The sequence below is a fragment of the Gopherus evgoodei genome, chromosome 2, assembly GCF_007399415.2.
Source record: "Gopherus evgoodei ecotype Sinaloan lineage chromosome 2, rGopEvg1_v1.p, whole genome shotgun sequence".
Classification (NCBI taxonomy): Eukaryota; Metazoa; Chordata; order Testudines; family Testudinidae; genus Gopherus; species Gopherus evgoodei.
Window position 1 is genome coordinate 169,106,823 of NC_044323.1, and position 288,358 is coordinate 169,395,180.

The window sequence follows — 288,358 nt, forward strand, 5'->3', positions numbered from 1 at the left end:
TCCTGCAGTAAGAAAAGAAAAAGAAAGAAAGGGAGAGGAGATGGACTAGTATGTGCTACTAGTATGTGAAGGTTAATCATAAAGCACTTTGCTGTTTCTATTTTCACATTCAGAGCAGGCTCATAAATGGACCATTCTAGTTGAAATGTTGAAAAATGAATTCCTGGCTCTGGTTCACTTTACTAAGAAAGAAAACGGTGATCTTCTGGGGCAGGATCTTTAAAGATTTGTGATTAAATTTATGTGGCAGAAAGAGCTCTCAGAGACAAAATCAATATAATTAATACAGTGCTCTCACAATCACACTGATCAAGAAAAGTGGCTGCATCATCTCAGGGCTGTCATTTACTCACTCTCGTGTCCTGTTGCGTAGGGTATCTCAACATTGAAACAATACAGCAGCTAGTAACAGCTGGGGGCCAATGAGGTGATGGCTAGAAGTCATTGCCACCCCAGAAAGCGGCAGTATTATCTCCCATAGTCTGTAGGTTACTTTAGACATTTGGATTGGATCCTGTTCCTATTGACTCCAGAATCATCCCCCTGCATCCCCAATCCCAAATGCAGGGATATTGTAAGTTACAGTTGTTTCATTGTTAGGAAACATTTATTATTGGTGGCTGAATCTGCATCTAGAGATTGCAGAGACAATGATACACTCACACATCTTCGAAACTCCACCCAACTTTTGTTGTTGTTGTTGTTATTTTATGGTTCTCATTCACACATATTTTGCATCAGTCAGTTGGGAAAGAAACATAGCATCAAATTACTGTCGCTACTAAGAATTAATGTATTTTAAATCAGGCCCATTTATAAGGCAGAAAAGTGTAATGCTGGTGAGATGACCAGTCAGAAAACTCTCACACTTCACCTGTTTAACAGCTGTTAATTAAAATATATATAATTTTCTTTTGTCACCTCAGTTCACATGAGCTTCTTGTCCCCCTTTCCCACCCCTGCCCTCTGAGTCTATTTTTTTCCATCTTCCCAGCAGAACTGACTGAGGCCCAAGGAGTTCAAGCAAATTGTCCAGAATCAAGCAGCTGAATTATCAGCTCATCTTGAATTATAACCACAGCTGCTAGGACTAGGGGTGCTGCCACACCTCCTTGCTGGAAGTCGTTTCCATCATATACAGGGTTTAGAATTTGGTTCAATGCGTCTCAGCACCCCCACTGTACAAATTGTTCCAGCCACTTTGATAATAACTAGGATGTTTCTGTCTCTCGGTCCTTTTTTCTCTCACCATTAGTGCAGGTGATTTCCAAGAGGCCTGTTGGTTTTATCAAATGGCTCTTTTTAACACAACTGTAATTCTTATTGCCTAGCCATACAAAACAGGAGAGACACCTATAAGCATTTGTATGGCAGTAGTGCGTAGAAGCCAGCAGGGTCAGGGCTCCACTGCGCTAGGCAGCGTATAGACATATGGCAAATGACAGTCTCTGCCACAATGAGCATATATAGGGCCAGAATTTCAAAGGTATTTAGGTGCCTTAGGATTAAATCAATGGGAGTTAGGCAACTAACTTACTTAGACACTTTTAACATTTCCATTTGCTGCCTATCTGCATCTTTAGGCAACTAAGTATCTTTTGGCATCTGGCCCACAGTTTGTTATGTGGCAAGAACTTCTCATGGAGTTACTGCATGGTTAAGTACTGGAGTCCATATTCCCATTAGCTAATGTAAAACTTGTCTACCTGTTCAGATGAAACTGCAATCAGATGAGTGAATACACAGGGATAGAAAACCAAATTGCATAGAGACTTGACAAGATTAAAAAAGCGGGCTGCATGGAAGCAGCATAAGATAAGTACCAATGTAGAATCAAAAAACTAGGGAATGGGATAAAAAATGCATCTGGAAACCTGAAAAACTAGGACTACCCTTAGGTCAACATAGTAGGAGTTTGAAATACAACAAAATTTGTGCTAATTGGACGTTTTCAAGCAATATCAAAATTGTGACAAAAAAGGCCTAACTATTTCTTTAACTTTTTAATAAAAATATTTGTCCCATTTTGGAGTTAGCAGTATGTAGTACACCTCTACCCCAATACAATGCCATCCTCTGGAGCCAAAAAATCTTACCGTGTTATAGGTGAAACCGCATTATATCAAACTTGCTTTGATCTGCCGGAGCACTCAGCCCTGCCCAGGGCTGGCTCCAGGCACCACCATCCCAAGCAGGTGCTTGGGGTGGCCATCTGCAAGGAGCGGGAGTCCCTGTGTTTTTACCCCCAAGCAGTGCGCGAATTGCCGCCACCGAGGGCAGGAGCAGTCCATCTGCCATTAGGGCAGCACACACGTTTCTGCGGTAGTGGCAATTCGGCGGCAGCTTTTATGTTCAGCTGTCCGGGGTGGCGCAGCCTCTGTCTTCAGCTGCCATGGAAACCCGGGTGCCGCCCAAATGGCACACAGACTGCCTCCGTCTTCCACAGTGGCAATTCAGTGCACTGCTTGGGGCGGCAAAAACAGTAGAGCCTGCCCTGGCCCTGGCCCTGCCCCCCCACCCCCGGAGCACTGCTTTACTGCGTTATGTCCGAATTCGTGTTACTGTATATCGGGTCGCATTATATCAGGATAGAGGTGTATTATTCTGAACTGTGTAACTGAGTGGATGACATGTAAAACTGGGAAAGTGAGCAAGTCTGGACAGTGATAGAAAAGCTAGTGAACATTATATAGAAGGGATAGAAATATGAAAATAGACTTGAGAAAGTGACACAGGAAAAGAGGTTGGGACAGCTAAAGCTATTTAATCTAGAAGAGAGATGACTCAGGAGAGATATGATCATAGCCTATAACTTCCTTCAAGGCAACAAAATATATGACTGAAGGAAATTATTCCAAGAGTCAGAAGATGACAAAAAAAGGAGCAATGGCTTGAAACTAAGGAAGGAAAAATAGCTTTTTGTTCATGTTTAGCCTAAGAGTAATTAAGCTAGTGCATGGATGGTGGGTATAATAGGCCAGGGAAGGCCAAGTCTCCCCTGGTGCAGCCACCGCTAACTTGCCACCAGACTGCTGGTCCATGGTGGCCCTGCCTATCCTCCATCTCTTCCCTTCCCTGAGGCCCCCACTGCCCGGTGAGTCTGTCCCTCCTTTCCTCCACTCCACCCGTCTCCAAAGGTCCCTGCTGCTCACTTAATCCCTCCTTTCCTCCATCACCATGGGGGAAGGGGAAGGTGAGGAAGGACAAGGCGTGTGACAGGCAGCAGGGGGTCTCATGGGGAGGGGGTGGAGGAGAGGAGGGAGGCAGTGGGTAAAGGAGGGGGTCTCACGGAGGAAGGATGGAGTGAGCATCAGCAGCAGGGGGACCAAGCGGGGGAGGGACCTGGGGTGGATTGCGGGGGGTAGAGCGGGGTAGAGCATGGGCGGGGCCACAGGGAAGAGGCAGGACAGTGAGCTAGCCTCCCTCAGGGGGAGCTTCACCAGTCACCTATGGGCTTGTGAAATAGAGTCAAAGGCAATTGAAGCACAATTAATTCAAATATTTAAGACTACAGGTTAATGAGGAACACAAGGGAGTGAAGAGTTCTGGGGAATTCAGATGATCAAACTGAATGAATCAAAAGGACTTCTCTGGCTCTCCTGTTCTGCAATCTAGCTCTACACTATACTAATCATCACTTTCAGTTCAGCATGATCTTCAATTTCTGTTACATGCAACATATTTTTCCTTCCTATAACAAACAACTTTAATAGTTTCTTTCCTCTTTGTTACCTTATATGACCTTCCACTAGTTACACTTTGGTCAAATGATCTCCTCAGCTCATCACCTTGTTTTGTCTCTATTGCTGGCCCATATATTCTCTGCAGTGAGCACTTTGACTCACATGATCCTTGCTTTCTTCTTTTGTTAGATTTGCCCCAGGGTCTTTGAATTTCAAACCTGTTCCAACAGCCCCTTTTGTGCATCTGAAAAATCTGCTAAGGCATTTACTAATGCTGTAGCTGTTCATATGCAAGCGTCACTGTAGCAAATTATTCAATGTACAACTTTTATTCAATACAAGTTTGTTCTTTCAACAGGTCTTTTCTTTGAGTATCAATTTTAAAAGGCCCTGTTTTACTAAATTTAGAATGGTTTCATATATAGAATATATATTTGGTCATCAGATTTTTTTTTAAATCAAGGAGATTTTCTATTATATTTTGCTGAACTGTAAATCAATTTATAAAAGTGTTGTTTATTCAAATCCAAGGGTTTCATTTCAGAGAATGACTGTGGATCTTATCTGAAGCCCATTCCAGTTGATAGAAAGACTACTCATGATTTTAATGGGCTTTGAATCAGACCCTGTACTTCTGTTTAAGTTTTAGTAATTTAGGCCTAGATCTTCCTGGGAGTTAGGCACTTAAATACCATTGAGGATCTGGGTCATAGAATTGTGTATTCTGCAGTTTGGATCTTTGAGCATATATTCAATGCAGTGAATTGCTAATACAGACTGCATTATGCCAGTCAAAATGAATCATTATTCTATTGTGTTTTAGGTTCCTATGTAGTGTCCACCACCATACTCCCCAAGCACCTTGCAATCTGCCATGAAATTATCCTCACAACACCACTCTGAGGTAGGGAAATGCTAGTATCTCCATTTTACCTCAGAGGTATTTATGTTCCTAACTTCCATTGAAATCAATGAGAGTTAGATGCCTAAAAACCTTTGACATTCTAGGCCAAAGAGACTAAGCAGATTTCCCAAACTCACAAAGGAAGCAGTGTAGAGGAGCAGGAATTGAACCTGGGTCTCCCCTTCTCTAGTTAGCATACAAATCACTGGGTTAGCTAACATTTTGCATGTGTCAATTGCAGATGGCAGGTTTGTGCCTATCCCAAAATAGCCCAGATCAGTGGCCTTGTCTTACAATGTTGTTATATCCTTGGGGGCAGCTGGTTTAGGAAGAAATCACTTGAGGGCAAACAGCAGACAGCTAACAAAACTACCATTTATTTACAGACACAGAGCTCTCCTAAACGGCCGAAGCTGGCTGGACTATCCCCTAATAATCTAATTTAGTTGCCATAGGAACAAAATTCATGACAACCAAATACACAACAAATGTAACTTCTGTGTACTCTTCCCTGTGACCCACCCACTAAGTTATCAGCAGCCAGAGAAGCCTCGTTTCACTTTGATTTTCTGTAGATTAACACGGTTAAAAGCTGAAACTGCATTTTAAATAAGGAGCTTTTGATATTTGAAAATAGTCTCATTTAACAAAACTTGTCATATCCACCTTCCCACCCCAAAGCAGTTGACAGACTTCTTGAGAAGAGGGGTCAGTTCAGCTCTTTAGGTTTCTATTCTCATGCCAGACAGCAAAGTTTAAGAAAAATAAAAAAGGAGGGAATGTGAAGCTGACTTACCTTGAGCAGCTCTATCTTTGGCCCATGTGTCACACATGACAATTATTTGCCCCGTGTGCATGGGCTGGAGTGAGAGCCTGGTATTGCAGACCAACTCCTGACATTTTGGCATTTTAAATATATGTTTTCTTGGTTCTTCATTAGGCCTGTTTAAAGAGATGCAGGGTGCTCTAATTTCAAACCTCGGATTTAGTCTTTGGAAAGCTGTCACACTGTCCCCAGACTTCCCTCTGCTGTGATGTCTTGGGGAGAAGGAGTGGTAGTATAAATAAATGTGACTGGAAATCCACCTAAAGCAACAGAAGCCAATGCAGCACACTTCCTTTCCAGCTCTGCCCCTCCTGTGGAAGCTCCCCAGGTCAGCGAGTCATCCAGCAACCAGTAGGTGCTCTGCACAGCATGCCACCTTCCTATTCTGACAGAAGTACCCATGTCAGCCAGCCAGGATGAGAGCGGTCTAGCCTAACGGCCAGAGCAAGAGTCAGACCTAGTGGTTGGAGCAGACATTGGGAACCAAGGACTAGGGTCAGTGCTGAAGTCAGTAGTCAGATATTGGAGCCAACAATCAAGCCAGAGCTGGTAGTTAGAAGCCAGAACTGGGGGTTAAACTGGATGGCAGGAACTGGAACAAGCAGAGTATCAGGCAAGAAAGGATTCAAGCCAGAGGTAGGGCAGGGCAGAGGCAAGACTGGGTACAAGGTAACACAGGAGTAGTCACAATGGTGGGCATGAGCATTGAACAGCAAGGGCTGTTTCTGGCTTAGGAGCCAGTTTACTGGCTTCTCCAGCCTGTCAGGTGGTGTGGCCAATCAGGCAGCTTGCTGTGGGCCAGCTGCACTGATAAGACTGCCTGAAGATGAGCTGTGCTGTGGATCCTGATTCCTGACATGCCATCAGCAAAGCAAGCAGCATTCTTTCCAATTTTGGGATGTTCCCTCTCTACTCAGGTGGTAGGGAAACACAGCATAGGTATAGCCAGGTGGCCAATGACAATTCAGCTCTTCAGGACACCATATTGCAAGGATGGAGGGGTGTGCTGGTCTCTACGGAGTTGGAACATCCAGTCTCTGCAAACCTCATTTTCTCTGAGCCCATGACCTAGGGTGACCAGACAGCAAACGTGAAAAATTGGAACAGGGGGTGGGGGTTAATAGGAGCTTATATAAGAAAAAGACCCCAAAATCGGGACTGTCTCTATACAATCAGGACATCTGGTCATCCTACCACGACCTTCTCCTTGCAGGGAGAAATTGCTGAGAACACACTGAGGCAAACTTAGCAGACTTTCTTGGGTTGTGTCTGTTAAAACCTATAAGCGGGGAACAGGGGGTCCAGTATAGCCCTAAAGTTCCTGATGGTTTATCTAACAGGTATATTTTTACATTTTAATGTCAGTGCAAACAAGTCTTTGAAAAGACTAAGATATAATCTCACCTCAATTGCTTTGAAAACAGCACCACACAACCAAAAAAACCTTACCAAGTTAGAGTTAAAAAACACCAAATACTGTCACCCAGGTGATCAGACATGAAATGTATGCCACACTTTTATTTATTTATAATTTTTTTATGTGGGTACACCTGTTGTCAGTGATATTTAATGCTTTAGAGACAGATCCTCAGCTGGTGTAACACTGTTTCATTGAGGGCAATGGAGCTATACTAATTGTCACCACCTGAAGATCTGGCCCATAAGTTTGAGCTAATTCTGGGTCTAAAGTAATTTTATCTTACTTGCAACATTTATCATTGTAACCTATTTTTCATTATATTGGCTATGCTCTTAGAATCATAGAATGATTTGTTCTGGTCAGTTTTGGCTCTTAAAGTGTAACTCTGCTGTGAAAAGTGACTGTAAAATTAGCACCTTTTTACTCAGCAGATCCCCTCCCTGTGTGAAGTCAGAAGCTTCTTAATTTGTAGATGTAAGATATTACTACTCTCCCAGCCCTGCAGAGTCAACACAGCTGTGGGGGAGTTAATTGCACACTTTTCTGGCTTGCACATTTACAGAACTGTTAACTAAGTTCTTTGCAGGGACACCTGTACAATCGCAGTGTCTTCAGATTATGTCCTCAATTACACCTGCATAACCCACTGAAAACAAGATGGCTCCACAGGTGTAGCTGAGGGTGGTATTTGCCTGCAAAATCCTTGTTACTGAAGATGAAGTGTGAGCCAGAAAGAAGCCAGCTTGACTTTTAAATCCCAGACAATGGGCCTGATCCTGCAGATGCTTAAGTATGTGCCTAATTTTTCATATAAAAGTAGTCCCATTAAGTCAATGGGACTGCTCACATGCTTAAAGTTAAGCACGTGAATGAGTATTTGCAGGATCAGACCCATCATCTGGGATCTGAAAGCCAAACTGAGTTTTTTCTAGATCTTCTGCAAAATTATCCCAGAGTGGAGGCCTCTGGGCCTGTGTGGAAGCTTGAGTGAATTCAAGGACTTCTCCATACAGAACAGCTTGGGGTTTTTTTAAACCAAGATTTTTAGGCACTTTACATGTTAGCAAAATGAGTCATACGTTCAGACAGGCAAACTGATTTCTCTCACAGAAGCAGAAGTGAGTAAATTTTTTCTGTTTGATAATTCATCTATGGGAGACAAAAATATCCAGTAAATCCAAATATTTTTCAAAAACTGTTTGTTTACTGAAAACAGGAATAGTTTCATTTCCAAAAGGCAGACTTTAAAATCTAATATTAATCAAATACTCAAATAGTCTCAAGAATTTAGTGAAGTTTGCACAGTAATTAATACATGTTTTAAAAGTGGGGTTTTTAAAAATCTTAAAATATTCTTTGCAATAAGAAACTATTTATTAAAAACATTTTCTTTAAGTTTAGCCATATCTAACAAGAGACAATCTTAAGGTTTGAGCTGAAGCCATTTTGTCTACCCTTTGACCAGCAAAAAGCGCAAATGAGTTATAAGGGCAGTTGGGTCATCAAAAGCTTCTCTCTCAGGACCAAATGTTGCAAAAAATATCTTCAACCTTCCCAGCAACTAAAGACCCAAAAGACCAGATATCCTAGCTTGGAACAGGCCAACCTATTCAACACAAAGGTAACTATCATTAAATGAAACAAACAAACCAGTTCTGCTACCACAAACGGCAGAGCTGCCCAGGAGGTGAAGAATTAATGTAGATGTCTCTGTGGGCATTTTCGCTCCCATCCTCCTAAACCTTTCTATATACACCAACAAAAACACACAAACAAAAACAGGCAGATAAGAAAAACATGGCAGACAGGCATGAGGTTATATATTTACAAACAACATGGAACCAACAAGATGTGTGGCAGCCACTGACCTGTTCTTTTTGCTTGTAGGTTGTGTTCCCCACCCCTCTTTTGTCTATTTTTTATCCTGACAGGTGCTGGAATTAAGGGTGCTCAGCACCTCACAGGATGGATCCCTTAGACTGTGAGCACTCAGTAATTGCCCTGTTCTGTTCATTCCCTCGGAAGCATCTGGCAGAGGACACTGTCAAAAGACAGGATACTGGGCTAGATGGACCATTGGTCTGACCCAGTATGGTGGTTCTTATATTCTTACGGACAGGGACTATACAGTGCTTGGAACCATGGGGGTCCTGATCCTGACTGTGGCCTTTGGGCACTACCATAATCTAAATAAAATACAGTAACAATAGCATGTGCATTCCCACCACATGCTCCCTAGAGCTAAAAAGTCAGTGTGTACATGTGTGGGAACGGGCTTTCTCCCCTCCACCACCCCAGATTGCTATTATTTGACGGGATTGATGCTTTGGGCTCCTTTCATGCCCTTTCCTTGTGGTCTCATCAGTTCCTGTCAGTCAAGGGCAGACATCAATAGTTGCCAGTCTGTTAGGATACCTGGAAGCAAGAAGGTTAGGGATTCAAGTTCCTCACCAGGAGTTGGGCTCAAACATCCAGTGCTTATAGGGTTCAGGAACTAAGGACATTCAACTCTCATTAAATCAATGGGTGCAAAGGGCACTCACCATCTCACAGGAATGAGTCCTTACTGCCATAAGAAGAGGGGATGCTATTTTCTCTTTAGATTACATGTTAATATAAGACCCCCTTCTGCCGATTAGTCACGGTTGGCCAGGAGGAACGAAAACATTTCCCAGCCAGCTCCTTTTCAAAGAAGAAATTGCTCCAGAGCCCTAGGCAACACTCTGTGCCCTCAAGTTTACTGAGGCGCATCCCTTGGCTGTGTGTGAGCTAGCATTAAGCAAATAGTTATTTAGGCTCTAACTCGGCATTGTAACCTGTGCTGGAAAATTGCTGCATATGCACAGAGCAACATTTAGTTCAGTTGGGACTCTGTATTTCATAGGGGCCAGAAATGCCCTTTAGGTCATCAAGTCTGACCAGTTTATCACATGCCATTAATTTTCACCCAGCTACAGCTATATTAAGCTCAAAGACTTCAGTTAGACTAAAGCATTTCAGTCCTCAGGAGACTAATCTATGGGACACAGATCAGAGCCTCAGACTGTAGCTCTTCAGGGCACCGACTGTCTCTTATGGGTATGTACAATACCTACCACAAGGGGGGAGGGGCTTCATGTGATGCTGCAATACTTTAACATATTATAAGAATTTTTACTGGGTGTGTTTCACAGCCACCATTTTGGTCATCGCACTTGGGACTGAACCAGGAATCTCCAGAGCACGAGCAGCTGTATGTGTTAAAGAGCCCAGGATCTCTAACTGGGGCTGTACCAGCTTGGGTACAGAGGGGGATCTGGCACACACATTTGCTTATACCCTCATTGCATTTTTAATGACCTTTGGGTAGGCATTCAGCATGGAAGGGATTGTATAAAACCATATTCTAGTCTACAGGCACTGAAATTTAAAAGATACAATTGTGCTGATAAGCATGAATGATTAGTTACAAAGCAGCATGGTGTAATGACTCCGATATTTAGTTGGGACAGAATACACCTCAGTTCTGTTCCCAGGTTGAGCACTGACTTGTTCTGCAACTTTGAGTAAGTCACTGCCCCTTTATGTGCTTCTTTCTCCGTCCCTTCATCTGTTTTGATGGTTTTGACAGTCTGAGGAGCAGATAAGTAAGAGTGGGCCCTGAGTAGTTGCACACACCCAATGCTGTGCACACACACACTGAGCCTTAAACAGGGATAGGACTACTAAGTTCAGGGAATAGGAACCAGGAAACAAAACAGGAACAGGGAACAGCAAGCTGAAAGAGAAACACATCCACCAGTCATCAGACTGTCTGTTACCATGTGACAGTGCCTAGCAAAATGAGGCCAAAACTCAGCTGGAGCTATTGTCATACAACTAAATACTATTCTAATGCCAATTCCACAAGCGATCAGCACAGGTGAAACAGAAATGTACCAGTATTTTTTCTTTCGTACAACAGATGTTGCTGTAATGAGCCTACAAATTAGAGAAAAGTAGGGCTGGAAGAGACCTCGAGAGGTCATCCAGTCTAGTTCCCTGCACTGAGGCAGGACAAAGTCAACTAGACCATCCCGCTGAGAGGTATTTGTCCAGCCAGCTCTTAAAAATCTCCAATGATGAGGATTCCACAACTTCTCTTGGATGTCTTTGACAAGGGAATATTCAAATAATCTAGAGTAATTACATTCTGGATACCTATTATAGCTTTGCTAGAATATTTCCCTCTCTTGTGCCTTGGGACCTTAAAAAAAATATTACCTCACTTTTAATTCTAACAGCCAGTATTTATTTTACTGTATCTTATTTTTTAGATTCATTTTCTGAATTTGCAAACCATTCAAATCCTAATATTTTTTAAACTAGTCAATTATCTCAAACAAACAGCACATCATAATATTTATATTAGACTGAAAAAAATGTATTTTTATTACTTACTTGAAAGGGGCTAATATATATCTTTTTTGAAGTCTATTATTCCATCCCTCAGTGGTCAAGGTTGATGGACCCCCTCTTTCTGAGTGTTTCAGGTAATAGTTATCCCCTCTCCCCTTTATATATGTTATATACACACACTGTCAGCTGAAATAGATGTTAAATTTGACCTGGTTGCAGGAATTCACACCACAGGCTGAAGAAATCACTTAGCAAAGTGTCCAAAGTCCTATTAAGACCCTACAATATCTCATAAAGCACCCCACAGGGAATCCATGAAATTGCACCACAAGGATTCCAGCAACAAAAAAAACATCCTTTGAAAAAAAAAAAAAAAGTAAGATGCCTGTATACATACAGCCCCATTCATTTGGAAGTGAACCTTGCAACTGCAAAGTGCTTAACATTAATTATCTGGTTTTGCACATTATGAATTAGAAACAATTCTAAATTCTGCTAACTTTAAGTAAAAAAAGGGAAACTCTGAAAGCATAGCTGTCAATGCTAAAGCCCTAATGAAAGAAAATACAATATTGCAGCAAAAATAAAAAATAGTCTTGGAGAATAATCACAGAGCAAAAACTCGGCTGTTTAGAAAAGCTCCAGGATGCATATCCACTTGATGATAGCCCAGCCCCTTTGGATGTTATTTTAGGCCCTGATTCCACAAAATACATAAGCACATTTGACTTTAAGCACATGTGTAGTCCCATTGGCTGATTTTCAGGAGTAGTACCTTAGTTCCAAAATTTGACAGGCCTTTGCAAATGGAAAATGAATGTCAGATCTTTGCCTTGGTTTTTTGGAGCCTCAAGTTTTAAGTTTCTGAAGTCTTAATCTAGAGAAGTGGATGTTTAAACTAGTACTTTAGATGAAACTGAGTTGATTTTTCATAATTATGAGAAAGTTAAAAGGTTTTCATGATACATTTGATTATCATCCCAGGCAGAAGGCTGATGAATCAATTTTGCTTGACCTGTCCAATGAGATCATTATGAATTCTTATTCTCCAGAATTTTAATTGTTTTTTCTGGGAACTTTGTAACTGGATATTGGATAACATTAGCATTTTTAATTGATGCTGGTTTTTAGGATGGCTATTTTTGGTTAGCCAATTTAACTATCCCTCTGGAAATTGAGTTATGACAGTTGAATTATAATTGTGGGTGGCATTAAAGACATTTTTTAAGCAAGTCACAATGTCAGAGCTGTTCTACCAAAGTAACTGTAAGAGGTAATAATGAGAAAGGCATCATAGCTTGTTTGAAGTGTTCCTTCAGCCTTCCCATTTTCCTGGGCTCAACAACATCCATCATGCCAGGAGTTCACCCTAGGTCTTTAAGATTAAAAATCTCCTCAGATGAGGAATTCTGTTTTTTGTTTTTCTCACTTGTCACTGCCATATCAACTTTGAGCATTTTCACTGAGTTTGGAGCTTCTGGAATGAATAGAAGTTCATGAGGTTGCCTGGTTAGAGGCTTGCTTTTTTATGATGTTCCCGTTCTAAATTGATTACTTTTGAAATGTCTGCATTAAGGGAACAACCTACGGTTGTCAATATTCACCTCAGCACCTAAGGTAGTGCCTTTGAGAAGTGTAAGTCTGAGGGGCCAGGCATGAGACAGTAAAACATGAGGACAATATTTACCTCTGTTCTCTGGTTTAGAAGGACTTTCTAGTTTCGACCTCCCTTTAAAACTGTTCAGTCCTTCTCTCTTGTGGTGCTTCTTGGGGGGTAGATCAATCTGATTGTGCTGCTGCACCTTCCCCAGTACTCTGTGCTGTTGATCTGTGTTACTACTGCTGCTGGACCTGCCTCTCTCTGATGCATTATTTTATGACTCTATCCCAAAACTCCCAGTGCTTTAAGCTAGTGTTTTACTGCACTGTTCAAGCAGGTGCCTATGAGAGAAAGTGCAGATATGGCCATGAAGAGTGGCTCTTTGTACCCACCTGAGAGTAGTCCTAGAGAGGAAGAACAATGCACAGTAAGGAGGCAGGAGACCATTAGAAGGAAGAAGAGGAAAGACAGAATGAGGAGAGCGTGCTGAGAATCAGCACACGTCTTTCTATGGAGAACCAAAGTTTTCAAATGGGAGTGCCCGAGAGACACCAGATTAAGTGATGCTATGACACTGTAACTGAATATCTTACATAGCCTTTTATTGTGGTAGTCACGGTCCTTTAGTAAACATGGAAAAGTATGTAAGTAATGCACCATCTCAAAAATAAAATTGGTGAGAACATGAGGGAGAGAAGGGCAGGACAATAATCCTAAAAGCCACTCCAAAAAACTTCAAGTCTCCACCACACCATATAATTCAAAGTGATCAATGTACCTCTTGATGTATGCAACCAACTCTTATCAAAACTCCCATTAAAGTTGCTATCTGAATATCAAAGGGAACCTATACCCCTAAAAGATGAGAACTTATTTTAGCTTTCAATTTTATTTTAGCTTTAGATTGCAATGATAGATGGTTTAATGAGCAGTTCAGCAGCAAGGATAAAGGATACCGGGACAAGTCAGTGACAGATGAGAGTTCTGGTTCCCTGACCCGCCTACTATATTGTTATGGTAATTTTCTCTTTTAGTCTAACAAGAAATTGTGAGCTCATTTTGGAGCCAGCTACTTTCTAAACGTTCAGCACAGCAGCCTAATTGAGTGGACGAAATAACATGGCTAACAGAGCCTAGTGTTCCAACTCCTGTGATTACTCTGGCCACCTTCTTCTTGAGGAAAATAGATAGTCAGCCATGGACAATCCCACTTTTCCTGATCTATGACCCTGCCTACAATCAAATTTCAGCTATATTGAAGGACCTGGTTACAACATGTTTCATTCTTGTAGTGTAGGTGGGATAGCAATGGTGTTCTCAGGCCTATGCTAAATCTTTAAATACACCCAAGACTTCAGCAGTATTTAGGGAAATAGAACAAAAAACACCCCTTGGCTAGGTATTCCTTATTTAGGCAAAATGTACAGGGCACAAATATACAATCTGTAGAAAATGTTTTAAGGATCTGATTTTCAGAAATTCCAACCACCACACAATCCCAGTTAAAATAAATGGGAGTTTATCAGCACCTCTAAAAGTCAACCCCTAAACCTCTACAGCCAACTAAATGCATCTGTTTAAACACAGTCTGTAGAATTAAGTACATTACCTCATCTAGGAAGAAAGAATAAGGATCCTCCTTTTGATCTTTCTGAATGAATTATAGGAACTGGTAGCCTCAACAGCTTTCCTAACAGCTATGCTTGAGATCTCTATTACAGAGTGTTAATAGTAATAACAACAACAAACAGTGCTACAGTTAAGATTATTCTCAGTATTGTCATTATATGATTTTATCAGAGTTTTAAATTTCATGAGGCCAAAGCTGGGCTTAACAAATAGAAATGATGACTGTATGTGACTTTAAACAAAAATCTCATTTAAGGGCTAACAAGTAAAACAACAAGAAATTATTTATTTCAGTTTTTAAAAAATGTGCCCATCAAATCCTCTAACACATTGACATTTATTAAAAAAGAGAAATGCCCATAATTTAGGATCAGGATCTAATTGGCTGATCCCTTGTAGGTCCCATTGGATGCCCCAAGTCCAAAGCTCTCCTGCTTCATTCACCAGCCTGCCCTGAGACAAGCCTAGGAAAACATGGACCTTTACCATAATTTCAAGGTCAGAACAAGTAAGCTTGGGGACACTGATGCAAGAATGTCATTCCATCATTGATGAGCTTTCAGTGAAAGCACCTTGCCATCAGATCCCCTTCATGATTCAACCAAAGGTTGTTTATTAGTAAGCTATTGAGGCTTCCAGTTGGTTAAGACATATTTCAAAGGACCATCCAAGATGAAATGGCCCATTAACACTCCTTTAGTCATACGGGGGGAAAAGAAGAGGGAAAAGCAGATGGGAGCAGGCATAGCGGGGTGGATAGTGGGTTATAGAGCATTATAATAAGCCATAAATCGAGTGTCTCTCTTTGATCCATGATTTTTAGAGTTTAGCAAAGTTATGAATTTAACAGTGTTAACAGGTCACTTCACTTTGAATGGTCCCTTGAAATATGTTTTAACTACTTATGCTAAACCATCTGTTCCATATTATATTTAGCAGTGTCATTCAGTTTATGTTTTCCAGAGCTAAATAAGAGCTCTGTGTAGCATAATGGCTTTTCTCTCTCATCAACAGAAGTTGGCCCAATAAAAAGATACCACCTCACCCATCTTGCCTCTCTAATATCCTGGGATTGACACGCCTTCAACAACACTGCATATCAAAATTTAAGACACCTTAGAGCAATTATATTGTCTTTTAAAGTCTTTTGTAAAGCACTGTGTCCACTTCTGGAATTCTATACATCATATAATAATCATTTTAAAAGGTTAGAGCCCTTCACAGTTGGATATGGGTGTATCATAACCTAGTCCCAGATTTGGACCTTAGCGTCGAAAATATGGGGGTTAGCATGAAAACCTCCAAGCTTAGTTACCAGCTTGGACCTGGTAAAGCTGCCACCACCCAAAAAATTAGAGTGTTTTGGGGCACTCTGGTCCCCCCAAACCTTCCCTGGGGACCCCAAGACCCAAATCCCTTAAGTCTCACAACAAAGGGAAATAAACCTTTTCCCTTCCCCCCTCCAGGTGTTCCTGGAGAGACACAGAAGCAAGCTCCGTGAATCTAAACAGAGGGATTCCACCCTCCCCATTTCCAGCCTTGGAAAACAGAAGTACCGAGAGCTAATCTCTCTTTCCCCCTCACCCAGAGGGAATGCCAAGTCAGGCTAGTATAACACACACAGATTTCCCCCTGACTTCTTCCTCCCACCAATTCCCTGGTGAGCACAGACTCAATTCCCTGGAGTTCCCCACTAAAGAAAAACTCCAACAGGTCTTAAAAAGAAAGCTTTATATAAAAAGAAAGAAAAATACATAAAAATGGTCTCTCTGTATCAAGGTGACAAACACAGGGTCATTTGCTTAAAAGAAATATGAATAAACAGCCTTATTTAAAAAGAATACAATTCAAAACATTCCAGCAACTATACCCAGGTAAATACAAAAGAAAACAATAGAAACCTTACTGCCTTACTATATTTGTACTTACAACTTGGAAACAGAAGATTAGAAAGCAGGAAACAGAAATTCTCTCATAGCCGAGAGAGAGACAGACAGAAGACCCCAGAACAAAAGGCTCACACACAAACTTCCCTCCACCCAGATCTGAAAAAGTCTGGTTTCCTGATTGGTCCTCTGGTCAGGTGTTTCAGGTACTTCTTTCCAGGTGTAAGAGACATTAACCCTTAGCTATCTGTTTATGACAGGGTGTATTGATGTGACAGGACCAGAAAGACCCACCCAGCCAATCAGAACATGACTTTGGATAATTAGTGTACAGACATACACTTTAGTTGTGATTTAGACATATTTCCTTCTCATGCATTTCTTTCCACTCTCCCCAGAGTTTTTTCACCCATGCAACGAAAATACACAAATTTCTCAATAAATGAGTTCTTTGATACTACTTTTCATATTCCCTGTAACTCAACCTCTTTTATATATTTTGGAGCTGAATATGCAAACTAACCCCTTTTCATATCTATTTTCTAAAATGTATATTGTATACTTGTGACAGATGATCAAAGATCTGTCAATAATTTGTTATTTTAAAATAACATTAAAAAATATTTTTATTCCAAGCTATTTCCGGGGTGGGGGACTTCCAGAGGTGATTAGGAAACAGTCCTGTGGCCTTCCTCCAAAGCAGGACTCCTGATTGAAGAGTCTTTTGTGTAAATGCTAATGAAACCTCACCTTGATGGGTTAAATGGATGCTAATAGCTGAAAGACACACAGACAGCAAGAAGTGGGATGTTATATATGTAAACCGACAGACAGGTCAGTTGACAACCAGGTATGGGGAGAGGAGAGTTGCTATTTAGACTGCACAATACTGACAAGCTTACCAGAGTTCTGAGGTAAGGGAGAGAGAGAAATAAAGTGTTTTCATTTTTTTCTCCGTAACGAAGGTTGAAAATACCATATGCAGTTGAGCTTACGAGAACTGTAAATTCAGGTGGGAGAAGCATTTTTTTTTCATTCCATTTGGTCTGTTTTTAATAAATCTTGTTTTTGCTCAGCTTACTGTTGGGTAGGTCATTTCAGGCAGACCTCCTCAAATAGAAGAGAATCCCGTAAGTTCTAAGGAGAGGCGCCGAAGGGTTGTGACGGTGTCACAGGTCCAATGCTCTGGAACTGCTCTGTAGGAAGCCAGCCTGGACTCTGGGGTAGAGTGACTCCCCTTGGGGCACACTGTCCAGGACAAAAAACCTCCTCATCTTCGACCTTACTGGTCTGACCTCGGAGCATTCAACATCCCTGTTTACAATTGTCATAAACAGAGTGTTAAGGGTTAATGTCTCTTATACCTGTAAAGGGTTACAAGCAGGAAACTGGACACCTGACCAGAAGACCAATCAGAAGACAAGATACTTTTCAATTCGGGTGGAGGGAAGTTTGTGTGAGTTCTTTGTTCTTCTCTTGGAGGGTCTGAGAGAGACCAGACATTACTACAGGCTCTCTAAGTCTCTTTTCAAGTAGTGAGTAAAAAACAGGCGGTTTAGGCCTTTTAATTGTTTTACACTATTTGCATTTGTGGATCTGGCTGGTTAACTTTTATATGTGTAGTTGCTGGGAATATTTTGATTTGTATTGGTACTGAGGGGGGAAGTCTCTTTCTGGTATCTGTAAGCTATAGGACACTGTATATTGACATCTTGAAGTTACAGAGAAAATTCTTTACTTTTTCCTTTCTTTTATTAAAAGATTTCTTTTTAGAGAACCTGATTGATTGTTTTTTCTCTGTTTCCCTTGTTTTATCCCAGGGGATTGGGATAACTCACCAGGACGGGTGGGGAGACGGGAGGGGGAGAGAGAAAATCTCTCTCTGTTTTCCTTGAATCTGTTTGCCTCTTTGTGGAAGGGAAGGGAGATGCTTCTCTGTATGGTGATTTAAGAGGTTAGATCAGTATCTCAGGATAGCCCAGGGAGGGAAGTTCTGAGAGGGAGAAGGTGGGGGAATGGTTTATTTCTCCTTGTTTTAAGAACCCAAGGGGTCTGGGTTCTTGGGGTCCCCAGGGAAAGTTGGGGAGGTCAGAGTGCCCCAAAACACTATATTTTTGGGTGGTGGCAGCCTATCAGATCTAAGCTGGTAATTAAGCTTAGGGAAATTCATGCTAGTATCTCATTTTCTGAACTCTAAGGTTCAGATCTGAGAAAGAATGCTATGACAACAATGCACACTTCCCTTTGGTGGGGGAAGCCAGAGGGCCCTGCACCCCAACTCCGCAGTCAGACATGACTCTCAGCCAGCGTCGTAAAGCAGAAGGGTTTATTGGTCAACAGGTACACAGCATAGAACAAAACTTGTTAGCACAGAAGTCAGTGACTTTCAGCAAAGTCCATCTTGGGGGGACCCTGGGCCAGACGGCCTGGTCTCCCTTCCTTCCAGTCCCTCACAGCAGACTGCCCTGGATCTCCGTGCCTCTCCTTTGATCTGCCCATAGCTCCTCCTCTGGTCTTTGTGCTGCTTCCTGGGCAAAGTGTCTCCTGGTTTCATCCCCCTCCTGGTTTTCAGGTTATGAAGGGTATAGGCCATCACCTATGCCCAGAGAGCTGAGCAGCCTCACCTGCCTTAAGAGTCTCAGCAAAAGTCGCACACCCAATTCCCACCACCTAGGCATTGGTGCAATATACAGGGAAACTGAAGTACACACAGTATTAGTATAGGACAGTAAGATTCACATGCAACATAAGGTGAATACCCCACTTCGTCACAAGGGTAAACAGTCCTGAACCTACATACTGCTCTCAGTCAAGGGGCTTAAAAGCAGTCTGCTTTGAGAGACTCATCTTACCATTGAGTGGTGGCAGGCAAACAAGGAGAAGCGACCAAGATGAAAGTTAGGGGTGGTGTGAGTCACAATATCACAGATAGTGGGTCACTCCATTTAATCCTTTTAGCAAAGGGGTGTGCAACTTGCAATTTCCCTTCTCTCCCCTTCCAAAAAGGTTACTGTGCCCTACTGGCGGGAGGGGGAGACTCTTGCCCAGGGAAGCGCAGGAAGCATTTGCAGCACTGACCTACCACTTGCCAGTGGCAACTTTAAAGTGCTACTAGGGCCCCGCATGCTGAATTCAAACAAGCCTCATGTACGCTAGCAACCGCGCCTTCACAAGCAGCAGTGCCAATTGCTGGGGCAGGTACCAGCTCCAGGAACTCTGGCAGAGGAGGGATTGTGAGTGACCTCGCCAGCCAGGCTCTCTCTGTTGATGGATCCCTGCAAAAATAGGAATCTTTCAGATCTGAGTAAGCTCATGATTTTTAATGGGAATGTATGTGTTAAGATTTGCAGTGAAATCAGAGTTGTTTGATAGGGTTAACAGAAATATCATTAAATATGCAACTAAACTAATTAAACTAATGCTTACAAAGAGTTTTGGGATCCTCAAATGATACACATAATGGAAGTGGAGAATATCATCATATGTTACCATCCCAGTGGCTACTGGAGTCAGTGGAAAAGGTGTCGTGTCATTGGGGCCAGGAAATAAAGTAACCATGACTTCTGTGTGTGTCACTGTCATTATACGTACTATGGTCAGGAATGAGGACCCGCAGCCAGTCTGCTAGCATTACACCCAAGCACGCTAACAAGCACAGCTGGGCCCCACTTGAGCCACCTGACTGGTTTTTAAGAGCAGCAGCAACAAAGCATTTGCCCAAGGCTGTGATAGCTTCTGTTTGGCTGCTTGTTCCCAGCCTTGTCTGCCTCACACAAGGCAACCAGGTGCTGATCATTGGATCTGACTTTGACTCTGCCCCTGACTCTGGGCTCCAATTCTTGGTGCCTGACTCCAGCTCTAACCTGGCTACTGACCCCTAGACACAACTGCTTTTGTCCCAGTCGCTAACAACCATACACTTCATGTATGGAAAATAAGATGCAATTTTGAATTAGGGGCCAACAGTTCCATTGCGTGGTTTTGGTGACATCACAAACTATGAGTGAAGTCCAAGTGGCTTGTGCAGTCACCAAAACCCTTTTAGATGAAGTCACTGCTTAGTAATTTTTTTTAAATGCCTGGATCTGATCACTTCTTGAAATGGAATAAACAAAGTAATGGTATAAATCACTCAGCTATCAACACCTTCTGCCCTTGTTTCAGCTGTAAGTGGAGATATGGAATAGACATTATCAAATAGGCAGAAAGGGAGGCAACAATTTGGGGTCAGATTTTCAGAAACACATTTCTGATTGTGCATGCATCACTGGCACTGTACATACAAAAACATGCTTCTGAAAATATAGACTTTGATTAGCTCACAAGGGCAACTATGGAGTGAAGCTTGTATAGTTTGAACTTTTCAGCAATACTGGTGTCTATTTTTAGCCCATCTGTATGATGAAGTGCTCTTGGGAACTCTTGTCATACACATTCAGCAGATGCCAGAAGTACCTTGCTGAATCAGCACCATAAAATACTTGTCATAGTGGGACGGATTTTGTGAAGGAAACATCCTTTTAAAAACTCTCAAGGTTCTCTATGTGAGGCTAAATATGGCTCTGATTATGGAACTATTTGATCTGTGCAGCCAGGTATGCATTATCAAATTTGGAGAGGGTGCAGAAAGGAGCCACAAAAATGATTCAAAGGCTGGAGAAAATGCCTTACAGCAGCAAACTTAAAGAGTTCAGTCTGTTTAGCTTATCAAAAAGAAGACTGAGAGATGATCTGATTACTATATATAAGCACTTTCCACAGAAGAAAATACTAGGTACTAAATGGATCTTCAGTCTAGCAGAGAAAGGCATAACAGTATTCAATGGTTATAATATAAAACCAGAGAAATTCAAATTAGAAATTAGGCATACATTTTTAGCAGTGAAGGTGATTAACCACTGAAAAATACTACCAAGGGACGTGGTGGAGTCCCCATTTCTTGGTGTCTTCAGATCAAGACTGGTTGCCTTTCAGGAAAGTGTGCTTTAGCCAAATACAAGTTATTGGGCTCAGTACAGAAGTAACTGGGTGACATTTAATGGCCTAGGACATACAGGATATTAGATGAGATGAGCCAAAGGTCCCTTCTACATGTGTTTGAATTACATCCTAAGGGCCAAATTCTGTCCTTAGGTACATGCACACAATTTCCATTTGTATTTCCATCTGGAGTTCCAGGTATCCAGATGCTGAAGGCAAAATTTGACACTCAAAAGTTTTCTGGACAAACCATTTTGCTAGAATAGGAAGATAGGAATAAAGTTACAATTAAGCTACAAACTGATATATAATTAGCCACATCCTGACAAAAATAGATATTTCTTTGCTTCAAATCATCATATTGTTCTTATAGAATCCTTACAACACTGCCTTTTTAAAGTCTCCCCCCCCCGCCACCTTTCACGTGCAGCTATAACACCCTCTAACTGTTTGAAGCTTCCTGGGTCCATTGTTTTAAACAACAATCTTAGTAACCGCTCCTGGGGAATTCTGCGCCACTACGCATGCACATAATTCATGTGCCATGCATATTTTTTTCCTGCAGAAAGTAACTTCTGCCTAAAGTATGCTGCAGTTCCACCTTTTTCCCAATGGAGGGCACTGCGGCACTAGATCAGAGCAACCGCTCCCAGCCACTCCCAGCTACCATAGGGAAGAAAAAGAGCCTGCACTGCCTTCTTCACAGTACCTGTTGGGCCAGGTCAGGAGACAGGAAATATGGGGAGACAATGTGGAGCACATGGGGAGGGAGGTCACAGTCCAGCTGCTGGAAGGTCACAGACGGGTTCATAAGGGCTAGTAGGGGAGGACAGATTGGGGCAGAGGCTGAATGGGAGTGGAGATGCAGTGCCACAGGGGTGTGTGGGGGTGCAGGGCCACATAGGGAAAGGGAGGTGACTGAGTGGGGGCAGAGAGACACATAGGGATGGGGGATGGGGTGCAGGGCCACATGGGGAAAGAGGGGACACACAGACACATGGGGACAAAAGGAAGGGGTGCAGGGCCACATGGTGATGGGGGAAGCTCCCTAACAATCCCTCCGTGCCTCCTGAAAAACCTGTTCCACACTTTTTCCATCCATACTCAAGAATCCTCCAAGTTCGCACCCCGGCTCCTTCCCAGCAATTACTTCCCTCTCCCTCAGTTCCTCCATTACCCTTGACTCCCACAAGACTTCGCTCTGTTTCTGAAGGGTGTGGGAAATACGGTTCTGTATTGTAGTTTTATTACTCAAGAGTTCTGCATTAATATGCCTAGTAAGGAATCTATTTGTCAAAAAATATTTTCTTAATCTTTTTTGTCATCTGTATTGTTACAGATATAGTTGCTGACAGGTATTTTCAAATAATTACCAAAATAATTGAAACTGGTATGATTGTATTGTGTTATTTTGACAAATAAAATAAGCAGAATTTTGCAGAATTTTAAAATATTGTGCACAAAGTTTTTAATTTTTTGGCACAGAATTCCCTGAGGAGTAAATAACGAATATTCCCGTGGTAAAGTTGCTATAGGTTTACTGTACTTAAGATGGACCAAAAACTTATTAAGGTCTCAATTCAGCAAATCACTGAAACGAGTGTTTCACTGTATGTACACACTTAATAGTTAAGCACCATTTTAAGTCTTCTGCTGAACCAGGGCCACAACAACTTCTTTTTCCTCTTCAGCACTGAGTCAGTGTGACAGTGTGTGCAGGTCTTTGGAACAGAAACATTCAAACACAGGAGACACTAATTAAACAATTCTTTTTTTCTTGGCGAGATTCTGAAATTAACACTTTATTGTTTCATACAAGACAAAGTTAAAAACAAACAAAACAAAACAAAAATTCTCCACAACTTTTAATAAAAGCTAAAAGGGCTTTTTATAAAAAAAATCTTAGGAAAAGTCCCCAAGACTTTGCAGCTAAAACAGAATAAAAGAAACAATTTTTTTTTTTTTTTTTAAGAGAGAGCATTATTTTGTATTTGCTGTCGGCAGGCATGCTTCATTCATCACCTGCATGAAACTAGGTTACGTCTCCATAGGCCATCGAGTTATTAAGTAAGTAAATATGGCACTGTTTCCGTGCCCTCCTTTTATTTCCTGACTTCTTCGGTCTCCTCTGGCTCTCTCTCTTGATGCTCTCTTTCCCACCTCATTTCTTTCAACTCTTGTCTGTATTTCCGTTCAATGAACCGTTTCTGATGGGCCATCTGGGGAAAGTTATCTGACACAGGGAGAAATATTTTACATTAATAAAGGGCAGCTGGTGGCACAGAGAATGCTTCAATTTTTATTTATTTATTTTTCTTTTATACGATGGAGGAGAAAAAGTCACGCTGTTATTTTGCCTCATTCATTCGTAATACTCAGTAGAAAACTGGAAGTCCAGCATGATCACACCACCTTAGTTTCAAAGATAATTTCAACATTTGTTTCCCTTGCTACAGAGCCTGGCCGATTCTCAGAAACAGATTATAAAATGCTGACATAGTAACATGTCCAAGTAATACTTGGGTTTTACATTTTGTTCCCCTGGCAACAGGTAGTTAATACTGAAAAAGTGAAGTGAGAATACAATCAACACTCTGCGGAATGAGAGCAACTAAAATATCTGTCAAAGTAAGAGCAACTGGTACTGAGTGTTGTACAGATGTTCACATTATTACTGTTTTTATTTTAGAAAATGCAAAAACAGGCTTGATAGCCAGCATAATGGCAGTGTTCTGAGTGGGAAAATGATAGCTGAGTTCTAGGATAACAAACACAGAATCATAGGACTGGAAAGGACCTCAAGAGGTCTTCTAGTCCACTCCCCTGTACTCAAGGCAGGACTAAATATTATCTAGGCTATCCCTGACAGGTATTTGTCTAACCTGCTCTTAAAAAAATCTCCAATGATGGAGATTCCACAACCTCCCTAGGCAATTTATTCCAGTGTTTAACCACCCTGACAGTTAGGAAGTTTTTCCTAATGTCCAATTTAACCGCACTTGCTGCAATTTAAGCCTATTGAATCTTGTCCTATCCTCAGAGGTTAAGGAGAAATACTTTTCTCCCTCCTCCTTGTAAACAACCTTTTATATACTTGAAAACTGTTATCATGCTCCCCCTATGTCTTCTCTTCTCCAGATTAAACAAACCCAGTTTCATCCATCTTCCCTCAGAGATCATGTTTTCTAGACCTTTAATAATTTTTGTTGCTCTTCTCTGGACCTTCACCAATTTGTCCACATCTTTCCTGAAATGTGTACTCATTACTCCCATTGAGGCCTTATCAGTGCAGAGTGCAGCATAAGAATTACTTCTTGTGCCTTGCTTACAACCCTCCTGTTAATACATCTCAGAATGATGTTTGCTTTTTTGCAACAGTGTAACACTGTTGACTCATATTTAGCTTGTGATCTACTATGTCCTCCAGATCCCTTTGCACAGTACAGAAGATCCAGGACTTATGCGAGTGTTCCATTCCGGAATGCCTTGCATAAGTCGAATTTTGCTTAAGTCGGAAATGCATCTCTGACAATTAAGCAAAAAAACCCAAACCAAAACAAAAAAAACCTTACAGAACTTAACGGAACTTTTTCCGTAAGACCAGATTTCCGTAAGTTGGATTTGCATAACCCAGGGTGCGTCTGTACTCCTTTCTAGGTAGTCATTTCCTATTTTGTATATATTTTCATTTGTCCTTAACTGAATTTCACCCTATTTACTTCAGACCATTTCTCCATTTTTAATTGCATTAAAAGCTATTCTCAAAACGCAACAATTTAGCTATCCCCAATTCTACAAATATAAATAGCAAAATTCAATTTTCATTTTCTTATAATATCAGTGAATAATACTGATGTTATGTTCAAACATTTTAAAAATTTAAATTTTCACATTTGTGGTAAATTATGAGAGGGTCAGACAATTAGTTAATGACAATAGATGCTGAGATTTAAAACGTTAAAGTAAAATCATTAAAATGCAAATTGTCAACATCACATCAAAATATACAAATCAGACCCGTTTTTCCTATTCATTTGCTAGTCCATTTGTGATAAGCCTAATTCAAGTCTAAATCACTGGATTTTGACTCTAATAAATTCTCAAGCATAATTTTTCTTACTTTTGCCTATCTATAAATATTGATTATCACTGATGAAAATATTTTTGCATTGGTTAGTGTATGTTGATATCAACATTTACTAACTTTTATTGATTAAAAATGTGATCCTTCCAGATTAAATATAAATATGTATTTAGAAATATATCAGTGCATGTTATGAGTGGTATCTGGTTTAAACTCAATCCAGACTAGTTGGAGCTGATGATGGTGGGTCGGGGGCAACACCTGGAGGAGATGGCAGAATAAGAACATAAAAACATAATGGCCATACTAAATCAAACCAAAGGTCCATCTAGCCCAGTAACCTGTCTTCCGACAGTGGCCAATGCCAGATGCTTCAGAGGGAATAAACAGAACAGGGCAATAATCAAGTGATTCATCCCACCTCATCCAGTGCCAGCTTCTGGCAGACAGCATGGGGCTGCATCCCTGACCATCTTGGCTAATAGCCATAGATGGATCTAGCCTCAATTACTTATCTAATTCTTTTTTCAACCCACTTATACTTTTGGCCTTCACACCAGCCACTAACAAAGAGTTCCACAGGTTGACTGTGCATTGTGTGAAGGAGCTTTGAGCAGGGGGTTGGACTAGATGATCTCCTGAGGTCCCTTCCAACCCTAATAATCTATGATTCTATGATTAAGTACTTCCTATGTTTGTTTTAAACTTGGTGCCTATTAATTTCATTGGGTGACCCCTGGTTCAAGACCATAGGGGAAAATCCTTAGTTGCTGTAAATTGTTTTAGCTCATTAACTTCAGTGGAACTGCAATAATTTACACTACAGCTGAGAATCTAGGCTTTTAACACTGTTTCATAGAATGGTCCTAGAATTGACCTACCCTGTCCACATTATCAAAAACATCGTAGAAGATGGATGCCCCTACCACAGTAGACAATCTTACTAGCAAATGGTTGTAAAATGTGTTGGGTGGATTCACCCTGTACCACAGAGCAAGCTTACCCCATTCTGTTCCATGTTAAAGAGGGGAACCTTGTAGTGATTAAGGAATTAAGTACAATAAGGGACATCTGCTGCATCTGTGACTTACTGAAAACTTCCCTTTGAAAACGCCTGTGTGTGTCATATGTACTACTTGACTTTTGACAAAGTTTTATGGAAACTATTAATAAGCAAACTTAAAGTTCAGAAGCTGGTAGCATTTTGTGTACATTCTATGGCCCATTTTCCTCCCCCATAAAACATCCACCTTGCCCCCCATGAAAACCCAGTTGAGTAAATTACAATAGTTTTCCCATTTCCCAAGAAAACCTCTTACATTTTTCAAGTGCATCCATAGCAGCCCCCATCTCTGCTTGTTGAATACTGTCAAAACCAAACAAATTATGGTAAATTTATGCTTTACTGGGTAAACTAGTTTCCCAGAATCTGGGGTTCATATTACTCTGTTGTGATCAACTCTTCAAATAATCACTGGTCAGTCGGTCCCATAACGTAATGGATAAATCAAGTTTTCCGCAAATGTACACATAACAGTGCCATAATTCCTATGGAATATTTTTTTAAAAAAATTAGATCAATAAGGTTGTTTTGTAATTCATTAGTGAAGCAGTTGTTTTAATTAAGAGAAAGAAAAACTAATAAAGATAGAAGAGTGAGCAGCAAAAATCAAATGATATTTTGACTCTGTACTACAAAGTGAAAATTATGTACTGACAGTTCTGTTCTAATAATCTTAGAGGTTTAAGACCATTAAAAAAAAGTGTAACTTTTTTTTTCTATGCCAAAAAAATAATGAGGGCTGGACTGCTGGTGGTGATCAGTAAAAAATGGGGAAAGACTCTCTGATCCTAAATCGCCAGTTTAAATTTGTCCATGGTCACTGCCATCTGGAAGCTATTTGGCGGTTTCAGTGTATAAATGTCACTAAACACACCTGCTTCTTTGGTGCCTCAGCAGAGAGGCTGCGGACCAAGTGGACATGGAGACTAACTACCTCCAGCCACTAGGATATGGTCTCATTAAAGTAAGGTTGAGGCACAGAGACAGAGTAGTGAGGCTGCACAGCTGTTGCTCAAGTTGCTTTACCTTTTCTGTGACTAATCAGCAAATATTAGTCTCCTGTGCTGTCATTTCAGAGGCTTTCACAATCAAGTTTGCTTTTTAAAACCATTTCATACATTTCCACTGTACCTTGGGCCTTTACCACATCCTATTCTTTCCCCTTTGAAATAAACAGCAACTGTATATGTCCTGGCATGAGAAGGTCCCACTGTCTGCAGGGTCCTGAGATAAGAGAGACATAATTTGTTAAAGCAGAAAGTATGAAACAATAATCTAGCAATGGTATATATCTCACCAAGCTTTCAGTCCACTTAGCAAGATTAGCACAAGGCACAATGTCAGAAAGTAGACTGCTGGCTGTATATGTTACTTCAACCAAAAGATGTAAAATCGGTGTTTGTTAAAGCGAAGTACATACATAAAATTTGTCTTTGTCTACAACTAGCTTTATTTAACACTCCTGGGCTTACACATAGGCCCAATTAAAAACGTAAATATGCTTACATGCTCATCCAATTGCTGAAACTCTGTGGATCCATTTTTAATTGCATGAATAAATGTAGTTATACAATTGGACACACATTTTTAATCAGACAAGCCAGCTCATGTACATTGAAATTTTGGCCCATAAACTGTAAAGAGTTATGAAGGTTTAAAGGAGTGTTGCTATTTGATATGCTGCTCCTCTACATGACAGATTCACAGAATAAACACATTGTTCCATCAGAAAAGTTATCGTTTCTGTCACTTATCAGACCACCTTTGCATTTGAGTGAGATTCTAGGCTATGCATTAGCAACCGTCTCAAGGAGAAAGCCATAATTCCCTAGACACACAATGAATTTGCTTTTCCTTTTATCTCTTCCCTCTGCCCCAACTAGCCTCACTGCCAACATGAGTTCTGTCCACTACCTTGTTTCTCAACAGAAGGAGCAGCAAAAGTTCATATCAATTTTTGAAATAGCTAACCAAATTACTCTGCATCTAATGAACTGTGTAACACCGAACATACATACAAACAAAGTACACCCTAAATTTTAAAAGTAAAACTACTTGCTGCAAATGCAGTGAAACAAATAACTCCTTGGCAAGAAAATTAAACAAGATAACAGGAAGATAACAGCAAATGTAGACTGACTCTGAGCTGTACTATCAAAATCAATTTATTATAAAAAAACAGCACAAACATATGGTACTTATACTCGGTGGGTTTGACAAGAAACAGAAATTCAGTTCTTTTTTATCTCTCTCTCTCAAGATAAGGGAGTAAGTTCGCAGATAAAGATCTGGGAAATCAGATCTGCAAAGAATCACTTTGCAATCATATTTCTGAAGTACACCAATTTTCACTGTAACCCACTGCACTTCATATGAAACTTTACTTCAGTAAACGTGAGAAATATGCCTGGGTTTTAATTCTATACACATTCTGGATATAATAAATACTGATAATAAAGACCTGGCATTTTGATAGCATTTTCCTTCCTCTTTTTTTCAGCTACTTACACACCCATCAGTTTAGTATTTGTGTGGATGTGGAAGTGCTTTACAAAATACAACATTTGATATAATTTCTATGAGGAAGGTATAATCCTATTTTACAGCTGAGGAAACTGAGATACAAAGGTCTCATAAAGTTCATGGTACTGCTGGGAACAAAGCTCAGGTTCTTTACTCACAGTCAATGGCTACATCCAAATGACAAGCTTCCTGAGCGCACTCATTGTACTTGAGCATTCTGAATATTCCTTTTGGTTTTTAACAATTTTGTCTTTTAAGGAATAACTCATTTAAAAACTCCCTGTAAGCCCCCAAAAAAATATTCACTGGGACTTTATGTAATGAAAAGGCAGGGTTCTTAATAATTCAATTCTGCAGTGATTAAAACATACAGATCTCAAAATGTTGGCTCAACGATTTCTACTCCCAAACAAAACAAGACTGTTTTTAATATCTTTGGTTTGGAAGCAGACTGAATTATTTCTTTAAACAACAGACAGAACAATTTTAAACCTAGTCATGATCAAATGGAGTCTTAAAATAAAGACACGATAGAAGAAAGATGTTCAGAGTCTGATCACATCTTGTACTGGGTAAAACAAAGACTGATAATTAGTTTGTATAAGTGATACAGGGGTCCTTACTTGTATAGAGGAATGTCTGGCTCTTTTCCTTCCGTCCTGAGAGTCAGGCAGCATTGCTGAAGCTGGGATTTAGGGTCATTCCAATCCTGATTTAAAATGAATTCCTATAATAAATCCACAAAGATGGTTTGACAGTTTGCAGTAACTGCTCAAATCGCAATGATATATGAAAATATGAAGCAAACTGACCTTACCTTTAATCGTGGAAAAAAGCACACGTTCATGAAAGTGTGAACATACTCCAAATCCTTATCAATGTAAAGAGCAGCAATAAAAGCTGAGAAACAAAATATTTAGGTATTACTACCCACGCAAGAGGAGTGTAGTGCTTTGCACTCTTATAGCACTATAAGAGTAATTTAAAGCACTTTAAAATCATCAACAAACTAAGCTTCACAACACTGCTGTGATGTGGGAATTATTGTTACCACTGCTTTACAGGGGAGGAAACTGAGTCATCAAGAGGTTAAGCAACTTGCCCACGTTCACACACACAGTCATTTATAGAGCCAGGAACAGAATCTGGCTCCTAGTCCTGTGATTTAACCAGCAGACCAGGACTTAGAAGTAAATCACTATTGCGCACACTATAAATGCTTAGGTATAAATCACTGTTTGTGAATAGTTTCTATTTACTAAAAGGATTTGGCAAGAGCCATCAGATCTTAGCTTCTCACACAATGTATTAAAATGCACTGGATACAGATTAACTTTCCTGGAACAGTATTTATTACCATTTCACCTGCCTTGGAAGGAGAACCGCAAACACTTTCATAAATGGATTGAGGGGCTTGCTCTGTGTGTCTCTATACTCTTTGTGGAAATGCTATTTTGAAACCTCCTATTGAAATTCAGTGAAGCACAGAGTACCCCTACATTCTGGATCACTTTTTCCTCTCTTTTGCTAATAATGAGAGCATGTCAGAGTCACTACCTCTGATCTGTCAGAACTCCTGTCCTCCTGACTCAAATGCCAATCAATTTTTACTCTTAGGGACAAATTTTTGATATCACCTATACTAACCTCCCATTTCTGAGCCCACAATTTTGCACCTGCAGTTCTTTGAGGGATACAACTTAGGTCATGTGAACAAATAAGTACTTGATTGCTCCTGCAAATTGGATACTTAGGCATCTAAATCATCTTCGTGTCTTCTTGTAGGGGATGCAAAAAGGGAGGCTAGTATTTGAATATCTGGCCCTTGAAAATGGCGATTACTTACTGTAGCTGGAGGTTCTTCAAGATGCGTGGTCCCTATCTGTAATCTACAAGTGGTATGCATACATGCCGTAAGCCTGAGTCTGGAAATTCTTCAAAGCAGTGCACCCTAGCAAGGGTATAATAGGCAGTGTGGGTCAACACCTCTCCAATTCCTTTCTTACCACAAATCCAACAGGATCCTAAGCAGAGAGGATAGAGGGTGAGAGTAGAATACAGACAGGGACCACACATCTCAAAGAACCTCTAGTTACAGTAAGTAACTTCCACAGCTTCTTTGAGTGATGGTCCCTATGTGTATTCCACACATGGGTGATTGGCTAGCAGTGTTTAGACTGGAGATGAGTGTGAAGAGGCTGGTAACAAAGATGCTTGCAATACTGCCAATCCCACCACTGCATCTGCAGCCAAGGCATGGACTAGATCATAATGTGTCTCAAATGTGTGGATCGAAATCCAGGTGACTGTTCTGCAGATGTCTTGCAGCAGAATATCTGATAGGGATACCATGGAGGTATCCTGTGCTCCCCCCTCCAGGGGGAGGAATATTTACTAACTTGTAGCACTCTAAGATGCATCCTGAGACTCACTTAGAAATCCTCTGGGAGGAAACTGGCTTGCCAATGGGACTTCTGTGCTATGGTGATAAAAGAGTCTTGGTGATTTCCTAGTAGGTTTGCTTCTTTGCAGGCAGAACACCAGGGCACACTGGACATTGAGAGAGTGAAGTCTCCTGTCTTCAGAGGAAGCATGGGGTTTTGGGAAAAATACAGGTAAATATTATTTGATTGATGTGGAACTCGAAAACAATCTTGGGGTGCAACTTTGGGTGCAGTCAAAGAGAAACCTTTTCTTTGCGAAACACAGTATAAGGAGATTCCACCATGAAGGGTTGAAGCATGCCAATCCATCTAGCTGACGTGATAGCTACTAAGAATGCCACCTTCATGGGCAGGTGGGCCATAGTACAAGTCACCTTGGGTATGAAAGGTGGACTAGTGAGCTTGGACAGGGCAAGGTTAGGGTCAGATTGATAGGTAGGTCTAAGGACCGATGGGAAGGTCCTGATCAGGACTTTCCTGCTTCGTATGTAGTTTGGTTAGTAAAGAGAGATCGTCCTTCCACTGGAGGGAGGAAGGGACTAATATTGCTGCTAGGTGTACTTGTAGCAAACTAACAGAAAGACCTGAAGTCTTCAAGGATAGGAGATAGTCTAGAACAACTGGAATGGTTAAAATATCTGGAGAATGTTAGTGCAGTTAGTGCAGTTGTGCACAGGTTGAAAGGATCAGTTGAATGGGAGCTGAACATGAGCATTCTATTTCTGACACCCATTCAAAAACAAGGCCATGAGATGCAGCCTGCCTGGATTGGGATCCTTGGTCTTCCACCTGCTGTGGGTTAGGAGATCTGAGAATAGGCAAATTCTGATTGGTGGGCAGGCAGACTGTTAGAATTTCCATTAATCAGAACTATCTAGGCCAATGAGAATGATGTTGGCACCGTCGAGACTTATCTTCCCTATGACCTGTGGAAGCAGAGAACTGGGAGGAAGGGCACATCAGAGGCCATTTCTCCAAGACATCAGCAGAGTATTGCTTTGGGAATCGCAAACCCTGGCTCCCCTGGCACAATATAGGGGGAGCTTTCTGTTTGTTTGGGATGCGAAAAGGTTGCATAGCAGAGTTACTCACTGTGAAAATATCTCACTCAGAACTGTGTAGTGAATCTCCCACTCACAGTCTATCAAGAAGCTCCTGCTTAATTTGTCTGCCAAGGAACTGTGAATTCCAGGAAGGCACGAGGCCTGTTTTGTGATGCAGTTCCTGACACACCAGTTCCAAAGACTGATGGCTTCCTGTACGAGTAGATGAGATATTGCTCCTCCTTGTTTGCTTATATAGTGGTGATACTGTCCAACATTATCTGAATATGGAGTGAGTGCATATGCAGAAGAAAGGCCTTGTACGCCCTCAGTTTCAGTATGTAGTCTGGCCCCTTAGAGGTCCCAGTACCCTGAGCAGTGTGGTTCTCCAGATGAGTAGCCCACCCCAAAAGGGAGGCAACCATCACAATGGTGGTCTTGGGAGTGGGAGTGATGAAGGGAACTTCCGTCATGACCTTTTCCGGATTCAACCACCAAGTCAGATAATAACTCTGGTAAGAATGACCAGGAGTTGATGTGGCCCTTGCTTGGCTGACAAATCGAGTGGAGTTGAGCCGGCAGGCACTATAAGTGGAGTCCAGTGAAAGGAGTCATGTAGGTGCATGCAGCCATGTGGCCCAATAGTGAGAGGCACTTGTGTATTGTGATTCATGGATTGCAGGTTATGTGAAATCAGGGTGCTCAGTGCATGAAACCTTTCTGAGGGGAGAAACAATCTTGCGAAATCCATGGCCAGCTTTGCCCCTGTAAAGTTTATTGACTTTGTGGGTAACAGAACAGACTTATCTTCATTTATGCACACATTTAAGGTTGTTCAGAGTTGTATGAAACACTGTGGTGATGACTCTATGTTCTGACAAGATCAGACCAGGAGCCAATCATCCAGGTATGGAAATACTATATATTCTTGGCATCTCATCTGGTCTACCACCATAAGAAAAACCTTTATAAATACTCTGGGTGCCATAGTGAGCCCAAAGGCGAGGACTAAAAAATGGAAGTGCTCCTGGCTTACCATAAAATGCAGGAACTTCCTATGTGATGGGTGAATGTCCACATGGAAACATGCATCCTTCACGTTGAAAGCCACAAAACATATCCTTTCCTGAAGGGAGGGGATTATAGATGCTAGCCTAATTGTCCGGAACTTCCGCTTTCAAATATTGAGCTGTTGAAGGTTCAGGATGGGGCTCCACCCTCTGTCTTTTTTGGGAATTAAGAAATAAGGGGAATAAAGCTTTCTCCCATGTTAATGAGGTGGAGCATGATCTATTGCCCTGCAGTGAGGGAAGCTGCTTCCCACTGGAGAATCACCTTGTGAGAATGATCCCTGTAGGGGGGGACCAGGAAGGGGATGTGTGAGGTGGAAAGGAAAGAAACTCTATGGCACTTCTCCAGACTCTATGGATAATCTCCAGAACTCAACTGTCCACAGTGATCTTGTTCCAGTTGTGAGCGAAGAGTGAGACGACCCTCAAAGATGATGGGGACATGGTGATTGGCATCAGTGATGGTGCGTGGGTCTTGAGCAATACATCAAAAGTGGCCCCTGGCTGGTGACAGAGAGTGATTAGAGACTGTAGCAGTAGAAAGGGCTGAGAAGTGAGGTCTCTGAATCTGCTGGTGTTGGCATGCTGGTTCTGCTGTGCGCTGGTAATAATGTGCATGAGAAGGGGGTGGCCTAATTCTATAGGGTTGCCTCTGATGTTTCCTTCTAGAGGTCGGGGTATAAATCCCCAGGGAATGCAGAGTTGATCTCAAATCTTTTAGTGAGTTCAAGGACTCATCCATTTTCTCACTGCAGAGATTCAATATGTCAGAAAGGAGGTCCTGGACCTCCCTAGGAAACCCTCATAATTGTAGCCAGGAATCCCTTCTTATAACTAGACCAGTGTCCAAACTTCTGGAAGCTGTGTCGGCCACATCCACTGCAGACTGGAGGGCTACCTTTGCCACCAGCTTCCCCTTATTGAATAGAGACTGAAATTGGACCCTATCTTCTGTGGGATGCTTGTCTGTGAAGTCTGGATGCCTGGAATAGATATTAAAATAGTATTTTGTAACAACGCTTGGTAGTTAGCAGGAACAAAATACCATCTCCTGGCCCTTTTCAGTGTAAAAGGCAGAGGATGCTGGCATGTTCCATACCACCCTAGCTGGTTCTAGTACGATGGGTATGGCCACCTTACTCAGTCCCTAAGACTGCATGATCCAGGAGCCAGTGTTGAAGGTTCTGGGTCTCCTCTAATAGGATCTGTAGATCACTGGACGATTTTTGTAACGGCTCCTGCTATTGGCAAGGGTCATTCGGCAGAGAAGGTGAGGAAGGAGCAACCACTTCATCTGGAGTTGATGAAGAGGCAACCAACGGAATGTTGGTACCTGCCGCTCTGGTTCCACCTCTTCCTCCTCGTACACAAACGAACCAATTGGCAAGAGGGAGAGGAGCGACATTACTATTGAGAGGGGCTTGGAAGCCTGCCATATGTATTCCACGAACAACAATAAGGCCAGAAAGAGGGGTCAATAGGTTGTGGGGGACCCTAAGGAAATTGGTATCAGCGGTCCCAGGTGGAGCGGGGGGTTGTACCGAGTGGAATGGTGGGTGTAACCTCTCGACTGCCTATTGGGCTCAACTGTCCCTATGGAGATACCAGTAAGAGAACTGCTCAATAGGTAGTGGCAGTGCCATAGGTACCAGGGTAGTCCTGCCGGATGGTTGGAAGTGAAATGATTCCCAGGACACTGATGTAGACTCCTCCTCCAAAGGAAGGACATATTTCCTCTGGTGTTATACAAGTCTCTGTATGACCTGGTGTCCGAGGAGTTCCCATAGATCCAGTATATCTGCAGCAACTGGATGGTCTTTAGATGGACGAAGCATTACCAACATTGGGGCTGGACCAGCACTCATAGATGGAACCAATCAATGTCTATCTTTGCACGTTGGTACTGAAATGACCAACAGAACTGGCAGATCTTTCTTTTTATGCATCTTGCCCTCTGATCTGGGGGTCTTCATGGAGCCAGTTCATTAGGTTTCATTTGTGATGTCTCACCTGACCTGGACTGGCTTGGGGAGGAAGCTCGTTTCTTATAGACAGTCCTCAATGGGGATATGTTTCTGCACCAAGAATCGTGCCATTTATTCTCATGGGGAACCCTGGAAGAAGAATTCTTGGGCTTATATGTTGAAAGCTAAACACCAAGGCACGTGCTTGGACAGGTGCTGCTAGGCAGTTAAGGTCAATGTTCCGGGGGGTCTCCCTGGCCTAGATTGGAAAGGTACCTCATAGTCTTCTCTATCAGGTGCTTCTGCAGGTGAAGCTCTCAGGCTTCTTGAGTTCTGGGTTGGAAGGAACAACAGATACTGCACTTTGCAGAGATATGTGCCTCTCCCAGACAGTACAAGAATTGTTGTCATTCTTCACTAATGGAGATGGATCAAGGACAGGAGACACAATTCTTGAATCCTGGGACTCTGGGCATAGTTCTGGAGCCAGAAAGGAAACTGGCTCCAGAACCTGGGAGAAACACACTATACTATAAACTTCTTAACTACTAATCTAAAAGCATAACTACTTACAAATGTTTTCTTGATAGGTAATGAAATGATGGGAAGGACGACACAATTCTGACTCAGGCCATGCAGTGGTAAGAAGCAATTGGAGATGCATCAACTCGCACTGCCTATTACACCCTCGATTGGGAGCACAAGGAGAGCTACCGTCCATGTGTGGGCCAAGAGACACTGCTTTGAAGAATTTCTAGAGTTGGGTGCATAGCAAGCATGTGTACCCATGTGTGGAATATGTAGGGATCATCACTTGAAGAAGTGTCAATCTGAAAATAGCAACATCCAACCAAAAAACAGAGTTAAAACATATATTTTAAAATAATACTACTTTTTAAATGGAATTATTAAACAAGTCCTGGGGGAAAACAGGCTGTTTAAATACCTGGTAGAATGAGGGCCTTTATTTCCATACTGTCTCAATAGACTTATTCAAAGTACCGGTAGTCACAAAGAAGCTTCCCCTATTTTTTCACATGCTTTTAGTTTTTAAGTATTAAATATTTAATTAAGTAATTAAGTATTTAAGTATTCTGTTAACAGTCTGATTAAGACCCATATTGGTACTCACACTCCAAGAGATCAGCCAAAGTCTTAGTCCGAAGAGCCACGGGTCTCTTGGTCTTGTCATTAGTGATGGCAAATTCCTGCATACCCAGTTCTTCTGCTACTTTGGCCTGTGTCCTGTTGTTCACCAATGAGCTTCGCAACAACTGAAACCACAAAAGAGTCCCACCCAGTTTTAACATTAGGTAAGGTTAAACTATAAGAGAAAAGCAGCTTGTTAGGTCCTTGTCCCCATGAGTTTACTGCATTTCTCCTCAGCACATTCTGATTTCTGCTGGTGTTTTTACACCCAGTCTATCACTGGAGAGTCTCCATTTGTTTCTGATCCAACTTTTGTTTCATTGTCCCTTCTCTCTACTATCTGTCTCCCTTGTTCCATTCCAGCTGATGGTAAGGAAGAGGATGACTCGGAAGCCGACATATTACGGTGCTCCAGTACCACTGGTAGGAGCAGCAGCATGAAACTGATAAGGACTCTGTGCATTAGTCAGTTTTATTGTGCTGCTGGTGCCCAGATGATATAGCAGTGCAGGAAGAAGTGCACAATCACGCTGATGGAGGATTCTAAGAGAGCCTCCTGCTTAGAAAGAAGGTGCAGTTCTGCATTACATTTAAAAAAATTGGTGGTGTTCCTCTTTAAAAACAAATGCCTTCTCCTCATCACTCTATTTCTTGTATTGATTTTGCTGGAAGTATATATGCTAACAAAATCTGAACATGTTCTACCATAGGAAATATAGACAAACAAGCACAATATCCTGAAATCCACACACATACAGTACATCCAAAGTGTAAGAATATTTGTACCCAGGATTAAAAACAATGATGCTCTCTATGTTAAAGCAAGGAAGACTACTACTACACAACTAGCAAACCCGGTTCATAATTCCATTAGATTGGGGGTGTGAGGGAAAGGAAGGATAAGAGATAGACATTCCTGGCTAGCTGGTATAAAGCATAGCTTTGAAGTCATTGTAGCCAAGCTGATTTATGTCAGCTGACGGATCTGGCTCTGATTGTTACAGTACATGGCCACTGCTTTGTAACTAATTGAGGAGACAACTGTATTTTAACTGAGTCTCCTGGTTTGGTTATAGTGGTAATGTAGACATGGTAAATATGGAGCTCAGCAGAAAACATGGTTACATAAAACTTTACAGACATCTTAAACGTGGTTTGGGGTTTTCATTCAGCTTGAGTATCTCCTGATTATTGAAGTTAAGGAGTTTCAAAATGGAAAAGTGAGACTAAAAAGAGCATGAGCCTTTTTCTTTGAGGACTTCATTGAGGGCTGGTCTACACTACGGGGGAAAATGGATCTCAGATACGCAACTTCAGCTACGTGAATAACGTAGCTGAAGTCGAAGTATCTAAGATCGAATTACTCACCGTCCTCAGGGCGCAGGATCGATGTTCGTGGCTCCCCATGTCGATCTGCAACTCCGTTGGGGTTGGTGGAGTTCCAGAATCGATATAAGCGCGTTTGGGGATCGATATATCGCGTCTAGATGAGATGCGATATATCGATTCCTGAGCAATCGATTGCTACCCGCCGATACGGCGGGTAGTGAAGATGTAGCCTAACTCAGCCAAAGGTCAGGTGTCTATTACAGGAGTGGGTAGGTGAGGTTTTGTGGCCTGCAATGTGCAGGAGGTCAGACTAGATGATCACAATGATCTCTTCTGACCTTAAAGTCTATGAGTAAAAAGAGTCAGTTTCTTAAATAAAAAGAAACAAACAAACAATCCAAGCCACCCAGGGTGGAGAGACTGCATATGCACACATTGCTCCCTTTTGAGTTCCGTGTCACATTCGCTCAGCTTATTAGACAAAAAGTTTTATGCTGCCTGGGTCCAGTGTGTCAACTGAGCTTATGAAAATCAAGATTTATTCTCAGTACTTGATATTTCATCTCTGACAATAGATAAATAAAGAACAGTATGGTCATGATTTTTTTTTTTTTTTGGCAATGATGTATGAAGCAGACACTCACAACTTGATCTTCATAAACTAGGCTGACTGCAAAATCAGCATATCACTCCCTCCCTTCCTAACTCCTCTCCAAACCTTTCCACCTATTCATCTGCTTTCAACAGTCACCCAAGTCCCAAAACAAAACAAAATCTTACTTAACTACAACATAAAACCTATGAGACCAGAGTGCTGAACAGCCATGACATGTAAATGGCTGCCTGCTATAATACTGTAAGCTTTTTAGGGCAGGGATCGTCTTATTCTGTGTTTGTACAGTGCCCAGCACAATGGAGTCCTGGTCCATGAATGGGAATCCTAGGAGTTATGGTAATGCAAATAATAAATGCTAATAATATATACAATACGTGTATCTTAAAGACGGAACGAACCAGTGGTTCATCTAGTCCACTCTTCCATACAAGGACCCGCCTCCAGTGTAGCCAGAATCTAATGAGGACCCTGATGCACTTTAGTAATATAGGAACAACAAAGTCATTGCAACACTCCAAACCCCACCCATCGCGACTTCCAGGCTGAGAACCCAATCTACTCCATTATGGAAGGTGTCTCCTACACTTCAGCAACTACACTCAGCTGGAGTTAATTCCAGATATATAGTTAACTTTGTCTGACACTTCTACGTTCATCCAGCATATTACACACAGGTACTGGCAGGTAGAACTGTTGTGGACAAGAAGCCTTTCTTAACTTCTAACTTAAACCATTCTTTCTGAAACTTCAGCTACATGTTTATACCTTTGTTAGAACATACCTTATTCCCATTAGCTATCTGGAAAGTGTTCATAAAACTTCTTCTCTATTTCCCTTTTCCCAACATATATATGACTAACTTCTTTGTAAACAACTACTTCACACTGAGAATCAGTTTTGCTGCTCTCTTCTGAACATTTATCATTACCTTGACTTCCGTGACCAATGCTGTGCACAAACTGCAGATATAGCAGTATGTTGATACACTATAATTACTTTAAATGGAAACATGTCCCTAAATGAGGATAGACAGACAGACAGAGATAGATATAGATAGATAGCCTAATGTTCACTGGTTCTCTCCAAGTTACTCACCACCACTCCAACTACCTCTCAAATCTCAAATTTAAATCGATGAAAAGACAATTATCTCAATTATTAATGTCCTAGCTTCGTATCTTCATTTACAAACTTGGACTACATGTAACTAGTTCCACTTTCCAAGTCATTAATGACTAAATTAAACAACACTAAGCTATACTGCTCATTGTCCTGAGGATTTAAAGCCATTAATTACACAGTAACACTCCATACCAGCGGTTCTGAACTGGCAGCCTGTGGACCGCTTGCGGCCCAATCTGTACACAGCTACGGCCCATGTGACAGCCTCAGGGCCATACAGGCAGTATGTATATTATGGGAATGCGGCCCACATAACATACAGAGAGCTGCATATGCAGCCCACAATGGTCAATAGGTTGAGAACCGCTGTTCTATATCCTTCCTGACAAATAGTTCTTGAGAGATTGATTATACTATATTTGCACCGATGTCTACATTTTTAAAGGTGACCTGCAAAGGAAAAAAAAAATGTGTTTGTGCCCTTCCCCCCAACTTTTTTTAAAACTCTGTTTGATGACTAAAACTGGCGTGAAAAGCTATTTTTTCTGTTTAATGTTTTCTACATTAGAAACTCAGGCCTTATTAAATCTGAATTTCCTGGATGAATGTATGGATGACATATATTTTACATAAAACTTGATAAATTAATGAAATTATTTTTATCTAGATTGTTTACTTTGGAGGGAAGGGGTTATTTCTGTAAACATCTGTAACTCAAATGCCTAAGAAACATATAAAAAAAAATCCTTGTTAAAGATTCAGCATCTCCATCCCTCCCATTAAAGCCTGAGAAAACTCATCCTAACATCTCTGAAATCTCTAACCAATCCTCTAGCTAATTTTAGGAAATTTTAGACGTGACAGTCCTGACAATTTGCAGAGTTCTTTTTTCATTTTGTATTCCAATTAATGCTTGAGTGTCTGAGAAAATTCTGCAGTATAATTGTCTTGTCCACAGATAATCAGGCCATAAATAACCATCTACATTCAGCTACTCGACCAATCTGCAAGGCTATCTATTGAAACACTGCCTACCAAAGTGCACTCAGAAGATGCTCAAAGGCCCAAAACCTGGGTTCCTACGCAGGATATGCTCGTAAACTATGGGAATCAATAATAAATTGTTAGAAATAATGAGACTAATGGACAGACCAGGGTAAAACAAATTGTAATGTCTGGGAGGAAATCAACATCATTTCACAGTGACAACCACAGAAAATGGAAAAAAAAAAAAAGTTGACTCAATAGTCTGGCAGACATGAATAAAAATTTATGTAAGATGTCTGTCTAACAAACACTCTTTCAAACACTTGTGTTAAACAAGCACTACCTGGGTCTCTGTGGTCATCAGTCTGATAACAACCACTACTGATCCATTTTACAGAGGGAAGAAATATTATTTCACTGGCTTCATAAATTAACATTTCCTGTCCATTGCAAGATTCACATATTTGAATTAACAAAGATTTATTCAGAACAGGGGACCTGAAGTTTCTGTTATTAATCAAATACAGAATAAGTCACTAACTAGCTTCTCTTATCATTTTTGTTTCTGTCCCACATTTGCTCTCCTGGACCGCATGACTGATGGTATTCTCACCGTTAAGTGCCCTTCGTGATGATCAGGGAAATGTATGAATAAGTATTCAGTGGCTACCAACTGCATTATGGAGTCACCCAGGAATTCCATCCTCTGATTGTGGCCTCTGAAAAATGAAAACATCAATGTGAGAAGATCAATAAGCAGTCCGGGGGGGAAAAACCATGCAAATTAAAAAATATAGTAATTTAAAAGCAAATGTAGTTCATTTTTAAACATATTTAACACAATTTTCTGGTGTTAACTAGATGTGATGAAAACAATTCTTTATACCTGTATGTTGACTTTCTGGAAAAAGCAAAGGAGGTAGTTACCGTTAAACAAAATTACTAGACCACAGATGTGGGACTAACTAGGGGGTACAGGTTGGTGCTAAATTTATTTGGAACAAGGTCCCAATACTGCAATTTTTTTGAATGCAAATAAACTGCTGTGTCTGTTGATTTCAATGGATCAGCTGTCTCCCCATACATGACTACTTAAAGGATCAGGGCCTAACTCTACTTTAGGTTCGGGATTGGGGTCGCCAGGTATTACTCTATTATTTATATTGTGGATACACCTAGAAACCGCAGACATGGATCACACTCCACTGTGCTAGCGCCTGTACAAACACAGAACAAAAAGACAGTCCTTGCTCCCAAAAGCATGGGTTTACTTTTCCCATATCATGTCCATGTGAACATATTGCATTACTGCATCAGGGATAAAGAACTGATATAGCACTTTGAACTGTGACTTTCCTCTTGCCATTTATGAACCCCTCACATGAACATATCTCTCATGAATTCTTCCTCTTGTAATCCAATCCAAGCTGTTACGTGGTGCTGTTAAAATGGGGCAGCTAACATGCTACAAAATGTCACGCTCTGCTGCAGCAATTCAGGGTCTCTGATGACCTCAGGTTGCACTATTAGATCATGACCTTCATTAAACATACATAGTTGTTTCTTATTATAAATATGGACCATTAAGGAAATCAGCAGTAAGATTAGCATAGTTAAGCATAGGATTCTGCTTTATACTCACAGAGTCAGGTGGTTAAATCCCACAGTTCTCAAAGTGAAGGCTCGTGCCAGAAGCCGAACATGAGTAAAAATTACTCCAATTGCTTCCTCAAACTCTGTAAGTTTCTGGAGAACTGGGGAAGTCTCAATAAGTTGCCGATCAGTGTTTGATTCTTGCAGCTGTAAATAACAAATGCAAATTAACGATAGAAGGCCACTATACATTTCAAAGAAAAAAGATCTGAGAAAGCAGATCTTCTGAAAACCACTGGCCGTTTGTGAGGGAAAACAGAAACGTCCACTGTGTATACACACAAATATCAACCTCACACTTGGACTGACACTTGGATAATCGAGAAGCAGACTAAAAGGCCAACAAAAAAACAAACAAACCCTACTACGCCCTCCTTCCTTTCTTTAAAAACAAAAAGAAATGACAAAGCTTTAAAATATAAAATTTAAAAGGACAATGTTCAGGTAATTTCTAATAATATTTACAATGGTATTCTTCAGGCCGACTCTGCCCAAAAGCAGAGAGAATCAGCACCAAGTGGGGATGTAGGTGGTGTCTGGGCCAAAAGAGGAAATGAAATCTTCAGCCCAAATGAGTGGGAGCAGAAAAGAGAAATAATTAGTGATAACCTGTGGTGAATAAATGGGTAGCACTAGCTCCAATGCAAGTTGTACCCATGCAGCAGCACAGATCACTAGTGGGAGAGGTTAAAACAAACAAACAAACAAACCAAAAACAAAAACAAAAACACAGAACTGTTCATAGCCTCTGGCGAGAAAGCAAAGTGCTGTGTGACTTGTTGGGAATATCTACTGCAGCCTGGAAAAACCCTAGTCAGTAGGGAAAGAGACACAGGTCTCTATCAAGAAAGGTGATGGCTCAGGAAGTGGGAGCCTAGAGCGGATGCCCTTGGTGGGCCACAGATACAGTTGCCCTGAACCACAATGATGTTTATCTATGGTACTTGTATGGCTCCCATCACCATAGTATCTGAGTATCTTACTATTTTTAATATATTTATCATCACCACACCTCTTTGAGATAGAATTGTTATATTATTCCCATTTTACAGACGGAGCACTGAGGCACAGGGTGCTTAAATGATTTGCCCATGGTACACAGGAAGTCTGTGGCAGACCAGAGACTTGAACCTAAGGCTCCCACATTCTCTATTAGTACCTTCACCACTCAGTAACTTTCTAAATTGATGAGAAAAGAGACTGATTAAATTTTAGACTTGCCAACATTTTAAGTGTCCATGTAATAGTAAACTTACTGGAATCACTGTTAAAAAAAATAACCATGCTATATTAGAGAAAAAAAATAGCAATACGTTTTTAAGCAATTTGATTCAAACCCGTTGACCTCCCATGATTAAGTTAGGATCTAAATGCTGAGGTCAATAAAATATGCACAGACTGTTTTTGTACCTGGTTTCTAGGTACAATAGATAAACAGGAAGAAGACAAAGTTAATTCATACTAGGTTTATCTTGCCAATGTAATCCCTTGGGGTTTAGAGACGATGGCCCCTTTAAATCTTCTTCATAAGGTGGGAGGGGGAGCAGTAAGAGAAAGGAGGAAAACTCCAGGTGGGGCTCTGGGGCAGAAGAGAGAGCGAAGGGCTGCAGTAAGCAGGCCCTCCAAAAATGAAGCGGCAGAGAACCTGCCTGAAGCCTGGGAAGGACAGGGCGGCCGATTGGGGACAACCCAGGACAGGAGCCAGGAGGAGCACTGTGCCAGGGAGGAATTGCCCGAGAAGGACAAGACAGAGCTGGACCCCGTATCACAACTGCCCAGAGTTGCATGGGGCTGTGAGCACTGAGGCTTGTGACTCTGCACTGGGAATAAGGAGAGAGGCTGTACCTAGTTAAGAGGGGAGGTGGTCGCTCTGTGTGGCTTTGCAGAGAGCGGCAGAAGAGGGCACCAGAGAGGTTTGTCGGGGAAAGTTCACTGGTGCCAAAGATGACCATAGGTACGCAAGACTCAGCACTGGACTGGAACTTTGCTCAGGCCTCCTGAACTCTGTGTGCAGACACATTGCTCAGTGTCTGCCCTTCTAGACTGTGCTACCACTGGGCCTGTGAGGCCTTGGTTTGAATGCAGCCCTGTTTTACTGCTCCCCCTATATTTCCCCTGGTTGTTTCTCTCCTCTCATCCCTCTGTAAATAAATATTTCCCTTTCTTATATCCATTGTACTTTTCCAGTGTGTGTGTGTGTGTGTTCACTCTGGGGGTTTAGAACAGATGTTCCTGGGGTGGAAGAAACTTTTCCTGCTGTGTTCCTGTGCGCACTTTCTCTTGGCCAGAGCTGCCTGCAGAGCAGACTCCATCTTGGCCATGAGGGTGCTAAAGTTACACGGCAAATCCACACATATTTTAAACACAGGCCATGAGGCAGGAAGCTTGTTATTTACAAAAATTCACAAAAGCAAATATGGCTACTTGATAGTAAATATTCCAAGATATCACCACAGCTGAATGCCATTGAAAAGCATCCTTAGAAATAAAATAGAGCTATGAAATTTATGATAGACAAAGGCACACTTACTTGGAGTGGGTGTAGTGGGTAATTAAGCCATACTTCCTGTAGGTCCTGCAAACATTGAGAGATGCCTTTAGTGCTCAAGGGAGTCATTTAACAAATTCACAGTACTAAATAAGATGGCATTACTTGAAATACTGAACTGTTTCAGATGCTGACACTGCTTATTGCAAATTCAATAGTGCCAGCAATCTCATTTTTAAAATAGGGTATTCACTACTCAAACTGTCAGTAGTTCTCCCAGTGAGCTTGTGTCGAAGAGGCAGAAAAATCCTTGAACCAAATAAAAACAGTTTAAAAAATGAGAAAAAATATTTGTTGAAGCTAATGACTGAACTTTACTTCCCACCACCTGCTTCGCAGCAAGTTTAAGATTGACCAAAAGCCAAGACTCATTAATTCCCTGGCCATCGTGCTAGTGGTCTCTTCAGTAGTATAACTATAATTTATATGCACTAGCGCCCTAAATGCCCCGTCACCCAAATACTAAGTTCTTTTTGAATGTGTAACATGCCCAGCCCCTACTCCAAAAGGCTTACAAGCCAGTTTTACAAAAGGCCACAAGTCTGTGCGCCAAACAATGAGAAGAAGGAAGAGGGTAGGGGTAATGAGAATGCGTGGTTACATAGACTAGTGATGTGCACACATCCATGATGCTGAATAAAACATCTTAAAAACATATAGATGAACAACAACAATTAGCAAATATCAATCTTCACTGGCCTTCTACATAGCCAATTTGGAACAGACTTTAACTGTGTAGTTGGACTGATGGTGGTTGAAACAGCTAGCTTTAACACTTGGAGGGCTACAAAAAATAGTCCCAATACATTTTAATACCTTTAAAACAATGTATGTGTTACATACCTGGCATATACTGAATACATGATGGTATGATGTGGTTAAAAATTTTTATTAGAATTCATTTCCTGAGTTGCATAGCTCATTTAGGTCCGCAACACTCATGGATAAAAATACCATCTCATACATATGCTGTTAAAATTTTTATTTTATATAATCATATATTCCCTATTTTATTTACTATTTAAAAAAAAAAAACCAAAACCCTAGATTAAAAAAATGTTAAAGTTGCAGGGTCAAGCACTCAAAAGTTAGGAAATGCCAGAATTAAGGGCTCCCTCTGAATTTCAAACAATGTACTTTTAATATAGTTTTTTTAATGTAATTTCCTAATTAACCCCCCCCTTAAAAAAATTCTATCATTTAGAACTATATTGACCCCCCACAAAGATTAGCAGCTAAATTGGAACCTTTAAATCCATAGCACAGACGTTTGTAATAACTGTTTAAATGGAGTTCTACAAGATTCATGCACTATTTGCTCTTCCTCATGTATTCCAACGAGCAAACAGAATCAAATTAATGTTACTTTGTTTCCAAAAGGACCAGTACAGCTCAGTATTATAAAATGCTGTTTTCATTACCTTTGAACTAAAAAATACCAGATGTAGTTTATTCTACCCCAGCCGCCAAATATAAAAAAAATTGTGGTTTTAATTAAACTGACAATATTAACATGTAAATGAATAAAACGTGGTTTTTAAAAAATAGCTACTCAGCCAACAGGAAAACAAATACCATGTCATTAAAGAGCAAACGTCCAAATAAGTGTTTGGCTTCCTCTAGGCTTCCCTCCAGGTAAACAGCTCCTATATGGAAGGAACAATATACAATAGGGTAAAAATGCACTAGTTTTCAGAAAAGTACAAAATAAAGACTATAAATCCCCCCTTCCTCCCTCCTCATTCCTGCCCCCCCTCCAAAAAAAAGAAACAGCAATTGTGGTAATAGCAGTTGTGGAAACCACAAGTTTCTCACTCTCTACCTTTGTAATTAAAATGCAAAATGAATTTTTCTGCGAAATGTAAAGAGTATCAAATCAACAGTGTAAAACAAAGAGTAAAAAATTCTTAGACTCCTAACAAGTTACATCAATGATACAAAGTGATATGCCAGAACAATGAACTTTAACAGCATTAGCTTCAAGTAATCCTGTTTTTATAGGTGTTTTCAAGTAACCAGCTACTTAAAATTCTCTCGTACACTTGATATGTGGACATTTATAACCAAGAAATAACTTACAGCAGCCAGGGAATTTATGTTGTCCCTTTGGTTTTCCCGTATCCTGTGTGAATCTTTGCCAGAACTACTCTCAACATTTCAAACCGATCATTACACACACACACACATCCATTAATATTTTGTTTCCAAAACTGGCATCAGTGTGTGGGGTTTGTATTTTATTTGGAGTTAAGTTTAATAGTGAATACTGCTTTTTTAAAAAATGGCTTATATCATAGTTCTGAACACTGGTATTGCTAGGACCTAGTAGCAATTTTATATAGGAATGAAGTTTAACTGATATATTTTGGATCCTTTAGTGGTTTTAGATGGAAACAAACTTTTTGATTTGGGATCCCGGGGGAATCTCTCTTATATTGTATGGTGTAACAGGTATACCTGTCTTGTCAAGGCCTCCCGTTGAGAACCATGGCTCTGCTACATCCTGCCTCAGAAGAAAAAACAGCAAACATGGGTCCTCCAGGTCTTTCTAGAGAGCCCTCATAAGACGCAGCCAATCAGAGGCCAGGTGGCTTAGTTAAAAGGAGCTGCAGGGGCTTGGATTAGGTCAGTTCCTGGCTGTGACCTGAGCAGCAAAGAAGGGTGCTCTGCTTTGGCTACAGGGTCTGAGAGATAACCAGAAGTTGAGTTCTGGCTGCATTTTGCTTTCTGCAAGGAGAGAGTAGACTTTAGAACTGTAACCCTAAGGTAATGGGTGAAAAGAAAGAGATCCAGTGGGAAAATGCCCAAGAAAAACAGTAGCAGCTAACTGAAGGAGTTAAAGAGAGCAGTGTGAGATTGCTGTCCATAGGGTGCCTGGCTGGGACCCGGAGTAGTGGGTGGGTCCAGGTCCCCGCAACAACCACTGGCCAAGTATCCTAAGCCCCGGGAAGAGGATAAGGTATGTTTAGAAGCTAAAGCAAAGGGCTGGAACGGGGCTCAAGACCCTGGTATGGCCAGACAGATTGTTTTATAAATTCTTGGTTACCCCTCTTCAAGGGGACTGAACTTGAGTGATGACCTGGCTGGAGAGGTGGGGCAATGTGAACTGGTGAAGACAAAGAGTCTCCAGGGGAAAAGTCCTAGGGATGCTGCTCTATAACAGGCCAAGGAAGGACTTAAAGTTAGCCCAGAAGAGACTCAAAACTGAAACTAGAGACAGGGCTGTAAACACTAACAATGGCACAGCAATAATCCTTGTTGGTCCTTTGTTACCCCAGAAGGGTTTCATTCGTGCATCATGTATGGCTTGGCTGGAGGGCTGAGACACTGAAGTCCTGTCTAGTGAGGTCAGCAGCTGACAGGGTGCCAGGAGTGGAGAAAAAGTGCAGGATTACACCTAGCTGGCAGGAGGCACTGACCAGAGGTGAGTGCCCCATCACATATGGCAATCTGCAAAGCAACATTAAAGGTGGATGTCCAGGACTGTCATCCACTATTATTTCCAACAACATGGAATGAATCAAGGCTGTGCCCCCGAAGAATGACTAGACATTCCATGGTTTGGATGCCTTCTCCGTATTCACATATGGGCTGTCTTTCACTTTCCATCTGTTTAGTAGGTAGCTTCAATACTGAGTGAGATTCTGATGTGGTTGGCTGTGATCCATATCTTAAGTAGCATGGTGAAGTCAGACAGTTGGTGCTGAGGTTTCTGTGAGATGTCTTCTACTCGGTGCCCTAAGAATTCAGTTTGACTCTAGTTTCATCACCTAGGCTCCTTTATTTGGTGTACAGCAAAGCTACGCTGAATTGATCAGACTCAAACATAGGGGATGGGTATAGGGCAGACGTGGGCAAACTATGGCCCACAGACCACATCTGGCTTGTGGGACCGTCCTGCCCAACCCCTGAGCTCCCGGCTGGGGAGCCTAGTCCCCGGCCCCTCCCCAGCAGCTACGCCACCGCACGGGGCCTCACTTTGGCCTGCCACTCCCGCTGGGCAGCGTGGGGAGCACAGCTGGCTCTGGTTAGGTGTTGTGGCTGTGAGCTCCTGCTGCTGGTAATGGGGGCAGGTAGTGGGGGGGGGGTTAAGTAAGGGAGCTAGGGGTTCTGGGAGGACTGTGAGAGAGATGCGGGTGGTTGGATGAGGTGGAGGTTCAGGGGGGCGGTCAGGGGATGGGGAACAGGGAGGGTTGGGACTGGGAGTCCTGGGGGACCTGTCAGAGGGCAGGATAGGGGTAGGAAGGGCAGTCAGGGGACAGGGAGCAGGGGAGTTTGGATAAGGGTGTGGGATCCCAGGGGGCAGTTAGAGGCAGGGGGTCTGGAGAGAGGGTGGTTGGGGACAAGGAGCAGAGGGTGGTTGGATAGGGGGTGGGAGTCCTGGGGGCAGTCAGGGGGTGGGGGTGTGGATAGGGGTCAAGGCATTCAGGGGACGGGAGCAGGGGGGTTGGATAGGGGGTGGGGGTCCCAGGAGGGGGCAGTTAGGGGACAAGGAGCAGGGGAGGGTTCTGAGGGGGGCAGTCGGGGTGGGAAGAGGTGGATACAGGGTGGGGGCCAGGCTGTTTGGGGAGGCACCGCCTTCCTAACCCGGCCCTCCATACAGTTGCACAACCCCAACGTGGCCCTTGGGCCAAAAAAGTTTGCCCACCCCTAGTATAGGGTATAGCACACATCCAAAGTTACACAGAAAAACTTTTCCTTATACATTTTTGCCAACAATAATAATCCATTGTGAGCAGTTTTCCAGGGGAGCCAGCTGAGGTTACCCAATTACGGTGAACTGCAACAAATGGGGCAGTCAATCCCCAAAGCTTGTGGATATTTTAATACTTTATATTTACCGAGCCAGCACAAAAGAACTTCTTTATTACCTCACTGGTTACTCGGAAGTCCAAACAACACAGTTCCCTTACAGTAACCCAGCCTCAGGCGTCTATCCAAGTAACCAAGTCAAATATAAGATTTCTGAAAATCTTATTTCATCATATAAAAGAAAATGTTCTAGCAATCTCAAAGGATCAGACACGTTACCTGCCAGGTTATTGAATATTCCAGATCTTACCCAAATACACGCTTGTCAATTTTTTATTAACTAAACTAAAATTTATTAAAAAAAGAAAAAAGAGAGAGAGTATGGTTAAAAGATCAATATACATACAGACATGAGTTCAATTCTTGAGGTTCAGATACATAGAGATGGTGAGCTTTCTAGCTGCAAAGAGTTCTTTTAGAATTTAGTTCATAGGTCATAGTCCAATATCATATTCAGGGAAGACAAGTCAGTGCTGGGATCATGCTTCAATGCCGGGGAAGCTTAAGCCACCTCAGCCCTTGCCCTGCCCCCTTCACTGAGGCCCTGCCTCTGCCCCGCCCCTTCTCTGAGACCATGGCCCTGCTCACTCCATATTCCCTCCCTCTGTCGCTGGCTCTCCCCCACCATCACTAAATTTTACCAGGCTGGATCAGGCAGGGAGTTTCGAGGCAGAAGGGGGTGCAGGGTGTGGGCTTCAGGAGGGAGTTTGGGTACAGGAGGGGGTGCAGGCTCTTGGAGGGAGGCTGGATGCTGGAGGGGATCTGGGCTCTGGGAGGGAGTTTGGGGGCGGGCTCTGGGCTGGGGCACGGGAGGGATGCCAGCTCTGGCCCAGCGGCATTTACCTCGGGCAGCCCCTGAAAGCAAGCTGCACATCTCTCTGGCAGCGGTTCCTAGGAGGCACTATCATTCTTCAATATTTATATCAGCTAAATGCTTTTGACACAGTGTGACAAAATATACCCGTGTTCACACTGTACACACTATTGTAATAATGTTTGTATAGGATATGCCTTGTGAGCTATCATTTAAAAATCTCATAATCTGCTGATCAGTAATATCAAGGCAAGTGCATGTAGTAGTGTTATATGAGAAGTTATAAACATAAGCCGAGATAATGACTAAAAATAGATTTTCAGAACAAGTCTGGGAAGTAGCCAAACCAGTTCCTAAGAGACAAAGGACAAGCTGACACCTCAGCCAGGTGTAAACAAGGCTGATGGACCATTACATGCTAAATGGCAATTCTTTGGCAGGACAGGGGGCAGGGGCAAAAAAATCCACATCTTAGAAAAGAAACAGCATGGAGTTCCCTTCCACACAGACTGCCTGTTGCCTTGCTCCCAACTGGAAATGCTTCTCAAAGAGGAGACAGGACTATAAAAAGAAGGGGCAGACACCGCAAGACACCACACACTCTCTCTCTCTCCCTGCCCATTGTATTCACTGCACCTGAAAAGAGAAAGGAAGCAGCTGCTGCACTCTGGGGCAAGAGCCCTGACCTAAACAGTTTGATTAGTAATACTGTTGAAAGCATGCGGTGAGAAAACTTTTCTTTGAATCTAATGTAGATCAAGTTAGGCACCAGTAAACGTTTTATCTTTATTTTCTTGTAACCATTACTGACTTTGATGCCTCATTACTTGTATTCACTTAAAATCTCTCTTTGTGGTTAATACAACTGTTTTTTAATTGTTTTATCTAATCCAGTACATTCAAGTTGAAATGTCTGGGTAACTCCACCAGGGGTAACAAGTTGTGTGCATGTTATTCCCTTAAAGGAATACGGACTTTCTATATTTGCACTATCTAGGAGAGGGCTGGGCAATACAAGACATACATTTCTGGGGGGAGAAATCGAAGACTAGGCATGTGTTGGAGTCACCTTGTGGTAATCTTTAAGGTGCGGTTGGCTGGCTGCAGCATGCACAGACATAATTGGGAATGACTGACATGCTGGAGGTTATTTGTGAGCAGTCCAGATAGCAACAAGGCTTTGTAAAGGGCAACCCAGGTTACAAGGCAGAGATGACACAGCTACACATTGGTCTGGATTGTACCCTGTTATGTCACACCCAGCCATGGAACTTTGGATACTTGGATGACCTTGTGATCGCATCCAAATGAGCATGTCCACCCATGTGGAATGCATCCTCCCAGATCTGAAAAAGCTGGAGGAGCGCTATAGGTTATGGCGACTCAGACCAAACGCTTGGAAAAACAGCTATGTCCTTTTTCCACCTGAGCAACCAACTTGAATATTACCGTCCAGAACACCAAACTCAGGCACAAAGATTTCCTAAAATATCTTAGCGTGATTCTGGATCATAACCTCACATATCGCCAACATCTGACAAAAACCACCGCCAAGATACAACCAGGTGCAATAAAATTCACAAACTAGGTGGGATCAGTCAGGGCACAGACACTCTGACCTAACTGAAAGCTGCCTTGGCCCTCGTCTTCTCAGCAGCTGAATGGTACATGCCAGTATGGGCAGGTAAAGTACATACAAAACTTGTCAACATGCAGTTGAACACTTATAAGAATTGTCACAGGAGTGCTGAAGTCAACAACAATGGTCTAGATTCTTGTCCTCGCATATATTTATCTTACCACCATCCCTTCGGAGAGAAGCAGCAATAATACAAATAGAGGAATGCATGCTAATGCACCCAGATTATAAGGGAGATGACAAACTATAGTACCGCTAATAATATTGGTAGTAATTTGTATTATGGGACACCTCACTTTGACCACTGTCGGAAGACAGGATACTGGGTTAGATGGACCTTTGGTCTGCCCCACTATGGCCATTCTTCTTTTCTTTTCTTTTTTTCCCTTTCATATAGGCTTTAATGTCATTAAAAAATGCCAAAGTTAACTTTTGAGGGCTTGACTCGGCAACCTTAGTAATGTTCTTTTAATGTTTTTTGTGTGGTATTTCCTAGGTTTTCAAAAAGGAAAACAGGAATTCCATCATGTGGCATCATATTGACACCTACATGGATCATCAGAGGGGTTGCAGCCTATATATCCACTACATAGAACTCTGGCAATGGAACTGACGGAGTAACTGATAGCAGTAGTATGTTTCCCCAGCTCCTTATCTGATCTGTGTCCCTCCTCTGCCCCCCCAGTCAACTGGCTACCACTCTCCCCCACACACACGCACTTTGTTTTCCCCACCAGCTCCCATTCCCAGTCTCCATACCTGATTGGTCACAACCTTCTTCTCCTTCCCTCCCCACTTTCCTTGCCTAGCCAGCTCCAGTTTCTCTCCCACACTTCTAGTCCCAATCAAGTATTTTCTTTGCTTCCCTCCCAGAGTTTGTTCCCTTTCTATAAGAATCAGATGGCTTTCTCCTCTGCAGTGGCTAGGTGCCCTGTGTTAGCGGGAGAGATGTCATTGGGAGCACAGGAGAGACAGACTCCCTGCTCTCAGTTTCAGTGTCCAGCCCCTCCCCAGATCACAGCCACTGGAAAGAGCCATTACAGGGAAAGCCCAGCTTTGCTCCAGGGCTGGAGGGACCATGCTCAAGTGCTCTGTGAGGATGGCATACATGCAGTCTGGTCATACATAGGAGCTGTAAGGGGATGAAGCATGCTCAGTTGCTCTGGGGTGATGGTGCATGCACAGTCCACTCAGCACTAGGAGCCGTGAGAGGCTTGCATATGCTCAATAAGGGCAGAATCTTTGGAGTTTTTAGCTGCTAAAACGTCTCTACTGAGTATGTTTGAACTGTGATTTTTTCAAAGTCTTATAACTTGGTCAAATATGGGCCAATTTTCCACAGGAATTGTCATGCTGTCTAGAGAGGCTCACAACTGAGAGTGCCTGTCTCAGGGTAGAATGTCAGAAAACAAGGGCAGAGAGCCCAAACTGGTGCTGTGTTCTATAATTAGATTTCACGAAGCCAGCAACAAATGTGAACTCCTGGATCACTATACCAGTCTTACCATGGAGTCACAGACAGACCCCTTAGACTCTCCAGTCTATCTTGCCACCCAGACAAGCTTTGTGATAAAAGCAGCAAAGAGTCCTGTGGCACCTTATAAACTAAAAGACATATTGCTATTTAAACCTAAAATCACAGCACATTAGGTTGAAACCTGTCATTCACCCCAGATCAACTGGTACCCTAGATCTTATACCAAAGACAATGCTGGCAGCCAATTCTATAGTAAACTAACCAATGGTTTATTAGCTAAGAAAAAAAGAGAGTTACTGAGAGGTTAAAGCAGGCAAAATATAACAACAGGTAAATCACAGTTTATAACTCCAAACGGTGGCAGTGATGCAATAAACTTCCAGTTTCCCAAAAGTCCTTTAGGGTTACCCAGAATAACTCTGGGGATCTCTGTCTTCTCATTCAGATATACTGCCCTATTAGAATCCAAACAGTCCAGAGATGATGGATCATTTCTTGAATCCATATTTATAGCTCTATCACACAGAAGGCCAGCTGACAATCTCTTTCCCCACATGGGCTTTTCCTTTGCGTGAGGAAGGCACTTAGACTTTTGACCTCCGACCATATATATAATGGCCACTTGCTGTGAAATTATTTTCTGTTAAAGTCCTTAGGTCCTTCATTAGCATTTCACAAGATTTCTTTGATAGTTACACAAGTATTTATCATGTAAATGTTTGCTATTACATTATGACAGGAATAGATGAGTGAAAACAATACTGGTAACAGTCCACTAGTTTTCATTAAATTTAAACATCTGAGTACACACATGTATATCTAACCATTACTTTGATCTATACAAGTGAATTGACCTGAATACACTCTAGCATGACACGGTGAGCCAGCATCACAGCGATCACAAAGGCATATCCCTGACACGAAAGGCACTCCTTGGCAATTTTTTAGTCCCTTTTCCAAAGCATGGGGGAACTAGAGCTGTTCAAAGAAAAGGTCACCAGAATTATTTTAATATGGGCAAAATAATATATTTTCCTAAGCACTGTTCTCAAAAACAGCCTAACAATTTTGGATGAAATTTTCCCCCCCAAATCAGCCTGAAGCAGATATCCAGCATGGAAAATGTCAGCCCAAACAGTTAGTTTGGTACAGTTTATAAACAGAAAACAAAGTCTTATAATGGGAAGTGTCGGGTAATCTTAAGATAGGTCTTGCCTACAATAAATATATTACATATAAATATATACACAAACAATATGTAAATAAATAAAGAGCAATCTCCACTAGCTTCTAAGTGGCCTTTTTTCTGTGGATTTTGCAATATTGATGCCAGCTGGTTACATGTTTTTATATATGTTTATGCAGGCATTTTTCATTTTTAAACTACTGACATTTTGTTCCATGCCTCTTTACAAGGAAGCCTTTGAAATCCTAAAACCAGTCATAGAAGACACACCTGTGAAGACACACCTGTGACTTAAGAGAGCTGGTGGTGGGGAGAGGGTGGAACCAGGGAGTCAATATTCCAACATATGAGAAGCAGATATTTTCTCTTACTTTTCAGTTTTTTAAATAGTGATGCTCTGAATGGGTCACTAGTCTTCAGAACAATGGTTTGTAGTGTGTGTAGAACAGCTGGCCAGAGGCAAATTATGCTAATATAAAATTCCGAGTAGGTACCAGACAGCTGTTTATATTTTGGCTATCATTTTTTTTGTTTTAAAATTTTGTAAAATGCATGTGGTATTTTAAATTTCCTTAAGGGAGGAACCCCAGGCCCTAATATATATTATTTTAATTCCCTCCCCACAACATCCCAATTTTTAGATATGGGTCTAACAAAAATTTACTGCATTACCAGCGTGCTGCACTTATGGCCAAAGAGTAGATCTGTTTTCTTAGCAATCAAAGTCCACACCAATAACAACAACAACAATAATTTCCTAGTGGGCTGAAATGTGTGAACTAAGCACAAGATACAACTCATTCTTTTGTTTCTTTTTTATTTTTAAATTAAAGATCAAAGCATTCATGAAAAACAAAGCAGAGTTAAAAGAACAACTTGATCAAATGAAATGCAATAAAGCCCAAGGCAGAACCCATAAAGCGGTTACCATCTAAGCAAGCTACAATATATCTTTCAAGGCAGGATGAAATGCATTAGGAGACCGTGTAATGCATAAACAGCTGAACTGACTGGGCTGAAACAACACCCAATATATTCCCGTCCGCCATTTCAAAAACAGTTGAAATTTAGTTTAACTTGACACACTTCAGCATAAATGTCTTGCTCCTCCAGTACTTAGGTCCCGCATGCATGAGGGATATTTGCATGTGTAACTACACCGATACCTAAATTTGTCAAATTCCTACATTTGCATGGTGTAACTAACTCAATGTGGCTAACGCCAGGGAAAACCCCTTAGGGAGACATGCTGCACTGATAGAGAGTAGGGCTTGTACCTGGTGATTGTTTATACTAGAAAGCTATACCACTTTAACCATACCAATATGGTCAAAACAGTACAACCCTTCTAGTGTGGATGCAGTTATATTGGTATAAAGGTGCTTTAACACTGGTACAACTTCTCCCATACAGGAAGGGAAATAAGTTATACCAGTATAACACACTTTTATATGGGTAAAACTATATCCACAGTAAGGGTTACAGTATAACCATTTTAGAAAAAACAAAATCATCCCCTTAACCAAAATAGTTCAACTGGTACAAAAACTGTATAAATCAAGCCTTAATCTACTGGAGTAAACTGCACAAATGTCAAGCCTGCTTTCTGTAACTCATGCTAGCCAATCGTGACTCTCTCCCTGCCCTCCCAGCTGCTAGACCAATAAAAAGGCTGCTATGTCTGCTATGCCTCCTGAGCCACCTGGTATCTTTTTATATCAAACAGTAAAGACTCATGCTTTTAGATCCAGAAGATGCAGGTCCAGTTCCCGCATATGACCCCTGCAGGATGTCATTACATTTACACCTGTGAAGAATGTGTATATTACAGGTTGAGCCAGCGTAACTACACTCATGTAATTATAGCAGAGTACATTTTTCTTACATAGAGCCTTACATAGAAAGTATTTACTTTCTTTAATTTATTCTATTTCATATAAGAGCCTCTTTTACTGGGACCATTGCCAACACTGATCCGCTATGATACCAGGAAGATAACAATTAGTACATTGAGAACACCTACAGAACACAACAGTCAGTGCCAGGAACCTTAAGTTAAACATATTTAATTGAAGAGTGAAGGGAGGATTCTGTTGGCCAAACAACCACCATGTATTTTCATCAAAATAGTATTAGTCTGGCTTATGGCTGTAAATCAGTGTAAGACCCTCTTAAATACAGTGTTATCCAACAGCCACAAGAAATTGTGTGTAGGAATAGGGGGGCAGATAGTGTTTTTAGTTTATTTATTCTTTTAATACCAGTCTACAGTCTATCTTGTGGAAAAAAAGGTTATTACTGCATAAAAAGGATCCAAATCTCACACCTGAAGGACAGGCACAGTAAAGGGACTTAAGTCAAGTTGCTTCCCATAGAACATTAATTTATACTAGAAGATACAAAAATAACTGCCAGATTAAAGTCTAATTTGGATAAATTCCTTTGGTGAGACCAAAAGGGACATGGATACTAATCTCATAATATGACAACTCTCTCTAAAATCTTAGCAACACAGCACTGTGGGTAGCATAACCCATTTCTGTAATGTCCCCAATTACTGTATGAAATGATTACTGTAGAGTTCACCAATAAATTTTATTGTACTTCACTGCTTGGTTATCTTATTTTACGTTTTCCATGTCTTTTGTGCAGTTACCACCTTTTATAGATAAATTAAACTTTATTATTGTACTTCATACATTTGAATTTTCAATTGTAGTGTATAAATCCGAACTGTTGGATTTTGATTGTGAGTGCATGTATGTGTGTGTATGTATAACAAAAATGTAATACTGTGTTTGTTCTGTCCAGAAATAAAGATGATTTATTTAAAGAAAAAAAACAGTAAAACTTGCCTATAACTTGGGATACAATGCACACTAATTTTCATTTGCCTGCCAACTTATTTTCTGTGCTTTGGTTGATAACAGCAGATGGATTCTCTCTCCTCACTCATACTTGTTACCCAGTGCAGTCAGTCACCGAACAAGATTTTAGCGCACTCCAGCTAATTTGATGTTGGTCCCTCTTTCAGTTGGAAGAGCTTTGGTAGCATGCTATACCTTCCTATACTGGCCTGGATGAATTCTCAAGGTCTGTCTTTGAAGAAAAAAAACAACCAACCAACTAACCAACAAAAAAAACCCTAAAATCGGTTACATGCAATTTCATTCTGAAGCCCTGAACTTCCACATGCCTGTCTCTTTACAAAAGCCCAGTGTTACTCAGTGGAATTCATATGGCATTCAGTACTGAAGTGTGTAGAATGCACAAGTTAAAGGATCTGAGGACTAGAACCTGGGTCTGCAGAGCTTGGGATAGCTGCTATTCCCACCGTATCACTGGGAGGCCATGCTAAGGCACAGCGAGGGAGCACTGTGGAGAGTAGGCACCGCAAGAAATACTGCCCAAGTGACAGAGTGATGACCCTCTGACAGGAAAACTGCTCTATTTAACCCCAGAGGTTGCCTGGGCAATCACACAGACTTCAGTCTGCTGCAATACCAGACTTTACTTGATCTCCAGTCTCTGACTCCAGCCTATCTCTGACCCTGACTCTTGCCTCCTGAGTCCAGCCTGCTACTTCCTCTGATCTCCAGTCTCCGACTCTGGTCTCACTCTTCGTTACAATCCAGCTCTTGCATTTCCTCCAACTCCTTATCAGTGACTACTGTCCCTGGTGTGCAGACCTCCGCCCAGTTGCGACTGTTAGGCAAGACTGCCTGTGCCCTGGTCCCTTCTAAGAAGAGGTGCAGTTGTAAGGCTCCAGGACTATATATGTAAGTCAAAAAATGTCAATATTTCATTAAGAAGGTTACAAACCAATGTTTCTCATAGTCCTGCTGCATACAAAATAATATTATGGACAATATATGTAACATGCACACATACATACATACAGCGTGCACATACTTTACCTATTAAAGCTTCAAAACAGTTGGCCATCGCATGACGTAGATCTGATTCCCTACAAAGGTCAGGTCCATGAGCATAAAGCATAAACCGATCCAGTTCCAGCTTCTACAAATACCAACACAATATGTGAAAAGGACAGTCGAAACTGTTAACCATTTGCACTATAAAAATACAAGCATTCAGGTTGTCAGTTATACAGCCTCATTACCTCATATACGTAATTGTGGAACAACTCACACTGAGAAAATTGAAAAGCAGTCCTCCAGCTAACAATGGTGCATGGTTAGTCCTCAAATATAAAACTAGACTACTCAATTGTAGCTTACTATGTAAACAATTACAGTTTGATATTGAACTTCTGACATAACTATCCAGGGTGAAGAAAAATAGTAAAACCAAGGGTGGAAGGAAAGCCATGTGGAGCAATGGTAGTACCGACCTCTGTGGATGAGTTTGGTGGGAGAAAAGAGGTAAGAATGAACCTAATCCTGTCTCATGGTTGAATGACAGTAGTGTAATATTATGATGTTTTTCCTTGAAGAAGTAGGGGAATTAAATATGGGGAGAAAGATTTCACCAAAGAGAAGAGGAATAAAGTTAGAGAGAAGTAATCTCGGTAGCCAGAATCCAATAAAAATCCATCTCCTTCCTGAAGCAGGCCTACCGCAGCAACATGTGGCAGTAGCAAATGCCTCTAGTCTGTGGAACAGTTAATCCACAGGGCCTCATGGCTTTCTTTTTTTTTCCCCAAATATGCATTACTCACATCAGTCTGTTTGCTAATCTATAGGACTGCCTGCCTATAGATACAAATACTGAGTCACATGTATTATGTGATATATGATCATTCTGATATGGAAATGCCCATAAGAATTATTAGGTTTCCTTTTACATAGTTATCTTTTTGACACAAAGCCATTAAACAAATTTCTGAAAAAGAGAGATTTGTGCATTTTGCAAAATGTGTATTAGAATAGGTTTTCCCCAAACTGGTGTAAGATTCCACAGACCAATTTCTCATTAATTTTCAACAGTGTCCCCCTAAAGTGCATTTAATAGGTGAGGCTGGAGAACTGGAACAGTTTAGAGATGTATGGTCTGAAATGAATTTCTATTTCGAAAACAGCATTGAATTTTCAATAGATAAAACCTATTTGCCATACAACAAAAAAGATATCACTTATATTACACTGCACTTTGTACACTGAGGTAAACTACTCTGAAGAGTCAACATCAAAATAAAATGTTGTGGTTTACATTGAATTTAAGCTTCTTCAAGATTATTTTCTGCTTTTAGTATCAACTCCAATTTTTCCAGCTTAATACTTCTTTGAATAAATTAATAATTTCAGATTTGATCAAGGTAGGTTGCTGATATCTTTTAAAAAACTGGATTATAAAGTAATATGAGCGCAACAGAAATTGGCAGTTTGAATCCCAAAACAATTTGGATGCATCAATACCTAGAATAAAATAGGGATTTTGAGAAAGGTAAGTGGCAGGAAAAACCAATAGCCAAGCAAAGCAAACCTATCTGTCGCAAATCAAAAGTGCTCCACTTTGAGCTACAGCAATGGTGAAGGAGACTCCTAAAAGGAAAACCCAGATGCTCTGTGTCTGTGAGATACAGACTATAAGAGAAGATGGGCCAGCTCAGCCAGAAGAAATATTCCCACATATTGGATCCTCAGGGCTAGGGTAAGCCACAATACAGAAGAGTCCACCTTGCATTATTCAACCATGACCCTTCCAGATAATTACATACCAACATATACTGTAGATCTTACTTATCTTCTTTAAACTGAAGAAAACTGAAGTAATGTGATGTTGTAGAGGGATATTTAAACAAAGGGGCAGGGGGAGAGAAGGGATGATGGAAACAAAGCATCCCCCAGAAAATCAGGCAAATTTATATTTAATAAATAAAATATATTTATATTATAAAACATGTTATAAGATACATATGCAACTTTCTCGAAAGAGGCCATAAATGTGATAACATATTTAGAGCATGGATATGTTTAAGAATACATGCGCTTGTTTCACACAGAATTTTAAAAAGGCATGTTAAAATGTCAGGTACTTTAACAACAACATATTTATGAATGGAGCTTTGATTGAAAGGCTTTTCTGTAATCTGTACTGTCTTGCTCACTGCGAACTTAAGGAAGCCCTTTGGAAGAAAATTCCTGGGTTCATTCCTTGCCCCTCCATTCCTGACAGGAAATGAAGAGAACAAGGACAGGAAGTTAAAGGCACAATCTTTGACAATAATTCTGGACTGGATAATACTTTTTAAAATTATTGGCTATGGACAAAGACGACTAAAAAGGGAATTTTGAAACCATAGGCAATATATTTAGAATAAAAATTTTGGGTAGTGTAATCTTAGTAAGTCTTTGGCCTGCTATATTATTGTTGTTGCAGGACGGAGTGTGTTTCTTTGAAATCAAATGTAGCAAGATTTTCACTGTTAACAAAACCAAATTTGAACAACAGAATACCAAACCATCATGAAAATGGATTTAATCAGGTTTCTGTAGCATATTCCAATCTTACTATCACAGAGAAAATTAAAAGAAACTCAAAACACATCACTCACAAAATCTAATAAAAAGCTAAATTTAACAAAAATTCTTGTATTTTTACATCGTTTGATCTTATTTATCACAAAAAGCCCTTCTAATATTATTCTTTGCCAGAAGGCAGTAAGCCTAAACAGTGAATATCCAAGCTGGGAAATAATTAAAGGGGGTTTTCTCACCTTTCTTCCCCTATGCTTTCTTGCTACATATGCTGTATTATAAGTTCTTCTACAACTATTAGATTTGCTCTTCAATTATCCATTCATTACCAACATTCACTAGCTCCAGTGCAACGAACAGTTAAATATATGGAGGCCTTAACAACAGGAGCCCTAGAAGTCCATATATTAGCAGAAGGAGTCACTCCTCTTGAATGCCCCCTCCATACTCCTCCCTCCCTTTGTCAGATTCCAAATGTGACTTCCTCAAAGTTTACCTTCAAAACTAATGACAGAGCTAGTGACCAAACTCAAATCCAAAATATATAGTAAAGATACTGATAGGTGGACAGACAGACCAGTAACTAACCCACCCTTGCCAAACATCATAGCTACAGAATTCCAATAAAGAGATAAAAATGCCTTTACAAACCTTGGCCAACATAGCAAGATGTTGGTTCTGAACAATGGCAGTGCGATATGTAGCTAACCCCCCTTCCTCTAGGCTTGGAAACAGGTAGTACAAATGGACACTGCAAAGAAAAAAATTCAAATAGACTCAACATGTTCTTTAATGGGTGTCCCAGTTCCCTCCTCACCACAGCACTTCACCAGAGCTATGGTAAAAACGTGTTTGTTTGTTTTTTAAACAGTATTATATAGATCATCTTTTTACCATTTAGCATACAATTTTTAACTTCCTGAAATCACACACATTGTCACCTTCTCTGCAGAGTTCAATGGTAGCTTGGACCTCTATAACAAAAGAATGCTGGGACAAAACACTCAGTAGGAGCAGGCAATCTCTACGGTGAGAGAAAACAGCTTGATTCCAGACAGTCAAACATAGTAAGGAGACACCAGTCAGTCAAATCTGGCTCAAGATGTAGGATTTTTTTTTAAATGCTTTTACAATACTATTTTTTTTTAATTCCACAGAAAAGTTTGGGTTTTTGTTTGTTTGTTTTTAAAGGCAAACCTCTCCCTGAAGCTACTGCAAATCAAACATTGCAACAGCGTGCACAAGAGCCTGATGATAGTGAAACTGCATAGTAACTGTCTATACAAAAGTGAAATCAACTAGCCTATTTTTATCCAAGGTGACACAGCTAGAAAAATATAATTAACAGTATATATACTGAAAAATTAATTAGGCACAAACATAATGGATTTCCAAAAGGCCTTTAATAAAGTAGTTCATGAAGTAATTAAGGAATTAATTTAAGGAAATTATGTAAAATCATGGATTATAAATTGGCTAACATTCAGTAAAAGAAAGTAGGGATTAAATAATCCACCCAAGATTTGCAAAAGTGACTAGTGATTTTGAGTGCCTTAATTTATGGGAGGCTAATCTCAAAAGCCATGAGGAGGCAGGATCTTTAGAGAGAGTGTGCTCAGCACGTTCTGTAAAATTAATCCTCCTTGAGCTATCTCAAGATGGTCATGCAAAAATTAAAGTGTGACACACTGTATCTCAAAATAACACCCTCTACCCCACATATTCACCAGTTATATGACTATAATATGTTTCTTACTAACTATGCCTTGTGAGGTATCATTTGAAAAGTCAGGATCTGTTGAACATTACTATCCTGCTCAATTGTATGTATTACCATTGTAAGTGACGCCATGAAGTCTTGCATATGTGTTACTGAAATATGTTGTGAGTTTGGGAGACACCCACAATTAGCCTTTCAGTGGCAACAAAGGAGAAGCTAACACCTCTAAAACAGATTAACATCAGGATTAATCAGCCATCAAGGAGAATCTGCTCTCCCAGTGGACCCCTCCTGAAGACTGCTGAGAGAGCACATACAAGATGGGGGGCTGTCTAACCCCCGTGACACAGTGAAGATCTTTCCAGCACCTGGAAGAGAGTATAAAATGAGAGGCAATGACATCACCACTTCGCCTCCCCCACCTCAACACCTAGAAACAAGAACATTTGCAAGACAAAGGGAAGTATCCTTGAACTGGGAAGAAGAGATGGTCCTAACTAGGCTTTCTAGTTAGAATGAATTATGAACTAAATTCTGCCTGGAACATCAAGTAAGATGAGGAAAAACTGCTTGATTCAAATCTTGCTTAGTCTGATAAAGTTTAGGATTTAGACTGTGATTTTATCTTTTATTTCTTCTGTAACCAACTCTGACCGTATGCCAAACATTTATAATCACTTAAAATCTATCTTTCTGTAGTTAAGAAACTTATTTTAATGTTTTATTTTTACCAGTTTGTCTAAGGTGCTTGAGGAATCTACTCAGATTACAAAGACTGGGGCATGTTCACTACACTTTGAAGGAGTGGTAAACTAATGAGTTTACACTGATCAAGAAGATCTTGAGCAGTGTAGGATGGTACACTTCTGGGGTACAAAGCTAGGGCTGGGGGGATTTGCTGGTGTCTCCCTGTGTATAGTTCACGAGTGACTGTGAGAGCCTGCAAGTAACTTTGGATGTGCCTTCAAAGGCTAATGGCTATGTGGGAGTGAAGCCTAAAGGAGCTGCTTGTTACTAGCACAGCAGTGTCAGAGGTACCCTGATACAGAGACTAAAAGGGGACACAGCAGTCTCACAGTCCAGATTGTACACTGGAGGCTGTCACATAAGGTATCTAAAATCACTAGTCAGTTTTAAAAATCTGGGCCTCAATTTAACAAAAGGTTAACAGTGAGGTATCATAAGGTTCCACACATTCATCAGTGATCTGGAAAAGAGTGCAAAGAGCAAGATGGAAAAAATTGCTGATGACAAGAAATTATTTGTTAGTCAACAATAAAAACTGTTAAGTGTTTTCCTCAACTGCGGCAAAAGTTAGGTGAATGGGCCATACAATTGCTGAGATACTGACAAATGCAAGGTATCACATATTGGAAGGAATGATCTGAACTACTTGTTGTTGAGTTCTTGTAATTATGTCAAATTAAAAAAATATGTAAAAATATAAAAAAGGATAAAGGTTTATATAGATAATGAAAACTTATTACTTTAGAGAGGGCATTCTGGGCCACTGGAACACCAGACACACACACAAGTATGCAATATATCTCCAAAGAGGAAGAGGGATTATTTTAGATCCTCTTCTAAAACATTTCTTTATTAATGATAATAAACTATATATCTAGAAGTTGCATATTTTAATGCACTACAGTAATAGTGTTTATGAATGTGGTATGGCTCTCTCAGAAATGTCATTGTCGTTTCAGAGGTTTAACATTGAAAATGAAGGATTTGTCTCCAAGGTGGGGTAATGTGCTTTATGGGACCGTGTGCTTTCTAACGCATGCTCACATGTTGGATATTAATTGACCTATAGACCCTGCTGATACACACTAAAGGTTCTCTAGTGCACTTTAACACAGTATTATTTTGAATAGCACTACGTTAAAGCACTAATGCGCAAAATACTCTTTAGAAATCACAACCCTATAAAGCGTGATACCCCATTGCACAGACAAGCCCAAAATGTACACTGAAATTTACATATAAATCCAAATATACAGGTTTGTAAGTCTCAGAGAATTGTGTACTATCAAACTGTAGTTTTTAAACAGTAATACTAGGTATTTGTGTTCTATCACAAAAAAATTGGCTTCCTTGCACCTTCTAGAAAAGGCCACAGATTTTTAAAGTAAAGAAATAGATATTGACAGACATGTGGCCCATAATCCAGAGTAACTGTTGGGTATCAGAGGATGGTTACTAAAGTGCAATTTTGTTATCCATAATACCATGAGCTTTTTTAAAAACCTCCCTTTAAGCACACTGACTACTTCCCTCTTAGAAATGGACTGACAAGGGCTCTGGAAAAGGATTTAAAATCTTTCACATTGAATGCTGATATTGCTATTTGTCACAAATGATACTTTTCACCAAGCTAGCTGCCACTTGCACTAGGCTCAGAAAGGCCAGTTTGAGAATTTTTGTAATTTTCCAGTATTTACTGATTTCAGAAGACTCGGTTTAGCAAAATGGAGTGCGATTTTTGATGAACTGTGAATTTTGTTTTGTGTTATTATTTTCTAATGGTTTGTACATAAATGTAAATATATTCTTGAAAGATAAGATGCAAGCTGTGCCTCTAAGGACTGAGGTTTAAAGAATAATCCCCCTAAAAAATTCTACACATTCAATATTGCTTGTAAACACCACTCTTGAGATTACAGGGGAAGAGATCAAGGGAAGGCACGGAAACAAAAATGACACATTTAAAAATAATCTCTCTCCTTTTTATAAATTGGTTATAAGCTCTAAAGTATTTGGCTCAAGACAAGTTGCTCTCCTACAGTCATGAGCAACTTCAAATAGCATTTGACAGGACAGAGACACTAGCCTTTCATCTTGTAATCTTACTCTTCACAGCACCAGCATTGTAAGAGGCTTGAAAAGAAGCATATGCAGATGTGCAGCTCTTAAAATTATTGCAAGGATACAGGCAGGGGCGGCTCCAGACCCCAGCATGCCAAGCGCGTGCGTGGGGCGGCATGCTGTGGGGGGTGCTCTGCAGGTCGCCAGGAGGGCGGCAGGCGGCTCCCCTCAGGCGTGCCTGCGGAGGGTCCGCTGGACCCCCGGCTCTAGTGGACCTCCCGCAGGCGTGCCTGCAGAGGTTTCGGTGGAGCCGCAGGACCAGCGACCAGCAGAGCACCTCCTGTGGCATGCCGCCCTGCTTGAGGTGGCGAAATGTCTAGAGCTGCCCCTGGATATAGGACAGCAAATACACAGACTATTAAAACCTACACATTTGAAAGCGTAATACAGTTGAATGTTAAGGAAAAACTATAGGAAATTTGATGAATGAGACACAATATAGAACTTTGTAGAAAAATTCCACACTTACCTAGTTAAAAATTCCACCACAGCATCTCCCAAAAATTCTAAACGTTCATTGTGGTTAATCCTGCAAAAGTGTTTTGAGATTTATTGTCAGTAACCCTAGTGAATTTTGGTTATTTGTACAGTAAAGTTTAATTCTTTTGGTGATCAGGAAGGGAAATGATCTTGCCACTTTCCTATTTTGATACTTTCTTCTCTGATATATAGCAAAGAACATGTGGGTTATCAAACTCAGAACTGATATCACAGGTCTTTGAAACTTCATAGATTATTTATCAACATTTAACAGGGAGAAAGGAAGCAAAATTTCTGACTAGCAGTGTGTAATGGCATGCTGAGATCAGGCTTTGTGTGCTTTGCCATGGATACCAGGTGATTTAAAATAAATCTGTGTGCTGCTGGGGAGAGGTCTATAATAAACAGAAACGCCTCCTGGACCTGATGACTCTACAATGGATTTGTTGGTGCATCTCCAACTACAAAGCAGTCTGTATGTGCTTTTATTTTTCACAATCCCTTTAATGTAGAAGACAAGTGTCCTCTGCCCCATTTTCTGAGATTTCCTTCAGGCTCGTAGGAGGACTTACTAGAACGGAAGAAGATACCTTCAAAGACTCTATCATACTAATAAGAGCTTTGTTCCCTTTCTTTTCCTCTCTTGCTCTCATTTTTTTTATTCCTTCTATGAGTGCTCTATCTTTTCTTTTTGTTTAAAATTTTATTTTTTTCTAAGCCCTCCCCCATTAACAGGTTTATTAATAGGTAAGAGACAGAAAGCTAGGCAATATCAGCTGAGTAAGATACGGACCTAGCTGTCAGTACAGAATATCTCAAGCTGCTGCAAATAACCTATGCATGCTTAACTTTAATCACGTGGAGTAGTCCCACTGATTTTGTAGGTCATGTCTGCAGAATCAAGGCCTAAGATACTGGTGGTTTCTTTCCAGAAGCCCCTTTTCAAGTGTCTGACAGCTTTTATTGCAATTTGCTCCCCCTCAAATTAATACATCACTCACCTAACTTTTTAAAAAGCAGAACTTTGGTAGGGGTTCAAAGAACAAGTGCTATTTAAAAGTGAAGTGTTAGTTATACTATGACTTCTCTTTGTAGAGGCATAATGGCAAACAAAGCTGAGAAGTGTGGATTTTCAAGTCCATTCAGCTGAGATAGGATAATTACTGAGTGCTTTCTCCCTGTTTTTCTTTCTCTTTGGGAGAAGGCGTTAATTTTTGATGGATATTAGACCTAGACTTACAAATATTATTTTATAATTGGGAGTACAATAGAGTAAATACACCAAAACTCAAAGAACAATCTAAAGAGACTAGATTGAATCTTTGGGTTCAGCCCTGTGTTTGGGGACAGAGTGTAGCAGCACCATCTCATGGGGAGCATCACTCAGAATCACAATTCCTCCTCCTCTGCTGCTGTCACCCTGCCCCAAAGCGGGATGGGGATTGGAATAATTTACAATAACCCTTTTAGGGTTGTATAGCATCATGTCATCCACCTGTTCGCAGGTGTTCCTGCTTCCTCCACCCGCACCCCGAGCTGTACTCTGGGAGAGTCCTACATGGCTGTGCGTGGAGGTAGAATCAGAGAAACAGAGGGTTGGAAGGGAACTCGAGAGATCATCAAGTCCAGCCCCTACACTAAGGCAGGACCAAGTAGATCGAGACCATCCTTGATGGGTTCCTATCCAGTCTGTTCTCAAAAACTTCAAATGATGGGGATCCCACAACTTCCCTATTCCAGACCCTACCTACTCTTAGTGTTAGATTTTTTTTTTCTAATATCTAACCTTATACCTTGCTGCAGATTATGCCTATTACTCCTTGGCCTACCTTTAGTGGACAAGAACAATTGGATATCATTCTCTTTTTAAACAGCCCTGAACATATTTGCAGACTGTTATTGGATCCCTCCTCAGTCTTCATTTCTCATGACTAAACATGCCCAGTTTGTTTTACTTTTCCTCATAGGTCAGGTTTTCTAAACCTTTTAATATTTTTGTTGTTGTTCTCTGGACTCTCTCTAATTTGTCCACATCCTTCCTAATGTGTGATGCCCAGAACTGGATCGCACTGAGTAGAATGGGACAATTACCTCCCATTTCTTACTTATGACATTCCTATTAACACATCCCCGAGTGATATTAGCCTTTTTGGTAACTGCATCACATTGTTGACTTATATTCAATTTGTGATCCACTATAACCCCCAGATCTATTTCAGCAATACCACCACATAGACATTTGTTTTTCATTTTGTAGTTGTGCATTAAGTTTTAAGTTTTCCTTTCCAAATTCAGTACTTTGCTCTTGTCTTTATTGAATCTTGTTGATTTCAGATTAATTTTCGAATTCTCTAATAGGTAGGATGACCCAAGTCTCTCTTACTCGTTTTGGTTGGCCCCGCAGGACTAGGGCAACTAAAACTGATTACAAAGCATGTCTTAAATGCAAATGTTAAGCAATACAAATGTAATTCAATTGCACAGAATTCTTAGTGACTTAGTTATATTTGTCATTATAATTATTATAATTGGTTATTAAGCTAAACAATTAATTTTGTAGTAAACATATTGTTCCATGTTATTATACATATTCATTTATATTGGGCCAAATTCTGTGTCACCCATGCTCATTTTGAGTGATATCTTACTTTATCAGTAGCCTTGTTGATTTCAATAGGACTATTCATGGAGTAAGATACTACTCACTATGAGTAAGGGTGGCACAGAATCTAGTTCCTGTTTATTTTTTAAGTACAGTGGAAAATTTGTGCTATGCACATGCAGAAAAATAAATGCAGCATTTCATTGTTCACCATTTGAGCTGTCCAAATAGAAGTATTAATGATTCTTTTAAGTTTTGTGGACTGAAGCAGATTTTCTTTAGGGGCTCTCTTAAATGTCTTGTTCACTGCATGCATTACAAAGCTGGTGCTTGGTTTTCTGTGCCTTTGCAAAAGGATGTTTTTGGCAAATGGTGGCTTTGCAAGCTCAGAGTAACACCCTTTTTTAAGACTTTTTCTATTTACCAATCTTGCTGTTCTTCAATTTCAAAAAAGCCACTTGATTTTATTAAAAAACCAAAAACAATATTTTTGGAGATATTTTCCCTTCCTTGCACATGCATATAAATAAGTATGTGTACACACACACTTACTTCCCAACAGTTAAAAATCATCTGGCTGTTTTATTACAAAGGTTTTTAAGAAACTAGAGTTGAATTTTCCTTTTTAGTTAACCTTCTAGGTCCAAGAAAAAGACTGATCAGCACACATTAGCATATAACTAAAATGCTGGAAGCAAAGCATTAGCTGCTTTCTTTACCGGGAAGGAGTCGGATCATCTTGCCCAAGGCGGGACATAATGTTTATCAAGGTGTTTATTCCTGTAAAAATAAACAATACTAAACAGTTATTAAAAATCACCACCAATTTCATTGAAGTAATTTCCTTTGCATTTGAAAAACCATACAAACAAAAAATGCCATTGGGACAATCAGAAAGCAGAAACACCACAGATCCAGAGTTAAATTACAGCAGAACATTTTTATTCTGGCATAATCCTTATAGGGATTAATGGCTAGGTAATGGCTGCCCACAGGAAACTGCTTTTACATTCATGGAGCCAGATATAAAGTCACAGTAAGGCCAGACTCCCCACCCCAAACACCATACAAACAACAGACAATTTGTATTACTGCAGTTGCCTGTATTTAAGGGAGAAAGAAGTTGTGCAGCAGAGCCCACACATTTGACAGCTGCACTGCTTCCTTGTTTCAGCAGGATTTCATAGCAGTGTTACAAAGAGGTCTCAGTAATGAGACTTCGCAATTTTTATAAAATTATGCATTATTGCATTATGAAAATATCTATGATACACTTGTCAAAAATAAAACAAAGTATATTCTGTGATGTATTACCCTTGCTTACTTTGTCAGCTCCAATAATTCAGAATAGATCTCCCGGTCACTTATTATTATTATTTTTAAATTATTTGTATTACCATGTGCTCAGGCTTTAGAAACTTCCACTAAAATTCTCTCCTAGAGCTAATCTTCACTGTCGTGTTAGCTCAAGGTATAATCCTTGAGTGTTGCCCCTAATCTGACTCCCAAGCACACAAAAAGCTCTCTAGCTCCAGGTAAGAGGTGCTTTAAACTCAAGAAAGCTGGCCCTCAGGGGCAGGGAGGCATGTGTGTGTATGTGTGTTAAAGCTCGAGTGTTATTGAAGCTCCATTTAGTAGTGAAGTGTGGATGCAGCTACTTTGTACTGCTGACACAATCACTCACTGTGACCACCCTCACTCCAGCTAGGCTAACTTCATTCACAGAGTTAACTTGAGCTAATGCCGCAGTGAAGACAAGCCGTCAGGAGAATATAGGTTGAACAAGAATCAATTAGGTGGCAGTTCTTCTTGGAGGCTAAGGATGGTGAGAGAGAAAACAATAATGATGTAATTGCATACCTTTTTTCCTCATGTGCATGTGGTGGACTTTTCGGTCTCCATACTTGGGCTGTCGAATCCCACAGTTGGACAAGGAATTTCTTGCGTGGTCTGGATTCATTCCGAAGTTTAGGTGATGGCTTGGATGAGTCATGGCAAGCTAGAAAGCAGCATGTGCAAGTAAAAAACTGGGTTTATTTTTGCAAACGCTAAGAGCAATGTTAGATTGGAAGCTGCTAACAACAGCTATTTCTCAGTTTGAAGACACGCTATGATGTGCTGTTGGCAATTAGTAACTTTGGTTCAAGCAATTAAAATGTAGGATGTACAGCTACAGATATGTCACGAAACACATCATTTATGCCTGATCACCACTTAAACTAATTAACTTTCAAAAGCTTTTTAAAGAAATAAATTCGTTTTTGAAAGAAAAAAAATATGAATTGTCAATTTCCCCTAAAATGTTTTGCTTGCTAACTTGGCTGAACTATGTTAAACAACATGAAGATTTGCTTAGTACAAAAAACATGAAACCTAATACTATTACTACATGAATGTATTTATATACTGCAATACCATCTCAAGCATTTGTAACTCCATACAAATATGTAAAGCATCAATAAGGAGAGCCTCGTCTTTTTTTGGGTAAAAGAGAGATGATCGAATTTTTGCTCACCAAAGGCCAGACTCTGCTACTCTGGCTCACAATGAATAGCCCTTTATTCTCATTGCCTTTGCTGGGACCCCTCTCAGAGCAACATTATTAGTGAAGGTGAACAGGAGTGGCAGACTTGAGCTCTATATTTAGTTTGTACTGTAAGCACTATCAGGAACGTGCATCTTTGCTGCTATCACTTTATGAAGGGCAGCCGAACTGGAAGGTGTCAGTAGCAATTAATACAGTGAAGACAAAAGACTTAGGCCCCAATCCTGCAAACACAAATATGAGAATTGTTAGCTGCCCCCTGGCGTTAAAATGGGACTACTTATATGCAGAAAGTTAGTCAGGAAATATTTGTAGGATTGGGGCCTTCGATGCTAAACAAAAAGCTTCTAAACAGCTCCTTTGCCCTCTTCACTCAAACAAAGCTTATTTTAACTATTGTCAGACCAAATTGTTATTCAACTTATGCATTTCCCCTCAAATCCTTGTTAAATACCTCATTAGTACGAACTACAGTTTGACAAACCTATCCCTCTAAAACACTTACTCCTCTAAAATAGAACACACTAAAACTTACCAGAATGGTTAAAACAAAAACACATGAAACACCCCTCAGGCTCTCTTCTCTGTCAGGTCTTTAAATGCATACTGTATGATGAAACATGTAATCTCCCAGTGATGTTGTATAGTTGTATATTTGGCATCCTATGCACAGTTATTTAAATGGTGAAATATAAATCTCACTAGGGACTCTCTCTCCTGGAACAAATTCTTAGCTATTCAATAAGCATGTATAAGGATCAAGCCTAGATAAAGTGCCTCTGTGCATTTAGTGTGATTTATGTTGGTGCACCTTGTCTTATGCTTTCCCTGATTATTGATAACTTATTTGCTTTTTGCTTCAAGTGTTCTATCGTGGCAGTTAGTAGGTTTTTATGGCTGGATTTTTTTTTTTTAAATAATCTTTAACTCTAAAACCCAGGAAATTCGAAAAAAATCTATGCTCATAATTAAGCATAAGACCCATCCCCTCTATTCTCAAACTAATCTGGTTTGTATAAGGAGTACAAAGCATTTGAGAGCGTTTTTATTAATAATTCTTGATTCATTATATGTTAAAAAAAAAGTAAAGCACCTAAATATTAGCAATTAAATTTGAAATTATATATAAAATACACTTTTTGCACTAAAATACGTTGATAACACAGATCTACTTACTTATTTTTGCCCTTTAATTTAGATCTGCAATAGACAGTTTTTGCTGAGCGTGCAAAAATGCACTTGCACAACTGATTGACCATGCAACACAGATGTACTAAAACCCCAAAAGAAACACAACTTCTCTCTTTCACTTTGTAACAGTGAACATTTCAACAAACACCTGTAGGCCTGAGGAGACATCTGTCTGTTCATAGCTTTGAACACAAAGGATTCTTTATGAAATAATAAACCACAAAATATTACAAGGCAAAATTTACAGACACATCTGTAGTATGACACTGTTTTTTCAGAACTCGACAAGTAAAGGAATGCATTAAGTAATAAAAATATAATCTTGCATTCATATATAATGCTTTTCATCCTGCAGGATTCCATGATTTACAAACCACACGCAGTGGAAACCTGATTTTACAGATTCTCACAGGACACCTGGAACCTTTTTAAGATCAGAGGTGCAAATAATCAGGTGCTTTCCAATATCAGCAATACACCTGATTTCTCCATTTAGTGGGTTCAGCAGGATTTACACACACAAGCTTAACTACCTTGGGGACGATGGTCATGCATGCAGCTCTCCCTCCCCTTGCTCCACAGGAGCAGAGCTTCAGTCCTCCCGAATTCAAATGGCAAATTAGTATGTAATTTGTCTTTTGGCATTTCTTACCTGTAGCAAGCATCGATCTTGAAAGGTGTAGCCTATCAATTTGTCCAAATGCATCAGACATTGATGGTAGCGAATATGGTGGGTGAGAACAGGAAGCATCATTGCATGCTAGGAAAATAATTGCAATGAGGAAAACTATTCATTTACAAAACATAGAGAACCCAAATGAGTAACAATCAAACACATAAAGAAGTTTAGCATGTTATGACACGATTAATTTTACTTTGTTTTGATTTACATGAGAAATAAACTAAAAATAATAATGACCTTATGCCCTTCAGTGAATATAACTAAATTAGAACCTACTCCATGGGTATTAATTACCAAGAAAAACAAAACAGTCTTCCATTGAAGTACATTGTTGGGTGGAAAGATTATTCTGCTGCATATTGCTGAATATATCAAGGTGTATCAAGGTAAAGTCAAGTAGTGTCAGAACATTACATGACCATCTGGCACTTGCTACAATATGCAGACTTTGATTAGTATGAAAAAAAAAAAGATTCACGGCCAGGTTAGGCCTCTGACATAATTTTAAAGTATAATATTTCATAAACCACCAAGATGAGGAAAGGTCATTTTATATCATTTGACACCTGGGATAATAGGGTCACACGGCATCTGGTTTTCAACTGGAATTACTGGTCGAAAAGGGACCCTGGCAGCTCCAGTCAGTGGCTTAGAGGAGCTAAGGCCTGCCCTGGCTCCATGCGGCTCCTGGAAGCAGTCGGCATGTCCCTGCTGCCCCTAGTCGCAGGGGCAGCGAGGCTCCACGCACTGCCCTTGCCCTGAGCGCCAACTCTACAGCTCCCATAGGCCAGGAACAGCACTCAGTGGGATCTGTGGGAGCGGCGCCTGCAGGCGAGAGCAGTGTGTGGAGTTGCCTGACCGCACCTCCACCTAGGGGCCGCAGGGACGTGTTGCCATTTCCAGGGAGCCACCTGAAGTAAGCGCCACCCTAATCTCTTGCCCCAGGTTGGAACCCCCTCCTGCACCCAAACTTCCTCCCAGAGCCCACACCCCAGCTCCGAGTTCCCTCCCTCATCAAAACTCCCTCCCAGAGCCCATACCCATAGCCCCTCCCACATCCCAAACCCCTGCTCCAGCCCTGAGCCCCATCCTGCACCTCAAATCCTCATCCCCGGCCTCACCTCAGAGCCTGCACCCCCTGCCAGAGCCCACAACCCCTCCTGTCCCCCAACCCCTGCCCCAGACCTAAGCCCTCTCCTACATCCCAAACCCCTCATCCACAGCCCCAGCCCAGAGCCTGCACTCCCCAGCTGGAGCCCACACCCTCTCTCGGACCCCTACCCCTTGCCCCAGCCGAGGCCCTTCCTGCACTCTGAACCCCTCCTGCACTCCAAACTCTTTGTCCCCCACCCCACCCCAAAGCCCACACCCCCAGCCAGAGCCCTCACCCCCTCCCGCACCCGAGCCCCCTGCCTGGAACCCCCTCCTGCACCCTGAATCCCTCATTTCTGGCCCCACCCCAGACCTCCTGCACCACAACTCCCTGCCCCAGCCTGTTGAAAGTGAGTGAGGGTGTGGGACAGTGAGCAACGGAAGGATGGGTGATGGAGTGAGCGGGGGCAGGGTCTCGGAGAAGAAGCAAGGGTGTTTGGTTTTGTATCATAAGAAAGTTGGCAATCCTATGGGATAACCAGCTTTTTATAAGTTACGAAGCACTTCTTTCAAGATGGCAGGTAGGAAAATTGTGCAGTAAAAAGTTACATTCTCATTGCCATCTTGCTTTCACTAACTTCCTCACGAGAATTCAGTGGCCAATGTTTTCAAAGATTATCAAGGACTGAACTCTAGCAGTTCCTGACATACTGATGCTAGAAAGAGTTGGAAAGGCAGTTACAAAGTTGCTATTTGGCCGTCTAGCAAAAACGCTCTGGGTAATATTTTCAAAACTGAAATGGGAGTTAGGTGTCCAAATCCCAGTGGATTTCAATAAGAGTAGGATTCCTAAGTGCACTCTGAAAATCTCCCCCTTTATACACTTTTCTAAGCATTGCTTCAGACCAGAGATCTGGGGAAAAAAGTGATAACTGAACAAGTAGCACAGGTTACCCTATTCTGTTATGCCAACAGTAAAGTTCTTATGGAAGAATAAGAAATATAACATTTATAGTGGCTAAATCATAATATGTAATTTAAAATCATACTTTATATATGCATGTAAAATAATGAATGCTTTTACAATATGCAATATAAAATTGTAATTCCTATTGTAATTAGCAAAATCAAGTTTAAGTATTCATAGAAACAAGACTTATTTGAAGATGAAATCTGAAAATTATCCACGTATCACTTCATAATGAATGCAAAGCGTATGATTAAAGGGGATGAATGAACAGAGTGGATGTATAGGAGAAAATTAGTTAAGCATGTATAACAGATCATGTAATTTATGGGGTTAAGTGTCTTTGTGGATTTTGGTATGTTGGTGAAGCTAAGCACTGTCATAGAATAAGAACCGGTGAACATAACAGTGCTATGAGATTATAAGGATTATCTTTTGTTGAAAAAAGCGTAAGATTGCATTTGAGGGGCTTTTTTTTTTTTAGAATGAAATGTGGGTTAACACTGCAGATGTGATGATGGCAAGAACTATATTACTGGGAAGTGAAAACACTGATGCTGAATAGAATTAGATTTAAGTGAATGTCTAATATTTAAATTAAAATCCAATACTGTTAGTAGTTTCTCTCATAACAACCTCGGGGAGGGGGGTCGACCCCCAACTATATGTTCTATAACTGTGCTTCTTATGCATCTTCATTCTTCACCACTTCATCAAAAATAAATCATCTCAAGGACCAGTGACACATACCCACCAGTTCACTATTTCTCTGCATTTTCTGTCCACTGTAGTAGCCTTCTGGGCAACCAGAATGATTATATGGGGAATTAGTGCACAGACCACAGCTTTAATACTACTTGTACACAGCAAGCAGTATGTTTGGCCCCCGTTTGTTGTACTGATATATCAACATTTTAGATTTTTATTTAGAAGTTCAACTAGTACGGAATTAGTCTATTTCTGACGATAAACATGAGGTACACAGAATGTCTTTATTTAGATTCTTGCAATTATATTGACGAAATGTTGTTTTCCTGACACCAAATATGTGATTAATTTGACTAATATCTGTCAGATAGGATTATGGCTATTTAACATTCCCAATACTTTTTAGGGGAGCATTTCCCAACCCCTCCCTCCCCACAAAACAACAACTTAAAAACTGCATTAGGCAAATTAATGGATACTGAAGAAATATAGTCTCTTCTGGAACTATAGCATAATAGGCAACAGAGCCATTACACCATCTGATTAAAGCTATTTTGGGTATAAGAAATGATTCTTTGTAAGTAATAATTTAATAGCAGCAAAGAAGATATGCCCTCCACCTGCCCAATAATTCTGAATTATTTCACACAAAACAGAGCCATTTTAATCAGAGCACTTCACTCCTCCTCTCCCTGTTTGCAAGTGCTTCATTTTGGAAAATGCCAAGACCGGTATTATACTTCGTGCAACAGAGTGATTTAAAATTATTAGAGTACTTCAATGTTTACAAAAAGAATTTTGATCTTCTAAAGTACAGAGCTTTTAAGAATTAAAGCAAACCAATAATTTTAAATCGCTCTTCATTAAGACTGTCTGCAGAATTGATTTACATTCATTTAGTTTTTAACTCTAATCTGGCAAAAAGCATATCTGAAAAACAGCAACAGCAACCTTTCATTTTAAAGATGCATAGTTTAGTCTCCTTGTGACCTCTCAAAGAAATCCAAACAATTGACTAGTCTAATTTATTGTTTTAGATGTACAAAACACTATGTGACATTATGTTTTATATTCATTGCTCTTTAGCGATTTGCTGTCCTTCAACAATTAAAAAAAAACAAGAACGTCTAATAAGACATTATAAGATACATTGTAAAAAAAAATTACTAAAGAGATAAACAAATCAGTTTCTAAACTCTCAGATTAGGAAATATATGCACAGTTTGTCTTAAAGTGTAGCAACAAATATATTAGCTAGCAAAAGTTAGAACAAACTCACAAATTCCCATAGCTATGGGATGGTACACTGTGCTGGTATCCAGTTTCAGACCTGATAAACAGTACTGGCATCAAAAAGAAGTCTTAGGAAGAGAAATTATTTTTACTGGGTTTTGGATTTAAATATTCATCCTCCATCAAGACTGCTCCTTACGCTTTGCCCGGAAGAGATAAGTTGACAGGATATGGGTTCAATACAAGCACAGGATTCTTAACTAAACATTTGTCACACTGTATGCAATGTCCGATTTGCATTACACATTGCTAAGTCAACTTTAATTAAACCTGGAAACGTTGAGCCTTGAATTAGCATCTCTGAAACAAATTTCACGGATTTATTTGTGTGTGTGTTGGATTATTAGCCTTTGTGTCAGTCACATCCCTTGCTCTGGGATAGAACTCTTTTTTTTTTAAATGCATCTTTCAAATATATTACTTCTGGGCAAATTCTTTTTTTTGTTTCCAATCTAAAAGTTAAAAAAAAGTTGTGGTTTTTTCCCCTTTAATATGCAACAGTTTAAACGCTCCTTGAAGACATGATTTATTAAAAAAAAAAAAAAAAGTTTTATTAAAAAAAGGCCGATTTACTGACTAACAAGCCCTGAAACAACATTAGCTTCTTTGGTCTTTTTTACACTGGGGTTTTATCCTGGTTACAGTCATTGTCGGACACCAATGTAGCTGTACAACTGCTATAAACCATAATTTGCACCAGCATAGATTACCCTTGTTTCTTTCAGGGGTAAGAGCCACCAGTGCAAATAGCACTGTCTATACCAGTGCAGCAATGCCAGTGACGGTTCTCTACAATGTAGCAGGGGCAACCCACCCTGGGTAGCTATGGCCTAAACACTGCAAATTTAGGAGACATTAATCTGCTGTCTATTAACTAACAAAAGAAACTGATTTCAGGATGGATCTCTAGCGTCTAATAATCAATCACCTGGCAGACATCAGAACGAATACCAGTTTTCCAGAATCCTTGGCTGCTTAACTCCACTGTCACTTCTCGTCTCATTGTGTTTTTCTGCCTGATTTTCTGTAGCGCTTCCTAGAAAGGGAGGGAATGGTGCAGCTGTGAGAAACTTTCTACAACAAAGCAATATGAAACCACATGTGGGCGTGAAAAACAGACATTAAAGTGTTAGGATTGTGTATTTGAGAATGGGTTTTATTTATTTATTTATTTGTAAAGCATACTTTCAGAGAGCAATTTTTAAACCTAAATCTTGTAATTATCTCCACCCACCCCTTGGTAATGATGTAAGCTGGAGTGGCCTGGATGCCCACAAGTATGACAAAGGACTGCATGTGGCTCAGTCTCCTTATCCTGATAAGCTGCAGGGTGAGGACAAAGCTGACTAATCACAGATTTTTGCTGAAGATGAAATGAACAAAGCCATTCCTATGCATCTATCGAGTGAGATGCAAGTATAAGCAAATATAGTGAAACCCCGTTATAACGCTCCCCGCAATAACGCAAATTGGGATATAACACGATCATAAGGTGGCTCTGGCCACCTCAAGCGGAAAAAAAAAAAGAAAAGAAAAGAAAAATGTGTCTTCCCCCCTGCTCCCGCTTCCTCTTTTGGCAAGAAGAGCCATTCTCCTCCCCAGCTGCTCCTCGCTCTTCCTCTGCCCCTTGCACGTCTCCCCTGCTCTCCCCAAGTGTTTCCCTCTCCCAATATGTGGCTGAGAACCCCCGCTGCTGGAGCTGCACTGCTTCCCCTTTTGGCAAGAAGGGCTGTTTTCCTCCCCTGCTGCTCCTTGCTCTTCCTCTGCCAGCTTGAAACCGACCGGCTTGAAATGGTAAATTTTCGTAACCCAGCTATAACACAACCCCGCATTTATCAGAATCGATTTTTTTGGACCCCAATCATCACGTTATAGCAGGGTTTCATCCTACCATTTCTCTCTGGAATTCCTGACATCTGATACTACATCACAAGGCTTGGGTGAGAAACAACCAACCCTTCGTTCATGCGGGTAAGAGACAGATCTTTATTATCTAGCCCCAGTCACCTTATAACGGATCTGTGCTAAACGCCAATACCTCTCTTATGGAACAGGGGGTCAGTAGCCATTGATACCAGAGGCTCCTACTATGAAACCTCCCTACTTTATCCAACCACGAAAACTGCACTGCTTTGACCTTGAGAAGCTAGTCTTCTGCAGGCTATTTACTTCTGTTTCTGAAATATGGCAAGGGCACCTACAGCCTTTGATAGGAGTCGTCCCCCCCGTTTTTATTTTTTGTATACATCAGAAGAAATAAATAGAATAAATAATCCAGTACGTTAGGGTCTTTCAGTCTGAATTTAGGTCCTGATACTGTAAATGTCCCTATGAGTACGTCGACTCCCACATATATCATGGGAAACAGTCACTGCATATTTTCCTCTAATTGAGAACAAGGAACTTTACTCGAATAATAGGCTAAAGATAAAAGTTACATCTCTCCTCTCTCTAGGCTTCACTGCAGGGCCCCTGCTGCGAACTTCCCCCTCCCGGCTGCCTGCTTCAGTTTTAAGGGAACTATACATAGCTCTTTGGGGCACAGACAGTCTCTTTGTTTTGAGTTTGTACGGTGTCTAGCACACAGATGGGCAAACTACGGCACATGGGCCACGTCCGGCCCGCGGGACCCTCCTGCCTGGCCCCTGAGCTCCTGTCCCAGGTTCGCCCCCAGTCCCTCCCCCTCTGTTCCCCTCCCCCCACAGCCTCAGCTCGCCCCGCTGTCGCAATGCTCTGGGCAGTGGGGCTGCGAGCTCCTGGGGCAGTGCAGCTACAGAGCCCGGCCTGACTCAGGGATCTGTGCCGCATGGTGCGTAGCTGGCTATACCGGCTATAGCGCCACCAGCCACTGGTGATCAAGGCAGCACAGTCCGGGGGTGTGGTCGGGGGCGGGGGTATGGATAGAGGTGGGGGCAGTCAGAGGGCAGGGAACAGGGGCATTGAAAGGGGGTAGTCAGGAAGGAGGGGGGGTTGAATGAGGAGGTGGGGGGCAATCAGAGGCAGGAGTTCTGGGGGCAACCAGCGGACAGGGAGAAGGGGTGGTTGGATGGGGCAGGAGTCCCGGGGGGGGGGCAGTCAGGAATGAGAGGAGGGGTTGGATGGGGTGGCGGGGAGCAGTCAGGGGACAGGGAGCGGGGTGGTGGTAGATGGGGCAAGAATCCCGGGGGGGGTTGTCAGGGAACAGGGTGGGTTGGATGGGGCAGGAATCTGGGCGGGAGGCGTCAGAGGGCGAGAAGCAGGGGGAGTTGGATGGGGGTGGGGGCGGGCCATGCCTGGCTGTTTGAGGAGGCACAGCCTCCCTAACTGTCCCTCCATACTATTTCCAAAACCCAATGTGGCCCTCAGGCCAAAAAGTTTGCCCGCCCCTGGTCTAGCACAAAGGGTTCCTCCTGGTCCATGACTGAAGCTCCTAGGCACCACCTCTATACAAATAATGACGTAGCATCCCATAATCACATTGAAATTAATGGCATAATGAGAAGGTGTGTATGAAGCCCTGTTCCCTTAGGCCCAAATTCAAATGCCAATGGGCTGTGGACAGAGGCCATAAATTGTACACTCTTTAGGGGTAGGCTCTATGAAGGTCTTCTAGGCTTTTATATGGTACCATGCATATCAGGACATCATCAGTGCTCAATTCTGAATACATTTTTTCTTTTTCTTTTTTATTAAATTCACATGCCAATTACAGTAGCCTGCCAGCTCCTACTCAATAACTGATGAGGTCCTCAGTGTCATAAAGTGGGAGCACACTACCACAAAGTTTCTGCCTAAGAATTGTTTTCAATACATCTTCTTTATGACAGACAATTACTTTAAGAAACCATCATCCTTGGATGATACAATCTAGAAACAAAGGTCTACACACTACAAGAAGTGATAAACGTCAAAGGAGCACTTTATTTTTGCAGCAAAATGCAATCAACCCCACGCCCTCTCTGCTAGTGTTTTAAGAATAACTCATCCATTATTCCCTAATGAGAGACATTTTTAATAAAAAGTTCTAGCCTTCCATTTGTTCTCCCCTGCAATGATGAAAGCTGCAGTAAAGATAAAAGTCATCTATTTCAGTGGGAAAAGCATTCCTCCTTAAAATTATGACATAGATAACTTAACACTGTGGTACTTCCTATTTACAAGGAAAGAAGCTGAGGTTTGGGGGCTTATTTAACACTATTATAAATAAAATGTTAATTAAGCCCCATGTTCACACGACAGTATGCTATGCTTTGCACTAATGATAAAATCCGGTGCACTGTCAGATATGCTGAAGATCATCTATTGCAGCAGCAGCTTCAGTCGTTACAGAAAAAGCAAACTGGTGATGCTGTCAGTCTAAGTCTCCTTGATTAATCCAGTATCAGCGGGGTAGCCATGTTAGTCTGGATCTGTAAAAGCAGCAAAGAATCCTGTGGCACCTTATAGACTAACAGACGTTTTAGAGCACGAGCTTTCGTGGGTGAATATCCACTTCATCGGATGCATGTAGTGGAAATTTCCAGGGGCAGGTATATATATGTAAGCAAGAAGCAAGCTAGAGGTAACGAGGTTAGTTCAATCAGGGAGGATGAGGCCCTGTTCTAGCAGTTGAGGTGTGAAAACCAAGCGAGGAGAAACTGGTTTTGTAGTTGGCAAGCCATTCACAGTCTTTGTTTAATACTGAGCTTATGGTGTCAAATTTGCAGATGAACTGAAGCTCAGCAGTTTCCCTTTGAAGTCTGGTCCTGAAGTTTTTTTCTACTCAGGACACTCCCTACACTAACACCGGAACAAATCAACATACTCTTAGAGCCCCAACCAGGGTTATTCTATTTACTACCCAAGATCCACAAACCCGGAAATCCTGGACGCCGCATGATCTCGGGCATTGGCACTCTCACTGAAGGACAGTCTGGATACGTGGACTCTCTACTCAGACCCTATGCCACCAGCACTCCCAGCTATCTCCATGACACCAGTGATTTCCTGAGGAAACTACAATGCATGGGTGACCTTCCAGAAAACACCATCCTAGCCACCATGGATGTAGAGGATCTCTACACAAACATCTCACACAGAGATGGAACACAAGCTGTCAGGAACTGTATCCCTGATGATGCCACAGCACAACTGGTTGCTGAGCTCTGTGCCTTTATCCTCACACACAACTATTTCAAATTTGATGACAATATATATCTCCAGATCAGTGGCACCACTATGGGCACCCGCATGGCCCCACAATATGCCAATATTTTTATGGTTGACCTGGAACAACACTTCCTCGGCTCTCGTCCACTCATGCCCCTTCTCCACCTATGCTACATTGATGATATCTTCATCATCTGTACCCATGGAAAAGAGACTCTGGAAAAATTCCACCACGATTTCAATAGCTTCCACCCCACCATCAACCTCAACCTGGACCAATCTACAAGGGAGGTCTACTTCCTAGACACCACAGTGCAAATAAGTGATGGTCACATTAACACCACCCTATACCAAAAACCTACCGACCGCTATGCCTACCTTCATGCCTCCAGCTTCCATCCCAGGCACACCACATGATCCATTGTCTACAGCCAAGCACTGAGGTACAACCACTTCTGTTCTAACCCCTCAGACAGAGACCAACACCTACAAAATCTCCACCAAGCATTCTCAAAACTACAATACCCACACGAGGAAATAAGGAAACAGATCAACAGAGCCAGACATGTACCAGAAGCCTCCTACTGGAAGACAAACCCAAGAAAGAAACCAACAGGACTCCAGGCCATCACATACAGTCCCCAGCTAAAACCCCTCCAACGCATCATCAGGGATCTACAACCCATCTTGGACAATGATCCCACACTTTCACAGGCCTTCGATGGCAGGCCAGTCCTCACGCACAGACAACCTGCCAACCTGAAGCATATTCTCACCAGTAACTGCACATCGCACCATAGTAACTCTAGCTATGCAACAAACCTCGATGTCAACTCTGCCCACATATCTACACCAGCGACACCATCACAGGACCTAACCAGATCAGCCACACCATCACCGGTTCATTCACCTGCACGTCCACCAATGTAATATACGCCATCATATGCCAGCAATGCCCCTCTGCTATGTACATCGGCCAAACTGGACAGTCTCTATGGAAAAGGATAAATGGACAAAAATCAGATATTAGGAATGGCAATATACAAAAACCTGTAGGAGAACACTTCAACCTCCCTGGCCACACAATAGCAGATCTTAAGGTGGCCATACTGCAGCAAAAAAACTTCAGAACCAGACTTTAAAGAGAAACTGCTGAGCTTCAGTTCATCTGCAAATTTGACACCATCAGCTAAGGATTAAACAAAGACTGTGAATGGCTTACCAACTACAAAACCAGTTTCTCCTCCCTCAGTGTTCACACCTCAACTGCTAGAACAGGGCCTCATCCTTCCTGATTGAACTAACCTCGTTATCTCTAGCTTGCTTCTTGCTTGCATATATATACCTGCCCCCGGAAATTTCCACTACATGCATCCGATGAAGTGGGTATTCACCCACGAAAGCTCATGCTCCAAAATGTCTGTTGGTCTATAAGGTGCCACAGGATTCTTTGCTGCTTGATTAATCCAGTTACACTCCACTTTATAGACACGTGTAAGCTACATGATTATAGACAGTCACACACAAACATACATCTGCATGCCTACACACACGCACAGATATCCCCTTCCAACTGCTACCTAAAATATACACTGGACTTCTGAGCATAATATCTGAGTACCTCTTGGCAACAACATTCAAATTCCACAAACCCATGCTTACACAAGACTCTTGCAAGTAAGGGGGAGGAAGAATTGAGCTATTGAAGGAGAGGAAGGTGATCAGGAACAGTCAACATGGATTCATCAAGGGCAAGTCATGCCTAACCAAATTGATTGCCTTCTATGATGAGATAACTGGCTCTGTGGATATGGGGAAAGCAGTGGATTTGATAAATCTTGACCTTAGCAAAGCTTTTGATATGGTCTCCCACAGTATTCTTGCCAGCAAGTTAAAAAAGTTTGGATTGGATGAATGGACTATAAGGTAGATGGAAAGCTGGCTAGATTGTCGGGCTCAATGGGTAGTGATCAATGGCTCGATATCTAGATGGCAGCCAGTATCAAGCCAAGTGCCCCAGGGGTCAGTCCTGGAGTTGGTTTTGTTCAACATCTTCATTAATGATATGGATGATGGGATGGATTGCACCATCAGCAAGTTCGTAGATGACACTAAGCTGTGGAGAGAGGTAGATACACTGGAGGGTAGGGCTGGGGTCCAGAGTGATCTAGAAAAATTGGAGGATTGGGCCAAAAGAAATCTGATGAGGTTCAACAAAGACAATTGCAGAGTCCTGCACTCAGGAAGGAAGAATCCCATGCACTGCTACAGGCTGGAGACCGACTGGCTAAGCAGCAGTTCTGCAGAAAAAGACCCGGATTACAGCGGACAGAAAGCTGGATATGAGTCAGCAGTGTGCTCTTGTTGCCAAGAAGGCCAATGGCATATTAGGTTGTATTAGTGGGAACATTGCCAGCATATCGAGGGAAGTGATTATTCCCCTCTACTCGGCACTGGTGATGGCACACCTGGAGTATTGCATCCAGTCTTGATCCCTCCACTACAGAGGGGATGTGGACAAATTGGAAAGAATCCAGCAGAGGGCAACAAAAATGATTAGAGGGCTGGGGCACATGACTTACGAGGAAAGGCTGAGGCAACTGGGGTTATTTAGTCTACAGAACAGAAGAGCGAGGGGAGATTTGATAGCAGCTTTCAACTACTTGAAGGGGGGTTCCAAAGAGGATGGAGCTTGGCTGTTCTCAGTGGTGACAGATGACAGAACAAGGAGCAATGGTCTCAAGTTGCAGTGGAGGAGGTCTAGGTTGGATATTAGGAAACACTATTTCACTAGGAGGGTGGTGAAGCACTGGAATGGGTTACCTAGGGAAGTGGTGGAATCTCCATCCTTAGAGGTTTTTAAGGCCTGGCTTGACAAAGCTCTGGCTGGGATGATTTAGTGGGTGTTGGTCCTGCTTTGAGCAGGGGATTGGACTAGATGACTTCCTGAGGTCTCTTCCAACCCTAATATTTTATGATTCTATGATACTGTAATGCAACACTGAGTACAGGGCTTTGTGACAAAATGGAAAAGCTTCTTCATCAAGTTTCATATACTAAACAAGTTCCTTCCTCCTTGATATAAATATGCAAGTAAAGTGTGTCTTAAGAGTATCTGGCAGACATGCTAAGAAACAACTTTCAAGTTTTTGTCCAAGATTTAAAAAGGTGGGTGCCTCAAAGCAGGCTTCTTAGTCCATAATGAGGTGGCTTGATTTTTTAAAGTGTTAAGTGTAACACCGACAGACCCCGGTCTTCGGCAGGCGGGATCGAACCTGGGACTCCGGAAATAAATGCACAAACCTCTATTGTGTGAGCAAAAAGCCACCATGACTCTTAGCTAAGGCTGTAGAGCAGATTAATTAATCTCTCTCTTTAAGTGGCCTCCGTGCCACTAGATGGGGACAGAGCACCACACCCAGGAGTTGTCCCCATATCTACTCTAGCGATACTATCAGAGGACCCAACCACATCAGCCGCACCATCAGGGACTCATTCACCTGCACGTCTACTAATGTGATATATGTCATCATGTGCCAGCAATGCACCACTGTCATGTACACTGGCCAAATTGGACAGTCTCTACGTAAAAGAATAAATGGACACAAATTGGACATCAGAAATGATAACATATAAAAGCCAGTAGGAGAACACTTCAATCTTCCTGGACATTCTATAACAGATTTAAGAGTAGCCATACTTGAACAAAAAAACTTTAGAAACAGACTTCAAAGAGAAACTGCAGAACTAAAATTCATTTGCAAATATAACACCATTAATCTTGGCTTGAATAGGGACTGGGAGTGGCTGGCTCATTACAGAAGCAACTTTTCCTCTCCTGGAATTGACACCTCCTCATCAATTATTGGGAGTGGACTACATCCACCCTGATTGTATTGGCCCTGTCAACACTGGTTCGCCACTTGTGAGGTAATTCCCTTCTCTTCATGTGTCAATATTACAATGCGTGCATCTGTAATTTTCACCCCATGCATCTGAAGAAGTGGGTTTTTTACCCGCGCAAGTTTATGCCCAAACAAATCTGTTAGTCTTTAAGGTGCCACTGGACTTCTTGTTATACTTCCCCTAGCTGAGGAAGCACATTCCAAGCTTCAGAGACTTCCCAGTTGAAATCCCGGACAAGCCCCCACTTGTAACGCCGACAGACTCTGGTCGTCGGTGGGTGAGATCGAACCTGGGACCTCTGGAGCTAAATGCATGAGCCTCTACTGCAGTGGTTCTTAACCTGGGGTGCAAGATGCCTTTTCTGGGGGTGCGAAACATGCTAGATATTTTTAGAAGGTAAATAATCGAAAACGCAAATTAAGCACAGGCACATAAGTACAACTACTTTGTTTCATCAAACCTATGTATTTATTAACATTTTTTAACGATTACTGCATTAAATTTTAACTGTGAAATTAAAGTAAATATAAAATTCTCTCTCTTTCATTCTATAGTTATGATATATCTAGATTTAAAGAACTGACCTACTTCAATGATTTTTGATAATGGGTGTGAGAACATATTTTTGAGAACCAAAGGGGGTGCAGGCTGCAGGTTAAGAACCACTGCTCTACTGCATGAACTAAAAGTCATATGGTCTTTAGCTAAGGCTGTAGAGCAGACTCATTCATCTCTCTCTAAGTGGCCTCAGTGCCACTAGATGGGGACAGAGCACCACACACTGGAGGTGTGTGGGTTACATACGTATTCAATATTTTCCACTTAAGCCAATAGAAGCTGCTGAGAAGTCAACTTTTTTTTCGGGGGAGGAAACAAACCCGAACTTTGCAAGCGCCATGTTTCTCACTGAAGACTCTGACTATGCAAAAATTAAAAGTTTTTACCTTCAACTGTTTTGGAGTTATTTTGCCAGAAAAAAAATACCACAACCCAACAATTAAGGTTTGTTTTTGTTTTTTAAAAATCATTCCACCTTTCGATCACTGTCTCACCCATGAAGGGAAGTCATTTGAATTTTCCAATGAAATATAACTTTGGGCCAAGTGTAAATCATGGACATTTAAAGATTATGGGCAGCTAAAAAGAGTTGCCTAGAATGGAAAGCCTTTCTCAACATTAAGCATTGCATTTGCTAATGACTAATGTTGTAAGAAGCTCAACACCTTATGGCAGTATCTGTAACTGGGTAAAATGTAGTGCAAGAAAATGTCTCTCCAGTAGGAGGCAAAGAACAAAAGGTAACATCAATTCAGCACGCGGAAAAGAAAATCATTTGTGAGGATGACAATAGTAAGATTATTTTCTTTTTCTCCATAGAAATGTAGTAACACAGCCCCATCCCTTTCTGTGCTCAGTCACTGGCTATGGGTGAAGGTCCAACATACCTCTCTCTGAGATAACTTCTGTTTATCAGCCTGTTTGACTTTTGGACTGTTAGCCAGCAGATGGCGCAGCTTCACATAGCTCTTCCATAGCTTTTGGTACCTGTAGGAAAGGAAAGGAAAAAAAACCACATCTTTGTCACATTCTAGAAGGACACAACATGAGTACCTCAGCTCTCACTAACAAAATGGCAAAGAATCCCTACTACTTCACTCTAAAAAGATATCTCTGATGGGTCACATTTCAGTGGGGGGTATTGTATGGCCCTGAGTCAAAGACTCTTCTTCTTGATATGAGGTCCATATGTCACTTATAGCAAGACTAAATACAGCCCTTATATTCCCCCCCCCCCCCCAAAAAAAACAAAGTTTTAGTCAAAGCAAAAGGTAAAACTGCCCAATTTATGCACAGTATTAAAAAAAAAATCATAACAGAAGCAGACTCTCAACACAAGACACAAAAGCAAATGCTTTTAAAATGAAGCAAAGGAGCGATCAAAGTATTTGCCTTAGTAATCTATTTTCTTCTATGTTTTGTCTGCACAAACAGCACCAGTTTAGAGTGAGGGTTAGGGTGATGATTCCATATTACTGATGCTCCACCAAATGGAGCAGCAGCTATTTTACTGTTTCAGAATCCTCATAACTCCAGCACACACACCATCCCATGCCTTGCTTACTAGAGTCAGCACTGTGCCAGCACTGCTTCTGTCTCCTCCACCTGCGCCTGTAGCCAGACAGAGCACCAAAGCATGGATGCTTTTACCCAGATTCTGGTGTGGGCTTGCAAAGACTGTAATTTGCAATTTCCACTTACTGATATCCAGGCTGGGGGTGGCATCCAATGTGAAAGGTGCCTGCTGGTGGAATCTCTCAGGCAGCAGGTGGGAGAGCTACAGGAGGAGGTGGCCAGGCTGAGGAACATCTATGTCCATGAGCAATTCCTGGACAGTATTCATGTGGAGACAGCTGATGGTGCTGTCCCAGTTGACAGGACTACCAACACACCAGTGGAGGAGGAGATGCCTCAGGGTGTATCTGACACACCAGTGGAGGAGGAGGCTCAGGGTGGACACAGCCAGCTGGTTACTTCTAGCAACAGGCAGTGCTCCACCGCTGCTGCGAACCCTCCTGTTGTGGTAAAAGATAACTGTTATGCTCTTCTTGATACAGGAGAGAAGAAATCACCCCCAACAGTGAAGGGGGTGAAGCCTCGTACCCCTAAGGCTGGGAGGTCTGCTGCCACCACTGATAAGAAACGTAGGGTAGTGGTGGTTGGAGACTCTCTGCTGAGGGGGACGGAGACACCCCTCTGTCGCCCTGACCGTTCATCCCGGGAGGTATGCTGCCTGCCAGGGGCCCGTATCCGAGATGTTACAGAGGCTTTGTCGAGAATTATCCGGCCTTCTGACTACTATCCCATGCTACTCATCCATGTGGGCACAAATGATACTGCGAGGTGTGACGCTGAGCAGATCAAGAGTGACTACAGGGCTCTGGGAGTACGGGTTAAGGAGTTTGGAGCGCAGGTGGTATTCTCTTCGATTTTCCTGTTAAAGGTAGGGGTCCGGGCAGAAACAGATGCATCGTGGAGGTGAATGCCTGGCTGCGAAGATGGTGTCGCCAGGAGGGCTTTGGCTTCCTCGACCACGGGATGCTATTTGAGGAAGGACTGCTAGGAACAGATGGCGTTCACCTTTTGAAGCGGGGAAAGGCCTTATTTGCGCACAGACTGGCTAACCTAGTAAGGAGGGCTTTAAACTAGGTTCGACGGGGACAGGTGAGCAAAGCCCACAGGTAAGTGGGGAACAAGACCTGGGAGATGGGTTGGAAACAGGTGGGAGCACGGGCTATAATGGCAGAGAGGAAGGAGGGTCAGGGCGAAGCTGGGAGGCAAGATCAAACCAGTATCTTAGATGCCTTTATACAAATGCAAGAAGTATGGGCAATAAGCAGGAAGAACTGGAAGTGCTAATAAATAAATACAACTATGACATTATTGGCATTACTGAAACTTGGTGGGATAATACACACGACTGGAATGTTGGTGTGGATGGGTATAGTCTGCTCAGGAAGGATAGACAGGGGAAAAAGGGAGGAGGTGTTGCCTTATATATTAAAAATGTACACACTTGGACTGAGGTGGAGATGGACATAGGAGACGGAAGGGTGGAGAGTCTCTGGGTTAGGCTAAAAGGGGTAAAAAACACATGTGATGTCGTGCTGGGAGTCTACTACAGGCCACCTAATCAGGCGGAAGAGGTGGATGAGGCTTTTTTCAAACAACTAACAAAATCATCCAAAGCCCAAGATTTGGTGGTGATGGGGGACTTCAACTATCCAGATATATGTTGGGAAAATAACACCGCGGGGCACAGACTATCCAATAAGTTCCTGGACTGCATTGCAGACAACTTTTTATTTCAGAAAATTGAAAAAGCTACTAGGGGGGAAGCTGTTCTAGACTTGATTTTAACCAACAGGGAGGAACTTGTTGAGAATTTAAAAGTAGAAGGAAGCTTGGGTGAAAGTGATCATGAAATCATAGAATTTGCAATTCTAAGGAAGGGTAGAAAGGAGTACAGCAGAATAGAGACAATGGATTTCAGGAAGGCGGATTTTGGTAAGCTCAGAGAGCTGATAGGCAAGGTCCCATGGGAATTAAGACTGAGGGGAAAAACAACTGAGGAAAGTTGGCAGTTTTTCAAAGGGACGCTATTAAGGGCCCAGAAGCAAGTTATTCCGATGGTTAGGAAAGATAGAAAATGTGGCAAAAGACCACCTTGGCTTACCCTTGAGATCTTGCGTGACCTACAAAATAAAAAGGCGTCATATAAAAAATGGAAACTAGGTCAGATCACGAAGGATGAATATAGGCAAATAACACAGGAATGCAGAGGCAAGATTAGAAAAGCAAAGGCACAAAATGAACTCAAACTAGCTATGGGAATAAAGGGAAACAAGAAGACTTTTTATCAATACATTAGAAGCAAGAGGAAGACTAAGGACAGGGTAGGCCCACTGCTCAATGAGGAGGGGGTAACAGTAACGGGAGACTTGGAAATGGCAGAGATGCTTAATGACTTCTTTGTTTCGGTCTTCACTGAGAAGTCTGAAGGAATGTCTAGTATAGTGAATGCTTACGGGAAGAGGGTAGGTTTAGAAGAGAAAATAAGGAAAGAGCAAGTAAAAAAGCACTTAGAAAAGTTAGATGCCTGTAAGTCACCAGGGCCTGATGAAATGCATCCTAGAATACTCAAGGAGTTAATAGAGGAGGTATCTGAGCCTCTAGCTATTATCTTTGGGAAATCATGGGAGACGGGGGAGATTCCAGAAGACTGGAAGGGGGCAAATATAGTGCCCATCTATAAAAAGGGAAATAAAAACAACCCGGGAAACTACAGACCAGTTAGTTTAACTTCTGTGTCAGGGAAGATAATGGAGCAGGTAATCAAAGAAATCATCTGCAAACACTTGGAAGGTGGTAAGGTGATAGGGAATAGCCAGCATGGATTTGTAAAGAACAAATCGTGTCAAACTAATCTGATAACGTTCTTTGATAGGATAACGAGCCTTGTGGATAAGGGAGAAGCGGTGGATGTGATATACCTAGACTTTAGTAAGGCATTTGATACAGTTTCGCATGATATTCTTATAGATAAGCTAGGAAAAATACAATTTAGATGGGGCTACTATAAGGGGGGTGCATAACTGGCTGGATAACCGTACTCAGAGAGTAGTTGTTAATGGCTCCCAATCCTGCTGGAAAGGTATAACAAGTGGGGTTCCGCAGGGGTCTGTTTTGGGACCGGTTCTGTTCAATATCTTCATCAACGATTTAGATGTTGGCATAGAAAGTACGCTTATTAAGTTTGCGGATGATACCAAACTGGGAGGGATTGCAACTGCTCTGGAGGACAGGGTCAAAATTCAAAATGATCTGGACAAATTGGAGAAATGGTCTGAGGTAAACAGGATGAAGTGCAATAAAGATAAATGCAAAGTGCTCCACTTAGGAAGGAACAATCAGTTTCACATATACAGAATGGGAAGAGACTGTCTAGGAAGGAGTATGGCAGAAAGAGATCTAGGGGTCATAGTGGACCACAAGCTTAATATGAGTGAACAGTGTGATACTGTTGCAAAAAAGCAAACGTGATTCTGGGATGCATTAACAGGTGTGTTGTAAACAAGACACGAGAAGTCATTCTTCCGCTTTACTCTGCGCTGGTTAGGCCTCAACTGGAGTATTGTGTCCAGTTCTGGGCACCGCATTTCAAGAAAGATGTGGAGAAATTGGAGAGGGTCCAGAGAAGAGCAACAAGAATGATTAAAGGTCTTGAGAACATGACCTATGAAGGAAGGCTGAAGGAATTGGGTTTATTTAGTTTGGAAAAGAGAAGACTGAGAGGGGACCTGATATCAGTTTTCAGGTATCTAAAAGGGTGTCATCAGGAGGAGGGAGAAAACTTGTTCACCTTAGCCTCCAATGATAGGACAAGAAGCAATGGGCTTAAACTGCAGCAAGGGAGATTTAGGTCGGACATTAGGAAAAAGTTCCTAACTGTCAGGGTAGTTAAACACTGGAATAGATTGCCTAGGGAAGTTGTGGAATCTCCATCGCTGGAGATATTTAAGAGTAGGTTAGATAAATGTCTATTAGGTATGGTCTAGACAGTATTTGGTCCTGCCATGAGGGCAGGGGACTGGACTCGATGACCTCTTGAGGTCCCTTCCAGTCCTAGAGTCTATGAGTCTATGAGTCTATGAGTCTGTTCAGAGCTATTTCACTCCATCATTCTCCAGTGCATTTCCTTGGCCCTAGAGACTCCAATGTCTGCTTGGTCTATAAAACAAATCGGAAACTGGAAATCTACAGGCTACTTCTACACTATTTTCTTTTCATTTCAATAAAGGATTCCAGCACCAGAACAGTTTTCAAAACAGATAATACATTTATCTGTCCAAAAAGAAAAATTAAATGACAAATAAACAAGTCATTCTGCCAAGTAAAACAAACAAACCAACAAACCAAGGATCCCAACCAGATTTTTTTTTTTACCCCGAGAAAGGAGAGGCAGAGACTTCTTGAAGTCCACTAGGGACTTTGCTATTCCTACCGATTTTGTATGGAAGGCACTCAGATACTATGGGATGAGCAAGAGAATAAGAAAATATTATTATTATTATTATTATTATTAATAATAATAAAGATTTATTTATGGTTGCTTTCACTTAGCTATATCAAAAACTTGGACAAGAAAAAATACACCAAATGGAACTTTTCTGAATACCTTAGTAATAGGTATTTCACACACAACATGAGGGCCTAGATTGATGAAGTCAACTTAGGCTCTGTCTATACTCTGAGCTAGGGGTGTGATTGCCCTGCTCACACACACATACTCACACTAATTCTCATCGACCTATAGCACAAATATAAAGAGCAGTGGAGCTGAGGTATTTGGGTAGCAGCAGCAGAGGCAGGGCTGATCCGGGACAAGGACATAGCCACGGGTTTCGTAACATTTCTACCAAGTACATAATTTTACTATTGCATGAATTTGACGTGCTTATTTTGAAAATCTAAAATTGATAAAGGAAGTGCAGAACAGAATTAGACTTCAGAAGAGGAAAAACCAGCTATATTTCAGATTCTTTAGTTTATAAAAGTCAGCTCTTGTTCCCACTCCTATTGCAGAAAATGGCAAGCTTGCCATCCCAACTTCCATAGTCATGTGACTAGGCCCTTCCTGAACAACAAATGAAAAAAACAGGAATTAAAAAAAAAAAAATTAACATAAGCTTTGAGGAAAATTTCTTACTGAGGATCTCCAGCATAACTGAGTTGAGCAGGCCGTATCCCAAAGTGAACAATAATGGGAAAAGTAATTACATCAGGGTTGAACTGCTCACGGTCCAATTGATCAATACGAACTGAACTGGGTTTCTAGGAAGAAAAACAATACAGTTGACATCATTCTGAGAAGCGGAGAAGGCTTTCAATATATTGAAAAGAATAAGAGAGAGATTTTAGCCATATATGTGGAAAACCATTAATATATAATATATGTGGCACTTACACTGCTGACCAATGTAAACTAATTGGTTGTCACAGTAACCCTGCAATACAGGTATTATCCTGATTTACAGGGGAGGGGGAATTGAGGTTTTGAGAGTTTCTGAGAATTTCACATGAATTGCTGAAGGCCAGACTTTAAGTTGGCACCAGAGCCAGGATCGAATCCTGCTGCTTCTTACTACTATTCCTGTATTTGGTTCACTAGACCATGTCACCTCTTTAATTTTAATTCTATTCTTGATCATTTAATATAAGCAAAGACATTATTAGACCCATCCAATCACACAGACTAAGTGGCATTAAAAATTGTGGCGTCACTCTTACAAAATGCTCCAAAGTCAATGTGTATAATGAGGAATACTTTGTCCTTTTCGCAGATCTTTTTAAAGCAAAACTCTAGAAGGAAGTGATTTTCACTTCACCTCCAAAAATGGAGAACATGAGTAACTCCACATCATTGCAGGTGACACGCCATTTGTAGTGCTCTTTGTAGCATATGCAAAAACCTTAGCTAAAGTTCCACAGTTGAATCTCTCTGTACAAATATTTTCTCCATTATCTTGCAAGCTGTTTTGTTATGTACTCAAACGATTTCCCACCTGGCAATTAGCTGTTTGGATGATGCTAAAGCTATCAAGTTCTACGAAGTGTCTGAAAAGATACATTACTTAGAGTCGTCTTTATATTAAAACTGTCAATTCAGCAAAGAATTTCCATGTAGAACAGTTACCTTATTTCTTATGACGTTATTAGTTATGAATGGCTATTGGTATTACATAATTATATTATTTTTAAAGTTTATAACAAATCTTTCATTCCCAAAATAAGTGTTTTACAAACAGATACCCAGTATATAGAGGGATCATCTCCCCCACTGGTGAAATGCAGCCATTTCTGGAATTAAATGGGGAAAATGCTTGCCAAAGGACAGAATTACAATACTGACATGTAGGTTTTACCAGTCCAGGTGAAAATAAATGTTTATCAGCTATCCTTTTCACATGATAATGGAAAATGAAATATTTTACTTGCCCATCAAAAAATTTAATCTTTAAAATTACTCCACTCATGCAAACAGGTGAAGAAAGTTTTGTAAGGCTTATATACATAATAGTTTAGATGAGGATATGAAAAAGATGAAAGGAATTTAAAAATGAGGCAGAGCATTTCCATAAGAAAAAGAGTGGTCTTGTGATTAAAGAAGTTGAATGCCACCCTAGATAATCAGACTCTAATCCTGTCTCTGCCACTGAGTCCTATGTGATATTGAATCGGTCATTTAAAACAACTTTTCAAAAGGTGCCTGTAGCGAGGGGGCCCCACTCCCCCGCGCTCCTGAGGAGAACAGGCCAGAAAGGGTGCGGCTGTGGGCGAAGCCCCTGCCACCTGTCCCCGCCCCCCGGAAATCAAGGGGCGGGACAGGAAGTACAAAAGCCCAGCCCCAGGGCTCAGTTAGAGGGAGGCAGCCAGAGAGAGCAGACGCTAGGGCCCGAGCTCCCACTGGGCCTGGCCTACCCTGTGCCCGGTACCTGGAGGGGTACTGGCCTGACCTCCCCTGGGGCCAGCACTCAGAGGGGCAGACTGAGCGGTCCAACGCTCGGCCTGTGGAGGAGCTGCCTGGACCTCCCGATGCCCGGTACCCCAAGGAGTGGATCGGACCTCCCGAACCCCAGTACCGCGAGGAGTGGACTGGACCTCCCGACGGCAGACACCCTGAGGAACCCATGGTCTGGGACGCCCCGGACGACGCTGGCAGAGGGCAGGTACCAGGCGAGGGAGAGGTTGGAAGTGGCCTGGGGGCAGCCGACCCCAGTCAGGCTGCAGGCTCACCTGAGCCAATGTCAGTGTGTTTCGGTCAGGATTCCCCACTGACCGTCAGCAGCGTTAACCGCTGTTAGGGCCCCGGGCTGGAACGCAGTGGAGTGGGAGGGCCTGCGTTCCCCCTGCCACCCCTCCAAGGGTGGCAGACTCCCCCTCCCCTGACCTGAGGAGGCCGTCTCCGCTCCCTTGTTGCTCAGCCCCTGCTGAAAGGCCTGAGCACAGACTGTGTGCTGCCCCGCCCTGCCTAAGGGCCTGGGCTTATATATATATACTGTTACCTTGTTGCTCAGCCCCTGCTGAAAGGCCTGAGCATAGACTGTGTGCTGCCCCGTCCCGTCCAAGGGCCGGGGTGTACTTATATACTGTTCTCTCGTGCTCAACCCCGCAGCAAGGGACGGGCCCGAGGCAGAAGGAGTGAGGCGAGCTGGTGTGGTTCCCCTTCCCCCTCAAGGAGGGTCGAGCCCCGGCACCGCTCTACTACAGTGCCATTAACTGTGTGTTCTTCATTTTCTGGGTGCCCAACTGACACGCGTGGGGTCAAATTTTCAGAAGGGCTGAGCATTCACACCAGCAACTGAAGTTGATTAAAACTTTGCTTTCAATGTATAATGTGATATAAAACAACTGAGTACTCTGAAAATACTAGGCCATGTGTGTTCCAAGTTGGACACACAAAATTAGTAGACACCTGATAATTTTGGCATTGCTATCTCCTTGTCTCAGATCTCCACGTGTGAAATAGGGATGATACCACCACCTAATATCACAAAGCTGTTCTGAAAATAAAGTCATTACTGTCAATGAAGCACTCAATAAGAAAATTAACAAATCTGAATTCAGTGCAGAGTTGATTGGTGTACATTAAATAAAGCCACACACTGATTAAGGAAGATAAAAGGAATTACTGAATAACTACCCACCCTCAGAATGAAGCAGGGGTGCGCTGAATAAATAGTGTGTAATCATGCAGTTAAAGATTATCATAATACTTATGCACAAGGGGACTAAATTAGGGTCGCACATGCTTGAAACACTGCAATTTCAATGTATACATTGGTATGTTGCTAGTTTGTAAACCTGCTCTTCAACATCACACAGTCTGCCAAAGAATAGGGCAGCAAGTGTGAACTTCATCCAGGCACTGGATCAAGTGAATTCACTCTCATATAACTATAATATTTTGCATCCCCAATTCTCTTACATTCGGTGTACTTTCAACACAGTTACTCCAACAGCCCTGAGATCAAAGGATTCTTGTTCATCCCTCTGGATTCCTTCTCTCTTTCCAATTTAGCCTGCACCAAACTCATTGAACCATAATCACAGTGCATGCATGATTTATTTATAAATCAAAAATGTTTGCAGTACCATGCCAGGACTGGTAACGATCATTCCTTTGCATTCTTCTGCATATTTCTGCCATTCCAGCTCTTCCCACTGAAGCATATTGGCAATCTCCTCCTCTGGGACTAAAGGTTTGTTGCATCGTAACAAGTAGAGTAGGATCTGATGCATTGACAGCACTTCTTTCCCTCCATCTTAAAAACAGATTAAAATTATTTTTATTAAAATTTATTTAATAAAAAATTATTAAATTTGTCTTTCCCTTCAAATTGTCATTAAAGGAAAATATTGCAGAAGTAGTAAAATGTTCAGATGGGTTAAATAAAGCACAAACTGCTCAATTAACTAATAGGAACACAAACATTTTATTGATGAATAATGCATGTGCATAAGCACCTCAATTTACTCAACTAGAAACAATAACATTAATGGTAGAAAGAATAATAGCGTAAATTTTTTTGAAAGCTTCAAGCTAACTTAGCTGGCCGAATAGCTTTAAAATTTGCATGTAGAACCATAAGTTATATAGTCCAGTTACATTCTGCCTTTTTGCATTTTATCATTTCCTTTTACAACAATAGTTTTAAACTGTTTAGACATTATGTGGCTTTCTGGAGGAACATTCAAGAATTTTATGGGACATTTATGGATGCGTGCAATAATTTATCCTGGCATTACGGACTAATATTCAGTGTTTATGTGCTGCACCTGCAGTAATGAAGACTAAAGAGTAGCCTGGGCTCACACTGAGCTACTGTCTCTGGATGAACCAAGTACATGTGAAAACTACTAACTACTTCTGAGATGTGAAGAAATGCACATTGCCAAGACTGCGTTTTGTGACAAGAGAAAGTATAAAAAGCACCCTGACTTGGACTAAGCAGTCAGTCATGACCATGAAGACCACAAAAGTAGAGATTAATTCATAACGGTCCTGTCAGGCATTTTATTGAGGAGCTATCCACCACTCAAATTGTACATGTAAACTTGTTTGTGGAGGAAATGTTTGGATAGAAGATGAGGCATACTACTAAGATTCCTTCAGATACAAGTCTCTCAAATCTTTTCCTTAAACAAAAAAAGAGTTTAATCTGTAAATATGGCGACATCATTAAGTGAAAGGATTCATCATTACAAAGAAGCAGAAATTTTCAGTCCACTTCTCTTCCATTAATTGGCCTGTTCTGTCAAGTCACAGTATGTTATCTGAAACATTCAAAGGGTCTTGTGCAAGGAGATGAGCAAAAACGAAGGTGTAAAAGTATTATGATGAAAATGCTATAGCACAAAGATTGTAGTAATAGTTTGAGAATCATATGGAAAGTCTTCCTGAATCACCAGGTCAGGGTAGTACAGTTTAAACCTCCAATGAATATAAAGAAGTAGGCAAGTGATTCTCCAATTCCGACAGGGTTAAATTGATGGAGTAAAGAAAATACTAGGATTGTGGAAGGTCAGGAACATGACCTACACTAGTAATCTTCTAGAAGACTTTCTTCAGTAGAATTAACCTTGTTCTAAATTCCAATATAAAACCTACAACTGGGAAACATACCCAAACTCCCTTTGTAATGACAAACTACTCTTTAGAGCTACAGAAGCAGATAGAATGAGCTACAAAAACAACTTCTTAATTTGAAAATATTCCCTTTACAAAGACTGACCTCACCTGGCAACAACTAATTTATTTAATTTGGGAAGAGATAGCCCGTGAGCAGCAGCATCTAGGGTATGTACACCAAACTGCTTACTTGAACAAATATGGGGCTAATGAAGTTACAGGAAGAGAATCCATGCTGTGGTCTAAGCCAAAGATGATGGTACTGGACCCAGTTCTGAAATCTGGCCTCTTTTAGGCTTTTCCAGTGTTCATTTTCAAAATAATGCATGCTTGTGGACTCCCCCTCCGCTGACCACGGATCCCAAAGGAAATCAACTACTCTGTAATGTGTGTTTCCCTGATATTCTGAAAAATTAGGTACAGTAGATTACCACTCTTCATCTCCGAGGCCTATAGCACTGAGCAAATATGATTTGATGATTAGCTCAATGTTCTGAGCCACACAATGCCTGCCATCTCAGCCATCTCATGCAGATATTGTGAAAGTTAGAGACTGTATCTCTTTAGCTCTGTTTGAAAGATGTAAGACAAGAAAATGGGGGGGAAGAGAAATCAAACAACTCATTCCTATATTGCTAAGAAGGCAGTGAATGAATGTGTGGGGCTCTATTGCACCAATATCTTCAAAGAAGAACTACAGATAAATAATATTCAGAAAATATATTCAGGATGATGGATTCCCATTCTGCAGAGATTAAGAAGCTTCAGGTATGTCTCTCAGAAAAAAATAATAATATAAACTCACAATCAGAAAGGGATAAGATGTCTCACAATGTGGAAATACCAGTTAAGAGATACACCCCCAAAACAACCAACCAACCAAACCTAGCAGAGTAGAACTAGACAACTCGTAACCTAGAAATAGGTTACACACCTCACAGAGGTAAAATCTATTTTCATTTTGTACTGAGATCAAGTGATGACCCAGAGCCACATGTGGCCAATTTTGCAAACTGCCACCAAACATACATTTGCGTCTGACTGAATACAATTTTAAGATGCAGGCCTGCTAAGGAACAGCAGAGGTAGACACGGTCAGACAGCTTTTAATATCCTGACTGCAGAGGCAAGCCAAACCATGTTTGAAGCTGGTTTAGCTAAACTACGTTTACAATTTCAAATCTGGTTCAAATCTCAGTGTAGACAGGGTCTTAGACATGATTCTCCTCAAGACAGATTGTTTCATGGCACAGCTGCACCCTCAGTCAAAAAGCTGGAGGTACATTTTTACAGATTATTATCTGGAATAGATTAAGATCAAAAGCCATTCTACTTTATCCCATGGTACTTACAATAAGGTGGATCAGTCACTAAAGCCCTGAAGCTCACTTGTTCAGCAAGCTGAAATCATTGCTGCTAAAAATAAACCCTTCTGCTAGAAGTGTCGGTGACTGTGAGAACTGCTTCAAATGGAGATTTTTTGGGGGACGCTATTAGTAATTATGTAACACCAGAAGCGTCTAGAGGGACATACTAAATGCAAGATGGACCTTAGTCCTGTACTCTGGGGGAAGAACAGGAGAGGAGTTTACTTTCTACAAGGTCACAGAAACTCGAAATAGCAAATAAACTGAGTGCTGATGTCTGTATCTAAGACTGAGGGAAAAAATAGAAAGGAAAGCAGAAGTTTTTGAATAAGGCAAGCAAAAGGATCCATCAGGACCTATTCACACTAGAATGAAAAGCTTTTCCAATTGAACGGTATATGTTCTTGTAGACTCCTTCTGTGAAGTTTGGAGAGCTTGAGACACTTAAGTACTTCTTCCATGTCATGAGTCATTATGAAATAAAAGCCAGGTTGGGATGGAAAGAGGTGTCCTGGTTCTGAGTGACCCAGCCATGACTAGGCTGTAACTTTATAGGATCGGGTAACTATTATCTCCAGGAGGAGAAGAAATCAGTTGTCTCTGCACCACTAAGGATCAATTCAACTTTTGTCATTTGAAGGATCAGTGGTTAAACGTATGTGAACACCTTTTCCTAAAGGATGGAGAAGTACTGTCCCTGTTTACCCCTCTCCTCCTCCACACAGCTACCAGTAACCCTTGTTTAGGAGGTAAAGCCAACTTTACGCAACATTGGGTCTCTGAACAGCCGAAATAAATAGAGGACTGCTCTCATATCAAGAATATTTCTGTGGAAATGATTCTCCTGGAAGAACCAGAAGTAGATCTCCAACTGGTATGTATTTTCGTAGCTCCACTGAAGTTATGAAAATGTATACCAATTGCGGATCTTCCCCCAGATACAGTGGGTGTGGGAAACTCCTAAGCAGGCTTTTCATGTAAGAGTAGACACAGTCCTTTCTGAACCAAAGACTGTTCCTTGGCTTAAGGGTTGGATTAAACCAGATCAGACTGGTGGGTTTTTTTTTCCTCTGGTGAGTCACATCTTAATGCTCCAGAATCCCAGCTTCCATTAAAAAAAAATAAAAAAAAAAATAAAAATCAAGTCTCTAGCTCTTTTGACTGCAAATAAAACTTTCACATTGTGGACCAAGTACAAACCAAAGCAGTGATTCTGTCTGAACCTTCAGTCCATGTGAAGAAATAGCCATGAGGCCCATATAAATGGTTCTTCCTTGTTTGAAGAGATGCACAGGAGTTTGGAAGCCTAATTTACATCCAACCACAGGATATAAACTTACCCGGAAGAAACCTCACAAACCGTGGCATGAAATGAAATCTTGGACAACAAGAATTGTTTTCAAATGAAGGACCTTAAATAAGAAAATTAACAGAAAAAGAATTAAGTCTCTGAAAACATATTTGCAGAAACAGAGGTTAAAGTCCTGGCTCTACTGAAATCAATGGAAGCTTTGCTATTGAGTTCAACAGGGCCACAATTTCACCCAGAATATCTAAATCTTCAGTGAAATTATCAAAACACAGCACAGTAAAAGGGGAAACAGAGATAATGTACTCTTTGGTCCACTATATAACAGAAATGTCCATGTGGGCAGGAAGAAACAATTCTGCTTATATAATCAATGCAATTCAAAAAAAAATGTTCTGTAAGAACACAGGAATAAAGAATTGGCTTTTATTTAGATTTTGTATTGTTCGTTCCAATAATAGTACTTATCTTTATACATACTAAGGGGGAAAAAATGTTCTATGTTATGGTTTCTTTCTCCTTTCCAATGATATTAGTTAAGGCTTCACGTGAAAAAGGAAAGCCCAAAATGGTATGTGACTTACAATTTTAAAAAGTAAAGGAGAGTACAATCAAAGCCAGTAATACTTAATCCAAAAACCAGATCATGCAATATATTCAATAACTAACCAAAGGAAGCATACACAAAATATTAAACTTATATGCATCTGTGTTACAGCAAGTACTAAATAAATCTTCATAGGAAAACCCAAGAACCAAAAGAAATTTACCTATTTTAAAGTGAAGTTCTTCTGAAATTTCTCTTGTTTTCTCTTAGCAAAAGTTTTAACTCTGAAATTTTGTTGTGTCACAATCTTAAAATGTATGTATTTTTCCACCTATCCTGGTAAGATTTTCAGCTATAATGACAGCTCAGTAAGCATAGGAATACTATGTGGCTGTCAAGGTGACACTATTTTGTATTTTCATTGTACTACAGGACAAATGCCTTCAGCCTGTGAGCTTGTCAGGGCAAAGACAGCATTTTTTTTGACACCCTGACAACAAAGCCTCACAAACACATTATTGTGCAATAATATAATTAACAGCTTGTTTAAAACAAAAATCATGTAGGAGTAATTAAGGAAGTGTTAAATGTCTTATCTAAGAGACCTGGATGACAACTCTGAGCACTGTTAGTTTCTATACACCCACTATAACGGACCCTTATCAACTGTTTGTTCTTGGTAAAAGAAAACTGGAAACTTATCCATGCTATTAAAAATTGAAAACACTCAATTTTGTTATTTCAAGTTCTCCTTTTTAAACCAAAGCATGTTTTAAAACCTAGGCATAATTACTGAATTCGTAAATAACATTTACTATTTCTGTGTGTGTATATTTTTAACTGTACAGTTACCTATAAGATTCCAGTCATAGAGTTCCAAAATATCTCTGAATAGATACAAAGAGAATAATTCAAGCCCTCTCACACAAAAATTCTGGAAAAGAAAAATGCCAGAATATCATTATTCAAATATTTCAACACATAAATAATACAATTTGGAGATGATACTGCTCAATGATTAGTAAATCTTTAGGCATATGACTGTCTGTTATTCATTTAAGCATCACTTAGCATTTGAAGCCTCTTCTGAAAGCATGTTAATGCATATTAAGTGTTCTTTATTAAAGGCCCAAATCCACACTGGAGACAGATACTATGAGCTCAGGACGCAAAATAATTTACTATGCACAAAAGCCTTTCACCCGAATAAGTTAAAGAGATGATATATTTATTACAAACACCTCTGTCATAATTCCCACTCTTGCATCTTCTTGCTAAAAAGCTTATAAATCATCATTTGTGGTATCACCACCACACCTAAGCAACAAATAAATACATCACAAATTGAGGATTATGATTTTAAGAGCAGAGAAATTCCTCAGCTCAACTGGGAAAGAAGCCACTCTAGTTTTCAGCTGTCTTTCACTCTGTCTTAAAAACACTATTTCAAGTCAATATAAATTATATAAAATAACTCAAGTCAATATAAACTGTATGCATATGAAGCCAACCAAAAATTCCAACCCCAACAAAATCTCTTTGGCAAGGCTGCCTTGTTAAACAGGGTTTGCAAGTAGTGCTGTAGGCACAGGCAATTGACTAGGACTCCACAAAGACAAGTTCCCTATTTTGATTGCTGTCCTTTTATTACTTTAAATCAAGATTTGGAGACAGCACAGTAGATTCAGTATCAGGAAGTTAATCACACTGAGATCCACATTAATCATGTTTTGGATTTTGGACCTCTTGCATATATTTAGATAAATCTACTGCTGAGTGACAGAAAAAGGAAAGATAACAACGAAAAAGTATGTAAATATATGGGACTAAACTAAACATTGATCTTATCTTAGTAGTTAGTAGTAGTAGTAGTAGTAGTTAGTATGCAGAGTAAATCTACACTTAGACATGACGTTCCATTGCAGCAATTTACTCCACAAATTTTGCTTTATTAAAGACTGTCTTAATACAAACCAGCACATTATAAACTGGAATTGCTTTGTTTGTATTTACAGGGATTTTTTTTTTTGCATTAGTTTAGATTAAAAGACACCCCTGTTCTAGTGACCAGACTTCAGTGTCAAAAAAGTAAAATACCAGTCTTAGGGCTAGTCTACACTGGCAACGTTAAAGCGCTCCTGTGGCAGTGCTTTAACGTGGCTTGTGTGGTCGCAGCAGAGGGGCGTGGCTCTCAGCACCGGTGCACTGTCTACACTGGCGCTTTACAGCGCTGAAACTTGCTGCGCTCAGGGTGGTGTTGCAGCACTGTAAAATGCCAGTGTAGACAAGCCCTTAGTTCCACCACCGATTTGCATGGCAAACCACCACCTTATTATGCATCAGTTTCCCCATTTGTAAAGTAAGCACAGACACTTACCTTATTTCAAAGGCATATTGTCTGAAATATATTTGTACAGATCTTTGAAAAGTTCAGAGGTATGGCTAAAGCTGAGTATTCTTAATTTTATTTTCAATATATAGGGTCCCAGATATATGCTTAAAGCTTTATGTAGAAATCATAGGTTTCCATTCAGCTATACATTCAGAGGGTGCATGAAGCTAAATACTACAGAGTTAATCCTTTAAACATATCAACAATTCATAACCTAAACTGATCTCTTGACTAATTACCCTTACCTCAGGCATCATCTCTTCAATGAAATGAATTGTATAGTCAATGTTAAATCTGATTACTTTACACAGAGGAATCTGGAAGGAAAACAGAAGAGCGGTTCAGTTTGAAAGGACATATGATGCTGACTGCATCACTCATACAATTATGTTTCCTAAGAATTTCCATCTGATGAAAAGGACACTTAGTAAAAGTGTTGCCTTAGGGAGTTCACATAAAGTTTGGGGCAGGAGGGAGAGAGAGAAAGAGATGACAATAATAACTCTGCTTGTGAAATAACATACGACTGACAGGAATCATTGGTCAAACAATGCCATCTACTGGAAATTGTGTTTTTTTCAGCAAAAGCAAAATTAACTAACAGATCTCTCTTCTCCCATTTTGAAAATATTGTATTTGTAGATGAATTTACTGTGCATGGTAGAGGGTGCCAGACTGGTCTAGCGACCTCGAAGCAAAAAGTGTTTTTAGCCCACTACTAATCTTATTAGCCACATTGTTTTAACACATCTTTATGTAATGGGAGCATGACACAGGGACTTGCAGTACATATTTACAGGTTTACACAAAATAGAGCTAAAAAATACTATACCGTCTGGTAAGCCAAATATTTAATCATTTTTTAGTACAAAAGCTTGCAAAGTCCATAGACTGCCCCTTACCACCCTGTTTCTTTTAGAGGGACACTGTCAATCTGATTTTTTTTTAAAAATTGACCAATTTCAAAAAATTGTAATTTACTAGAATACCCCTTGCAAATATTTTTCCAATATCCCTGTCAAAATATTACAGAACTTTTTCTATTCTGCTGCTGCTACTGCTTATTACGATGAGGGTGTTTACAGGAAAGGACAATGGGCAGGCTCAAAATAACTACCACACATGCTTGGGCCAAACTCTTCATTTCTCCTTCTCCTTCATTTTTGACTGCAGCCTCTTCAGTTTCAGCTTTACTGTAGTTGTTACTAGTAAATACACTAGCTCTCTCAGATCAGGGCATGAGACACATGTCATAATGCTAGCACATAAGACAGGAAATGCAACTGACTGTATACAAAGTGCTGTCAAACACATCAAGTAAACACACTGAAGAGAGAGAACTTTTTTTTTCTGTAATCTCTATCAGTTATAGTTAGAGATTTTTTTGGGGAAAGAGGAGAGTGTTGGATGAATTTTCATATGGAAACATAGTCTTCAAGATGATGGCATCCCTTTAAAGGTTTATTTTCCTTCCCCTCAGTAAAAAAGAACCCTATCACACCCCAGTAATCACAAGAATTGTATAACTAGGACTCCTATATAATACAAAATTGGTGGGGGGGGGGGGAAGAGGGAAGGACAGGATTGCAGTTTTGTGCTTTCAAGGGGCTTTTTAACAGCCAGTTTTAACTTCAATTGTGAAAAATACTTTGACAATTTCTTTTTAGGTTTGTAACACTCACTACTAAGACTCCACTCAAGTGTAGCACTGAAATATTAAAAGAATATTTAAATTACACTTTCAATGATTAGTAGTGTCATTTTCACTGATCTTAAAATTTAGCTTTACAGTTTGGATTCTAAAGGTTTTGGTGCAAAAAGCAAGCAGGCAATCCAGTACACACACAATTGCATGTCTTTCTAATCCAGTGAGCCATGAGAGAACTTAAATTCTTGCCATTTTTAAGTCAACATGGCTGAAACTTTCACTGTCCGTGCAAATATAAGAGACCACCTCGTAATGATCAGCGATTCATGAAACTGAAACAATTTAAGGCCCCAATCCTGCAATGGATCTCTGTACCTGCAAAGAGGCATGCTGAATTCAATTCACAAGTACAAGCTCCTGTCTGCCTGCATCTGCTTCCAGCACCGTGACCCTGGGCTTACATCCCTTCCTCCCCACCCAAAATACACATCTCTCACTAATGTTAATCTTTAGGCTACATCTACCAAGTATAGTTGTTACTAGGAAGATTCCAGATGCAACCATCTTTGTAGATGTTCCCCCTATTATGAACTTGTTTATTCAGAAACGAAATCACCTACAGATTACCAATATTAAATTAAAAATATGACAAATCCCTTTCTTCAAATGTATTTGATACTGGATACCTTTCAATAGAAATTAAGAATCAGGACATTAAGATATGTTACTCAACGTTTGGGGAAAAAATAAGCAGTCACATTTATTTCAACAGTGCTTTAAAATATTGTGAGAGTCTATTTTTCAATAGATGTCTAAAGATGACCAAGTCAGGACTTTCTGGATCAGCTGCTTAACAGCCAGGACTATTTCCATTTGTCTTCTGTGCAGAATAAAGAGACCAAACAGAGGATTCTTAAAACAGGTGAGCAACTTCCAAATAACTAGGAACAAGTTTCCCATGCACAGCTGCACTTAAAAAAGCTGGAAGAATGCTATTTGTTGAATAATGTATTCAAAGAATAATGCTGTTATAAAGCTGGTTGAATAACTGATGCATTATTCATTGAACATCTATGATTTGACTTATCATTTTATCTAATATTTGTCCAGCTTGGCTAATAACGCAGCTTTGCTACAGAGCTGCAGGGTGCAAGTGAAGCCTCCTCAGCTGTAGAAATTTGTCTCATTAAAATATTTTGTTATATTATCTCCATTCTTGCAAAGAACCATGTGGATGCTACACTTAGCCATCTGCTATTTATCAAGCATATTCTGAAATGCCTCTGAAATGGCAATTCCCTCACAATTGCTGTCAAAAGCCTTACAGTACAGCAAGAGCATTCTCCTTGTGAAGGCCTTGCCTATCTAGTATCCTGTTGATATCAGAAAAGACTGCATGATGTTGCTTTATGACCATATGTCTGCAGTAAAGAGCAATCTGTTAGAATTATCACTTGCTGCTGACCATTTTCATATAGTTAGCAAAAAAGGTACAGGAAGAAAACTCCAAACAAGGCTCCAATAGGTTTGTGCCCAAAACAGACAAGTTCCACGCTAGAAGTAGGTTGAGTATCTTCAGGTATCAGCTCATACAGGGCAGTGTGAATTCTCTTTGCCTCTGGTGGAAGAATTTTCTGTAACACATTTCGTCTGTAATTCTCCAACTCATGCTTGACTTAGAGTGAATTTGTATTCTAAAGAAAAGGTGGTTCCTTTATCCTTAGTATAGTATCTTCCCAAATGAAAAAGCTTAAGTGTTTCTTTCTGCTCTATGTCCCCAAAAGTGAAAATGGAAGGACTGGGTGACACAATTGCCTTTGAACACTAAGGGCTTGTCTGCACTCACAGTGCTGCAGTAGCGCTATCTAGACCAACAGGAGGGCTTCTCCCATTGGCGGAGGGACTCCACTTCTCTAAGGGCAGTAGCAATGTCAACAGGAGAAGCGCTCTTGTCAACACACAACACTGTCTAAACCAGAGATTAGGTTGTTATAACTGTGCCCTGGTCTACACTACAGAGATAGGTTGATGCAAGGCAGCTTATGTAGACCTAATTCTGTAAATGTCTACACTAAAACTTCGCTTCCACTGATGTAACTCGCCCGCTACACTGACTTATTAACTCCACCTCCATGAGAGGTATACAGTTTAGGTCAATGTAGTTAGGCTGACACAGTGTCAGTGTGTAGACACTACGTTTCTTACATCAACTGTTGCAGGCTTTCAGAAGCCATCCCACAATGCCCCACACTGACAGTTCAATCAGTGCAAGCATTCTTGGTGAGGATGCGCATTGCTGATACAAGGAGCAAAGTGTAGACACGCATAAGCAATGTAAGTTAGGTAGACTTAATTTTGTAGTGTAGCTGTGCCCTGGGTCGCTCAGGGGTGTGGATGTAGTTACACCAACATAAATTTGTAGACCAGAGCTAAGAGAACCATCACAGCAAAAGGTTTTAGAGAATGCTGAAACCCCAATCACATTTACTTTTGTCAAGGAACAGTGGGGCCCTTTCACAGGCACCATCACTTTTCTAAACACTGTTTCTTAATCAGGTTTGGCATATCCTGTTATTTCATGTGTGACTCTACAGTGTAAACATGTTCCTTTATTTGCGTAATGAGACCAAACTAATTCAAGTTGTGAATAAATTGACAATTTGAAATCTAGTCACATTAAAAAAAATAAAATAAAATAATCAGTTAAAATGTGTTTCCTATTACACTATAGCTGTGTTCTAGTCTCCATGATACTTGTTTTACGATCACATTTTTCTACTTTTTAAAGTGGTACTCTCGTCGATTTTCCTGTGTGAAACAACAGGGGAAAACAATCCCCAGGTGACTAGAGGGAGGAAACTGTGAAATTGATCACACGCAGAGAGCTGTCAAAAGCACCAAGAGAGCAGATTGAAAAAAGGAAGACATATTCTTCTCAATCTCTTTCAATTAGAATACTCTTGGGGCCCAATCCTCTCATTGAGAACCGTGCAGGTTCTGGGGGGGGAGAGAATAGATGTTTCTTGTAACAATAGTAGGTATACAATTTGTAAGCAGAGGAGTGATTTTTAAGTTGACAGTATCCCTTTGATTAATTCTTGTAAACATACAGTTCCTGGTAAGTGTTTCTATACTTCTACTCAAATCAGAATGTCAGTGACCTTTGGTTTATTTCCCCTTTTCCTCAGTTGTGGGGGCTGGGTCACTTGCTGGGATCATCTGGGTATATCTCACTTAATCACTTCACAGCAATTGTGGGGGCTTCGGCACTGGTGCATGCTGGTCCCTCCTATTCCCTGCCTGTGGTACATAATAGTCTAGTCTCTTGAGGGCTGTAATACTTGGGCATAATTTTCGTAGTTGGGTGTAGTGTGTAGGTGGTGGCCTGTGATATGCAGGAGGTCAGACTAGATGTTCTTGTGGCCCCTTCTGGCCTTCAACTCTAAAACTATCAGATGAAAATACTTAGAATTTGAGAAACAAAAGGATGATGGGATACCAGAGTACCCATTTTTGATGTAGAGTAGGATTCCATTGAAGCTGCAAAATACCTGATTTTAAATAGCCCCACCAAACCATAAAATGCATCATTTTACTAATAATTTGATGGGGAGCTTAACGAATGTTGGAAATTTTTAGTAAAATTCTACTGAAGTCAAGGTTTTAAAAACTACGTGATCTGAACTAATCCATTCCCATGTTATCGGTTAAAATTATTGGTTTTCCTTTTCTATTAACTTTGCCAACTCAAAAAGTTCATCCAATTTAAATCCAATTAATAGTTTTAACAAGTTATCCACATTTTATCTCATTCCCAAATCTTGACACATGCAAAAATATTATTCTGTTGCACACTACAGCCTCAATCACAGTATGAAAGGAATACTTACTCCAATTAGTCAGGATAAAACCTGAGCCTCATTAGCACAAATGTCACCCTCCCATTTTCAAGTGAAATTGACAAGAAGCACACGTACTACTGATTTATACAAGTGCTATTTAAAAGGGCAGAAATAGCCCACCTTCTAGAAAAGTACTATGCATAAAATGAATATACTTACATTTGTCAAAGGGGCATGTGCAAACATAGAAAACCCTTCAAAGATATATTCATGGTCATCATATTCTATAACTGTTGGCCTGTCTGTCTAAAAAATACCCAAAACAAAAGAAGTTAAAGTTAAGATAGCCGTGGCACGACACGTCAACGTTAAAATAAATTGAACGGGAAGCTTGGCTGGAATTGTTTATAAAGTACTTACCAAGAAGTTTGTGGGAGGTGACACTGTAATTCGATAGTGGTACAGTCTTCCAGCATTGTTGGTCATGGGGCGACATGGCTTAATAGGCTTTAAGAGAAAGATTCATAGAATTATGTGCAGAGTCAAGGTTAATTTAAATAAAATGAGGGAATAAAACACTTTTAACATCCATAAAATGTTCACTACAAAAAAAATAAACAAAATAGGTAGCCACAATTAAGTATTCTTGGAGGAGGAGGGAAGTCATAGCATAATACCTTTTTTATTTAACTTCAGAAACGTACACAGGGATATTATTCTGGGCAAAATGTAAGTGCAGTTCATATATTCTCCATATTGTTATGCACCTCTCTTGCATACAGAAGCCAGTCATCTAAGTATTCAGATGCTTTTCTTTTAAATATAATTTCATTTTAGGCAATTAATTAAAAAAATTATAAAGATTATACTTAGATTTTTTATTGGACAATCTCAATTCACTACAAAGGTAAGCAGGTATCTTCACTTGACAAGTGGACAAACTGAGGCATCAATCAGACTAGTCCAGCATCACACAGTAAATCAGCATCAGAAACGGACAAAGAACCCAGGTCTGCCAGTGTTCTGCTTTAACTAGCAGACCACACAGTCTTCCTATGAAAAACACATGAATGGCTATGTCTAAATGTAGGAAGGTCTGCATGTGGTTCCGTGGAATATAAGGTTCCCAAGACTCATATTTTCAGGTTCTTCTGAAGCTCGCAGGTTTAATGGGTAAAAATACTCACCAGCAACTAGATTAAAGGAAGCCCTTGTAGGATCTGTTTTCTGCTAGGTTCTCAGTGCTCTGAGGCTCACACCAGATTAAGAGAATCTATAATGGACTTTTATGAGCCCCCAAAATTCCCAGCATCCTCATCTTTAGGGGCAGCTACCTCCTCACAGTGAGTCAGTCAGATTTCAAAATTTTCAGCTACAAAAAATGTTTCTCCTTCAACAAAATTTACTGTTGTGTGAGGGGATGAGGGAAATTAATCTATGTCTAAAATAGTTTATTACAAGCTTCAGTCTGGAGTAATTTTCTGAGATAGGGTAATAAATCCATGAAACAGAAATGTTCATGAATCCTGAAATGCAACAAAGCAGAGGGAGCAGCTGCAGTTAAAAAAAAGGGGGGAGGGAAGAGGGGGAGACAAAAAAAAAGCAGCAAACAATTATTTTGTTTGATTTTTATTTGGAAAGTCACACATAGAGAAAATGATAAAATAAAAAAACAGTAGAACCTCATGAATGACCAATTTCATGAATGATCAGTTATACAAACCATTGTAGGATAAGAACAAAGCCATGCAGCACACCATGCTGAAAATTAACACTGTACCTATACTATAATTTTAAGATGGTCAATTTTATGAATTCTTCAATCACCAATACGTTTATAAAATAGGGGCTGAACAATACAGATACATTTTAAATTAAGAATGTAGGATTAAAAAAACAACAACAAATTCTTGAATGTATTTTCTTGAGGAAAAGTTAACATGGGTTTTGTAAAGGGAAATCATGTCTCATCAATCTACTAGAATTCTTTGAGGGGGTAAACAAGCACGTGGACAAAGGGGATCCAGTCGATATAGATATTCAGAAAGGCTTTGACAAGGTCCCTCACCAAAGGCCATTAAGCAAAGTAAGCTGTCATGGGATAAGAGGGAAGATCCTCTCATGGATGGTAACTGGTTAAAAGATAGGAAACAAAGGGTAGGAATAAATGGTCAGTTTTCAGAATGCAGAGAGGTAAATAGTGGTGTCCCTCAGGGGTCTGTACCGGGACCAATCCTATTCAACATATTCATTAATGATCTGGAAAAAGGGATAAAGAGTGAGGTGGCAAAATTTGCAGATGATACAAAACTACTCAAGATAGTAAAGTCCTAGGCAAACTGAGAAGAGCTCCAAAAGGACCTCACAAAACTGGGTGACTGGGCAACAAAATGACAGATGAAATTCAATGTTGATACATGCCAAGTAATGCACACTGGAAAACATAATCCCAACTATACGTATATAACGATGGGGGTCTAAATTAGCTGTTACCACTCAAGAAAGAGCTGTTGGAGTCATTGTGTATATTTCTCAGAGAACATCCGCTCAATGTGCAGCGGCAGTCAAAAAAGTGAACAGAATGTTGGGAATCATTAAGAAAGGGATAGATAATAAGACAGAAAATATCATGTTGCCTCTATATAAATCCATGGTACGCCCACATCTTGAAGATGTGGTCGCCCCATCTCAAAAAAGACATATTGAAATTGGAGATGGTTCAGAAAAGGGCAACAAAATGATTAGGGGTATGGAACGGCTTCTGTAGGAGGAGAGACTAATAAGACTGGGACTTTTCAGCATGGAAAAGAGACGACTAAGGGGGAATATAATTGAGGTCTATAAAATCATGACTGGTGTAAAGTAAATAAGGAAGTGTTATTTACTCCTTCTCGTAATACAAGGACTAGGGGTCACCAAATTAAATTAACAGACAGCAGGTTTAAAACAAACAAAAGGGAGTATTTTTTCCACACAACACAGTCAGTCTATGGAACTCTTTGCCAGAGGATGTTGTGAAGGCCAAGACTATAACAGTGTTCAAAAAATATCTAAATAAGTTCATGGCTATTAGCCAGGATGGGTAGAGATGGTGTCCCTAGTCTCTGTTTTCTAGAAGCTTGGAATGGATCACTTGATGATTACCTGTTCTGTTCAGTCCCGCTGGGGCAAATGGGACTGGCCACTGTCGGAAGACAGGAGACTGGGCTGGATGGACCTTTCTTCTGACCCAGTGTGGCTGTTCTAATGTTCTTAATGTTCTCATAAAACAAAATGGTTTCTATTAAAACTGATGTGCTCTAAAGCTCTTTGTATTTTAAGGGAAAACAAGAAAATACAATCACGACATGTCGGTTACCTCTACAGATAAAAACAGTGAGACTTCAGCAATATCTTTTTTCCACAGGAATGTTGCTATATCATAAGAAAAATAGCACTTTTGTGTGTTTCTAATGCAGACGTTTCCATGTTGAGGCAATTGCATGTCTTGCTACTATCAGCAAGAAAGTAACTAATTTATTCACTTTCCCTTTACACACCTCCTCTACAGGGAAGACTCAGCAGAAACATAACTTGTGCATCTCCTTGATATCTGTGACTCAGTGGTAGTTCATGCCTTTTTTGTTATTAATTTAGCTGAATGTTTCACAAACTTTAAGAAGAAATTGGCTAGTGCACAGGCTCAGCAACTATTTTCCCTAGTTTTCATATGGAGTTTCATTACAGGTAGCACATCCTAAATGTGAAATTACACAACCGGTAAGAAATCTGACTGATTTAATATGACACCATAGTTTACTCTAAAACAATAACTTCCTCCAATTTATGTCAGAGCAAAACAAGTACCTGCCTACTGCTGACAATATGGCATTTATAAGTGCAATATTCAAAACTCATTACCTCTTCACCAGGATAAATGCTGTGTCTTATTCCTGTTCGTCTGGCTTTAGCACTGCATTTGCACAGTGGTCCATCATTCATCTGTCAAAAACAAAACAGGATTCTGTTTTTATTAAAAAAAGACAAGAGACGATGTCTGGTTTTAACATCATGAATGCTGATGCTTCAAAGAGCCTGTCATACTTACAAGATTTATTGGTTTTAGAACAGCCATTTAAGCAGCAAACTGTTTGTACAGACTGATCTAAGGAAACTGCACAACAGCATTAGACTGTCACTATTTTTGTGCAGTGTAAGAAGGGATACTAACGTTAGCAGAATGACACCACTGCAGTATCACATGTAAGGTATAGCCTTTCCATTTCTTATTTATTAGAACGATCTGCTATGTGCAGCCAATAACCCTGCACTTTATATATTCATGGGCTTTATTTTATACACAAGTATTTTAGTTGGCGAAATAATGGTCCCACGGAATTTGACTACAATGAGGCCAGGATTTCACCTCATGTATGCAAAATGAAGCAAGTGTAAACATTTGTAGGTTTGCGGTCTTATTTGGCACTTTAGAGACATAACTGGAGTACTTCAAAAGATGCCTGAACATAGATTTTTTTATTTTTTTAATATGGCCATTTCTGAATTATGGGATGAATATACCAAATAACTGTCAAGAAGGGTACTACACACAATATAAAATTGACACTTACCTTCTTTTTACCTCCAAGCCCTGTGAAGTCTGGGCCCACTGCAGACTGGCAGTTCCAGTTAGTGCAACACCCTAGCATGCTTTCTGGCTGTGATGTCACACCCACCACAGAACCCCGGTAGAGACTGGAGCCAACCTATAGAAGTAGATTAAGTCTCCTTCTTTTTCCACCCCTTTACAGTTTTGCAAAGTTTTAATTATTATATTTTATACCCTATAAGGTATAAATATATTTTAAAACTTAAAAAAACTGCAATTGTGTATAAAAACCCACCATGGGACTCCCCTTACCTTTAGAAGCAGTTTGCAGGTCCCAACAGAGCTCCGTGGTGGGGGGGACATCCTCAGCCAACAGAGAGAAGGCTAGGGTGTCTCAGTGACAGGGAGCCAACAATGAACAGTGGGAATGGACTCCATATGGCCTGGGGGGGAAAAAAAGGCAGCCCAGTTTTAAGGTTAATCTATTGACTGTTTGGCTGACATCATTTTCCTCTTAGATTTTGTCATAACACATGCATGCAAGGGGGCTTAAGATGTAGTGCGCATTTCCTCACCTTTGGGCGTTTAACTGTGCATCCTTAATATCAGAATGATGTGGCATTTTGCTCTTATTCAGTTTGACACACTTTGGAATCCTTCAAGAACAAGTGTGCTAAATAAACATTGGCAAAATATTCTCATGTCAAGACTAAGCTGAAAGCACATTTTCTCACTTGCCTGTATATCTTACATATCAGAGACAAGAGAGATAAATAATACAATAAACACTCAATTAGTTCAACACTTCATGAAAATCAGGGCCCTCCAAGGTGTCTCAAAACCACAAGCCGCTTTTGAAAATCTTGGCATTTACTCTTATTATTAAATTGTATTTGAATATACCACCTTAAGTGTATGCCTGGGGATTTACACAGAAGCTAGGTCACCAGTAAGGCCCAAAAGTGCTTGCAATGTGTGTTAGATACAACATGACATGAATTAGGGATAGATGACAGGCAAGAAGGGAGAGTGGTTTACACAAAAATTACGCTGTCAGGCTTCTTTGTTTGGCTTGGATTGGGTTTTTTTTTTTTTGTGCAAGACTTGCTTGACGTTCATTCCTGTTTTGTGGGAGTGAGGGTCTGTAAAGCATTTTGGGATATCCACCCAAGGCATTTATAAGCCTATCACTTTTGCATTAGAATACTGACCAAAATTATGGGAAAGCACGCTATTCAAAATAAAATTGTTCCGTATCTAATAAAACTCAGATATAAAAAGTATGTCATTGGCAAGGCCATCATGATTTTTTTGGAACTTTTTTCAGATATCCCTTAGGAAGAAGTAACAAGATAAATTCATGGAAATAACCATGCATTTCTGATACTGTTCACTTCATGGCTCTTCACCTCTCTCTATTTGGCAAACATTTCACACTGAGGATTCTATTATATCTATATATATTCGTTCAACATAATTTTCTCAGTTAAATATCTCAATAGTTCTATAATTTTGGGTTGTGTTTTATTCATTTTTTTTAACCCTAGAGGCATAAATGAGACCTTATAATGGAAGCGTCAACAGATCTTTGAATTCTCACAGCAGCAATGTGCATTGCAGTATCTTCTGCCATTATAATTTGTGGCCTTCTAGTTTCATGCCTCAAATAAAAGGCAGGAAAAACAAGTGTACTGGGGGTGCCAGTTGATAAGGAGTTAGAAGGAACCATAAAAGAGTTAAAAAAGAAAGATGGAGATGGCAAATTTGCAAAGAACCGCCTGATCTCTGTGTAACATATATATTCAAACAACATTTCATAAGCTCACCAATTACATTTAACGAGGACTATAATCTGCATGCAATTACAGCAGAACCATTAGGCAAGAAATTAGGAGCATTAATAGCATATTTAAGGCATTATTTATCATTATACAGTAAGAGCTCTTAGGTGAGTCATTTGTAAAGCAGCTCTACAATCTCTCTCTCTCCCTCATCCCGGCATTTATCTTTGTGCCTCTATTGCTAGGCTAACAGAATAGCACCATTACATTGCTGGTAATGCAGAGTTTACAAATACAGTCAAATATGATTCAGGGTGAAGAATCTCTAGGGTTCTAGGGTTTTAATTTAACTCCTGAGATTGAAAGTAATGTGCACTGAACAACAATAAAATATAATCTAGAAAGGATGAAAAAAATATCAATTTGCACAGGAGACAACAGGTGTCATCTGGTATATTCTGATCTGTAGATCTGAATGGCTCCCAGAACAAACCTTTTAAATACACAGTGAATGTTCTTCACACAATACCTGTCCGGGGTCATTGTACCAGAGCTCCTCATGCAGACGATCAGGGTGAGCTTTTTTACGCTTAATTTCCGCAATAACATCAAACACTTCAGAATCTGAACTGCTAGAACAGCTGCTATTGTCATCCGAGTCACAGTCAGACTCACTGGAGCTCTCTGGTTCAAACGTAAAAATAAGGTTAGTTGAAAAAAACCCCCATTCATTCTTTTCCAAAACAGCAAGGAATTTTCTAATATCCAAGCAAGCATCATATAGATCTGCAAATTATCAAAGACTTATATAACATTCCGAAAAAAGAATGACAAGAACTTGTGGCACGTTAGAGACTAACAAATTTATGTGAGTATAAGCTTTTGTGGGCTAAAGCCCACTTACTTCATCAGATGCATGCAGTGGATGAAGTGGGCTTTAGCGCAAAAAAGCTTATCCTCAAATAAGTTTGTTAGTCTCTAAGTTGCTACAAGTACTCCTTGTTCTTTTTGCTGATACAGACTAACACGGCTGCTACTCTGAAACATAACATTTGGAGTGGCTCTTATGAATCCTAGGACAGCAATAAAGTTTTAATTTAAAGAGTGACAGCAAATGCTAAGATTATTGAAAGTTGCATTAACTGAATTTGTTTGCCCACACAAGTGGAATAATCTAACCAGCTGACTAAGAGAGCAATTCTATGCTCTCTTGGTCAACTTGGTAAATTCAGAAGACCACTTTTTATGCTCCCAATCACAATTGTTCACAATTGAAGCTAAAGGACTGCAGGGAAGAGGACTATGAATTTACAATCCACACAAGTAAAATCTTTAAAAAAATTAATTAATTAATTAAAAAGACTGAAAACATGTACATTGCATCTACATTCATGATCATGCACACTGACGGTCAACTAAACAGAGCTTGTTTCTTTTCAAGTTGTTTCAGGTTCACATTAGTTATGGTAATAGTACTGCATATATTTGTGTTTGTAACCAAGATTATTTAATTTTTTCGTCGATAACCATTAACCAATTTCTTTTTTTCCCCCCACTCTGAAAAGGGTGTATGCAAAAAAGCAATGTTCCTGGACCTGTAAGGTTAAATTGGGGAACTGAAGGCCACACAATAGTTCAGAATTCAAGATGTCCATGGAAAGCTCTAGCATTTTATGGAGTGAGATTAGCTTTTCACAAGCTGGTGATAGTTTAGGAGTTTATCAGAAATTTCCTTAGTCACTTAAAATAACAAACAAACAAACAAAAAAAAAACCCTGCCTGAAGGGAGAGCTAAACTTAATTCCTCTGAAATCCCAGTATTTCCAGGACTACTACAGGACTCTTATTTTTGTCTTCTTTTTGCTCTGGTTCTCTGAAGGAGGTTTCCCCCTTCAAATAACATTATATGCAATAACCGAAGCAGAAGGGAGCCGTTTTCTATAGTGGAAATTTAACACCTCCTGCCAAACCCCATATAAGTAGGCTTTAAAGGACTGGACTTTTATCTGTAAATGTTGGTAAATATTGATTTCACCATGCACATACAAATCGACAAAAAAAAATCTATTTATAAAAATCAAAATTTACCAATAGGCAAGGGAAGAAAAATGCTGCATGAGGACTTATCAGAGTTTGATTTAAGGCAATTTACTTTGTATATTTTGATATGTGATATTGACGATTTGTGCTTTGATTTCTAGAAAGCTTTAACATTTTGAATCTCAACATCGACAGCCATTAAATAATTATCTGACCCCTCCCATTATTTTCCACAACTGTAAAAATTTAAATCACTAAAAATAAAATTAAATGCTTAAAACCCATAGTTTTGCACAAGTGTGAAAAAATTAAATGGATAAAATTTCAAAAAATGCTTAAATACAAACATCAATATGAGCTATCAAAGCAGTAAAAGAATAAAAATTGAATTCTGCCAAGCCTACGTTTGAATCAGGCTGTGGGAAAGGCTCGTGCTGACACCACAAGAGAGTGCAAACATACAAGCCCCCAGGTCTGCATGGCTAACTGATTCAGGCTGCAGACTGGAACAGTGGTGAAAGCCTTTCTGTGCCCGCTAGGCAACTGACTGCATACAAGTAGGATAAATTTAGTAGCCTGTCCCCCTCCTCACTGCCAACAGCACCACCCATGGTGCCCAGGGAAGGCAGACACCTCTGCATGAAACTATTCTCCCGCAGGGGCTAAAAGATGCGCAGGCTTTTCAATGGGCCCTCCACTCTTGGGTAAATTTCACCCTGTATATACAGCACAGACCAAAAAGTACATTTACTATGTTTAGAATAGTTAATACATTTTTTAAATTAAAATCCATATCTATTTCTGTGTCTCCCTGGGATGTCATTTTACTTTGCTAACATCTCACTGATTGTATTACGCTATATTTATGGCAAAATAACATGAAAAAATAAAGATATATATGACTAGGTTCACTTTTGAGCAGCTCAGTTGTTTACCCATCATAGATATAAAACTTGAATAAAAAAAATGTAACGTCAAGCTACCTAGATATAGAGGTGAATGTCACTAATTAATACCAAGGACTGAGTGAGACAGTGGAAATCACTGAAGTTTAATAAATAATAAGCAAGGGTCCAACAATGCTCCTATTGAAGTAAATGCAAAAACTGCAAGGGGAGGAAGACAGGGTCCCTAGCAAATAAATGCAAAAAGGATACCACCACAAGTATGTACTTGGGCTCATTTATCTTTACTGTTTATCATCTAAGTTCTAGTTATGACATATCATATTTTAGCAAATATACTGCAGTACAAAATTCTCAGCCTATGAACCATCACTCTGTAAGTTAAAATGTATTTCAAAACCCAGTACTTTGAACATAATGAAACCATCAAGATGTGCAGTGTAAGACTAATCCACAATGGGAGTGCAGCAACTCTCACCATCATGTAGGATCAGAATCATAACCATCCTTAGATACCATGTGAATTTATGATTGTTCTCCTTGTCTTCCCTTTCTACCTATTTGAGAGACCATCACATTGTATCTTTCCTAAAATTAGACTGTGAGCTCTTCAGAGCAAAGACCAGATCTCATTTGATTTGTGACTGGCTTAACATGTTTTTGGGTGCTAGACAGACAAAGAGCAAACGTGTTTTACAAAAATAATTGACTTCTGAGCATTCTGAGACTTATTATAGCATTCCTCTATTCAATCTTTGCCTTGAGCTGGGGAGTGACCAACAATATTTCATGCAGAGTAATGATGTGCTAATTAGCAAGTTTTTTACCTCATGTTAAACAGAGAGCCACAGTAAAACAGTATATGTTTAAAATGCATATGCCATTTCTTCAACCATCTTTCAATTGTACTTGAGCAATGATCTTATTTTCAGCTGCCACAATAGCCTGCAATTTGACACTTTAAAGATAACGCCTAATACACAAAGGGTGCGGTTTTCAAAAGCACCCAAGTGTTGACATAATTCCACTCCCACCGAAGGCAATGGTAAGACTCCCACTGATTTCAATGGGAGGACAGTTAGGCTGATGCCGAGCACTTTTGAAAACATCATCCAGCATATATTCACACAAAAGAACATACAAACTGATATAAAGAATGTAGTCACTGTTCATTACTCGGTTTCAGGTCTTCGCCAACGTGGCATTTACCTAAGTCCTCATCGAGTTTGGTCTTTGGTGGCTCCCATGGTGGCCGGGCTGCTTTGGCTTTTGCTTGTCGCTTTCCTAACTCCTCCTCAAACCTTTCATACAAATCTCGGAGCCGACTTGTTCCAACCACCGTGGAGTCCCCCTGATAATGACAACAAACCAAAAATAAAACAAACAGAAAATTTAAGGAGGCTGCGATGGGGTATAACTGCCCCGCACTGGACAGGTCAGGGTTAACACCATTCTGTGGGCTGTGGAAGCCATGCCCCTTTGTCCCAACTGAGACCTCAGTATAATAGTGAGCAGCCCAGCTCAGTCTGGGCTGATCATTAAGGACTACTCCTGAGAGCATTCTGCACCAAAAAAATTAAAAATTATGCTCCAAAATAATAAAAATTCTGTGCACAATATTTTAAAATTCTGCAAAATTCTGCAAATTGTATTTGTCAAATAAATGTGGAGGCTCCAGCATGGCATTGGAGAGCACAGGCCATTGGCTGCACAGAGGTGGGAGTTTGCAGAGCTTTCTGCAGCAGGGACTAGCAGCTAAGGCTGGCACACAGTAGGAGCCACCAGCCAGGTTTTCACCAGTCCGCTGCCTGCACAACAGTGATTTACCTCTCTTCCGGCTGTCCTGGGTTGCCGAAACATACTGCTGGGGAGGGTCACATGACCACTGTTGTGGCTTCCCTTTGCTTCCCCATCAGAAAGTCATTTTTCTGTGAGGAAGCAAAGAAATTTACAGGGGACATAAATTCTGTGCACACACAGTGGCACAGAATTCCCCCAGGAGTAGAGAATGTGGGGGAGGGATAGCTCAGTGGTTTGAGTATTGGCCTGCTAAACCCAGGGTTGTGAGTTCAATCCTTGAGGGGGCCATTTAGGGAACTGGGGCAAAAATCTGTCTGGGGATTGGTCCTGCTTTGAGCAGGGGGTTGGACTAGATGACGTCTTGAGGTCCCTTCCAACCCTGACATTCTATGAATGTGTGTTGTGGGCTCCCACTGAGGATCAGGCCAGACACACTGAGATCCAGGCAAATACCCATGGAAGCCCACTAGGGAAACGAGTCATCAGGAACTTCACCGGTCAATGACCCTAGAGATACAGAGGACCTGTGGACTACAGCACAGGAAGACAGGGCAGGAAGTAGCCCAGGGGAAATAGACATTGATCCGATTGTGGAACCAGGAACAGAGTCAGTGTGTTTTGAAGGGATCCCCTCTGACTCCATGGCGGATACACTTGCTGCTGATAGGGCCCTGGGCTGGTGGAATAGGGAGGGCCTAGGTCTCCCTACCCCAGCCACTGAACCACCCCCTGCCTGCCTGTACGGGGAGACTTTGGCAAACCAGCAAAGTGCCTGAAACCACTATGGCTTATTGTTAAAGGCAGCCTAGTCAGCAAGCTGTAAATTGGCCATTCAGCAGTCTCAACTTGACCAAGGCAGGAGGTGAGAGGGTTTTGAGGTGCCACAGAAAGGGCAGCCTGACCCCGCTTCCTTCCTGATAAGAATTGTGTTGAAGTTGCTGATACATGCATTTTAAAAGAGCAGGATGTGCCCCAGGAGTGTGCCCCAGGAGTGTGTATTGGGGTCTCAAGGCTGCAAACTCTGGAAGAACCCACACTTGGTTAATCAACAATCAGAAGGAGCCTCTTGCTTGCCCATTGGAACTGCTTGCTTTACAAGTTTTCTTTAAGGGACATGTCATTCTATTACTAATGTATAAACAAGGGAAAAAGCTTGAGATAGTTGGACTTGTTTGGGGATCCTTTTTGGACTCTCCCTCTGGATACATCTTGCGGTCCCCACCAGCAGACGGAAGATTTGGCCACCGGAAGCCTGCCACTGTTTCACTCGAGAGCCACACTCAGCTTTGGTAATTATCAAGGGTTGGGGGTGTTTTACTAACTTGTTGCGGACATGTGTAAGTGCTTGAGACTAAGTGTATCTGTAAGTGAAAGTACTCATGTTGTCCTGTTTGTGCCAGCCATCTATCGATCGGACGGCCGTGTCCCCCCTCATTTATTTCCTGACACCGCCTCACACAGAGTAAAAGTTACCCAGAGCTTTCAGTTGAAAGAACCCTGGGTAACATGTCCACCAGGCCATACTGCCTCACTTAGACAAGCAGTCCTATTGAGTTCAGCCCTAAGACCATACCACCCCAGCCTGCACTAAAGGGTGGCCCCATTGACTTCGGCTATTAGGCCATCCTGCCCTGCATCCAAGACAGTTCCCCTGACAGGGCATACTTGCCCTGCGACAGAGGCTTTGCAATATTAATGTCTTAAAATATGGTGTGGTTTCATCATTCCAGAATGAACAAATGAAAGAAAATCAACAAAACAACAAACATTTCCTAGAAACGGTCCAATGTAGCATGGGAACTTTGTATAAAATCACTGGGACATACGTAAAGGCATCCTTTCACCAGCTGACCCTGACGATAGAGAAGTGCATTCAACTGTACACTGTAGTTATCGGTAGAGCCCTGTGCGGATACAAAATCGGCATCTGCATCCAATCCACGATCTGCAAACATGGTCCACAGAGATCCACAGATTTGCAGGCCTCTAGATATAAAATTTGGATCTGCATCCATCCGCTATCCACAAACATGGTCTGCGGATATTTGCATCTGCGGATTATATTACCAAAATACAAATAACTGAAGAGTGATGAAAATAAAACTACAGGGAAAAGAAAATTGGGGAGCATTAAGCACTGGATAAAACAAAAATGTAAAGCTGTTAAAATGCTTGTAGTAATCATTGTATACAAGGATAGTACATAGTAACTGAGGGATCTTCATAGACGTACCACTTGATCCATAGGGTCATTTGAATAGTAGCTTTCTGAATGGGTACAACGAACCCACACAGGCTTGAGCAATTCTTCCTCTTCCTCTTCATTTTTTTCTGAAATGATCTCCTCTGGCTCTTTGTCTTTAATAGAGGTATAACTCTTCTCTTTACTGGCACTCTGATTCTCTGACCATCTCTCTCTCTCCTCCTCCCATCGAGGTCTCTTTCTCTCTCGGCTGGGGGATCGGCTTCAATGGGAGAAAAGAAAGAAAGTCAATCACAAGTTGTTTTGTTTTTTAATATTGATATAGCTATAATACAAAATGAATAGTTTACTTCAAATCAATAGGTCATTTTACCATATGACTTGTAGTAGAGTTCACTTGGTATTTCCTTATTTTAAGAGGCTAACTTTCAACAGTAAATATTAGCTTTTGGTACAAATCTAGTATTTGGAGTCATTTAGCAGGAACTCTGGCGTTAAGACTGAAAGCCCTTTGTAATTTTAAGGCCTATTTTTGACCACACTGTAACTCTCAAAAAAACCTCATTTTAGCCTAAAAATGCTTATTTTTACATCAAATGAGATTTGGAGGGGTTTTTTTTGGTTTAGCTTTGTTTTAAAGGTTTGAAGCAAATCAGCCATACTCTGAAAAAGTAAACATTTTTGTTTTTGTTTTTTAAAAAGGGAAGACTGACATCAAAATTTTATCAGCATGAGTATGGAATGGTCATATTATTCACGTAGAAAGAACCCTTTTTCACCACGTCAGATTTTCATATATTCCCTAGTCACTCTGTGTAATATGTGAAAACTGTCTTAGTAATGTTTTAGGAAGTTTTCAAAACATTATTGGGACTATTTTTTGTATCCCTCCACCTATAAAACCAATAAAGCTAACATGAGGCCAGCAATATAGAGCTCAGACAAAGCCATAAAGAGCTCTAAAATGAACTAAAACAGTCATTCTACATGTAACAATGTCAAGATTTTAAATTCTGTGATCTGGGTACCTTATAGGCTAGCAGTGGGTGCTGAGGGGATCCCACTGTGCAGCAGGGAAGTCCACTGTCCAATGGTATAATTTTCCTGTTTCTAGCTTTGAAGGGCCTCAAGATATCAAACTTTAAAGTTATGACATTTTCATATAAAGGAAAGCTGTTACCAGGCCAGGACTGAATCTTTTCCGTCTTGAGGCAAATATATGTACATGTACACATGCACAGCCTGATAAGACTTTCAAGATCAAAATATCCCATCTTACCTCCCGGTCCTTTTGTAATCTTTTTTGTAGGACCTCTCTGAAGATGGTGATCCTCGGCTATCACGATGCCTATGTCTTTCCCTCTCCCGTTCCCTTTAAGAATTTAAAACAAACAGATTAAACAGAAAATCCTGAATTTGGAAATACTGTTCCTGAAACAGCACAGAACCAGTTTTAAGTCAATTGTCAGCAGTGTTGTAAGTTGTGTGTTCCAACAGTTATATTCCACGAAATCTGAAAGCCTTGTGGTGTCAATCTATTCCTCAAGAAATTTATGACAGACAGTCCCCTCCACCTTCCCTGCTCTCATCCTAAGGATATCTGTCTTAATATCCTATTAATCTATTCTCAGTATAGACAGCTGATATTGTATACCATCAAGTCACTCCCATTCTGCCTGTCATTCTTCTGTTATAAATGAATGGCCTGCTTACTTACCATTCTCTTTCACTTAGAGACTGAGCAAGAAACTATTCCACACACAATAACTTCAGAATTGCAGCAATAATTCAAACACATTTCTCATACAAGCCCTCTGACCTTCATAGCCACCTCAGAAGTGCATACAAATAAACTAAGATCACTAACAAAAAAAAAGATGTCTCCATAGCCTAATGACTATGACCCCCATCCTATGAACACTTATACATAAGTAAATTTACAGGCACAAGCAGTCCTAAACACAACCACTCCCGATGTTCTGTAGCTAGCGGCCTTCACTCACTGGCATAAACTGGCACTTTTTACAAGCACTGTATCTGCATGACAGCTTACAAAATAATATTTCAGAGTTTTTTCCAAGATGCTTTTTTAAAGAAATATTCAGTTGAAGTAAAAAAAAAAAAATCAGATCCACAAGAAAGCTCCTGCAATTGTTTTCTGTTGTACTGAGAAATGCGGTTTACACAGATACTTCTCAGACCATCCTCAACCATAGGGTGACCAGATAGCAACTGTGAAAAAACAGGACAGGAGGTGGGGGGGGGGGTAATAGGCACCTATATAAGAAAAAGTCCCAAAAAATGGGACTGTCCCTTTAAAAACAGGACCAGATGTCACCCTACTCAACCATTAACCAGTTATTATCACAATTCCAACATTGTAGTTGCCATTATACAACCAATATCTAAGCCACAGTTGTTACAACATTAAAAACAATTTCTTGGGGCAATTCTTAGAAGAAACCAGAGACCTTAAGGCTTCCCAGGGCAGGTTTGGAGATTGTATTTCAATGTTCAGGGCTTCAAACGTTTAGCTAAGTTTAGCTAAGTAGCTGTAAAATTTAAATCACGAGATTCCGTGGTTTATTGTTTTTCAGTGATTTCCATATCAAATGTACTCCATTTATAAATAAAAATATATTTCCCCTCAACTGTAAGCTCAATCTGGGCTCCTTCCTCCTCACACATCACCATCAGGAAAAAAGTTCTTGCTGACACAGTTTGGCCATCAGTGACACAGATGTTAACTCACTGCTGTGAGTCAGATTGTACAGATGCAAAAAAGTTAATAAATAACCATGTTGATGCACAAGAAGCAATAGACAGATGTCCACCATAGCTGGACTGGCCCTGCAGGGATAATAGGAATTTGAATCAAAGTTATTAACATACACACACATACTGGTATATATTTTTAGACATGTGCACACAAAAAAATCTTGTAACCTTATGAAATATGCACAGCCAAACAAATTTAACACATATTATGTACCCCTTCTGCACATAGACCCCCATTCTTCATCTTTCCTTGTTGTGCTTTTTCTAAGTTTAGAGTGTATGATCTCCAGAGCAAGGCCTGTGCAATCTGATTTGTTGGTTAGCTCTGGATCAAAACAAATCAAAGCAGGAAAATCTTTTCTGCCATTAAAAGTGAACAGAAATGACACCAAAAATACAGGGAAACCAGATTTCAGTGGCCTTAAAAAGTTATGAATCTATGGGCAAAAAGCTAACATTTTAATATACCTGCTTTCCAAGTAAAACTGAACTTTTAACTTTGAAATCTAGTTTGCGGAATTATGTAGTGAATACTTAAGTCACCTACAACATGCACAGTATTCCATAACCCTTTCTTTTCATGATGCTTGAATGTTGATCATGTTTTGCTCTCTTTGATCCGTTATATTAGCTTTTTAAATGATTGTTCCATTTTTTTTTACAAATCCTTTCCTTCTCCAGGTTTCTCAATAAAACCAGGGGTGGCTTCAGGCCCCAGCACGCCAAGCGCGTGCTTGAGGCGGCAAGCCGCGGGGGGCGCTCTGCCGGCGCCGTGAGGGCGGCAGGCAGGCGGCCTCCAGCGGTTTGCCTGCGGAGGGTCCGTTGGTCCCACGGCTTTGGAGGACCTCCCGCAGGCACGTCTGCGGGAGGTCCGCCAAAGCCGCGGGACCAGCGGACCCTCCGCAGGCAAACCGCCGGAGGCAGTCTGCCCGCCCTGCTTGGGGTGGCAAAACCCCTAGAGCCACCCCTGAATAAAACACACTTCTCTCAAGAAGCCTATGCAATTGCAGAGAAGGGTTAAACTTCTTAAGATAAAATTTCAAATTTTTAAAATAAAGGCCTAAAGTTAGGTATCTAATCCATACTTCAGACACAAAGACACTCAGTGAAAGTCGAACTAAAATGACGACACAAGTTGGAACGTCTCTGTTCATTCACACTCATGTTCAGTTCTGTCCCACCCCTTCCTGAGTTTACATATTGGATAATTGGGTCTTGATCCTGCACAGAACCACACAGGCAGATCGTTAGGCCCATCAGGAGTCCCGCTGAAGTCAATGGGTCTCCATACAGAGCCTCATTGATATTAGTGAGGCTCTAAGTGAGAGCAAGGATTGGCATACACAGTTCTCTTTGCAGGATCTCAGCCTTGGGGTATGGCTACACTTGCAGCTGTACAGCGCTGGGAGTTAAACCTGTCTTCGTACAGCTGAGTAGGGAAAGTGTTACGGTCTGTCCACACTGACAGCTGCCAGTGCACTGTCATGGTCACATTTGCAGCATCTGCAGTGACATTGGGAGCAGTGCATTATGGGCAGCTATCACAGCATTCAAGTGGCTGAAGTGTGCTTTTCAAAAAGGGGGAGAGGGGGTGGAGTGTGACAGGGAGCGTGGGAGAGAGGGAGAGAGAGAGGGAGAGGATTTTTGGAGCCGACACTGCGTCAGCTCCCTGCCTTGCAAGTTCCGACCCCCTCCCTCCCCCATCCCTCTCTCTCACTCACTGAAAGCAAACAGCAGCTGTTTCTTTTCTTCCCTCACAGACAAAATAAGCAGCCACTGCCGAAACGGACTCCCCCCCCACCGCCTGCCGTAGTGCTTCTCTCCTTAAGCAAATACTAGCTGTGGGTGTTCCAAAGGCTATCCCCCTGCCTCTGCTCATTCACAGCAAACAGTAGCTGTGTTTGTTTTTTTGATAAGCGGCTTTAGAGCCCAGAGTTCACAACAAAACAAAGAGCGGAATCTTCACTTAAAAGGATTATGGGAAGCTTCCAGAGGTCAGTCACTGTGTACTAAGGTTTTTCCCTGTTTACACTGGCGCCCCAGCGCTGCAGCAGCAGTGCTATACTCTTTATTCCTCTTGGGGAGGTGGAGTACAAGCAGCGCTGTAGCCACGGAGATACAGCACTGTATGTGCCTTGCCAGTGTGGACAGGTAGTGAGTTACAGCGCTGTTGGTGGCTTTCTTGCGCTGTAATTCTCAAGTGTAGCCAAGGCCCTAAATTCCAAGTTCTTGGGGCATGGATCGTCTTTTCTTAAGAGCCTGTAAAGCATCTCCCTATGCTGGTTCTATACACAAGTTGATAAAAATCAACAAAGAGCACCCCCTACTCCCTGGCGGCAACTCTCCCTGAGTGTGAAGTAGCCAGCCACCATGTCTCTAATCATCACCAAGAAATTCCAGTAAATCCATCGAGTGCCCAACACCAACAATGGGCAGTGGAAAACCACCATCATCACCACCAAGGGTGTGGGCCAGCACTGTGCCCACATGGTGTAGAGAAAATATCATCACCATCATGCAGAACCTCAACAGTACAAGATCCCTGAATGATTCCTCAACAGACCGAAGGCCATTAAGGCCAGCAAACACAGCCAGGTTCTGATCAACGGGCAGGACAATGAACTGCATGAAGACCTGGAGCAGCTAAAGAAAATCCAAGTGGATCAGAGTCTGTGTGTGAGAGCCCAGCATACCAAGAGAAACGGGTGCTGGGGCAGAGCTATTGGTGACTCTAAAGTAGTCTCTGCCTGAGTCTGCAATAAAGTGCTACTCCCAAACCAAAACATTCTCCCTCTCCAGGCAACAATTTGAGCCCCCATTAAATTCATAGATCATTGATTTACCTGCTTCGTTCATAACTTCTGTGGCGAGGCGGCGTCCTTCCTCTGTCATAATCTGACCTGTGCCGACTGCTTTCTTGCCTTCTCCTGTCAGGGCTCCTTCCTCTATCCCGCCGATCTCCATGGTTACTGAGCCGATGTCTGTCTCCATGTACGTGACTATGATCACGGTGCCGATGCTCGTCGTAGTGCTTACTCCTCTCTGGAGACCTTCGTTCACTTTGGGTCTTTTCTACCTGATATTGGCTTGTGTGCCGGAAATGACTGCTACTGCTACTGCTGCTATTACTGTTGCTGCTCTGAAAGGAGTTTGAATTATGTTGATAACTATTAAAATTAGGAGGTGGGAAAGCCTGCTGCGAATAGCCTGTAGAGTAGACAGGTTGATAATTAACTTGCTGCGGCATCACTGGTGGTGGTGGAGGATGAGGCATTGAAGGAGGTGGCATCATGTAGGGAAAAGTGTTTTGTCCAGATGGGGCCCCTGGTACTGCGGAATTACTGGGATTTGGGACTGGTGGAGGAGCAGGAGGGAAACAAGGAGGGACTGGAAAACTCTGCCTTACTTGATGGTTTGGAAAAGGCGGCCTCATGGGACACTGGCTGATTGGACTCTGTGCTGAAGGGGGTACCAGAGACGGATACGGTATAAAATCAGGTCTGGGAGGCACATATCCTGTGGCTGGAGGGCTTGAGTAGGTAGTCGGAGGAGCTACCTGCTGGTCATATTGGTACTGCACTGAAGGCTGTTGAGGGTGAAGCTGTCTCAGGTTCTGAGATCTGAAGGTTTGTGTGGACGTTCTTACTCCAGGTCCTCCTCGACCCCGTGGGCATCCTCGTCCAGAATGGAAAGACATCTTTCACCTTCAATGGAAAAGAAGAGATAAAATGTAGAATGCCACATAAGTCTAAGGGTGGGGGGAAGGGCTAATTGTCTGCCGCCCTTTTTAAGTCCTATTCTGTAACAAAGGTAACTTCTTGAATATCAAGTTCAAGCCTCAACTGAAATGTCAAGGCACCCTTTGCTACTTGTACCCAGTTCTGTTCAACTCAAAGGCAAAACAATCTCTTCCAAGAGCTGGACAGCAAATATTGTTTACAAGAATCTGCTCTCTTTATATATAGCCTGGCATCCTCGGGTGTCAATGAGAAAACTGTACATCAGTAAAACATCAATCAATACTCAACGATGGATCTAAGAAAAAAATTGTATTGGGTGGTATGAGCCCGATCCTAAACCACTGAAATCAACAGTTTTGTCATTCCCCTCAATGGAGACAGGAGCAATCTGGGTTCGAGTACCTCCATATTGGTTATTATTTCCGTAAAAATCTCTCCTAAATCCCTAATCCAGTAATATGTTCTGCTAGCACATTGTCTGAGCAGGGCAAATGTTTACCTGATCATTCATACACATATCTGTTCACCAGCCACTATGATGCAAAACCTTCAAACACAAATTAACTTTTATTAAAAAATAAAAATAAAAATCACAGAATCCATGAATTTCAACTTCTGCAATAACCATCCTATAAAGGTGCACAAGACGTGGCCTCTCATACAATTTTAAACCTGGAGCATAAGGGTTTCACCAACTTTTCCTATTATATCAAATCCCAGCTACCCTATTATCTGTCAAACAGAGAGAAAATGGCAGTTTATGCTACCTATTTTGGCCCCAATCCTGAAAAGGCTTATAATCAGTGCTTCTATATCGTGATGCCAACTTTTCCCAACCTAGTACTAAACATTTCCCAAATCTGGCAAAAAATTCCCAGATAAAGCTTTTTACAGTGCTTCTATATTCTGGTAAATTTCCCAAAACCTGGGAATTTGTGAGTAAAATGTTTCATCTTAGGAAATTGGGAATTTTCATTCAAATCATTTTACTCAAAAATTCCCAGATTTTGGGAAATTTCCCAGGATATAGAAGCACTGCTTATAATATACTAAACTTTATACCAGGGGTCGGCAGCCTTTCAGAAGTGGTGTTCCGAGTCGCCATTTATTCACTCTAATTTAAGGTTTTGCATGCCAGTAATACATTTTAACCTTTTTAGAAAGTCTCTTTCTGTAAGTCTATAATATATAACTAAACGATTGTTGTCTGTAAATTAAATAAGGTTTTTAAAATGTTTAAGAAGTTTCATTTAGAATTAAATTAAAATGCAGAGCTCCCCTGGACCGGTGGCCAGGACCGGGCAGCGTGAGTGCCATTGAAAATCAGCTCACGTGACATTTTTGGCACATGTGCCATAGGTTTCCTACCCCTACTTTACACACTGTAAGCAATCCCATTCAAGTCAGTGGGAGTACTCCCAGTGTATGAAGTTAAGCATGTGCATAAGTCTTCTGCAGAATCAGTGCCTTAGATCATAAAGATTTTTTCCCCCTGCAGTGGTTGCAACCAAAACTTGCAGCATTGAATTAATATACGAGAACTAGACAGTGAAAGGAACTAGTCAAACGCCATTGTTCAATGTGAGGAAAAAGTAAAAAGTGAAATATATAAAAAGTAAAAAATAAATTCAATATTTAAAATTATTTCAATCTTGATATTCTAAGGGGTAACATAAGGAGGTTTATTTTAGGGAGGGGGTTTAAATGTGATGTTCAACTTGACAGTATTCCTCCAAAACACAGAGAAAACATCGAACACCACTGACCAGCATCTTAAAATATAATTGGGGTAATTTCATATAATGGAGCATATAAAAACTAAACGACCTGTGTCAAAGATATAAAGTCTTCCTTGAATTATAAGGGCTTTATCTACCCTACAAATATAAACATATTTGGGAACCTGCTTCCAATCTTCTTGTCCTCTAATTTAATTGGTGGTGCTAGTCTGCAGGATACTCTGAACAATATTGACATTTCACAATCAGGTGAAGGCTTGATCAGACCTAACTGAGAAAGCAGGCTGAAGACTTGATTTGTCCAGAGTGTCAACCCTGCTATTTAACATGGTTGAGGTGCAATACTTCATTTATCAATTATTATTGTTATTATTATTGGGGCTATGTTGGTGTTCACAACACACCTGGCAATTTCCAAACATACACAATCCCTTCAGTCAAAGAACTCACAATCTAAGAAAACAAGCAACCCATGAAGGATGAAGAAATAAATAAAACATGCAATGATTTTAAAAGTAAGCATTAACTCCCCCACTTGTAATTTACCTAGCCAGAGGCTCCACAAATTGGATGCATGTTTGCAGCCAAATTCAGGGATAACCAAGGCATAATCACATTCCCTGTTAACTTCAATGGAATAAATGGGCCCAGAGAGCCAAAAGGTATTGAGATCCTATCACTGCACAACAATTAAACATGGTTTCAGGTTTACAGCACACAGCCCACTGCAAGCCTAGTCCCGTGGCAACAACCATCATCAAAAAAGCTTAATAAGCTTTTATTAAAGATGCAGAAAAAGAAGGAAAAAATATTTAAAGCATTAGACATATGAAACATTAAGTACTGCTTTCATTTTAACAGTATTCCATATTCCCTTTAATGGCAGGGGGGTTTTATAAGGTAACCTCCCTCCCCGCTTCCTGTTTGACAGACTGTCTGTATAAATGATGGTAATAACTGTCCTTTTTGAGATGGGCTGGAGCTGTTGTTGTTAAAATCTGACCCTGTTATCTTTAAAAACACACACACACAAGAATAGCAAAGATTAAAAATGCAGCTTCTGTTTCTGGCTCTTACTCGGAGAAACACAAGCACAACACATGCTCTTAGCCACCGCTCTGAGACCTGGCAAATTTGTACCAGTGTTGGGCTTTTAGGATACTGTTTTTAGTTGCCTCTCTGGTCATGGGCTCACAGCAGTGTTGTAAAAGATGCAGTCTTGGCCAGCTAAATCAGATTATTATTAGGCAGAAGCAAAAGGAGAAAGAGAGAAAAGAGGAGAACTAAAATAAGGTTGGAAAGAAAAAAGACAGGAGGGAGGTGATGTCAGAAGGAAACCAGGTCTGACATTCCAAGTGCTGCTCAGAACTTAGATGGTAGAGGTGGTGAAGGCACTGGATCCATTTCTCTGGCCTAATCTGCTCAGAACATCTTTCAGGAGCAGGACAACAAAAGTTCAAGTGGCATTGCGGTGGATCCCAAGGTCTCTGGAGACAATCATGATCTCCCCAGCAAAAATCTCATTTTTAAAGGATCCCCTAAAGGGGTATTGTGCAAAATAGTTCATTCCCTCATTATTTTGTTCACCAGTTAGGCCTACTTTCCAGTCTCATACTTTTCCTGTTTACCAGTCATGATCTTAACACAATACTTGGTGATATTAATAAACTAGTGATCCCCTGTCACCCTTGTCCGCAGTCCTCCCCCCTACCCACCACCCGAGCTGGGGGTGGGAACATGCAGACAGAGGTATTGGGGGATGGGAGGGGGCAAGGCTAGGGCCCCAGCTGAGGGCGGTTCTGGGGCCAGGAGTGGGGCCATGGCTGCAAATGTAGCCACAGCAGTAGCCAGGAGGCGGCTGTGGCCAGGTGCACAGCAGTGTCTGGAGGCAGGGCCAAGAGCAGAGCTGGGAGCAGAGTGGGGCTGGGTAGCACTCCCTCCCCACCCCCAATGGAGGCTGGCCTGGGCCCTGCAATGTACCCCTGAATGCTCCTCCGCACTCCCCACAGTTTGGGGACCTCTGCAATAGATCTTTCTGTTTGGACTAATCCAGCCTGTCTATAGGTTTCTGTTGACTTTTATCAACAATTTTATATAATGAACTAGCTGGACTTTTGTTACCTTAGACTATTTAGTGCACAAGCCTCTGCACAATGGTGCCTTAGAGCAGTCCACTGCATATATTTCTGCTGAGGGATCGTCACATAAGAAGAAATAAACATTCTAAGGAAGGACTATATTCATCAACTGTCTCTGATTACAGTCCTCGATCTACCCATACCTCTCATGGAAATAACATTCTCAGATTCATTATCATAATTTAGTTACCTTGCAGATAACAAAGCATGGATTTGAAAATGAAAAGTTGTGGAATAATGTAGAATGCACAAGTCATTTCAACGTTCCCTTTTCTGTAATTTTAATTCAGCTTCATTTTGGGTCCACATTTAAATCCCAAACTTAGTCTATACTACAGAGTTAGGTCAATGTAAGGTAGCTTAGGTCAACCTAATTATGCCATTGTCTACACTACAATGATGCTTCCCCCGAAAGAAGTGGTCTGCTATCTCAACATAATAATTCACCCTCCACAAGAGACAAAGTACTTATGTCAGTGTATTTACTTACATTGCCTGTTGGCTGTCATTCTTCTCATGTTCACAGCATGGGGCTCACAGCTACACCTCCCCCCCTCCAGCTGTCAGTCAGGCACTGGACTCACAGCTGGAGCCCCCACCCTGGGGTGACAACCAACTGTGAGGCAGCATGGTGCTCAATTTCAGGGCAAGGAAACTACCGCCCATGAAATTGACAATCTTGTCAGTTTGATGGCTTCAGCTTTGAGCCTTGCACTGCCACTCTGAGCCAGAGGCAGACCTTAAAACTGACAAGAATGTCAATTTCATTGCTGGTAGGCTCCATGCTGTGAAACTGAGCTCAGATTGTCACTTCGGGGGGGAGGAGGGAGGCGCTTGCTCCACCTGCTAGCGCCACCCAGCTGTCAGTATCCCACACTCTTAAATTAAGTTAACTTAGGGCTTGTCTACATCACAAAGTTGCAGCGCTGGTGAGGGGGTTACAGCGCTGCAACTTAGGAGGTGTAAACATCTGCAGGGCATCACCAGATGCAACTCCCTGTTTGCAGCGCTGGCCATACTCCCGTTTTGTCTCGGGTGTAGAGGATCCAGCGCTGGTGATCCAGCGCTGGTAATCAAGTGTAGACACTTACCAGCGCTTTTCTTGACCTCCGTGGAATAAGCAGGTATCCCAGCATACCTGAGGAAGCCTCTCTGGTAATCAAGCAGGTATCCTTCCCCGCGGTTTGCGCCGGTGTTCTCCGAATCCTCCCCCCAAGCGGGTCTCCTTCCCAGCGGTTTGCAGGGGGGTTCGGGGAACGCGAGAGCAAACTGCGGGGAAGCAGGTCTCCTTCCCTGGTTTGCTCTCGCGTTCCCCAAACCCCCGTGCAAGTAGGTCTCCTTCCCCGCACCCCCGAGCAAGCCGGTCTCCTTCCCCGCCATTTGCAGGGGGGTTCGGGGAACGCGAGAGCAAACCGCGGGGAAGGAGATCTGCTTGCTCGGGGGTTCGGGGAACGCGAGAGCAAACCGTGGGGAAGGAGATCTGCTTGCTCGGGGGTTCGGGGAACGCGAGAGCAAACCGCGGGGAAGCAGGTCTCCTTCCCCGGTTTGCTCTCACGTTCCCCGAACCCCCATGCAAGCAGGTCTCCTTCCCCGCACCCCCGAGCAAGCAGGTCTCCTTCCCCGCCGTTTGCAGGGGGGTTCGGGGAACACGAGAGCAAACCGCGGGGAAGGAGATCTGCTTGCTCGGGGGTTCGGGGAACGCGAGAGCAAACCGCGGGGAAGGAGATCTGCTTGCTCGGGGGTTCGGGGAACGCGAGAGCAAACCGCAGGGAAGCAGGTCTCCTTCCCCGGTTTGCTCTCGCGTTCCCCGAACCCCCATGCAAGCAGGTCTCCTTCCCCGCACCCCCGAGCAAGCAGGTCTCCTTCCCCGCCGTTTGCTGGGGGGTTCGGGGAACACGAGAGCAAACCGCGGGGAAGGAGATCTGCTTGCTCGGGGGTTCGGGGAACACGAGAGCAAACCGCGGGGAAGATCTGCTTGCTCGGGGGTTCGGGGAACACTGGAGCAAAACCGGGAAGGAGACCTGCTTTCCCACAGTTTGCTCTCGCGTTCCCCGAACCCCCCTTGAAGCCGCCCAACAGCGCTGCAGTGTGGCCCTATATAGCTGTACTAATACAGCTGTAACAACCAGCGCTACAAAATTGTAGATGTAGACATACCCTTAATTTTGTAGTGTAGACTAGTTCTAATAAACTCTCTTTTCTTCCCACCAATACTATATTGATGGCAGCTATTTATGTATCTAGACACAGATAAACCCAAACTCCGCATACTAGCAATCTAGAAGCATGTTGTTTGAGCAAAGTCCTCTGAAAGTAATCTATTTTCGCTCCATACTACCAACAGACAGAGCCTTATGTCTGATCTTGAAGCCAGAAAGGGTAGTGGCAAGAGGCCATCAGTCAGTCTGAGAGATATGACAGGGTTGCATCACATTTAGGCCTTGTTTACACTTAAAAGTTGTTTTACCAGTTAGGAGCTATTTCAGTTAGGTGGGGTGATATTTTTAATGGCATAAAAAGTGAATTATGCCACTACAGGTATTCTTTTTCCTCTATAGGAATAACTAGAGCACCTTTATGCCAATATAACTGCATCCACAGTAGCAGGTCAATACTACTTTAATTCTACCAGTTATTTCCTTTCCCATACAACAGCTATACCGCTATAAGCACCTTTATACTGATATAACTGCATCCACACTAGGGAGGGTTATATAGTTTTGACTATACCGGTACTGTTAAAGCATTACAACTTTGTAGTGAAGATAAGTCCTTAGCCAGGCACGGGACAAAACTTGAAGCCAGGCAAAACTCTGATGACTTGGGATTTTGCCATCAACCTGTAACTCAACTGAGCTGCTGCCCACATGAAACAAAATGCAGGGGAAATACACAGGTCTGTACCCAGAGCTCTACAGGATCCTGACATAAACCCCAGGCCCAGGCGAAGCTCATGGGTCTGGCCAGGTTTCTGGGCCCCCTCCATTCAAACCTAAACCACCCAGTGAAAAGGGGGAAGGACCCACGTGAATCGACCCCAGCCAGCTCCAATGCTACCCAGAATCCTGAGCAAAGCACCCAGCCGGGAAGGAAAAGGAAGCAGAGGGGGACACGGGTTCCTAAGAAGGGAGCGGGGGGACTGACTAGGGGAAGAGGGAGCCCCCACCTCCAGCATGAAGGGGGGAGGGAGAAGATCGCTCTCTCTCCCTCAATCTGACCCGCTCTCCTAGTAAGGGGGCGGGAGCAGCCGTCCTACCTGAACGAGCCCCCCCTCGTAGCCCGTGGAGCGAGACACCCGCGGCGCAGGCCGGGCACCAGCCAGGCAGACACCGGCTCCGGAACAGGAAAAGGGAGGGAGGAGCATCACCCCGCGCTGAAGCTCCGCCGCAATCATCCGCGCCGGGTCACTGAGAGGGGCGGGCAATGGGCAGGGGAAGGGAGCGGCGAGCGCCGAGCCCCCTGGCGGCCCCGTGAGCCCCCCTTCCCCGGGAGAGCCCCAGCCTGGCCTGGGGCGGCGGGGGCGCCCTTGCTCCTCCCCTCGCGGCGCGGGTGTCCCACGCTGGTGCTCCGCGGAACGTCGCTGCTCCCGGCGTTCGGGTCCTAGAACGTTGCCGGGTCCGGGGGTTCGTGGCTCCGAACGCTCGTCCTAGCGCGGCCGCCATGAGCAGCGCGGGGCCGCCGGGCCGCCTGCGGAGTTACCCGGCGCTGCCGGTCTGCGTGGTGGAGGACCACCAAGATGTAAGTGCCTGGGGCCGGGGGGAAGAGCCTGACTGGGACCCGCAAGGCACCGGGACTTCTGCTGGGGCTGGAGCCGCTGAAGAGACCAGTCCAGCCCGCACCTCCCGTCCTGGGTTTCTGGGAGTCAGTTCCCACCGTGACCCTGATTCTGCAAGCAGATTATGTCAATGCTGCACTAAGCCCGGCGCTGTGGGGCCTGGAGTGCACCCGCTGGGTTTCCATCTGCACCACGTTGTAAACCTGATTTTACGATTACTGGGTCTGGGCTCACAGCCATGTTAACGCATCCATACTGCCCCGCCACACACACTTTCTTACTGGGGCTTGGGGCTGGTGCTGCATCCACCCTTCGAGATAATAGGTCGCTTTTGCATGACCACGTTATGCTCCTTCAATCATCCCTGCAAATACTCCTGGCACTGACCGAATGGCTTCTGAAACTATATAGACCTAAGCACTCAGGGCTTGTCTACATCAGAAAGTTGCAGCGCTGGTGAGGGAGTTACAGCGCTGCAACTTTGAAGGTGTACACATCTGCAGGGCACCACCAGCGCTGCAACTCCCTGTTTGCAGCGCTGGCCATACTCCCGTTTTGTCTCGGGTGTAGAGGATCCAGCGCTGGTGATCCAGCGCTGGTAATCCAATGTAGACAGTTACCAGCGCTTTTCTTGACCTCCGTGGAAGGAGGAAGCCTCTGGTAATCAAGCTGGTTTCCTTTCCCGGTTTGCTCTCTCGGTCCCAGAGCCACCCAGCAAACCGCAGGGAAGGAGACCTGCTTGCTCGGGGTTCCGGGACCGAGAGAGCAAACCGGGAAAGGAGACCAGCTTCGCCGCGGTTTGCTCTCGCGTTCCCGGAGCCACCCAGCAAACCGCAGGGAAGGAGACCTGCTTGCTCGGGGTTCCGGGACCGAGAGAGCAAACCGGGAACGCCGCGGTTTGCTCTCTCGGTCCCGGAGCCACCCAGCAAACCGCAGGGAAGGAGACCTGCTTGCTCGGGGTTCCGGGACCGAGAGAGCAAACCGGGAAAGGAAACCAGCTTCGCCGCGGTTTGCTCTCTCGGTCCCGGAACCCCGAGCAAGCAGGTCTCCTTCCCTGCGGTTTGCTGGCTGGCTCCGGGACCGAGAGAGCAAACCGCGGCGTTCCCGGTTTGCTCTCTCGGTCCCGGAACCCCGAGCAAGCAGGTCTCCTTCCCTGCGGTTTGCTGGCTGGCTCCGGGACTGAGAGAGCAAACCGCGGCGTTCCCGGTTTGCTCTCTCGGTCCCGGAACCCCGAGCAAGCAGGTCTCCTTCCCTGCGGTTTGCTGGCTGGCTCCGGGACCGAGAGAGCAAACCGCGGGGAAGCTGGTTTCCTTTCCCGGTTTGCTCTCTCGTCCCGGAACCCCCCTTGAAGCCGCCCAACAGCGCTGCAGTGTGGCCACATCTAACACCACTTGCAGCGCTGGTTGCTGTAAGTGTGGCCACTCTGCAGCGCTGGCCCTATACAGCTGTACTAATACAGCTGTAACAACCAGCGCTGCAAAATTTTAGATGTAGACATGGCCTCAGTGTAGTGGGCGAGTTACATTCGTGGGCGCTAAACTTTCGTGCAGATACTTACACAATTAGGTTGATGTAAGTTGCCTTAGGAAGACCTAACTATTGTAGACCAGGCCTTTGGCTCATAAGGACCTGGGTCCTGATAGCTTATTGACCTGAATTAGACAAATTTCTTTGTGGACATGGGTGGGATCAAGCCTGAGGCCGAGCCCAGGTTTAGAATGCAGTGTAGATTTATATACCCTTAGGCATGCGTTTAACTTTACTACTACTAGTACACTTCAAATTCTTATGCAGGAATGGGCCTTGGGAGATAAAGGGCTTGTGTAAACATACAGCACTGCAGCTGCACTGATGCTGCTGTGCTCCTGTGTGACTATGGGTTTGGCTACACTTGCAGCTGTACAGCGCTGGGAGTTAAAGCTGTCTTCATACAGTTATGTAGGGAAAGCGCTGCAGTGTGGCCACCTTTGCAGTGTTGTTGGGAGTGGTGCATTATGGGCAGCTATCCCATGGTTCAAGTGGCTGCAACCTGCTTTTCAAAAGAGGGGGGTGGGGTGGAGTGTGACAGGGAGAGTCGGGGGGGGCGGGGGGGAGAGAGAGAGAGAGTGGATTTTTGGAGCCGACACTGTGTCAGCTCCCTGCCTTGCAAATTCCAACCACTCTTAAATGCAAATAACCTTCAGACCAGATAAGCAGCTGCTCCGACCCCCCCCCGCCCCTTAGCTGTGGACATTCCTTGCCTGCCTCTGGTCGAGCGAACAATTGCTGTTTGTTTTTTAGATAAACAGCTCCCAGAGCCCCGAGTTCTTTAGTTAAAACCATTATGGGAAAATTCCGGAGGTCAGTTACAAGGGAGTAAGATTAATCACTGTTTACACTGGCACTCCAGCACTGTTCTCTTTATTCCTCTCGTTCACGTGGAGTACAACCAGCACTGTAGCTGGAGAGATACAGCGCTGTATGTGCCTTGCCAGTGTGGATGGGGAGTAAGTTACAGCGCTGTAAAGCCACCACCAGCGCTGTAACTCTCAAGTGCAGCCAAGCCCTTAGTGAAGATGCTACCTACACTGACCAGAACTTCTCCCATCAGTGCAGGTACTCCACTTCCCTCAAGAGGTGGGACCTATGCTGACACAAGAAATCCTCCCATCAAAATAGTTCTGCCTACACCACAAATTCGGTTGGCATAATTCACCCAGGGGTGTGGATTTTCCACGCTCTGGGTGACGTAGTTACACCAACATAAGTCTGTAGCAAAGACTACGACAGAGCCCCTTCCCCTTATTTTAAATTATGTTCCTTACTTTGTGCCTAGTGCATCACACCCTTAGCTAATTAGTATAGGATGTGCTTTGTCCCATATTTCAGCAGCCATCATACAAATACTAATCCTCATGATACAGAATAAGATTTTTGCACCACAAATATAATACTGTCTTTACAAACTGTGTTTTTCATGCAGTTATCAATTATTGCCTTGCTGCTTAGGTAATCACCTCAAATAACATGCCATTTTTCCACTTTGGCCATCATTTAAGGAGTGACCACCTCCGCACAAGGTGTTTATGATGCTCTGAGCTAACTGGCAGTGGCATGACAGGTTGCCAAATTGGGATTGGCTTCCCAAAATCTCCAAAATTTTCCATATGCACCAGTGAACAGGTTTAGTGGCTGTTGTGTAATCCTTGTGATCTTTTCTGATCTTTTTCTCCTCCACTGGTAGAAGCAGTGTAGAAAATGCACAATCTGACATATGGAAGCAAAGTGCTCTGCAAATCATAAGCCTTTCTGTAGCCAATCCTGACACTGATCTGCACTCACCCTGCTGTTGACTGCTGTGAGATTGCAGTATGCAGAGGACAGTGGCAGGATCTGGTTTCTTATAATGTAATCGAAGATGTTCACTATTCTATGACAAGTGTACTCTGGGCAGTTATCCCAGGGCTGAAAAAATTCTATTGTTTAACTGCAAATTGCTGGTTTAATTTCTGGAAAATACTCCCCTACATCACATTGATGCTGAAATGATTAATTGATGTTTGTACACTGCTTTGAAATTCTATATAAAGTGCAAAGTACTCACTACCATATTAATAAACAGAAGGAAGCTTTAGCAGTTTTTCTGTTGCATAAGAATGGGGGATGTGAAATGTAGACAAACCCTTAAAAAAAAAAAAAGTTATTCTAAAACGCTTGCTTCCTTAAAGGGGATTTTGAATCCCTAGTCTATTCCCTGGTAAAAGTTTCTAAAATTGCTTGCTTATCAAGCGCAATTTAAAGTTACAATGTTGCTGTTGGATCTGTTCAAATAGATCCTTATGCATGTGCAGAGATTTCAATGTGATGTGTGGGTATAAAGAGAATTGTGTAGAAAACTAAAAAATATTAAACCTTGTCAACAAACCCCCAAAACATTTTTCAGAATAAATTATACTAAATAGCAGAAGTTTTGCAGTATTTACAAATGACAAAGTATATAGCATACCTGTAGGTTGATGTAGGAAAAGTGTTTATTAAAATGTTAGAAGAGAAAATTAAAAATAAATCCTTACAGTATTTTTGAAAATGTTGGCATAACTCATTTAAGATTCAGATTTGTGTCTTAATCTCAGCAGGCAGAGTCCTTCCTGGAATTTGTGGAAATGAATTGTCATCATGTAACATCTCTGAAAAGGCTTTTTTCCCCCTTATTTGCTTTTTAAAAATATCAGTACTCTTATGCAGTGGAAAATGGAGACAAGTGTTATACAGCAGTTTCATTTTATTACCTGGTAGAGTATTGCCAGATCAATCAGTGGCTAGACAGATTCTAACCAGAGTAGGAAAACCAGTCTCAAAAGAGCCCATAAAGCTAGAGATTGACCAGAGGCCTACATTTCAGTAGTTGGTGAAAGTCCTTGCACCAGCTCGATATTTCTGTTGTCTTCTGGAACACTTGCTGCACTATGATTGGCTGCTGACCGTGCACCAGCTGCCCTTCAGAATGAGCAATTATTTAATGGGGCTGTGAGATGTTTTATCCACAGCAGCCATTGATATTTACAAAAGCACCCTCATACTAAACAGTTTACTTTACCAAAATGCTATAAGGTTCCTACTAAAGTGTTTACTGAACTAAGGACCCTGCATAACTAAACCAGGAACAATTTATGATCCTGTTACTGTTTGAAACAATATAAAAACAACAACAACAACAAAAAGCCCTCTCTTGAAATTATTTTGAATGAGACCCAAGTATAGTTATCCATGTAAAGCTGAAACTTTGATAATAGCTCTGAAAAGAGAATTAGAGAGACAAGATAGGAGAGGCAATATCTTTTATTGGACCAACCTGAAGTTGGTCCAGTTAAAGATATTACCTCACTCACCTTGTCTCTTTAATTTCCAGGGACCAACATGGCTACAACAACACTGCAGACATGAAAAGAGAATAGAAATAGAAAACAGTTAAGTGTTCATGGAGTTCTGCCAACACCACCCAAAAGGCTATTGGTGTAAATTTTGAACATTAAATTAGTGTAATAAAGACTGTTTATATTTGCTGTGTATAGAACCTATCAGTGTGCAAAAACCTTAGAGCTATACACAATACATATGCCTTTCTAAGATGTAGCCACTCCGGGGTGGAGGGCATTAACACACAGCAGTCTGATTAGTTGATAGTAGGCACTGGGAGAGGACATTGTGGTCCTGTGTGCCAGGCAAAGCTCCACTCTTCTGAAGATTGCCTTGGGTTGGTTATGAACCTCCCATTTATTTATTTTTCTTTCTAAGGAAGTTCAGTTGCATTAAGTGCAATCAAATCATTCATTTGAAAAACAAAATGTATGAGTCCTTCAACTTCCAGTCTCTAATTTGCAGAGATAGCTATGGCACCAGAGTAGTTTCATCCTAAGGCTTTAGAACTTGCAATTCAGTGTTTGGGATCTTCAACAGGATTCTGCCCTCTTTTCTTTTTTTTTTTTTTGTGCTTAAGAGAATGTCTGTTTAAACTTAAATTCACAAATAAATACGTGCTAAAGTTGAACTGAAAGGCTAGCATCCAAGTTTAGTAAATTTAGAATTCTTGCCTCTCCTGCAGCATAAAGGCTTTGTCTACACTATAGCTTATCTCGGCATAACCTGTGTCGCTGAGGAGAGGTGACTAAATGACTCCCCTGAACAACATAAGCTACACTGACAGAAGCTGTGCTGGTGTAGATAGCACAATGTCAGTGGGACATAGCAACAGCTGCTTGTGAGGGCTGGAGTAATTAAGCCGACGGGAGAGAGCTCTCTGTCATCAACTTAAAGCTGCTATATTAGAGGGCTTACAGCAGTTCAGCTACATTAGTGCAGCTGCACAGCTATAAACTTGCTAGTGTAGCTGTGCCCTAAAACTCAAACAGTTCAGAGAACTGCATTTTCTGACCCTTTACATGTCAAAAGTTACCTACTATAATAATGTGAAGGCATGGAACTAAAAACTCAGGTCTTGGCAGGCAGTAAAGGAGGATCAAATTTCAAGCATTTTCTTTTAAAATCATGTATTTATAGGGGGTTAATCTTATACATATATGTAGTGTTCAAGATTAGGGATTTAATCAGTTGTATTAAGTTTTTGAAAGTAGTTCAGTTCATGTTTAGCATATAAAACGTGCCAACTGTATTGCCTGTGATGCACAGGATATGCAACCTACTTTATTAACTAGTCGGTGCAGTATCATGGAGAGCTGGGGGAGGACAGGAGATTGAGTGCTCTGTTCGGAGGAATTCTGACTAGAGAACTCAGCCAGGGGTTGGAGCAGCTTGTGGATAGGAATTTAACAGTCCAAGGGTGACAGGAGCTTAGAAACTCGATTAGATTTAAACTGTAGCTGGTGCCTGAGTGTGTGTGATTTTTCAACTGGTTTTACCTTGTACTGGACAAAGTCTGAAACTTTTGAAACCCAGTTAAAAAATCTGGTGCAGTGTCTTCTGGCATAGGGTGGGGAACATGGATCATAGGCAAATTTTGACAAAAAAATACACACTGATATATTTTATGTATTTATATTTTCACAGTTCTCAGAAATTATGGGAGGGTCAGACAATAATTATTTAATGAGAGTATACATTGAGATTCAAAAAGTTGAAGATCTATAATCATTGAAACACAAATTGTCAATGTCACAGCTTTGCGTTTATGATGGGTAAGCAACTGGAGAGGCTGAAAACAGCCCAGTCACGTATGTGTCTATTTTATTGTCCACATTATTTTGCCATAAATATAACATAATATAATCAATGAGATATTGACAAAGTAAAATGACATCCAAGAAAGTACAAAAAATAGCTATGAATTATTAAATATGGGATGGTCTAGACAGTATTTGGTCCTGCAATGAGGGCAGGGGACTGGACTCGATGACCTCTCGAGGTCCCTTCCAGTCCTAGAGTCTATGAGTCTATGAGTCTATAAATACAAAAAAATAAGTAGTCTAAACATAGTAAATGAATTTTTTGGTCTGTGCTGTATATACCAAATGTAATTCACCCAAGAGCAGAGGGCCCATTAAAAGCTTTGCACACCTCTCAGCACCTGCCATAGGAGAACCATTTCGTGCAGAGGTTTCTGCCTTCGCTGGGTGCCATGGATGGTGCTATTGGCAGTGAGGAAGGGTTCAGGCTACTAAATTCATAGTCCTTTTATGCAGATTCAGTTGCCTAAGGAGCACAGAAAGGCTCCCACCACTCTGCCAGTCGGTAGCCTCACATAAAGTGAGAACAAGTTAACCTTGGCCTGTCTCTTGTGGTCATGGGGGCTGTATGTCTGCAATCTCCCAGGCTGATTCTTGGTGTCAGCAGAAGGCCTGTGAGTGTCCTACAGCCTGACTCATAGGCAGGCTTCACTGAATTTGAGTTTTATTTTATAATTTTGATGGATAAATGTCAATAGTTATTTTTTACCTTTTTTATTTTTATTGATTTTTTTTCACAGTTGTGGGAAATTATGGGCGAGGGTAAAACATTGGGATCAGACAATAATTATTTAATGACAGTTGAGATTGAAAAAGTTAAATCTGAATAATTGTTAAAACACAAATTGTCAACATCAAATGTCAAAATGTACAAAATAAATGACCTTAAATCAAACTCTAATAGGTTCTTCAGGAGCATTTTTCTTCCCTTGCCTATCTGTAAATTTCATTTATTACCAATGGAAATATTTTTAATCAGTTTGTGTGTGTTCAGTGCAGTCAATGTTTACCAATATTTACAGATCAAAATCTAATCCATCCATGTCTAAACATAGAGCAGGAGGAACTTTAGTGTATGGAAGCCAAGAAGTGTGGGAGGACAGCCAGGTGGGGGCTGCGTGGGATGGATTTGAGTGAAAGAAATGGGAGTGAGATTAAAGCATTGGTGAAAAGCATTACTGTAAACAAAGCTGCCCTGAAAGAATGAAAGGGAGGAAAAAAAATTGTAAATTTTCATGCAAACTACTGTATACGTAGCCCTTGGGCTTGTCCATGATACCAACAAGGTTGTGCTGCACTGATGCATTGTTTTCTGCTTGAGGAATAATTATGAGGCTGAGAAGACGATGGTATTTTGCCAGTGTTTTTGCTATTAACAACGTTACATTTTTTTAACCCACTTGTAACACTTAACACATTTTTGTTCATATTGTTTTAGGTTCTGCCTTTTATCTATCGTGCCATTGGGTCAAAGCATCTCCCTGCCAGTAACATCAGCTTTGTTCATTTTGATTCCCACCCAGACCTCCTTATTCCTGTGAATATGCCAGCAGACACGGTCTTCGACAAAGAAGTTCTGTTTAGGTAATGTCATATATTCCTCATCAAGAATCTCTAAGGGCCAACTCTTGCCACTCTCATTTACATTGAATATCAGAAGAACTGTCCTCAGAGTAAACGTGAGCAAGATGGGCAGAAGTTGACCTTGAAAGTATTTTCAGCTTTTTCACTCATGCTCAGAACTGACTTGTTTATGTTCAAACGATGTTTTGTGGTTTAGGAATACAGTCAAATGCTGATGTTACCCTCCATACATTGGATTAATACGTTCTTGTGACTTGGTTGCATTTTTAATGGTTCAACAGTATGCCACTTGTTTGACAGTTTAGACTATGTTGTTTCTCTGAACAGCATTATAATGGATCGATGTCAAGACTGATCATTTAATCTGAAAAATCCTATTTAAAAAAAAATGCCTTCCTGTCATAAACAGATAGTAGGAGTTAATAGAACAGAAGTACTTTATATCTCTTTTGCCTGTAAAGAGTTAACAAGATCAGTGAGCCTGGCTGTCACCTGACCAGAGGACCAATCAGGGGACAGGATACTTTCAAATCTTGAGGGAGGGAAGTTTTTGTGTGTGCTGTTAGTTTTTGGTTGTTCTCTCTGGGTTCTGAGAGTGACCTGACGTGCAACCAGGTTTCTCTCCAATCTCTCTGATACAGGTTCTTATAGATTCAAAATAGTAAGTACTAGGTGATAAGGCGAGTTAGGCTTATGTTTGTTTTCTTTATTTGCAAATGTGTATTTGGCTGGGAAGAGTTCAAATGTGTATTTGGCTGGAAGGAGTGCAAATTTGTATTTTGCTGAAAGGATTTTACTTTGTACTTGTATACTTAAGCTGGGAGGGTATTCCCAGTGTCTATAGCTGAAAGACCCTGTAACATATTCCATCTTAAATTTATAAAGATAATTTTTACTGTTTTTTCTTTATTTAATTAAAAGCTTTTCTTATTTAAGAACCTGATTGTTTTTTTTTATTTTGGTGAGACCCCAGGGGACTGGGTCTGGATCCACCAGGGAATTGGTGTGGAGAAAGGAGGGAAGGGACAGAGACAGATTAATTTTCTCTCTGTGTTAGGATTACTTTCTCTCTCAGGGAGAGTCTGGGAGGGGGAGAGAGAAGGAGGGGGGAAGGTGAATTTTCGTCTCTGTTTTGAGATTCAAGGAGTTTGAATCACAGTGATCTTCCAGGGTAACCCAGGGAGGGGAAGCCTGGGAGAGGCAACGGGGAGGGAAAGGGTTTACTTTCCTTGTGTTAAGATCCAGAGGGTCTGGGTCTTGGGGGTCCCCGGGCAAGGTTTTGGGGGGACCAGAGTGTACCAGGCACTGGAATTCCTGGTTGGTGGCAGCGCTACAAGTACTAAGCTGGTAATTGAGCTTAGAGGAATTCATGCTGGTACCCCATCTTTTGGATGCTAAGGTTCAGAGTGGGTAATTATAACATGACACTTCCCCTCCTAATTCTGTAAAATCTATCGGTTTTTTTCCTAAGTAACGCTGCAACAGTGTTTAAACTGCAGGGTTGAAATCTGACCATACTAAATCAGAGGTTTTTTGCCAGTGAGTTCAGTGGGGCCAGGATTTCACCGCGACTACTTAGGTAGATGAAAGACCAGTGCAGTTGTGGAGATATGTGTACACACTGTGCCCTTTTTCTACTTCATTCTTGTAATTGGGAAGGGTGTTGGAAAGCTTAAGAATTTTAATACACTGGTGAGTCACAAGAACGGAATGGCGACACTACTCTGTGTTTTGGTTGTGTTTGTTTGCGGAGGAATAGGCAGTTTGGCAGTGTGTGTCATTCCACTAAGGAATTGAGATATTAATAGTGATTCGAATGTGATTTTGTAGGGGCTAATCAATCAGTCTTTACATTCAAGAAAATATTTCAGTCAATTTTAGGGTAGGTTACCTTGACACTGACAGACTCTTAGATTTAGTTTTAATTTTGTCCTGGTGGTGTTGAGCATACTCCATTTTGTTCTTCCTATGTCTGACACACAAAAGGCAGCAATAAACCTGGCTAGTTTATAATCAAGTGTTTTATTGATGAGGAAGACTATTTGATGGCATTACTGCACTATACATATGTTACAAAACCAAAATCCTAACTTTATAGTATTGTTATATAAATTTTAAATAAATAATTTCTAATATTTTTAGGTCTTGTGATCAAAGATTTTCCTGATAATGTTTTACTAGCAAAGTTTTTGTTTTGTAACATAAATCGTATGCATACAAAATACTGACACTTGCTGGAAATTGCACATTTCTATGTAATTCCAGTATATAAGAGTCATCTTTTTTGTGTTGCTGACACACTTTACATATAGGGAAAGTTATCGTGATTTTATATTTCCTCTCCATTCATTTACAGTGAGCTAAGTATTGAGAACTGGATTATGCCTGTTGTTTATGCTGGTCATTTTTCTCAAGTGATATGGCTTCATCCCAGCTGGGCTCAGCAAATCAAAGAAGGAAAACATGAATTTTTAGTTGGTAAAGATACGTCTACCACTACAATCAGGTAATGTATGTGCTATCTTTTGCTAGTAAGATAAGTATAGATCTCATTTTCTTCTGCCACTGTTTCCCATGTACATTTTCTTGGATACTTAGATAAAACTGGTGATAAATCCATGTTTCTGAATGATAATTTAGTTGTGTATATATGACTCCTTTAGGGCCAGACATGAGAAAAGTTCAGTGAATAGTTACACTGACAGACTGGGCCTCTCATTTCCTTTTTATGGATACCATTTTGTAGAGAATTATACTACACTTGTCACATTTCAGTCAGTCAAAGCGCAAATCCAGTGCTCTGCTCCTGAAGGTTGAAATCGTGGGAAGCAGTATTCTAGGAATTACAATTTTTTTAACTATACTGTTTTTGATATATTGTTTTTGTCAGTGATGTGAAGTGTGCTCATTTTAACTGTAAACCAACGAAGTTTTTTGGATAATTAAGCTTTTTTTTTTTAACTCAGTAACATTTCCATTGTTTTCCCAGCAAGGTAAAAATACAATTATTATCTGGCTGCTTCTTTCATCACTTGCCCTTTAGTCACACAGCACCAAATCCTGATCTTGCTAACAGTGGTATAAATCAGGCATATCTCCATTTGAGTCAATGGAGCTACACTGCATAAAATAGGTGTGAAAAGAGAATTGGGCCCACTGAGTGCAGCTGTCTTCTTAAGTAATAATTTCATTACTATTTTTCACAACTTTTAAAATTATTTTTTTTTCACAGTATTGTTCATCATAACCTTTCATCGCTTTAAAACTGAAATCTTTCCTTACTGGACTTCATTTGTCACACCACTTTGTTTTGTAATTTGTGGTTCTTGGCTCCTGAGTGTTGGGTACCTGTTGTTCATTTTAACAACATCAAAATATTGTGTTTTGGTGAAACCGCACAAAAAAGTGCATGTACTGTGCAGCAAAAAAGAACATAACATATGGAACATGGTTAAAAAAAATCCTTTAGCAATATGTTGTCCAAAGGTAACCTGGATCTTGTTTCTGGTAGTCCACCAGGAAGATATGGTGGCCCCATCTGTAATTAACCATGTATGCTAATCTTGAAGTGTAGTGTTGGGTGCAACTGGCTAAAAGTAGGAGTTTAGCAAAGCAGAAAGCTTCATAAGCCAAATATCTATGTTCTTACTCCTGTTCAAGGGAATGTAAAGAGAAACTGACATGGAAGTTCAGTTTTTCATTTTCAGCTTCAGTTTGGACATGCTGATCAGTTAGGGTAAAACTTCCATTGACTTCAGCGGCACAATCAGGCTCTTAATTTGCCCAGGAGTTTTAAGAGGAATTCAGCTCCTTAGCCAAACAACCATAAATAAATGTTGTTTGTTTGAACCAATAGTCCTGGGCTACTGGACTATACTAGCCTGCCTGTCAACTTTGATAACATCCCTTTATCCTCTGCCCCCTTTTAAAACACGTTAAATCTTAGTTTGAGTGTGTGGTATGTTTGTATGAATTTAGTTCTATCCACAGCATTCATCTTCAAACCAAGAGTACCACCGACAGCGTCGGTGCAAGCTTTTCTGTGTATTATGTGCTTGAAATGACGCTGGCCTAGCCCACCTCCCTGGATGAAAGAGCAGTAGTTCAATCCTCATGTCCATTCAGACTTTGGATTCTCCACTGAGACTTCCAGTTAGTACTGACTATGACTGAGTTGCTTTCATTTGGACACCCGAGAGCTGGACTGAGACCATCACATTAATTTTACATAGTGTACCAAACAGCCTCCAAGTTTGCAGACACTACTGACTGGTTGGATTTGATTGGGTAGTCTAGGGGTGAAAGGCTCCTATTAACAAGCCCCTAAGCTATCCAGTCTCTTTCTCCCCTTTTTTTATAGACATATTTTTTATATCACATTCTTCAAGGTAAGGCCTCTTGCATGTTTTTAAGTTCTTTAATTGAGCATTGGTACAGTTATAGAGAATAGTATTTATGAATCCAAAAAAACATCTCAAAGACAAAAAGAGCTCTCCTCCTGAAGTGGTCTTGCACTTTTATTAGTCTGAGTCTGCAGATTCAAATTGCACTGTCTTAACGTGTGATTAATATAAACTGGCTGGGGATTGATTGCCTCTTGAGATAGTCCTCCTACTTTCAAACACTTTGAGGAAAAACTAAATATCCCTTTTTTACAAAAGTGGTTGCCTGTGTTGTCTTCAGGATTTTCAGAGCATACTTTATGGTGGAGTTATTCAGCTATCAGGAAAACTAGCATATTTGTGGGAGAGTAGAACCTTCAGTGTTATTGAAAGTATGTGCTTACATAACATAGGTTAAGGCTAGTTTATAACACAGATTAAGAGTTGTACTTTTGTTCCTTGCTGTGCCTTTGAGGATTAACTGAAGAGCATCGCCCTACTGATTGGTCAGTGGAGTTCTTCCTACTAGAGGGGAAAAGAGGTGGCTGTGATCACAGTGAACAGAAATGATTCATTTCTATGCAGTACTACTATGTCAGTGGTACAGTCACTGAGCTGTTGTTTACAGCCATTGGAACTATAAATGTGCTAGATTGTTTTTTCTTATATAATTTTATCAAGATGTTATTTTGCAGTTAAAGCTAGTGCCCAAAGTTTCTGTCATTACTGACCTTGGTTGGATTTGATTTGGTAGTCTCGGGGTATTTAGATGCCTAAAAACACCCTACCTGCTTAGGCGCTCTTGAAAACCTCACTAGGCACTTACATGCATTTTTAAGTGCTTGATTGTCTCCGAAATTATGGCTCCATGTTCTTCAAGTTTTTAAAGTTTAATAGATCGCATTCTCTCCCACCTGGTTTTTATTCATGGATTGAAAGAGGAAAGCTAGCTTCCCTGCTTCTTCAGTTCCCAATTGGTTTCTCATCTTTGATTGAACTAGTTCAAATGAATAAAATATTCTCTCTGCACCTGCTAGCTAAACAGAAACAAAGTAATTAGGCAAAATTGTGCATAATGAAAACTGGAAGTACTTACATTTGAAAAAACGTCAATACCAGGATTGGCTCAACCATAAAGACTGAAAATAATATAGATACATACTTTAGCAGTACATGATGTGACATATTTATAAAGCTTGAACTGACCTCAAAAGATAAAGATCTTATCCCCATCCTCATCTCTCGTGCCCACTCCCCACCCTGATTCTGTATAAAGCTAAAAAAAAAAAAAAAAAAAAAAAAAAAAAGCAGCACCCTTTACTCATTAAAATTTGAGGAGGACTTACTGATGAAGCATTTTTTTTTATTGAAATGATTTTACTAGATTATAGTTAGTTTAGGTCTTGTCAGAAGAGACCATATTTTCACATTTAACTTTAAATAGGATTATTTTCAAAAAAATTGTTTTAAAATCTTTTTTTTTTTTAAACCAACTATTTTTCCCCACTCTACTTGTAACGGATAGCGAAATGGACTAGGAATCAGGACACCTGGCATTTACTCCTATCTCTGCCACTGACCTCCTGTGTGACATTTGGCTTTCACTTTGCTGTGTTAACTTCCCCTTTCTGTAAAATGGGGAGGTGTATACTGATACATCTCTTCCGCAATAAAGCACTTTGAAATCTATGGATGAAATATGCTATAGAAAAGCTAAATGCTTTATGTATTTATTCATAATATTTTGTGTATAAGTTATTTGAGCACTTCTGAGTGCATATCAAACATGACTTAAAATATGATCTAAAAGAGACAATATAGCGTAATAAACTCCAGAATACCAAATGTAGAACATGCATTGCTTCACAGGTATATAGTATGTCATCATATTGGCAGGATTAGAGAGATACTTTTCTTTAAGTTATCTTCTGATGGCAAAATTAATCTTTTAAGCGCGTATAAGGATGAATCATTCTATTACCATTTGACATTTTTATGGGGCTTTAATAAATAATATGAAATATATTTTGGTACATTCCCTTAACAGCACTAAGACGTTACAAAAGAAAAAAAATCAGTTTTAAATTTAACATGAGGAGTCTTTAAAATAATCTTGTGTGTATATGTTACATTGCCTACAACCCATCACACACACTCACTTTACTTTCTCAGGGTTATTTAATGTTAGGTGGTAACACAAGGTTGTTTCTCATCTAGTTAAATCATACATTAAGTATGCCCAATTCTCTGTTCCAGGGTTACAAGTACTGATCATTACTATCTAAGTGATGGTCTTTATGTCCCTGCTGATCAGCTAGAGAACCAGAAGCCTTTACATCTGAATGTCATTCTTGTTAATCCTACTGAAGCATCCAGCAGTCAGGAGGAAAATCATGAAATATCTTCTGCAAAGAGACCGAAGTTAAATACAGATACAGCAAACACTGCTACTGCCTCTTCATCAAAGGCTGAAGTTCCCAGCAGTGACCTCTCAGATTCAAAGGCAGAAGAAGGAGAAGAGAAAACATTTGCACAAGACAAATTGGAGTCCTTAGCTTCATGCTCTGTTGGAAACCATGCATGCCAACTGATGCAGATTGTTGAAGTTGTTCTTCAAGTACTACAAAAGGGAGATGCATATGTTTTAGATATTGACTTAGATTTTTTTTCAGTTAAGAATCCATTCAAAGAAATGTACACCCAGGTGATAACATAAGCCATCCTGTTATCCTTCGGACAAAAGTGAACCCCAGAGAGAATGTGACTATTAATAGTCTGTAGCCATACCACTTTGTGCAGGGATATTATCATATTGTTATAAAATACACCCAAACTAATCTTAGCTAAGATAATCAGCTGCTAAACTAATCAGACGTGGTAAATATTTGGATGGGGGTAACCACAAGGAAAACCCAGGTGCTGTGGGGATTGATGTGCTGATTCAGCAGGTAGAACTCTTCCTTTTGAATCGCTGCTGAACAAATGCCCCAGTTTGGTGTTGCAAGCACAGTTTTGTCTTCCACCTGAATTGTAAAACCCAGGCCAAAATTTTCAAATGTGGGTCCCCAAAGTTTGGCTTCCAAAGCTACATTGATGTTTTCTGAAATACAAGTGGTCTGATTTTCAGTAGTGCTGAGCACTCAGCATCTCTCATTGCCTTTTTTCCAGTAGAGGTAAGGAAGTGGTAATATCAATGTACAAGGCACTGATAAGCCCTCATCAGGAATACTGTATATAATTCTGGTCACCTGTGTTCAAGAAAGATTAATTCAAACTGAAACAGGTACGGAGAGAGGCTGCTAGGATAATGAGGGGAATGCAAGGCCTGACTTACATGGGGAGACGTAAAAAAACTTGACTTGTTTGATATAGCAAAATGAAGAGTGAGAAGGGATCATGTTTGCTCTCTATAAATACACGAGGAAGGTAAATACCAAAAGGGTGAAGAGCTATTTAAGCTGACGGGCAATGTTGGCACAAGAACAAATGGGTATTAAACTGGCCATGAATACATTCAGGCTGGAAATTAAACAGTTTCTAACCATCATAGGAATAAAGCTTTGGAGCAACCTTCCATAGTAGGGACAAGAAGCCTAATTAGTTTTCAAATGGATCTTAATAAATTTATGAATGGGATTATATGACAGGGTTGCCTGTGATTGTAGGGGACTGGACTCAATGACTCAGGAGCCCCCATCCAGTCCTATGTCTTAAATGGAATTTTTAGGTGCTCATAATTTGTGAAAATCAAGCCACTTATATTGAGGTGCCTAAAGATAGATTTATGAGCCCAACTAGGCATCAAGTTTGAAAATTTTGGCCCACGATGCTAACTGCTAATGGTAATAGAAGCTCCCGTATCCCTTTTCCCCATGAATAGAGTATGTGCTGGTCCTAGTCCAACTTGGGCGATTTCTTTTACCTTTCTTTTACTGTTTACTGGAGAAATGCTTTCCCACCCCCTGTATAAAAATGTGCAACATCCTATGCTCACACTCGCTGATGCCCTTCCATTTTAGCATTTGTGTGAAATCATTGTGACAAGCTGCAAAGGAAGCTGTTCAACTTCAGAATGAAAAGAAATAGAAGGAGGGTGGTGTTATAATAGTACATTCTAAGAGTAAAATCCCACTCCCAAAAAAGATTTAAAATACATTTTGAATACGGTTATAGTGCCCTAAATTAAAGCAAAATTTTAAGCTTTTCCGTCTGTTACTCTTGCAATTTTAGCACCCCCGAGTCCTACAAGGCGAGCAGATCCCTGTGCCCACACAAAGCCCCTTCTGTGATCCGGTAACGATTGCGGTTGTGGGCAGCTTTTTCATTACTGTCTCTCTATTTTTAGGGTTGCTAACGCAGCCATAGAACTATGTCCACACTTGGGATATGAGGTCTCAACTCTTCAGCAATTTTCTTTGATGGATTAAAAAAAAAAAAAAAGCAACAAAGAGTCCTGTGGCACCTTAAAGACTAACAGATGTGTTGGGGCATAAGCTTTCATGGGCATTCACCCACAAAAGCTTATGCCTCAGTACATCTGTTAGTCTTTAAGGTGTCACAGGACTCTTTGTTGCTTTTTACAGATCCAGACTAACACGGCTACCTCTCTGATACTTAAAAAAACAAACAAAAAAAAAAGTGTGTATATGGCAAGGGGGTTAATCAGTTGTGAGTAAAACTTTATTAGCAATTTAAAGAGATTTTGTACCCATATAGTACCTCAAAAAAATCCTGTTTCTTGTAGGTTCTTTAGAAATGAGTCATAAAATTTGTCAGTCACTGTGTGCATGAAACCAAGAACCCAATTGTCCCATGCAATTTCCCACAGGAAAGAGGAAACTCTTCAATTCTCAGATCACAGGCTTCACTAAATTGTCCTGTCCAGAGGAGAGATTTGCCAGTCTAAATCTGCAGATTCCCCAACAACTGAGGAGGGATGCAGGCCATCCACACAAGGCCATCCCTTTAGAACCATGCTGTCCTGGCCCCTATGCAGCTGCAGCCTCAAATCATAGCCCTTGTCATATGCAGCAATTCACTGGGGCCTCAATTCAGGAAAGCCCATTTAATTTTAAGCACATGAGTAATCAACCCTGTTCACCAAAGCACTTAAAGGCTTGATTTTAAGGGCATAGCTAAGTACGTTGAAGTCAGGTTTAACGTTTAGCATATGGTTATGTGCATGGAGAGTGGAGTGGCTCTCTCAGACCACAGAGGCTTTTTGCCATGAGACATATAGAGTGCTTCTGCTGTGTTGCAGGGATAAAGCTATCTTGTTAAAATCAGTCATAAAAGTAGTTTCCTTTTGGAGGTACAGGAATCTGAATGCTTTGCTTCATTGTATTTCTATTTCAGTATGTTTCCTTTGAAGCCACTTAAACTATGTTTCCTTCCCCTTCCCCCTCCCCCCCCTTAAAGGAGGAATACAAGATTCTGCAAGAGCTATACAGTTTTAAGAAGCCAGATAGAAATCCAACAGAGGTACAGTATTTCTTGTGAGAAATGTGAAAATGATTTTTGTTTATACTGCAAAGACCCAGCGCTGTGACAAGAAGCAGAGAGACATTAGGGAAAGCTGTGAAAGATGCTTAATGAAAGGGTCACCAGTTAAGCCATGTATCATGCTTAATGCTATTCTACAGGGCCTCAGGAAAGCTTTTCTAACAAACATTCTTTATGCTGTTCTGTTAACTGCATGGAGATTTAGTGTGAGTGTAAAATGTAATGTGTGTAAACAAAATGCTAATTAACAAAAGTGAAACAAAAACAAAACATGCATGTTTTTTTGTTTCCATTTGCTGCTTTTTCTCCTTAGTTTATTTCTTCTTTGTAGTAGAGATGTGACAAATACCTGATCTGCGTTCAGTGTATTATTATCAATTTATGTATACCCAGAAGTGCCTATATCATGCTAGTGTAGCCTACTTTTCGGTGTGCATTATTTGTTCTCCATCTGTTCCTGATTCACAGTATATCTCAGCCTGTTCCAGCTGCCAGCTAGGCGACTGTGTTTCAGCTCACCTTAAGACTCATGTTCTTAGCTCTCAGTGCAATCCCCAATGACAACAAAAAGGTTGGCTGTTACACTAGGCACTGTTACACTAGGCCCTGTGCCTGGCATATCTCACAGCCTAAAAGCAGGCTCGGAATAGATTCAAAATATATAGTTGTGCTAACGATATTATAAATATCAATGTGTAAACTTATTCCTAAATGACTCCCCATGTTTTTCCGTCAGTCAGCAAATTTCTTGTAGGCATCAACTGGTGAGTAGAGGCTTTCTGATCAAGGGTAGGTACTCTAGCCATAGAAGAGAGTAAGAATGGTGTTATGGAGATGTTTGTGTGAGAAGCTGAGAACTGCAAGGGACAAGGCTACCATCCTTGGCAGAATGGAATGGATGGGGAGAGGTGCAATGCTGAACAGGGCATGGGCAGCATCATGCAAAGCTTTAAAATTAGTAATTAGATGTTTAACTTACATGTGATGGAGGTGGGGAAGCCAGCGGAGATGTATGTGCCCAGATCAGGGCTCTTCGCAGATGAAATAAGCATTTGAATCTCTTGGATAGTCACCCTTCTCAATTGTGTCAGTGTCTGATAGTCAGATGTACTTAGATGTACATTTTTAACATACTATATTGCAAATAGGGCCATCAAGCAAATAAAAAAATAAGCATGTGATTAATGGCACTGTTAAACAATAGAGTACCGTTTATTTAACTATTTTTGGATGTTTCTACATTTTCAAATATTGATTTCAATTACAAAACAGAATACAAAGTGTGCAGTGCTCACTTTATATTTATTTTTTATTTCAAATATTTACACTGTAAAAAACCAAAATATTATTTTTCAATTCACCTAATACAAGTAATGTAATGCACTCTCTTTATCATGAAAGTTGAACTTAAAAATGTAGAATTTTGTACAGAAAACCCTGCATTCAAAAATAAAACAATGTAAAACTTTAGAGTCTACAAGTCCAATCAGTCCTACTTCTTGTTCAGCCAGTCGCTCAGACAAACAAGTTTGTTTACATTTGCAGAAGTTAATGGTGCACGCTTCTTGTTTACAATGTCACCGGAAAGTGAGAACAGGCATTTGCATGGCACTGTTGTAGCTGTCGTTGCAAGCTATTTACATGCCAGATGCGCTAAAGATTCATATGTCCCTTCATGCTTCGACTACCATTCCAGAGGACATGTGTCCATGCTGATGACGGGTTCTGCTTGATAATGATCCAAAGTAGTGCAGACTGACATGTTCATTTTCATCATCTGAGTCAGTCAGCAGAAGGTTGATTTTCTTTTTTGGTGGTTTGGGTTCTGTAGTTTCCTCATGAGCGTTGCTCTTTTAAGACTTCTGAAACAGCATGCTTCACACTTCATTCCTCTGAGATTTAGGAAAGCACTTCAGATTCTTAAACCTTAGGTCGAGTGCTATAGCTATCTTTAGAAATTTTACAGTGGTGTCAAATTTGCAGTGAAAGTGTTCTTAAAACAAACAACATGTGCTGGGTCACCATCCGAGACTGCTATAACATGAAATATATAGCAGGAGACATACAATTCTCCCCCCATGGAGTTCAGTCAAATTTAATTAACACTTTTTTTTTTTTTAAACAAACATCATCAGCATGGAACCATGTCCTCTAGAACAATGGCCGAAGCATGAAGAGGCATATGACTCTTAAGCGCATCTGGCACATAAATATCTTGCGACACCAGCTACAACAGTGCCAGGCGAATGCCTATTCTCACTTTCAGGTGGTATTGTAAATAAGGAGTAGGCAGCATTATCTCCCATAAATGTAAACAAATGTGTTTGTCTTCACGATTGGCTGAACAAGAAGTAGGACTGAGTGGACTTGTAGGCTCTAAAGTTTTACATGATTTTGTTTTTGAGTGCATTTATGTAACAAAAAAAAAAACTATTTGCAAGTTGCACTTTTATGATCAAGAGATTGCACTACAGTACTTGTATGAGGTTAATTGAAAAATACTGGTTTTTTTTTAGCATTTTTACACTGCAAATATTTGTAATAAAAAATATAAAGTGAGCACTGTACACTTTGTATTTATGTTGTAATTGAAATTGATATGTTTGAAAATGTAAAAATCAAAAATATTTAATACATTTTAATTGATATTCTATTGTTTAACACTGATTAATCACGATTAATTTTTTTGAGTTAATCACATGAGTTAACTGCAGTTAAACAATCCTAATTGTAAAACATTCATATTTTTCAAAGAAGTGCAGGGATTTAGGCATTCATCTTCCATTAATCTCGATCCCCCGTGCTACTTTCAAAATAACTGCCTACATTTTTATAACCCTGCGCTCCGTAGTGACTTCAATGGTACCTCTCACAATCAGATCCCATATTACCATTTAAGCATATGTAATAAAGTTGCTGATATTCTTCAAGGTATACAGCAGCTGGTATGTGATATCAGAACACTTCCCAACCAGAAGGAATTATCATTTCCCTATTTTTTATGTCTGTCAAATACCCTTCTTAGTGATTTTCCTGTCTACGTTTAATGTGCTGATCATCTTTCATACTCATGCTGTGAAATTCGTATCATTTGATGATGTTGTTCAGACCCTGATCCTGCAAATACTTGCATGTTTACTCATGCCAGTATTCTCATGAACTCCAATGGGATTTCTCTCATGAGTAAAGTAAAACAGGCATTTAACTTAGAATTCATCCCTCCTTTTTTCATGCAATCCAGGAAGAAAGTGGTTGAAAAATCTCCAACATACATAGCGCCTTTTGAAATATTGATAAATCCAAAAGTATTTTTGTTTTGTTTTTAAAACCTATACATATCCTGAAGTTCTTGCTTTTTTTTAATTGAGGCAAAACTGCTTATCTCTCGCTAAGTATTCATGTTGCATTCATTACCATGGCATTTGAGAGCTTTACAAACAAATCCAGCAGTTAATCTAACATACTTTTAGTTCTTCTCAGTCTTTTCTCTAAAATGTAGATACAGAACATTTTGTTGTTAGTGAGCAGAGATGGGTTTTACTCTGCATTGGTCTGAAGGTGGTAATCTCTGATCATTCATTCTGATCTTTTGGAAGATGTTCCACAAACCAGCTGCCCAGAAATCCCTGTTCCATTATTCTCATCAGACTAATTACTTCAGGATTTGACACATAGAACGAACTGTGTCCTTCATCTCAGGAAATAAGATCTTATGCTTGTATTGTTCCTAACACATCTACATATGTGTTCATTCAAAGGAGGGGTTGCTGGACTGTGTTGAAAATCGTGTCCATCAGCTAGAAGATCTGGAAGCAGCTTTTGCGGATTTGTGTGACAATGATGATGAAGAGACTCTAAAAAGATTTGCCTCATATCCTAGGTAAGGGATTTTAATGGTTAAAAGAAAAAACTCTCCTCCCTTTGGTCAACTAATAGCTTGTGTATCAGAATCGGCATGAAGAAATTATTATATTTTTAACAGTAAAGTGTTCTTCATTACAGTTGTTTTTGAGCCTCCAGCTGGTACTGGCCAGCTTCCTACAAACTTACATCACTTGTGATGGTAGCAATTTCGAAATCTAATGTATAGGTTGTTCTTATTCTTGCCTCCCTTTGCACTGGTTGCTTGTCTGCTAACTGCCTTCTCTTTGTATTTTTGCCTGCAACTCCTGACTCCTAGTCAGTACTTTTGATTTTCTCCAGAAACCCACTGAACAGTATTCTTCCTCCCACTCTGTCAAGGAGCTAGCTAACTTCTCCAAACACAATCAATCAATACCGTCCGGTTAGACCTGTCTTCTCCCTCCTCCCTTCATGTGCAGGATTTCTCTTGGACCAATAAGTGTCATTCCTAGTCAGATCCAGAGCAGGGACACAAAAAACCTCCAGACCCTTGTGACTGGTCTTTTATCCTCCCATGCTGTCAGCATCACAAACGTTGCATTTCTAAAAGAGACGCCCACCATCAGCAGAAGACTGAAAAATGCTAATTGTAATTCAATAGCTCTTGGCATGTTTTTGAACATTCAAGCTGCTGGACAGAGCTAGAGGGATATGATGATAATTTAACTTGTCTAAAATATACAACCTGGAAAATTCTTAGCTGCTCCTTTGAGTGATGGTCCCTACTTTATTCCATGGAGGGTTTAGGCATGTGTCCATGCGTCTGGAACCAGATAATTTGAAAGTAGTAGAGTCTGTTGGTCTGCACATGCTCTCTTGCTTCCCCTTATGGTTTCTTTTGAGGCACTAAAGGGTCGGGCTGACTGACCACATCTCCAGTTCCTTCTCCCCGCCACATGGTCCAAGTCAGAGCTGCTAGTGTCCTCTCATCTCTGACGCCCTTTTAAAAGAAGAAGAGTTTTAGAAATTATGTATAGTTAGTTTTTCTACTGTTTTTTACTGTTTTTTTTAAATGTAGTTTAGTTTTTAGTAGGATTTGGACTTTAGGAGAATCAGTTTACCGGTCTCCCACACACAGGTACTGGAGTATGCAAAAGACACCAGGATTCAAGATCTGTGCCTGCTGCCTGTGTTAGTTTTCAGTCAGTGAGGAGCACCAACACTGCCTCAACCGCTTTGGAAGAGCACACATTTCATCCAGGTGCAGTGTCTGCTAGTCCTTCCCAATCCATACCTGAGCAGGCCGGGTTTTCTGCCTCAAGAAGGACCTCATGGAAGTGGCCTGAGGCCTCAGTTGGATCCAGGCCAGGGAACTCCTCCTCTACACTGGCCTGAGAAAGCCAGGAATGGGCCTCTGGTTACAGAGATCAAATCTGATTCCAGTGGTACCACCACTAGAGACCCCGTGCCAGGGCCTAGTCATGGGGTAAGGAAGTATGCACATAAGCATGGCAGTAAGTCTTACTCCAAACCAAAGGATAATGCACCTTACTTGAGTTTCAGCCGCAGAGAGATGGCATATTCCAAGGCGCACAAGAATGACAAGACATAACGCAGACCAGTGGGTCCGCCGGTACCAAGCACCAAGCCCTGCTCACTTTCAATATCAGCGTCCCTTAAGATGAGGGATCTATTGGTTCCAGGACAGTCCTCCGCTACGGCACTGGCTCCTGCTACCAAATGGGTATTGTTAACACTGGGGTACTCTGAGTAAGCGCTAGGGCCATGTGAGCTGTTCACCCTAGGGAAATCAGAATCTCCAGGCCTTCCTCTGCCACCCACACCAAGGGAGGTCTGATCTCCTCTCCAAGACTTGCCAGTCAGGTCACGCTTTCCTCCCTCCTTCCCCTCTGCTGTGGATCTGTTAGATTTGTGGTGGAGAAGGAACTGGAGACCCAGTCGCTCCGCTTCACCCATTATCACCTCAGATGAAACTATGAGGCGAAGCAAGGACATATGCGCGAACTGACAGACACTACTACTTTCAAATTCTCTGGCTCCGAACACATGCTGCACATACATACACCTTCAGTGGAATATAGATAGGGACCACATCTCTCAAAGAACCTCCAGTTATAGGTAAATAACCTTCTCTTTTGTGGAGTTGAAATCCAAGGTAAGAGAAAATGTTCAGTTTGGCTTGTTCTAGTGATGCCTTAAAAAAATCTATGAAAATAAGTTAAGAAAGGACCATTATCATCTAGTCTGACCTCCTGCATAATGCAGGCTGTAGAACTTCACCTAGGATTTCCTGCAGCAGCCCCTGTAAATAAACTTACCTAGGGGATCCTGTCTCTCTATGCTGCTCCACTGGTCCCTCTTCACCACTTCCAGAATGACACTTAAAGGAACTGTGATGACTAGGGCTAATAAAAAAGTGTCTGTTTTCTGTGGATTTTTGGGGGAGGGGGGAGGGTCAAAACTGAATATCTAATTTTTTTTTCAATTTAGTAATGCTGCCACAGTGCCTCGTGGAAGCTGTAGTTCAGCTGTCTCATGCCCCCATTCTCCTCTACAAACTGGGTTCCACAGCCAGACTACCATCTCCCTTTATGTGCCCTGTGGTGGTTCAGCAAGAGATGAGTCAGTGGTGCATATTGGGAGACGTAGGAGACCCGATAAACCTAGTCCATAGTTGAGAATAGGAGCATGACACCTGAGCAACACCTCCCATGAAACACTGTCAACTTCTACTCAAAATTTTCTCTTAAACCAAAGTTTTGACAAAAGCCAGATTTTTCCATGGGGAAACTCCCAGCCCCAGTATTCCCACCAGTTGTAGTGATGTGTTAGGAATGTCCTCTGGTTTCTGAGTAACAACTGCAGATGAGACTCAGATAGAATTAATACAACCTTGAAAAAGTAACTATCTCATGCATATCTAGAGGTACAAGGAGGTGGTGCCAGAGAGAATGACCTCCTCTCCAAATCCCATGTAGTCTAAATGCAGGGGCAGGATGAGGTGAGAAAACAGCAGTGCCATGGAGCTGGCACTTTTCCTCTCACAGAAGCTTGGGAAGTTCTGGAGACCCAGTACTTTGTTCCTGGGACACGAGGCACACCATGGTATTATTTCCTTACTGTTTTTGGCTGTGTTAAGTACATGTGCTTCTAGCTGTTAATATAACTCACATATTTTCTTTTTACCTCAGAATGAAACCACTGGTTCAACTTGTGCATAGTTTGAAAAATCGGATGGAAACCCCAGACTATGAAATGGTACGTCACTGGTAGGAGGAACTGGAAGCAGACAGCTTACAAAATCATATATTCAAAAGGGAAAGAGAAGACTGGGGAAACTTTTTGGCTTTGCCTTTTGAAATCTTAAATGTTTGCGGAAAGAAGGTTTTAAAATCTTTGTATTTCAGCCAGAATTTTCAAAAATGGCTGCCTGAAGTTAGGCCTTCATGTCTGTATTAAAGCACCTGAAAAATGGCCTGATTGTCAGGAGTGAAGAGTGCCGAGCTGTTGCTGTCACAATCCAGATCACTCAAGTGGAGATAAGGACTTCAGAACCTAAATTGAAGCAGTCTCTCCCACCCCAGTCCCCTTTTTAAGTTCTTGGTCTTCACCTCTGATATGCTTTCTGAATGCTCTAGTAGAAAAAGGGAGGTACATTATAACAAGCAATGAAACTAGTTAACAGCATCTAAAAGTGTAAATACAATAACGTTTGTGCTTTTAAATACATTTCTGTAGTTCCATTAGTTACTTTAAAGAAGTACAGTAGCTACTAAACCTTTAAAGACAATTTAAGCACTGTGCTGTATGAATCAGCTTTGAGAATAGGAACATTTCTTGTTAATTTTAATCATCCGCTTTATGCAATAGTGAAATCTTTGTTTAATTTATGTTTAGGTCCATCAGGCTGGTCTTACCTGTGATTATTCTGAACTTCCACATCATGTTAGCACTGAGCAGGAGATAGAGGGCCTCATGCAATCAGTTAAGCATATACTGAAAAAAATACCAAAGCCCACACTTGTGACAATTGCTCGGTAAGTATGTGTTTTTATCCTAAACCCAAAGGTGAATTTAAAATCTATTTGCTATAGTAGAGGTTTTTTAAAAAGTCAGTGTTCGCTACAGTAAGGATTTTCACTGTACTGTGGAGTTTCCTGTATGTAACAGGGTGATCTGTCCCATTTAAGGCCATTGAATACTGCGGTCATTCTGTCCTGTACTGGGCTCTTTAAGGATAAGTGTTCTGGGGGAGGATCGATAGATCCAATAGGCTGGGAATGGGGGCCACCTGATGGTAATGTTCAGCAAGTGAAGGACTGTATTGAGCTCACTTGGGAGAGTCTAGAGTTGAGAGATGTAGAGGAAGGTTTCCTGAAGCAGAACCCTAAGCCTGAAGATGGTAAACTGAGAAAGACAAGGAGAATTACAGCTGTGGAGATCCTGAACCAAGGGGAAGATGTTTCTAAGACCAGGGCAAGGAGGAGACCTAGAGAAAAGACTCTCCAGAGAGTCCAGGGGGCTGGAGAGCGACTAGCAGAGCTCTCGGTGTTTTAAAGCACTTTGAAATATATATAGCCCTGGATATCAGGGGCTATATAAGTGCAAAGTATTAGAAAGCTATTTCTCATTATGGGCATTTGACTTTTTTTTTTTTTTAAATCATTGTTACAGATCAAGTTTGGATGACTATTGTCCTGCAGAACAAGTAGACCTAATTCAGGAAAAGATTCTGAATGTACTACACTCAGCGTTCGGCACTCTGGATGTTCATTTAGAGTACTCAGCAGATTCATCTGTATGAACAAACTTCCCCTATTCTCTTAACTCAGGAGAATTATATAGTTGATGTCAACCTCATAGGAATATATAGAGTGAAAATGTCTTGTGCTGAAAACAGTTCCCATCTTCCCACCACCAACAGCCATTCTCATACTGAACAACTTCCATATAAGCTGAGATTCACTATATCTGAATACATTATAAGGAGAGTCCATTGTATTGATGTATATCACTTTTTAATTTGTATTTGGGCTATGTAATTCACCAAAACCATTTTTTTAATATACCTGTAAGTTTCTTACTAGATAAAACTAGAAAAAGTGTGGATAAAAAAAAACTACTGTTCTGTTTCAGCAGGTGGCACTAGAAACCAAGCTATCCAATAATTTGAATGGTAATTTCTAATTGCACTCTATCTTTGTTGCAGTGGTTTCATATCTGAAATATTATCCATTTTAATTGTGGTCTTTGATCAGACTTGGATTGTTGGCTCCAGATTAAATACACTGTTTTAACTATAGTACTTTTAAAGGCTAGTATTGTGAAGAGAAACTATTTATTTTTAGACCATGAAGACACTATGTGACAGAATTAGACACACGCACTTAAAATATCTGTAAAACAAATCTAACTTTTTGTAAGTAGATTGATTTCTTGAATGTTACAAATCATTCATGGTACCATTAAGACTTTGGTTTCACACGGTGACTTTTGCTCATTCCCAATACTGGTAGTACTACAGATGAGCCCTCAGTGATCCCTCTCCCATTCCATTGGTGCAGCTTATCTGCTACTACTTGATCCATGGAGTGCAATTTATATTCATATTATTTTACATTATTATAGTACATTTATTTTCACAAGGCACCTATGCAACATCATAGAAATGCAGCTATCTCCAAGGAAGAGGGTAACAGCTCATCAGTACACTGAGGGGAAAGAGAAAACTTTGGCCAAGGACTGGCCAACACTGCTACAAAAGATCATGAAGTCTTGCTGTGTTTACAAAAAGCTTGAGGTTTTTTTTAAGATCTCAGCTGAAAGACACACATGCAATAGTTGCATGATGTGTTGTATGTACTACTTTGTCCTCTAAAGCATGTGTCCTTGGCAGCTGTTGAATTATGCCAGGATTTGAACTAGTGATATCAGAGGATGATAGTTTGGCCTCATTGAAGTCAGTGGCAAAATTCATATTGACTTCTGTGGAGCCAAGATTTTACCCAGAGATTCTAGATATTCCAGTCTTCATGCTTAGAACATAAATCGATCTTGTCTGGCCATACATGCATTCACAGCCAGAGACAGTATGTCACTGTCATAGACATTTAGAATTTAAGGGTTAGGAGTTGAGAGCAAATGATCATCTCCAGAATAAAAAGGAAACCAGCAGTCAATTGGGACTGATCTGGGAGAGGGCAAAGGGAGAGAGGGTGAAGACATTGACTGGAATATATTAAATTTGTTTTGAATAAATATTTTTGTAGTATTCTTTTCAAAGTATGATTTGAGTTCTTTATGTATGGTGGTACTTTCTCTTCCACTTATTCATTAGATTGTTTTACTACTTCTGCTGTTAAATAATTTAATATAAAAAACAGATATTAAGATATTTACAAATTTAGAATGTAGTGAGCTAAAGAGAAAATATAATTGAGAACAAAATCAAGATACCAAAGAAAATAAAGAGAATATTCTTGAATGGCCAATACACTAATGCTTGGACCTGGCTAACAAAGAAAAAGAATTTGAATTGCTCATTTATGAGCATAAATTCAATCTAGTTGGTGTTATTGAAACCTGGGGAGATGATTTGCACAATTGGAATGTTAAAATCAATGGTTATAACCTGTTTAGAAAGGATTGAGTGGGTGCTACTCTGTTAAAAATATCATTACCTGTATTGGAGTCACTGATAACTTGGAAGAAAATGATCTTTAATGTTTATAGATCAATGTCCAGCAGATAAAGCACAAGATGGGGATACTAGTTAATGCCTACTACAGTCCACCAAATCACACTAGGGAACAGGATGGCAACCTCCTTACACACTTATCTATAGGGCCATACCAAATTCAGTCCATTTTGGTTAATTTCATATTCATAGGATATTAAAAATTGTAAATTTCAGATATTTAAATCTGAAATTTCACAGTGTTGTAATTGTAGGGATCCTGACCCAAAAGGAGTGGGGGAGGGGGACAAGATTATTGTGGGGAGACAGGTTTGGTTTTTTTTCAATTTTACATCTTTTATTATATGCCAAAATTCACTAAAGCCAGGTTTTTGCTTGTATACAAGTTACTCAGAAAATAAACTGTATAGGCAAAGATTGTTAGCAATCTGATTTTATACTGTTGCGGTACTGCTACCCTTACTTCTGTGCTACTTCTGGCAGAGGCACTGCCTTCAGAGCGAGGCAGCTGGAGAGCAGCGGCTGCTTGCTGGGAAACCAACTCATAAGGCCAAGCCACTGCCAGCAGCAGCGCAGAAGTAAGGGTGGCATGGTATGGTATTATCACCCTTACCTCTGCGCTGCTGCCTGCAGAGCTGAGCCCTCGGTCAGCAGACACCACTCTCCTGCTGTGGCGGAATAATTTAATCTGAAAAGTGAATAATTGTGAATCATATAAGTACGCTTTACTAGATGCCCTGAAGACAACATTGAAGAAGAGACCTATGTCAGTTACCAAAACAACCTTGTTTAAGGGGAAGTGAAGTTACCTGTAAATATCTAACAAATGGAAAAAGGGTGAAGTTGATGGTAATGAATATAAATCAGAAGTTAGGAATTGTAGAAAATTGATAAGGAAAGCCAAGGGACACAAGGAGAAATCCATGGCCAGCAGGGTTAAAGACAATAAGGAGGGGGTTTCTTTGTTTTTAAAAAAGGAATGCAAAGAATTCTGGCAATGGTATTGGTCCATTACTAGATGGAAATGGTAGAATCAGCAATAAATAATGCAACAATGTTTAATAAATTGTTGTTCTGTATGGGGGGGGGGAATAGAAGATGGAGTCGTGGCATATGGTGATAACACTATTTCCATTCCACTAGAATTTCTGGAAGATGTTACATAGAAGCTACTAAAGTTAGATGTTTTTAAATCAGCAGGATTGGCTAACTTACAGCTAAGAGTATTAAAAGAGCTGGCTGAAGAGCTCATTGGACTGTTAATGTGGATTTTCAATTAGTCTTGGAGCACTAGGGAAGTTCTAGAAGACTGAAAGAAAACTATTGTGCCATTTTTTTAAAAGGTTAAACGGGATGATCCAGGCAATTATAGGCCTGTCGGCCTGACATCAATCCCAGGCAAGATAATTGAGCAGCTGATATGGGACTTGATGAATAAAGAACTAAAGGAGGGTAATGTAATTAATGCAAATCACTATGGGTTTATGGAAAAGAGACCCTGTCAAACTAACTTGATTTTTTAAATTAACTTACACGTTTGGTTAATAATCATGCTGATGTAGAACACTTAGACTTCAGTAAGGCATTTGACTTGGTACTGAATGACTGACATAACCTTATTCCCAGATTCTGGACCTTAGCGTCCAAAATTTGGGGGTTAGCATGAAAACCTCCAAGCTTAGTTACCAGCTTGGACCTGGTACTGCTGCCACCACCCAAAAAATTAGAGTGTTTTGGGGCACTCTGGTCCCCCTGAAAAACCTTCCCTGGGGACCACAAGACCCAAATCCCTTGAGTCTCACAACAAAGGGAAATAATCCTGATTCCCTTCCCCCCTCCAGGTGCTCCTGGAGAGATACACAGACACAAGCTCTGTGAAACTACGCAGAGTGAGTCCCCCTCTCCGTTCCCAATCCTGGAACAAAAGCACTTTCCTCTTCACCCAGAGGAAATGCAAAATCAGGCTAGCAATCCAACACACAGCTCTCCCCTTGATTTCTTCCTCCCACCAATTCCCTGGTGAGTACAGACTTAATTTCCCTGAAGTAAAGAAAAACTCCAACAGGGCTTAAAAGAAAACTTTATATAAAAAAGAAAGAAAAAATACAAATGTTCTCTCTGTATTAAGATGATACAACACAGGGTCAATTGCTTAAAAGAATATTGAATAAACAGCCTTATTCAAAAAGAATACAAATCAAAACATTTCCAGCACTTATATTCATGCAAATACCAAAGAAAAGAAACCATAGAACTTACTATCTGATCTCTTTGTTCTTACACTTAGAAACAGAAGACTAGAAAATAGAACTACTTCTCCAAAGCTCAGAGGAAACAGGCAGACAGACAAAAGACTCAGAGACACACTTCCCTCCACCCAAGGTTGAAAAAATCCGGTTTCCTGATTGGTTCTCTGGTCAGGTGTTTCAGGTGAAAGAGACATTAACCCTTAGCTATCTGTTTATGACACGCCCCCCAAATTGCAGACAGTGGGGAAGCTCACTGGCGGCAATTTCCTTCTAGAACTTGAAAATAAACAGATTAATACAACACATGCACCTTTACATATACTACTAAGTATATAACTAACAGACTTTTACATTTTAAGAACACTTTTTAACTACTGGATTCTGGGAAACTCTCACGGGAGAGTGCATCAGCAACTTTGTTCGAAGCTCCTGTGATGTGTTGAATTTCAAAATCAAAATCTTGGAGAGCTAAACTCCACCGAAGAAGTTTTTTGTTGTTCCCCTTGGCAGTATGAAGCCACTTTAGTGCAGCATGGTCAGTTTGTAGTTGGAACCGCCGTCCCCAAACATATGGGCGTAGCTTTTCCAGGGCGTACACAATGGCATAGCATTTCTTTTTACTGACTGACCAGTGACTTTCCCTCTCAGACAGTTTCTTGCTGAGGAACACGACAGGATGGAAGTTGTGATCTGTTGCTTCCTGCATGAGTACTGCTCCTATACCACGCTCAGATGCATCCGTGGTTACTAGGAATGGCTTGTCAAAGTCCGGGGCCCTGAGTACAGGGTCAGACATGAGCGTTGCCTTAAGCTGGGTAAAGGCTTTTTGACACTCATTAGTCCACTTAACGGCATTTGGCTGGGTCTTTTTGGTTAGGTCGGTCAATGGGGCAGCGATTTGGCTGTAGTGTGGTACAAATCGCCTGTAGTATTCGGCCAAGCCTAAGAAGGATTGGACCTGTTTTTTTGACCTTGGGACAGGCCACTTTTGGATAGCATGCACCTTGGCCTGTAGGGGGTTTATGGTTCCTCGACCCACCTGGTGCCCCAGGTAAGTCACTCTGTTTTGGCCTATTTGACACTTTTTGGCCTTAACAGTTAGTCCTGCCTGCCTGATGCGCTCAAAGACCTTTTCCAGGTGTAGTAGGTGTTCTGGCCAGGAGTCTGAAAAAATGGCCACATCATCGAGGTAGGCAACTGCGAATTCTCCCAGTCCAGCTAGTAGACCATCTACCAGCCTCTGGAAGGTGGCGGGCGCATTTCGAAGGCCGAAAGGAAGGACATTGAATTCATACACCCCCGCATGGGTGACGAATGCTGACCTCTCCTTGGCGGGTTCATCTAGCGGTACTTGCCAGTACCCCTTGGTTAAGTCTATTGTAGAGATGAACTGGGCACGTCCCAACTTTTCCAATAGCTCATCAGTGCGTGGCATTGGATAGTTGTCCGGACGAGTTACCGCATTTAGCTTACGGTAGTCCACGCAAAAGCGTATTTCCCCATCTGGTTTGGGTACCAGAACCACTGGAGATGCCCATGCACTGGTAGATGAGCGGATTATACCCATCTGTAGCATGTTCTGGATCTCCCGTTCTATAGCAGCTTGGGCATGAGGAGACACCCGGTAGGGTGGGGTTCTGATTGGGTGAGCATTACCTGTATTAATGGAGTGGTATGCCCGTTCAGTCCGTCCTGGGGTGGCTGAGAACAATGGGGCGAAGCTAGTGCACAGCTCCTTGATTTGTTGCCGCTGCAGACGTTCCAGGGTGGTTGAGAGGTTCACCTCTTCCACGCCACCGTCTTTTTTCCCGTCGTAGTAGACACCGTCAGGCCACTCAGCATCATCTCCCTGGACTGTAAACTGACAAACCTGTAAGTCTCTGGAATAGAAAGGCTTGAGAGAATTAACATGGTACACTTTAGGCTTTAGTGAGGAATTGGGAAATGCTATGAGGTAGTTTACAGCTCCCAGGCGCTCTTGGACCGTGAATGGCCCTTCCCATGATGCTTCCATCTTATGGGCCTGTTGCGCCTTCAAGACCATAACCTGGTCTCCTACCTTGAAGGAACGTTCTCTGGCATGTCTGTTATACCAGGCCTTTTGCTCTTCTTGAGCATCCTTTAGGTTCTCTCTAGCAAGGGCTAAAGAGTGTCGGAGGGTGCTTTGTAGGTTGCTTACAAAGTCCAGAATGTTAGTTCCTGGAGAAGGCGTAAACCCCTCCCATTGCTGCTTCACCAACTGTAATGGCCCCTTAACCTCGTGACCATACACAAGTTCAAATGGTGAAAACCCTAAACTGGGATGTGGTACAGCCCTGTAGGCAAACAGCAACTGCTGCAACACTAGGTCCCAATTATTGGAGAATTCGTTGATGAATTTTCTTATCATGGCCCCCAAAGTTCCATTGAACCTTTCCACCAGGCCATTGGTTTGATGGTGGTACGGGGTGGCAACCAAGTGATTCACCCCATGAGTTTCCCACAGTTTTTCCATGGTCCCTGCCAGGAAATTAGACCCTGAATCTGTAAGGATGTCAGAGGGCCAACCTACCCTGGCAAAGATGTCTGTTAGGGCCAGGCACACAGTGTTAGCCCTGGTGTTGCCTAGAGCTACTGCTTCTGGCCATCGGGTAGCAAAGTCCACTAAAGTCAGTACGTACTGCTTTCCTCTGGGCGTCTTTTTTGGGAAAGGGCCCAGAATATCCACAGCTACTCGCTGAAATGGGACCTCAATTATGGGGAGTGGCTGGAGAGGGGCCTTGACCTGGTCTTGAGGCTTTCCCACTCTTTGGCATACCTCACAAGACCGGACATACTTGGCAACGTCCTTGCCCATCCCCTCCCAGTGGAAGGACTTCCCCAACCGGTCCTTGGTTCGGTTCACCCCAGCATGGCCACTGGGATGATCATGGGCTAAGCTTAAGAGCTTCCCCCGGTACTTAGTTGGAACCACCAACTGTTTTTGCGGCTGCCATTCTTCCCGGTGTCCACCAGAAAGAATTTCCTTGTATAAAAGTCCTTGGTCTATAACAAACCGGGATCGATTAGAAGAGCTGAGAGGCGGTGGGGTGCTCCGTGCCGCCGCCCACGCTTTCTGAAGGCTGTCATCTGCTTCCTGCTCAGCCTGGAACTGTTCCCTTGAGGCTGGGGTCACCAGTTCTTCCTCAGACTGTGGACTTGGGCTTGGTCCCTCTGGAAGCGATGTAGGTGATGGGGTTGTTTCCGTTGCTGGTGAACCGCTCTCCGCTGGTGCACCTGAGGGTATTTCAGGCTCTGGCTGAGCCTTTTGGGTATGGCTGTTTTTTGCTTCTGCCAGTTCTGGCTCGCTGGCGCCCTCTGGCGTTGAGTTTGAAGATGTGGTTGCACTTGCTGGTGCTGGTTGCTGTTCCAGTTCCGGGCCTGGGACTGGAGATGCTGTGGCTGTTTCAGTGGTAGGCATGGAATCCGGGTCCACTGCCTCTGTCTGGGTCTCTGGTAACACAGACGGGGCTTCTGTGGACGGCTCAGGAACAGGAATGGGTCTGGAAGCTTGCCTGGTTTGGCTACGGGTAACCATTCCCACTCTCTTGGCCCGCCTCACCTGGTTGGCCAAGTCTTCCCCCAGTAGCATGGGGATAGGATAATTGTCATAGACTGCAAAAGTCCACATTCCTGACCAGCCTTTGTACTGGACAGGCAGTTGAGCTGTAGGCAAGTCTACAGCTTGTGACATGAAGGGGTAAATTGTAACTTTGGCCTTTGGGTTGATGAATTTGGGGTCAACGAAGGATTGGTGGATAGCTGACACTTGTGCCCCCGTGTCTCTCCACGCAGTAACCTTCTTTCCGCCCACTCTCAAATTTTCCCTTCGCTCCAAGGGTATTTGAGAGGCATCCGGGCCTGGGGATCTTTGGTGTGATGGTGGTGTAATGAATTGCACTCGCATGGTGTTCTTGGGACAGTTGGCCTTGATATGTCCCGGTTCATTACACTTAAAGCATCTTCCATCTGATGGTTCACTGGGCCGAGGTGAGTTACTGGAGACTGGTGAGGTTGAAGAGTAGGGTATCTGTGGCTTTACTTGGGTGGTATGGAGGGTCTTTGGCTGTCCTCGGTTGTAGGGTTTATGGTCTGTGTGCCCCCTGGGGTAATCGTTCCCCTTGACAGTAGCTTTTTTGCTTTCTGCCAGTTCCATCCATTTGGCTCCAATCTCCCCCGCCTCAGCGATAGTTTTGGGATTTCTATCTTGTATGTACCGTGTGATGTCTTCAGGAACACCATCCAAGAACTGCTCCATTTGTATGAGGAGGTTCACTTCTTCCAAGGTTTGAATGTTGTTTCCTGTTAACCAGGCCTCATAGTTTTTTGCAATGTAGTAGGCGTGTTTGGGAAATGACACCTCTGGTTTCCATTTTTGGGTTCTGAAGCGCCGACGGGCATGATCTGGGGTTATCCCCATCCTGTATCTGGCCTTGGTTTGAAAAAGTTTATAGTCATTCATTTGCGGCTTGGGCATTTCAGCTGCCACCTCTGCTAAAGGTCCACTGAGGTATGGCCTTAATTCTACCATGTACTGGTCTTCGGGGATGCTGTACCCAAGACAGGCTCTTTCAAAATTTTCCAAGAAGGCCTCGGTGTCATCACCTGCCTTGTAGGTGGGAAATTTCCTGTGCTGGGGAGCAATAATTGGCGCCGGGTTGTTAGGGTTGGCTGGCACATGCAGCCCAGCTTTTGCCATCTCCAGTTCATGTTTTCTCTGTTTTTCCTTCTCTTCATTTTCTTTTTGTTGTTTTTTTATTTTTTTTTGTTGTTTTTCCATTTTTTTTTTGGTGCTTTTCCATTTCTTTTTGGTGCTTTTCCATTTCTTTTTGGTGCTTTTCCATTTCTCGGCGGTGGGCTGCCTCATCTTCTGCTTGTTTCCTTCGGTAGGCCACCTCTTCTTCTTCTAGTTTTCTTTTGTGTGCTGCCTCTTGGGCTGCCTGTTCTCTTTGGAAGGCTGCCAGTTGGAGGCTTTCTTCCTTTTCTTTCATCTCCATCTGTCGCCTGTGTTCAGCGTCTTTGATTTGTTCTTCGGCGTCAATCCTTGCCTTAGAAGTCATGGTTCCTGTTTTCTTGTGTTGGAGTGCCCTCCGATGTTTATCTTTTGAACTGCAGGCTCTCTGTTGCCTCCTGAAGTCTGCCTAGCAACAGTGCTTTTTTCCTTTTCTCTCTCTAGCTAATGTTCAATGAAGGGAAACCAGAAAAACCACTTTATTTGCATGCATATAGAGTGCTGGTATGACTCTCAATGGGAGTGCTATTGTGTGACAATAGACTGTCAATAGTCTGCTAATGGCTTCTCGCTTAACATGCAAACCACAAACTGCTAGAGAGAGCAGAAAAAAAAAAAATTCTCTCTGGTTCCCTTTTAAAACCAAACTGTTTCTCTCTGCTAAAAAACCCTTAGCAGAGAAAAGAAAAATATAATATTCCTACTGGCTTCTGGATTCTGTCTATCTCCCGCCACTGCCACCATGACATAACCTTATTCCCAGATTCTGGACCTTAGCGTCCAAAATTTGGGGGTTAGCATGAAAACCTCCAAGCTTAGTTACCAGCTTGGACCTGGTACTGCTGCCACCACCCAAAAAATTAGAGTGTTTTGGGGCACTCTGGTCCCCCTGAAAAACCTTCCCTGGGGACCACAAGACCCAAATCCCTTGAGTCTCACAACAAAGGGAAATAATCCTGATTCCCTTCCCCCCTCCAGGTGCTCCTGGAGAGATACACAGACACAAGCTCTGTGAAACTACGCAGAGTGAGTCCCCCTCTCCGTTCCCAATCCTGGAACAAAAGCACTTTCCTCTTCACCCAGAGGAAATGCAAAATCAGGCTAGCAATCCAACACACAGCTCTCCCCTTGATTTCTTCCTCCCACCAATTCCCTGGTGAGTACAGACTTAATTTCCCTGAAGTAAAGAAAAACTCCAACAGGGCTTAAAAGAAAACTTTATATAAAAAAGAAAGAAAAAATACAAATGTTCTCTCTGTATTAAGATGATACAACACAGGGTCAATTGCTTAAAAGAATATTGAATAAACAGCCTTATTCAAAAAGAATACAAATCAAAACATTTCCAGCACTTATATTCATGCAAATACCAAAGAAAAGAAACCATAGAACTTACTATCTGATCTCTTTGTTCTTACACTTAGAAACAGAAGACTAGAAAATAGAACTACTTCTCCAAAGCTCAGAGGAAACAGGCAGACAGACAAAAGACTCAGAGACACACTTCCCTCCACCCAAGGTTGAAAAAATCCGGTTTCCTGATTGGTTCTCTGGTCAGGTGTTTCAGGTGAAAGAGACATTAACCCTTAGCTATCTGTTTATGACAATGACATATTGAATATAAAAACTAGAACAATATAAAATTAACATGGCACACATTAAATGGATTAAAAACTGATAGGTCTCAAAATGTAACTGCAAATGGGAAATATTCATCCAGCGAATGTGTTTCCATTTTGGTTCTGGGCCCTGTTTAACATGTTTATCAATGATCTAGAAGACAACATAAAAACATCACTGAAAGTTTGCAGATGACACAAAAATTGGGGGTGTGGGAAATGCTGAAAAGAACAGGTCACAGTTTCAGAACGATCTAGATACCTTGGAAAACTGGATGCAAGCAAACAATGTGTGTTTTAATACAGCTAAATGTAAGTGTATGCATCTGGGAACAAAGAATGTAGGCCATAAGGACAGGATAGGGAATTCTAACCTGAGAAGCAGTCACTCTGAAAAAGATTTGGGGGTTATGGTGGATAATCAGCTGAACATGAGGTCCCAGTGTGACATTGTGACCAAAAGAGCTAATGAGATCCCTAGATGTATAAATGTGAATTTTGAGCAGGAGCAGAGAAGTATTTTACCCCTTGTAAGGGTCCAGTGCTGGGGCTCGTCCCTCTCAGGCACGGCGGCGAGCCAGGGTGCCTCCCTACAGGCAGCAGTCCATGTAGGCCGAACCTCTCAGCACGGGCTGAGGGAATAGAGGGTCTGTAAACAAGGCAGAATCCCAGCCCTTCAGCAGGGTCGGGTACACACAAAGTCTATAAGCCCGGCCCTGGGGCAGAGTGGGGCAGTAAGTAGTTCAGGCTCAGGCCTGTCAGAAGGCTGAGCAAACACAAAGTCTATAAGCCCAGCCCTGGGGCAGAGCGGGGCAGTAAGCAGTTCAAGCTCAGACTCTTTGACAGGGGCTGAGCAGCAGTTTAAACTGTAAGTCTATATAGAAGGCCTCCTCAGGGAGAGGGGGAAGTCTGCCACCCTTGGAAGGGTGGCAGGGGAAACGCAGGCCCTCCCACTCCACTGCGTCCCAGTCTGGGGCCCTGGCAGCGGCAAGGGTTCGCTGCAGTCAGTGGGGAATCCTGGCCACAACACACTGACATGGGTTCAGGGTCCCCTGGAGCCAGACTGGGGTCGGCTACCCCCGGGGCCACTTCCAGTCTCCCCCTCTCTAGGTACCTGTCCTCCGCTGGCATTGTCCAGCGGGTCCCAGACCATGGGTTCCTCTGGATACTGGGCGGCGGGAAGCTCTGGCAGCTCCTCCGGATACTGGGCACGAGGCAGGTCAGGCCAGTGCTCCTCCGGGTAGTGAGCGCGGGACAGGTCAGGCCAGCGCTCCTCCGGATACCGGGCACGAGGCAGGTCAGGCCAGCGCTCCTCCGGATACCGGGCACGAGGCAGGTCAGGCCAGCGCTCCTCTGGGTAGTGAGCGCGGGGCAGGCTGGGCCCAGCAGGAGCTCAGGCACTAGTGTCTGTCCTCTCCGACAGCCTGCAGCCAACTGAGCTCTGAGGCCAGGCTTTTATACTTCCTGTCCCACCCCTTGACTTCCAGGGGGCAGGGACAGGCGGCGGTGACTCCGCCACTGAGGCACATGCTCTGGCTCGTCCCTCTCAGGCGTGGCAGGGAACCAGGGCGCCTCCGTACACCCCTCTATTTGGGACTGGTGCTGGAATACTGCATCCAGTTCTGGTGCCCACCATTTAACAAGGATATTGATAAATTCAAGAGGATTCAGAGAAGAGCCAAGAGCATCATTAAAAGATTAGAAAATGTGCCTAATAGGGACACTCAGGGAGCTCAATCTATTTAGCTTAACAAAGAAGTTTAGGGGCAACTTGAATACAATCTATAGGTTAATTACCTGGGGAACAAATATTTAACTTCAATCTAGCAGAGAATGGTATAAAATGATCCAATGCCTGGAAGTTAAAGCATGACAAATTCAGACTGGAGATAATATGTACATTGTTTAACAGTGATTAATTAACTATTGGGATAATTGCCACGGATTGTGATGGATACTCAGTCTCTGATTAATTTTAAATCAAAATTGGATGTTTTCTAGAAGATCAACTCTAGGAGTTATTTTGGGAAAGTTCTTTGGCCTGTGTTATACATAAAATCAGACTAGATGACAATAGTGATCCCTTCTGGCCTTAGAATCTATGAATCTGAAAAGCTTCAGGACTAAAGTCCCCTTCTCCACCCACACACCCATCCTTCCCCTTTCCACTTAAACAAAGGCTTAGTCTATACTTCAAAATCAGATTTATCTAGCTACATTCCTATGAAAAAATTTGCACCCTGAGGTCAACCTAATCCACCCCACGTTACCTCCCTCCGCCCCCCCCCCCTCCACAGATGCAGCTAGGTCAATAGAAGAATTTGCCCAAGGACCTAGCTACCACCTCGATGGAAAAAACCCTGCCATTTGTGTGGGAAGCATCTACCCTGTGGTGCTGTAACAGCACAACTGCTGTGCCATATCTGTGCTGGTGTAGCGTAGACATGGCATAAGGCTCTATTCACTCAATGCAGCAATATCACAGAGAGAGGTAGCCACTTTGGTACCCTTTGTCCAAGCGACTTAGCACTTGGTAAGATAAAACTAGTCCCTTAAATTGCACATAGAAATGGACTGGAAGACAGCGTAGAACATGGAACACTAGTGAAATGTTCACTGTGCAAAAAATACTTCCTGGAAAAAAGACAGCTGCTTCAGTAGGTTTTGAATACGTTTATAAAGATTATGAGAGCCTTGGATAGAAAGAGAAAAACACACTATTCTTTTAGTTTTGAAATGGCTAATAGCAAACCCACACACATCAGACTCAGAAAAGCCTGGCACAACCTTTAGACAAGGTTTGGCAACTTCCACAGGACCACTGCTCGCCTTTGTGTAATCTGGTCTGTACTGGTTGCCGATTACCTCCACACAGCTACGTGTACTCAGGGAAAATGCAAAGCAACAATCTAGGCCTTTATGCAGTGTAGTTGTAGCCAATCCGAGCTATTAGACAAGGTGAGTGAGGTAATATCTTTCATTGGACCAATCTCTGTTGGTGAAAGAGAAGCTTTTGTGCTACACAGAGCTCTTTCTCAGGCCTGGGATGGGTATTCAGAGTGTCACTGCAAATTGCAAGGTTGAACAGGTAGTTTAGCATAAGTATTTTGCACGTTTTCTAAGGGATCTTGTATGTAGTTGTGACACTGAGTATCTTTCCTAGGCCTGAGGAAGAACTCGAAAGATTCTCTCTCTCACCAACAGAAGTGAGTCCAATAAAAGATATTACCTCACCCACTTTGTCAATCTAAGCCTTTGTTAATACTCTGTATGTTTATCTGCAGAATCTCTGTGGGGAGTCTTACTGATTGAAGGCATAGGCAATTTTGTAATTACACATAGAAAGTTGCTTTACAAAGCATACTACTGTGTAGTCTGATGAGAACTGGAAGCTGCACAACTGTGTGAAAGTCTTTTTAAACCACGATTCACTAGAGACACAGGGTTACCATCAACAAAATACACTGAAGAGCAGTAAAGCATTCACTGATTGTTCTTCATATCCTCTGAACATGGCCTTTAAGTTTTAAAAGTAATAAACTGATAGTTGAGGGCTTGCAAACACTTGGAAGATCATCGGTCTCTAGTTACAGATCAGCTAAAGTTAATTACTTCCAGTCATAGCCAATAAAAATGAGTCTAGCAACTTAAAAGAAAAGGTCCTTTTTCTACCCATCCCTGATACTAGCAATATCTAAGGTTACTAAAAGTGAAATATTACAGAAATATTTGTTGTGACGTCTTTTAAAGTTTCACCAGTTCCTGTTTGATTATGTGGTTTTTCACAACGGGAGGAGAGAGGAAAAAAACATTTAAAAAACTAGGAAAATGTGAATATTTTTGTATCTTGAGAGCCATCAGTTGCTTAATTTATTTTTTATGCCCTGCTGTCATTTAAAAATAGTCAATAGGAAGAAACACAACAGCATCCAGCCCCATATACATAAAATTAACGACAAAAAATAATTGTAGTACAAGGACTCCTCCCACTCTCTGATGCCCAGAGAAGCTCCACTCCCTCATCCCCTCAATCACCTAAATGCCAACTCAGAAAGAAAGGCTTTCTGTCATGCCCAAAGCTACTTTTAACCAATCCCTTCTCCTGCCACACACACACACACACACACACTTCGAACTCCACAGACACCTAGCCTTAAATCCTGGTGCAAGATCTCTGCAAACCCAAAAATCCCTTTATGTAGTATAATATTGACACCTACATGGGTCATCAGCAGGATTGGACTCTTTGGATCCACCTCTCAAATCTCTGTCACTTGAGCTCACAAAGTAACTGATAGCTGTATAGGAAGTTTTCTTCTGTGGAATACTTCTCAAGGGGGATGTCTACTGGCTTTCACAGATATTTGCTGACAGCAGAGGCCTGGTAAGACTGCTGGAGGGGAACAATTTCTAGAGGGCCCAGAGACACTTCTGCCTGTCTCACCCCCTCCCCCATCACTGTGACAGAATGCTGAGAGCCAGTAGCTGACCAAACCTCTGATCATTTAATTATTAATTAGCTCCCTCAGACAAGGCCTGGTGGAGGCGTGGAGTGCTGGATTACTTGATCAGACTGGGGGCTGATAAGCTAAGAGGCAAATTATCCCATTAACTGAGAGGGTAATTAAAAGCAGTGGAAGAAAGTATGGGGGAAGGCTAGTAGAGCCTATAGGAAGCAGGATCTCAAAATGCTGAGATCTTTTCTCTTCTGTTGCCTAGAGAAAAAGCTGAGGACTGTAAGAAACTGTAGCTAGAGTTGCTGTATGGGATTGTGATGGTGACTTAGTAGAAATTACATAAATAAAGCATACAGAGGTGCTAACAAAGAGAAGGCCTCCATGGTTCTTTCTGTGGGATTGCAGAACAGGAGGGAAGCCAATCCCCTTCAACCAATCTCTGCTCAAGTTCTGTTTCCCATCCTTGGCTTGGTTTTACTCCCAGCCTCCACTCCTCAGGCTTCTCATTCCAGCTGCTGTTTCCTTGCCCAGCCTTAACCCCTCCCTTCCCAATAAGTCTCCATTCTCCCCTCCTTTTTCCTCATCCAGTCCCTCTCCCCACAGGCTCTGTGTCCCTCACTGGGCTAACCTTCGAAACTCAGTACTATCCCTGCCCCAGCTCCTTGCTCCAGCTTTCTATCCCTAGTCTTCTCAATCCAGTCCCTGTCTCCTGGCCCAGCAAGCCTTACTTTCACCCTTCTGTATCCCCAATTCAAGACTTTGCCCCCACTTACAGTTAGTCTGTTTGCCTAACCAGTCCCAGTTCATTCCTCCTGTTTCCTCATCCAATCTGTCTGTCTCCCCACTCCTAGTCTCCAGGCCCAATCTTCCTCCCGAGGGTCCTTATCTAATTTCAGTGGAGAGAGTGAAGCTAAACACTTAGCTAAAAACTGTAGTACAAGTAAAGAAGCAGATCTAACTGTTCAGTGCAGGGCCTGGGCAGATTGAGGAGGAACCACAAAGAATGTGGAAGGCTTTGCTTCTATTAAACATTTTGGACTCTTAGTTTAGAAAACTGTGAGCCTGGAAGGGGTGGATTTAAGATAGTGACTTGGTCAGAGGACACTAGCCCAACTGAGAGAACAGTGACACCACATCTGCCATGAGGAGATGCCTAGTGGTGAGTGAGCTCAGTTACAATGAGTGAGCCAGAGTCAAGGGTTGTTCTCATTCTAAACAAAAACTGTGATGAATTTGAAATGTCAGGGAAACCCCTTGGTGGGATTTTGAAGGACTACTCCTGTGAGAGCCCATTCTGGAGGGGCTGTTTTCTGGTAAGCTTATTAGTGTGCATGTAGGTTCTTTTGTCTTTAATGTGTTTTCTCTGTTTGCTTTTACCTTAAGAATAAAATATTCTTGCTTTAAAAGCTCTGTGAGGTAGCTTAACTGTGGGCAGTTGTTGTTGGGCTCTGAAGAGAAAGTAAGTAGGTTTGCTTTGGTGGTCTGTCATATTCTTGGAATAACACAGTGAAGGCAGAGTACTGTTCAGCCTGGGGATACCCTGGTTGGGGAGAGAGACAGGTCTTCACCCAAGAAGGATGGAACCAGGACCATAAGAGTAGGTGCTCTGGCTGGACCACAGAGGTGACCTACAGGTGCAGTTGCCCTGAACTGTGACAAAAGGATCTCAGTCAAACTGGCTGAAAACACTGGAAAAATCACTTGAGATAGGGGAATTCCTCACTAATTAAGTTTGGGCTCTAGAAAGTGCATTTATGAATTTCTGTGTATGTAACCATTTAAACTAGATTCAACGGGGGCAGGTGACCAAAGCCCACAGGTAAGTCAAAAACATGGAGACCTGGGAGAAGGGTCAGAATCTGGGGGAAGCATGGGCTATTCTAGCAAACAGAAGAAAGAGACAAAACAGAACTGGACGGGGGGGGATGGACCAAAGCAGTATCTTAGATGTCTGTCTATACTAATGCGAGAAATGTGGGGAATAAGCAGGAAGAACTCAAAAAGCCAGTAAATAAAGACAACTACGACATAGTTGCCAACACACAGACTTGGTGGGATAATATGCATGACTGGAATATTGGTATAGAAGGAAGGACAGGCAGGGAAAAAAGGGAGGGGGTGTTGCCTTATATATTAAAAATGTATACACTTGGACTGAGGTTGAGATAGAAATAAGAGACAGACTTGTTGAAAGTCTTTGGGTAAGAATAAATGGGGTAAAAAAACAAGGGTGATGTCATGATAGGAATCTACTACAGACCACCAAACCAAGAAGAAGAGGTAGATGAGATTTTTTTTTTAATAAAAACAACTCACAAAATCATTCAAAGCACAGGACTTGGTGGTGATGAGGGACTTAGAAACTACCCAGACATCTGTTGGGAAAATAACACAGCAGGGCACAGATTATCCAAGAAATTCTTGGAATGTACTGGAGACCATTTTTTATTTCAGAAGGTGGAGAAAGTTAGTGAGGGAGGCTGTTTTAGCTTTGATTTTTACAAATAGGGAGGAACTGGTTGAGAATTTGGAAGTGGAAGGCAGCTTGGATGAAAGTGATCATGAGATGGTAGAGTTCATGATTCTAAGGAATGGCAGGAGGGAGAACAGCACAATAAAGACAACAGATTTCAAGAAGGCAGACTTTAGCAGAGTCAAGATAAAATCCCATGAGAAGCAAGTCTAAGGGGAAAAACAATTGAAGACAGTTGGCAGTTTTTCAAAGAGACATTATTAAGGACACAAGAGCAAACTATCCCATTGCGTAGGAAAGATAGGAAGTATGGCAAGAGACAATCCTGGCTTAACCAGAAGATCTTCAGTGATCTAAAACTCAAAAAAGAGTCCTACAAAAAGTGGAAACTCGGTCAAATTACAAAAGATGAATATAAAAGATAACACAAGCATTTAAGGACAAAATTAGAAGAGCCAAGGTACAAAACGAGATCAAACTAGCTAGAGATGTAAAAAGAAACACAACATTCTATGAATATATTAGAAACCAGAGGAAGACCAAGGACAGAGTAGGCCCGTTACTCAAAGAGATGGGGAAAGACAATAACAGCAAATGTGGAAATGGTAGAGGTGCTTAATGACCTCTTTGTTTCAGTTTTCACCAAGAAGGTTGGTGGTGATTGGACCTCTAACATAGTGAATGCCAGTTAAAATGAGGTAGGATCAGAGTCTAAAATAGGGAAAGAACAAGTCAAAACTTACTTACACAAGTTGTCAAATCACCAGGGCCTGATGAAATACGTCCTAGAATACTCAAGGAGCTGACTGAGGAGATATCAAAGCCATTAGCAATTATCTTTGAAAAGTCATGGAAAACAGGAGCCCTTTCAGAAGATTGGAAAAGGGCAAATATAGTGCCCATCTATAAAAAGGGAAATAAGGACAACCCGTGGAATTCCACGCCAGTCAGCTTAATTTCTATACCTGGTAAGATAATGGAGCAAATAATTAAGCAATTAATTTGCAAACACCTAGAAAGTGATAAGGTGATAAATAAGTCAGCATGGATTTGTCAAGAACAAATTGTGTCAAACTAACCTGATAACTTTTCTTTGACAGAGTAACAAGCTTTGTGGATGGGGGGAAGCAGTAGATGTGGTATATCTTGACTTTGGTAAGGCTTTAGATACTGTCTCGCATGACCTTCTCATAAACAAATTATGGAAATACAACCGAGATGGAGCTACTATAAGGTGGGTGCATAACTGGTTGTAACTCCGTTCCCAGAGAGGAATAATCAGTGGTTTAGTCATACTGGAAGGGCATAATGAGTGAAGTCCTGCAGGGATTGGTTCTCGGTTTGTTCAATATCTTCATCAGTGACTTAGATAATGATATAGAAAGTACACTTATAAAGTTTGCAGATGATACCAAGCTGGGAGGAGTTGCAAGTGCTTTGGAGGATAGGATTAAAATTCAAAATGATCTGGACAAACTGGAGAAATAGCCTGAAGTAAATAGGATGAAATTAAATAAGGACAAATGCAAAGTACTCCACTTAGGAAGGAACAGTCAGTTATACACATACAAAATGGGGAAACAACTGCCTAGGGAGGAGTACTGCAGAAAGGGATCTGGGGTCATAGTGGATCACAAGCTAAATATGAGTCAACAGTGCAACATTGTTGCAAAAAAAGCACACATCATTCTGGGATGTATTATCAGGAGTATTGTAAGCAAGTAATTCTTCCGCTCTACTCCACACTGATTAGGCCTCACCTGGAGTATTGTGTCCAGTTCTGGGTGCCACATTTCAGGAAAGATGTGGACAAATTGGAGGAAGACCAGAGAAGAGCAACAAAAATGATTAAAGGTCTAGAAAACATGACTTATGAGGGAATATTGAAAAAATTGGGTTTGCTTAGTCTGGAGAAGAGAAGACTGAGAGGGGACATAAAGTACAAGTACTTTTCAAGTACATAAAAGGTTGTTACAAGGAGGAGGGAGAAAAATTGTTGTTCTTAACCTCTGAGCATAGGACAAGAAGCAATGGGTTTAAATTGCAGCAAAGGGGGTTTAGGTTGAACATTAGGAAAAACTTCCTAACTTTCAGACTGGTTAAGAACTGGAATAAATTGCCTAGGGAGGTTGTGGAATATCTATCATTGGGGATTTTTAAGAGCAGATTGGACAAACAGCTGTCAGAGATAGTCTAGATAATGCTTAGTCCTGCCTTGAGTGCAGGGGACTGGACTAGATGACCTCTCAAGGTCCCTTCCAGTTCTATGATTTTATTATTTGTTTCCAGTACAGTACTGTTTTTTCTGTTCCTTGAATCTCTGTTCCTTGATGACAAACATATTCTTGTTTGTATTGTGGTGTGTGTGCTGAGCACTTCGGAGGGAGGTTCAGAGGACATGGAGGTTGGTGTGTGCCTATTGCTAACCTGTAGAGAGAGGCTGTGGAGGGCTGGAAAGTAGTGTGGATTTTGCCAGAGGCTGGTGGATTCAAGGAGCTGATCTTCAGGCAAAGACAAGACTTCCTCATGCTAATGGGAGGTGGCAGTGAGGTGCCTCACAACCCTGGGTACTCCTGGGAAGCATCACTGTTGGCCTGTACCAGAGGAAGTGTAAGTTCTAGCATACACTAGAGTTTCACATACTAACTGGCCTGTGTGGACCCTGCTGCTGAACACTAAACATTCCCTAGCCTGTATTAATGTAGTCCAGTTTCAAAGAGTACTGCATTAAACTGGACTACATTATACAAACTAGGGAACTTCTAATGTTCACCAACAGAAGCCACACAGGCCAGTTAGAGTGTGACACTCTAGTGCATGTAAACTTACTCGCCTCTGGTACAGGCCAATAATGATGCTTCCCAGAAGTTCCCTACCATGCATTTTAATATAGTATAGTTTGAAACTGGACTACATTAATGTGCACTAGGGAATTTTAAGTGTGTGCTAGCAGGGTCGACATGAGCCAGTTAATCCATGACATTATAGTTCATGCTAGAATTTATACCTCTCTGGTGTGGACTAATGCACCATGTAGACAAGTCCAAAGAGATCCTTGGTACTATTTCTTGTCTCTGTGGAAAATAATATAAGTTAATAATATGAACTAATTTAAAAATCCAAACGCTTTGTATTTCTCTTTCTCATCGTCTGATGAGAAATAGAAGTGTGGTAAGGTAGACACCCAGATATGCAAGCCTTATTAGCAAAATGGAGATTTTTCTCCATTCAGTACATTATAGATGTGTTATCACAGCAACACATCTCAGACACAAACTTTTGTAAAATAGATCAACTTGTTTAACCCTGCAACAATAAAGTAGATGTCTTTTGTGGGTAACAATGACTTCAAATTTCACCTTTTGCAGAAGCTCAAGAAAAGCTTCTATCAAAATAGTATTGTTTATGCAAGAAAATGGTAGTGTAGCCCCCTGATGGATCCACATAGCTCAGCCAAATTATTGGAAAGCTGTTACTGGAATGACTTTGTCAAAAAGGTTACTTGATCAATATAAGATCCCAGTCCAACAAACATTTACACATTGCAGTAGTTGTATTGACTTTCATTTGCTTTTTACTGCCCCGCCTCATGTGACATCCCGCCAAGACCAAGTGTTTGATACAAAAACTGTTGAGGCATTGCGTTGTGGCAAAATAATTACCCAAGTGAATTACTATACTGAAATCAATGAAGCTACTTCATATTTATAGTGATATAACTGGCATGAGACTCCAAGCCTTGTAAATTGTGGTTTTAATATGTAATCATAACACAGCCTCTACCTTTGTGATTTACATGAGCACTTCTTCACCCTTTTCTGGAGCTGGTGCTTTAAGATAAAGGCAATGCACTGCAGTCCTGAAGTGAACATTTTGTACTTGCTTGCTGCTGTTGTCCACTCTGCTAACTGCTAACTACTCTTGATTCCTATTTATTCTCCTGCTTATTTTTGAAGAGATGAGATTCTCATGATCTTTTTTGCTTTCTTTTTTCTTTATTTATTTTTGTTGTTGTTGTTAAAGTCAGCCTCTAATTACTGTAACTACAGCTTCACTTTAAATCTACTCTGCTTGTGTGCCACGCTCTATCTGTACTGGTTAGGTCGAATAACCTGGATAAGGAAACATTTCTGATAGCTTTGATTCACAAATTGGAAAGTGGCAGTGTGGAAAAAGATAGCCTAAAGTAAAATAAAGAATAAGTGTTTTCTCACTTTGTGTTTTTCCTACTATTCAAACAATCAAACTTGTTTTGACAATATTTTAACAAGGGGTTCCAATGCACCTTTCCCTGGTAACAGTACTATCTACCCATATCCAAGAAGCAGGGTAACGTCACTGGGCAACTTAACACAATAAACTGTGCTTTAGGGGGTGTGATAAATGAGGGGGCGGGGATAACTTCCTTTTATGGACAGCCAACCAGCCATAGCTATAAAGTCCCTTTTGGGGGCTGTTTTCTGTTTGGTTTACCTGTAAAAGGATAACAAAGTTCTCTAGGTAAAGGAAAGGAGTGGGCACCTGACCAAAAGAGCCAATGGGAGAGCTAGAACTTTTTTTAATGGGCGGGGGGAGGAACATTGTGTGTGTGTGTCTCTCTCGCTTCACTCTCCCCACCCCCACCCCAGGAAAGAGGGTAACAGAGGGCAGCAGGAATGCTGTGTAAGGCTTGAACCAGGTATAAAAATTCATCTTTCATACCTAAAAGAAATAATTTGGATAGGGAATGTTTAGTTAGATGCTACCAGGTTTATTTCTTATTTTGGCTTGTGGCTCTCCTCTGTTCTAACTCCAGATGCTTTTGTTTCCTTGTAACCTTTAAGCTGAACCCTCAAAAAAGGTATTTTGGGTGCTTAATTTTTGTAATTGTTTCTTATAAGATCTAGCAAAAAGCCTAAGTCCCAGATGCATTTTTTCCCTTTTTGTTTTAAATAAAATTTACGTTTTTTAAGAACAGGATTGGATTTTTGGTATCCTAAGAGGTTTGTGCATGTTGTTTGATTAGCTGATAGCCGCAGCTAATTACTTTGTTTTCTTTCTCAACTCTTCCCCAGACAAGGGGGTAGAAGGGCTTGAGGGTACCCCACAGGGAGGAATTCCCAAGTGCTACTTCCTGGGTTCAAAGGGACATTTTGCATTTGGGTAGTGGCAACGTTTACCAAGCCAAGATCAGAGCGAAACTGTAACCTTGAGAGTTTACTACAAGCCTGAAGTGGCAAGTATTAATTTTTAAAATCCTTGCGGGACCCCTCTTCTTGCACTCAAGGTGCCAGCGTGGGGATTCAGCCTTGACAGGGTGAATGGCTTACTTTGTTCCTGAAAATGGCCTGAATATAAAGACACAACTTGTGTAATGTGGAGTAAAGGAGGACATGAAGCATTAAGGGGGAGGGGAACCTTCCAGCAGAAAATATTTTGAAAATACTTGCTATTTTGTGCAGTCTAGGCCATCCCATGGACAATACATTTGCACTTTAAAAGTTCTTTAGCCTCTGGGGTGCATCAACTCAGTTTGGGATGGCTTAGCACATCCAGAGAGGGAGCAACTTCTTTGGAGGCAGGGAAATCACCCCCATTTCATAAGGAAATGTTAAGAAGCTCCCAAGAATGCCTCTTCTGCGGGACTCAAGGTCAAGTTCCCATGAGAATTACCTGTTTCTAAAATAAAGTAACAGCTTTGTTTCTTAAGCTGTCTCCTTGTGATTTTTGTCAAGCCCCTTATTGTATGTGATGTGCAATCTTACATTGGAGATTTTTGCCAAGGTCACTCAACCTTGACAATTTGGGAAAATGTTTTTAAACTGAATGCCCCATGGGCTTGATCATGTACCAACACAAGTAAAAATACTATTAGAGTAGGGTTTTGCAAGCATCAGGACTCCAGGATCAGGCCCAGTATATGGGAAAGTACTTTAGCCTTCAATACAATTCTTAGTAATGTTAATGCAAGTGCATCTTCTTAATCCAGATAATACGTCTGATCTTTTTGTTTTAATGATGCATATAAAATATCATTTAAAATGATCCTTAGCATTTGGCTTTGATTGCTTTTCATTCCATATTCTCATGCTATTCCCTTTAATATTCCAGATGCTATAAGGCTTTAAAAAAGCCCTCGTGAACCTGTTCCAGGCTCCTTCACAGATGTGGGAGTCTAATTCTCCCCTGCTTTGTACTTCATGTTCCAATAAAAGCTATTACCTCACCCACCTTGTCTATCTAATATCCTGGGACCTACACTACATACAGCATTGGACCTCGTGTCATCATTTACAGCTTGAAAAGTGCTTGAAAGATGCTGTAATTAATTTAGGAGCATGCTGCTCAGGCTTAAGTCACCTTGCACCTTGTGTGGTAACAGAATCAGATCCATCTTTTTCATCTCTTAATATTGTTTCCTCTGCTTGCCTAGTATCCTCTGATCCAGGTGTGAGAGCAGAAGACTGCAGAGAAGGCTATCTCCCTACTTCATCCAAAGGGACAGTGTTCATTAGTGGGTGGAGCACAGGGATGAAAACTAGAAATTCCAGCAATCTAATCCTGGTTCTGATACAGATACCCTTTGAAGCCTTGCAAAAGTTACTTACCCTCTTTGCCTCAGTTTCTTTATCTGATAATACCTACCTCAGAGGGAGACAGTTGAGGGTTGATTAGCAAATGACTCAAAATGTTATGTAAATGGTATGTATGACTTTCCAATTTGTTTGAGTTGAAAGCCATATTTTCCACTCTGCAATTATTTGTGTTTAATTTTGTAGATTATTTTGGGATACAGTTTATTTGGAAGATGCATCCTAATTCATGTTCATACATATAGAACCTACCCTGTTTTGTTAATTTAAACAGCATGCATTACTGTTTTAAATGTCTGCCCCTCACAGGCTAGTAGGGCTTCTAGACACCCACAGAGAATAGCTGAGTGAACATTTGCAGGGACTGCTGCTCCACTCCTGTGCATATTGTGCAGCCATTTCTACCTAGGGTGACCAGACGTCCTGATTTTATTGGGACTGTCCCAATATTTACTTGTTTGTCCTGCATCCCGATCGATGTTCGGTTGGGATGCAAATTGTTCCGATATCTTGCCCTCCAGCGCACAGTTGGAGGGGGCCCATATCCTCCTGCCCCAACTCCGCCCTGGTCCCGCCCCAACTCTGCCCTTCCATCCCCCATTGCATCCCTCCCCAAATCCCTGTCTTGGCCCTGCTCCCTCACTGCCCTATTGGATACCTCCCCAAATCCCCACCCAGGCCTTGCCTCTTATCCAAGCACACCGCATTCGTCCTTCTCACCCCTCCCTCTCAGGCTTGTGCTAATCAGCTTATGGCAGTGCAGGTGCTGGAGGGACAGGGGAGAAGCAGGACGCCGCAGACAGCTCAAGAGAGGTGGAGGCAGAGTGAAGGTTGGTGCAGGAGGGCGGGGCATGGAGCTGCCAGTGGGTGCTCAGCCCCCACCAATTTTTCCTATGCTCCCACGGCTCTTGGGTTTTTTGTTGTTGTTATTGCTCCGCCGACCCCTCCCCCCGCCTCCCAATATTTCACATCTCTCATCTGGTCACCCTATTTCTACCTGTGTAAAATGTGCCATGCAGCAGCAAATCAGGCTTTAATCACAGGGGCATCAACTCCTGTGCCATTTGTGATAGTGTTATTAAAACTAGTAAGATGCCCAAACAATCAAAGCTTTACTTGTAGTTCTCACAAATCAATCACTAGCAGCCCTGACAATGGTATTGTTGTATGCAGCACTATTGTAGCTGTGTCAGTCCCAGGATAAAAGAGAGAAGGTTGGTGAGGTAATATTTTATTAACTTCTGTTGGTGAGACAGACAAGCTTGCCTCGATCACCTAAAGAAGTTGATCCAATGAAAGACACTGCCTTACGCACTTTGTATCTCATTTTTGCATTCAGAAAAGGTCAGTTCCTCAGATTTGTTCTTGATTTTCCTGACTTTTCAGTGGAAAAGTGTATAATGAGGTTACTATCCAAAGCAGGCTCTCTGTTAAGCTTACCAGAAGATCTCAAATGTCTCTGACCTCCATGTTTTTGAGGCTGCTTGTTATTTTCAGCCTCATCCAGAGCATTAGCAAGTGGACAGAAGAAATCTTCAAGAACATCAGATGCTATTTATTTTATAAATTAAGCCATGCAAAGCCAGAAAGCAAATAATAGAAAGTTTGTCAGAATGACAGCTTTCACTTTGGATGTTAGTGCAGCTAGTACTGCATCTAGGGTCTTTATCATCCTCTAGCAAAACTAGTGGTATAAACTCTGTGCTGGTGCATGCCGATGAGTCAGATAGATACAGACTAACTTCTAACACCTTCCAGCATCGTTTTCTAATTCATGTATAATATCGTTTAAATGCAGAGGGCTTTGGGGTACTAACAATCATTGATTTGCTCTTGTAAATATGCCTGTAGTGATGCTGCAGTTAGTTGCCAATTAAACTGACTGAGAGTTTGTGAGCCCCAATGCTGACATACACAGCAGCACAGGAAACCTCTTGCAAATATTCTATGCGCCCTTGAGTTAATCTGACATTTCCCTGTGACCATCATACCCCAGTGTCTTCCCTCATCCCCACCTTTTATATCTAGGTAGCATTCCTCAAGGAAAGGTTGTTTTTTCTTCAACTTCCAGAGGTTCTTTTCTTCCCCACCTCCACCCTCCGCGGTATAGTCAGTGGAGAAAACCTGAATGGGAGTAACTGATACAAAATAAAGGCTCCTCTAGTGAAAGCTCACTGGTTTCTTCTGCTGTAATAAAATCAATATTTCACTTTTATTGTAGATGGAAATATTGATCGTTTTCATATGTTAGAGAGGAAACAAAGACAGGAACTGGCAGAGCAAAGATTACTATTATTTATTTATGTTATTTATGGTCCATGACATGCCCCAAGGTACAATCTGGACTGCTGAACTGTTGTGCCTCCTTATTTCTCCAGTACAGGATGCCTTTTACAATGCTTTGCCAGTGAACAGCAGACCTTTACAGGCTCTGTTAGCTCACAGCCACTAGCATGCAGCACTTTTTCAAAAAGGTCAATATTTTGGAGTTTAATGTACCCACCCTTTATATACATACACACATGTCATTTGAAAGCTTATTTATGTATGTTTAGATGAGGTATGATTAGGGGTGGCTCCAGGCACCAGCATGCCAACTGCGTGCTTGGGGCGGCAAGCCGCGAGGGGCGCTCTGCCAGTCGCCGCGAGGGCAGCAGGCAGGCTGCCTTCAGCAGCCTGCCTGCAGAAAGTCCACTGGTCCCATGGCTTCAGCGGACCTCCCGTAGGCTGCTGCTGAATCCACGGGACCAGGGACCTACCGCAGGCAAGCTGCCGAAGGCAGCCTGCCTGTCGTGCTTGGGGCAGCAAAATGCCTAGAGCTGCTCCTGGGTATGATGCCATAAGCCTGTAGGTCAGGTAAAACAATGTACCCAACAGGAGTGGTTTTTTCTGTTTGTTTGTTGTTTTTTTCATAGGTCCAGAAACACTGAAACATGACTGACTACTTTTTTTTTTACTCTCTAAGTTAATATCAACATGCTAATGTGGTGTTTATTGATAAAAGCTACCAAATGCCAACATATTCAAAGGTTTATATTGCTTTTGCATGGACAAGTACACTCTTCTCCACTGCCCAACCCCCTCAGAAATGATGAAACTGTTCAGCATATTGCAAAAATGGTGAATATTAACATTTTGAAATTTCCTAATATGCAATATTTTCATATTGCATATTCTTAATTGTCAGAGTATCTCACAAGTGATTATAATGGTTTTCTATATTTTCAGTTGAAAAAGTGGTGCACCGGTAGCAGTAGATTGAGTGCCCATAGTTTGTTCTGGGTAGATGTAATATAATGCTTCTCCATTTGTAAGCTTTTGTAGCATCCAGTCTGCTTGGTAGAAGGTTTTAATATGTCTATGAATGCAGTACTAACCTTTGAAATATTCTAGAAACTAGTTTTTAATTCAGTGACACTTATGCACTGGTCAGTGTTAGTGATAACAGTACACAGCTTCACATTATGAATATGCAAAAGCTATGAGGGAAAGAAGAGGCCTAACAAGTAGTAGTGCATACAGTCCTCAAACAACTCCTTGCCTCTACATTAAAGAGGGATGAAGAACATGGCTCTTGCCAATTATGTCATCAACAATATGACAAATCCATTTCACCCTGAATCACATCCAGAAGTACATATCAACATATCTACCGGATTGCTTGTAACATTATGTGCTCATGAGTCTCCGCTGAAAATAGCAGATGGTGGTGAAGAACAAATAGAGAGATTTCAAAGGTGCACTTAATTCTGATGGGACACTCAGCTTCTTCACCCCAGTCAAGAAATTAGTAATTAGGTTGCTTGATACAGATGTTTTTGTGCTTGCTGTTCATTACTTTCCAAAAATATAGCACACAGATAACATGCGGCTTGAAACAGGCACCATTACCAACACAACTGACAAGCATTGCTTCACAGCTGTGCGTGCAATTTGTGATGCACTCACTCCTAACTTCTGCAACATACTTCCTGCTGTACACACATTCCTATTTGGTATTGGGGTTGGGGAAGGAAGTCCCTGTTCAACAAAGAGTTTACTGCTTCAGAAATCTTGCCAAAGTAGGGAAGAATGACAGACAAGCTGCAATTTCTGCAGCAAGGAAGTTGGTAGTCATGCTGTATGACTAGGGTGATCAGACAGCAAATGTCAAAAATCAGGACAGGGGATGGGGGGGTAATAGGAGCCTATATAAGAAAAAGACCCAAAAATCGGGACTGACCCTATAAAACTGGGACATCTGGTCACCCTATGTATGACCAGAATGAGAAAGAAAAGGATCACCACAGAGACCTGAATTGCTTATGCCTCAGTCTAGCCATCGAAAAGGAAAAGTCACTAGTCAAATTCTCACCATGTGAGGACAATTTTGATGAGCTTGTCAAAAGAGCATCTTGATAGATGAAGATTTGCTTGTCTTCACACATAGGTAAAGCAGGTATGGATCACCATTGCAACATGGGTGGAAAAATGTGAATGATGAATTACTTCCTGTATTTTTCAAGGGACCACTGGCATCTGAGCGTCTACAAACCTCACTTGTTCCTATACCAGTAGGGGGTCAATGTACAATCAATTGTCTGTAATCAGAAAAACCTTCCGTACACAGAATTGTGTGTGTGTCATGGGAATGAAAACTGTGGTAACTCATGCACTCTCAACAAGATAATAACGATGAACAAGATGATGATGATGATGATGACTAGAAATGTCACCAGAGCTATTACATTTCAAAGATACCTGTACAAATGTATTATTACATTTTGCTTTGCAGTTTAGCTTATTTGTTGTGATGCTCTGAGGTCACAGAAAAATCAAATGTCATGTCCTGAAATAATAGTCAATAAACTAACGAACAAATTTAAACATTTCAAGGTGGTCATTTTTAATGCACTGGTGGTGTCATTGTTTATCCCTGTTTCTATGGTAATGACAACACTTGATAGCTCCACATTATACCTCATCTTAAAATAGACATAATAAACTTTCAAATGATGTATGTGTATGTAGGGTACATTAAGTAACCAAATTGGTGGTGTCTGCCATTTGCCGCCTATTAAAAATTGCAAGTAAAAATGATAACATGGATAAATGACTAGAGAGTTCAAATAGTCTATTCCCCAGTTAATATAAAAGTTTACATGCAGGCACAACATCATATAAATTAGGTATAACTGACTCCTGTCTGTGCTTTGCTTCCTCTATTATAAAGTGGAAGAAAGAATTTTCTGATGCGTGACCTGTTATATGGCATTGCAATTTTTTTTCCGCTCTTCTGTCTGAGGGGTGAGGGTTGGGAAGGAACAAAGAGATCAATAAGTCTTCCAGTTCCTACTCAAGCAATATTTTAATGAGAGTTTTGCATGAGTAAGGACGTTAGGAGCAGGGCCCAAAAGACAAAGTTCCTTTGATTGGAGGGTAGGGGAAATAATTTAGATTCCCCATCAAGATATGTCAAGCAATAATACAATAAGAGTAGAGTTTTATTTCTAGTTTCTTTGAAGTATTACTGTGACAACCAATTCAGGCAATAAACCTCTGTTGTTGTTGGGTTTTTTTCTTATTCTATTTCCCTCTTTCTGTGCTCTTCCCCCTTCCCTTCTACTCTTTCAATTAAATTGCTATTTTTTCTGATATGAGGTGAGACAAAAATGTCCTTGGTAGGACATTAGTCTAATGTTCCATCTTCATTTGCATTTGTATGACTTGATTATGCAACACAATGGAAGTCACAAAGTGTTGCTTATATGCAGCTAAGGCTATAGGAGTGGGTGTAGCAGAAATCCATCTTCTTAACTTATTCAAGAAGCAATATCAAAATTAGCTGGTTTCTTTCTATTTGGCAACTGAATGGAATACCACATTTCTCAGTGCTGTGATTATGCTTTGGAATATCATATGGTAATATATATGTTGATGAGGTCAAGGTATCTGAATCTAATATCGTAACAAATAGAATAGGAGTGAATAAATATGCAGAACATAATTGAGAACACCAGGGAATGAGCTGCAAAGGGAAGTGAGGAGAAGGACAAAGAGATCAAGCTCTTGCGTTTACATATATTTGCTTGAACAAAGAATCCTGTTTCACCTGAATCATTCAGTGTGTGTGTCTCTACACTACAAGGTAGGGGTGTGATTTCCCTGTTCGCGTATGCATATTCATTCTACTTCTCATCAAGCTAGCGTGATTATAAATAGCTACATAGCCAGTGTAGAATGGGTAGTGGCCACAGAGGCTTGGTTAAGCAGTGCTGAGTATATACCTGCTGGTTTCAGGAAGGCTTGTATGGTTTAGTTGTGCCTCAGCTGCCCCTACCCATGCTACTGTGGCTACTCTGCTATTATACTACATTAACCACTCTACAGCATTCATCACCACATAACTTTGTAAGGTTTTCAAGCCCTTTTTGATATGTGTCCTGTTCTCCGGTCTCATAACTGGACATGTATGCTTTTGGCATGGCTACTCTTTTGATTTTTTTTTTTAATTTTTTGAGTGGAGAGTGTTAGGAGTGATCATGTATGGGTTTTTTTAACATGTGAAAGTTAGAAAAAATAAGTTTCTAGAGAAAAAATGGGTTTATAGGTATTTTTAGATATTTAGAAAATAAGGTAGATTATGACAGGAAGGGGTTATAAAAGGGCTTTAGCAGAAATTTTTTTTTAAATGGGTATTTTGAAATGAAGTCTAAAAAATACAGAATAGAGCATGTCTTTTTTTAGAAAAAATAAGTGAACAAGCACAGATGAGAAACCCAAAAGACTGTTACAGAGAGAGAGTTTTTTAAAGCAGCAAGAAAGCCTGTTTTACTGAGCACATGGCATGGAGAGGACAGAAGAGCAGCTTAACACAGCAGCTACCTCTAGGGAAATACTGACAATGAGCCTTGAGGGCAAACCATGCCTCCCAACTGGACCAGTCAGAAGCTGTTCTATAGCTACAACATAGAATGCATTTTCCTCAACCAATCATGGCACAATTATCAACCGTTGGTCCATTCAAAAAAATTCCACTCTTTTGTTGAGCCAATTAGAAATGGGCTTTCATGAAATGGATTATTTGAAAAATATTAGCTAATGATAGTTTGATCAGTGTGCATTAAACCATGCTTTTTTTTGCAAGTGAGGTTTCAAATTGGGAACCTATAGATTTTGAGCATAACTTTTTACCAGACACCAAGAAGCCCAAATTGTCTTTGGATGCCCCTGAATGTGTTCAGAAGAGATACCACCTATTTACACTTATTTCGCTAAAGAGGCATCACCAATACCAAACCCCCTGTTCCAATCTGAAATAGAACTGAAGAACCAGAAAGACTCTGAGGTTGTCGCTGGTTGTAAATGAGGAAAAAGATGTAAAGGACAGGGTGAGGAGAGATTTGTTACCAGTTATGGAGGAGGCAGACTCAAGGGCTGAGGTAAGAGGGCCTGTATCACTTTATAACAATTGTTGAAAAATATAAGGGGTTAAATATATATATATATATTTTTAATAAGTGGGGGTGGAAGAAGAGGCTATATATGTGGACATGGCAGCTGAGGGATCGTCAGATGATAGTAAGGCCAAGAGCCAGGCAATAACCAATAATTAATGGGCACATGGCAACATTGTTACGGTAAAAGCAGCTGAAAGTTTTTTACAGATGTGAAAAATTATTACAACTATTATGCTTAAAATGTTTTTTGGCAGATAATTAAGCCAGGACCATACAGGATCACAGTCCAGGTGTGTAGCAAGTGGCTGTCATATGCAAAGCACTCTGAGCCAGAAGCACATGATGAGAAAAAATAGCTTAGAGCATCCTGATGGGGGAGAGGAAAGCTTAATTATAAGGTATTAAACACATCTATATGTTTATTTTTAATAACAGGGAGCATATACAGCTGATATGCAGAGAGAGACAGTTGCCAGCAGCCTGACTGCTATGGGTGCTGGCTGTGGTGATTCAGAAGCAAATAAGGGTATGATTGAGGTAGCATGAGTGAATTTTTTGCCTTTTATTTTTTTAAATTACTGCAACAAAGAATTTTACTTTTTTCTTTGCTTTTGACAGACATCTTCAGAGGATTAAAAGCATAAAGAGAACTAGCCTTCGTAAGGATAAATATGATATGCACATGCTGCTTTTGCATGAAGCAAATTTTTTTTTAAAAGTTTATATAAGGAGGTGACCAGCAGAGCTGTAAAGTTGATATGACTGCTGTTGTTAGGGATGTTGTAGTAAAAACAATTCCCCACTGTTTGAAAGGATAGGTTTTTGATAACTGTGAAGTCTGTGTGATGGACACACACAGTCAAAGTCTTCCCCAATTGTATGTTTTGGGGACCCGCAAAAATATTTAATCAGATTAGATTTATTTAGTCTAAACTGAATGTGGCATGGATCCAAAATATAATTATGTCCAAAGGCTACAAACTGAAAGGGCTTAACTTGACCAGTGATACTGTAACCAAAGTTGTGAAAATGATAAGTGAGGTAGAAGAGTCACCAGACCGGATGTGATTGTTGACAGGCATTGGAAATAAGGTGTCAGCAAAAATTGGCCAGTTGGTGTGCAGGAGCGTTTATATAATAGATTATAAAACATTTTACCTGACACAATCTCTTCCAAAAGAGTGGGAAAAAAAAACAAAAAAACCCCAATAATCCTAACACTGAATATTGATTAAGATGCACGCGGTCTATAGTCCAAAACAAATGTAAAATACAAAGACTCATAGACTTATAGACTTTAGGGTCAGAAGGGACCAATATGATCATCTAGTCTGACCTCCTGCACAAAGCAGGCCACAGAATCCTACCCATCCACTTCTATAACAAACTCCTAACCTATATCTGAGTTATTGAAGTCCTCAAATTGTGGTTTGAAGACCTCAAGCTGCAGAGAATCCACCAACAAGTGACCCATGCCCCACGCTGCAGAGGAAGGCGAAAAACCTCCAGGGACTCTGCCAATCTGCCCTGGAGGAAAATGCCTTCCCGACCCCAAATATGGCGATCAGCTAAACCCTGAGCATGTGAGCAAGACTCACCAGCCAGCACTCAGGAAAGAATTCTCTGCAGTGACTCAGATCCCATCCCATCACAGACCACTGGGCATACTTACCTGCTGATAATCAAAGATCAGTTGCCAAAATTAAGCTATCCCATCATACCATCCCTTCCATAAACTTATCAAGCTTAGTCTTAAAGCGAGATATGTCTTTTGTCCCCCGCTACTCCCCTTGGAAGGCTGTGCCAGAACTTCACTCCTCTAATGGTTAGAAACCTTCGTCTAATTTCAAGTCTAAACTTCCTAGTGTCCAGTTTATACCCATTTGTTCTTGTGTCTACATTGTACTAAGCTTAAATAATTCCTCTCCCTCCCTAATATTAATCCCTCTGATATATTTATAAAGAGCAAGCATATCCCCCCTCAACCTTCTTTTGGTTAGGCTAAACAAGCCAAGCTCTTTGAGTCTCCTTTCATAAGAGAGCTTTTCCATTCCTCGGATCATCCTAGTAGCCCGTCTCTGAACCTGTTCCAGTTTGAATTCATCCTTCTTAAACATGGGAGACCAGAACTGCACGCAGTACTCCAGATGAGGTCTCACCAGTGCCTTATATAACGGTACTAACACCTCCTTATCTTTGCTGGAAATACCTCGCCTGATGCATCCTAAAACTACATTAGCTTTTTTAATGGCCATATCACATTGGCGGCTCATAGTCATCCTGTGATCAGCCAATACTCCAAGGTCCTTCTCCTCCTCTGTTGCTTCCAACTGATGTGTCCCCAATTTATAACTAAAATTCTTATTTTTAATCCCTAAATGCATGACCTTGCACTTTTCACTATTAAATGTCATCCTATTACTCCACTTTACAAGGTCATCCAGATCTTCCTGTATGATATCCCAGTCCTTCTCTGTATTAGCAATACCTCCCAGCTTTGTGTCATCCGCAGACTTTATTAGCCCATTCCCACTTTTTGTGCCAAGGTCAGTAATAAAAAGGTTAAATAAGATTGATCCCAAAACTGATCCCTGAGGAACTCCACTAGTAACCTCCTTCCAGCCTGACAGCTCACCCTTCAGTACGACCCGTTGTAGTCTCCCCTTTAACCAGTTCCTTATCCACCTTTCAATTTTCATATTGATCCCCATCTTTTCCAATTTAACGAATAATTCCCCATATGGAACCGTGTCAAATGCCTTACTGAAATAGAGGTAAATTAGATCTACTGCATTTCCTTTGTCTAAATAATCTGTCACCTTCTCAAAGAAGGAGATCAGGTTGGTTTGGCACGATCTACCTTTTGTAAAACCATGTTGTAATTTGTCCCAATTACCATTGACCTCAATGTCCTTAACTACTTTCTCCTTCAAAATTTTTTCCAAGACCTTACATACTACAGATGTCAAACTAACAGGCCTATAGTTACTCGGATCACGTTTTTCCCTTTCTTAAAGATAGGAACCATGTTAGCAATTCTCCAGTCATACAGTACAAACCCTGAGTTTACTGATTCATTAAAAATTCTTGCTAATGGGTTGCAATTTCATGTGTCAGTTCCTTTAATATTCTTGGATGAAGATTATCTGGGCCATCCAATTTTGTCCCATTAAGCTGTTCAAGTTTGGCTTCTACCTCAGATGTGGGTAATATCTACCTCCATATCCTCATTCCCATTTGTCATCCTTCCATTATCCCTAAGCTCCTCATAAGCCTTATTAAAGTCTGAGGCAAAGTATTTATTTAGATATTGGGCCATGCCTAGGTTATCCTTAACCTCCATTCCATCCTCAGTGTTTAGCAGTCCCACTTCTTCTTTCTTTGTTTTCTTCTTATTTATATGGCTATAGAACCTTTCACTATTGGTTTTAATTCCCTTTGCAAGGTCCAACTCTACATGGCTTTTAGCCTTTCTCACTTTATCCCTACATGTTCTGATCTCACTAAGGTAGTTTTCCTTGCTAATCCCACCCATCTTCCACTCCTTGTAGACTTTCTGTTTTTTCTTAATCACCTCTCTGAGATGCTTGCTCATCCAGCTTGGTCTACAACTCCTGCCTATGGTTTTTTTCCCCTTTCTCGGGATGCAGGCTTCTGATAGTTTCTGCAGCTTCGACTTAAAGTAATTCCAGGCCTCCTCCGCATTTAGATCCACAAGTTCTTCAGTCCAATCCACTTCCCTAACTAATTTCCTGAATTCTTTAAAGTTAGCCCTTCTGAAGTCAAAAACCCTAGTCCCAGATCAATTTTTGGTTATCCTTCCATCTAGTTTGAACTGAATTAGCTCATGATCACTCACACCAAGGTTGTCCCCTACAACCATTTCTTCCATGAGGTCCTCACTACTCACCAAAACCAAATCTAAAATGGCATCCCCTCTTGTTGGTTCTTCAACTACTTGGTGAAGAAATCCATCAGCTATCACATCCAGAAAAACCTGAGCCCTATTATTCTTGCTCACACTTGTCCTCCAGTCTATATCTGGGAAGTTTAAGTCTCCCATGATCACACAATTCCCATTAGTGTTTACTTCTATCCATATCCAGATCAGATCCCGGTGGTCTGTAGCACACCCCACGCACTATCTCAGGGGAGGCTCTAGTAGCTTTCTTTCCCAGTGTGATTTTTGCCCAGACAGACTCTGTCTTATCCATTCCATCACTTCTTATTTCTTTACAGTTAACCTCATCATTGATATACAATGCTACTCCACCACCTTTGCCTTTATTTCTGTCTTTCCTAAACAGATGTGTATAGAATTAATTTAAAACATGGTGCCTTACTTCTGTATTAAATAAAAACAAACAAAAAATCCAAGCTTCTTTTTTTTGCATTTTCAAGTAAGACAGGTCAGAAAATTTGTTACTCTCCTGGGGAGGTTGGGAATTTTGGGGGTGTAAAAACCCTTATTTCAGGCTGCTAAAAACCATGGTTAAACTCTGAGCAGAGAGCATGGTGCAGCTTGGCTTACAAATTAAGATGCTTACACTTTGTGGAAGCCAGCAAGAATTGAATTGAAAAGAAATACAGTGGCCATGTCTGATGTGGAGGCATAATGGCGGGCAGATTGGTTGACATGGCCCCCAATTCTAACCACAATGATGATCATAAATATATTTTAATGTAAAATATATTTACATTTTGTCTAAATAAATCTGGGCAGCATCTCTAAAGAATAAGACTGGGGATAAGGTAGTAAAGGCATTTAAAGCTATTTTTAGACAAGGCCATGTGCTTCCAAAATTACCATCAGATTTAAAGAAAGAGTTTTTAAATAAAGCTTTAAAGACTTTGTTAAACAACTAGGTGTACACCATTTTGTTACCAATAACAAAATCAAGGCAAGAATGGTGGAGAGGTTCAACAGGACTTTAAAATTTGAAGATGTAAGGTATTTTACCACCTTTCGGTACATCAACATACTACAGGCCTTCATAGATAGTTACAATAGAAGTTATCAGAGAATTATGAGAGGACGACCAAATGATGTTACCCATGCTAACTTGCTGAGCCTGTGGAAAACTGTCTATGAGGATAATTTTAAAATAAAGATGCTGTGAGTGCTTTTGAAGAAAGGAGATCACATAAGAGTATCTACATTGAAAGAAGCTTTTGAAAAGAGAGATCAGCAAACCTTGACCAATTAAGTATTTATCTTGCCTGGGGTTTTATCACTAAGGCAGTGACCTGAGTACACATTAAAAGATTACGCTGAAGAGGAAGTTGATGGGTCTTTTTACTCTGAAGAATTACAGAAAGTAAACCCTAATCAGGACCATGTTTGCAGAATAGAAAAGAGTCTAGCGAAGAAAAGACGGGGGAGAACCAAGTATTTTCTGGTGAAATGAAGAGGGTGGCCTGAAAATTTAATAACTGGATTGAAGTGCCTCAAGTTCAAGACCTAGGATAAAGGGAGAAAAAAAACCCTTCAGTTATTATATTAGCATATGTAGCAATGCATCTGTGGGTTTTTTTCTCAAAATATTAGTTTAAACTTTGTAATGCAACTGGCAAAGCCTTTAAATTTGATTGGACATTGGGATGTTGCTTTGTCAGAAATTCATTATCGTCACTCATGGAACATGATCTCTCATGATATACCATTCATGATATCATCAAAAAAGAAAGCCAGTACTTCCACGTAGAAGTCGGCTATTATTAGAGCATTCAGCATTTAGTAGACAACATTAGCAGTGACTCAAAGAAACCAGAGGTTAGTGTAATGTATTATGCTGTGACCAGAATGTTTGGTTATAAATGAAAACAAATGATGAAAAATACTTTTTGTACATGGGGAGAATTGGCAACAATATTGGGAATGACCCCAGATCAGAAATGTAAGATACCTCTAGACCTTATAGGGCAGTTATATGTTTATACATGTATACCAATATAGTGGAACATGAGTTAGTGGGAGGACTACTGCGTGCCACTGTTGTGCTGCGTTCCCATCCATGGCAGCAACAAAGAATTTCTTACTATCACATATGACAAACCACATTATGTCCCCATGAGTAAGCAGCATATCGGTACCATCACTACTGAAATAAAGATGGATCAGAATAAACATGTTTTATTTTGTTTTAGGAAGGTGATTTATTAAACTGAATTTGTACCCGAGGAAAGCTGAAGGATGGTGATTATAAAAAAAGCTATGGGGATTCCTTTTTGTTGGTTGAAATGATTTTCTAAGAAAGAGGAAGAGATGCCTCCAAAATACCCTTCCTCCCTTTCTGTCTGCTCACAGCCACAACACCATCTGAAGGACAAGGAACTTAACATTGAGGGAGGGGTCCTGGCTGAAGGCATCTAGCCAGTAAGACTTGAAGCATAGGGTGAAAGAAATCTTTGCTTTAAATTCATCTAGCTTATTAAGTTAGACATTAGCTTGTGTTTTTTACCATTTATTTGCCCTGTAACCAATTCTGACTCTGACTTCATTACCTGTAGTCATTTAAAATCTTTATGTAGTTAATAATCTTGTTTTACCTAGAGTAGTGTGTTTGGGATTTGTGCATATCATTTTCTATTAATGAAATGACAGACTTTTTATTAGTTTGTATTGTCCAAGAGGATGCTGGGCAGTACAAGACACATATTTTTGGGACAAGTCTGGGATTGAGAATTTGCTAGTGTCACTCTGCAATATAATTCATGAATAGCTGGCTAGAGTATTCATATAGCATAGCTGGGAGTGATTTACATGTTGGATGCTGTGTATGAGAAGACCAGGAGTGGTTGCTCTCGCAGCAAAGCAGTGTAAAAGGCACTGCAGGCTGGATAATTGAGGGGACAGCACTGTTCAACAGTCCAGACTGTGTGTTGGGGAATGTCACAACACCTGTCATTAGTCTCTGATTAAAACTGGAAACTTGAGAGCAGAGATTTGGTTCGCAATGGCACTGCCCTCTACAGTCACCATGATAGTGTATGTGGTTTTTGATAACGTATTCGATGTGAACCATAGATGGGGTATTCTGTTTGACTATATGTGATTACAAACACTGTGCAGTTAACACATGTTTTATCAAAGGACACTTTTTTCAGTGTTTTTTTTTTGACTGACCTGCTCCCAACAGTTTCTGTGTCCAGAAGACCTCTGAGGCTTATTGTTAACATACACCACCATATTTTACACTGGCTTGCCCTCTGTTTACCAAAACAGGGACCAGTCTAGTTCTTTGACTCCTATGGATTTTCCCATACAGTAACTTCGTTCCTAAATCTATCATAACTTTTTAAAACCACAACTCTAATAACATTGTGTTTCACCAGAGACTGCTACAAGGCTCTCTAGCTGTACCCTGTGGATATCGTATATATTTTTTTAAAGAATGTAGTAAAGGTTTATCTTTTGATCATATTTTAAAATTGTATCCAAATGATTTACCAGAAATGACCACATGGTGGTGTAGTTTGTAAAAGGGAAAAAGTCAGATATGTCCAGACGTGCCCCAGACATGTTTCAACATGTCCAGACAGGTCTTTCTTGTCGTGAGTTTAAAGATATGCATTAATAAAGCTGATGGGTTTTAAAATAAACAAAACACACTTTTTTTTGTTGAAGTATTTAATTGCTACTGTTAACCAGTGGTAACTTTTAAAGAACTTCCATTTTTTAAGAGGTACATTTCTAAAAGGAGTGATGCTACTTTCAATCTCGGTTCTTTTTTGACACTTGGGAGGCTCTAGACATGTATTTAGACATTCTAAAAACTCTGCATTTGGTAACATGTCCTACAACAGATGTAGGCGCATTCAACCTTGCCATGGCTTTCATAAAAACATTTTTAAAAAAACAATGCTTTAGGAGGCCTCTTATTAGCGAGAGAACAAACATAGACTAATTTAGCGCTGACTAAATAGGGATGTGAGACCCCCACAGCTGCTGCCCTCCAGTACATAGAGCTTCTTTTATCACCCAAAGAAGAAACGTCTTTATGCTACCTAAGTTTATTTAACAATATTTCAGTGTTTTTCAATACCTCCTGAGTGACAGTCTGATGAACCCCTCTCCTCCTCCTCCTACCCCCCAGACTTCAGGAGATCAAATTTGCTTTTGCTCATGGAGAGAGACTTATTTTAGTCTTTTCCACTTCACTCTGCTTGGCAAATACCAGCTATCTTTGCAGGGCCCTGTCAAAGTTTAGCCTTGTCCTAGTTGATAAACTGGATCTTTGAAGAATGTCTTTCATCTCAGAATCAAATTGGTGAGTTGTTGTGGGTCTGATATTTTCTTCACCACTAGAGGCACCTTTCATTTGTTCTAGCTGATGGCTAGGAATGAAGTACTATTTTTCAGCACGTTCCATTACACTGCTCTACAGCCAAAATGCTTCTAAATAAATGTAGTCCAACTTTACTAATTCTGGGTCACTGAGAACGAAAATGATGCTTAAAATTGTTGATTGGCTCTAGTTTTCAAGATATGCTATTGGGTCAGTATAAACGACCCTTGACTTGGGAATGGCGGAAGATAAGTGAGTTATAAAGGGAAGGGATCTCAATTTAAACCAGAAATGACTAAAATACATCTTTGACTGGATCTATGAATAAATCTATGACTGGGTTTGGACAGTACTTGCTTTTGAGGCAAAACAATGAATGATGCAATCTGAAGCTGGTATTGCGTCATACATGATATGAATTGCATCATGTTATTCCTAGAAGTCATGGATGATGCAATCCTAACGAAGCTTACATCACTCTGCTGAACAAATTGCCCTATATCAGCTCTAAAAATCATACAGTGTCGTGCTCTCTTATTTGTCAGTGTTTGATTTTGCAAAGGGACACATTTCTGTTTAGCCAAAGTGAGTACAGATGCCTCGTACTTGTGTGAACAGTGCAGATAACTTCTGCTATGTTTGTGGTGAAGTGACTTTTGCATCACAAAAGCGCAGTATAACCACTATGGTTAAGAAAGCCTATCACCTTTATTTTGGCTGAAAAATTGGAGATCAGGACAAGAGGTGGGCCCCACACATATGCTGCAGCACTTGTGCAACAAATCTTTGCCAGTGGTTGAACAGGAAAAGGAAATCTATGCCTTTTGCAGTGCCAATGATTTGGAGAGAGCCAACAGATCATACCAGCAATTGTTACTTCTGCATGGTGCCTCCTTTTGGGAAAGGTGTGTCAAAGAAGAAAAAGTGGACTGTGCATTAGCCAAACATTCCATCAGCTATACGTCCAGTACCCCGTGGAGAAGGACTGCCAGTTCCTGATGCACCAGAATCATTCTCACTTGAGTCAGACAAAGAAGAGGAAGAGGATGAAACTTCTGGTCCTGAACCATCCATGTCACAGGACCCACATTTCTCCCACCTCCTCCTCTGAACCACACCTCATAACACAAGGTGAACTGAATGACCTTGTCAGGGATTTGGAACTACCCAAGAGTAAGGCAGAGCTGTTGGGCTCCAGACTACAGCAGTGGAATCTCCTGGCAGGCTATCAGGGCAAATGGAGCCCATCAATGCTTGCAGACTATTGCTGGACAGTGACAAGAGATGCTCCATTTAATGAATACAAGAGACAAGCCAGGAAGCGCCAAGTAGACACTGAATAGGACTAAACTATGTACATAATAGTTTTTTGCCTTTTGTTTCCTAATAAATTTTATTTATATAACCCTTTTGCTGATTTTTAAAGTGTTACATAAACAGGACAGGTGAAATATTATCATGTAAAGCAACCATAAACACATGGAAAGACCTAGGTTTACAATTTATGATTAAAACTCTACTATCTACACAATATACATAGACATAAAATGTAAAAACTTAAATATCTTAGAAACAGTAGCCAGTTGTTTTAATTGTCATATTTGAATTCAGCACATCAAAATACATAATAAATATCACATTTTATCTCTGAAGCAGACGACTTCTCAAAAATTGTAGACCAGTGTTATCAGTTACTTAAAAGTCCTGACAGTAGGGGAAGTGCACAGCTTGACATAGAACCAATAAAGCCCCTGGCCTGTTTTACAACCAGCTTTTTAATTTTGAGGAACAGTCTTTTATTACTCAATTATTTTTTTTAATAACCCCTAATTTTCTTTTTAGGACACTTAGATGACAGGGTTACATTGAGATGTTTCCTTTTAAGTGCTATTTCTGAGATGGCTGCTACCAGGTCATCAGGGGAAGAGCACAGAATAGCTTTCCTTTTCTGTGGTCTGGTATTGATGAGTTTGAAAAGAGCCAGGTTTCTCTGCACATGGCTAGACATGCTTGTGACGGTAACACACTTTTAAAAAATGGTGCGGGGTTGGTAAAAATAATACTTCTCAGGGTCTTTTTTCCAAAATGTATACATAAGGTTAGTTTTGGGGCTGGAGAGGGGCGAAAGGTGTGTTCTTAACCGGTAGGCTTCTGATGAAGAGTTTAAATCAGGTATCCATAGGGTTTTATGGTAGAGTCCTAAAAAGTCTCCAGAAAGAATTGTGTTTTACCAGAGCATATTTGACACTCAGTGTGATAATTTTCAGTTTCTCAGAAGCTTTTAAAGACAACTATATATTTTGTATTTAAATTCTTTTGGCTTTTTTTCCCGACAAGAATGTTTTGCTTGGTGTATATAATATTCAGGTTCCTGTGGTGTACATACGTTGTAAAGGCTCTCTCGATTTCACAGCTTTCAGAAGCAGATTCCATCAGGTAATCTATTATTACCACATTCCTTTTATTACTAGGAAATAAGTGTTCATCATTAAAAGTATCAGGTAAACATTCCAAAAAAGTAATACATGGAAATTCTGTAATAACTCTTTATACGATGGCTGTCAACTGCTATAACACCATACAGTATTTTCAGGTATGCACAATAACAGCGTATTACTGTTTTATAACAATTACTTTTTAAATAGATTTTCCTGAATTTGAAGGGCCACAAAGCAAAGGGTGCCATTTCAGGGGCAGGACCTTCCATTGCCTAGGGTGCCAAAAAGGCTGGCGGCACTGCTGTATGTACCCCTGTTCTTTCCACTCATACGAAATCATAACACACATCCTTTCACTCTTTTGGAGAGCAGATATTACTCATATAACACTGGAGGCCATCTATGCTGTATGTCATCTGTTGGGATATGTATGGGTTAAGTAGAGATCTGGGAAGCTACTAATGTGCTGACATGGCATTAGGGGACAAAGGCATAAGAATGTTGTAGTTCTTTGTTTAATAAATAAATTGCCATATTTTGACCTTCCCTGTTGCTTGTAAGAATTGATAAGTGTTACAGCTGCATAAGAAATGTGGGGATCTAAAGGATACCTTTTGGGTAAAACAGTGTTATCTCCTCCTCCCTTCCTTTCCCAGATACATAAAACAAGCCCAGCTTGTGGCCCCTTCCTCTCTCCCCTGAGAATTGCTTATGGCCCCCTCCTCCCTCCCCTGAGAATTGCTCATGGCCCCTTCTAGCAGATTTTGAATAGTGATGTCAATAGTGAAGTCTGACACTCTGTCCGAATTAGTAAACCAATAGTATTGAAAATATTTATAAGCATTAAATTTTCTTTGATGATTTATCCAGTGTCTCACACATTCCGGATACACCTGAGGAGTTTCTTCAGGTGCATTAGGAAGGGGAGATTTTGCTCCTTCAGAAGCAGGTTTATGGCTATTTCCCTTTCTTGGCTGGGGGAATTTTGTGAGCATTCATTCTTTTTCTTAAAAGGGTTCTGGCTTTTTAAAAGTTTCTTTGCCAGACTCCTCTTCAATCTTTTAGATCTCTCCCACTTTTTTTTTGCTACTCTTCTTTATGTTTTTAGTAGGGCTGTAATTAAATCTCAGTTCACGTCTCCAATAAACTTAAAACAAAATTAATGTGTTAATTTTGCCTCTGCCTACAGCTCTGGGTGGGAGGTGAGGGGGCTGAAGCCCAGAGCACCCAGGCCCTAGACAGAAAACATCCACAAATATTTAAATAAATGGTATTCTAATATTGTTTAACAATATGATTAAAACTGCAACTAATCACAATTAATTTGTTTAGTCTTGCAATTAATCACAATTGTTTTAATTGCTTGACAGCCCTAGTTTTTAAGTTTCATGTTTAGTCACCACTCTCCTGTACTCTTCACCACCTTCTCCAGTCTTACAAATATTGCCCGTTTTTCTATTATCTTTTGATTTAAGGCCTCCCTCTCTTCTGGAGAGTGTTGCTTCTGATACAAATAAAAAACTAGATTCTTAAGCTTTTTCTCTATTGAATTCCTGAAAGAGGTAAGAAGACCTCTTTGCATTCAGCAATTGCTGAATCAAAACCAGTAGAAATATTTGACCCTGTAAAGAGTACAGATGGCCTCTTCTTTGCCTATTTATGTGCAGTGAAGGCTCTGGATGTGCATGATTGTTCAAAATGAGGGTGCTGGCCCTTTTGCATCATGGCTTGGAAACTACAGTGGTTTCACGGGATCTTGTAGAAGCTATCTTTGCCTTTTTAAAGCAGGTTCCTCTGATCTATCTTTCTTATTGGTGCTGTATATCTTGTTGGATAACACTTGATGAGTCTACCAATGCATATAAATTAAATGTTTTAGGTTCCAGTTTAAAACAAAAACCTGTGCTAAAGTATCACAGAGCCCAGGACTGGGCACACACCTCTGACAAACATACTGTAAATTCCTGCATGGCACAATTATCATTTTAACTAAGGCAAAACCCAAGTGTAAAAAAGGAGGGAAAAAAAGGGAGGTGGGGGTGAGGGGAAGAAGCTTTCTCTTATCAATGCAGAAAATAGCACACCAAATTCACAGCCTTTATAGTATACAAAACAAGTTGCTGTTAATATTGGCCATTCTTTTTAACTCCATGCATATGTATTTAAAAAACCAATGTTCAGGCTGTCACAAACCAGAAATCCCTTATACATGCAAAACCATGGTTGTTTTAATTCAGTTGTTACGAATTTCTAATAGCAATAACCCTTTAGTATTAGTATTTAGTAGTATTTAGGGAGGAAAATGTATTGTTTGAAATTTGTACACTCTCTCAACCTAATTACAAGAAACAACCAAACATTTTAAAACACAGTCATTTCAAAGATGCAAACTCATATTTAAAAAAGAACAACCCATGCCATCTGTTGACTTTGACTGCCATCTTGGTCTAAATTAAAAAAAAATTTTTTTAAAGCATTTATTTAAAGAATAAACTATCATCCTATAAAACTTTAAACATCTTACCAAAATATGTTAACACTTCTAGTGTGCCTTGTGATACTTCAAGGACAAAGGCATTGTCCTATTGAAAACATATATATTGCTCAACACCCCACGTGCATTAAAAAAATGGTGGAACAAACAAAACAGTGCTTTCTCTTACCATTTCATTGCTCTCCCTCTTGCTCATACTCAGCTTCTGGCAAATGGAAGCTAGGGACATCATCTCTGCCCATCCTGGCTAATAGCCATTGGTGGACCTATCCTCCATTAACTCATCTAGTTCTTTTTTGAACCCTGTTATAGTCTTGGCCTTCACAACATCCTTTGGCAAAAAGATCCACAGGTTGATTGTGCGTTGTGTGAAAAAATGCTTCCTTTTGTTTATTTTTAAACCTGCTACCTATTAATTTCATTGGTGACCCCTAGTTCTTGTGTTAAGAGAAGGAGTAAACACTTCCTTATTTACTTTCTCCACACCAGTTATGATTTTATAGACCTCTGTCATATCCCTCCTTAGTTCTCCCTTTTCAAAGATGAAAAGTCCCAGTCTTATTAATCTCTCCTCATATGGAAGCTGTTCCATAGCCCTAATCATTTGTGTTGCCCTTTTCTGAACCTTTTCCAATTCCAATATATCTTTTTTGAGATGGGGAGACAACATCTGCATGCTATATTCAAGATGTGCATGTCCCATGGATTTATATAGAAGCAGGGGCGGCTCCAGGCCCCAGCATGCCAAGCGCGTGCTTGGGGCAGCGTGCCACGGGGTCGCTCTGCCGGTCGCCGGGAGGGCAGCAGGCAACTCCGGTGGACCTCCCGCAGGCGTGCGTGTGGAGGGTCCACTGGTCTCGCTGCTTCAGTGGAGCATCCACAGGCACCCCTGTGGGAGGTCCACCAGAGCCGCGGGACCAACGGTCCCTCCACAGGCACGTCTGAGGGAGGTCCATCGGAACCGCGGGACCGGCGATCGGCAGAGTGCCCCCCAGTGGCATGCCGCTGTGCTTGGGGCGGCAAAATGGCTAGAGCCACCCCTGTATAGAGGCAGTATGATATTTTCTGTCTTATTATCTATCCCTTTCCTAATGATTCCCAACATTCTGTTCGCTTTTTTGACTGCCGCAGCACATTGAGTGGATGATTTCAGAGAACTATACACAATGACTCCAAGATCTCTCTCTTGAGTGGTAACAGCTAATTTAGACCCCATCATTTTATATATATATATATATAGTGACAGTCCCAGACCAGTGGGGTACAGGAGTCTGGTAGAGGGCAAATATACTGGTCACTGGATGAGTAGTTTTCTGTTCCCTGAGTGACCAGAGCAGGGGCTGCACTAGAGTAATCAGGAACCTGCTAGAACCAATTAAGGCAGACAGGCTGATTAGAACACCTGCAGCCAATCAAGGCAGGCTGATCAGGGCACCTGGGTTTAAAAAGGAGCTCACTTCAATTTGTGGTGTGTGTGTGAGGAGTTGGGAACAAGAGGTGCAAGGACCTGAGAGTGAGAGGGTGTGCTGCTGGAAGACTAAGGAGTACAAGTGTTATCAGACACCAGGAGGAAGGTCATGTGGTGAGGATAAAGAAGGTGTTTAGAGGAGGCCATAGGGAAGTAGCCCAGGGAGTTGTAGCTGTCATGCAGCTGTTACAGAAGGCACTATAGACAGCTGTAATCCACAGGGCCCTGGGCTGGAACCTGGAGTAGAGGGTGGGCCTGGGTTCCCCCTAAATCTCCCAACTCCTGATCTGACACAGGAGGTGTTGACCAGATTGTGAGTTCCACTAGAGGGGAAGATCACTGAGGTGAGCAAATCTGCCAATAAGTGCAGGACCCGCCAAGGTAGAGGAGGAACTTTGTCACAATATATGTATATAGTTGGGATTATTTCTTCCAATGTGAATTACTTTGCATTTATCAACGCTGAATTTCATCTGTCATTTTGTTGCCCAGTCACCCAGTTTTGTGACATCCTTTTGGAACTCTTCTCAGTTTGCCTGGGACTTCACTATCGTGAGTAATTTTGAATCATCTGCAAATTTTGCCACCTCACTCTTTATCCCTTTTTCTAGACCAGTCCTATTCAACCATGAATATGTTGAATAGGACTGATCCCAGTACAGACTCCAGAGACTATTTACCTCTCTCCATTCTTAAAACTGACAATTTATTTCTACCATTTGTTTCCTAGCTTTTAACCAGTTACCAATCCATGAGGGGACTTTCCCTCTTATCCCATAACAGTTTACTTAGCTTAAGAGCCTTTGGTGAGGGACCTTGTCAAAGACTTTCTGAAAATCTAATTATACTATATTCACTGGATTCCCCCTTGTCCACATGCTTGTTGACCCCCTCAAAAAATTCTAGTAGACTGGTAAGGCATTATTCCCTTTACAAAGGGAAAATTAGCGTTGAAGAAATTTATTTTATAAAATTTGATGTTAATTCTCATTTTATTTCATTGTTAAAAACAATTTTTCAGCAAAAGAACGTCTGCAGAAAATCTGTTGCTTTTCTTCTCAGTTAATGCCCACATTTGTAAAGAGATTTTTGCTATTCGTTAAAAAAATTATTAAACCTCTGTAACTGGATTAAGACCAAAAGCTGTCTTTGTGCTTTAATCATGTTGTGTTTAATCCAATACAAAAACATGTTAATATAGGTTTTTTAACATTTCTCATTTTATTTAATTTTTATCCTATGATGATTTTTTTTGGCTGATAGTTGGGTTTTTTGCGGGGGTGGGGGGAAAAGCACAGAGCAAGGGTGAGTGGGTCAATTTTTATTTATGCCCTTCATGCAGTAGGGGACAAGTTGCTACATAATTTCTCCCTTTCATGAAGTTACTCAATCTTTTAAAACTTTTTATTGTAAAACAACTCTCTAAATGATTATTTTTATATAAAGTCAATTAAAAATTAAAAAGACTGTTCTGAATACATTTTATTGTTGTTGTAAATGTTATACATGGTAACATTACTATTTCCCAACAATCTATTTCTTCACAATTTACCAGTACACTTCTGTAAACTATTTTTAAAGGGTTTTTTTAATTAGGCAAGTCCTTTAGACTAATATCTACCTTTAGATAATAATTATGGAAATTAAGTAAATTTGGCATCTCTTTCCGATGTAAAAGCATGCTTATTATATTTAATTTTAATCCTGTAATAAAAAGTACTTTGCTGCAAAAATTAACAGTTTAAAAAAGCAGGAGGGGTTGTGTGGAAACATGCTGCTTCAAATAGGCCTCAGTTACTGCATGCTAATTTTTCACGTAGTTTTCACATACTTTCCTTCATGCTAATTTTTGTATTGAAACACATATGTAAACATTTCCCCTGTATTTTAAAAAATATTTTATAGAAAATTCTACTCATTTGATGATTTTCATATTATACCCAGGTGATCTTAACAAAAACTGCTTTACTTGTAAATTGTAAACATTTTTTAAAGGATAGGGAAATGCATCTTAAATATTTTTATTTCACTACAGGTCTTTACATCTCAGTCAAAAATGACCAATGCTGTTTTCTCATGTTAAACTTTGATAGACTTAAACTGTATGTTAGCAAAAGAACATGACCTTTTTAAATTAAAAAAAAAAATCTGGGAAGGGATGGGCATCGTGGGGATGCTTCTTCAGATAACAATGGTGATCTGGTTCTGTCTTTATCTTACATCTTCATACAGTTAGAAAAGGCCTCCCTTTGTTGCAAAATGCTGCTTTCTTTGTGTCATATTTATATCCAGTATAAAAGCATTTTAATATAGCTTTATTTCTAATAAAAATAATTTGTTGCAGTTAACAGCTTCAGATAACAAGGGTGAGCATGGGAATAGTCTTTATCTTAGGCTTTGTCTACACTACACATCTTTTAAAGGCGTGCAATGTACCATTGTTTGTCGGCGAGAGCGAGCTCTCTTGCCAACAAAAAATGTCCACCCCCAATGAGCAGTGGTAACTTTGCCAGCAGGAGAGTGCTCCTGCCCACAAAGCGCTGTTTACAATGGTGCTTTTCGTCGGCAAAAGTTTGTTTTTTTGGGGGGTGTGCGTGTGCGTGTAGTTTTTTTTTTAAACATCTCTGAACAACAAAAGTTTTTTTGTTTCAGTTGCCAGTGTAGATAAAGTTATTCTTTCATGCAATTACTCATTCCACAGGGCTTTTGTATTTTTAAACTCTGATGGGAATATTACATTGACCTCAAAAATGTTCATGCTTTAAAAAGAATAGCCTGTAAACCGGCATTACAAAGCTTAAATTAAAAGGCCTCCTTTCAGCTAAAGTTACTAAATGCTAATTTCCAATAAAACTTTAAGTATATGGAATAAGAGTGACTAATATAAAGGTTAGCCATAACTTTCATGAGGGTCTTTCCACCATTTTTGAAGATGAGGGCTAAAAGTAATTGAACTCCTGTTGTAAAACTAAATTTACATAAAGGCGATAAATGAAGAAATCTACATGCATGATCCCTTTGATTCATGTTTTAAAGTTTTTGTTAAACATTTCCTTGGTTCAACAATGTTTAGATTAAAAAAAAATTTTTGGAAAGAAACTGTGTGGTGGTGGGAAAATAGCCTTCCCATCTCAGGGAAAAGGGTTAACTCTTATGCATAAGGTACTTTTTTCTTTGTGTGTGTATGTATTTTGTATAAAATTAAAGCTTCCTTTACAACAGTTTTCCTTCAGGCAAAACTTTAAAGACTAGTGCGTTTGTTAAAACTTTAATAGCATTTAAAAAGTTAGGAAAGAAAAAGGCAAAGGGAAGAAACAGCCTTCTTATTGCTTATACACTGTTTTACAAAAGCTTTTTTTTTTTTTCTTTCAAGTTAGCCTGTGTGGTGTTTTGTTTAAATCTAAAGCTTTTAGGCAACACTTTAAAATCAAGCTACCACTATTTTTTTTTTAAAGGCTGGTGTACATCTACAAAAACTTGTTATCTATGTCTGTCTGTCTTTTCATCTATTTGTACTTTCTAGTCAATGGCCAATGGTCAATAGCTGCACAATGATTGGTTCAGGAAAATACATTCTATGATGTAGCTATAGAACAGCTTCTGATTGGCCCAGCCAAGAGGCGTGGTGTGCCCACAAGTCTCACTGGCCCTGGAATTGTCAGTATTTCCCTAGAGGTAGCAGTTGGGTTAAGCTGATCTTCTCTCCTCTGAGCCTCTCCTCTGTTCCATGTGCACAGGCTTTCTTGCTGCTTTAAAACTTTGTCTCTCTGCAACAGCCTGTTATTTTTCTCAGCTGTTCTCTCTTGTTTGTTTTTCTCTAAAATAAACATGCTCTATTCTTTATTTTTGACTTTATTTCAAAATACCATTTTTATTTTCTAAAAAACCTTCATTTTTTTCTGAAGCTCTTTTAAAACTCTCGTCTTATAACATGGTGATATGGAAGCAGCTGTGGCTAATGGCAGAGAAGCAGCAGCAGAGAGATGGTGGCAGCTGTGAGACATTTGCAGAGGAAGCAGCAGAGTTATTGCTTGACAACCACCCCGTCCAGGGGTGGGAGATGAACCCTATGAACACATGCTGAATCTTTGCTAATTAAGAACAGCCAATTGTGAATGGAGTGGTAAAGGGGCATTCATTTGTCAGACTTTCCCCCCACAAGGTGGGGAACTGAGGCAAAGGACGCTGCAGGGTTGGGTTTGCTTATGGTCACATACTTTTGAATGTGGCTGTGGTGTTCTTCCAGATTAATACTGGGAGAGCCGGCTCCAGGCCACAGCGCGCCAAGTGCGTGCTTGGGTTGGCACGCCGCGGGGAGCACTCTGCTGGTTGCTGGGAGGGTGGCAGGTGGCTCCGGTGGACCTGCTGCAGGCGTTTCTGCGGAGGGTCTGCTGGTCCCGCAGCTTCGGTAGACCTGCCGCAGGCGTTTCCGCGGACGGTCCGCTGGTCCCGCGGCTCCGGTGGACCTCCCGCAGACGTGCCTGCGGCAGCTCCACCGGAGCCGCGGGACCATCAGACCATCCGCAGGAATGCCTGCGGGAGGTCTACAGAGTCACGGGACCAGCGACCGGCAGAGCGCCCCCCACGGCGTGCCGCTGTGCTTGGGGCGGCGAAATTGCTAGAGCCGGCCCTGAACACTAGGGTCCCTTTTCCTTCTGATAAACATTTTCTTTTGTTATACACAGAGTCGGTGCTTGTGAGTGAGACAGTATTGCCCCTCAGAGGTGCCCATGGGTTGTGTTAAATTTTCCCAGATCACTGGGTAGAGGCTCGAAGCAGTTGTGTGTTGTAGTGTTAAGAGGAACCTCTAGGTATTGAACCTAGCCCTTGTTGCTGCTGACTCCATCTGGCATTAGGGTTACATGATAAAATATGGTATGCACCTTTTGCCAAAGAGATGGGGTTCATATTTCTTTAACAAATAATATGACCTTGACGAGGGGTAAACAGATCACACAGGGAAAACTGATCTGTAGGCACTTAGAAATGGGATTAGATTAAAAGCAAATTGTAATCAAATGCTTTTTTTGATACAACTTGATCTGGCTGCCTATAATATATCAGAGGTTCACAAGAAACAAGTATTCTCTTGACAGTCCACAAACTTTAAAAATATGAAGCAGAATTTAAAAAAAAAAATCTTAATGTACTGTGTCTGGTTTCTTTCAGGTTGTTTAGCATTTCCTGTTCCAGTTGCACCAGTTTCCCTTATTATACCACTGTAAAGAAGAGGATCATAATCCCTTTCCCCCTTGACCTTGCCTTTGAGCCATTAACTATTACTGATCCTAGTTTAGTTTTTCCCCGAGACGCTTGCATAGCGTTGAGTCCTACTAACAGCTTCTAAGACTGGTTGTCTTCAATATAAGGTAATTTTATTGGTGATTCTTTGGACAGAGAAATCACACAATAAGACTGGTTTACTTCTCCTTATGTACTTGGGCTCTACAAAAAACACGGCCACACAGCACTCAGGTTCCATTTTAAAGTATGGAAATTTTGGGCTCAAGTCTTTCACTTATGCCAGCGTGGCTTTATTGACTTCAGTGAAATTGCACAGGATTTTCATCAGCACTGAGTGGTGGATCAGGCCCAGTACCTATACATTCCTTTTAGCACAGCCTAATGCCTGTCTGTCTTTCAGTGTCTGTCACATGTAAAAACAATATGTTTTCAGCGTTCTCTTTATCAGAGAGTGATAAGGGCTCTGGTAGTACGGGTGAAGGGGTTTGGAGCACAGGTGGTATTCTCTTCTATTCCTCCTGTCAAAGGTAGGGGCCCGGGCAGAGACAGATGCGTCATGGAGGTGAATGCCTGGCTGAAAGATGGTGTTGCCAGGAGGGCTTTGGCTTCCTTGACCACGGGCTGCTATTCGAGGAAGGACTGCTAGGCAGAGATGGCGTTCACCTTTCGAGGAGGGGAAAGACCCTATTTGCACACAGACTGGCTAACCTAATGAGGAGGGCTTTAAACTAGATTCGACGGGGACAGGTGAGCAAAGCCCACAGGTAAGTGGGGAACATGAAGACCTGGAAGATGGGTCGGAAACAAGAGGGAGTGTGGGCTATAATGGCAGAGAGAAAGGAGGGTAAGGGCAAAACTGGGAGGCAAGATCAAACCAGTATCTTAGATGCCTATACACAAATGCAAGAAGTATGGGTAATAAGCAGGAAGAACTGGAAGTGCTAATAAATAAATACAACTATGACATTATTGGCATCACTGAAACTTGGTGGGATAATACACATGATTGGAATGTTGGTGTGGATGGGTATAGTTTGCTCAGGAAGAATAGACAGGGGAAAAAGGGAGAAGGTGTTGCCTTACATATTAAAAATGTACACACTTGGACTGAGGTGGAGATGGACATAGGAGACGGAAGTGTTGAGAGTCTCTGGGTTAGGATAAAAGGGGTAAAAAACAAGGGTGATGTCGTGCTAGGAGTCTACTACAGGCCACCTAACCAGCTGGAAGAGGTGGATGAGGCTTTTTTTAAACAACTAACAAAATCATCCAAAGCCCAAGATTTGATGGTGATGGGGGACTTCAACTATCCAGATATATGTTGGGAAAATAACACCACGGGGCACAGACTAACTATCCAATAAGTTCCTGGACTGCATGGCAGACAACTTTTTATTTCAGAAGGCTGAAAAAGCTACTGGGGGGAAGCTGTTCTAGACTTGATTTTAACAAATAGGGAGGAACTCGTTGAGAATTTGAAAGTAGAAGGAAGCTTGGGTGAAAGTGATCATGAAATCATAGAGTTTGCAATTTTAAGGAAGGGTAGAAGGGAGTAAAGCAAAATAGAGACAATGGATTTCAGGAAGGCGGATTTTGGTAAGCTCAGAGAGCTGATAGGTAAGGTCCCATGGGAATCAAGACTGAGGGGAAAAACAACTGAGGAGAGTTGGCAGTTTTTCAAAGGGACGCTATTAAGGGCCCAAAAGCAAGCTATTCCAATGGATAGGAAAGATAGAAAATGTGGCAAAAGACCACCTTGGCTTAACCACGAGATCTTGCATGACCTACAAAATAAAAAGGAGTCATAAAAAATGGAAACTAGGTCAGATTACAAAGGATGAATATAGGCAAACAACACAGGAATGCAGGGGCAAGATTAGAAAGGCAGAGGCACAAAATGAGCTCAAACTAGCTATGGGAATAAAAAGAAACAAGAAGACTTTTTATCAATACATTAGAAGCAAGAGGAAGACCAAGGACAGGGTAGGCCCACTGCTCAGTGAGGAGGGAGAAACAGTAACAGGAAACTTGGAAATGGCAGAGATGCTTAATGACTTCTTTGTTTCGGTCTTCACTGAGAAGTCTGAAGGAATGTCTAACAAAGTGGTTGCTTATGGGAAGGGAGTAGGTTTGGAAGATAAAATAAAAAAAAAGAGCAAGTAAAAAATCACTTAGAAAAGTTAGATACCTGCAAGTCACCAGGGCCTGATGAAATGCATCCTAGAATACTCAAGGAGTTAATAGAGGAGGTATCTGAGCCTCTAGCTATTATCTTTGGGAAATCATGGGAGATGGGGGAGATTCCAGAAGACTGGAAGGGGGCAAATATAGTGCCCATCTATAAAAAGGGAAATAAAAACAACCCAGGAAACTACAGACCAGTTAGTTTAACTTCTGTGCCAGGGAAGATAATGGAGCAAGTAATTAAAGAAATCATCTGCAAACACTTGGAAGGTGGTAAGGTGATAGGGAATAGCCAGCATGGATTTGTAAAGAACAAATCATGTCAAACCAATCTGATAGCTTTCTTTGATAGAATAACAAGACTTGTGGATATGGGAGAAGCGGTGGATGTGGTATACCTAACTTTAGCAAGGCATTTGATACAGTCTCGCATGATATCCTTATCGATAAACTAGGCAAATACAATTTAGATGGGGCTACTATAAGGTGGGTGCATAACTGGCTGGATAACCATACTCAGAGAGTAGTTATTAATGGCTCCCAATCCTGCTGGAAAGGTATAACAAGTGGGGTTCTGCAGGGGTCTGATTTGGGACTGGCTGTCTTCAATATCTTCATCAACAACTTAGATGTTGGCATAGAAAGTACGCTTATTAAGTTTGCAGACGATACCAAACTGGGAGGGATTGCAACTGCTTTGGAGGACAGGGTCAAAATTCAAAATGATCTGGACAAATTGGAGAAATGGTCTGAGGTAAACCAGATGAAGTTCAATAAAGACAAATGCAAAGTGCTCCACTTAGGAAGGAAAAATCAGTTTCACATATACAGAATGGGAAGAGACTATCTAGGAAGGAGTATGGCAGAAAGAGTCTAGGGGTCATAGTGGACCACAAGCTAAATATGAGTCAACAGTGTGATACTGTTGCAAAAAAAGCAAACGTGATTCTGGGATGCATTAACAGGTGTGTTGTAAACAAGACACGAGAAGTCTTTCTTCCACTCTACTCTGCGCTGGTTAGGCCTCAACTGGAGTACTGTGTCCAGTTCTGGGCACTGCATTTCAAGAAAGATGTGGAGAAATTGGAGAGGGTCCAGAGAAGAGCAACAAGAATGATTAAAGGTCTTGAGAACATGACCTGTGAAGGAAGGCTGAAAGAATTGGGTTTGTTTAGTTTGGAAAAGAGAAGACAGAGGGGACATGATAGCAGTTTTCAGGTATCTAAAAGGATGTCATCATGAGGAGGGAGAAAACTTGTTCACCTTAGCCTCTAATGATCGAACAAGAAGCAATGGGCTTAAACTGCAGCAAGGGAGATTTAGGTTGGACATTAGGAAAAAGTTCCTAAATGTCAGGGTAGTTAAACACTGGAATAAATTGCCTAGGGAGGTTGTGCAATCTCCATCTCTGGAGATATTTAAAAGTAGGTTAGATAAATGTCCATCAGGGATGGTCTAGACAGTATTTGGTTCTGCCATGAGGGCAGGGGACTGGACTCGATGACCTCTCAAGGTCCCTTCCAGTCCTAGAGTCTATGAATCTATATGGGAAACATTTTTAAGAACATTGTTTTGTGGTTGTGGCTATGGATGGTGACTCAGAACCAGAACTCAAACCCAGACCTTCTGACATAGACTGTGCGTGACTGTCAGTTACACTTAATCTCTAGATGCCTCAGTTTCTCACATGTAAAATGGAGAACGCTTTTTTCTTCTTCCCACTTTCCTCTCCACCTGTCTTTTATTTAGACTGCAATCTTTTTGGTGGCAGGGATGGTTTTTCACTACGTTTGTACAGTATCCAGCATGATTGGGTCCTGACCTTTTTTGAAGCCTATAGTTACTATTGTAGCACAAAAAATAAGTCTTCCTGGAGAGCCCATCCTTTTTGTAGCTTTCAAAACCAGACCAGAATGGCTAAAACTGAATCCAATTAATTTGACTTGTTTTTCTTCCTGCCTGCTTTTGGTAACTTTCTTGAAGAGTTATGCCCATTGAATGATAAGGTGAAATACCATCAGCTTTGTATTCCAGATTAAGAAAAACAAAATATTTAATATTTGTCCCTACTTGTAGTATAATTTGCCTCTTCAACAACCCGCCTAACGTTTTGGAGTCTATATCACATTTTTTTTCATGTCAAACGTGTACCTTTTCATATCTTAAGTATTCTCAGACTAGGTCAATCTGAGCCCACAGGTCAATTTCCCGACATTGGTTTGATCAGTCTACCTGTTGTGGTTTTTGTGTAGCAAAAAAAGAGTCACTAAATAGGTAATGGGATCAGTTAGACCCTTCAATGTTAGTCAATGGGGAAAATGAAAGTACTACACTTCCAAGTTCTTTGGGGGGTGGGGGGGCAGAAGGGAGAGGAGGATGTCTCTTGGACCCAAAACATGTACAAAAATTTTAATAAAATGTGATGGGCAAGTCACTGCCTCTTCTTTAAGTATTCTCAAACTCTGAGGTGGCCAGCCTGCTAGCATTGATTTTATATGCATGCTGGTTGTGGTTTTAGTGTAGTGAAAAAAGTCATTTAAAAAGGTGTTGGGATCAGTTAGACCCCAAATTAATTATGCAGGTATTCCAGCACCAGATTGTCTTTATTTTGAGGCAGCAGTTATGATGTGTTTATATGAAATTTTCAGCATTGTTTTTACCATCATAGTTTTTGTTTCTTTTATCCAGAGAAATGCACCAAAAAGGTCAAGAGGAAGGGGATCTGTGAGGCCCCAGATAATACAATTATCCAGCAGATTAAATTTCTTTGAAGATAACACTGTCAAATTGGTTTTTTGGGAAGCCTACACTTGCTAGGCAACCACAATCATCAGATACATTTTCTGGTGGCAAGCCCACACTTGACATATGGTGTTGCTGGGGCCAGGACTCACTGGTGCAAAGACTCATTGTTGCACTGCACATGGTGTGTCTGAGTGCTTATATTGTTTGGACTTTAATTTATAGCATAATAAATCTTACAGTAAGATGGATGTTTCTCAGGGACCTAGTTACAGAAATGATGAAGTCACTGGTGAAGGGAAGAAACATTAGAACCTTGCCTAAGGCTTCTAGGGAAGCAGTATCTAGTGTGCTGGGAATGGAGCCAGAGCCTATGAAATGGGGAAGATGCTACATCTGTTCCAGAGAATGAGAGAGAAAAGCACATTGGAAATGTGCCAAGTGTAATAACTTTGTATGTGTAGAACATATGTCACCTATTTGCTCCATTTGTTCAAAGGAGTAGGCCATTTATTGCCACTTTGCTGTGATTTGTGCCTTTAATATTGCTGGTGTTGCTATCTATTTTCATTGTGTAAGCATGAGGTCAGTTAGGTTTTCAACACTTGTATAGTGTTTGTGTGACCACAGGGTCACTTGTATGCCAGTACAAGTACTAAGAAGTGTGCTTCTGAATCTAGAAAAGTTTTCGCTTGTTCAGTTTTATAGTTCACTGGTAACAATGAAGTCAGTTTTAAATGCATCCTATGCATTCCCCCTCTTCACCCACAATTTTGACATAGTAGGGGTCTCCAAGACACCAGTATGGAAATAGTTGGGTGATTTTGGGTCCAATACGAAGGTTAAATTTTTCATTATATTTATATCTGAGGCATGGTCTTTCTGGACAGATTTGTACAGTGGTGATAAGATAGTTTGTTTGTAAACTTTCCCTTAAATATTCAGATAGTTATTTGTTACAATATTTTAAAAGGGGATTAAAAAAGTGGGACAAAATAATTTTTGTCAAATCAATGTTAAAGCATTTTCAGGAATGTAACAACTGCCTTTTATTTTTAAGGAAAATTAATGGGAATGATCAAAATGCATTTGGAAATAAGTACATGACTTTTCCACTTTTCAAAAAAAAGTATTGCTCTTCATGTCACAATCTAAATGTGAAACAAAAATGACAGCTTAATAGCAGACTTCATCAGACAAATCACAACAGTATGCGTGAGCTACAGTGTTTTTACATTTCCTAGGTCGTCATCCTGCAAACTCTCATTTATACAAGTAGCCCTTAATGACCCACTCGTCCTATAGAAATAGCCAATGAGACTGATGAAAAGACCACAGTATGGCAAATTATTTTTTGTGAGTAACGTATTCGTTAATTTAGCCTTTCTGTTCATATTATCCAGAACAAATCATGATTTTTTCTAATTAGCTTACTGTACATAGTTGTTTGCATCTTTCTGTGAATTAAAACATACCTTTACAGAACAATTGTTTTGTGTAACCTTGCAAATATTTATCATGCTAATATTTGTCATATATTAGCTTTCTTCTGCCTTTTGTGGCTATTCCAATGGTTTCTTAATCAATCCAGTACTTATTTGTTCCACATGAAAGACTTTTGTTCTGTAACTGAAGCTTGCCAGTTATATTAAGAAGCTTCAGAGCTAGATGTAAAGCTACACTGTTTGTATTGTCTTATTGGCCATGCTTTAAAGGGTACATTTATAAATTTATAAAGGGTTAATAAATGATAAACATAATAGGTAGTTACAAACAACCTATTGGACTTGATAACAATCCATAACAGTTAACCACTTATTAACCTTTTATAAACTTGTTATATGAAGGTTATATTTATAAAATGTGGCCACTTTATTTTGTACTCATCCAACACACTGATGGCTCTTCTACAGACACTTAGTGGAGGAGAAAGGGAATAGAAAAATGTTGCTTCTGATTGTCAAGTTTATTGGGGCAGATTCTCTTATTGACTAGATTCATTGTGGATGTCTCTGTTCATTGATGTGATGAAATTAATAAGTAGATATTGCAGTTATTTGTTTAGATTTCATTCCAAAAAGGCATGCACTGTGCCTTTGCCATTACTTAAAATATATTTACTTTCACAGAACTGTCTGTGGAGCTAGTTTTATTAATATCAGTGGTATGTTATGAAAATAGCTTTTGATTTCAAGAAATACATATTACAATACATACATATCTGTTCAATAGAACAGATGTAGAATTAGATGCAAAGTATATATTAATATATGTCAAGTTGTTTACTCTGCTTTCAAATATAGAAAATCAAGGACATATCAGGAGAAACTGAATTATTGCTTGCGTGATGCTGACAGACCAGATGCCAGCTAAAGTCAGAGTCAGGTCAATTCACTTTTGGGTATTAATATAGATTGTTAAATGTCTGAGTGTATTTGATGTTTAAACTTCATAACAACTAATGGGACATTGATCGCAGTGTTTTCAGTTATTTGTATCATATTATAATATAATAGCAGACATTCACATTATGTATACCCCTTGTAGCAAGATGGTCACCTCGCTCCCGCCTGGAGGGGTTAAAAGTAGCCTTGCAGAGGGCTGTGGTGGGGAAAGGCTGGAGAAGCAGCCTTAGCTGTGGCCATGCCCCAGTCAGGGCCCAGCTGGCCCTTATAAGGGGGCAGCGGGCCAGGAGCAGTCTCTCTCTCTCTCTCTCTCTCTCTCTCTCTCTCTCTCTCTCTCTCTCTAGCTTGCTGAGGGAGAAGGGCCTGGCTGCTGGGAGCTGAACAGGATACCTAAAGTGGAGCAGGTTTGGGGGAAGGCTAGAGTTGCTGAGGGAGCTCCAGCCTGGAAACCCCTCAGGCTGTAGGCCTTGTTAAAGGCAGGAAAGGGTACTGCGGTTGCAGAGGGGCAGCCCAAGGGTAGGCAGAGGCAGCAGGTCCAAACCCCACTTGCCAGTGACGAGTGGCATTTACACTGCAGTCTGCCCCAGGGAACGGGGGCTAGATTGAGACTGGCAGTAGCCATAAGTCCTGAGGGAAGATGGAGATAGAGAGTGGGGGTTCCCAGGAAGGGAAGACCCAAATCTATGGGGGTACTGCTAGGGGGCAGCACCCCAGCCTGAAAGGGGTACCAGGGTCCAGGAGGGACTCGTGCCCAGTGTCAAGCAGGACACTGACATGCAGAAGGTGCTCTGGAGGCTGGAAACACTAATTCCCTGGACGACCAGCAGGAGGTGCCGCAGAGTTGAGTCAGTGCCCCGTGACACACCTGTAACCTAAGCTTTGTAAAGTGCAAATGAAGAGCTTTATAAGAAAAATACTAATGTCAAAGCAGGTGGTCATTGTGTATGATGACCTGAGGTGAAAGACTCAAACCATTCCTCACTCTCCATTATTGTAGAATTGGCTACCAGTGTTGTCTTTGGTGTAATATCTAAAGTACCAATTGATCTGGGGTAAGTGCGTGATACGTTGGTACTGGGAGCAACCTAAATGTGATGTGAGTTTTGGTTTGAGTGACCTTTTATCACAAAGTTCAGTTTGTCTGGGTGGCAAGATAGTTGAGAGTCCAAGGGGACTGTCTGTGACTCCATGGTAAGACTGATTTTAGTGATCCAGGAGTTCACATTTGTTACTGGCTTGGTGAAATCTAATTCTAGAACACATCACCAATTTGGGATGTCTGCCCTGTTTGTTGACAGTTTGCCCTGAGGTAAGCACTCACAATTGTGAGCCACTCCAGAGATCTTGACAGCTTGTATGTGTCACATTCCAAAAACTAATCCTACATTTTGAGAGAGACAGGGAGAGACATTTTTTAAATTAAAATGGGATTTTTTCCCACCATTGGGTATCTGAATTTTAATAGACAACTCCAGGTAAAATGTGAAGTCCATGGGTTTAGGGAATTTGAAGAAGTAGATTTTCAGATATAGACGAAATATTCTTTAAAAATATGGAGAGGAATTGAAATCAAGAATAAAATATTGCATTAAAATAGGGGGATTTTTTCCTCTCTGTAAAGCGTACTTTAAAGCAGCATTTGGTAGATTTATGTGGTATTCTGTTCATGGCTTACAGGCTAAATTTTCTGATGGATATGAAATCTTAATGCTCTAAAGAGTTCAGTGCACTAGTTTCGCATAGATTTTCGTATTTTTCAATTTTAAATTGTTGTATGTTTCCTTTCAAACTTTTAAGGGAAAAAAGGGGTAGTGACTCTTTTAAGGGATGTAGTCCACTCCCAAAAATTGATGAGGAAGTGTCAATACCAAGAGGGGGGAAAATTGTTTTTTTTAGTGAGCCAGCCACTCCCAGTCTCTATTCAAGCCCAATTAATGGTGTTAAATTTGCAAATGAATTGTAGTTCTGCAGTTTCTCTTTGAAGTCTATTTTTGTTGTTGAATGTCCAGGGAGTGTGAAGTGTTCTACTGGCTTTTGTATGTTACCAGTCCTGATGTCTGATTGTGTCCATTTATTCTTTTACGTAGAGACTGTCTGGTTTGGCCAAAGTACATGGCAGAGGGGCATTACTGGCGCACAATGGCATGTATCACATTAATAGATGTGCAGGTGAATGAGCCCTTGACTCCTAGTTCTTTTTAAGAGACATTTAGTTATTCATCACTTAAAGGATATAGGGATCAGCAGCCTTTGATTTTCTGAAAGTTGGATACCCTAACCTGCAGGATGAGAGATGCTGGTAACTTGATGTGAATAAGAAAACTGCTTTGGCAAAGGTTGTAACTTTCTTAAGCTAGTAACTAAAAAAGCATGTGTGTTATGTTTGTAACCATACACCTATCTCTTTTTCTCTTGCTTAGTATCACTTACATTTCTGTTCTTTATTAATCAACTTATTTTTGTTTTATTGCAAAACCATCTCAGGGCTGGGTATTAAAGTGAAAAGTTAGCCTTCAACTAACCTAACAGGCTAGTGTGTGCTTGCTCGCTCGCTCTCTCTCTCTCTTTGGAGGCAGCAATTTTAATTTCTGTGAGTGTCCAATCAGAGGGACTGGACACTGCAGGGACATGTCTCTGAGGAACTCAGGAACTGGTATTAACTGATTGTTACCTGCAAGGTTTAGACTGGCGGAATCTGGAAGAGTTTGCTGGCAAGACAGACAGGCTGGTGTGTCAGGGAGCTGACACAGCTTTGAGCAGGGACTTGGACTAGATGACCTCTTGAGATCGTCCCTTCCAACACTGATATTCTATAATAGTAGCCATGTTACCACCATCTTACATGCCTTACATGTTACCACCAAATAAGCAGAGAATAGAAAACTGTTAAATTGAGAACTGATTTAAGAAACATGAAATCGGTTGTAATTAACTTAAATACCTACAATTAAACATGCTTTGTCTGCTAAAATAATGTGCCTGTTCAAACCATACCTAAGTTTATTAACTGATTTATACTGATACACTGTAGAAATAGCCCTATTTTGATCAATTCTGTCTAAATGCTGGCTTGTAGGTGTAAGTGATTATTTAGTTGTGAACTACTGTGTAGAGTCTGAGTAAGTATTTTCCACTCACTTCCTAGGTCAAGGGCATGATTTCTGTTCAGGGTCTGACTTCTCTTACAGACTTGGGTCTGTATAGACCTTTATTGCAAATGTGGTAATGCAGAACAAAAGTTCTGAAGATAGCCTTGAGTGCTTGGGCATTATCAAGCTGTGAAAGCAGATGAGGTAGTCTCTGGAAAACTGAAGGAGAAAAGTCATTAACTGGTATCAATTATAAAAAGCAACTGGCTTGGTGTTAAAATCCTGTCTTAAAGCCACAGAGGGGTGGAAATAAAGTCTGTGTGGGAAAATTGGATTTCTAATGCTTTGAATTATTTTCTTACATGCACAAAAATGCATGCATGCAAATTACCCACCTCGAATCCATCCTTTGAAGCTGGTCCTTGATGAGAAATCCATTGTTTGGCTGATTATCTATTCATAGTCTCTTCAAAGATTCAAACTGGATAAAGGAGGGGTGCTCAAATTCAAGCATGTTCTTGTTCTGAGCCAAGTGTAGTAATTCTGGACCAGAATTACATTTTTCACTGGCAATGTGCAGCAATCCATTTTAAGAGTACCTTTTTTAAAATTTAAAGGTGCCTGTAATGAAATATTGAAATGGCAGAAGTGTATGAATAGTCTATACAGTACAATCATAAGACTTGAGTAATTTATCTTTTTTCAATATGGCCTGGGTTTGCATAGTGCTTTTATCAATTGGATCAGTAGGAATAAAATCTTTGCAATTTAAAAACCTATGCAATGCTCTACTTTAAATAAGGCCTCAGTTAAGTCACTGAGTGCTTTAGACAACTGGATATGTAACCATACCCCAAACTATCTCCAAATGATCATCCCACAGATCTCAGGAGATTTGCGTATGACCAGGAGGCAACAAGCTCTGCTCTGACATACTTGGAGTCCCATTAGGAGCACACATAAGGTCACTTGTGAAAGCTTTTGTAAAGGTTTCACTAGGGATGACATTCACTCCAGTGCAGACAGTTGTCAGAATCCTTAGGCATCAGTTAAGGCTCTGAGCCTGATCCTATTGAAATCAATGGCAAAGCTAGAAGTCATTAGTGATATTAGGATTTGGCCCAATGGCAATGACAGATACCTGCATGATCCTGGACAAACTTTACTGTATTAAGTATCTTAAGAGTTCTTTGTATTAAGAATGCAAATGTTTATGTATTATAGAATCAAATACCACTTCTCCAAGGAGGCGATGTAGCTAATATAAACCCTGGAAGCATTATAATCTTCAAAGGACCCTTTGAAACACTGTGCTAGACAACGTTAGGTGGGATTTCTAGGAAATACTTGGTACAAGACAATGCAAATTACCCACCTTTGGATCCATCCTCTTGAAGCTGGTCCTTGATGAGAGACCCCTTGTTTGTTTGTCTGATTATCTATTCATAGTCTCTTCAAAGATTCAAACTAGATAAAGGAAGGACTCTCCAATTCATGCATGTGCTTGTTTTGAGCCAAAGCAGTGATGAAATGGTAACCACAGACAAAACCCTTTGTGGGGTTTCAAGGACTCTTCACCAGCCACAACCCTTGTTAGAAATGGGATGATCTCTGGAAAGTTTACTAGCATGTATGAAGGTTCTTTTATTGTTTCAATATGTTTCCTGTATAATGTTTTTACCTTAACAATAAACATGCTTTCTTACACAGAGCGGTGTGGTAATTAATGACTATGGCAATTACTGTTTACTGTCTCTGAGGAGAAAAATAAAGCAAGTCTGCTTTGAGATCCTACTTTGTCAGGTAATTCACAGTGTAGGCAGGGAGCTGTGTAGCCTCTAAATACTATGGCCAGGAAGGAAAGAGATATATGTATCCACCCAAGAGAGGTGACAGCTAGGAGCCTAGAGTGGATGCCCTTGCTGGACCACAGAGGGTAAATAGAGGTGCAGTTGCCCTAAATGTGATGGAACTTAAAAATTTGAGCCAGACTCTTGCCTCAGAGTGAATTTTAACCTCTGTACCTCAGGCAGGAAGAGATTGCCAATAACCCTTGTTTGGAAGCCCAGAGTGGGCAAGATAGGGATCTCAAGCAGCATTGTGCATCCTGTGCAAGAGGAATAGGAAGGAGATGGGACTCAATGCCAGCCTGCTGTGCTGGAAGGAATACATCCTGGGTAGCTGGGGAAGAGAGAGTTTCTGCTGACACACTACCACCTGAGCTCCCTCTGGGGTGGTGGGTCTCTACACTGTCTAATGGCTGTGGCAGCTAGTCACTATCTAGCCTTTTAATAGTTTGTACCGTGTTTTGAAGATGTAACATTCTATGGAAGTCCTAAGTATCGTGCTTTATCTTTAATTTGTCTCCTCCAGCACTGTATGTGGTACCATTGCTCTATGGATGGAATGCCAGATCTGCTCAAGTATGTGGTCATGTGTCCTTCTAGTGATTGCAGCAGACAGAGGTTATAAACTCCCCAAGGAAGGGAGGGGGGATGGAAGAAAAATAAAGGAAAGAAAAAAGATGAAAAGCAGGAGTGGGATAATGTATTGGAGGAGGGATATAGAAGAAATGTGAGCAAAAGGAGGAGGGAGAAGAGGAAAATCAACTATTACTATAATGGAATGGGAAAGTTCTATGAGAGTAGAAACACATATTCTCTTGCTATATCCATCAATCCCTGGCTCTTTTGGAATCTATCCCTGTCTCTGGATACAACTATAGCAACCCCTCTAAGGATGATTTTTATCCCTGGTTCTTAAAGATGCTTTCGGAAAGCATTTTTTTCTCCTTTCTGTCTAGTAAAATCAAATTCTAAAGGTGCAATTTGGCCCACCTGTCCTCAGCTCAATGGAATTCATACTTTGATGTGATGTGATGCGTTGAAACATGAACCTTAGGAATCACAGGGTATATTCTGTGAATTTTAGTGTACTGTTTAATTCATCTCTGGGCCTTATGCACCTTAATCTATTTATATTACTTTTGATCTTGTCATATGTTGCCTGCAGAGGTTGTGAAGAGATGGTGCTGGAACTCGCAGGTCACCTAAAATATAAGAGCAAACTAATTCTACCTTAGAGCCTTTTTGTCACTAGTTTTTTAAAAGAAACTCATCTTTATCTTACAGATCTTTTCTGTAGTTTATTGCAAAAGAATTGGATATGTACAAGTAGAATAAAATTTAGCTTGATACAATGCCACATTTGAGTTATCCCAAAGTGCTTTACAAACCAATTAGTTGGACACTTGCTCCTAAATTCCTCCTTGGTGTAAACTCCATTGAATTTGGCTTTAGGAAAGTAACTATTCACATTCTGTTTTCAGTTAATTCTTATGACCTACTTCTCACAATTATATACCTTCCAATGTTTAAAGTTAATAATTGAAGATATACCTATCTCCTAAAACTGGAAGGGACCTTGAAAGGTCATCACTTCCAGCCCCCTACCTTCACTAGCAGGACCAAGTACTGATTTTTGCCCCAGATCCCTATGCGGCCCCTCTCAAGGATTTTAACTCAGAACCCTGGGTTTAGCAGGCCAATGCTCAAACCACTGAGTTAACCCGCAGGAACAGGGGACCATAGTGTAGAGACAAAATAATAATAAAAAAAGGTACTGTCCCTCTCATATGTTCATTGGTATGTGTGATTACTAAACTACTTGAGTCAAATTAATGAAATACCGTATATACCTGTTCCTAAGCTGATTTTTTTTTTAAAGTAAAAAAGGGAAGCACCAGAGAAGGGAGTTGGCCTATGAATGGGTATAGAGAGGGAGAGGTGGGACATAGCCCCTCCCCACAATACAGGGAGCAAGGATAGGCAGCAAGACAGAAGGGAAGAGTCAGGGCCAGAGTCTTTCTGCTTCTGGCCACGCTGCTCTTCCCCCAGCCTCCGAAGCAGCTGTAGGTCTGGGGCTGGCAGACTGCAGCCATGCTGCTCGGCCCTGTCCCCCAGAGCAGGCCGTGGCTGTGCCGCCTGGCCCAGCCCGCTGGAATGTGCTGCAGCCGTACCGTCTGGTCTGGCCCTCCACAGCAGGCTGCGGCCTCGCTGCCCAGCCTGATGGAGCAGCTCCAGGCAGGTCAGAGACATCCTCACCTGGCCCTCCCCAGATAAGGTGGAAAGGGATGGGATGGGGAGACTGTGGGCATCCCGGGCTAGGGGTGGGGCCATGTGGGGGGTGGTCACAGAGGTTGCTCCCCCCACAAATTTCCCTACCAGTTGCTGTCTCGGCCCATCAGGGTAAGCAGCTGGCTTGCCGGGACACTTTGTTACCTAGGTTTACCTCTGTGCCTGCGGATGCTCGAGGTAAACAATCTCAGCCCACCAGAGGGTTATCTTGATGGCCCGGGAGCCAAAGTTTGCTGACCCCTAAATTATAGGGTTGGCTTATGAATGGGTTATAAAAAAATTTCCATTTTTACTTATCCATCTGGTGGGGGGGTGAGGGGGTCAGATTATAAATGAACTGGCTTATGATCGAGTATATCAGTTCAATTAAGGAAATTATTACATTAGAAAGATGCTTAATGTACGTAACGCACCACAACAGCCTGAGTTATAAAAACTTTACAATTTTTATGCTTCCTTTAAAGAGAGTTAAACTTCATGTATTCTATGGGAACATGAACACAGTCTGTGTTTCTCTTGTATTAATAATAAATAAGATTGTTTTGGAGTCAGTTGAGTCATTTAGATATTTCAGCTTAGACTTCATACTGCAATTATCTTAACTGATCTCATTCTCTCTACTCTATCATTTGGGAATCCCTAGCTGCCTTTAGAGTGTCATTCTGTTGCATGCCCCAGTGATACACAATAATGAATAGCAGTGCAGTCTGGAATCATGTGTAATCTAGATAGAAATTTGCTTTCTGTGAAGTATGACTTCTTTCAGAAAAGTGCCTTAAGTTATGATTCAGTGATCTTGTAAATTAATATTATGTTGGAAAGTGTTATCAGATTTATATGCCAGATTACAAAACTACCAGCCTGGACTGGAAAGACAGATTATCAACGTGACTGCCATGGACCAAAAAGCTTTCCAGGAAATAGGGGAAGTGAGGGAAACTTTAACCAATTTAGAAATTGCTAATGGGAATGAGCTGCAGCAAGGACTTCAGGAGCTGAAAAGTCAGCTTGAGAAGGAACTCAAAGGGTTGTTGACCACAGTGGAAATCAGCTGCCTGGATGAGAAATTGGTCCAGTCAGAGAACATGGATATGTCCGGTTTTACGCAAGACTAGGAACTATGAGGTCCAGAGGGGAGAGATTTGATTGTTGCAGCTCAAGTAATACAAAAGCCCACTATATTTCAGGGGAAAATCTCCCTGAGAGTCTTCTTTGGCTTTGTTCAATGTTGTAGTCCAAATGAATTGTTGAGGTGATGAACCAAGAGGGGAGAGGTTTCTAGCAGCCAATTTGCATAGCCCAGATGGTGCCCTTATGGTGCTGCAGAACTCACCCCCCAGAAAAAAATGAGTAATCAGGATTTGGTACAAGCTCTTGATATGGAGTTTGGGGCAAGTCATCAGTCTGGGCTGGTAGGGCATAAATAAGAGCTAGAAGGAAAAAAAATCTACTTGAACACGTAGAGGATGTAAGAGACTTGTGTTCCTGTCTGTGATAGGGCATCTTCCTCACACAGGGTTGAAAGGAATTAAGATGACCAGGCTGGCCAATTCATTCCACCAGGTGCACCTGGAGGAGGAGCCAGGGAGCATGCCACTAATTAGAAGTAGGTTCAGCTGGGCGGGAACAGGCAGGGCCAGTATACAGCCCAGGAACAGTGAATAGCAGGAAGGTAGGGAAGCAGGCTACAGTCACTCATTGAGCAGTTGGACTTAGGCAAACCCAGGGAGAAGGGATTCTAGATAAATAGGAAGAAACCCAGGGAACCAGCATTGAGGTCAGGCTGTGCAAAGACCATGGCTGCTTGTTTAAGGGTCTCTGGGCTGGAACCCAGTGTAATGGGTGAGCCTGGGTTCCCGTACCTACCACTGGGAAGTGGTAAAGGCATTGGAGATGCCAGCCAGCCAGAGGGTCTGGAAGGACTTTGAATTCCCTAGAAGGGGAGGACCTTAGTGACCTGGCCAGAGGAATAAGCCACAAAGAGGAGACTGCAGAACGAGAAGGAAGCTGTAGAGTGAGACATAATGGGGAAAGACGCCACCAGAGGGAAAGTGTAAGCCTGTTGGAGCTAATTCCCAGGACAGCCAACAGGAGGTGCTGCTAGTAGTGTGAACCCTGTGGCACTGTCATATCCAAATATCAATGAGGTCTTCCAAGATAAATAAGCAATGAACCAATTTATAGATGCTCAACTGAACTTGCCCTTGCACATCATGATGAGTGAAAGAAGGCCCAGGATATGCTGAGAGGCTATGGAATTTGCCATGGAACTTGAATCATTCCTTGCAGCAGTCCAGCAGACAAGGAAGAAGTTGTTAGTAAGGAAGGTGGAAGCTGTTTGCCATGAGGCTTGTAAGTGCAGCTCTGTGTCTAACATGCATGTTGGAAAAGGGGATTCTAATCTGGTTCATGACATTTTTTGAATCATTAGAAAAATTGTTAAATTCTGTTTGGAAAACAAGGGAAATTAGTAAAGCAAAAAATTAAGGGAGGCGGATCAGTTAAATGCTGGTACTATGGAAAAAATTGGTAACAAAAATGACTATTATAAATTTAAGCAGGCCAGGCCAGAGCTTCACAAGTGCCTAGTGAAGGCCCTTTACCCAGTTTAGAACTCGGATACAAGGGACCCTAAACTTAGAGGTACAAAGATTGGTCCCTCCAATTTTTGGTTGGATCCGGGCAGTTTGGCTATTGAATATGTAATCTGATCAGGAAATGCACAGGAATGGTGACTCAAATGTAAGTTGTTAGACCAGAGATACAATAAGGCTAGGCAATAAGAGATACAATGCTATGAACTGCTTAACTGGTCTCAAATGGAGCCAGTGATTGGGGAAAATATGGGAAAACTGAATCTCTTGAATTTGAGCAGTAAGTGTGGATAGCTGAGACAGTGGATGAACAAATCATTCCGGATTTCATTGTGGCTAATTTAATGCCAGGGAAGGTGTCCTACGAATTCAGTCTGTGGAAGTTCCTGTTAAAAATGCAGCCCCAGTGAAACACATGATTTGTGGATAGTTGGTTTGCAGTGATCAAGTTGTCTTCTCCAGGGGAAGAAATCATAACAGCTTATGCTGTGGCAACTTTCCAGCAAGGGAAAGATGGGGAGTGGTTAAGACCTGCTTTGAGACTTAAGGTCTTGTAGACATATCCTAAAATTTCCCCCTGGTGCAATTAAAATCCCTTGGCTGGCCTGTGCTAACTGACTTGGGCTCACAGGCTCAAGATGTGGGGCTGTTTAATTGCAGTGTAGACTTTGTGAGGTGGGAGGGTCCCAAAGCTCAGTTTGCAGTCTGAACCAGAAGGTCTATGCCACAATTAAGCAGCCCACATCTCGAGCCTGCGAATCCATCAGCTGGCACAGGCCAGCCACGGGTGTCTAATTGCAGTGCAGACATACCCTTAGATGCTAAAGTCTTGTGGCTCTGAAGCAAGAATACATTTTGGTTCACTTGTTGAATGTTTCTGAGAAACTTAGGCAGAGCTGAGATAGGAGTGTTATGCTGGAAGTTGTCAATAACTACCATTAAGTGGGTGTTTGTGTACAAACAATCACAGATCTTATTAGCACACCCAATCGATTTTAATAAGTAAAAAGCCTTTTCAGGCTAAATGGAAGATCAATTAAGCCCCTTTGTGAAGAAAGATAGCTGCAGATAATAGAAGCTGCTCTCCAAGATAATCAGCCAAGTGGCTTGACTGCTCAGGCTTTGCCATGTGGTCTAAGGGGTTTCCCTGGAGCTAATCGCAAACATAAGAGTTAAGGGATTGTTTAGCAAGCTATGTATGTTAGAGGAAAATGTGAGCAGTCAACATGACTAGCAATTGAGAGAATGGCCCTGAAAGGAAGCAGAGGGATAGTGCTCCTTAGAGCAGAGGATTCAATGGAAAGGCAGCCTTGGGAATTGTGAGCCAGGAAACTGCCTGCTGTTTGTTTCTAGTGGGTTGAGGGAAATGGGGCTCTGTGTACATTCTTTGTAAATAAACCATATTGCACCAAAGAAACACCTGACTCACTGTTTGCTCCTCCTAATAGTAACAACCTTGAGAGATTCTGAATATTGACTAACATCTCAGGTTAAAAAGGGGCAACAATAGATTAAATATGCTCAATAGGAAATGACTTTGAGACAAGATCAGAGAAGCAGAACAAAAAACTGTCATCCAAGACATGCCTCTGCTGCCTCCTTCTTCCTGGAAATTATACTTAGAATGTTTTTTTATGCAATTAAATAACTGGAGTCTATTAATCTAGACAAACTATTGTCTTTTTTTTTTTTTTTTACAATTAACTCAGGGGAAAAAATCACTAATCAGTGATTTCTAGTGGAGATTGGGCCAAGGAAAATTCTTCATCTCAACATCCTACAAACTTCAAAGTTTCAGTCTAGATTTGAACCTGAGCTGTGTAGCATGGGTCATAGTTCTAACTTCTCTGAGAACTACAGATGGAGGGATATACTATACACTGGGTATACTATGTTAGTGGGGAGAGTCCCATAACAATATAGGAAATTGGGTGATAAGAAAGGGGACAGGGATGCACCTCATGCATAGGACATGATTCCTTCATTGGATTATAGAAAGCATGCCCAGGGCTTTGATATGGGGAAAAGAGTAACAAGACTGTCCACTCCATTAGCAAGTGTTGGGTTCATGTTAGGAACGGTAGATTATCACATGGAGTAGATGCGGCTCATTAGACTTCATTCTTAAATACACAGGAGGTAGGAATATCCCTGTACAAAGCCTTGGATAGTCTGGTGCTGATGGAAGGAATCACAGGAGAGAAGCCAAGGTTAGCCAGTGCTAGTGTGTATGTAGTTTTTGTTTTGGAATGACCTGTTTGTTAATGCAATCGGATCCTAAAGGGATGACTTTGATGTATAAACAGGGGAATATGGAGTAGGAAAGGTGTATTACCTTTATATTTGACACTGATGTGACTCATACTGTAATGCTGGGATCACAATTCAAGAAGGATACTGAAAAATTGGAAAAGGTTCACAGAAGAATTTCGATGATTAAAGGATTGAAAAACATGCTTTATAGTATTAGACTCAAAGTTCAAACTATTTAGCTAATCAAAAAAGGTTGAGGGGTGACTTGATCACATTTCATAAGTACATATGTGAGGAACAAAACTTTCTTACTGGGCTCGTTAATCTAGCAGAGAAGGGTAACAAGATCAAGTGGAATTTGAAGCTAGACAAATTGACAGGAAATAAGGTGGAACTTGTGACGGGTTGGACCCCACCTTCTGGTATGCCACCTGATGTATAGGGATTTCACTGTGCCTCTCTTGCTCAACCAGCCTGGGTTCCCTCTCCCTGCTTTGCTGAATTAGACTGTCTGGCCTCTTGCAACACACACACACACACACACACACCCGAGCTGCAGTCACAGACTGAAGTCAGCTCTGTGTGAGAGGATTCCCCCAGTATTCACTTTCACACCCCTTTAGGGAGATGAGCGGGAAAGCTTTTATGCTGTGACCTGGGTCAAACAGTTCCCATTGTATGGAGCTATCTCTGAGATGCTTCTATTGCACACAGTTCCTGGGGTAATCCTTATTCCTGAGTGCATTTCTCCAATAAGCCACTAACATTGTTTGACCTCATCCAGCATGGCATATTTGAAATACTGAGACATGGTCAATAGTCCCACCTTCAGATACAAAAATAATACAGGCTATGAAGGCTGATTCCCTACTCTGACACTTTGAGTGCAGAAGATAGGAGCCCACAAGGATTCTAAAAATTAATACTGGCCACTCCAGGCTTGTATTAAACTCCCAAGGTTACCACTTTTCTCTGACCTTGGATGGGTAGATGCTGGCACCATCCAAGTGCAAAACCCCTTTGAGGACCAAGGAAAGTGCACTTTGGAATTCCTTCCTCTGGGGTACCCTCAAGCCCTCCCCGGGAAGAGCTGAGAAAGAAGAAAAAAATAATACAAGGAATAAACATCAAGAATAACTTTCTTGAGGTCCAGCTTAAAGGTTACAGGCAAAACAAAAGCATTTGGGGTTAGCACAGGAGTCTACAACCCATAAAGTAATAAAAAGAGATAAACCTGATTGCATCTTCCTAGACATTTCCTAATCTACTTACATAACTGGGATTTCAAATGAGTAGTTCCTAGGTATGATACTGATGATTTTTCATACCTATCTCCAAGCTTCTTACAGCATGGTTGCTCCCTGTCTGCTTCTCCCCGAGAACAACCACAGACCAAAAAAGGGGAAGTTTTTCCTCAATTTTAAGAAGTTCTAGCCTCCCCACTGGCTCTTTTGGTCAGGTGCCCACTCCCTTCCTTTTGGGAGCAAGAGACTTTTTAACCCTTTACAAGTAAAGCAAGTAGAGAACAGCAGCTAAGAGGGATTTTATAGCTAATTGGCTGGCTGGGTGTCCTTAAAAGGGAGCTATTTCCCCCATCCCCTCCACTTCTTTCATTTATCACACATGCATACAACATGGATAAGCACAGTCAGTAAATTATAACCTTTCCAATGATATCTTACAAGACCCATCTTGCATAAAGTATATCTTAATTATACCATATTCATATCATAACCATATTTATATGAAGAATATGGGGTATAACATCACAAAACATTTTAACAGTGAAGATAATTAACCACCAGAACAATTTACCAAGAGGTGTGCTGGCTTCTCCATCACTGGCAATTTTTAAAATGAGAGAGGATGTTCTTCTAAAAGATGTTTTAGTTCAAACAAGAATTAAATCAGGGATATTCTATGGCCCATGTTAGCAGAAGGTCAAACTGGATAATCACAGTGATCTCTTCTGCCCTTAAACTCTCTGACATTGACTCCTTGAGCATGTGACTCTGCCACTTTAGTCAACTTTTAGGACTTGTCTAAATTAACTTTCATAAATAGACTAAGGTAGGGTATGAATTTTAGGCACTAACTATTTGTGATTAGCGACATGTGGATGCTTTTATTTCAGAGTACGACTACCTCATTCTGAATTTCACTTCCAAAGTGGATTAAACTAATTCAAATTAAGGCATTCTGAAATAAGAGCATCCACACCTGGAGCTATTCAGGATTAATGTCTGTATAGACTAGCCCTTAGTAACTAATGTGCAAAATAGATAAAGTACCAGTGCTTATTTTTCCTCTAGAGGACTCCAGTTAAGAGTCAAAACTTGTGTTTTCTAGTCCCTGTGTTGGAACAACTGTAATTTAGTTTATGGTAATAATATCTGTGGATCAATATATTTGGCTGTTTTTCCCCACATGCTTTTATTTGATGCAGACTCCAGCAGTCTTTCAGATATATTTAATATGCTGTTCTCTTAAGCAGCTCTTAATGATAAACTCTGGATGCAAAATATATAAATGTGAACTATATATTTTGTGGAAATAAGAATAGGTGGGTGGATGATGGGTGGGAGCAGCAGGAGTATCAGTTTAAAGCTGAAATGAAATGCACCCTTGACCATGCTGTTAGATATTTTCACCGTTTGCTAGGTTTTAATTATTTCATAACACTTAATCTAGCTGAAAGTCAGCATAGGGCCAACATCTGTTACTCATTTAGACGTGTAATATATGCTGCCCTTATCAAAATCTCCCAAAGTAGGGTTTCGTTTAATTACTAGCTATGAAATGGATCATTTACTGTCCTTCAGTTATAATGTTCACTCAATCATGCTTTATCAGTCTTGTTAGAGAACAAGACAGATAAACCTCAACCAGCTGGTTGTCTGTTCAGCAGCCTGTTGCACTTGAAAACCTAAAGTAAAAGTGAACTTCCCTCACCTCTAATGAGCTAGAGCTCTGAGAAAGTGTAATTTGGAACAATGTATTACTGCTGTTACTGGTGATTGTGGTGTTACGTACTCAGGGCCGGCCTTAGGATTTATGGTGCCCTAGGCGAGATTATTAAACTGGTGCCCCTGGGCCTGATCTGCTCTTAGCAACACAAACATAAGCTTATAGTATTGGAAAACTTGCCACATTCACATTATTAAAACCAGTTAAACTTAATAAAGCACACTGTAATGCTGATGGACTAGCTCTAAAGAAGCAGCACTATAGAAAAAATTCTGATATGACAGAATGATGCAAATAATATATATTTTTTAATTTATCAAAATTTTATTGGAAATTTATATGAAGAGGTATTGAAACAAAGATTTGTTTTTAATTAAAAGCAATCTTTCTGGCTTTTTTGGCTGCAAAATCAGTAATAATGTCATCATATGACAAAGACAAAGTCGTGTCTTGTTCGATCGCAAGAACGCAAGACCAGTCAAGTGTTTCTAACTCATTGTAGAGCGGAGATAGTTTTTAATGAGCTTTAGTTTTGAGAAACTCCGTTCTCCTGATGCTACTGTTACAGGAATTGTCAGTAAAATACGAGTGGCAATGTACACATTAGGATATATGTCAACAAGTTTGTGGGTATGAATAAACTGTACAATGTCCATCACCGATTTTGCATGTGGCAACATTGATGACAGTGTACTCAATTCTTCGTACAGTTCAAGTCCATTTAAATCAAAACTATCACCATGCTTCAGGAGGCTCTCTAGATTCTTGCACTTTGTCATTAGTTGCTCTTGTTTTCCTATTTCGTTGAATTTAGTTATGTCATACAAAAATCCAAACTGTTCATGGTGTACTTGCAAGGTATTAAACCTTTCATCAACAGCAGATACTGCTTTATCCATCACAACATTAAAAAATTCAACCTCAAATTTCTTTTCTGGATCATCTATGGGCATGATCTGCTGTACAGACTCTTCAAAAAGAAGTGTCCCTGGCCTTTTCAACTCATAATTACTATGTACTTACTTTATGAAAGTTGGAGAAAACATTGTGAAAACGTAAAACATTGGCTGCCCAACATCTGGGCTGGCAAAAGTTATACTGACTCACAAGGGAAAAAAAGAGCAGGAGAATCTTAGTACAACATATGGTCACTCTATACCAGGAGTCGGCAACCTTTTCAGAAGTGGTGTGCCAAGTTCACTGTAATTTAAGGTTTCTCGTGCCAGTAATACATTTTAATGTTTGTAGAAGGTTTCTCTCTATGTCTATATTACATAAATAAACTATTGTTATTATCTGAGGTCTTGGCCACCGGTCCTGCTCAGGCCACTGCCAGCTGAGTAAATGAAACCCCAAACCGGCAGCGGGCTGGTGGCTGGAACCCTAGACAAGGATCCCAGGCCCTGCTCAGCCCGCTGCTGGTCTGGGGTTCTGACCACCAACTGCTGCCAGCCAGGATCCCGCCGCCAACCCCCCCTCAGCCCGCTACCAGCCTGGGATTCTGCTCACCCAGGCTGGCAGGAGGCAGAGTGGGGCTGGCGGCTGAGCTCCTGACTGGCAAGGGGCCGGCAGCCGGAACCCCGGAGTAGCAGTAGGCTGAGTGCTGCTGGCATCCCAGACTGGCAGCAGACTGAGCCACTCAACCCCCCACCGGCCCTGCTCAGCCCGCCACCAGCCCACTCAGTCCGCTGCCGGCTGAGTGAATGGAACCCCAGGCTGACAGCAGGTTAAGTGGTTCAGCTGGCCTGCTCAGCCCACTGCCAGCCTGGGGTTCCATGGGGGTCCCCAGGCCAGCAGCAGGTGCTGAGTGGGGCCAATGGCTGGTATTCCAGCTGGCAATAGGGCAGCAGCCGGAACCCCAGAGCAGTGATGGGCTGAGCCGCTCAGCCTGCTGCTGCATACCATCAAAAATCAGCTCACCTGCCACCTTTGACATGTGTGCCGTAGGTTGCCAAACCCTGCTTTATACTCTAGTAAGGAGATGAGCATATTACAGTTGTTGGAGGGCTCTTATCAGGAGTAACAGGCTATAGGAAAGTCAGTCAACATTTTTTTTTTCTCTGATGAAAACTGACCCACTCCCTGTCTCAAACCAAACCTGTCACTAATAATTGTCAACAACTTAATTTTCTGTTTTTGGCTAAGATATTGATTTTTAAAAACAATATTGAAATTGGATTCAAGATTGTTAGCAAGAATTTTTGGCAAACAAAGTTGTTAAATGACAATCTAAATGGCAACACAGTACTGCTTCCATGCTTGGCTCACCCCCCAGCCTGCTGGTCCAACAGCTGCAGTAGAGGAGGAGATAGGTGGAAAACTGCAGGACCCCAAAATCTACCTCTTGGGGTGCAGAGTGGCAACAGCAACAGCAAACCCTCAGGTCCAATCACACGCCAATGGGCACCATGCCCAGCCCAACAGATCATGGTGAAGTTAGCACAGCATCTGATCTCAGGGACGGGGCACCCATGGAGCCACAGTAGCTCATCCTGCCCTGTGCTGCTCCCCCCGGATGAGATGGATCGCTGGCAGCTGCCAGCCCAAGGGAGAGGCGCTCCCCAGCTAGGGTGGCCAGATCCAGATGTCCTGATTTTATAGGGCCAGTCCCGATATTTGGGGCTTTGTCTTATATAGGCACCAATTACCCCCACCTAGAGTGACCAGACAGAAAGTGTATAAAATCAGGACAGGGATGGGTGGGGGTGGGGGGGTAAAGGGAGCCTATATAAGAAAAAGACCCCAAAATTGGGACTGTCCCTATAAAATAGGGATATCTGCTCACTGTACCCCAATCCCCTATCCTGATTTTTCACACATCTGGCTAACCCCAGCCAAGCCCTGTGTGACATTCCAATTCTGGCTGCCTGCAGAGGAAGTGAGTTACTTTCACTTTCATTCCTCAGCAGGCAGCCAGCCAGGCTCCCCTCCCCCCCCAGCACCTCACTCAACCCAGCCCTGATGGAGGGGAGGGAGGAGGGAGAGAGGGGTGCCACAGAGCCTGTCTCGCCTCACCTCAGCTGGGGGGAAAGAGTCACACTCACAGGTGAACTCCTTTCCCAACCCCTACCCCCTCCCCTTCCCAGAGACCCCAGCAGCCAATCCCATTCCTCAGACTGTGCTGCATTCGGCTCTCTCTAGGACCCAGCAGCCCTGCTTCTACACTGTCTGGGCTGCCTGCAGAGTGGTGCCCCCAGGGAGAGTGAGGCCCTACGCGGCTGCCTATTCTGCCTATGCCTAAGGACGGCCCTATGTAACTTACTCATTTAAAGTTCAGTGAAACCTGCTTTAAGACATCACGCATGGCATTGGTGGGGGGAAATGAATTGCCTAGTACAGGGGTTGGCAACCTTTCAGAAGAGGTGTGCCGAGTCTTCATTTATTCACACTAATTTAAGGTTTCACATGCCGATAATACATTTTAAGTTTTTCAAAGGTCTCTTTCTGTAAGTATATAATACATAACTAAACTATTGTTGTATGTAAAGTTAATAAGGTTTCAAAATGTTTAAGAAGCTTCATTTTAAAATTAAATTAAAATGCAGAGCCCTCCGGACCTGTAGCCAGGACCTGGGCAGTGGGAGTGCCACTGAAAATCAGCTCATGTACCATCATTGGCACTTGTGCCATAGGTTGCCTACCCCTGGCCTAGTAGCACAGATCCAGTCAAGTGCCCCCTGTTGGCCATTCACCAGACTACTGTGAGAGGATCCAGTCAGTTGTTACATCAATGTATTTAAAGTCTTTCCAGAGTCTAACCAGAGTCCAGGCACTGTCCTTATCTTGGGTCCCTGTGCACACTCTTGGAGTGTGCACGCTGTATCAAATACCCTCTTCTGAGAATTTAGACCGCATAGCCCACTGCCTAGGACCCTGGAACCAGTGCTAACTCCTCAGTGTCCTCTGTAGTTCAAACACTCTTTCTCAGAAGTACAGTGAATGTGTGAGCCTTCTGGGTTACAATTTAACCCTCTCAGGGGCACACGGTAAGTTGTGACACATACAGACCTTTCACAGGACTAGAACACAGTATTGCTGCTGCTTTAATAGCATAAGAATTATACAGATCTGTACAAACATTAAACTTTACATACATGTCCTACCTCAGTTTTCTCACCAGTCCAGAGCATTTTTTGGGCTGGGGTCAGGGTCATCTGAGGCTATCCATTATCCTTCCATTATAGTATATGGATTGGATTCTGAAACAAGCAGCCTAATCTCCCAGCTGGCCTCGTGGGACCTTGGCTTGTCCCACCCCTATCCCTCTCCTGTTCAGACTCCTTTTGCGTTTCTCTATGGGTTTTACTGGTTTATATGCCCACAGCCCAAGAACTGGATTCTTCATTCAGCCTTTTGTAACTTTTCATTGTTCCAAACCCATTTGTGAATTACTGTGTGGTCATAATGCAATTGTTAAGGTTGAATAACTTCCATTGTCCATGCTCTCAAGAATATGTGGCACAGCGTCCAGCGATTCCATGTTTACCTAGGGCTTCAGTGATACAGTTTTCAGAGCAAAAATGTAATAATCTATCATCCAAAATTACTCATACAAACAGATTTCCCAAGTCATCACATCTTGTATGGGTCATTTTTTAAAGGCTAAACAAAACTGCTGTCAGTGGCCACCTAAAACAGAATATTACTTATGGTGGTTAATGAACATGATGCCATGGGAGCAAATGGCACAATTTCTATAAAGGAAAATATATACTTTCAACCTTTTTAGAATCTACCTGCACGGAGGTCTGATATGATGACATTAGAGAACCTGGCCAAGGGACACCATACTCATACTCATAGACTTTAAGACCAGAAGGGACCATTATGATCATCTAGTCTGACCTCCTGCACAATGCAGGCCGCAGAATCTCACCTACCCATTCCTGTAACAAACCCCTAACCTATGTCTGAGTTACTGAAGTCCTCAACTTGTGGTTTGAAGACCTCAAGCTGCAGAGAATTCTCCAGCAAGTGACCCGTGCCCCACACTGCAGAGGAAGGCAAAAAACCTCCAGGACCTCTGTCAATCTGCTCTGGAGGAAAATTCCTTCCCGACCCCAAATATGGCAATCAGCTAAACCCACTGGACCAAAACCAGGGCTTGGCAATGGGGTTGCAATTCTGAAGTTCCCCAAACTCCAGGTATTCACTTTGACCCAAGCTTAATTTGACCCAGCATTTGGTGATGGGTGGTGGTGGTTTTTTAAAACCAGAAACAAATTCCAAACTGCTCCAGGATTCACAATTGGTGGGGAAGGGGCAGACAGGAGCCTTACGCTGCCATGTAAGAAAATATCAAAGATCCCCGATCTGAAAAGTGTGTTGCTGCTTGATCTTTCTTTAAAATATATAACGATATGAGAGTAGGGCAGCAAACTGTGGGCTTTCCCTCACAGCTATGGGGGTGCCAGACTCACTCCCAGAGCGCCATGCACTATTGATATATTGTATATGTGGGGAACTAGCTCCTATCAGTGTTTGGCTTTTCCCATTACACACACACACACACACACACACACACACACAGTTGTGCACAGGCCCCCTGTGATAGCTACACGAACAGAAAGGGGAGTGTTGGGAAGGGAATAAGGAGGCTGCCCACACTTCTAGGAGTGGGGTTCTGCTCAGAGCAGCCCGCTGGGGCCGGGCAGGAATAAGGAAGCTGGTTTGCAGAGAGGCAGCGCACCCACCGCTTCCGCAGGTTTCACGCGGTGCAGCTGTGGGTGGCGCAGCCCCGGTTGCGGTGTCTCCCCGTGCTTCGCTTCCCCGGGCTGGCTGACAGCCGCCAGCGCTGCGCCAGCACAAAGAAAGACGCGAGCTCACAGCGCGGATCGGGGAGAAAGGGAGACCGGGGCAGAGCGGATTTCGCGTGGGGTTCGTGCGTGGCTTGGAGTTACAAGACAAAACACGACCCAGCCCCGGCCGCGTCCCCTTCCCCGGGAAGACTCGCAGCTGCCAGCCTAACTCCCGCACACGCCTGGGGCTCGCTGTCTATCCAGCCTGTGACCAGCGCGCAGGCTCCCGCAGGGGACCGGGACACCCGCCTGGGCGTGCGCCCTGACACCACACACACGAGCGTGCAACAAGCCCGAGTTCTTTACCTCCGCGCTCCGGCCCCCGCAGACACACATGAGCCACCCACCCGCGTCTGCCCTGTTCCTGCGGGGGGGGGGGAGGTGCTTTGCAAGCGAGCCCTATGCCCAGCTATGCCCACCCCCATCAGCCTCTGAAAACAGCTCCTGCTCAGTGCAAAGCAGCCAGGGATTCCCCCCCTGCGCAATCCTCTGACGGGAGGATAAACCCGATCGCAGCTCAGCCTGCCAAACAAACCAACATGCGCCCAATTCCTCCTCTCCCACCCTCCGGGAGCTGCTGGGAGAGAGGGGAAGGAGCCATGTCTGGAAAATCCCAGCCTCAAAAGTACTACAGACTAGCCCGCTTCCAGCCCTTACCTGCCGGCCGCGGGGGCCAGGGAGGGAAGTTTGCAGGAGTTGCACGCGCGGGGGAGGCTCGCGCCGGCATGATTGGTCTAAAATTGTGCTCCGTGACCAGCAGACTTTGGTACCCATATACGTGTTTCATAATGTTCCAGAATGTGTCTCACTTATTATTCAGGGCAACTGGTGACATGAGTGAGGCTGTGGCCTATCTTTATCTCGCTGTTTTGTGAAGGATTTAGTCCTAATGTTCAAATGAATTTGGAGAGCAACTGAATTGCAAATTACTCATTTTGCATCTCTTTGCTGATGGTACTAAGAATGGCTTTTTTTTTTTTGTTACAGCTTTTTTAATTCATTTCCTCCTTACATCAGGGAACTATCTATCTGTTTCAAATGCGCTTGCATATTAAGAAGCTTTCTTTTGTAGCAAATCTTCATCCTTCAAGGACTCATATTCTAATAAAATGGGGAGAGAAAGTACCAAAGTTGTCACTTGTCTGTGCGATTGTTGATTATTGTTTTTGAAGTATTATGCATGCTGCCTTGTGTCCAGAATGTACTAAAGTATTCCTTTGTAACTTCTGGGGCTGAAAACATCAAGAACTCTTAAAGTGCTTTGCTCTGACTGAACATTCGTTCTGTAGATCAACACCAAACTGCAGCATCACTGCAACTGTAATGAGTCCTGGAGACTGCACACTTATTTGGATCCAAAGCTCAAAAGTTCTGTAGATCCAGAGTTTTTTGTTTTAGGGCTTGTTTGTAATCTTCCTACTCTCCCTCCTGGAGCACCCACAGAGTTGGCACCTATGGCAGTTATACTTGATAGAAAGAAGGATACAAGAGTTATATATTCATTCCAAGCCAGTGAACACAGTGTGAGGCACATTTTTTTGCATGATATTTTATAACGAGACAGGGAAAACACCTTTCTGTTCTCAAAATGTAATTCCATCCTGCATACTCATTTCATCTTTAATTTGAAAATAGAGTTCTTCTTCCAGTACATGGGGTTTATCTTCTAGTTCCCCGCTAGTATCACTGTATTGACTGCCTGTAGTTGGATGTCCTTGGCGGCCAGCTGCTTGCAATGTATTTTGAGGCACAATCTGTAACATGTAAATCTGAGAAGAATAGAAAATTGTAGAAGAGCGGTGAAGTTGGGGAAAAGAGATAAATAGTTCAGAGCACACTTTTAAACACGATTTCTAGTGGCTATGCAAATAGCATCTGTGAATAAACAGAAGACATAATCCTTTAGAGTATTAAAATATCTTCATCTGAATTGATTCAACAGAGCGAGACAGATTCCTACTCTTGCATACATATGTATTGAAAGCTGTTAATAATAACCACTTCCCAATGGGATTGTGATTAGAACTCCATTTACGGTGCTCTTCTTGCTCCCATTGAAGTTAATAGAAGGTTAATGAGATCCGGAAGAAATCTTTAGCTTTCCTGGAGTATGGAAAGGAGTATCTAAGCTTTGTGACAGGACACTATGCTGTCTGTGCTCAGAGTCCCAGGGGAGCCAACTGAGGTCCCTTAATTAGGGTGAGCTGCAAAAAATGGGGCAGACAATCCCCCAAACTGGTGGATATTCCAATACCTAGGTTTACCAAGCCAGCACAAAGCAGCTTCTGCAATACCTCACTGGTTACCCAGAAGCCAACAACAGTTCCCTTAAAGTAATCTAGCCTTAGGCCTCCACCCAGACACCCAAGTCAAATATGATGAGGATTACTGAAAATCTTATTTATAATATAAAAGCATTCTACCAATCCCAAAGGATTGGAAATATTATCTCTCAGGTTAATGAATATTTCAGATCTTATCCAAATACAGGCTTATAGCCAATTCTTATTAACTAAAATGTATTTTAAAAGAGTATTGGTTAAATGATCAGCATACATACAAACATGAGTACTGTTCTTGGGATCAAATCCATAGAGATGGTGAGCTTTGTAGTTGCAAAGAGTTCTTTCAGAAATAGTCCATAGGTTATAGTCCAATGTTCATATTCAGGGTGATTCCAGGTTTGGACTGGAGATCTCAACCTTTAGTCCAGATCCTTTTTATTTCAGACCTGCTTAATGCTTCATGCAGGGGAAGCTTAAGTCTAAAATGGTTTTTATACAGAATCAGGTCTTTTTTAACAGCTCGGAGTCTGTAGGAGAACAGGCAATTATGGGGATCTTGAAGCAGATCTATTTACTAAGCATAGCCGGTAATTAATTATACAAATTAACATAAGGCAATTTATTCATTAGGCAGTCCATCACAAACTTTAAAGAAACATATAGAAAATGACATTATTTCACCCAAGATTAATCTAAATATTAATATTCCGTTTTGATCTTTGAATCAATAGCTGTACTGACAGCCATATAAACAGACAGTTCCTGTTTAACATAGTACAAAATAGGGGTACACACATACAGTTAGTATCACCTCTAGTACCTAACAATATAGGTTTGCATTACAAAGTTCTAGCCTATCTACCATGAAATGGCCCTAATTACCATTCACATACTTTTCTAACATGACTTTAAAGGTTGGCTTTGGGTCACTTAACCTGCAAGCTGCTTAACCCTTTCTGTCCATGTGTCATACTTCGTATAAGATTTGTTGCAATTATATACAGTGGTAGCAACAATGGTTTGCATGGTCATACTTTAATCAGATAACGTCACACTGTCTAAAGTTTTATAGTCTACAAAGTTTGTATGATTTCATGGTAAAGAGGTCTTATGTAAGATGCCTTTGTGTGACTCTGATGAGCAAACCAAGACCATAAAAATCTTTATATGATATATTAAGTAAAGATTGTTGAAAGTATGGCTACACTTGACATTTCAGAGCGCTGCCGCGGCAGCACTTTGAAATGTGAGTGCAGTCGGAGCGCCAGCTGAGAGCTCTCCCAATGCTGCACATAAACCACATCCCTTACGGGTGTAGCTTGCAGCGCTGAGAGCCGTGCTCCCAGCACTGCGGCACTGATTACACTGAGGCTTTACAGCGCTGTATCTTGCAGCGCTCAGGGGGGTGTTTTTTCACACCCCTGAGCGCGAAAGTTGCAGCTCTGTAAAGCGCCAGTGTAGCCATGGCCTGATCATACTTATGTTTTGTGTCAGCTTTGTCTAGTAATTAAAAGAGGGACTAGGTTTTAGGTGGCATGAATCCTACTAATATGCTTCTGGGCATGAGGGACAGTAGAAAAGTCCTGGTTTTCCTTATCCATAGTCTATGTCATCTGCTCTCTGACTCTTCCTCACTATCTCTTTTACATTTGCCTTTCAATTACCCCTTCTGTTTTGTTTTCTTCCCCCATGTCTATACTTTTCCTCCTTTTTATATCTGGTTTCCTTCCACCTTTTACTTTCTCCTTCTTTGCATATATTTTAAAAATATTTTACAGTCATTCAGTCAGAGGAGAGAAATTGTGCTTAGAGCAGGTGCTTGGGAATTTGCAGACCTCTGTTCCGGGTCTGGCTCTGCCACTAACTTGCTATGTGACCTTAGGCAAATCACTTTGCCTTTCTGTACCTTGCTTTCCCCACCTGTAAAATGGAAACAGTAATATTCACCTTTCTATGGTGCTTGGAATTCCCAGAATGGCAGGCACTATATAAGTGCAATGCATTATTAATTACTGTTAATGAATAGATGCACAAGAAAAATGGAAATACACATTACTAGCTTGACAGTCTTCCTCCACCCTCCCCCAAACTCATTCTTCTTGAAAATGAAGAAACTGATACCAGAGCTTTTCAGAGAGAAATGTGTGGTCTGGTGGATGTGTGGTACTAGGACTAGAGAAAAATGAGTTCTATTCCCAGCTGTGCCATTGACCACAGGCAAGTCATTTCACTTCTTTGTCTGTTTCAGCTATTATGTCTATGGATGGGTTGTTGGCAGCAACCTTGGGACTCTGGTATTTTACAGCAGAGATTCTCAGCCAGGCGTACATGTACCCCTGGGGGTACACATATATCTTCTAGGGGGTACACCAACTCATTTAGATGTTTGCTTAAGTTTACAACAGACTGCATAAAAAGCACTAGCAAAGTCAGTACAAACTAAAATTTCATATAGACAATGACTTTTTTCATAATTCTCTATGTACTATACACTGAAATGTAAATACAATATTTAAATTCCAATTGACTTATAATTGTATGGTAAAAATGGGACAGGAAGCAATTTTTCAGTAAGTATGCTAAGACCCTTTTGTCATTTTTAGGTCTGATTTTGCAAGCAATAGTTTCAGTGAAGTGGAACTTGGGGTACACTAGACAAATCAAACTCCTGAAAGGGACAGACTCCTAATGAGTCTGGAAAGGTTGAGAGCCACTGTTTTACAGCACATGCTTGTACTGTGCAAGCTAAAAGACTGTTAAGCCAAGGCTGTTTCATGCTTATCTTCTGTATATGGCCTAGCCACCATTAGAGGGGGACAGAGCAACACACTGAGTGGGTGTGGGTAGCATCTGCCTTATGTATTTTAGAGTGTAAGATCTTTATGGGGCTGGGATTCTTTCTTTCTGTGTATTTGTACAGTGCTTCATGCAATGGTCTCAATCTTAGTTGAGACCTGCAAAACAGGTAATGATGTGAACAAGGGGAAGAGTTGCTGCTACCAGATCACTGCCCTAAAGAGGGATTAAAGTAGGTTGATCAGATGTCCTGATTTTTATAGGGACAGTCCTGATTTTGGGGTCTTTTTCTTATAGGCTCCTATTACCCCCCACCCTCATTTTTCACATTTGCTGTCTTGTCACCCTAGATTAAGGATACCCTCCAAGGAGATGAAGAATGAAATGGTGGCCTCAGGGGGAAGTAGTGGGCCCAGAAAAAGAGCGCATTTGAAGACTTTTGAACTATTTTTTTCAAATGAAAGACCCATTTAATTGCATTGTCTCTAATACCAAATGAAAACAATACCTTTTGAATCCCTCTACCAAGATTCTCAAGAGGACCATACTAGGGAACTTAAATGCTTATAAAGCGCCCCCAACCCTATCATTCCTCTTAATGTTTCAGCTGAAATTTTTTCTAAAAAGTTTGTGGATAGAACTTAATTTTCCCTCCTCTTCCCTCTACTCCCTTTGGCACATAACAGTGCAAATGTATTAACTTTTGGCATGCCTTATGAGGTCTGCTTCCTTCTACCTTCATGAGGAAGGGTGTGATCAGTAGGATTAGGTTGCTGTGGTGTGAGACTGATAGAGATTGCATAGATAAATTAACTAACTTTTTTTCTTGCTGGAGTATTTGATTTGATCTTGGGGGAACTGATAGATATAACTTTTTTTGCATGTGTATATTTAAGAGATTGGCAAGGGCACCCAGACCATTGATGAGCAATTGCTTTATTATAGTGTCCTAAAAATCTAAATATTGGACTGAACACAAACTTGAGTGGCCACTGCCCACGCTGCTGTAGCTTCACTGCTATTGTTACTTGAGCTAGCTTTCATCTAACTAGATAAAGCCTCTCTCAGGTATGTTTATGCATGCTACAATCACACCACCTGAGTGCACTGTAGACATACAGTTAGGCCACTCCTTCCTTGCACAGAAAATCTGACAGTAAATTTGAATGTGCCTGGAACTGCATCAGAGGTCATTGCAGAGCAGGTAAATGGCAATTACCAGCCCATGACAAAATGAGACTCAGGCTGTCTGTTCTGCTCTCCTGTGTGGAGTACAGGGTTGTGACATGCAGTGCACATGAAAGTGCTGCACTGTAACTGCCCTGTGTAGACACTGTTAGCACAAACTAAACGTTAACAATCCTATTTGAAGAGGACTATGTTAATGCAAACAAGGTGCCATTCTGTTCATGCCTGCAGGCTCCACAGCTAGTATGCTCAAACCCCCATAGTCTGAACTGCAGGGCTGTGTACACAAGCCCTTTCTCTGAATTATTCCCTTAATTATCATCATCCTATATTAATCTTATTTCCAGTGCCTGATGAGATATCTATTCAGCAACAGGTAATGTTCCTAAGAGGCCAAAATGAGCCATTATGCCCTTTTCTTTGCTTCGGCCTACAGATCTCCCAAAGGATTCATTTAGCTTCTCTGCAATGGCCTTATCCCCCCTTGAGTCTCCTTTAGCATCTCAGTTATCTAGTGGCCCCACTAGTGGTTTAGCAGCTACCATAGCTTCTTTGGGGGTGGTTTAATTATGCCAACAGGAGAGGTCTTGTTTGTTGGCATAGAGCAGCTACACAGGAAATCTTAAAGCAGTGCAGCTGCATCAGTACAGCTGTGCTGCTGTAAAGTCTCTAGTGTAGCCATGGCTTAGTGGAATGAAGCAAGCTGATGTGTGTATACTTTGGAGTAGCACACTTAATGAGATTGAGTGGCTGAAGGGCTGGTAGTGTCAGGGACACTGACATTTAGCCACCACAAGACAGATTGTCCCTCACTAGAGATGGAGTAACAAAAGTGACTTATAGTCTCGGACACACCAAGAAATGTCAGTGCTGTTCCTGATTAACTGAGGAGAAAACCTTAGTAATACCTATCTCAGATCTTTCTGCCAAATGTCCTAAAGCACTCTTTGTGAATTCCCTCACTCCATTTGTCCTTTCCACTTGGCACCACATCTTTTCCCTGTTGTATTTGTACTTTGTTACTCGTTAACATGGCTCTTACCGCACAATCTTATGTAAGTTAAACGTCTCACTGTATGAGATGAATCGTAATAAGGTTATTTTATCTGCACCATGTGACTTTGATAACCTGCCAAAATCCTAAAAATTGTTCTTACGAAATGTCTGACTGAACAGAACTTGCTTCACAGAGAGAATTGGTTAAAAAAATCAGAATACATACACGTACGCAGCACACTGCTGCTGACTGCATGTAGGGTATATGTAGCTACGTGCCACAATGAATGGCAGGCTCTGTCCACACTGAGGTGTATAACTATTTGGAGTCCTGAAAGGCTCTGACAGGGGAGAGGCTCTGGCAGTGGGGAGCTGCCAGTTTTATCCTACTGCCTCTCCCTGCCAGAGGCTTTCCCTACTATAGGGGGAAAGGCTATGGGAAGTGAGGAAAGATTCCAGCAGCAGAGAGGCAGTGAGACACTGCACTGCTAAAGCTATCAGTGTTGATGGGAGAGGTATAGCTTGGGTGAGTAGAGAGCTCTGTAGGGTACGTACTGTAAGGGTTCAGGTATGTCTTTACTCACCTAAGCAGTACCTAACTATCTACAAGGCTATTTATACTCATGCTAGGAGTGTGTGCAGTAAATGTACTCCACATGTCACCATAAGGAGTGTGCAGTGTAGACCTTCTCTAAGTGTTTAGGGTACTGTGACTGGAGTCCCAGGGGGGCCAACTGAGGTCACTCAGGGTGAACTGCACATAATGGGGCACGAAATCCCCAAAGCTGGTGGATATGCCAATACAAAACAGCTTCCATAATACCTCACTGGTAACTCAGAAGTCATCAACACAATTCCCTTGAAGTAATCCAGCCTCAGGCCTCCACCTAGACACCCAAGTCTAATATGATGAAGATTAGTGAAAAATCTTATTCTTCAGATAAAAAAGGTTCTACCAATCCCCAAGGATCAGACACATAACCTCCCAGGTTAATGAATATTCCAGGTCTTACCCAAATACACACTTACAGCCAATTCTTATTAACTGAACATGGTGGGCACTCACCACCACAGCACCTCCTGACGGTCATCCGGGAATTAGCTCCCTTCCAGCCTTGGAGTGCCTCCTGCTGGCCAGTGTCCTCCTATATGTGCCTGCTTCCTCCTGATCTCTGCCACTTATAGCACTTCAGGCCCTGCATCCCTCCCAGACCCTGCTGCCCCTTACCTTGGGATGCTGCCCAACAGCAGTGCCCCCCCACTCTGGGTCTCCCCTCCCAGGGAACCCCAATACCCTAAGGCCACCTCATCTCAGTGACCCACTGCCAGTCCTTATCTAGCCCCTTCCCTCAGGCAAACTGCAGTCGCTACTCATCATCAGCAAGGAGGGGGATGTACCTGCTGCTTTTCTAGCCCTAGCTGCCTCCCTGCAGCTCTGGTACCTTTAGCAAGGCCTCAGCCTGGGGAGTCACCAGGCCAGAGCTCCTCAGCTTTGCCTGGCCTGGCCCGGCCCGCCCCGGCCCTTCCCCAGCCCTGCTCTGCCTCAGATACCCTGCTTGCTTTCCCAGGTAGCCTGGTCCTCTGTGCTCCTCAGCTAGAGCAAGAGTCTGTCCTCCCACTCTCTCAGCCTGCCCTTTTATCAGGGCCAGCTGTGCCCTAATTGGCTGTAACCACACCTGTGGCTAACTACCAAAGCAGGCTTCCTTGGCTGCTTTTAACCCCTTTCTTTTGTAAGCGGGGTGACTGTCCCGCTACATTAACTAAACTAAAATTTATTAAAAAATGAGAGAGAGAGAGAATTGGTTAAAAGATCAGTATACATACAGTCTTGAGTACAGTTCTTGAGTCAGATTCATAGCAGAAAGGCTGAGCTTTGTAGATGCAAATAGTTCTTTCAAAAATAATTCATATGTTATAGTCCAATGTTTGTATTCAGGGCGGTCCAGTCAGAACTGGGATCTCAGTCCTTGTGGCTTAGGCTTCCCCTGCATGGAGCCTCAACCAGATCTGAGATAAAGGATCAGGACCTAAGCCATTTTTAATACCATTTCAGGCCTTCTTGTGACAGCTCAGAGTCCCTCAGCAACAATAAACACTAATTTCCTAAGCATTGCCAGTAATTATTCACGCAGATCCACATAAGGCAATTGGCTATTTTTCCGCCATTCGCAGATGATTTGCTATACATTTCAAAGAGAGATGAATACAGCGATATCTTATATTTACAGTTCATTTAAATGTTAAGATGTCCTCTCGGTCTTTAAATTAACAGAATATAGCATATACAGGGACTGTTTGATTACATTATTGACCATTACCAATATATATATAAATATACAAAAACAAAAACATTATCTCCCCATATGTCTTTAAGGGTTAAATTTGAGTCATTTATCCTGCAGGATTCTTAACCCTTTCTGGTCATGCATCATAAGTACATAAACACTGCAGCTGGGAGTGAGTCCCAGCTTGGGTAGATAGACACATTCATTAGCTCTGCTTGAGCTGATGGGCTAAAAATAGCAGTTTAGCCAAGGGTTGCTGGGATGGCAGCTTAGCCTCACCATTCAAGTACAAATCCACCTTGATAGCCCTACATTGCTATTTTTAGTGTACTAACTCGAGCAGAGATAGCATGTGTCTGTCTACCCAAGCTGGGAAGCCTGCTTCCAGCTGCAGTGTAGACATAACCATAGTGTGAGCTTTAGCTTGTATTTTGGAAAGAAGTTTAGGTAGGAATAGATTGAAACTGAGCTATTTTTGCACTCTTCTGTCTCATTTAAAGCTAGAATTCTGCAGGAAGTTCAGTACTTGATAGACAGCTCTGGTGAGCAGAGTGGGTGGTAAGGGTTTGAGCTCCTTGCAAACACCTGTGCAGTGAGTTGTGTGAGCTGTTGTCTTGGATTTACAAATACTTTATTCAACTATTTCTGTTGAAACAACCTGGTCTGAATGTAACATATAGCTAAACTAAAAGGGAGTAATAGGATTAATTATTGCTATGGCACTCAAAGATCTCAGCTGGGATTGAGGCCCCATTATGCTCAGTATTTTATAAACCCTTAGGAAGATAGACTCTTCTCTGAAGACAGTACAGCATAATGATTCTTTATTGATATTTTGCCAATCTGTTTCAGTAGCTCTGTTCCTTATTGCATGTGATGTGAGTTGCTATCAAAGAGTCTCCTTGTGCACAGCCTGTGTACTTCAGTTGATTAAAGCAGGCAGCCAGGAAAGATAAATTCTGAAAATCTCAGTTTAATCATTGATGCATTTTTTCCCTAGTTTTCATTCCTCAGAAGAGAAAATGAGGAATAAATTAGATAATCTACAATGGTGAGCATTGACACTCTTGCTTATCTTACAATAACACATGTTACCAGGTGGAGTCAGCAGCACAAGGGGCTCGGTTCAATATCTAGGGGTTCCTCTTAATACTATACAGAACTGGCTTGATCCCTCACCCAGTAAAATGGAAAATTAAACACTATCCCTGGGTGCCTCTAAGAGGCAATAATTCCCCACTTGCAAGCACAGAGTCTGTGAATAGCAAAGAAAACCTTGAATAGAAAGAGGAAAGGAACCCAGCATTCATTTGGGAAACACAACAACCATGATTTGAAAACATACGACCATGAGCAAACACCCACCCAGGGTACACTGTCTGATGTCCTTTGCCTCAATTTCTCACCTTGCAGTGTGTAAGTCTGACAAGCGTAGGGTGACCAAATTTCCTAAATTAAAAATGGGATGGCCAGGGCTCCCCCAAGCTACATCCTCTCTTCCCCACGCAGGGCACACCAGAGCAACCCCTTGAGAAGCATGCCGTTCTGGGCTGACTGCCCGCCAATGTTTCTTTGTGCCCCCTGAGGGCACACTTGGCATTTCTGGTAAACTGGGCATTTGTGCATTTGCTTTTGCCAAATGATCAGTTGGCAAGAGCAAATGGGACAAAGGCCCATTTTTATATTTAAAAAAAAAAGTCAGGATGTCCAGGACAAGGCTTAAAAAGTGAACTCTCCCGGCCAAAACAGGATATGTGGCACCCTAGACAACTGTTCCTTTAACACATCACTCCTATCTCAATGCACTTCACTCCAGTTACAGTTACTGTTTATGGTCAGTGTTCAGAGGTGCATTCATGTGAGTTCATCTCCAGCCTCATGGTGAGAGGAGAGACTGGGCACTGAGCAATGCCTTAGTGGCTGCACCACTGCTGCAACTGGCTTGCAGTCACCACCGTTAACTCTGCCATCACTGGCCACTGCTGCCATCATGCTGCTGACACCGCATTCTGCTACTGCCCTATGGCCAGGGCCAGCACTACCATTTAGGTGACCTAGGCAATGGCCTAGGGTGCCAGAACTTTTGAGGGGCGCTATTTTGCTGGGGGGGCAGCACGCGGGTCCGGTGGACCTAATGCAGTCATGCCGGTGGATGGTCCTCTGCTGGAAAGGCTCTGGTGGAGCTGCTGCAGTCATTTCGGCAGACGGTGTGCTGGTCTAAAGGCTCCGGCGGACCTACCACAGTCATGCCTGCGGCAGGTCCACCGGAGCCTTTAGACCAACGGACCGCCCGCCGGCATCACTGCGGCAGCTCCACCGGAGCCTTTCCAGCAGCGGACCATCCGCCGGCATGACTGCGGCAGCTCTACCGGGGCCGCGGGGGGCGGCAAAATGGCCATCCGCCTAGGGCGTCAGAAACCCTGGCGCCGCTCCTGCCTATGGCTGCTGCTACATTATGTTCTGAGGTTCCACCACTTAACCCAGCTCTCAGTGATTTCAGAAGATAGCAGAGAATCTCACTACAACACAGTTGTGACATTGCACTCTTTATGATTTTATGAAAATATGCTAATGAGCGTGAATATAATGTAACTGGAATATGCTTCATGCCAAAGTTCCCGTGTAAGGTATCATTACAAAGCTTAGAATCTATTGTAAATATGCAAAGTGTGGGCCACTAAAGGTGGTTTGGAATCTTGATGGCTCCCATCAACATGGACAATTGACTGTGGATGGCTCTGTTTACCTGCAGGCCTTCCTGTGAGTCAGGTTGGGAGGAATGAAGGCTTGGGGTCTCACAGGATGTGTGACCATGCCACCTGGTACTGAAATTCATCTTAAACTTGGTGTTTTTCCATTTAGAAGGAGGGGTGGGGACCCAGAGAGACAAAAGATTCCTGGCTTGTGCCAAAGCTATATAAAGGTGTGGAACAGAACAAAGGGGGCTGCAGTCATGAGAAATCCCCTGTCTACCACCTGAGCTGGAACAAGGACTGCACCAGGGGAAAGGATTGTGCCCAGACTAGGAAGGTGTCCAGTCTGTGATAGAAGCTTACTGAAACATCTCTGAGGGTGAGATTTCATCTGTAATCGCTTCCTTACCATATTAGGGTTAGAGTTGCATGTTTTATTTTGTTTTGCTTGGTAATTCACTTTGTTCTGTCTGTCATTACTTGGAACCACTTAAATCCTAATTTTATATTTAATAAAATCACTTTTTACTTATTAATTTACCCAGAGTATGTGTTAATACCTGTGGGGGAGGGGGCAAACAGCTGTGCATATCTCTCTATCAGTGTTATAGAGGATGAACAATTTGAGTTTACCCTGTATAAGCTTTAAATCCAAGGTAAAATGGATTTATTTAAGGTTTGGACTCCATTGGGAGTTGGGCATCTGAGTGTTGGAGACAGGAACACTTCTTAAGCTGTTTTCAGTTAAGCCTGCTGTTGTTGGGGGACGTGGTTGAGACCTGGGTCTGGGTTTGTAACAGGCTAGCATGTCTGGCTCAAACCAGGCAGGACAATGAAGTCCCAAGCTGCCAGGGGAAACAGGCTTGGGGTAGTCTCAGAACATCAGTTGGCAGTTCCTAAGGGATTTTCTGTGATCTAACTCGTCACAACGATCTCACAACAAATCTAAGGCTCAGCATATGGTTAATAGTGACTTCAGATCTAGTAGTAACTGAAGAAAACAAGGACTCACAATTGAGTCTAATCAGCTCTGCCTTTAAACAGTGGAGAGAAGGTCAAATGGAGTCTAGTCCTTCTTTCACTGGGTTTTGTCATTCCTACCCTCTGCTTAGCAAGTGAGGTTTAGTTTAGGGGAAACCCCCTCAATCAGGACAGGTTAAGTACAATTCTGCTGCCCTTTACTCATATAATAAGGATAACAATATTTTATTACCCCTGCACTCAATGCTAAAGTGATCTCTTTGGCAAAGCAGCATCTTCTGCTAAATACTGAGGCAGAGTAGGTGTGTTTATGCAAATATGGTCTGTTACTGAAGTCTTTTTCCCTAGTTCATCACTAGATGTCAGGAGAGCTCATTCAGACCCTGATTACACAGATAATGCTGTAGATTTATCATTTAAGGAACTTCAATAAATGTCTCTCTGAGAAATTCCCCAGAGCCCATTGAAGATTAGAGCTCACAAAAGCCTTAATTACATTCTGCAGTTCTTCAGAGGGGGAACTTATTTCCTTATTTTCTCCAAAGCAGAAAGGTTGCAGGTGCTGGCTGAGTATATACTCATTTGTACTTTCCATTTATTTATGGAAAGGAATCAGATCTGATCATCAGAGCATGACCTTCTTGAACTTGATGCCTATAATAAACGACACAGCCCTTCCACCTGAGGCCGAGCCCTTTCGGTAGACTTGAGGATTGTTTTTACATTAGGACTTATATTCTATTTATAAAAGTCCATGGAACAGTTGAGATGATCTTTCTTTTCCAAATTAGTATTCACTCTGTATACTTTTTTTAGATGTCTTCCCCCACAAAATTAGCTTTTGATTGCTGGAATAACTAAGACTACTGAATCACTTGTTAATGATACAACTTCAAACTTACTGCTAATGCAGAAGAAAGGCATATCTTCTATTTCTTTTTGTCCTATAATTTTTTTTAAAGTGGTCTTAAAGTATACTCATTCCAGTTACAGGGCCTCGAAAGAGTGCTATGATTTTTTTTTGTTGCTACCTCCCTAGATCAGGAGTGGGTAACTTGCATACCTGCTGCCTTTGTTAGATGTGGCAACCATTTTTCAGGTTCCTCTTTGGGAATCAAGCCATGATTTCCTGTTACCCATGGTCACCATGGTAGACATGAGAATGGCATTGCTGCCATCAGTGCATATGATCAGCCCAAGATTGTCTGAAGTCACCAAAGCAGATGCACTTGAAGATACGATTCTGACTATGACTGAATGCTAATTCAGGTTCCTTTTCTGCAGCAACTCTTTCAACTCTCATATGAAAAGGAAGGATTTGGAAAACTACCTCAAATAGTTTTGTGGCTAGTGACTGTACAAGTACCTTTGTGGAGACTACTTTTTGGAGTAGTGGTTGGTGGGTTTTTGGGGGGTTTCCAATGAGAGAGGAACCTAGGAAACTGTAACGAAGGGGAAATCACTTACCTGTGATTCTGCTCCTCTAAAGATGTCTGATAGGTTCCTACTTATTCTCCTTCCTCCCCTCAGTTGGGGTGGAAAAGATTTTTCTAGTCACCATTGTTATGTCTCCACGATATCACTTAGACCATGTATGATTTTTAATAATGGGACATTTTATTTTTACATTTCAAATAATTTTGGAATGACTTCAGTTGGATCTGAAAAATAAGAAGAGTAAAGAAGCAAGAACAATTAATCAAGCTGATACTGTGAATGGACACACATAAGTTACATCTATCCTCATTCTACTTTTGGATTCAGTCTTCATCCCATATGTTTCAGCTTCTTCCACTGTTAGATTAATTCTTTAACACACAATGTTCAAAACCACAAATGATTGTGACAGTGTTAGGTATGTTGATCAAATTGTGAGAGCCATTTTGTTTTGTGGACTCAATGTTTTTTTTATCAGAGGGGTAGCCGTGTTAGTCTGGATCTGTAAAAGCAGCAAAGAATCCTGTGGCACCTTATAGACTAACAGACATTTTGGAGCATGAGCTTTCGTGGGTGAATACCCACTTCTTCAGATGCAATGTTTTTTTTGTCTTCCGTTTTGTGTACTAACTGCCAGATTGCATTTTATGTTGTAAAACCACCCTGATGAGGCCAGTCTATGCTCAGAAAGAGAAGATTTTTCAGTGTGAGATTCATCAAGGGCCATGAACTCTCTTCAACTACCATCTCATTCATAAGAACAATGAACCCTATTCAAAGCCTGGCTGGGATAAGGTGCTGTGAGTTTCTCAGACGAGGAACATGGCCAAAGCAGGCCTGAGATTATATTTAAGGGGGAATGCTCTCTACAAGTGTGCATCAACCAGCATATGCCAGAAGACTAAGCTGGAGAGAGAGAAGGCAGGAGGTCTCTGCTTTGCCTGAAACACTGAGCAAACCTCAGAATCACAAATGGTTGAACCTGGATTCAGCAGAGGTATGGCTCTCGGAACTATTTGTCAGTCTTTCAAAGACTTGGATTTCTTTTAATGCTTTTAAAACTAAGCACATTGTGGTTAAGAAAGTACTTTGTTAAGCCTGTGTCCCTTGCTTTCTTGCTGTCATGTCTCTGAATGGGTTAATTCAGAAGCTCAGAGTGCCCACACTGAGGTCAAATTCTGAGGGAGCATGTATAAGTAACTGGAGGCTCACAAAGGGCTGAGGAACTGATTCCAAGTTTTAAGATGGCTGAAGTTTAAAGGTGGGAGGTGGAGGGGCAGATCTCTGGCTCTCAATCACTACACCAGGGAGGGGGAGGGAAGTCAAAATAAAGTGTTCCAATGTCAGTGTTTTTTGTGATATTTTTGGAATGGGACATTTTGTTTTTGCGTTTCAAAATGACTTTTCACTTTGAAATTAACCTTATTTTTTATAATATACAACTTTTTAAAAATAAAAATTGAAATGAAACTTTTTATTGAAAAGTAACATTTTTGATTAACTCCAAATTTCTCTCATTTTGTTTCACAGGAAATATCAATTTTGTTTTCTTTCCAATTTGAAACAAAGACTAATTTCTAAATTCCAGAACTTTCCCTAATCTAGAAATTCTGATTCCTGTACAGCTCTAGTAATAACCTCTCAACAGGTGTGTTGAAGTATTTCTAATTTCTTTCACCTATCACTAATTAATAGTTCCAAGAAAACACTTATGTTAATCTCATTAGCTAAACACTTATTTCTAATTATAATTAATTTTTCTAATTACATGCTGGTATTTTTCCTCTGAAAGAAACTATCAACCTTTTTTTAACTTTCCACCTATAATTGCATATATACCACACATAAATAGAACAGTGCACAGACTTCTGAAGGTAGTATAAAATATATTACACTTGTATTTGCTGGATAATATTTATCTTCCTCAACATACCAACCAATTAGAAATTGAAAAGGACTTTCCACTGTGTTAAATATTTACTGTTGAGTGGAAGTGAAGGATACCCAGCATTTTGCATCACTTTTCATTGGAACCTAAAAATGTGACTGGTATATTGCTATGTCAGTCTGACATACCAGGATATAATCCAGACCCCTCTCTCTTTCTCTCGTGCGTGTGTGTGTGTGTGTGTGTGTTCTGTGTCATCTGTTGTCTGTAACCTGGGTGCCTTCAATGCCTTTCTGTTGTAGCTTCCCACCTGAACTGCTTGCAACTAGCAACCAACATGCAGATCATCCCAGATGTGTTTGTGTAACTGCACCCGGGCAGTCACATCCAGACTTTCACCAGCCTGGGTTATACTGCAGGGTGACCCTGACTTACTCCCAGAAATGTATGTCTTGCACAGTCTAGTTCTCTTCCAGACACTCCAGAAATATTAAATTTGTTATTCCTTTAAGGAATACAAACCAGTTTATCATAGTGAAGTTACTCTCACACTTCAATGTAAATATCCTGGATTAGATGAAACAATAAAGCAAGTTTGTTTACTACAAAGAGAAATTTTAAATGAGTACAAGTAATAAGGCATACAAGTCAGAAAAGGTTACAAGAAAAATAAAGAGAAAATTATTTCTAGTGTTTAATTTAACAAATTATATTACATTCAAGCAAAATCTTTCACCACGTGCAAAATTATTGTCCAAGCTCGTCAGGTCAGGACCCATTAGTCCCATGGGGCTTTGTTTTCTTAGCTCTGATTCCAGAGACAGACAGACAGGGGTGTTTGCCCTTGCTTTTTATAGGTTCAGTACCTCCTAAGATACAGAGTCTGTATGGAAGGATGATCCCTCCTGGGTTTTTTTTCCTGTTTGAGATTTCCATTTTCCTTCCCTGCTCAATGACTGTTTACTGCTTAAATGCAAATGAAGGCAAACATACACTCCTTTGGTCAAATAGGCCTGCATGGAACGAGTTTGGTGCTATGTGATCATGCTTTGAACATGCACTCTTAACATCATACAGGGAAATATTAACTTCCCATACAATGTTGCCCCACGCATTTTATCAAGACAATACTAACCAGCAAATTGAGTTTTCAAACGATACCTTACAAGGCATACATTGTACAAAGATTATTACGATGTGTACAGTGTGAACACGGTGGTGTATTTTGTCTCAGTCAAACATCTGCGAGTGAACCTTTTACATACAAATTTTAAGATAACTCTGGGCTCTGGGGACATTTATAGAACTATAAAAATCATTTATTTAGTAAATTTTGGAATACTGATGGTACCAAATTAATTGATAACAGAAAGGGGATCAAAAGAGGCTAGATATTATCATCATTGCTCTCTATTTTAAACCCTATTTTGTTTTCTTTCTGTGTCTTTCATTGTTAGTCTGTTTGATAATCTAAGCAATAGTTGTACAAAATATCACTATACAAAAGAAATTACTAGTTATTTTAAAATGCTAAAGGGGAATAAATTTAAATATACTGTAAGGAAAATTAGGAAAAAGTATTATGTACAGCTAATCAAAACACTGCAGAAATATAGTGCTCACAAACATTAGCATGATTTCCAAAGAACTGTTCAGTTCTACCATGTTCTTGCTCCCTCTTTATTTGTTGTTCGTGAACATTTAAACAAGTGGATTTTCCTTTGTGTTAATTGGGGAGTTGCTATTTTTCATGGGAGAATGTCATCCCTGTGCAAAAAGCCAGCAGTAAGACATGCATGAGCTTCCCAGTCTGTTTAGCTTAACAATCAATCACTAGAAGGCATGTTTTCTAATCATTTAATCATTCTCATGGCTGTTCTCCACATCGTCTCCAATTTATCAACAACCTTCTTGACAAATCTTTCTCCCAGGGAGTGACAGTGGATGAAACATCTGTAATAAGCAGTTCAAGTTTAAATACTACGTAAGGGTTTTACTCTACTCTTGAATTTTGTGCAAACTTCCCAGTGATGGTAGCTGGAGATTCAGCTGTGCATAAAGTTAACACCACATTTATTTCAATTCATCCTGCTTTGCATTCATATTTTTCAAGGTCTGTAGTCACTTAGACATGTGTGACTGAGATTCTGAAAAGCTAAGGAGAGTTAATTGTCAATGGGAACCTAACTTCCCTTAGGCTCCTTTAAGAATCTTCACCTATAGTGATACTTGAATGATATGTAGATCTTAGGTTTCAGAGTGGTTGCCATGTTAGTCTGTATCAGCAAAAACAATGAGGAGTCCTTGTGGCACCTTAGAGCCTAACATTTATTTGGGCATAAACTTTCATGGGCTAGAATCCACTTCATCAGACGCATGGAGTGGAAAATACAGGAACAAGTATAAATACATGAAAAGATGTGAGTTGCCTTACCAAGTGTGAGGTCGGTCTAACAAAACAATTCAGTTGTCAGTAGGGAATTGGGAGGGATTGCAACAGCTTTGGAGGACAGGGTCAAAATTCAAAATGATCTGGACAAATTGGAGAAATGGTCTGAGGTAAACAGGATGAAGTTCAATAAAGATAAATGCAAAGTGCTCCACTTAGGAAAGAACAATCAGTTTCACACATACAGAATGGGAAGAGACTGTCTAGGAAGGAGTATGGCAGAAAGAGATCTAGGGGTCATAGTGGACCACAAGCTTAATATGAGTCAACAGTGTGATACTGTTGCAAAAAAAGCAAACGTGATTCTGGGATGCATTAACAGGTGTGTTGTAAACAAGACACGAGAAGTCATTCTTCCGCTTTACTCTGCGCTGGTTAGGCCTCAACTGGAGTATTGTGTCCAGTTCTGGGCACCACATTTCAAGAAACGTGGAGAAATTGGAGAGGGTCCAGAGAAGAGCAACAAGAATGATTAAAGGTCTTGAGAACATGACCTATGAAGGAAGGCTGAAGGAATTGGGTTTGTTTAGTTTGGAAAAGAGAAGACTGAGAGGGGACATGATAGCAGTTTTCAGGTATCTAAAATGGTGTCATCAGGAGGAAGGAGAAAACTTGTTCCCCTTAGCCTCCAATGATAGAACAAGAAGCAATGGGCTTAAACTGCAGCAAGGGAGATTTAGGTTGGACATTAGGAAAAAGTTCCTAACTGTCAGGGTAGTTAAACACTGGAATAGATTGCCTAGGGAAGTTGTTGAATCTCCATCTCTGGAGATATTTAAGAGTAGGTTAGATAAATGTCTATTAGGGATGGTCTAGACAGTATTTGGTCCTGCCATGAGGGCAGGGGACTGGACTCGATGACCTCTCGAGGTCCCTTCCAGTCCTAGAGTCTATGAGTCTATGAGAATACCAAGGGAGGAAAAATAACTTTTGAAGTGGTAGTGAGAGTGGCCTATTTCAGACAGTTGACAAGAAGGTGTGAGTAACAGTTGGGTGAAATTAGGTTTAGGTTTTGTAATGACCTAACCACTCCCAGTCTTTATTCAGGCTTAATCTGTTGGTGTCCAGTTTACAAAATAATTCCAGTTCTGCAGTTTCAGGTTGGAGTCTATTTTTGAAGTTTTTTGTTGAAGAATTGCCATTTTTAGGTCTGTTGTTGAGTGACCAGGGAGACTGAAGTGTTCTCCTACTGTTTTTTGTTGGCCAAGGAGGACAGTCTCTACACAAAAGAATAAATGGACACAAATCTGACATCAGGAATCATAACATTAAAAAACCAAGTGCTAAGTTTGTTTTAATGAGAATAACAATAAGTTTGTTAACTATTGATTTTTTTTAAAGTTGAATTATCCTAATGGAATATGTTCAGGTGAATATTGGTATCTCTGTCAAAGATCAGGTTAATTCAATCTGTTATTAGCATCTAGATTCATTCATCAATTTTCATAGAGCTTGGCAGAATCAAAGCAGCAATTGCATAGTGAATTGGGGTCAAATGCCATAATGAAATATTTTCTGAGGCAAGGTCTACGCTATACACTTACCCCTGAGCAACACGGTTATACCAGTGTATGAAAAATCCACTCACACTCCCCTGAGCGCAGCAGTTATACCAATCTGCAGTAGACAAAAGGGCTTCTCCTGTTGACATAGCTACTGTCTCTTGTGGAGATGGATTAACTACACTGACAGGAGAACTCCTATTGGTTTAATAGTGTCTTCATTGAAGCACTCCAGCAGTGCCACAGCACCACCTGTGTAGACTTGCCCTGTATAAATATCTCGATGGAAGCTGCCATTGTTCAAATTTATCTGACGAATTAGAATTTAATATTACAAACAAATCTATTGACAAATAATGACAATAGTAGTCAGATAACCTATTTGACCAGTTGGACAAGGAATTTTAGATAATGGTTCTTTTCTCCCTTTTTCAAAGTCTTCGTGTTCTTTGGTACATATGTAAAAGTGTCCCTTGTCTTGTGTGCAAACTCCAGCTGAGAACCTTTTTAGTGTGGCTGGTCAATTTTGGAATTGCTCACTGTGAATACCTGAATTTCTCTAATGCATAAGCTGGTACAGCACCTAGCACAATGGAATCCTACATGCTACAGCAATACAAATGGAGTTTTCTACAGAGGTTAAGTACTACCAGCACAGAGTACAGAATCTCTAAACCATGGAATCCTAATAGCTTTGGTTCAAAATATCTGGAGTAGAAACTACACAGAATCACCTAGAACAGTTTGAAATCTCCAAAAATAAAAATTAGCTTTAGTTCAAAGAGATTACAAAGTCTGCAGCACTTTCAGCCTTGCTTTTCAATACAACAGGTTAGATCCTTGCTCTAATTTTATTTATTTTTGTCCTGTTTTTTTTTCTATTGAGAACTTAGGCTGTGCCCATTCTCAAGTCAGCCTCTACAAGACTCCAAATGTAGGAAGCCACAAAGGTCACAGGCTGTTTTGATGGGAGCATGAAAATGCTCTGGAATATTTAACTTTTAGCCAGTCCCACTTCCCACTGGTGGAGTCATGGGCTCTATATGGCAAATAGATTAATCAGGGGACTGTTCCCATCCCTGATGTCCTTCAACCAGGAAGGACTTTTTTAAAGAGGCCCTGAAATCCAATGCTGATATTAACCTGATTTAGAGCTCAATTGTGGAAGTCAATGGAGTCCATCATGTTAAAGATTTGCTACCATTGTCTCATCTAGCTCAGTGGTTTTATTACTGGCCTGCTAAACCCAGGGTTGTGTCATCAAGAATATAAATTCAGGGGACCAAAATGATAACTGGTGACCCCAGAGGATGGTTGTGATGCCCAAACTGCTTGCAGACCCTCACTGAAATGTTACTTAAAAAAAAATATGGAGAACATGGTGGGAAGATGTGTCATGATGATCAGAGCTTCTTTTTGGCAAAAGAATTTTGCTAAAGCAACTAAAAAAATCACAGGGAAAGCAAATAGCCTGATAGACAAAAAAGAGATCAGAGGGGAAAACTGGGTATTTAGGGAAATTATTGTGCCACCTTTGAAAGAAAAAAATAGTTTCCAATCCACCCTAGTTCTATATTGAATTAAACACATAAAATGTCCTTAGGACATAGGAGCAGGATCTCAGATCTCTTTTTGTTTTGTTTCAGTGTCCTGCAAAGTACAAAGCTGAAACTGACACAATTTTCTCTAGGTATCTTGTACATTTCATGAAGGCTATTCTAGTTGTCCTTCATTCACTTCTCCTTCACCTTACTATAGCCACCCATTGATTTATGCCCTTTTATATGCCTGGAAGGGAGATTAAACAATCCTTGATCTGTTAACTTGCTAGGAAATAGGGACAGTCTAAGGGCAGGCATGGTGCAGCGCAGCCCCTTGCTCCCCCACCCCCTGGCTGGCTGTGGTTTTGCCTCGGTTACTCACTCTTTGGTGGACCCAGCCCACTGCCAGGCGCAGCAGCACTCACTGGCTCTCTGCAGGCAGCAGTCTGCAAGGACTGGTTGCTGGGGTCACTGCTGGTTGGTGACAAGCTACAGCTGCATTTTTTGTGACACATTCATACACATACATGCACTATTACTGACATTTACTGTCCTTGTGCAAGCAAGCAGCCACCTATTCCAGCAGCTGGGGGCATTCTCCAGGCGCGCAGCCTGAGACTCTGGAGTAGGGAGGGCGCCAACCCCCTTTTGAAGGGTGAGGGGACGGAGAGACAGTGTTTCTGAGGCTAACACCTTGGAAACTTCTGCAACAGTAAAGGTCTGGATGGGCACCCAGCTTTTGGGTGCCTGGGTGTTGCTTAATGGTGTCCTGCCTCCGAGGGCTGTTGGTCCTACAGTGAAAAGCTATCTGGTTTGAGAGATCTATCCATACTGTACATATACATTTAGAACATACATGAATCAGCGAGATAGATCTAGATCTGTAAAGCAAGACAAGAAGATTTTGTTTTCACAGGGAGACATTAATGTGGTTGTTCGAAACGTTCGCTTTTGAGTGCTATACTACCACATGGTAATCATAGAGGCTTGCTTCTTTTTGGTCAAGTCTTGTCAGGTGTGCAATTAACAGTAGGAAGACAGTAAGTGTGTGTGTGTGTGGAGGAGGGGAAATGCTGCCTAAAAAGATACATGTTCAACAGACCCTAACGGGTATTTTGAAATGTAAAAGTGAGGAAATGGGGGATTGTCAGTCAAAAAACAGCAACAAATGAAGAAGCTGAAACTAGTCATCCACAGGGAAAAGCACTGACACTTTTACACCTTTGTCATGTGATGAGCCACAGGCACCACAAACAGAGGAGACAAACGAAACTGCTGAATTGCCAGGTATAAAACCTGATACTCTACCACCATACCCTGCAGTGTGGTCAAAAATGCAGTTTGAGGAGTTAAAAAGAAAAACTACTGACTTTTTGCTCCAGCCAGCAAACTTGGGTGCACGTCATTACATTTCAGATTTGAAGCTGCTTTCTGCAAGGGGGGTTAACATCTCTCCAAACTGGGCCTCTTGTGAAATATCCTCGTATGGAAAGAATAAAGAGACAGAGCTATTCTCTCTTTGCCAAAAAAGAAAAATGACCCTAAGAAATCTGCAGATCCCATGGAGGCTGAAAAAATTCAAGCCATGGCTAAAAAAGAAACTCTTCTTAATCTGAATGCTAAAAGTGAAGAAGCAGCATGCTCATGTATTCCGAAAACCTACTACATTGCCAAAACAAATCAATCACTCTGTGACCATGAGAGCCTCATTGACCTATAACAAATCAAAGGAATTGAAATGGGTGGTTTGTCTCCACAAACTGTTCTACTATGCAACAATCAATCATATAGCCACTGAAATGAAAAAGAATTGTCAACAAAACTGAAAATACGTAAAAAAAATTACAGTACTTGTCGATGAATCAACTACTCACTGGAAACTCGACTCTCATCATTTTTTGAAATCCAGTATAGATGGAATTATGAGGCCACTTACGTTTCCTCTGGACTTGATTGCGCTGCAAAGCACAACAGCAGCAGCCATTAAAGGGGAAACTTTAAAATGCTTGCCACGTTGTGGGTTCACTAAAGAACTGTTATTGGAAGTGTTGATCATCTTTTGTAGTGATGGCGAAAATGTGATGTTAGGAGTTAGGCTGGTGTTAGGAAAGTCCATTTGTTTTAGTTTTCCAACATGATATTATGGCATTGTTTCAATTATAAACTGGAACTTGCTGTTGATGAAACTTTAGAAGTCACTGGAGGTACAAATTATTTTAACGCTTTTTTGGATGCATTATATTCCTTGTACAGTCAATCACCAAAAAGTTCTTGTGAACTAAGTGCTCATGCCAATGAATTGCATATTGTACTTTAAAAAAATCGACAAAATGTTGAATTTAAATGGGTGGCGTCAACATGGAGAACAGTTAGTGCCATGTGGCAAACATATTCTGCTTTGGTAAAACACTTTGAGCCAGCCTCACAGAATGGGTCAAGAGTCAGAAGCAAATGTATTAAATTTCAAGGACTACAGTCAAAGCTGTGTTCTGTAAATGTCATTAGAAACCTTTCTTTAATGCTGGATGTGCTGGCAGAACTGAAGAACTTGTCTGAGATGTTACAAGAACGAGACATGATCATTCCAAAAGCAGACAACCTAATTAAAATATACATCAAGAGAATCGAAAGTCTAAAAACAGACCCAGGAGTTCACTCTGAAGAAGCTCAGAAGGCTAAACAATCAATGATGTTCAAAAACTGCAAATTAAATGGTGCTGAAAAATGCCCCAGGATCAACTCATCTCAATTCATTCAAGGAGTCATTGACAATACCAGGACAAAACTATTCACAACTGCCACAAACAAAACCGATCAAAGCACACACAAAGAAAGGGCTTCCAATTATAAGAACTTAACAATTTGTCAGTTTTGAATCCTGAAAAATGGCAAGAGAATCCCCACTCTGGAGAAAAGGAAATAAAAGCATTGGCTGATCAACTGAGAATCAGTCAACAGGAAACACAATTGGGATTTGTGAAATTCAAGGCTTCTGGAGAAAAAAGCATTCCTGAAAAACTTAAACTCGTCCTTGCAGTGGGCACCCTTGCTGCAAGTCACACTAACTGCAAAAGGGGATTCAGTGTGATGAACATCATTACTGTGAAACGGACTATACTTACCACTCGTTATGTGGCGGACTTGCTATTCATTTCATGTGTGGGATCTCCTTTATACTCAGTGAAAGGGCTGATGTGCAGCACATTCATCTCAAGGCATGGCAGGGATGAGCAAGGCATGGCAGGGAGAGCAGCAAGATCAGCTGTACGGCCCAATGTGGGAATTTCTATAAGAATGCTTTACTCCATCCAGTCCCTCCCATGGATGCCCCTTTCTTGCCCACTTACACCTTCCACATGCCAGTACCAAGCCCGGGGCTGGGGCGGCTTTGCTGTGGGTAGTGATTCCCGCCCCCACCTGCCACCCCTCCCCTATTGCTGTGTGTATTGCTGACTTGTGCCCCCAGACCTCCATCTCCTCCCCTGCCTCCCGGGCAGCTCCTGTGCATGGCACCCTCCTGCAACCTGGCACAGTAGCAGCTGCTGAGGCTGTAAGTTTTCCTAGGGACACCATTTAATGTGCTGGTGATGCCCAGCCAGACCTTGCCTCTTGCAGAAGTTTCTGAGGTGTTAGCTCCAGAAACACACTCTCCCCTGTCCCCCCACCTCTCAAAAGGGTGCTGGCACCTTCCCCGTGGGCTGCACGCTAGGAGAATGCTCCCGGCTGCTGGCATGGGTGGCTGCTTGCTTGCATAAGGACAGTAATACATACTGTATGTGTCAAACAATGCAGCTGCAATTGTTGTTGACCAGCAGTGACCCCAGCAACTGACCCTTGCGGGCTGCTGCCCGCAGAGAGCCAGCGGGTGCTGCCGCACCTGGTGGTGGGTGAGGTCCACCAAGAGGTAAATAACCTTGGCAAAAACCACAGCCAGACAGCCAGGAGGTGGGGGGGCAAGGAACTTACTGGCCGCAACTTCCAGCAGCCCCCATTGGCCTGCAGTGGTGAACTGTGGACAGTGGGAATTGGGATTGGCTGAACCTGCGGACAGGGAAGGTAAACAAACTGTCCCAGCCGCCAGGGGCTTTTCCTACACAAGCAGCAACCCCAGTTTGAGAAACCCTGCCCTAGACCCTCCCTATTTCCTAGCAAGTTAACAGATCAAGGGTGATTTAATCTCTCTTCCAGGCACATAAAAGGGCACAGGGGGCACATCAATCGGTGGCTATATTAGGGTGAAGGAGAAGTGAATGAAGGACAACTAGAATAACCTTCATGAAATATACAAGATACCTAGAGAAAATTTTGTCAATTTCAGGTTTGCACTTTGCAGGACACTGAAACAAAACAAAAAGAGATTTGAGATTGCGCTAGGATGACCAGACAGCAAATGTGAAAAATTGAGAGGAGAAGGGGGTAATAGGAGCCTATATAAGAGGGAGATCCAAAAATTGGGTCCCTATAAAATTGGGATATCTGGTCACCCTAGATCCCATCCCTATGTCCTAAGGACATTTCAGATGTTTAATTCAATATAGAATTAGGGTGGAGTGGAAACTATTTTTTCTTCCAACGTGGCACAATAATTTCCCTGAATATACAGTTTTCCCCTCTGATATCTTTATGGTTTTGTCTATCAGGCTATTTGCTTTCCCTGTGATTTTTTTAGTTGCTTTAGCAAAATTATTTTGCCAAAAAGAAGCCCTGATCATCATGACACATCTTCCTACCATGTTCTCCATATTTTTTTTTTAAGTAACATTTCAGTGAGGGTCTGCAAGCAGTTTGGGCATTACAATAGGGTGACCAGACAGCAAGTGTGAAAAATTGGGATGGGGGTGGGGGGTAATAAGAGCCTATATGAGAAAAAGACCAAAAAATCAGAACTGTCCCTATAAAATAGGACATCTGGTCACCCTACATCACAACCATCCTCTGATGGGGAAGGAATGGATAGATTTGAACTCAGAAATGGTCCCTAATTCTGATTATGTTTGTGTATTATACTATTGGATCCCCTCATCTAGGGCAAAAAAGAACTGCTCCTTGGTCACACCACACCTGTGAAATAAACAAGAATGCCAGAAATGGCCCCTGATCCTGCAGGTTGAACCACAGAGGGAGCAACTGAGTTTCAGGTGTTATGCAGGCCTCCTGGTCAGGCTTCTCCCTCAGCCAGTCCCCCTCCTCCCTGCCGCAAGCGTAGAGGAGCTGCCGCCGCTGCTGCTGCCTGCTGCTGAATGTGAGACTGGGATGAAGCACGAAGCCTAGCTGTGTTCTGCAGCCTGGCCGGAGGAGGAGGGAGGGGAGAAATAAATGTGACAGTGAGTTTTCACTTTCCAGGCTTTTATTAGCTCTGATTTTAAGCTGTTATGCAGCCAAAAGAGGTGAAAGTAAGCTGGCACTGAATGCTTCGGCTACTTTTTTACTGGTACGGCATTGCATTTTTTTTTTTTACCGGTACGCCGTAATGGCTCGTACCAGCTTACTTTCACCCCGTCTGTGTCTAGGGACTGATCATTGTCAATGGTGGAAAAACATGTTTCCCATGATACAAATGTTTTTATATAGTTGGCTGTTTACACGTAAATTGTGTTTTCTATAGTTCACAGTAGGTCTTCTTTCACCAGTCTGAACTGAATGCAAACAAAGCATTGTGACTTGAGAGCAGGAGAGAGAGAAAAGTAAGTGGTTTGCTGCAATATATTTGGTGGTCAAAGATAACACTCTGGCATCCTTCACCTACAACACAAGAATGGCTGTACTGGGTCAGACCAAAGATCCATCTAGCCCAGTATCTGTCTACTGACAGTGGCCAATGCCAGGTGCCCCAGAGGGAGCTGACCTAACAGGCAATAATCAAATGATCTCTCTCCTGCCATCCATCTCCATCCTCTGACAAACAGAGGCTAGGGACACCATTCCTTATCCATTCTGGCTAATAGCTATTAATGGACTTAACCACCATGAATTTATCCAGTTCTCTTTTAAATGCTGTTATAGTCCTAGCCTTAACAACCTCCTCAGGCAAGGAGTTCCACAAGTTGACTGTGCGCTACATGAAGAACTACTTCCTTTTATTTGTTTTAAACCTGCTGCCTATTAATTTCATTTGGTGACCCCTAGTTCTTGTATTATGAGAATAAGTAAATAACTTTTCCTTATCCACTTTCTCCACATCACTCATGATTTTATATACAGCTATCGTATCCCCCCCTTAGTTTCCTTTTGTCCAAGCAGAAAAGTCCTAGCCTCTTTAATCCCTCCTCATATGGGACCCGTTCCAAACTCCTAATCATTTTAGTAGCCCTTTTCTGAACCTTTTCTAGTGCCAGTATATCTTTTTTGAGATGAGGAGAATACTGTATGCAGTATTCGAGATGTGGGAGTACCGTCAATTTACATAAGGGCAATAGTATATTCTCAGTCTTATTCTCTATCCCCTTTTCAATGATTCCTAACATCCTCTTTGCTTTTTTGACTGCCTCTGCACACTGCGTGGATATCTTCAGAGAACTATCCACGATGACTTCAAGATCTTTTTCCTGACTTGTTGTAGCTAAATTAGCCCCCATCATATTGTATGTAAAGTTGGAGTTATTTTTTCCAATGTGCATTACTTTACATTTATCCACATTAAATTTCATTTGACATTTTGTTGCCCAATTATTTAGTTTTGGGAGATCTTTTTGAAGTTCATCAGAGTCTGCTTTGGTCTTAACTATTTTGAGCAGTTTAGTATCATCTGCAAACTTGGCCACCTCACTGTTTACCCCTTTCTCCAGATCATTTATGAATAAATTGAATAGGATTGGTCCTAGGACTGACCCTTGGGGAACACCACTAGTTACCCCTCTCCATTCTGAGAATTTACCATTAATTCCTACCCTTTGTTCCCTGTCTTTTAACCAGTTCTCAATCCATGAAAGGACCTTCCCTTTTATCCCATGACAACTTAATTTACATAGGAGCCTTTGGTGAGGGACCTTGTGAAAGGGTTTCTGGAAATCTAAGTACACTATGTCCACTGCATCCCTTTTGTCCACATGTTTGTTTGACCCCTTCAAAGAACTCTAATAGATTAGTAAGACACAATTTCCCTTTACAGAAACCATGTTGACTATTGCTCAACAGTTTATGTTTTTCTATGTGTCTGACAATTTTATTCTTAACTATTGTTTCGACTAATTTGCCCAGTACCGACATTAGACTTATTGGCTTGTAATTTCCGGGATCACCTCTAAAGCCCTTTTTAAATATTGGTGTTACATTAGCTAACTTCCAGCCTTTGGGTACAGAAGCCGATTTAAAGGACAAGTTACAAACCTTAGTTAATAGTTCCGCAACTTCACATTTGAGTTCTTTCAGAACTCTTGGGTGAATGCCATCTGTTCCGGGTGACTTGTTAAGGTTAAGTTTATCAATTAATTCCAAAACCTCCTCTAGTGACACTTTAATCTGTTACAGTTCCTCAGATTTGTCACCTACAAAAGCCAGCTCAGGTTTGGGAATCTCTTTAACATCCTCAGCCGTGAAGGCTGAAGCAAAGAATCCATTTAGTTTCTCCGCAATGACTTTATCGTCTTTAAGTGCTCCTTTTGTATCATCAAGGGGCCCCACTAGTTGTTTAGCAGGCTTCCTGCTTCTGATGTACTTAAAAAACATTTTGTTATTACTTTTGGAGTTTTTGGCTAGCCGTTCTTCAAACTCCTCTTTGGTTTGGTTTTTCTTATTACATTCTTGCACTTAATTTGGCAGTGTTTGTGCAAGGAAATAGACAGCAAGTTTACTTAATGAAAAACAGATCTCAGCTAGGCTTGACTGAACATGCTGGAGAGAGGTCTGGATGAAATAAACTTCTTTAGACAGGAAGATAAATTGTTAAGTTTAGTCTCTACAAAGTGTGTTATGATTGAGTTTTATTTTACCTTTTGTTTCCATATTCTTATTCACTATCACTGGGAACTCTGCTTTGATAACCTTATTCTTGTTTTCACTGTAAGTATATCTGAGTGGTATGCTGCTAAGCAAAAATTGAGTTGAATCTTACAAGCTGGTGTGTACTGTTTGCTTTGGGAATCACAGGTCTCTAATTCTGAGTGTTCAGTGGATAAAGGCCTGGACACTACCAGGAATGCTTGGTGTGTTCAGGGAGTGGTGTGTGCCTATCCCTACCTGTGGATGCCTGGAAGTTAGTGCTTGTGCTGCCAGAGGCTAGTAGCTTCTGCCACACAGCCAGCTGCAGCAAGTCAGTCTACTAACACCACATTGTGCATTGCTGATCCAGGCAAGAATTGCCTTATTGACTCTACTTCTGATTGGTGCAGGGGCAGAGCTAAGCTACTATTTGACCTAGCAGTAGCCAGAGTTTGCTGGCTACTCAACATGTCCACCCTATAGCTGCACTTAGGCCTACTTCCTGGTCCCATCCAGCCCATGTTTTCTCCTGCTCCAGCCCAGCCTAGTCCTGTGTCCACTCCAGTTTCTGCCCTTCTCCATCCTTCACACCCCTGGCTCTGGCCTCCAACTCTGCTTCCTTATCATGTCTCTGGTTCACCCCTGGCTCTGACATTCAGCTCCTGATTCCTGGTTCTGACCTTTATCTCTGCTCATGACCACGCCCCACGAGTGTCTCCTGGCCCCGATTCCTGACTCTGATTTGACTCTGTTCTAATCTCTAGCTAGGTCACTCCCATGCCTCTGACCATTAGGCATGACCACCCTCCTCCCAGTCTTGATCCTAACAGTTTCATGGAGCTGATCCACAGCAGGCACAGACAAAAATTCCTCCCACTAATGGTAGGTGGTGGTGAGTTGCCTCACAACCCATGGTAACTCTGGGAAATGTCAGACCTACACAACTACTCTCTGGTAAGCAGGAAGGAGGGCCCCAGCAGTTTTTTCTGTTTCACATTCTGTTGATTCAGTGCTGATTCAGATATAAGTGTCACCTATTTAATCACCAAAAACTTTTGCTATTGCACCTGATACTAGATAGGAAAAAATAATATTTTTTCCCTGAAGCAGTCCAACCAATGATATGTTAGAGCACAGCTTGCGGTGGTCTGACAGCAGACCTTTACTTTTCAGTATGAATCATTCTCAGATAGAAAACTAGCCTTATCCTTTTTTTCCTTTCAGTGAATTTTGCTACCTACGTTCTCAGAACCTTGAGATTATTTTGCTATTAGCTGAAAGGCCATGCTGTCAGAACTACTTGGCCCAACTGGCTCAGTCTGTGCAATCTCCTTCTACAACAATGAAGTGGTTGCATGTGAATTCACTGCAGAGTAAAGGTGATGGTTGGCTGAGTTACCTCTGAGACCGAGGGTGGTCTAGGACTTTTGGCACAGATATGTGCCTTACTGTGGCTAAAAGCCCATGCTGTCACACAGGGACAATTCATAAATGACTGACAGATTAAAAATTGGATAGCAATAGATCATGAATTCTAGTGACGATTCAACCTGAGAAGAGAATCTGAACAAGAAGAGATCTCAGCCATGCTTGCAGCTGTTCCCATCACTTCACACTGACTCTCTTCAGAGTGACACATAGAGTAACAATCCTGGACTCTTACTATTATATAGACTATTGCACAGTAAAACTAACAGGGCAAAACTTAGCACACGAGGTTTCTTCTTACATACATTTCTAACACAGTAGTTTCAGCAATAAGGTTACGTTTTGTCTAGTTTTAATTGGTTACAATGAATTTAGCTTTAAACAAATTCTGAAAGGCAAGTCAGTAGAAAAAGTGAGCTCTTTTACCTCATTAAATGAGGCTTTTCTTTCTCACTGGTAGGTAATTGACTTTAAATGAACTGCCCAGTCCCAGCAATTCATCTGCCTACCATACTTTCTCCACAAACCAGATGTCTAACAGTAATCAAGAAGTCATTATTAAATAAGAAATGTGCACATATTTCTTCAAGAGTTTACTTATTCTAGAGCTCTTTACCCTAAATGGTTCATTTGTCACAGCTTCGCATTCTTTTGCTGTTAACAAAGGAAATGTGTTGCTGTCATGTTCTTGGGTAGATTGTACCATACTGCAACTCACACAATGATCTAAATTTCCCTGCCATGGCAGAGTATGCTATGGTCAATGCACTTGACTAGAACGCAGAAAATCAGGTTTGATTCCCAATTCTGCCAAAGACTTCCTGTGTGACCTTGGATAAGCCACTTAATCATCCATGACTCAAGTATTGTCAAGAAGTCTAATACTTCCTCTCTCCCACCCTTTGTCTTGGCTATTTAGATTGTTAGCTTTTTGTAGCAATGACTGTATGCACTGCATCTAACAACATAGGGCACTGGTCTCAATCAGGGCATCTAGCTCATCTATCATACTACCTGAATCCTGGCAGGTAGGGAGGCCTGCAGAATGCCACAATTACTTGTGTTCTCTAGCATGCCTCCAGATAAGAGAAATGAAGTGTGAACTCAATCCATGCTTCCACAACAGTGGAAATGGTAAGAAAATGAGGGGAGAAAGTTATTCCATTTCTTTCTGTGAAATAGGAAGCACAACATCTATGCCACAGCAAGTTTGTCCCAACTTCCACTGGAATCTACTTCTCACTTACTTGTGTCAACGTCCCAGGATTCTGAAACTCTCTCTCCTTGGAAGGTTTGTATATAATTCTGTCTTCAGTAGGAAAGGATTAATGTCAGTCTCCAACCCAGAAGCATAGGGAGAACATAATGAAAAAAACATAAAAATGGAGGCTTAATTCCAATGTTTGCATAAAAGAGTATTTTAGAAGCTCAGGACATTTAACATAGGGCCAATTTCATAAATTAGGGAAGGGGAGGTTATGGTACCATCACTGCTTGACTTCTCCAGGGATTTTAGTATGAGGGAGTAAAACTTTGAACAAGGGTAGGCTTTTCAAAAGCTGTTTAGTGATCTAAGACCCTAGGTCCCTTTCAAAGTCAGATGGGAATTAGAATCCTAGGGGCCATATCTTAAAATTGGGCATTACAGAATTCAATTTTAATTTTGACAGATCTGTTTTTACACAATTGCACAAAAATATAAGTTTTAAGCATTTATTTTCTATTCTGTAGAGTTGTGGAAAATTTTGAGGTCTGACAATTTAATGATAGTAGGTATTGTGATTTTAATAAATAAGTGTTATAACCATTCAGAGACAAATTGTCAATATTGCATCAAAACATACAAAGTAAATATCCTTTAATTAAACTTTTAAGTTCTCAAACAGCACTTTTTCTTTCTTTGCCTCTCTGTACATTTCAATTATTATTGATGGAAATATTTGTGTGTGGATGGACAAATCGAATCCTTCCAAACCTATTTAAAAGATAATTAAGTGTTTACAACAGTGCCTAACTCCCACTGAAATCAAAGGAAGTTAGGCATCCAGGTACCCATCTGCATCTTTAGGCGTCTAATACCTTTAAAAATATGGCCCTTAGCAGTCTGTGATTTTTGAAAATTTTACCCTATTGCTCCATAAAAGTCCTTCTATGAGATGACTTTGTGAGCTGCTGAATCAGCACATTTCCCACATGCCCTTTGGAAAAATCTAGTTCCAGATACAGCCACCTGGAAGCGTGTTGGATCTGTTACGTGTGTGTGTGTGTGCGCATGTGCGCACACACACTCACACACATACTCTCTGTCTCTGTGTCTGTCTCTCTCTCTCTCTCTCTCTCTCTCTCTGTTAGCATGGCAGATCCCTCCACAGTTCACCACCAAATCTGTAATGCCCATAACTGAAAATGCTCAGTCTTCCTGCCTTAGAACCAGTTTTAGCTCATAACACCTCTAATAAAACTATACAAAGCACAAGATCCTATTGCTATGGAATATCACTGCACCGGCCCTAAGTTATAGGTTAATTACATACCTAAGAGTATTGAACATATGTGATAAATGAAGTGAGTGAGTAGCTCCCTGTTTTCGACACCTAGCCAGCCAATTAGCTATAAAATCCTTCTTAGTAGCTGTTCTCTACTTGCTTTATCTGTAAAGGGTTAGAAAGTCTCACTCCTATGCATAGGTAAAAGGAAGTGAGTGGGTATCTGACCAAAAGAGCCAGTGGGAAAGCAGAACTTTTTAAAATTGAGAAAAAACTTCCCCTTTGTCTGTCTGTGGTTGTTCTGTTGGGGAGAGGGGGACAGAGCAGCAATGTTGTAAGAAGCTTTGGGCACGGTATGAAAAATTATCTGTACCATACCTAGAAACTAATAATTTGAAACCCCAGATATGTAAGTAGACCAGGAATGGTCTAGGAAGACACAATTAGCTTTATCTCTTTATGGCTTGTGGATTCTTCTGTGCTAACCCCAGGTGCTTTTGTTTTGCTTGTAACCTTTAAGCTGGACCTCAAGAAAGCTATTCTTGATGCTTAATTCTTGTATTTGCTCTTTTTAAATTTTGCAATAGCCTGAGATTTCAGATATTTTTTCTTTCTTTCTTTAATAAAATTTACCTTTTTTAAAGAACAGGATTGGAGTTCTGTGTCTTGAGAAGTTTGTGCATATGGTTGTTTTTTTATTAGCTGGTGGCTACAGCTGATTTCCTTTGTCTTTCTCAGCTTGTGTGTGTGTGTGTGTGTGTGAGAGAGAGAGAGAGAGAGAGGACTTGAGGGTACCCTACAGGAAGGAATTCCCAAGTGGTGCCTTTCTGGGTTCTCAAAGGGGTTTTGCACTTGGGTGGTGGCAGCATCTACCCATCCAAGGTCAGGGAAAAGCTGTAACCTTGTGAGTTTAATACAACCCTGGAGTGACCAGTATTTATTATTAAAATCCTCGTGGGCCACCACCTTCTTCACTCGAAGTACCAGAGTAGGGACAAAATATATTAACTAATTTTCACAACACATCTTGTAGATGTGAAGTTCTGTTTAAAGCCTAAATGTTAATATACTATCTTTGCATTGTCTTTTGCTTTGTCACCAAATTCTGTATCCATTGAAATCAGTGGTAAACTCCCATTAACTTTAGTAGGACTAGAATTTAGTGCACATAGTACTGGGAGTTAACTTCCATAGGAAAAAAAGGAATCTTACTAGCTGATCAGTTGGGGGGGTGGAAGTGGGGTTGTGGGATTTATGAAAGCATGCAATTTGCCAGAAACACAAGGCATGATCTAACAAAGATTTTCAGATATGGGCCCTTTGCCAACTTATGCCATATCGGCTATGGCAGCCATTGAAAATTCTGAACAATGTTTTTCTATTGATTATGGTATTAAACCATCCCAGTGTTGTATTTTTTGTACATTTATTCCTATTGTCTTAGGTGTCCTAAAAACTAAAGCTGTGAATTGTGATGGCTTGGCAGCATACAAAAATATTAAGAATTAACATGCTCTGTAGTGTCACAAGGGAATATTTACTTAAAATATTAATGATAGGAAAATGACACCATAAGTTATGTCAAGTTACATTTTTATTTCCTAACAATATTTCATGTCTCTATGCATAACAGGATATTGCTGTGTCTCAAAGAATGAAAAGGCAGCTTACATAAACATGCAGCCTAAAATGAATTAAATATGAAAGTTTTTCAGTAACAAGTGAAAAATAAACATACTTCTGATAGTATCTTAATTTTCACTGTAGAAGACCTCCATGAAGCTTCAGCCATCAGTACTGATAGTCAAATCTGCAAATGTGCACTTCAGCCACAAGGCCTGGGTTTGCTCAAAAAACTAAGTGCAGGGGATTATAGCAGGGTGCTGGTGCAAGAACACCTAATTAGCCCCTGCCCAGTCAGCTCCAATCAGGGGAAGCAGATTGGGGATGATGGAAAAGGCCTGATGCTGGCATGAGGATTAGCAACAGCTACTGGCCTGACAAGTCAAGAACTATAAAGACTGGGAGGGAGCCAGAAGGCAGGGAGCAGTCAAGGAGGAGTCAGTTGGAGATGGAACTGGAGACCTCCTAGCTGAAGGCTGACTCTACCTGTAAAGGAGGCGCTTAATCCTGTAAAGCTGTATATAAATGAACTCTGGTGTTGGGAAGAAGTTAGTAAATAAAGACATGGGTGTTGCACAACCCTGAAGCCTCTCTGAGCCTTATTGGGGGCAGCAAGTGGGCCCCAGGAAGAGGGGCATGTCGTGGACCCTGTTACACGATTTAGTAGCCAAAGAGGCCAAGTATCATACAAGATGTTTGATGCCTCTTTGCAACAAAGTCAGGGATAAGAAAACCAAGGAAAAACAACGCAGAGATGATGATAACATGGGATTGCCTTAGCTGAACTGGTAGCATACATTGAAGAGTTGAGACTGAAGATGTGGTTCCAGTCTTTAAATTAGAAAATGTCTATACAGCTGGGGTGGACAATGGCTAGATGCATTCCCAACCTTGAACTAGAATCACCTTTCATACATTTCAGATCTCCAAGCACACACAGAATGACACAAATTGACCAGGATATTGAACATGACCTCCGAGAGGCATGTGAGGAAAACTATGAGGAAGAAGCACTTCATCTGTTCGAAACAGCAAAAATGGGACATGTTTCAAATGAGAACAGCTTAAAGAATCCATGTTTGAGTCACTGTTGGCACTGATGTCCATAATATTGGAGGGTCTAAACATTAAAACTCAGTTTCTATTAATCCAACTGGCTTAATTTTGGTCATAACTATTGCAGTACATCAGGAACATCTCTCATCATGAAGAAACAGAAAGTTTGTACCACAACAAAGCTAGAGAAGTACCTTGATCAATCTATGTTGGTTTGGCACTTCATGCACAGACATGAAAAAATGAGCCAGTATGTACAGTAACGCCTCATTTAACATTGTAATTATGTTCCTAAAAAATGCTACTTAAGCAAAATGATATAAAGCAAATCCAATTTCCCCATAAGAATTAATGTAAATTGGGAGGGTTACGTTCCAGAGATATTTTTTGTATGTACAGTATACGTTTTAAACAAGTTAATACTGTACAAAGCAATGGTTGTGAAGCTTGGTTGAGGTGGTGGAGTAAGAGGGTGGGATATTTCCCAGGGAATGCCTTGCTGCTAAATGATGAACTAGCACTCAGTTGAGCTCTCAAGGGTTAACACATTGTTAAAGTAGCCTCACACTCTACAAGGCAGCATGAATGGAGAGAGGAGACACAATAGGCACATGGTAGTGGGTGCAAACATTCCTTGAGGAAACTGAACATGATGATGAACCCATGCTATCCCCCTGGAGCGCACCACTCCCTCTATTTTTCAAAGTGCCAGGGACGTAAGTGTGTGTGAGACAGACACACACTGTGTGTGTGTGAGAGAGAGAGAGACGTGCATTGCTCCCTTAAGTATGCTGACTCCACTCTAAGTACAATGCCTTTTTAAGTAGATCAGCAAGTTGAGACAGCAGCTGCTGCCAGCAAGCTCCCTCCATCCTGAGTCCTGTTGTCACCCCCCTACCCACCCTGCTCTGTGGAGATGGGATACAGGAGGGGAACACCCTGACATCAAGCACAGCAACCAGGAGGCTACTGAGAGCAGCTCCAAGGCAGAGGACAGGAGCAGTGCATGGCAGTGGCGGGGAGGGACACCTGAACTTAGGGGAGCTGCTGAGGGGGGCTGACAGTCCACCCTGGTTCCAAGCTCCACCAGCTAGCTGCAACAGGTTGCTCTTCCTGCAACAGTGGACAAATCAAGCGGCTGCCAAACAATGCTATAAGGGAGCATTATGTAACTTTAAACAAGCGTATTCTGTAATAGATCAGTGATGTAACAACGAAACAACATTAACCGGGATGATACTAAGTGAGGAGTTACTGTACCTTCTTTAAAGCTGGGTTGTCCATCTCTACTATCATGGCAAACAGTTCATGCCAATGCTTTTGAGGATGAGAATGTACTTTTTACTTTTAAAACTAGAAGACAGTGAATGGACGGAAGCCCTTGTTCAGGTCCAAATAGCTTCCCAAGGAGCAGCTGATTCCTTCCAAGTGTCCCATGTCACATGTACTAGGCATGCCCAGCAAATAACAGCCAGCAGTCTGTACATTTTACTCCAAAATGCATAAACAATGTATACTTAAGATCTCACGGAAGATGAGGCCCCAATGGGGGATATAAATGATGTGAGAGAAGAACTAGAAAACCCAGTGATCCACTTCTTCAAATGAAATGTCATGACACCAAGTAAACTTTGCTTTCTATGTTGCATACCTTGGAAAGCTGTCACCCTGTTTCTTTGCATTAAGCCATACTAATTATGCTTTTTGGGTACCTGTTCACTTCTGGGATACGGTAAGTCTTCAGATAGTGCATCCAGATACAGCTAGAGAGCCCCTACTGGGAAACTTCACAGTTGGCAAGACACTGTGTTTTCTTTGTAATTGCACTTGACCAAAATCACGAGCAAAATAATGCCATAATCAAATGGGATGATGGAGCTATTTGTCTAACTTGAAGTCCAGAGGCTCTTCAGTGTTGGGTGACAATGGGACCAGAAGTGTCCCAGTTGATAGGAGAATTTGAAGCCACAGCAAACGAAGGAACCACCCAAAAAGGGGCTAACACAAAGCACCATGAGCAGGCTTCTACTCATAGTGAAAAGGGTCCCTGCTTCTTTTGCACTACATGTCAAGGCACTTGTTGAGGTCAGATGTGGACAACATCCTCTTGGAAGAGAATGTTGACTTAGTTAAAAGGGACTTCAAAGACATTATCAACCCTGCTGTGATTGTTGGTTTTAAGGAGATTGAGAAGATTGAGCAGCAGCAATACACCACATTTATAACAGACTGCAAGACAAAACCAAGGCATTAACAGAGCCTATCAAGCATAGTAAACTCCCATTGTTCTGCAGACCACCTGTAAGAGAGAGCTCCAAGACCAGCTTGCAGCTCCCTCTTCTCAAAGCTTACTAAACATGGGATGACAACTTTTTCTTTCAACATGAGAATCAGGCATGCCCTCCTGCATTGTTCCAGATTGGAAAACTACACCTAGCCAAGAAATCCATCCTTATGGCTATTCTGGATGGCTATGTTCAACTGAAAGATAAAGCTCCAGCAATTGATGCCATAACTTTTGATGGGGCAGTTCTTATAAACATGTTGAAATCTGTTGCTAGAGATGCACTTGACTATGCCATTGAAAGCTTTTAAATTTTATAGCTCAAGACCCAGCTGCAGTGTTGTAGAAGGATAGATGTAGTATGTGATGTTTACATTGCCAGGAGTTTCAAGGCCCAGACCAGAAGCAACAGAAGATAGGGAGTCAAGAGGAGCTCCAAGGCTTATATCCCTCTATCACTAAACTAGGGCAGGGGCGGGCATGCAGGCTCCGGGCGGTGCTTACCTTAGGCTGCTCCTGGAAGCACCTACACAGAGGCATGGCCAGGCAGCTCTGTTTGCTGCCTTGTCCACTGTCCAGCCAATGGGAGCTTTGGGGGTGGCACTTGGTGTGGGGGCAGCATGCAGAGCCCCCTGCATAGGAGCCAGAGGGGGGACATGCCAGCTGCTTCCCAGTAGTCGCACAGTGCGGAGGCCAGCATGGAGCCTACCATCCCTTCTGTGTGGTGCCGTTGACCAGAGCCATCACGATCCTTTTTTAACTGGGTGTTCAGGTAGGGTGACCAGGTGTCTGTTTTTCTAACTTGATATATACTTTCTCATGAAATAGCTTCTTCACTTGGCCTAAGCAAATCAAAGGCTTTACCAGTGTTTCATTCCTCCTACTGGTTGCAGCACTGTCTGCCTTTGTGGGAAGAGGAAATAAGTCCTCATGGGAGAGGTGGAAGCCATTTTGCAGAAGTGACCCCTGCTTTCATGGATTTGTCTGCTGCACCACAAGCCATTCTTCAGTCATCTATCCTCTGTTGGGGTGCTTTGCTATGGTACTGTATGGCAGGAAAAGTAGCACAAACAGTGCTGATGAGCCCTGCAAGCAGCTCTTCACACAGGAGAGCAAAGCTATGGAATTCTTCTGTAACAGAGTGCTTAGTGGGGGAACCTGACCACACACAGTTATCTACACTGGGTGGTCGCAACCCAGACCCCACTTCCTCACTATTTGTGAGGGTGAGGAGGATGGAATATGCCCTTTGTGGGCCTCCTTAAGTTTCTTTGGCTGGGGGATCAAATGAAAGTCAGATCCCTACATCATCTAAGATGGGCCCAGCAAAAGTGTGTGTGGGGGGAGGGTGAATCTATAATGTTGCCAACAACTCAGACCCAGTACGATGGGCTTGGATAAATCCCTCTGGCTGGATGTCTCAGACAGGCTCAGCCTGGCTGTCTTACCCTGGGAGACTGCTGTGCTTTCATCAGGGTCAGGTGAAGGTTTCATGACTAGGAATTCCCTCCACATCTTCTAGAGTCACTCCTCCACTCTGCTGCTTAGGGCAATCCTGCTTCTTCACCTTCCCCCTCCTACCCCAACCCCGGCTGACTGCAGCCTCTTGCCTATCATATATGGTTGACAGGGCTGCAGAGGTGGGGCTAGCCATGCCGCCAGGGCCTCACTGGCCCTTTCTTTGTCCATATGGGGACTATACACCCTCCCACTGACCAAAGTTGATCTGTTTCAACACAGGTGAGCTGCATACGAACCAGGACACTGCTGGTGTCAGGCCTTGGATGGATAGTGGACAACCTTCCTGAAAGGAAGTTATTTGCGTCAACAGCTAAGACGTGGCTGTGAATCGAGGTGCCAGGCAATCACAAATGTGTCAAAAAAGGACTGAGTTGTACTGCTTGATACCATTGGGGTGGGAAATGTGATGTTTCAATGTCTGGACTGTGAAAGACTTCTTTGTTTCTTAATTTGTTTTAGGCTGTATGTTTATGAAAGCTGCCTTTTCAATCTTTTTCAGATACCGCAATATCCTGTTACACATAGATCAGCCTGAAATATTGTGGTTAGCAAAAAGAAATGTTCATGAACAGAAACCTGTAAACTTATTGTGATGATCATCTATATAATGAATATTTTAGTAAATATTCCCTGGTGATGCATGACAGAAACCATTACTTCCTAATTTTTTTGTATAATTTCGAGCCATCACAATCCATTGCTTTAGTTTTTAGGACATCAATGACAACAGGAATATAATGTACAAAAATACCAGCCTCCTCCTGGAATGGTTTAATACCATAAACAATTAGTATCAGGAAAACGTGAGTAGAAAAATTCAGTTTAGAATATAAATGGCTGCCACAGACAACATGGCATGAGTTGACAATGGCCCTATATCTGAATCTTTATTAATGTCTTGCCTTGAGACTCTGGGAAATGATATGCTTTCATCATAAAACCCACAATTCATTCACAAATCTGATTAGCTATTCAGAATGTTGCTTGCTTGTTTTACAAATATAAACTGAAGCTTGGATCACAACAAAGAAACAATTAATCATACTAATATCTTTACGTGCAAGAGAGGAGCTTGGTAGAGATAAGTCGGTCATGGAGCAGACATGAATTAAAAAAAAACAACCCTGGAACTGTGAGCTGGTAAAACTCTCTAAAAAGATTAATCTCTCTCTCACTTCCCACAGCCAATTATGTGGAAAGAACAATAACAGTAAATATCAGGCAGTGAGTTATGAGATGCTCTGCAACTCTAATTATGTATATCCCATTCTTTGCATTGCTCTCTTTTCTATCCTGCTATTTAAATCAGCCTGTTCTGAATCTTTCATTAACGTCATGTTAGAGCCCAGTGGCTCATTTAGCCAATATTAAACCATATTTTCTTCAAAAACAGACTTGTTCAGCAGTTGCACGGGACTAGGGTATTTCATTTAACCATTTAACAAAGCAATTGAGAACGCTGAGTTAACTGGAGCTGGAAAAATTCATGGACATTCTGACTGCCCTAAAACATTTTCAGCCTCTCTCCTTCCCCGCCCCCTAAAAGCTGCTGCTAGCCTCGGGCTTCAGGAGGAAACTGATATGAAGCTACAATTTGGGCCAGGTAAGTGTTTGACAGCATAGTTTGTCAGTTGGCGAGCACAATAAGCTATACTGGCAAGAGTACTTTTATGCAGGGTATAACTGCATTTACACCAGGGAGCTTTTGCCCATACACAAACATTGCAAACAAACAGACAACAAAATCACCACCTAAACTGACATTTGTTACCCTGGCAAAAGTTTCTAGGGTAGACCAGACCATAAGAAAGGTCTCTATTGCGGCATTTTCCCATATACACTATTTTGGGGGATGCTACTGGGAATAGTAGTACTGAAATACAGCAGAGCAATCTCAGGGAGGCAGGTCAAGCACGGACTCCTAATGTTCCTGTCAGTCCCATAACTGAATAGCTCCTCATCATATACAACTGCATCCCTCCACTGCAGCATGGTAGCTCTCTTGATCTAACTGAGGCCGTTTGTGACTTTTCTAAAGTGAGCTTTGTATAGCATTTGTGGCTCTTAATAGTTGAGCAGAAAAAACTTAAGTCCAAGTTCACATGCTTGTCATGTTTAAGTCAGGAACTTTTATTGTTGAAGAAACCTGGCCTGGTCTTGCAAGATGCTGAGTGCCCTCAACATCTACGAGCACAATGGGAGTTGAGGGCACTTAGTACATAGAAATAGAAATAATAGCAATGTAGGGGCAAAAAGGACCTCAAGAAGTCATCTAATTCATCCACACCACATTGAGGCAGGTTTCAGTATACATAGACCAACCGTGAAAGGTTCTTACCTAACCTGTTCCTAAAAACCTCCAATGACAGGGATTCCACAACCTCCCTATGTTACCTATTCCAGAGCTTAAAGTTTTCCCCCTTATATCTAATTTCAATCACTCTAGCTGCAGATTAAGTGCATTTCTTACAGGAATCTCTGCTTCTCACAAGAGAAGGCTTATAAAACATGAAACGAGACAGTTAAGAATGGCAGGGTATATTTCTCCAAGAGGTAATTTTTTCTCCTTTCTCTACCCCTTCTCCCCCCCTATAAAGAGAAGTACAAGAGTCCTAATCTTTGGGATTTGGATGTGGGATTTACCACATTTGCAGGAAGGGATTTTGCCATTCTTTTTGCCTGCTCAGACTTCTATATGGTTGGTGTGTGTGTAAGAGCCACAACTCCCCTCATGTTGCTGGGAGCTGCAAGTGCTCAACATGTCTGAAAGTCTGATCTAAAGTGTCTCAAACTGGGGACCTAAAAACTGAATCACCCACAATCACACCAGATTTTTCAACAAAGTGGCCAAAGTTAACAGCACATAACAACAAGGTAGGTATTACAATTAGAACAACTCAAAACATTGACACCATATTTTTCTGTTTCTGTTCTCCTCCTCTTACAGATGAAGAAGTGACAGAGGTTAGATAGCTTGCCCTAGGCAACAAAGTGAGTCAGTAGCAGAACCAGGATAAGAATACAGGGATTCTTGGCTCATGTTGAATATAGTACAATTACACTACCTCTTTCTTTACATTGTTAACATTTATAGTTCCTAGAGCAGGACTTGAAATTGGAAGATAGTTGTTTTTTAATTTTTTTTGTTACTTTTCCCCTTTATTAAAGTATATTGATTCTTTAAGAGGGAACCATGATGGGGAAAACTTCCTTTGACTATAATCCCAGTCAATCCTAAAGCCTTCATTCTGGTGCAGGCTGTTGACATAAACAGATTTACAGGATAAATTACCCTATCAGCCTTCTATTCTGGTAACTTCCAGGTGCAGGTCAGTAGACTGGCTACTGTTGTTACATGCTAGAATCCATAGGAGACAATAGTACCGAAGAGAGTTCTTGATTGTTTAATTTTTGTTTTATTTGGTTTACTATTTTCCACCTAACTTCTGTGAAACTTCCTGTGTGTTAATCAGCTGCTTGTACTTGAGAACTTGAAATCGTTGAGTCACTTGGGTTTAGTCATTGTCAGGGAATCGACAAAAGTTGCAGTGATAGTGGTAGTGACATTGATGTCCATAATGATTTATTTGTTACTGTTTACTAGTATTGGAATTGGACAGATTTGTTAGAGCCAAGTGCCAAAGTTTTGGAGTTAGAAAGTGATGGCGGACTGAGTTATTCAAGCATATACACTTTATTTTGCTGGTTGGGTGGTTGGTTGGGCGGGAGAGGGTACTATGGTAGTGCCTTGGACCACCAATCATGGACATGGTTTCCATTGTGCTAGGTACTATAAAACAAAACAAAAGGGTGATCCCTACCCTGAGGAACTTGTAGTCTAAGAGGCAACAGATGGATACTACAAACAGACAAGGGCAACATATGATGGTAGCAAATGAAACAAAACTGGTTGGCACAGAAGCTTTTGAGTGTTTTCTAGTCTTTGTGTTAAAGGAGAATTTTAAGCAGGAATTTGAAGGAGGACAACGCGGGGGCTTTGGGGACGTTTATAGAGAGCTGCTCCTCTGTTCAAGGGGCAGCCTGGGAGAAAGCACAGAAGTGGTTGTTTGGAAAAGAACAAGTGCCCCATGAAGGGTTGACATCATTGGGAAAGCTGAGGATATCCCACTTCAGTTTCTGTTTCTTGTGCTATTTATCATAACATAAATCTAAGTTTGTTCTTTATATATAATGTGAGAAAGGGTGGAGAGTCCAATAACTTTTAGACTATGTGGATAAACTTGTGACTGCCTGTCTAAACCAAATCTTCTGAAGTTCTGGCTTCAATAGAAAGAATACAAACA

At 41.4% G+C, this 288,358-nt stretch overlaps 2 protein-coding genes and 2 long non-coding RNA genes across 6 annotated transcripts; 2 read left to right on the top strand and 2 right to left on the bottom strand.

Moving 5' to 3' along the window:
• Positions 1–23,139: 23,139 nt before the first annotated feature.
• On the bottom strand, positions 23,140–136,877 carry DROSHA (drosha ribonuclease III). 3 transcript variants are annotated; one of them, XM_030552229.1, is made up of 32 exons: positions 136,773–136,876; positions 128,743–129,603; positions 124,401–124,493; positions 123,152–123,383; positions 120,295–120,469; positions 116,703–116,857; positions 113,705–113,785; positions 110,225–110,311; positions 110,024–110,110; positions 104,560–104,631; positions 102,775–102,856; positions 101,407–101,478; positions 97,163–97,332; positions 93,717–93,841; positions 87,895–87,994; positions 78,345–78,452; positions 73,327–73,434; positions 70,799–70,937; positions 69,658–69,718; positions 66,326–66,385; positions 61,920–62,019; positions 58,746–58,848; positions 46,476–46,546; positions 44,883–44,927; positions 42,342–42,499; positions 41,313–41,418; positions 36,629–36,770; positions 29,793–29,875; positions 29,599–29,702; positions 27,584–27,676; positions 26,709–26,755; positions 23,140–23,538 (listed from the first exon to the last, which is right to left on the bottom strand). In XM_030552229.1, exons 2-32 carry the CDS (start codon positions 129,594–129,596, stop codon positions 23,408–23,410), a joined length of 4,044 nt encoding a protein of 1,347 aa, XP_030408089.1. In that variant the 5' UTR covers positions 129,597–129,603; positions 136,773–136,876; the 3' UTR covers positions 23,140–23,407. The 3 variants fall into 3 exon arrangements, with proteins under 3 accessions (XP_030408089.1, XP_030408090.1, XP_030408091.1); XM_030552230.1 differs by having other exon boundaries at positions 120,328–120,469; positions 136,773–136,875; XM_030552231.1 differs by lacking the exons at positions 23,140–23,538; positions 26,709–26,755; positions 27,584–27,676; positions 29,599–29,702; positions 29,793–29,875 and adding an exon at positions 29,900–30,999 and having other exon boundaries at positions 136,773–136,877.
• Positions 136,878–137,056: 179 nt separating this feature from the next.
• C2H5orf22 (chromosome 2 C5orf22 homolog) lies at positions 137,057–165,627 on the top strand. The gene is made up of 9 exons (XM_030552232.1): positions 137,057–137,254; positions 145,449–145,594; positions 147,951–148,100; positions 152,233–152,680; positions 155,395–155,457; positions 159,237–159,358; positions 162,534–162,600; positions 163,240–163,379; positions 164,017–165,627. Exons 1-9 carry the CDS (start codon positions 137,177–137,179, stop codon positions 164,144–164,146), a joined length of 1,344 nt encoding a protein of 447 aa, XP_030408092.1. The 5' UTR covers positions 137,057–137,176; the 3' UTR covers positions 164,147–165,627.
• Positions 152,174–162,446, bottom strand: LOC115646428. Its single transcript, XR_003999022.1, has 3 exons — positions 162,249–162,446; positions 159,128–159,133; positions 152,174–152,184 (listed from the first exon to the last, which is right to left on the bottom strand). It is a non-coding gene; the product is annotated as an uncharacterized LOC115646428 (long non-coding RNA).
• Positions 165,628–231,304: 65,677 nt separating the features above from the next.
• LOC115645136 lies at positions 231,305–247,253 on the top strand. Its single transcript, XR_003998655.1, has 3 exons — positions 231,305–231,316; positions 240,886–240,889; positions 247,180–247,253. It is a non-coding gene; the product is annotated as an uncharacterized LOC115645136 (long non-coding RNA).
• The last annotated feature ends 41,105 nt before the right edge of the window (positions 247,254–288,358 follow it).

Bases quoted from the DNA above. Each gene is read 5' to 3' on its own strand.
- DROSHA (XM_030552229.1), bottom strand. From the start codon at position 129,596: ATGTCTTTCCATTCTGGACGAGGATGCCCACGGGGTCGAGGAGGACCT. The intron at 93,842-97,162 runs GTACTGCAAACA...TTTTCTTCCTAG, and splicing joins TCGTTACCAGTCCTGGCATG to AAACCCAGTTCAGTTCGTAT. The intron at 44,928-46,475 runs GTATTTGTTTTC...CAATGTTTGCAG, and splicing joins GTTTGCTCTTTAATGACATG to GACCTACAGGAAGTATGGCT.
- C2H5orf22 (XM_030552232.1), top strand. From the start codon at position 137,177: ATGAGCAGCGCGGGGCCGCCGGGCCGCCTGCGGAGTTACCCGGCGCTG. The intron at 137,255-145,448 runs GTAAGTGCCTGG...ATATTGTTTTAG, and splicing joins TGGTGGAGGACCACCAAGAT to GTTCTGCCTTTTATCTATCG. The intron at 159,359-162,533 runs GTAAGGGATTTT...TTTTTACCTCAG, and splicing joins AGATTTGCCTCATATCCTAG to AATGAAACCACTGGTTCAAC.